This window comes from Haematobia irritans, chromosome 1 (assembly GCF_050003625.1).
Source record: "Haematobia irritans isolate KBUSLIRL chromosome 1, ASM5000362v1, whole genome shotgun sequence".
In the NCBI taxonomy this organism is placed as follows: domain Eukaryota; kingdom Metazoa; phylum Arthropoda; class Insecta; order Diptera; family Muscidae; genus Haematobia; species Haematobia irritans.
Genome location: NC_134397.1, coordinates 43,777,157 through 44,065,514, shown reverse-complemented (window position 1 = coordinate 44,065,514; position 288,358 = coordinate 43,777,157). Strand labels below are relative to the sequence as shown.

Sequence of the window (288,358 nt, the reverse complement as noted above, 5' to 3'; positions counted from 1 at the left end):
CCACCTTTTATCCTTAGTGTCATTTCACTAAGAAACTCTGTTAGGTGAGGGTTTTCAACAAAAGGCTACTATGTCTGTTTATAGATCCATGGTGGGTGTGTTGTTATTGTTGTTGTTGTTGTTTATTGTTTGTCCGCCCCCTTCCCCCAGCATTCTGATGTCCCGTTGACAAGTTACACTTTGGGGAATTTCTAAATAATTTGCTATTAATTAACATACTTTCTTTTACAAATAAAATTAAATGTATACAAAGGATGTAGAAAGGAATGCTTACTACACAGAGGGGATGAAAGAATGCAGGTATAGACTTATAGAGGGTAAAAGATGTTCCTACGGACAATCACATTGTTATTACGTCATTTATCAGCAGAGGGTGTGGAATCGTGTAACTTCATCAAAATCAGCAGCAGCAGCAACAGAACACCCCCCACCAGCCAGACACACAGCAACAGTTTCCAAGGATTTACTCTCTTACAAATGATGTGCAAATACCAAAATAGAACTATTCCTCAAAAAAAAAGCAAAAAGAACAGCTGTAGCAATGGTTTGCTGAAATAATGATGACGGCAGACAAAAAAACCAAAACGATTTTCATATTGGCCATCTGGCCATTAGTTAACATTTGGAAAATTATTCAAACTTTTCACCTTTCCAACACAGCATTTGCCTTTGTAATCGCATTGTAAATGTCACTTTATCGTGGCTTGAGGATCCTTGAGTAACTTACAAGTATTGTAAGTTATACTGGCTCTTATCATTACATGAAGGAAGCAGATAGAAAACCAAAGAATTAGTGAATGAATTAATGTGTAAAATAAATTTCAACGAATTTTTATTCATTAAGGTGTGCGCTTTGCATTTAAAATTCCTATTATACGCAATTCTAAAGCTCATTGATAAACTGTGTGGATACACCACCACCGCCAAATCATTCCTTTGAAGGGTGATGGGAATCGAGGATATATAGACAATGATAATGGTTAAAAAGGATTACAAAAGTTTTGTATGTAATTTAATTTAATTACAATTCGTCAGAAAATGACAAAGTTTTGTTTGTTGCTTTGAAATTTCTTAATAAAAATAATATCTATTGCATACTTTTAGAGAAGACTAGAAATATGACCATTGGCAAGAGTTTGAATTACTTATAAAAAAAAAAAAACAAGTAAGGAAAGTCTAAAGTCGGGCGGAGCCGACTATATTATACCCTGCACCACTTTGTAGATCTAAATTTTCGATACCATATCACATCCGTCAAATGTGTTGGGTGCTATATATAAAGGTTTGTCCCAAATACATACATTTAAATATCACTCGATTTGGACAGAATTTGATAGACTTACAAAATCTATAGACTCAAAATTTAAGGGTGGAACACAATGTTAGTAAAAAAAAAAATATGAGAAACATTTAAATCTGAAGCAATTTTAAGGAAACTTGGCAAAAGTTTATTTATGATTTATCGCTCGATATATATGTATTAGAAGTTTAGGAAAATTAGTCATTTTTACAACTTTTCGAATAAGCAGCGGCAATTTTAGAAAGAAAATGTTGATTTTGACCATTTTTGTCGAAATCAGAAAAACACATATATGGGAGCTACATCTAAATCTGAACCGATTTCAACCAAATTTGGCACGCATAGCTACAATGCTAATTCTATTCCCTGTGCAAAATTTCATCTAAATCGGAGTAAAATATTGGCCTCTTTGGTCATATGAGTGTAAATCGGGCGAAAGCTCTATATGGGAGCTATATATAAATCTGAACCGATTTCAACCAAATTTGGCACGAATAGCTACAATGTTAATTCTACTCCCTGTGCAAAATTTCAATTAAATCGGAGTAAAAGATTGGCCACTGTGGTCATATGAGTGTAAATCGGGCGAACGATATATATGTGAGCTATATCTAAATCTGAACCCATTTCAACCAAATTTGGCACGCATAGCTACAATGCTAGTTCTACTCCCTGTGCATAATATCAACTAAATCGAACCAAAAAATTGGCCTCTGTGGTCATATGAGTGTAAATCGGACGAAAGCTATATATGGGAGCTATATCTAAATCTGAACCGATTTCAACCAAATTTGGCACGAATAGCTACAATGCTAATTCTACTCCCTGTACAACGTTTCATTTAAATCGGAGCACAAAATTGGCCTCTGTGGTCATATGAGTGTAAATCGGGCGAACGATATATATGGGAGCTATATCTAAATCTGAACCGATTTCAACCAAATTTGGCACGCATAGCTACAATGCTAATTGTACTCCCTGTGCAAAATTTCAACCAAATTGGGGTAAAACTGTGGCTTCTGGGACCATACGAGTCCATATCGGGCGAAAGATATATATGGGAGCTATATCTAAATCTGAACGAGTCCATATCGGGCGAAAGATATATGGGTGCTATATCTAAATCTGAACCGATTTCTTCCAAAATTAATATGGTTCTATTCTGAGCCAAAACACATACTTGTGCCAAATTTGAAGTCGATTGGACTAAAACGGCGACCTAGACTTTGATTACAAAAATGTGTTCACGGACAGACGGACATGGCTATATCGACTCAGGAGCCCACCCCGAGCATTTTTGCCAAAGACACCATGTGTCTATCTCGTCTCCTTCTGGGTGTTGCAAACATATGCACTAACTTATAATACCCTGTTCCACAGTGTGGCGCACTTTAGTTTCGAAGACACTTTTTTCTGGGTGTATATCGACTCAGGATCCCACCATGAGCATTTTTTCTTTCATCCCCTCTGTTTGGTAAGCATTCCTTTCTACATCCACACTGTGGAACAGGGTATTATAAGTTAGTGTATATGTTTGCAACACCCAAAAGGAGACGAGATAGACACATGGTGTCTTTGGCAATAATGCTCAGGGTGGGCTCCTGAGTCGATATACACCCAGAAAAAGTGTCTTCGAAACTAAAGGAAAAAGTGTTCATCAATTTAGTTTAGCCATTTTATTTCCATTCAGTTAAATTTTTGTATCAAATAATAAAATTTAATTGTTTCAGTAAAAAAAATCCTAAACTGAAAGCAGTTAGGAATAGTTCATTAACTAGAATAAGGCATGGAATTTTACTAATACTGTTTTCTTCGCTGGGTATAAGAATTTACTACTGAACAAGAACATTTTATTCACTGATAACAAAGCATTCGTAAAAATAAACAAAAAACGAACTAAAACCAAGTTTCCTCAAATTTAGTAAAATTTCTTATAAAACGACAACACTGAATTCCTTTATTATAGAAAGCTTATCATACATACGTATAACACTTTGCATAAAAAAATATTTTAGTTCATTCGTACCAAGAAGTATTCAATCCTTTCAAAACTTAAGGAAACACACTTCTTACAACATAGGAAATTTTCCTATGGTTCTTGTATCTACCTGTAAGCGATACCTGTCATCGATGTAATCGATATGTTTGCGCGTGGGTTGCTATTTTAGTTGGAATCGCGTTGTTATGGTATACGGTTATTATGGTTAAAAAAATAATATAATAAATAACAAATAAAATATTTGTTATTTTAAGTTAGTGAGAAAATTTTCCGTTTTTTCAAAATTATTGAACATAAATAACAAACAATAAGTCTATAAAGAAAGAAAACAGCAACGGAATAACAACCCCTTCATTCGTCTTCTTTTTGGAATCTACGATTATCAGGTAACATTCATACAGTGACGCTAACCTTTTGTGAAAAAATTGGTTTATGATTTTCATATTTGTAGGTATTGAAATTGTAAAAGGAGGACAAAATCGTTACGCAGCATCTTATTAAAAGTGAAAGGAACAAGAAGAAGAAGAAGAACAAGTATATACGGCCGTAAGTTCGGCCAGGCAGAATCTTATGTACCCTCCACCATGGATTGCGTAGAAACTTCTACGAAAGACTGTCATCCACAAATTTCAACTCACTCGGATGAAATTTGCTCCTCCAAGAGGCTCCAAAACCAAATCTTGGGATCGGTCTATATGGGGGCTATCAATGATTATGGACTGATATGAACCACTTTTGGCATGGTTGTTAAATATCATATACTACCACCACGTACCAAATTTCAACCAGATCGGATGAATTTTGCTTCCCCAAAAGGCACCGAAGGTCAAATCTGGGGATCGGTTTATATGGGAGCTATATATAATTATGGACTGATAGGAACCAATTCCTGCATGGTTGTTGGATGCTATATACTAATATCACATACCAATTTCAACCGAATGGAAAGAATTTTGCTCTTCCAAGGTGCTCCGGAGGTCAAATCTGGGGATAAGTTTATATGGGGCCTATATATAATTATGGACCGATATCGACCAATTTTTGCATGGTCATTAGAGACCATATACTAACAGCATGTACCAAATTTCAGCCGGATCGGATGAAATTTGCTTCTCTTAGAGGCTCGGCAAGCCAAATCGGGGGATCGGTTTATATGGGGGATATATATAATTATGGACCAATGTGGACCAATTTTTGCAGGGTTGTTAGAGACCATATACTAACAGCATGTACCAAATTTCAGCCGGATCGGATGAAATTTGCTTCTCTTTGAGGCCTCGCAAGCCAAATTTGGGGGTCCGTTTATATGGGGGCTATACGTAAAAGTGGACCGATATGGCCCATTTGCAATACCATCCGACCTACATCAATAACAACTACTTGTGCCAAGTTTCAAGTCGATAGCTTGTTTCGTTCGGAAGTTATCGTGATTTCAACAGACGGACGGACGGACGGACGGACATGCTCAGATCGACTCAGAATTTCACCACGACCCAGAATATATATACTTTATGGGGTCTTAGATCAATATTTCGATGTGTTACAAACGGAATGACAAAGTTAATATACCCTCCATCCTATGGTGGAGGGTATAAAAAGAAGAAAAAGAAAAGAATTACGTTTTACAGTTGGTAGCTTTACATGGAAATTGGAAATAGTGGAATAATAAACAAATATTTCAAGACCAGTCGATGCTGTTAATTCTTAATAAATATATTTAATATATTAATAAAACATGCTTTTTATTGAAGAAAAAAATGCCTATATAAATAAATAAAACTGTATTTAAAAACGAAGGTAAGCAATTCTAATTTTGAAGTAAAAGGTTTACCACAAATATGTAAGATTTGTCCAAATGAATGAAAAAAGTTCAATAAAATCATTCCATATATGAATTCAATTCAGTTAGTTTTTTTCATTCTGTAGTGTAGTGGTGCATAAATATAGGAAAATGTTAACTAATATATGAAATGCATTCTACCTAATTTCTACGAAAATCACATCGTTCAGACAAATAAAAATGTCTTTGGCGCTATACGAAGTTCAACTTTCTTCACAATGAGTTCATTTTAACTTATAGAAGTGGTCACTTTTTTCTGGGTGTACTTAGAAAGTATAAAATTTTAACGATCTGTTGTCAAACCCCGCATTACTTATTTACGCACCTAATGCACTTGATTAGAGAAAAATAAATAGAATGTTGTGTATTGCATATTTTTAGGTGCATTTTCAAATCCAAATTTGTTGGAAGTAAATGTAAAATGACTCAATTAAGTTTAGTACAAAAGCAGAAATTCTGCTGGAAAAGGGAAAACAATGTTTCTATTGTTTTGTATTTTCTCAAAAATCTGAATATTTCTCAAATTAGGAAAAACCAGGGAGCAAAATGATTGCTAATCACTTTTTAGAATATTATATAGCATACAAAAGAATATTATATAGCAAAGAAAAGACCGCTATACAACAAAAATGTAACAGCAGTCACCAAATGCTTTATTTAGCAGACATTTTTCTATGAGTCTACAAAAAAAAAACAATACAATTATCCTTTTCTTAAAGCTGCAATATAAAAATGTTGCATACTTTTAGGAGGTTTCACAATTTAATTTCAAGAGCTATTTCGAGCCAATTCGATATAGCAACAAATCGCAATGTACGACGATACAGTCGATATTTACAATTTGAAAAAATTAGTGTAGTATATTTTTAAACAACCTTTGTGTTTAGAATAGTTTTAAATAAATTCATATTTGGACTATTTTTTAAATTATATATTCCAATATTACACAAATAATTTATTTTATTTCTCATAAATTCAATATGTTATAATTAATCTCTTGTAGACAAAACAAAAATAATTCTATCTGCATTATTATATGATGAACATTAAGCAACACACTTATGTGAAAAAAATACATTTAGTATTAATAATTAATCAATGTATTTATTATTTAATCTTGTGCTAATTACAGTCGATATATGTATTGATTTTTATAGCCTTTGTTTATTTAATATTATGTTTTTTTTTATTACTATTAACTACATCAACGATTTAAATAAAACTAATTTATTGAATGACATAATGCAAATATGCTACAACATTATAAAGCATATAATAACTATTTTATATAATATATTTATTGATAATAATTCGTATTTTAATTGCAACAAGACTCCCCCTATATTATCAATACTTTCAACGGAAATTGTTATTAACAGATATTTCAATATACATGAAATATTGACATAATTTATATTATATATCATGACATTAAAAACTAACTTTAGAACATATGGAAAAAATATATTAGGGCGGATCTTAAAAAATTACAGGAATTTTTGCCAAATATGTAAAACGAGAAACTTTTCGAAATTAGCAGACATTTAGATAATGTTCTTAATTCAAAGTAAGTTTAATTTTTTTAATTTATTTTTGATTAAATTAAATTAATTAAAAAGAAAATAAATTGCTTAAATTCAAAGTTAACAAGAAATATAACAGTTTGGCTGACAAGTCCCCGGTCTGACACATAGATGGCGTCGCTAGTATTAAATTCATATTATTTTTATATAGTACCAACCTTCAAATGATTCGTGTCAAAATTTGACGTTTGTAAGTCAATTAGTTTGTGAGATAGAGCGTCGTTGTGTTATTGTGAAAAAATGAAAACAAAAAAAAGGAATTTCGTGTTTTGATAAAATACTGTTTTCTGAAGGGGAAAAATTCGGTGGAAGCAAAAACACAGCTTGATAATGAGTTTCCGGACTCTGCCCCAGGGAAATCAACAATAATTGATTGGTATGCAAAATTTAAGCGTGGTGAAATGAGCACGGAGGACGGTGTACGCAGTGGACGCCCGAAAGAGGTGGTTACTGACGAAAACATCAAAAAAATACTACAAAATGATTTTGAATGACCGTAAAATGAAGTTGATCGAGATAGCAGAGGCCTTAAAGATATCAAAGAACGTATTGGTCATATCATTCATCAATATTTGGATATGCGGAAGCTCTGTGCAAAATAGGTACCGCGCGAGGTCACATTTGACCAAAAACAACAACGTGTTGATGATTCTGAGCGGTGTTTGCAGCTATTAACTCGTAATACACCCGAGTTTTTCCGTCGATATGTGACAATGGATTAAACATGGCTCCATCACTAAACTCCTGAGTCTAATCGACAGTCAGCTGAGTGGACAGCGACCCGTAAATCGCCTCCGAAGCGTGGAAAGTCTCAAAAGTCCGCTGACAAAGTTATGGCCTCTGTTTTTTAGGATGCGCATGGAATAATTTTTATCGATTGTCTTGAGAAGGGAAAAACCATCAACAGTAACTATTAAAGGGTGATACGGTCAAAATTTGGTCAAGGGAAAACGCGTGTAAATCGGTGAAATCGTTTATTTAAAAAATCAAATTAAATTTCTTTTTCAAGTTCAATTTGTATAAAATTCAGGAAAAATATTCAGTTAGGCTTTCGCTTTTCCAAATCCGAATTGCCGGGCCTCACGCTTGACACCTGCCATCAGATTTTGTACAGCCACCTTGTCCACCTTCTTCGCCGCAGAAAGCCAGTTTGCCTTGAACTGCTGCTCGTCCTTAGCAGTTTTTTTGGTCTTCTTTAGGTTCCGCTTGACAATAGCCCAGTATTTCTCAATTGGGCGGAGCTCTGGCGTGTTGGGAGGGTTCTTGTCCTTGGGAACCACCTGCACGTTGTTGGCGGCGTACCACTCCATGGCTTTTTTACCGTAATGGCAAGATGCCAAATCCGGCCAAAACAGTACGGAACAACCGTCTTTCTTCAGGAAAGGCAGCAGACGTTTATTCAAACACTCTTTCACGTAAATTTCTTGGTTGACAGTCCCGGAAGCTATGAAAATGCTGTTTTTCAAGCCACAGGTACAGATGGCTTGCCAAACCAGATATTTCTTTGCGAACTTTGACAGTTTTATGTGCTTGAAAATATCTGCTACCTTTCCCCTTCCTTTTGCCGTATAAAACTCCTGTCCCGGAAGCTGCTTGTAGTCGGCTTTGACGTAGGTTTCGTCGTCCATTACCACGCAGTCAAATTTCGTCAGCATCGTCGTGTACAGCCTCCGGGATCGCGCTTTGGCCGTCGTATTTTGTTTATCATCGCGATTTGGAGTCACTACCTTCTTGTAAGTCGATAGTCCGGCTCGTTTTTTGGCTCGATGCACGGTTGTAGACGATACACCCAGCTTATTTGAGGCATCTCGGAGAGAGAGGTTATGGTTTCGCTTGATACTACAGGCAACTCTCATTGTCGTCTCAGCGGCTTCCGGTTTTCGATTTCCCCCATCCAGACTTCCTGGCTGTCGATAAACGTTCCCCAAGGTTAGGTTAGGTTAAAGTGGCAGCCCGATTAAGATTCAGGCTCACTTAGACTATTCAGTCCATTGTGATACCACATTAACTAAAAGTACCTATTACATATGGGCACTTCTAGTTTTAACCGCTGAACCTTCTTGATTATTTTTCTTTGTTGAACCAACCAGATTGCTCCAAAAATATTAGCAGACTGCTTAAGTTAACATTTTCCAGATCCGCCAGTAATCTGAAGCTATATGATCCTAAAAGTTGTTTGCACTTTACACAAAATGCAGGACACTCACACAAGAGGTGTTTAATTGATTCTTTTTCCTCCGCATCATGACAGCTCATACAATAGTCATTATACTTCGCGCCAATAGTTTTTGCAAAATCTCCTATCAGGTAGCGACCCGTTATAGCAGATATCAGGAGTGATATCTGACGTCTCGAGAACATTAGCATATCTAGTGTGCGGTTTAAGTTGAAATGGGGCCATATTTGCTTGGTGTCGTTACAACCCTTGCAATTCTCCCATCGAACATTTGCCATCATAACAGCCTTCTCACGCAGCATGAGCTTGCAGGTAGCTAGGGGCATACCAACAAATTCTAGTTCCCCTGGAATATGTAAGGTAGTCCCTAGCCTTGCCAACTCATCCGCTTCGCAGTTCCCCGGTATGTTCCTATGGCCAGGCACCCATATTAGGTGAATATTGTACTGCTCAGCCATCTCATTGAGAGATTAGCGGCAATCGATGGCCGTTTTCGAGTTGAGGAACACAGAGTCCAAGGATTTTATTGCAGGTTGACTGTCTGAGTATATTTTAATGCCCACATTTTTTGGAACATTACTTCTCAGCCAATTCGCCACCTCTCTTATTGCTAATATTTCAGCCTGAAAAACACTACAGTGATCAGGTAATCTTTTCGCTATTCGAAGTTCCAGATCTTTAGAATATACTCCGAAACCCACTTGGCCATCCAATTTGGAGCCATCAGTGTAGAAATCTATATATCTTTTATTCCCCGGGGTCCGTGTACACCACGCCTCACTGTTGGGAATTAGAGTCTCAAACTTTTTGTCGAAAAGTGGACTCGCCAAAGTGTAATCCACTACGTTAGGCACATCTGGCATTATTTTGAGGACCGAACTGTGACCGTAACTTTTTTCCGACCACAGCGATAGCTCGCGCAACCGCACAGCCGTTGTTGCAGCTGACTGTTTGGCCAAAATGTCTAAAGGCAATAGATGCAGTATGACATTAAGGGAGTTTGTTCCTGTCTTGCTGAATGCACCTGAGATACACAAGCACGCCATACGCTGAACTTTGTCTAAACTTGTCGGCTGGTGAAGTGCCGGCCACCAGACTACAACACCATATAGCATTATAGGTCTAACCACTGCCGTGTATAGCCAATGTACAATTTTTGGTTTTAGTCCCCACTTTTTCCCTATTGCGTTTTTGCACGAGTATAAAGCTACCGTTGCTTTCCTCGCCCTTTCTTCAATATTAAGCTTAAAGTTCAGCTTCCTGTACAAAATAACGCCAAGGTATTTTGCACACTCCCTAAGGGAATTTCAATACCCCCTAAGGAAATGGGCCTAACCGTGGGAGTTTTGCGATCTTTGCAGTACATGACTATTTCTGTCTTTGCAGGATTTACCCCAAGACCATTATCTTTCGCCCATTTCTCATTCATCCGGAGGGCTCTCTGTATAATATCTCTAATTGTCGATGGAAATTTTCCCCTGACTGCTAGCGCCACATCATCTGCGTATGTCACCACTTGTATCCTTTCTTTTTCTAGGGAAACCAGAAGGTCGTTTATAGCAACATTCCAAAGAAGAGGTGATAGAACTCCTCCTTGAGGAGTGCCTCTGTTCACATACTTTTGTATGTTTGCTTGTCCTAGTGTGGCTGAAATACGTCTCTTCATTAGCAGTTCGTCTAACAGCCTGAGTATACATGGATCAACATTCAGAGTTGTCAGTCCATTTAATATCGAGCTCGGATGGACATTATTGAACGCCCCTTCGATGTCTAGAAACACCACGATTGTGTATTCTTTGACAGATAGTGAGCTTTCAATAAAGCTGACTAGTTCATGTAGTGCGGTCTCAGTAGACCTGCCCTTCGAGTATGCATGCTGTCGTTTCGAGAACAAACTTGAATCGAAACGTTCCCCAAACACTTTAATTACATTTGTAACGGTTGATTTGACAACTTTTAGCGATTTTGCCAGCTTTGCGTGCGAGTAGCTCGGATTTTCGCGATGCGCGAGCAAAATTCTGATACGCTGCTCTTCTTGCTTGGACGGCATTTTGACAACTGAAGAGTGACTTCCAAAATCAAAATAGGAGCAACATTCTACATACACACACCATCAAAATGAGGGCTGTTCAGGTTTTTTAAATGCAAAATACGTCAAGTTTATATTGACCAAATTTTGACCTTATCACCCTCTATATGGCGTTATTGGAGCGTTTGAAGGTCGAAATCGCGGCAAAACGGCCCCATATGAAGAAGAAAAAAAGTGTTGTTCCACCAAGACAACGCACCGTGCCACAAGTCATTGAGAACGATGGCAAAAATTCATGAATTGGGCTTCGAATTGCTTCCCCACCCACCGTATTCTCCAGATCTGGCCCCCAGCAACTTTTTCTTGTTCTCAGACCTCAAAAGGATGCTCGCAGGAAAAAATTTGGCTGCAATGAAGAGGTGATCGCCGAAACTTAGGCCCATTTTGAGGCAAAACCGAAGGAGTACTAGGTTAGGTTAAAGTGGCAGCCCGATTAAGATGCAGGCTCACTTAGACTATTCAGTCCATTGTGATAAAGGAGTTCTACCAAGGAGTACTATCAAAATGGTATCAAAAAATTGGAAGGTCGTTATAATCGTTGTATCGCTCTTGAAGGGAACTATGTTGAATAATAAAAACGAATTTTGACAAAAAAAAATGTGTTTTTCTTTGTTAGACCGGGGCCAACCTGTTAAAAGATTTAAGTACACCCAGAGAAGGAATATGATCAACTCAAACATGTTTTAAGAGCAAAATGTTATTTTTGGGTGGTGACCATGTAACATGGATTTCGCAACCATGTTAGTTTCTCGAAAATCATGTATCTGATTTCGGCAAGCAGGTTATATTTGATGAGAATATAATTTTAGTGACAAACATGTTACATGGTCACCATACAAAAAGAACATTTTGCTCTTCAAACATGTTTGAGGTGATAATATTCCTTCTCTGCGTGTAGATAAGATAATAAATAAAAAGTAGTATATATAAATAACTCGAATTATGTGATTATTTTTATATGTATAACTTACCTCAAATAAATTGATATAATTTAAACTTTTGGGCTTACCTAAAAGAAAAATAAAAGAAAATTATCGTATATCAATTCACAAAAACTATAAAGTATAATAAAGAAATATATCTGCTAGAAGACCTTAAATTATTTTAATATTACTTTAAATTAAATTAATTTCATTTAAATGACTTTAAAATAACATAAATTAAATTTAGTTTATTTTAATTTATTATTAAAACTCTGTGTTAACGTAAAAATATTTTGGTTGGCTTTATTGTGACACCCCGTATTTGTACTATATATTTTCAATTTTGATTTATATTTGTTGTGATTATATTTTACGCAGGAATAAGCTTTCACATTTAAAACCTATATATCATATGCAGTTTGTCCACATAGCTATACAAATACACGCATATTTATTCCCATAAGTTCACGCATTAATTTGCTGTTAATTAAATGCTAATTAGTGTCAGTAAAACACTGGCCCTCTTTTGTTTGTTTGATGTACTTTGTGCCCCGAGCCTCTTACAAAAGTATTGGGTGACTGTATATGCGGAGAGTAAAACCCCCCTGTCTCATTGTATACACACGCACACACAAATACATTTGACAACATAAAATCGTTTCACTGCGTTCAAAGCTATATGATCCTGTAGCATTTGCATCATACAATAAATATTAAACAGGGAACCGAAAACGATTTGTTCATGATAGTTGTATGGGGAAATGTTTCAAAATAAATACATACAACCAAAAAAAAAAAAAAAAAAAACAATATACATATATTTTATGCATACATATTTTACTCGTTAATTTATTTATGCACATTAATAACTGATAATAACTCATTGTTAAGCATAAATACCCTTGTTAATTTTGTAAATATACATATGGTATTGAGTAAAGGGATGAATTTAATTTTTTGTGATTTTTTCCATAAAAAGAAGTTTAAAAAAAAGTTAAAAGTATGATGTTCCTGGACATTGAAATTAGTTTACAAAAAAAAAATTATTTAAAAATATATTGTTAATTTTTTTATGCAATTTAGTTAAAATTAAATCAAAAAAGTATATATATTTTTTTATAAGAAAATAATACACTGAAAAAAACCACCAAACTACTTCCAATTAAAAAGTTAATTGAAGTTGAAAAATGTTTCAATTAATAAATTAATTGATACAATTAATTTTTTAATCAAACTCGGTAGATGGATTTTTTTTTTCAATTTTTAATTTAAAATTTCAATTAATAAATATTTTAATCAAAATAAAAATCCAACTCAGTTAAGATAGTAATTGAAAATAACTACGTAGTTAATTAAAGAATTTATTTACACAGAAAAAAATATCACAAAAATATTTCCAATTAAAAAATTTGATTGAAGTTGAAAATTTGTTTCAATTAATAAATTAATTGATACAATTAACTTTTTAATCAAACTTGGAAGTTTAAGGCAATTAAAAACAAGTGAAGAAATTTGTTTTCAATTTTTAACAAAAAATATATTTCCAACAATCATTTTTTAATCAAACTAAAAACACTAAGCCTGTTATGAGAGTAATTGCAAATAGTTACGTTTTTAATGAAAAAACAACTAAGGAAAGTCTAAAGTCGGGCGGTGCCGACTATATTATACCCTGCACCACTTTGTAGATCTAAATTTTCGATACCATATCACATCCGTCAAATGTGTTGGGGGCTATATATAAAGGTTTGTCCCAAATACATACATTTAAATATCACTCGATCTGGAAGAATTTGATAGACTTCTACAAAATCTATAGACTCAAAATTTAAGTCGGCTAATGCACTAGGGTGGAACACAATGTTAGTAAAAAAAAAATATGGGAAACATTTAAATCTGAAGCAATTTTAAAGAAACTTCACAAAAGTTTATTTATGATTTATCGCTCTATATATATATGTGTTAGAAGTTTAGGAAAATTAGAGTCATTTTTACAACTTTTCGACTAAGCAGTGGCGATTTTACAAGGAAAATGTTGGTATTTTGACCATTTTTGTCGAAATCAGAAAAACATATATATGGGAGCTATATCTAAATCTGAACCGATTTCAACCAAATTTGGCACGCATAGCAACAATGCTTATTCTACTCCCTGTGAAAAATTTCAACTAAAGCGGAGTTAAAAATTGGCCTCTGTGGTCATATGGGTGTAAATCGGGCGAAAGCTATATATGGGAGATATATCTAAATCTGAACCAATTTCAACTAAATTTGGCACGCATAGCAACAATGCTTATTCTACTCCCTGTGCAAAATTTCAACTAAATCGGAGCAAAAAAATTTGCCTCTGTGGTCATATGAGTTTAAATCGGGCGAAAGCTATATATGGGAGCTATATCTAAATCTGAACCGATTTCAACCAAATTTTGCACGCATAGCTACAATGCTAATTCTACTCCCTGTGCAAAATTTCAACTAAATCGGAGCAAAAAAATAGCCTCTGTGGTCATATGAGTGTAAATCGGGCGAAAGCTATATATGGGAGCTATATCTAAATCTGAAACGATTTCAACCAAATTTGGCACACAAAAATGTGTTCACGGACAGACGGACAGACGGAAAGACGGACATGGCTATATCGACTCAGGAGCCCACCCTGAGCATTTTTGCCAAAGACACCATGTGTCTATCTCGTCTCCTTCTGGGTGTTGCAAACATATGCACTAACTTATAATACCCTGTTCCACAGTGTGGAGCAGGGTATAATTAATTGAGTTTTGCAGTCATCAATCATCAATTAAATTTGTAATTGAATCAACAAAAAAAATCAATTGAAATTTGTTTATGATGTCAATTAATTTTTGAATCAAGTAGTAGCCCAACTAAAACTTTTCATTTATTCTGTGAACTATGATTATTTCTATAATTTCTGTGCAGAATTTCTTGCAGACATTTAAATTTAAAAATTTATTGGATCAATTAATTTTGTGATTGAATAAGTAAAATTTTTTTTGTATGTCTTAAGTTCGGCATTGGAACACAACATGTGCAGAAAATATATCGCACAGAAAGCATATCACAATTTTTTATCTAATAAAAAAATGTTTTTTTTTTTTTTTTGAATTAGAAAAAATATTTTGTTAATTTTTTTGTGTAATTTCATTACAATAAATTAAACTAATAATAGAAATTTGTTTATAATTAAATACAGCACCTGACATCCCCATTGGAATACAATATGTACTAACTTTCTCATTCTGTTTGTAACTCATCGAAATATTGGTCTCAGACCCCATAAAGTACATATATTCTGGGTCGTAGTGAAATTTTGAATCCGTCTATCCGTCCGTCCGTACGTAACTTCCGTCAATGTGATTAGACCTTGGTTTTCCTTATAGGTCTTGACTATAGCGGAGTTGCCGGCATCTAGAAAGAAATATATATTCGGGGTTGTGGTGAAATTTTGAGACGATCAGGCGATGTCTGTCCGTCCATCCATCCGTCCATCCGTCCGTCCGTCCGTCTTTGGAAATCACGTTTTTCAGGGCCAAATTTCATCCGATCAGGTTGATATTGTAATCGCGGTGTAAGTATATGCCGTCTAATATCCATGCACAAATTGGTTTGGATTACGGAGCATCTAGGAAGAGGAGCTTTCATCCCATCCGTCTCTACCAACCATACAAATTCGTCCATAGCAGTTCATAACTATATATAGCCCACATATAAACCAATCTCCAGATTTCGCTTGCTGAACGTCCGGGGGTGCCTATTTCATCCGATCCGGTTGAAGTCTGGAATGTGATGTTAGTTTGTGTTCTCTAACATCAATGCAAAAATTGGTCCATATCGGTTCATAATTATATATAGCCACCAAATAAATCAATACCCAGATTTGGCTTTCGGATCGTCCTGGAGGTGCATATTTCATCCAATCCGGTTGAAATTTGGTACGTCAGCTCTAACAATTCGATTGGGGATGAAAGTCCCAAGAGGAACATTCTACGCAACCTATGGTGGAGGAACCCTCTATCGGCCTGGCCGAAGTTACGGCCGTATATACTTTTTTATTTTTCTTTTGTAGTGAACACAGGGATAGTCTATCACTTGTGTGACCTTGGATCGTATCCTGAAGCATCCATAATAGAAAGTAGGCGAAGGTCGAAATTCCTTTGGCCGTTTTTTGAGAAAATTCCATTATTTCATTTAGTCTTCTGTCCTGACATTTTGCGTCATAGTAATTCGCATTATTTACATAATACTCCAGTTGTTTGATCCTTTCGTTAGTCCTCTGTCGGTCGCTCCACCTCTCCCCTTATCACAAACATAGAAACATTCGCTTGTTTTAATGGCGGATGTAATTAACTTCCTTCCCGTATGGCATAGTAATAATAACACAGTTGGTGGGCGGTTGTTTCCTGGTTGATTGGTTATTTTAGATGTTTTGCATGTAATACATGCGCGTCGCAGTGATGGTGGGGGGACGAGTAGGGAAGTCAATGCAAAATAATTTATTTTTATTACAAGCTGCGACGTATTTGAAAATTAACCAGGAAACAACCAATCACCAGATATTGTGGAATCTTTTTAAGTGTTCTGACAAAAATATCACAATGGACTGAATGGAACTAAATCGGCGTTCCACTTTAACTTAACCTAACCTTTACTGAAAAAAAACCTGTAACTTTTAACAAGAAATCTTTTGGTTTCATGGCAAGTTATAGATTGTGAAAATGCAAAACTTCAGTATACTTAACACTTTGGAGAAATATTTTTATTTTTCCACGACACCAAATAAACATAAGCTTTGGGAGATTAATAAACCGTCTCTATGCCAGAAATGGATTTTTAAAATCGAACAAAGCAAGACATCATCATATTTTGGTAGTTGGAACGGAAGTTGCTCACTTTAATCCTTTTTCACTTTTTAAATTTTTATATGCAAATTTTGTAAATTCGAAAAAAAAATCTTGTGGTTATCACAATCATATCTTAAATGGCATCTCTATGACGAGGCGGTCTCATTTCGTTTGCTACAAATAGCAAATGCTCTGTTCTTGGTCATGTATGGCTTTACTTTTAGGCCTTGACTATAGCGGAGCTGGCTGGCTGCGTCTAGAAAGGAATATTGAAAGCAGCAATTTAATTACATTTCTTTACCTATCTATTAAAAGTAAATTGATTATAGAAAATGAACTGTAGACTTTTAGCTTATATTAGCCTAATAAGAATGGCATTGTCACAAAAATAAGGGAAATACATTTATGTTCCATTTCATTGTTACTTACGGGACCATTAGATATCCATTTATTCTGTGAACTGCACTTAAACAATGAACGGAAATGGAATATAGAATATGAGTGGAAGTCTAGGTAACGATTGAAGCTATTAAATATACAATAGAAATATTTAAATTTCAAATTAAAATTAAAATTAATATTAAAAATAAAATTAATATTAAAATTAAAAATAAAAATAAAATTAAACTTTATTAACATTAAATTTAAATTTAAATTTAAATTTAAAATTAAAATTAAAATTAAAATTGAAATTAAAATTAAAATTAAAATTAAAATTAAAATTAAAATTTAAATTTAAATTTAAATTTAAATTTAAATTTAAATTTAAATTTAAATTTAAATTTAAATTTAAATTTAAATTTAAATTTAAATTTAAATTTAAATTTAAATTTAAATTTAAATTTAAATTTAAATTTAAATTTAAATTTAAATTTAAATTTAAATTTAAATTTAAATTTAAATTAAAATTAAAATTAAAATTAAAATTAAAATTAAAATTAAAATTAAAATTAAAATTAAAATTAAAATTAAAATTAAAATTAAAATTAAAATTAAAATTAAAATTAAAATTAAAATTAAAATTAAAATTAAAATTAAAATTAAAATTAAAATTAAAATTAAAATTAAAATTAAAATTAAAATTAAAATTAAAATTAAAATTAAAATTAAAATTAAAATTAAAATTAAAATTAAAATTAAAATTAAAATTAAAATTAAAATTAAAATTAAAATTAAAATTAAAATTAATATTAAAATTAAAAAATTTAAATTAACAATTAAAAATTAAAATTAACAATTAAAAATTAAAATTAAAAATTAAAAATTAAAATTAAAATTAAAAAAATTTAATTAACCCTTAAATGCTCAAGATCACCAATTCCTCCGAAAAAAATATATAATATCCCAGCAAAAAAAGAGCTTCCAAAAAAGTAGTTTGGATCCCCAATCTGTGATCCGGAAGTAGTGCAAACTTGTATCATCTCCAATGAATTTGGAACCTTTGCATTGCTTTAGAAGTTGTGCCCAGTAAGTTAATTTGAATGAATTGAAGTGGTTGATTTTTTTTCAATTTGTTTTCCAATTATCTAATTTTTACAATTTGAAAAACTTTTTCGCTCCGACCAGGGGTTGAATCTGGGTTTGCTGGCACCATAACAGAACGCCTTAGCACACTCAGCCACAAACGCCATTAAACATAAAGCGTCGAGAAGTCAATTCAAATGTTTGTGATATGATCGTAATACCACACCAAGGAATAACATTCTAATTGCTTCCCGAGATGTCCTTTATTAGTATGAACGAAAAAATAAGAAACGTAGGTTCAAATCTCACCAGCGGTAATTTGTTTAATCAAATATTTTTCTAAAAAAAATATTTTTTATGTCATGCATCGGCTTTATTTTTTATTTTCGGCATATATTTTCGTATAAACATATTTTTTCCATTAAAAATCAACAAAAAAATTAAAAATTCTCGTAATTTGCAAAACCTTCTCAGAAGAACTTCCATGGAAGCGAAAAATTCAAACGACACAGGTTCAAATCCCAGCGGGGATGAAATTTATTTTTTTTATTATTTTTTTACTTTTTTTATGAATTTCTTTTTTTTTTTGTTTTTTTTTTTTTTTTTTATTAGTTTTCTATTTTTTTGTAAAATTTAATTGTACTAAATTTACACTTAGAATAGCCTGATTGCGTTCTTTCTAATACTTGTCCACAAGGACTGCATCGCCCAGCAAAAAAAAGAGCTTCCAAAAAAGTAGTTTGGATCCCCAATCTGTGATCCGGAAGTAGTGCAAACTTGGATCATCTTCAATGAATTTTACACGGGCTTGTCATAGGACGGAAGTACTCCTTTTTGGATCCTTTGCACTGCTTTAGAAGTTGTGCCCTGGAAGTTAATTTGAATGAAGAAATTTAAAAAGCGAAAAAAAAATTTTTTGCAACCAATTTCACTTTTTTTCAACCATATGTTTGTTTTATTACACTATTATTTTCCTATTATCTAATTTTTACAATTTGAAAAACTTTTTCGCTCCGACCAGGGGTTGAACCTGGGTTTGCTGGCACTAAAACAGAACGTCTTAGCACACTCAGCCACAAACGCCATTAAACATAAAGCGTCGAAAGGTCAATTCAAATGTTTGTGATATGATCGTAATACCACACCAAGGAATAACATTCTAATTGCTTCTCGAGATGTTCTTTATTAGTATGAACGAAAAAATAAGAAACGTAGGTTCAAATCTCACCAGCGGCAATTTTTTATCAAATATTTTTCTAAAAAAATAATTTTTTTTATGTTATTCATCGTTTTTATTTTTTATTTTCGGCATATATTTTCGTATAAATATATTTTTTCCATTAAAAATCAACAAGAAAATTAAAAATTCTCGTAATTTGCAAAACCTTCTCAAAAGAACTTCCATGGAAGCGAAAAATTCAAACGACACAGGTTCAGATCCCAGCGGGGATGAAATTTATTTTTTTTTACTTTTTTTATGAATTTCTTTTTTTTGTTTTTTTTTTTATTAGTTTTCTATTTTTTTTTTTAAATTTAATTGTACTAAATTTACACTTAGAATAACCTGATTGCGTTCTTTCTAATACTTGTCCACAAGAACTGCATCGGAAGTAGAAAAAAAATCATTGGGGCATCCCAAGATGCGCTTTGTGCACTTTGTGCATGTTTATGGACTTGTCCAAAAGGACTGCATCGGAAGTTGAAAAAACTCGATGGGGGATTTTGGGATGGGCTTTAAAAGAAATGTTTGGGGAACAACTTCCACGTTTTTTTGCTAGGATGCAAAATGGTAATAAAAAAAACTGCATACCACGTTTTTTTTTTTTTTTTTTTTTTTTTTTTTTTTTTTTGTGAAAAAATAGTGGTTGTATCTCAAAAAATACAGTGCGCATTTAACTAAGTTTTTATTTTAAGTTTTTATTTACAAATAAACTATTTCGTTTAAGTAGAGAATAGAGATATTTTTACACTACACAGTTTTTTTCCCAACATTTTTTGTTTTTTTTTTTTTTTTTTTTTCAAATTGGCAAATTGACAGTTTTTTGAATTTTTGGTAAAAATTTGATTTTCATTTTTGAGTGTAGTTTACTCAGTATCAATTTTCTGAAAAAAAAAACATTTCAATTCATACAATTCGGTCAAATTTTTAAGACGTAAGAATTTTTTTTACTGGTTGTACCTTAAAAGATACAGTGCGCATTTAAGTGTTAATAAAACAAAACTTACATTAACATCCAAAAATGTGAATAGTAAAAAAATAAATTTTAAATTTTAATAAAAATTTTAAAATTTTAATAAAAATTTTAAAATTTTAATAAAAATTTTAAAATTTTAATAAAAATTCGAATTCAATTTTCGTGAGATATATCCAAGTATAAAAATACTTTTTCTTCAAAACAAATTTCCATCGCTTTAAGATCTTGTAATGCATATGCCAGGGTGTATATATAGAATCGCATCATCACTTCATAATATGCAATATAACAAAAGATTATGACAAATACAAATGATTTATAGTGCAACAAGTACAGCTCGTTTTGAGGACTTTACAATTGCCAAACAAATGTTGTCTATTTGTCTGTCTAATATTAATCCTCTTTTCAAATTGTTCAGCTAAAATTTATATCCATTCCACTACATGTATACATAATTAATAGAGCGGAAATAATAACAATTACAAAGTTGAGAGATAACATTAAAATCTCTATGCTATTGGATTTTTTTATTGTTTTATTCTTTTCCCATACCATTCTACAAAAATTCCCTTCAATTTATGAGTGGACAGGAAATGTAGTCCGCAGACATACAGATAGAGAGAGATAAATACCTTCTACTAAATTTGGTTTGCAAACAGACCATTTTATTATGGAATTCGATTTCCGGTTTATAACTTCGATAAAGGATATATTGCATTGAGATACGAACAAAAGTTTTGTGCACACAAATTTAATGCTTCATTTATGCTACTTGTGAAACTGAGCGTAAAAATGGTGGTCTACGAACAAAAAGTGTATGAAAGAGAAGAAAAAGACAATAATTGATAGTATGGCATGGTTGCATCCTGAAAATATGCAAATAATTTAAGAGTTTCAAAAGAGAAGCCTAAAAGACGATTTTGAGTTTTACTTATGCTCACCAAAAGTGAAAAGGATTTTCTTTGTTTTTTATATAAAAAAATATAGCAAATGTATGATGATTGCAAATATATTTTGTATGCTTTTGGAGAAGGAGCAGTAATTTCTATATTGGAGGAAGTCAATAATTCACATTGGATTTGGTTAGCATAAATTTAAAATAGGGTATAGGACACTAGAGACATGTATAAGGAAATTTGAAATAATAAAAAAAGGAACACCCAATGTATTAAGGTAAGGAAAACTTTAAAAACATACAGATAAAAATAGAAAATGTTAAATAAGTTAGTATATCTCCCGGCCCTAGTCACAGGGCTGAGTTAGGTTAGAGGCAGTCCATTATTTTAAGTTGAATTGGACTACTACGTAAGTAGTTGTGGTGAAAAGCTCATTACCGCCAGCAATACCTTCTATATGAAAATAATGACTTACTGTCGTTAAATGCTTTTAGTTGTCAAACACAATTTTTTATGAGTACACGGATGAAAAAGACTGTTTTTCATATGTTTGGCTATAAACATTATGTGTTTGGAACACAAATTTTTAAACACAATATTTTTGAGTGCAAGCATATAATGTTTATAAACTAGCATAACATGTTTGGGACATATATGTTAATATGTTAGAACATATTATGTTTGGGACATAAAATCTTTGTAAATATAATATGCTTGGATGCAAACATATATTAATTTAGAAATAGCCTATAAACATATATGTGTTTAGTAGCTTGGAGCGCTATTTAACAGGGAGCGATATTGAATTAAGTTGGTGGTGGCTGCTTGTTATTACAAAATAACATTTTATTTTCCCTTGGGCAATTGATCAGCTACTTCTTTGATCCTTACAAACTGTGTGGTCCGCTGTTCGAATCCCCGTCCGGCAAAAGGAAAAATTAAAATAAAAAAAATCATAAAATGAATAATTTCTTCTACAAGTTTGTATTACAGAAAAATGTGCTAAGAACTAAAAAATCTCGTGGAAGTGAGAAAGATGTGAGGGAATATACAATTAGGCAGAAACAAAATTTTGATATAATGTTCATAAACTAGCATAACATGTTTGGGACATATATGTTAATATGTTAGAACATATTATGTTTGGGACATAAAATGTTTGTAAATATAATATGCTTGGATGCAAACATATATTAATTTAGAAATAGCCTATAAACATATATGTGTTTAGTAGCTTGGAGCGCTATTTAACAGAGCATTGCATCGGTCATATATTTTTGTGTTCGAGAACATCTCGAAGCCCAACAAGTAAGGTAGAGATTTGTAGTCGTTCCCGTTTGGACCGATGTTTGTAAGTTCGAATACAACCATAACTCGTTCTCGTTTGTGTTGTATGAAACGGTCAATCAAACAACTTCAGTCTTCGGGATCAAACACAACGAGTCAAATTGTTTTCGAAAACAAAGTAAAGGAATCGAGGATTTCGAATCTTTTTTTGCCCTCACGTAGTAACAATAACAACAACTTTTATATGTATTGTACGTTTGTTTAGTTGTAAGTTGATGGAAAGGCGCTTGTGTATGAAGTAAAAAAAATAACATAAAGTGGACAAAACCTTCTGCATTTCTATGTAAAAAGGTATTAACAGCAAAACAAAATATTGCTCTAGTTTTTAGGAGAAACATTTGGGATGATCTTTTTGGGCATTATAGTAAGTAATCGTTAAAAATGCAATTCACTTTTTCGTATAAAAACTAAGGGGCATTCGTATTTAAAGGAAATAAAACATTTTGTCTTTTTCTACACAGAGAGTACAGATTGGTTGTGATAATCGAATTTATTGCTAACCTCCTTTTGGCAGTTACAACAACTATCTGCTGGCAATTGTGATACCCGACAAATTCGGTCGACTCAATCGAATTATGGGAAATCATACTAATACAGTATATGGAGTTGGTTGTATTAGACAATGAAATTGGTCGTTGCTCCCTTCTTCATTTGGCTGTATCGCCTAACTTTACCTTAACCGAATTGAAAATAATTTTTTCCTCATAATATTGTATTTTATTTATATTTCTAAATAATAGAAACGTACATAAAATCACTTTATACCTGAATACAATACATTGATAACAATTTTAAAAAATTTTCACCTTAAAAAGTATAGCCGCTAGCATGGATTGCAGAATTGACAGGCAATGGGAGTTAAATCTTTAGGACTCTTAGTACCTTAGTAAATGGGGTCCGACCTGAGCACATAGTGGTATACCATAAAATGGACCAACATATTCAGTCTAAAAACACTACAAACTAAGTCAAGAAATTAGTGTGGAGTTTTAAAAAATAAATAAAAAGCTACTCGCCATGGTCACTTCTTTGGCAGCCGCATTAAAGTCGTTACATGGTTTAAAATTTTGCCCTTTAAGGCAATAAAATTGTTCCACATCTAAAACTACATATATATGTAACTCGATTTTGCATTTGACTCGTGCCTTGGGTATCCTGAAGCCTGCGCGAGTTGTTCGTAAAACCATTTGACAGCCAGTCCACCGAGGAGTCAAATAAACTTGGAAACGGCTGAAATTTTTTCCGTTTTCAGTGGTTTTTATCTTAAATTAAAAAAAACACGTTTTCCTTCAACATTGATAATTGGTAATAACATTATTGACATTAAAAAAAACTCCAAAACAATTCGGCTGTGAGTATCAATTGAAAGTTCTGAATACTAAATGACAGTTATGAGGGGTTTATAAGGTTGGTTGTGCTTATCGAATTCGATCAAAATTTTTCAAAAGAGCAACAGTTAGTTCAGACAACTATTTGACTTGTATTATAAACAAAAATCTATAATAATAAGCGCCAAATGGTAGAAGGAACGAAATAATGGTTGTAAATAAAGTAAATAGATTGACACAACTGTGATTTCATTGTAAATGCAGAATTCTTATTACAGCTATTGATTTTCAACCAATAACTTCTCTGTGTGTATAGAAATAAAACTTTGACCAAATTTTCCATAGAAATAAAATGTCGACAAAATTTTCTATTGAAATAAAATTTTGACAAAATTTTCTATAGAAATAAAATGTTAACAATTTTCTATAGAAATAAAATTTTTACAAAATTTTTTATAGATTTACTCGTTTGCGAATAAGTTCATTGTTCTTTACTTCTAAAAAAATTTCCCTGAAAACGAACATCGGAGATGTTTCGAAATATTGGATAATATTAAATAAAAATACAACTCCAAAAAACAACAACATCTGTTTTTATTCATATGACCTCAAGCCGAATTAAACAAATATAATGTTGATAAAATTTTCTATAAAAATAAAATTTTGACAAAATTTTCTATAGAAATAAAATTTTGACAAAATTTTCTATAGAAATACAATTTTGATAGAATTGTCTATAGAAATAGAATTTTGATAAAAAATTTTTATAGATGTTAACAACATTTTCTATAGAAATAAGATGTTGACAAAATTTTCTATAGAAATACAATGTTGATACAATTTTCTATACAAATAAAATTTTGATAAAATATGGCCCACTTGCAATACCATCCAACCTACATTAATGACAACTACTTATGCCAAGTTTCAAATCGATAGCTTGTTTCGTTCGGAAGTTAGCGTGATTTCAACAGACGGACGGACGGACATGCTTAGATCGACTCAGAATTTCACCACGACCCAGAATATATATACTTTATGGGGTCTTAGAGCAATATTTCGATGTATTACAAATGGAATGACAAAGTTAATATACCCCCTTCCTATGGTGGATGGTATAAAAAACAGACAAAAAATACCAAAATAAATTTACTTTTGCTATTTACATATAAAAACATAACAAATTTAAACATTTACCTTGTTAGAATTACTCATTTTATCGTCAATAAGCTTAACTATTAATTACACACTGATATCTAAAGAAACACAAACTGTATGACTTCTTTTCTCATTAAGCATGATTCCATTTTTTGTCATAACATACTCGAGAACTTTGCAAATTCCCGAAACTCCCGCTAAATGTTCGAGTATTCTCGATTATTCCGTTTCACCAAATGCAATCGAATGTTTGCTTGCGACCGAGAATGGAAACAAATGCACAACTTCAATGATGTGACGTCACAACAACATTCACTCGATACTGAATTATTGGGTGTGATTCAAACCATGTCTCATTCATACATTTACATTCATTCGAACCGATTCGATCAAGCCAGTGTTCTCATTTTATTCATTCGATCAACGAAGATTATTCAGTCCTCTCGAACCGTTTCATGAGTGAAGTTGTGTGCGCTATGAATGAATGTTCTCATGCAATGCTCTACTTGTTATTACAAAATAACATTTTATTTTCCCTTGGGCAATTGATCAGCTACTTCTTTGATCCTTACAAACTGTGTGGTCCGCTGTTCGAATCCCCGTCGGGCAAAAGGTAAAATTAAAATAAAAAAATCATAAAATTGAATAATTTCTTTTACAATGTTTGTATTACAGAAAAATGTGCTAAGAACTAAAAAATCTCGTGGAAGTGAGAAAGATGTGAGGGAATATACAATTAGGCAGAAACAAAATTTTGAGCATTCAGGTCGAAAACCTAAGTTGTTAGCACCTATATTACCTGTTTATTTTCATAATTCATTATGATTGTAAATATATAAATAAAATTTTGAGCACAATATTGTTTGGGAGAATTTTTTTAAGCATATAATATTTTTGGGTGCAAAATGCTTCCAAACATATTATATGTTCACATAATAACATACTGTTTTTTGGAAGACAACATTATTGAATTTGGATGCAAAAATACAAAATGTTTGGAACTTAGACTACCCAAACATATATTGTTTAGACCAATATGCTTTCAAACATATTATATATTGGAAGAGATCAAACATATAAATGTTTGGGCAATACCCAAAAATGTATATGCTTGAAGCAAAATATGTTTGGGAGTATATGTTACAGAAGCGATTTTTTGTGAGGGTGTACGATCATCTACAAATATCCGACATGTTTACAAAAAATTGAATAATAAAATAGGGGCACCTAAATTGTTAAAGTCAAGGAAACTTTAAAAACATACCGAAAAAAAATTATAATAAACAACATATGTACACCCTCAAAAAAAATCGCTTCTTTAACATATGTTCCAAACATATTTTGCAGGAAGCACATATATTATTGGATACTGCCGAAACATTAATATGTTTGTTTTATGTGAACATATGATATGTTTGGAAGCATTTTGAGCCCAAAAATATTATATGCTTGGAAGAATTTTTCCCAAAGACGATTGCGCTCATTCCCTAACATTATCGTAATTTTCACTTCCACGAAATTTTTAGTTCTTGGCACCTTTTTCTGTAATACAAATAATGTTGAAGAAATTATTCACTTTTATACATTTTTTAAATTTTACCTTTCGCCTGCACGGAGAATCGAACCGAGTACCATACAGTTTGTAAGCCAACACACTATCCACTGGGCTACGTAGCTGCCATGGTCACCAGCAGATAATTATCGTTATAAGTTACATTTATATAGCATAGTTTGCAGCGCCCACGAGCCCATGCAAACATAACATTATTTAACAGAAACATACATTTGTTTGCCACGTGGAGCAGTGGTTAGCATGTCTGCCTTGCATGCAAAGGGTCGTGGGTTCAATCCCTGGTCCGACCGAACATTTTTTTTTGTTTTTTTTTTTTTAATTTACACATTTATATTTATACTATATTAAATTTTTATTATGAAACTTCGAAATGTGGGTTATTAAAGATTTATAGTCAGTAACAGTGCTTGATATAAACGAAATTGGCTGATTTTTGGATAAAATATTAGTTTTTTATTGCAAAAATAAAAATTTTGTAACAAAAAACTGTTTTTGGTACAAAACTTTAAAATTTGGAAGGAATTCAAAAACTCTAACAAAAGAAGAACGTGGAGTCGAGTATAAACATACATAAATAATTTTATAATATAAACATAAATTTATTTAGGCGTGAACAGTTTTTTACTAGCATTTAATACCATCGCTCTAAAATGCCTTTTATTTTTCTTTAATAATTCATTTTAAAGAAAATAAACTTTCTAAATTGTTTTAGCTGCAAAACTCGAACTTAATGCCCGCTTTTATATTTGAAGGTGTCCGTCAACTCCTCGTGGACTACTTATTAATAAAGAGGAACTAAACTTTGTTTTTATACATTTTACTGCGTAATTTTTCACTATTTCCTCCTTATTTCATTTTAGTGTCCCAACTCTAAAAAGAGTATAGTGCCCTTTTTGTTATTTTTATGAAGACCACTGATTTCTTTTAACGAACCAAGAAAAAAATTGTGCCCATAATGCCAAAATGATAAACAAAACACATGTCCACACATACATAAAATGCTGCTCTCAAGGCGAAAACGTATGCTGTTTGTTTTTCAAATGTCTATTCTCTTGGTTCGGAATGTCAATTCTCTTTATTCAAATTAAATAATATTTAGACTTAAGCATATCAAATTTTTGGCCTTATCATAAAACAGTTTTCCGAAACAACATGCAAGCGGTTTCACAGAAATTGTTCTCTTTTGATTCTTTCGGTGTGTTATGTTGATATCTTTCGTCAACTCTCCCGGTTTCCATCTCTATTTCTTTCTCTATACTCTCTCTCTGTCGCTTTGAATAAAATATCACAACATATGTATGTTTAGTCGAAATTTGTAAATTCATATATGTTGGCATTCACACATATGATTTTTATGAAACATTCATGCCCCAAACATAATATATTCTAACATATTAAGATAGATGTCCCAAACATTTAGTGTTAGTTTAGGAACATTACATGTTTGCACTTAAATAAATTGTGTTTAAAAATTGTGCCCGAAACACATTTTGTTTATATCGGAACATATGAAAAACATATTTTTCTAAGAGTGTATACTTTGAGAATTATACATTATCAAATAAGTCCGTATATCTCCAGGCCCTAGCTATAGGGTTAGGCTGGTTAATTATAGTGTCAGCCCGTTATTTTAAGCTGACTTGGACTATTCCGTAAGTAGTTTAAGTGAAAAACTCATTACCGAAGGCTCTCGTGCCATTACCTCCAGCAATACCTTCTGTTTGCAAATAATGACATAATGTCCTCGAACACTTTCCGGTACCAAACACCATTTTTTTGAGTACGGCCATGAAAATATCTGTACAGCAATCCAATTCGCATTTCGTAGTCTGGGTTTAAGCCATGGGAGGATAATTTTTTGTAAGTAATTATATTTAGTTTTCTTAGTTGACCTTTGGAATTTTATAATTATTGGGATTTTTCGTTTGGCTTGAGGTCATGATAAATGAAAAATGCTGTTGTAATTGTTTTTCATTGTTTTATTATTGAAATATTGCTATTTCGGATATTTCGGATATCAAGCCAAACGAAAAATCCCAATAATTGTAAGTAATTATAATTTATTATTATTTTTTTTTTAATTTAGCTTGGTTATTTTTTTGTGTTTTTTGTAATTTTTTTAAATTAATGTGCGTATTAATGTCACAAAAAAAATTAAATAATACTAAACTTAATTCTTCATATTCAAATTTTGTGGCTATCTATCGAAATTAACGTAAACGGTTACTTCGACTTTTTATATGAGGAATAAAAACCAAAAATGTTTAAATAATTTTAATAAATTGTCTTTGTTGGAGTCACTTTTGTTAGAGGTTGTGAAATAACGTTGTTCAAACTTTATGAAAAAACTATGTAAATATTTCGAATAAACAAATATTTAATAGTGCAGAATTTATGGAGACCATGAATTATTTGCCAAAGCATACTTTAGGGATGATATTTCGTTACCAAAAAAAATTAATTATATCTCCACACTGAAAAAAAGTATGCCCGGTTCCAAAGATTTTGTCTTTACTTTAAAAAATTTGGTATTGATTCCGAGCTAAAGAAGCGGAGAATACAACAAGTAAGGAAAGTCTAAAGTCGGGCGGGGCCGACTATATTATACCCTGCACCACTTTGTAGATCTACATTTTCGATACCATATCACATCCGTCAAATGTGTTGGGGGCTATATATAAAGGTTTGTCCCAAATACATACATTTAAATATCACTCGATCTGGACCGAATTAGATAGACTTCTACAAAATCTATAGACTCAAAATTTAAGTCGGCTAATGCACTAGGGTGGAACACAGTGTTAGTAAAAAAAATATGGGAAACATTTAAATCTGAAGCAATTTTAAGGAAACTTTGCAAAAGTTTATTTATGATTTATCACTCGATATATATGTATTAGAAGTTTAGGAAAATTAGAGTCATTTTACAACTTTTCGACTAAGCAGTGGCGATTTTACAAGGAAATTGTTGGTATTTTGACCATTTTTGTCGAAATCAGAAAAACATATATATGGGAGCTATATCTAAATCTGAACCGATTTCAACCAAATTTGGCACGCATAGCAACAATGCTAATTCTACTCTCTGTGCAAAATTTCAACTAAATCGGAGTTAAAAATTGGCCTCTGTGGTCATATGAGTGTAAATCGGGCGAAAGCTATATATGGGAGATATATCCAAATCTGAACTGATTTCAACCAAATTTGGCACGCATAGTTACAATGCTAATTCTACTCCCTGTGCAAAATTTCAACTAAATCGGAGTTAAAAATTTGCCTCTGTGGTCATATGAGTGTAAATCGGGCGAAAGCTATATATGGGAGATATATCCAAATCTGAACTGATTTCAACCAAATTTGGCACGCATAGTTACAATGCTAATTCTACTCCTTGTGCAAAATTTCAACTAAATCGGAGTTAAAAATTGGCCTCTGTGGGCAAATGAGTGTAAATCGGGCGAAAGCTATATATGGGAGCTATATCTAAATCTGAACCGATTTGGCTGATATTTTGCAAGTTTTTCGAGACCAATAAAATATTCGGATGTACGGAATTTGAGGAAGATCGGTTGATATACACGCCAATTATGACCAGATCGGTGAAAAATATATATGGCAGCTATATCTAAATCTGAACCGATTTTTTCCAAAATCAATAGGGATCGTCTTTGAGCCGAAACAAGACCCTATACCAAATTTTAGGACAATCGGACTAAATCTGCGAGCTGTACTTTGCACACAAAAATACATCAACAGACAGACAGACAGACAGACGGACAGACACACAGACAGACGAACATCGCTAAATCGACTCAGAATTTAATTCTAAGCCGATCCGTATACTAAAAGGTTGGTCTATGATTACTCCTTCTTGGCGTTACATACAAATGCACAAACTTATTATACCCTGTACCACAGTAGTGGTGAAGGGTATAAAAAAGGATACTTTTAAGACACAATTCACTTTTAAATTTGGGTTTTGTGTACTTGCTTCTGGGAAGCAAAGTTTAATTTTTCGCTTTTTCAGCTTTGTTTCTTCATATGCTATCAAAGTCCTTTAAAAACGAGTTAACGACAACTTTATTTTCCAAATTCAGACTCGACTTCTGGTAGAGATTATGCTATGTTTCAAGTATATAACGTCTTTAAAATAAAGTGTTGAAAAACTTGTCTTATATTTGAACGATTTTTTGCTTTGTAGTCAAGATGCAAAAAGACAATAAATTTAATGACAATTTCATTAAATTTAAAGAATTTTTCTGAATTATTAAAGTCAAGTTGACCTTAGCCCAAACATTTTTTCTTTCATTTTATGATACCCATTTTTAAGTGAAATCACTTAATTATAAGGACAATATAACTCCATTGAAAAGTTTATCGACTTTTGGACAAGGAAAAAAAATGTATTAGAGAAATGCGTCTTCTATGCTAAGCAAAATTTGCATTCGTCTTTCAAAGACATGAAATCTTTGACCTCACGACAATATTGTTGGTTATTGATAAGCTAATTGAATATGTCGATTTTTGAAAGGAATATTAGACGGTAGTTCGGAGGTTGAGTACAAGAAACTGTTGTGAATAAAACAGGAAAATGTTGCGAATAAAAAACGAAAATAGTAGGGGATTTGTGGAATTAATTGCCAAAGCAGAGCTAAAGGGTGATACGGTCAAAATTTGGTCAATATAAACTTGACGTATTTCTTTCAATTTTGCATTTAAAAAACCTGAACACCCCTCATTTTGAAGGTGCGTATGTGTAGAATGTTGCTCCTATTTTGATTTTGGAATTCACTCTTCAGTTATCAAAATGCCGTCCAAGCAAGAAGAGCAGCGTATCAAAATTTTGCTCGCGCATCGCGAAAATCCGAGCTACTCGCACGCAAAGCTGGCAAAATCGCTAAAAGTTGCCAAATCAACCGCTACAAATGTAATTAAAGTGTTTGGGGAACGTTTGTCGACAGCCAGGAAGTCTGGATCGGGGGGAAATCGAAAACCGGAAGCCGCTGAGACGACAAAGAGAGTTGCCGGTAGTTTCAGGCGAAACCCTAACCTCTCTCTCCGAGATGCCGCAAATAAGCTGGGTGTATCGTCTACAACCGTGCATCGAGCCAAAAAACGAGCCGGACTATCGACTTACAAGAAGGTAGTGACTCCAAATCGCGATGATAAACAAAATACGACGGCCAAAGCGCGATCCCGGAGGCTGTACACGACGATGCTGACGAAGTTTGACTGCGTGGTAATGGACGACGAAACCTACGTCAAAGCCGACTACAACCAGCTTCCGGGACAGGAGTTTTATACGGCAAAAGGAAGGGGAAAGGTAGCAGATATTTTCAAGCACATAAAACTATCAAAGTTCGCATAGAAATATCTGGTTTGGCAAGCCATCTGTACCTGTGGCTTGAAAAGCAACATTTTCATAGCTTCCGGGACTGTCAACCAAGAAATTTACGTGAAAGAGTGTTTGAATAAACTTTTGCTGCCTTTCCTGAAGAAACACGGTTGTTCCGTACTGTTTTGGCCGGATTTGGCATCTTGCCATTACGGTAAAAAGGCCAGGTACGCCGCCAACAACGTGCAGGTGGTTCCCAAGGACAAGAACCCTCCCAACACGCCAGAGCTCCGCCCAATTGAGAAATACTGGGCTATTGTCAAGCGGAACCTAAAGAAGACCAAAAAAAACTGCTAAGGACGAGCAGCAGTTCAAGGCAAACTGGCTTTCTGCGGCAAAGAAGGTGGACAAGGTGGCTGTACAAAATCTGATGGCAGGTGTCAAGCGTGAGGCCCGGCAATTCGGATTTGGAAAAGCGAAAGCCTAACTGAATATTTTTCCTGAATTTTATACTAATTGAACTTGGAAAAGAAATTTAATTTGATTTTTTAAATATACGATTTCACCGATTTACACGCGTTTTCCATTGACCAGATTTTGACCGTATCACCCTTTAAGGGATGATATTTTGTTACCAAAAACTGAAGTATATCTTCAGGCGCTAGTTAATAGTTGCACGTTGGTTGTTGATAAGCTAATTGAATATGCTGATATTTGAGAGCAGTGTTGCCAGTATTGGGGATTTTTCCCAAATTGGGGATATTTTTTTTGTGAATGGAGACGAAATTTCTGAGTTGGGGACTTGGGGATTTGGTCGGGAATTTCCATAAATTTGGGGATATTTGCGGGGATTTTTTCGAGAAATAGGTTTAATCTTTTTTAACAAAAATGTATTTCTATAGGAAAATTGGGAATATTTTTTCGTGAATGGGGACGAAATTTCTGAGTTGAAGACTTTGGGATTTGGTGAGGAATTTCCATAAATTTGGGGATATTTGTTGGGATTTTTTCGAGAAATAGGTTTAATCTTTTTCAACAAAATGTTATTTCTATAAATTTTGTCAAAATTCTATTTCTATAGACAATTTCGCCAAAATTTATTTCTATAGAAAATTTTGTCAAAATTTTATTTCCATAGAAAATTTGTCAAAATTTTATTTCATATTTGTTGTGAAATAATACAATATGACTGAAAAACAAACCAACAATAAAAAAATATCTCTAAAGAAACATTTGTCAAAATTTTATTTCCATAGAAAATTTTGTCAAAATTTTATTTCTATAAAAAATTTTGTGAAAATTTTATTTCTGTAGAAATTTTTTTCAAAAGTTTATTTCTATAGAAAAATTTTTCAAAAATGTATTTCTATAGATAACTTTTCTCAATTTTTTTCTATATAGAAAATTGTATCAAAATTTTATTTCTATATAGAAAATTTTGTCAAAATTTTATTTCTATATAGAAAATTTTGTCAGAAGACTAAATCTTCCAAAACATTCAAAATTCTACCAATCTACCAAACAATGAAAAATCTATCATTTCTGGTAGAAATCTACCAACTTTGGCAAGGTGTCTATCACCCAATTTTACTACTTGAATATTTAGAAGTAAATTATCTTTCATAAATACAAGGCGTCCGAACTCCTACTTTCATATCTCAAGAATTTGGATCGATCACTCGTCCCTTGGTGTTGTGGTTCGAAATCTTGATCTTATTGAAGCTGGCTGGATTTGACAAAATTTTAATTTTTACTAATTTTCTACAGAAGAGCCTTTTGCTTTTTTCAAAATAAACTAGTCAAAAATTAATTGGGGATTTTTGTGAGGAATTTAAGTTTAAATTGGGGATTTTTGGGGACGAAAACATCATAATTTGAGGAGGTCTTTTGTCATTGAGCTTAACATGGAATCGGGCAGCACTCAGGGATAAGAGAGAAGTTCACCAATGTAGTATCACAATGGACTGAATAGTCTAAATGAGCCTGATACATCGGGCTGTCACCTAACCTAACCTAACCTTCATATATTCCGAGTTGAGAGGAGTATCATTGCTATAAACACATTTGGGAATTATTTTTAAGGTAATTAAGAAGAAAGCAGTGATGTTCAGGTCATTAAAAGGTTCAATACAGAGAAGCGTTGTGAAGGAAATGAGGCCAACAAAAAAAATTGATATTGCGGGATTTGTTGCATACTTTAGGGATCGCATGTTTTTTCCTAAAAATGTTGTATACCTCCAGGAGCTTGTCATAGTTGCCGAGTAATCACATGTTGTTTATAGATGACCTAATTGAAGAATTATTAGTCTGGTAGTTGGCAGAAATATGAGGATTTTAAACACTTTTGAGAATTATGTTAATCTAGTAATATGTCCTTGGAAATTAGTAAGAGGAAACAGAATATTTTTTACTAATCTAACCTTACATTATCGACAAGTCAAATGCATACTTTAGTGACGGTATGTTGTTACCTTAAAATGAAGTATATTTACAGGCGCCATTTATCACATGATCTTCTTATTATTTTATGTGTATGTCAAAGCATACTTTGAGGAAGCTCAATTACTCTAAAAATGCAGTAAAACTCCAGGAACCAGCTATAAGTTCCTATCAGAACATTGAGAGTGTTTTCCAACTCCAATTACTACAAAGGTATGTACCGTATGTTAGTTCTGGTTCCTATTTATTCATTATTAATTTACTAGAAATTTCTGTTAGTATAATTACAATACTCAAGCTTATTTCAAATCCCTAATCGAAGCTAATGAGTAAATAGGAAAACATGACCCTTTTATGCCAACTTTTCCATTCAGAGTTGTGATTTATTTTTTTTTTTGCGTCTCAAAAGGAATAGATAAATTTGCAAAACTTTTGATGCAGAAACAAATTGTTGGCAATAAGTTAAATAAAAATCCCAGAACAACAATCAAATTAAAAGGGGAAAAGCAAAATCAAACTAAAAGTTCTCAATGTTCTGTAGAAGCTCCCGGATCATTTCTTGATTTTGAAAAATATAAAAAAAAAAAAAAAACAAAAAACAAAATCCAAGAAAATAAGTAAGAAAATGCCTCAACGAAGAAATACATTTTCCTATAAAGAAAGAAACTACAAAAGAAAATCTTTTAGAAGAAGAGATGTTACTATTCTTGTCTCTTCCAGCAGCAGTCTGTGTTTTATTTGCCATTAGCCCCAGAGGGCACTGACAATTGTTTGCATTGGCTTTTGAAACTTCACTCATAGTCACTGAGACCGGCGGCAGCAAACTCGAAAAAAATATATACGTTGATGGAAACGGAAAGAGAACTAGTTTCCGTTAACTGACTTCTGGTAGCATACATTAAGGAGGTAAGCGCTAGCAAAGGAAAACTCCGGCATAAGCAAAGGAACGTAAACCGAGAGAAAATGAGAAAAAGGCATAAACAAGTTTTTTGAGTAATTTTTACTTAATTATGACACTTGTTAAATATTAATGAGTACAACTTCAAGGTAAGTTGTTTCAGGCGATCCCATCTTTATCACAACCATGGCCGTTGTCTTGGCAGCATGGGGGGCAGGGGATGTGAAAGATATAAAAGCCACGCCAAACTTTCTTAGCACCATTTCTTAGTCTGTTGAACTGTGAGTGATTCATTAACATTTATATTTTTGGGCTACTATTTTATACTTTAGCATGAATTGCAAACGGAAGAAGATGCTTGTTAGGAATAATTAAGAGGAAACTTAAAAAAAAAATACGGACAATTATTATAGAAGTCGAGCCAATTTGTTAACAAGTAGTAACTAAATTCAAGTGCCAACTTTTGAAGAACTATGAAGAAAATGTAATGAAATGCATAGACTATAATTTTCAGGTATATATATCAAAATACATACACCTGTAAATATGACTTATTTTTCTGACATAATATCTTCTAAAAATGTTGCATACTTTTCGGATGGGGTTTTAAGGATTTACCCTTTTGAATTGAAAATAAAATGTAATGAAAAAAAGATTTGTATACCCTCCACCATAGAATGGGGGTATATACACTTTGTCATTCCGTTTGCAACACATCGAAATATTGCTCTAAGACCCCATAAAGTATATATATATTGGGTCGTGGTGAAATTCTGAGTCGATGTGAGCATGTCCGTCTTTCCGTCCGCTAACTTCCGAACGAAACAAGCTATCGACTTGAAACTTGGCACAAGTAGTTGTTATTGATGTAGGTCGGGTGGTATTGCAAATGGGCCATATCGGTCCACTTTTACGTATAGCCCCCATATAAACGGACCCCCAAATTTGGCTTGCGGGGACTCTAAGAGAAGCAAATTTCATCCGATCCGGCTGAAATTTGGTACATGGCGTTAGTATATGGTCTCTAATGGCCATGCAAAAAATGGTCCACATCGGTCCATAATTATATATAGCACCCATATAAACCGATCACCAGATTTGACCTCCGGGGCCTCTTGGAAGACCAAAACTCATCTGATCCCCAGAAATTTGGTACATGGTGTTAGTATGTGGTCTCTAATGGCCTTGCAAAAAATGGTCCACCTCGGTCCATAATTATATATAGCCCCCATATAAACCGATTACCAGATTTGACCTCCGGAGCCTCTTGGAAGACCAAAATTCATCAGATTCAGTTGTAATTTGGTACGTGGTGTTAATATATGGCCTCAAAAACCCATGCAAAATTTGGTCGAAATCGGTCCATAATTATATATAGCACCCATATAAACCGATCCCCAGATTTGACCTCCGGAGCCCCTTGGAAGAGCAAAATTCATCCGATTCGGTTGAAATTTGGTACATGATGTTAGTATATGTTATCCAACAACCATGCAGGAATTAGTTCATATCAGTGCCTTTTGGAAAAGCAAAATTCATCCGATCTGGTTGAAATTTGATATGATATTTAACAGCCATGCCAAAAGTGGTCCATATCAGTCCATAATCATATATAGCCCCCATAGAAACCGATCCCGAGATTTGGTTTTGGAGCCTCTTGGAGGAGAAAATTTCATCCGAGTCAGTTTAAATTTGGTACATTGTTTTTTTTTTTTTTTGTTGATGATATTTAAAGAATGTATAGCCTATTTATAGGAAATATTATAAGAACAAATGAAGGCCTTTTTTTCTTCTAAGAGTTGGGTTTTTGTGTACACACCGGTTTATTTAAAGAAAAATAATAACCGTAATAAATATATAGTTGTATATTTTTTGTTCAATATGTGTTGCATACTATCAGGATGATATTTAAAAAATATACTGCCTACACAGAAAAAAATATCACCAAAATATTTCCAATTAAAAAGTTAATTGGAGTTGAAAAAAATTTCAATTAATAAATTAATTGATACAATTAACTTTTTAATCAAGATAGAAATATTAAGTCAATTAAGTCGATGATTGAAAATTTAAAAAAATTTTAATTAAAACATTAATTGATACAATTAACTTTTTAATCAAATTCGGAAGACTAAGTCAGTTAAAGAAAGTGATGAATATTTTTTAATTTTTAATTAAAAATGTATTTCAAACAATCAATTGTTGTTAATCCAAATAAAAACCAATTCAGAAAATAATTGAAAATAGTTACATTTCTTAATTAAAAAATTAATTGAGTTTGGCTATCAACATCAATTAAATTTTTAATTGAATCAATTAAAAAATTAATTGAAATTTGCTAATGAAATCAATTAATATTTTAATCAAGAATTTTTTCTATGACCAATTAAAACTGTGATTGATACTATCATTTTCGTGATTGAAGACATTTCAATTAAAAAATTAATTGGATCAATTAATTTCGTGATTGAATCAGAAAAAAATTTTTTTGTGTGTATGTTTTGTTGAAAAATTAAGGTATTTTTCTCTTAAGAGTTAGGCATATATGTACAAAGAAAAATAATAATCCTAAATCGATTTACAAGTCGATAATTCTTGTATGATCTCTATATATATCATCCTGTGTTATGTTAACTATTCTTGGACTATTCAGCAAATAGTTGCCGTGAAAAACTCATTACCGAAAGCTTGAAAATAATGACACTGTCGTTGAATGCTTTCGATTGTTCAGTAAATAATTGAGATGAAAACCTCATACACGTAAGCTCCTTTGCCATTACCTACAGCAATACCTTCCGCTTGAAAGTTATGGCTTACTGCCGTCGAATGGTCTCTCCGTAAGAAGTTACCATACTAAACGCAAATTATGTCATCTTCCCCAGCCATATCTATACTTAAGACTATGGAAATAAACACTCGCCCGGACTGAAACAAATAATTGACGAATTTGATTTTCGCCGATGGGAAGCCATTTCAAATTGAGCTGTTTGTGAACAAACAAAATGATCGGATTTGCTTGGCAAAGAGATCAGCTGCAAATTTACTTCTTCAATGAGCTACCAGAAAACAACCGTTGCCGATGAAAATGGTATGGGTCGACTTAACCGCCGATCCATATTAATACGACCCGAAGCGGGGAGTATTCATCGATCTTGGGCCAAAATAATTACAGAATTGGCCCAAAGGAAGTATTGAAAAACCCTGGGCAGATTTCGACCGCAAACCATGGACACCTACAGGACTCAGGTCCATCGCTCCATAGCATGTGTCCACCAAGAATGCCTTAAAAAGGAGGTTTGGTTAGGTGGCAATCCGATGTATCAGACTCACTTAGACTATTCAGTTCATTGTGATACCACAGTGGTGAACTTCTCTCTTATCACTGAGTGCTGCCCGATTCCATGTTAAGCTCAATGACAAGGGACCTACTTTTTTATAGCCGAGTCCGAACGGCATTCCACATTGCAGTGAAACCACTTAGATAAGCTTTGAAACCCTCAGAATTGTCACCAGCATAACTGAGATGGGATAATCCACCGCTGAAAACTTTTCGGTGTTCGGTCGAAGCAGGAATCGTACCCACGACCTTGTGTATGCAAGGCGGGCATGCTAACCATTGCACCACGGTGGTTCCCTAAAAAAGGAGGTTCCTCGCTTCATTTCTACCGCACAATGGCCAACAAAGTCTCAGCACCTTCACACTCAGCATGCGTCAACCAAAAATATCTTAAACGGCAGTTTCCTCGCTTCTTTTCTCAATGCGTTGGACTGTAGTGCATGGGGCATTTTGGAGGGTAAGTTTGACACTAAAAAAACACCAAAGTGTTGATCATCTCATAAGGGAGCTTCGCCAGAAGTGGACCAAAATACCGCAGAGTCATTTTCGTGCACTCCGTGTACGTCAACCAAGAATGTCATATACCATAATATGCTGCTAATTTCTAAAACAGCCCTACGGGAAATGGAACAACCACAGGACCGGTACAGGACTAGTCCTTGGTGTGTATGGACCAGTCCCAGTTCTGGTCAAAATGTATGAAAGATACCCGTCACTGTAACACGGTTTTACCATTGACATTAGGACACGTCTTGGACTCATTCCAAAGGACAGGTCCTGGAACAATTTAGCAGGAGCACTCCATAGACAGGTCCTCAGGTCCCACACTCGGACAAACTCTTAGAAAACTGTTTCAGTTTGGGCATCCGAATCACATTCGAACATTTAAAATATGTCGAACAATAGGTTATTCTGATAATTTTATTTCACCAAATGTGTTGATCTAAAAAGATTTTAATATCAAGCGAGTACGGAGGAAATCAATATATTACGACTATTTAAAAATTGCAACTAACTGGAGCACTAACTGGACCAGTTCTGTGATGGGTCCGTCAGTGGAAATTTGCACCAATTTCCCGTAGAGAGTTTACAAAAATCTTTAACGGTTAAAAATTGGCTTTCCTTTCTCAGACCATTTGTTCAATTTATGCCAATTTCTATATTCATATACGAATTTATTTTCCCTCACACCTACATACTCTGCTCTTGAAAAGTTTGACCAAATTTTACATTTTCTCCATTGTAAAAGTCTCACCCAAAATTTTTTTTCTCCCATAAAATACTTTCAAAGAGCCACAAGTCAAGATATTTGTAAACTATTTTAGAAATTAGCAGCACATTATATAACATATACACATATAATTCTTCTATATTCTTCATAGAGATATGTGTGAAAACAATATCCTAGGAAAACCACAAAAATAAAAGAGATTTTCATTTAAAATTCTTCTCAAATAACTTTGTCATTTGCAGTAACATAAATGTCCAAGACAACCCTTTCTATGTATAACAACAAATGCCGATAAAAACTTTGATAAAGTTTTATACTCACAACACAACAAAGTATTTATTTCATAGAAGTTCTTCTTCAACTATAGTTAAAGAAGATTGTCAGAAGCTCTGGTGTTAGTGTGGTTGGCTGACCATAAAAGCATAGAGTTCAAATAGTCTGATAGCATTACTAAATGAATCATTTTAGATAGTAATTTTGTAGACTAAAACACAATTGTAGGTCTAATATTCGACTAAAGAATAAGAGACGGCAGATGGAGAACTTAGGATATGAATTTCAGCTGCATATGTTATATTGAATTTCAGCTGCATTTTATATAAAATAATTTATATCGATTTATTTTACATTTTTCGATTTTATTGTAATTTAAATTATTTTTTTATTTGAGTAGATTTCGTTCAATTTTATTTTATTTTATTTTATTTTATTTTATTTTATTTTATTTTATTTTATTTTATTTTATTTTATTTTATTTTAATTTACTTTAAAAACTAATCAATCTAGAAAATTTCAGTACATACAAAAAATACTCCTCGGTTACTAATCCCTACACCATTAATACCCCAGCAAAAAATGTGTCGCCAAAAAAGGATCCGGAAGTAGTGCAAAATTGGCGCAGAAGCGATGAATTTAACATGGGCTTGTCATAGGACGGATGTCCAACATTTTCACTAGCCGTTGCACTGAATATGCATTACGCTTTAAGGTGTCATCCGAATTCAGTGTTTTGGATGTGAATTAAAAATTTTTGTGATATTTTGATAAATAAATAATTTTTAATTTTTTTATGATTTTTAACTCATTTTAAAGCTTGTCTGAAACGCTTGACCTCAAATTATTTTCAAAAATGTGCAATTTTTCTAGAATGAATTTAGCATTTTTTTTGTTTTTCGACAAAAAATATAAATAATTTGTACCATGTTATTAATTCTAACTCTAGTTTTAATCTTTTTGAAACAAAAAAAAGTTAAAATAACCCATTAATAATAAGAAAACTGCGAGTTATAAAAAATTGAATTAAAAGAACTTCCTGTGTAGTGCATCTTCTGGTAATTTCTGAGCAATATTGTTATTGAAATGAGCATTTATATCAGCGCTATGTTGAAGCTGCTATAAATCGGGACATCGGCCACAAAAATCAGCGCTGATTCGGTTGTTTTGTAAGCAGTTGGTACTGCCTCTCTCCCTTACAATCCTGCTGAAATAGTGCTCCATTTTTTGCTGGGTTTAATGTAATTTAATTAAAATGTATTTTATTTTTTAATTTTATTATATTCTATTTTATTTAAAATATTTTTCGGTTTTACTTTTTTAATTTTATATATTGTAAAACTTAAGTAATCTAATAAATTTCGGTAATTCATCAAAGTAATCCTAAAAATAATTTTAATATAATTTTAATTATTTTATTATTATTAATATATTTTGCTCTATTTTATATTAATTTTATTTATTTATATTTTTTATTTTATTATATTTCGTTCTATTTTAATTTAATTGAAGTGAAGTATATTTTTTTTAATTCCAAATAATTCTGTGATATTACCACTTTCGTGATAGAAAAAATTTTAATTAATCAGAATTTTTTCTGTGTACTTTAAAATCTAATTACTCTAGAAAATGCACTCCCCTCGCCATACACAAAATAATCTGATTCAATCACGAAATTAATTGATCCAATTAATTTTTTAATTGAAATGTCTTCAATTACAGAAATGATAGTATCAATTAAAAATTAATTGAAAGTCAATTAAAAAATTAATTGATCCAATTAAAAAGTTAATTGATAGTATTAATTTTTGTGATTGATTTTTACTTCAATTAAAAAATTTGTTGAATCAATTAAATTTTTAATTGAATATTTTTTAAAACTCAATTAAGATTTTAATTGAAAAAACTTTCGTGAATATTTTTTTCTGTGCATCCATTACTTCATCAAATCCATCTTAAACTTAATTTTATTATAATTTTAATACAATTTTAATATAATTTTAATATAATTTTATTATAATTAAATTTAAGTTAATTTATTTTATATTATTATAGATTGTTCTATTTTATTTTAATTTAATTTACTTTAAAACCTAATAAGTCCAGAAAATGTTGGTATATATAAAATAATGTTTACTAATTCCTATCCCAATAATTATTCAAAGGAATTCTAAAATTAATTTTAATATAATTTAATTTGAATTAATTTATTCTATATTATTATATTTTGTTATTAATTCTATATTGTTATATATTATATTTTGTTAATTTTAATTTAATTTACTTAAAAACCTAATTAGTCCAGAAAATGTTGGTATATATAAAATAATATTTTCCCTTTACTAATTCCTACCCCAATAATTATTCAAAGCAATCGTAAAATTAATTTTAATATAATTTAATTTGAATTAATTTATTCTATATTATTATATTTTGTTCCATTTTATTTTAGTTTCATTAAGGATAATTTTTTTTATTTATTATATTTCGATACATTTTATTTTAATTTAATTTACTTTTAAATCTAATTAATGTTGACAATTTTGGTATATATTATTAATTATTTCATCAAAGTAATCTTAAAATTAATTTTAATATGATTTAATTTAAATTCATTTATTTATTTTATTATTATATTTCGCTCTCTTTTATTTCATTTTAATTTATTTTAAAATATTTGTTATTTCATTATATATTTTTTTTTGTTTTACGTGTTCAATTTAATTTATTTTAGAACCTAATTATTCTAATAAATTCCAGTAAATAAAAAATAATACTCCCCGTTAATACCGTATTCCATTAACTCATGAATTTTAATATAATTTAATTCAAATAAATTATTTTATTATTACTATATCTTGTTTTATTTTATTTTATTTTAATTTTGCTTATTTTTCATATATTCAGTTCTATTTTTTTTTTATAATTTAATGTACTTTAAAACCTAATTAATCTAGAAAATTTCGGTATATAAAAAATACAATCTAATTAATTTATGTTATTTTATTATAGATTTTATTTTATTTTAATTTAATTTACTTTAAAACCTAATAAGTCCAGAAAATTTTGGTATATACAAAATAATATTTCCCCTTTACTAATTCCTACCCCAATAATTATTCAAAGCAATCCTAAAATTAATGTTAATATAATATATAATTTAATTTGAATTAATTTATTCTATATTATTATATTTTGTTATTTATTCTATATTATTATATATTATATTTTGTTAATTTTAATTTAATTTAATTTAAAACCTAATTGGTTCAGAAAATGTTGGTATATATAAAATAATATTTCCCCTTTACTAATTCCTACCCCAATAATTATTCAAAGCAATCCTAAAATTAATTTTAATATAATTTAATTTGAATTAATTTATTCTATATTATTATATTTTGTTCCATTTTATTTTAATTTAATTTAATTTAAATAATGTTGACAATTTTGGTATATATTATTAATTATTTCACCAAAGTAATCTTAAAATTAATCTTAATATGATTTAATTTAAATTCATTTATTTTATTATTATATTTTGCTCTCTTTTATTTTATTTTAAAATATTTTTTATTTCATTGTATATTTTTTCTGTTTTACTTGTTCAATTTAATTTATTTTAAAACCTAATAGATTCCAGTACATAAAAAATAATACTCCCCCGTTAATACCGTATCCCATTAACTCATGAATTATAATTTAATTCAAATAAATTATTTTATTATTATTATATTATATTTTGTTTTATTTTATTTTAAATGAATTTTGCTTATTTTTCATATATTCCGTACTATTTTTTTTTTGTAATTTAATGTATTTTAAAACCTAATTAATCTAGAAAATTTCGGTATATAAAAAATACAATCTAATTAATTTTGAAAATTTTGGAATTTAAAAAATAACACCCCCTTTACTAATCACTACCCCTACCCCGTCATCAAAGCAATCGTAGAATTAATTTTATTATAATTTCATTTAATATATTTTTTATTTTTTATTATTATATTATTTATATTTGTTCAATTTTATTTTAATATTTATTCAAGATATTGTTTTTATTATATTTCCTCCTTTTGTATATAATTTACTTTAAAACCTAATTGATCTAGAAATTTTCGTTTATATCAAAATTAATCCCCCCTCCTTTTACTAATCTCTTCTATCCCAACCCCATTAATTCATCAAAGCAATCCTAAACTTTGCACAAACAAAATTTGGGTTTTATTTGCTCTTGGGGGTATTTCTCTCAAATTAGAACATTCTTCCACTAAATCCCCTTTTGGTATTTGTGTTAAAACTATCATAAAACGCATACACTTGAAAACAATACACTTTCTTATTAGTAAATCCTTTTCTCTTCTTGAGTCGGAAAAACTTTTGATCCTTTCGATGCTTTCGACGTCTGTACAAACCAACGTTTTACCACAAACCAAAAATCCCCAGAAAAAGTGACAAAGAATGTGTGCGTATTTCCCAAATGGCAAAAAGAGCTACACATATAAGAAAACGTAGGTGGTGGTTCATGTGGTTTAACACTTGTATTTTTAAATGTTTTTTTTTTCGACTTTATTATGTGGAAATTGTTTGAAGTTTACATTAATTGGAATGGCATGTGTAGACTTTTGCTTGCGGATATGGAATTTATACAAATGTAGCTATATACTATATGTGGCATTCATACAAGTAGAAACAATTTTGAGAATATTTTAAATAAGTTCTATGGTAAATTAACTATTATAATTTTATTTTTAACAATTTTGTGCAGAATATTTTTTAAACATTTTTTTTTATTTTTTTTTTTTTTTTTTTGCAAAAAAAAATTATATAGATATTTTTGTCAAAAATTTTCTATGGAAAATTCTATTAAAATTTTTGCATAGAAAATTCTGTGAAAATTTTTCTATAGATTTTTTTTGTTCAAAAATTTTAAATAGAAAATTCTGTCAACAATTTTCTTTAGGAAATTCTGTCAAAAATTTTTTATACAATTTTTTTTTTTTTTTAAATGTTTCTATAAAATATTATGTCAAAAATTTCAAAAAAAAATTAACATTTTGTGTATACCATTTTGTCAAAAATTGTTCTAAAAAAATATTTGTATAGAATATTTTATTAAAATTCTTCTATTAAAAATTTTATTGAAATTTTTCTATTAAAAATTTTATTAAAATTTTTCTATTAAAAATTTTATTAAAATTTTTCTACTAAAAATTTTGTTGAAAATTTTATTAAAATTTTTCTATTAAAAATTTTGTTGAAATTCTTCTATAGAAAATTTTGGTAAAATTCTTCTATGTAAAATGTTTGTAAAGTTCTTCTAAAAAAATCTTTATAAAATGTTCTATAATTTCTCTATAAAAATTACTTCAAAAAATTTATAAAAAAATTGTCTATACCAATTTCGTCAAAATTGTTGTCAAAATTTTATTAAAATTTTCTACAAAAATTTTGTTGAAATTCTTCTATAGAAAATGTTGGTAAAATTCTTCTATGTAAAATTTTTGTAAAATTCTTCAAAAGAAAAAATTTTAAAAATTTTTCTATAATTACTCTATAAAAATTAGGTCAAAAAATTTCTTAAAAAGAATATAAAAATCAAAATTATTCTAAAAAAATATTTCGATAGCAAATTTTCAAAAAAAAATTAGTCAAAATTTTTCTAAAAAAAATGCTAAAATTTATAGACACTTTCCAAAATACTTCAAAAGTGGTTCCAAAATACTTCAAAAGGAAATTTTTGTCAAAATGTTCTACATAAGCATTTTGACAAAATATTTCTACAGAAATTTTTTTAAGAAAATTTTTTTGAAATCTTTCCCAAGAAAATTTTATCAAAACTATTCTACAGAAAATTTTATCAATATTTTGTTAAAAATTTCCTGCAGTAAATGTTTTCCTTTCCTTTTCTATACAAAAGCTATCAATTTTTTTTTATTATTTTTATTGAAATCTTTCTCAAGAAAATTTAATCAAAACTATTCTACAGAAAATTTTATCAATATTTTTCTGTACAATTTTTTTTTTTAAATTTCCTACAGAAAATTTTATCAAACTTTTCGTATACAAAATTTTTTCAATGTTTTTTTTTTTTTTTAATTTTCACAAAATAAAAATTTTATCAATATGTTTTTAAACAAAATTTTTATCACAATAGAAAATTTCAATATTGAAAATTTTACATAGCAGGTTGGCTTGAAGGGAATTATGTTGAATAATAAAAACGAATTTTGAAAACAAATGTGTTTTTCTTTGTTAGACCGGGGACTTATCAGCCATATTAAGCATTTTGACAAAATATTTCTACAGAAAATTTTATCGAAAACTTTCTCAAGAACATTTTATCAAAACTATTGTACAGAAAATTTTATCAATATTTTTTTTTTATTTTATTTTTGTTAAAAATTTCCTACAGAAAATTTTATCAAACTTTTGCTATACAAAACTTTATCAATATTTTTTTAAACAAAATTTTGTCAAAATAGAAAATGTCAATATTGAAAAGTTTATCAAAATAGTCCTGTAGAAATTTTTTTCTATCGAAAATTTTGTCAACTTTTTTTCTTTAAATTTTTTTTTTTTTTTTCATCTAAATATCATTAAAATTTTTCTATTATAATAATCTATTCTTTAATTTTGTAGAAAACATTTTATATTTCCATAGAAAATTTTATAAAACATTCTCTAATTATACAAATATTTTTCGAGCTATATGGACAGATATAGATTAAGGAACATGATTGATAGAGCCATTGGAAAAAAAGAAACATTCTCTATAGAAAATTTTGCTAATTATGTTTTTGCAATATTTCTATAAAAAAAAATTGTAATAAAAAACCCTCAATAGATATAATATTTTTGGTTTTAGAAATGTTTAAAAATGTTAGGTAGAGTTTGTAGATCGAAAATTTCGTCAAAATTTTTCTATAGAAAATTTATTTTAAATTTTTTTTTTTTTTAATTTAATATTTTTTTTTTTTTTTTAATTTGTCACAAAAAATCTGTTCATATATTTTGCCAAATTTTTCCTATAAAAAATTTGTTGAAATTATTCAATAGAAAATTTTGGCAAGCAATGTATTTTGATTTTTTTTTTCAAAATTTTTCTTAAGACAATTTTTTCAAAAACTTTTGTCAAAATTTTTTTATATAAAATGTTGTCAACATTTGTGTAGAGACAATTTTGTCAAAATAGAAAATTTCCGTATTGAAAATTTTATCAAAATTTTTTCTGTTAAAAATTTTATCAAAATTTTTTTATAGAAAACATTGTCAATATTTATACCCTTCATTTTCTATAGTTTTTTTCTTAATTGTTAACACAATGCTTATGTTTAAGTTTTCTATAGAAATAAAAAAGAAATCTGTAAAAAAAAATATTTTTTTTAAATATTCTACATATATTATATTAGAAATCGTTTTAATTAAAAAATGTCATGAAATAATAGCATATCCGAGGTCATTGCAAATGTGACATAAATAGAAGCATACTTTTAGGCGTGTCCCATTATTAACGTCAACACAAAAATTCTAATTTTCTTTTCATCCCTTAATGAAACTGTCTTTCCAAGATATTTTCCACAAATATTTCCGTCTTGGTTTTTTTCTTACATTATTATACGCAAAAACTGACACAATACCTGTCATTTTGGCTTGGAAAATAATCATTCTAATCATTTCTATGGCTGGTTATCACCTTTTGCATAATGAATGCGTATTATTATGACTTCGTTGCGCTTTTTTATTGGGCATTTTGTGCAGCTTAAACATTATTTTTTGCTTTTCTTCTTAGGCGTCCATTTTTCTATGGCATATTTTTTTTCTCTACGGAAAGAAATGATGGAAAATTTTCCTATTTAGAAGAAAAAAATAGAAAATGCTTAGACCCCTTTTTGCCTAAACAAAAGGCTTTGACAACCACTAACAGAGAGAAAAAATTGAAATCAACGCACAATGATGAGTAGGAAAAGGATTGTATAACAAGACTTCATAATTTTGATTGACAAATGTCTATCAAGCTTAATGATGATATGGAGCTGCAAAAAAAAGAGTACATTGAAAAATAAAACCAAGCTACACTTATTTCTTTGTAATGCATCGAAAGGTTTAGTGTAAATCCAGAAATAATCAAAAAAAAAAAAATAGTGTCAGTATTTTTATAAATGTGTATTAACATTTTTTGGTGTACTGCTCGGGCGCCACTTGTTTAGTGGAAAAGCTATACTAGTTTGGCACCCTATCATTAAACGAACGTTGAAATATAATTGAAATGTCATATTAATTCATGAACAATCAGATATAAACACGATCGTGTTATTGTGATCGTGATTTTTTTTTCAATAAGGAGGCTTTTATAAGTACTTAGCCTGTAAAAAGCCAAACTTTGTAGAAATTGGCATTGGTGGAGGGCCCATAATTGGACTACATCAAAATCTGACATGCCACATCACATTAAACCTCAGTAAACTAATTTTTGGCGCTAAAGTCTGTAGGGAAAATTTTCTTCACAAAACATCCAAAAAGAACGCATAGATTTGGCTGCTCGATTTACATTCTAGGAACAAGGATGGAATTATAAATCGAAGTTTATTTCATTTTTTCATAATCCGCGGACACTTTGATAAAGCATTCAAATGTTCAATTTACTATAAATCTCTGAAAGTAAGTATTCTTTAGCCTTTTAAATATTTCAATACATGGTATGGCATCGTTTAATTGTAGGTGGAATCTATGCTCGGTCGCCACTTTTATTTTTTGTTTGTTTATTTTTTTTTTAATACCGTCGTAGGGGCACATAAACATGCCTATGGGAAATTCTGTCAAAAATTTTTCTATTCAAAATTTTGTCAAATTTTTCTATACAGTTTTTTTTTTAAATACCGTCGTCAGGGCACATAAACACACAAAATTTTTGTATAGAAAATTTTGTTGATATTTTGTCAATTTTTTTTTACAAAATTTGATATAGTAATAAAATTTTGTAACAAATTTTATACAAAAAAAAAAAAATTTCTTAAATTTTTGCTAAAATTTTTCTATACAAAATTTTGTTAAAATTATTCTACACACAATTTGATCAAAAATTGTCTATATAAAATTTTGTTAACAAATTTTCTATACAAAATGTTGTCAAAAATTTTCTTCACAAAATTTTGTCTACATTTTTTCTACACAAAATTTGGGAGCCATCGTGGTGCAATGGTTAGCATGCCCGCCTTGCATACACAAGGTCGTGGGTTCGAGTCCTGCTTCGACCGTTCACCAAAAAATTTTTCAGCGGTGGATTATCCCACCTCAGTAATGCTGGTGACATTTCTGAGGGTTTCAAAGCTTCTCTAAGTGGTTTCACTGGAATGTGGAACGCCGTTCGGACTCGGCTATAAAAAGGAGGTCCCTTGTCATTGAGCTTAACATGGAATCGGGCAGCACTCAGTGATAAGAGAGAAGTTCACCACTGTGGTATCACAATGGACTGAATAGTCTAAGCGAGCCTGATACATCGGGCTGCCACATAACCTACACAAAATTTTGTCTAAATTTGTTCTATACAAAATTTTGTTAAAATTTTTCTTTTTTCCTAAACGTTACTAATTTTGGTAAAATCGGCATTTTCGGGGCACGCAAACTCGTCAAATCAATATCCGACGTGCTAGCATATTGAAGCTCAGTAATTACCATTGGTCCTTTTGCTCGGGCGCCAAAAGATTAGGCTAGAAAAAAATTTTTTGAAAGTACTCTTTATTTTTTTAAATACTAAAAATGGGTTTAAACTGAAATCAAAACAATTTTAAACTATAGGAGTAGTAACCAGCAGAGGAAAAGTATGGCAAATCGATTTGGGCAAAGGCTGCAAAAGATCCCAGCAAAAAAATTTGGAAGTTCTTCCAAAGGCACAACTTTAGAAGCACTTCCAGAAGATGCACTCCCAATGATGTTCTTTATTTTAACAACCCAGGAAGTTCTTTTAATTCAGTTTTTTATAACTTGGGTTTTTCATATTTTTAATGGGTAATTTTAACTTTTTTTTGTTTCAAATAGGTTAAAAACAGAGTAAGAATTCATAAAATGCTACAAATCATTTAAATTTTGTCGAAAAAAATGCTAAATCCAATCTGAAAAAATTGTGAATTTTTGAAAATATTTGAGGTCAAACGTTTCCGACAAGCGTTAGAATCCATTAAAAATTATAAAAAATTATAAAAATTATTTATTTGACAAAATATCACAGAATATTTTTATTTACATCCAAAACATTGAATTCGGATCACACCAAAAGAAGTGATGCAAATTCAGTGAAACGGCTGTTGAAAGGGAGGACTTCCGTCCTATGACAAGCCCATGTTAAATTCATCGCTTCTGCGTCAATTTTGCACCACTTCCGGATCCTAAAAGAACATTTTCATTACTTTTTTGGCTACGCTTTTTTGCTGGGATGTTTAAATGGACGATCGTTTCAGAACTACCACTTGCAGCAAAACAATTAAAACCAATTATCACAATAAATTCGGATAATTCACTAAACCTATTGTGAATTATACTTGAACTTCCTGAAAAAATGTGTTTTTTTTAAGTTTTCCTTCATCAATTAACACAAATATTTCAGTTTTCTTTTGACTTAGTATGGGTTTATTTTGAGCGTGCTTCCTCTCTCTGCAAATGTTTTGTTTTCATATTCTTGGTTTCTACTTCAATCGTTATTGTTGTGATTTAAGCATCGTTAAGATTTAGTTGAAAGCAGCTATGCTCGGTCGCCACTTTTATTCGTTGCTAAGCGTCCCAGCAAAAAACAAAACTTGGAAATTCTTCAAAAGGCACAACTTTAAAAACACTTCCAGAAGATGCACTCCCAATGATGTTCTTTATTTTAACTACCCAGGAAGTTCTTTTAATTCAATTTTTTATAACATGTTTTTTTCCTACTTTTAATGGGTAAATTTAACTTTTTTGCTTCAAATAGGTTTAAAACAGAGTAAAAATTCATAAAATGGTACAAATCATTTAAATTTTGTCGAAAAAAATGATAAATCCAATCTGAAAAAATTGTGAATTTTTGAAAATATTTGAGGTGATATTTGACAAAATATCACAAAATTTTTTAATTTACATCCAAAACATTGAATTCGGATCACACCTAAAGAAGTGATGCAAATTCAGTGCAACGGCTATTGAAATGGAGGACTTCCGTCCTATGACAAGCCCATGTTAAATTCATCGCTTCTGCGTCAATTTTGCAGCACTTCCGGATCCAAAAAGAACATTTTCATTACTTATTTGTCGACGCTTTTATGTGGGTGACCACACATCATAAAATATTTTGGCAGCCGTGTTTTCCATCTGAATTTTAAAATAAACTGGAAATCTAAAATTTCTATCTTGCAAATTTCAATTGAACAGAATAAAGATTCATTTGAATAGAAAATCTGCATAGATATGAAAAATATTTCCATGATTAGAAATGCAAATTTTTTCCATACAAATTTATAACGTCTTACATATGAATGAAGAGTTATAGAAACATTTGTTAGAAGTTAGAAGAAGGCATACTTTTTTTTGAATGTGTATTAAGGAGGATTTAATTTTTTTTTTCAATCAAAGAAGAAAAAAGGGCCCTAAGAGCTTGCCTTAGAACAAACAAATAATCCCTCTTCGTCAGCTAGAGAAATTGTCATTCATTCTTTTGGGAAAATTGGACGTATTATTCAAAATAATCGTGGCATATAACAACAATAGGAGTCATCATAATGACGACAATCACCCACAAATGATGAAGGCGTTACGGAAACTAAAGAAAATGTCACTTCAATTGGAATACATTTCCACTTCTTTGGCTGGGGTTTGTGTTTGAGGTTGAGTTTTTGTTTGCCTTGTGTTATTTTGTTATTGTTGGCCCAACCTCTAGCCCCTGGCTCATTCTCTCGCTCTCCGTCTCTCTTGCTCTTGCTTTGGAAGTATTCTAAGGACTTTTGTAGTGGTCTCTTTTTCATATACAATAAGGACATTTTGTTGAATGCCTCTCAAATATGACGCAATGTTCTTGAGTAGTTGACGGTTTGTTTTTTTTTTTTTTTTTTTTTTCTTATTTTATTCATATTTATGTTCATATTAATATATGTTCATAATATAGGGCGTGTGTAGTTTTGTTTATGGGACATTTGTTGCTTAAGATAATTAGACATTTTAATGTCTTGAGAATATGACTATGACATTTTGATGGAATGGATAAAGAGGCTAAGGTCATAGCAAAACATAAAGGATATGAAATATTGCAAATAAATTACTAAAATTGATTCCATCGATGTAGTACAACGTAAGAACAGAAGAAAATTGGCGTCGTAATATTTTCTAAATTGAAAATAATTTTATGTTTTTTAGAACTCGTTCATATTTTACAGAGTCCTATTCTAAATCCAAGATCATATATATCTTACTTACCCTACTTATTACATAAAATATTTTTTTTTACAGTGGTATTTACCTGGAATTAAAAAAAAATACAAATTAATTTTAAATTAAGAGTATCAAAATGTCACAATGACAAATTTTAAAAATGGCGACCGTGCACGTATATCAATTGAAACTAATCAGAAAGGTCACAAATTCTAGGATAAATATGAAATGAAATATGTTGCCCTCAAAAATAATATGTTGTCTCTATACCGCATAGGCAAGAGAAAATCGGTGGCGCCCGAGCAATTATATTTACCTAGAACCACCATGGATTGCGTAGAAACTTCTACTGAAGACTGTCATCCACAATCGAATTACTTGGGTTGCGGTAGCACTTGCCGATGGCAAGGTATCTTAAAACTTCCTAACACCGTAATATATACCACATAGTCCATCTGTGGTATATATTAAACTAAAAAAGGCCGATTAAATACGTCTATAACTAAGTTTAAAGTTTCTATAGAAATAAAATTTTTACAAAATAAAATTTTGACATTTTCTATAGTAAAATTTGGGAAAAATTTTCTATAGAAATAAAATTTTGACAAAATTTTCTATAGAAATAAAATTTTGACAAAATTTTCTATAGAAATAAAATTTTGACAAAATTTTCTATAGAAATAAAATTTTGACAAAATTTTCTATAGAAATAAAATTTTGACAAAATTTTCTATAGAAATAAAATTTTGACAAAATTTTCTATAGAAATAAAATTTTGACAAAATTTTCTATAGAAATAAAATTTTGACAAAATTTTCTATAGAAATAAAATTTTGACAAAATTTTCTATAGAAATAAAATTTTGACAAAATTTTCTATAGAAATAAAATTTTGACAAAATTTTCTATAGAAATAACATTTTGACAATGTTTTCTATAAAAATAAAATTTTGGTAGATTATTTTTGCTCGAGTGGCAACCATGATCATGAACCGATATGGACCAATTTTTGTGTGATTGGGAATCGGCTATATATAACTATAGACCGATATGGGCCAATTTTGGCATGGTTATTAGCGGCCTTATACTAACACCACGTTCCAAATTTCAACCGGATCGGATGAATTTTGCTCCTCCAAGAGGCTCCGGAGGACAAATCTGGGGGTCGATTTATATGGGGGCTATATATAATTATGAACCGATATTGGCCTATTCTTGCATGGTTGTTAGAGACCATATACTAACACCACGTACTAAATTTCAACCGGATCGGATGAATTTTGCTCCTCCAAGAGGCTCCGGAGGACAAATCTGGGGATCGATTTATATAGGTGGGCTATATATAATTATGGACCGATATGGACCAATTCTTGCATGGTTGTTAGAGACCATATACTAACACCACGTACCAAATTTCAACCGGATCGGATGAATTTTTCTCCTCTAAGAGGCTTCGGAGGTCAAATCTGGGGATCGGCTTATATGGGGGCTACATATAATTATGGACCGATATGGACCAATTTTTGCATGGTTGTTAGAGACCATATACTAACACCATGTACCAAATTTCAACCGGATCAGATGAATATTTCTCCTCTAAGAGGCTTCGGAGGTCAAATCTGGGGATCGGCTTATATGGGGCTATATATAATTATGGACCGATATGGACCAATTTTTGCATGGTTGTTAGAGACCATATACTAACACCATGTACCAAATTTCAGCCGGATCGGATGAAATTTGCTTCTCTTAGAGGCTCCACAAGCCAAATCGGGGGATCGGTTTATATGGGAGCTATATGTAATTATGGACCGATATGGACCAATTTTTGCATGGTTGTTAGAGACCACATACTAACAGCATGTACCAAATTTCGGATGAAATTTGCTTCTCTTAGAGCAATCGCAAACCAAATTTGGGGGTCCGTTTATATGGGGGCTATACGTAAAAGTGGACCGATATGGCCCATTTGCAATACCATCCGACCTACATCAATAACAACTATTTGTGCCAAGTTTCAAGTCGATAGCTTGTTTCGTTCGGAAGTTAGCGTGATTTCAACAGACGGACGGACGGACATGCTCAGATCGACCCAGAATTTCACCACGACCCAGAATATATATACTTAATGGGGTCTTAGAGCAATATTTTGATGTGTTACAAACGGAATGACAAAGTTAATAAACCCCCATCCTATGGTGGAGGGTATAAAAACGATGGCGCCCGATCAAAAAACCTTAGAAAAAAGGTCACTTAAAAAACCACAAAAACCAACTTCAGGGTCTTACTTATACAACATGATAATATACAGTGTGGCTGGTACGTATTGCAACCAACTTTAGGTTGCTATCATTTCTAAACCGGCCCAAAAAGTTCAAAAAAAAAAAAGCCGCACAAGCTCACCGATGCACAAACCAAGGGCTGCCCAGGACCATGGACCCTCCAACAGGACTCAGCGCCCTGACTGTACAATGGCCACCAAAATCTCCGTTGGACTCTTGCGTCTGGGGCATTTTGGAGTGTATGATTGGCACTAAAAAATATCAAATTGTATATAATCTCAAAAATGATCGTAACCGTGATATTGCCATTGTTGCATTGTCGAGTCCAAAAAGTGGAGGAAAATAACGCTAGCCAAACTAGAAGTTATCCGAAAAGGGAAGGCCAGATTTGATAGAAGTTCATGCTGAAGTGGTAGACAATTTTTTTCGTGAGCTGAACATATCGCGAGAATGGACTATATTGCAAAATTAAGCTTAGACTAAAGTAATGGAAGTTCCAAAAAATGCAAAAGAGCTTTACCGAAGCACAAAAAGTGTTAAGACTGGAAAGAGGCAAGAAGTTGATTCGCTTGCACGAAAGTGGCCAGTTACCGAATTTGGGTTTTTCCGATGAGAAGCCATTTCAAATTGAGCAGTTTGATCGGATTTATCGTTTTGACCGTTTGACCACCAGAACTGAAGCACCGCCGATTGTAATGGTGTGGTTCACCACAATGGCCTGTAAACAGTAATCGAGCCCTAGGCAGAGAAATATTTCGGCCGCAGACCCTGATTGGTTTAAAAAGGAGGTTCCTCGCCAAAAAAAAACGCACACAAAAAAAATTTTCTTAATCACTCACGAAATTAATTGATCCAATTATTTTTTTAATTGAAATGTCTTCAATCACGCAAATGATAGTATCAATTGAAAAATTAATTGAAGGTCAATTAAAAAATTGATCCAATTAAAAAAATAATTGATACTATTAATTTTGTGATTGATTTTTGTTTCAATTAAAAAAATTGTTGAATCAATTAAATTTTTAATTGAATATTTTTTAAAACTCAATTAAAATTTTAATTGGAAAAATTTTCGAGAAATTTTTTTCTGTGCAGAGAGTGATTCTAAAAAACCCCATATTTTTTGCAATAGAATTTAAAAAACAAATGAAGAAAATATAGCGCTTTACTCTGTTGCATCACATATCAGCCACCCAATTTGGCGTCCACGCGAAAAGATCATTGTCAGATTGATCTCGTTGATAAATTATATGTGGCTCAGAAAAATATATTCAAAATATCAAACAAATTTACAAAACTTACCACGGGAGCCACCATGATGTAATGGTTAGCATGTCCGCCTTGCATACACAAGGTCGTGGGTTCGATTCCTGCTTCGACCGAACACCAAAAAGATTTTCAGCGGTGGATTATCCCATCTCAGTAATGCTGGTGACATTTCTGAGGGTTTCAAAGCTTCTCTAAGTGGTTTGACTGCAATGTGGGATGCCGTTCGGACTCGGCTATAGGAGGTCTCTTGTCATTGAGCTTAGCATGGATTGGGGGCAGCCTTCAGTGATAAGAGAGAAGTTCACCAATGTGGTATCACAATGGACTGAATAGTCTAAGTGAGCCTGATACATCGGGCTGTCACATAACCTACACTTATATAATATACCATTGGCGCCCGAGCTGATATGGTAGACTATACAATACGATAAAAGTCACTGAAGTAGAGATGCTAGTATCATTTATTTTTAGCACTGAAAATTTTTCAATAGGTTTGGAAAATATAGTAATCGTTATACCCTCAAGTAAACAAAATGGCGCCCGAGCAGAAAGACCCCCCAAGTAGCGGCAAATGCTCCTTAGAGGACCTGATTTAAGTGCTGATTGTGCAGTCGTGGGGTCTGATCATTCCATACCAACTTCATATATATTTTGAAACGGAGTGTCATTAAAAAAAGTTAGGATGACTAAATAACGTATTAAAAAAAATGTATCCCGATCCATTATATCCTACTTCACTTGTTTTTATTTTTTTTTTACATTTGTTCTGACGTGAGATGAAATATATAGATTGTCTTTACTTCAATCACCACTTTCATTCCGCTGAAAATATATAAACTATGAAAAAGTTGCAATTAAAAAAAAAATTTCCACATGTTCTGGTTTATGAATTCGCAAAACGCAAAATGTCAATAAATTCTGAACCATTTCATATTTTGATAAAAATGGTAACGATATTCAGTTTCAATAACATAGTATATTTCAAACATATAAATCATTAAACTATTACTCAGATTTCGATTGAAAATGCTCCAAATAAAAAAAAAAATATTTACCAAAATATTTATTCATTAATTTTATCAATCACATACAAGTGTCTCATATTACACCTGAACGAGGATACCCATCAAAAGGTGTCATCATCATCAAATTGTGCTTAAACGCGAACGAGTACTACTCGAAATGTAAACACGAATGTCATATGGAAAAACTGCATGTCAGACATGATATTTATACTAGCACAATATAGGCAACAAAAAGTTAAACAAATTGTATATCAATTGCAGGCATACCATATATAAATATTTTTTTCCCAGAGGCGTTGGGCAAAAGTAATAGGTCATGGAGGAATATTTTTAAAAATGATTTAAAATATTTGAAGTATTTTAGAGTTTCAGAGAAAGACTTAAAACAGAAAATGAACTGAACAAAAAAAAATTAAATATCAAAAAAAAAAAAAAAGTAAACATTAAAAAAATAAAATTTTTTACAAAAAAAACATGTGGCGCCCGATCGCCCTCTAAATTCTCTTTTGCGTGGAATCTCAAGATTCGTTTTATTGAAGAAACTGGCAGCCATTATAGCCTAACCGAATAAAGAATTTTTAATATTTCGAAAATATAACACTGAATTGCATATTTATCTTATATGGATTAAATTTATGGCAATCATGCAACAATTCCTCTCAATCAATGGGTGTCCCAATAAATGGTCTTGTAGTTTGCAACTATCAGATCTTTTTTGCCACAAAAAAAAAATAAAATGAAATGTAAACTAAAGATTGTCTTATTATTGGAGGAACTGGCTGCAATTGTAGCCTAACCTAAAGAATAATTTATAATTATAATGTACATTATAATTATAATGTAGAATTTATCAATCATTGGGTGTCTCAATCGCGGTTGCCACAATTGGTAGAATTCCACCAAAAATTGTAGAATTTTCACTGATTAGTAGAATGTCTAAATTTTTTGGTAGATTTTTCAAAATATTCCTCTCCAGCTAAGAGGTAATTCATAAATAGAAATAAAATGTTGACAAAATTTTCTATAGAAAAAAATTTCCATAGAAATAAAATGTTGACAAAATTTTTTATAGAAATAAAATTTTGACAAAATTTTCTATATAAATAAAATTTTGACAAAGTTTTCTATAGAAATAAAATTTTGACAAAATTTTCTATAGAAAAACAATTTTGACAAAATTTTCTATAGAAATACAATTTTGACAAAATTTTATTTCCATAGAAAATATAGAAATAAAATTTTGACAAAGTTTTCTATAGAAATAAAATGTTGACAAAATTTTCTATGGAAATAAAATTTTGACAAAATTTTCTACGGAAATATAAAATTTTGACAAAATTTTCTATGGAAATAAAATTTTCTATAGAGATATAATTTGTTGACAAATTTTCTATAGAAATAAAGTTTTAACAAAATTTACTATAGAAATAAAATTTGGACAAAATTTTCTATATAAATAAAATTTTGACAAAATTTTCTATAAAAATAAAATATTGATAAAATTTTCTATAGAAATAAAATTTTCACAAAATTGTCTATAGAAATAAAATTTTCACAAAAATTTTTTTATAAATAAAATTTTGACAAAATTTTCTATAGAAAAACAATTTTGACAAAATTTTCTATAGAAATACAATTTTGACAAAATTTTATTTCCATAGAAAATATAGAAATAAAATTTTGACAAAGTTTTCTATAGAAATAAAATGTTGACAAAATTTTCTATAGAAATAAAATTTTGACAAAATTTTCTATAGAAATAAAATTTTGACAAAATTTTCTATAGAAAACAATTTTGACAATATTTTCGATAGAAATAAAATGTTGACAAAATTTTCTATGGAAATAAAATTTTGTCTATGGAAATATAAAATTTTGACAAAATTTTCTATAGAAATGAAATTTTATTGTTGTTTTTTTGTTTTTTGATCTCAGCTTAAAGCCATGCATTGACTAAACTACAAGAGTAGCTTAACCAACAGAGGAAAAGTATGCTTGTCAAATTTATTTGGGCAAAGCCCTATAGACTGCAAGATGGTTGGATGTACAGCTGTTTCGGAATTACCACATTCCTCATCAGCATCCTCTACTTGCAGCAAAACTATCAACCAATTATCAGAATAAATTCGGGTAATTCACTCAACCCAACGTGAACTACACTTGAACCTCCCGAAAAAGGGTTTGATAGTCGGCTACTGCCTAAACAAATTTGCCAGCATATCTCTTTTCCTTTGCCAAACTCAAATCATCGATTTGTATGTATTTGGCTGGGTTTGTTTTTGAGCGTGCTTCCTCTATCTTCATTCGTTTTGTTTGTTATTGTTGGCTTCTCTTCAATCGTTATTGTTGTTTTTTTGTTTTTTGATCTCAGCTTAAAGCCATGCATTGACTAAACTACAAGAGTAGCTTAACCAACAGAGGAAAAGTATGCATGTCAAATTTATTTGGGCAAAGCCCTATAGACTGCAAGATGGTTGGATGTACAGCTGTTTCGGAATTACCATATTCCTCATCAGCATCCTCTACTTGCAGCAAAACTATCAACCAATTATCAGAATAAATTCGGGTAATTCACTCAACCCAACGTGAACTACACTTGAACCTCCCGAAAAAGGGTTTGATAGTCGGCTACTGCCTAAACAAATTTGCCAGCATATCTCTTTTCCTTTGCCAAACTCAAATCATCGATTTGTATGTATTTGGCTGGGTTTGTTTTGACAAAATTTTCTATAGAAATAAAATTTTCACAAAAATTTTTATATAAATAAAATTTTGTCAAAGTTTTATATAGAAATAAAATTTTGTCAAAATTTTCTATAGAAATAAAATTTTGACAAAATTTTCTATAGAAATAAAATTTTGACAAAATTTTCCATAGAAATAAAATTTTAACAAAATTTTCTGTAGAAATAAAATTTTGATAAAATTTTCTATAGAAATAAAATTTTGACAAAATTTTCTATAGAAATAAAATTTTCACAAAATTTTCTAAAGAAATAAAATTTTGCTAAAATTTTCTATAAAAATAAAATTTTGACAAAATTTTCTATAGAAATAAAATTTTGACTAAATTTTCTATGGAAATAAAATTTTCACAAACATTTTTATAGAAATGAAATTTTAACAAAATTTTCTATAGAAATAAAATTTTCTATAGAAACAAAATGTGGACAACATTTTCTATAGAAATAAAATTTTGACAAAATTTTCTATAGAAATAAAATTTTGACAAAATTTTCTATAGAAATAAAATGTTGACAAAATTTTCTATGGAAATAAAATTTTGACAAAATTTTCTATAGAAATAAAATTTTGACAAAATTTTCTATAGAAATAAAATTTTGACAAAATTTTCTATAGAAATAAAATGTTGACAAAATTTTCTATGGAAATAAAATTTTGACAAAATTTTCTATGGAAATATAAAATTTTGACAAAATTTTCTATGGAAATAAAATTTTCTATAGAGATATAATTTTTTGACAAATTTTCTATAGAAATAAAGTTTTAACAAAATTTACTATAGAAATAAAATTTGGACAAAATTTTCTATATAAATAAAATTTTGACAAAATTTTCTATAAAAATAAAAAATTGATAAAATTTTCTATAGAAATAAAATTTTGACAAAATTTTCTATAGAAATAAAATTTTGACAAAATTTTCTATAGAAATAAAATTTTGAAAAAATTTTCTATAGAAATAAAATTTTGACAAAATTTTCTATAGAAAAACAATTTTGACAAAATTTTCTATAGAAATAAAATTTTGACAAAATTTTCTATAGAAATAAAATTTTGACAAAATTTTCTATAGAAATAAAATTTTGACAAAATTTTCTATAGAAATAAAATTTTGACAAAATTTTCTATAAAAAACAATTTTGACAATATTTTCGATAGAAATAAAATTTTGACAAAATTTTCTATGGAAATAAAATTTTGTCTATGGAAATATAAAATTTTGACAAAATTTTCTATAGAAATAAATATGACAAAATTTTCTATAGAAAAACAATTTTGACAAAATTTTCTATAGAAATACAATTTGGACAAAATTTTATTTCCATAGAAAATATAGAAATAAAATTTTGACAAAGTTTTCTATAGAAATAAAATGTTGACAAAATTTTCTATGGAAATAAAATTTTGACAAAATTTTCTACGGAAATATAAAATTTTGACAAAATTTTCTATGGAAATAAAATTTTCTATAGAGATATAATTTGTTGACAAATTTTCTATAGAAATAAAGTTTTAACAAAATTTACTATAGAAATAAAATTTGGACAAAATTTTCTATATAAATAAAATTTTGACAAAATTTTCTATAAAAATAAAATATTGATAAAATTTTCTATAGAAATAAAATTTTCACAAAATTGTCTATAGAAATAAAATTTTCACAAAAATTTTTTTATAAATAAAATTTTGACAAAATTTTCTATAGAAAAACAATTTTGACAAAATTTTCTATAGAAATACAATTTTGACAAAATTTTATTTCCATAGAAAATATAGAAATAAAATTTTGACAAAGTTTTCTATAGAAATAAAATGTTGACAAAATTTTCTATAGAAATAAAATTTTGACAAAATTTTCTATAGAAATAAAATTTTGACAAAATTTTCTATAGAAAACAATTTTGACAATATTTTCGATAGAAATAAAATGTTGACAAAATTTTCTATGGAAATAAAATTTTGTCTATGGAAATATAAAATTTTGACAAAATTTTCTATAGAAATGAAATTTTATTGTTGTTTTTTTGTTTTTTGATCTCAGCTTAAAGCCATGCATTGACTAAACTACAAGAGTAGCTTAACCAACAGAGGAAAAGTATGCTTGTCAAATTTATTTGGGCAAAGCCCTATAGACTGCAAGATGGTTGGATGTACAGCTGTTTCGGAATTACCACATTCCTCATCAGCATCCTCTACTTGCAGCAAAACTATCAACCAATTATCAGAATAAATTCGGGTAATTCACTCAACCCAACGTGAACTACACTTGAACCTCCCGAAAAAGGGTTTGATAGTCGGCTACTGCCTAAACAAATTTGCCAGCATATCTCTTTTCCTTTGCCAAACTCAAATCATCGATTTGTATGTATTTGGCTGGGTTTGTTTTTGAGCGTGCTTCCTCTATCTTCATTCGTTTTGTTTGTTATTGTTGGCTTCTCTTCAATCGTTATTGTTGTTTTTTTGTTTTTTTGATCTCAGCTTAAAGCCATGCATTGACTAAACTACAAGAGTAGCTTAACCAACAGAGGAAAAGTATGCTTGTCAAATTTATTTGGGCAAAGCCCTATAGACTGCAAGATGGTTGGATGTACAGCTGTTTCGGAATTACCACATTCCTCATCAGCATCCTCTACTTGCAGCAAAACTATCAACCAATTATCAGAATAAATTCGGGTAATTCACTCAACCCAACGTGAACTACACTTGAACCTCCCGAAAAAGGGTTTGATAGTCGGCTACTGCCTAAACAAATTTGCCAGCATATCTCTTTTCCTTTGCCAAACTCAAATCATCGATTTGTATGTATTTGGCTGGGTTTGTTTTGACAAAATTTTCTATAGAAATAAAATTTTGACAAAATTTTCCATAGAAATAAAATTTTAACAAAATTTTCTGTAGAAATAAAATTTTGATAAAATTTTCTATAGAAATAAAATTTTGACAAAATTTTCTATAGAAATAAAATTTTCACAAAATTTTCTAAAGAAATAAAATTTTGCTAAAATTTTCTATAAAAATAAAATTTTGACAAAATTTTCTATAGAAATAAAATTTTGACTAAATTTTCTATGGAAATAAAATTTTCACAAACATTTTTATAGAAATGAAATTTTAACAAAATTTTCTATAGAAATAAAATTTTCTATAGAAACAAAATGTGGACAACATTTTCTATAGAAATAAAATTTTGACAAAATTTTCTATAGAAATAAAATTTTGACAAAATTTTCTATAGAAATAAAATTTTGGCAAAATTTTATATAGAAATAAAATTTTGACAAAATTTTCTATAGAAATAAAATTTTGACAAAATTTTCTATAGAAATAAAATTTTGACAAAATTTTCTATAGAAATAAAATGTTGACAAAATTTTCTATGGAAATAAAATTTTGACAAAATTTTCTATGGAAATATAAAATTTTGACAAAATTTTCTATGGAAATAAAATTTTCTATAGAGATATAATTTTTTGACAAATTTTCTATAGAAATAAAGTTTTAACAAAATTTACTATAGAAATAAAATTTGGACAAAATTTTCTATATAAATAAAATTTTGACAAAATTTTCTATAAAAATAAAAAATTGATAAAATTTTCTATAGAAATAAAATTTTGACAAAATTTTCTATAGAAATAAAATTTTGACAAAATTTTCTATAGAAATAAAATTTTGAAAAAATTTTCTATAGAAATAAAATTTTGACAAAATTTTCTATAGAAAAACAATTTTGACAAAATTTTCTATAGAAATAAAATTTTGACAAAATTTTCTATAGAAATAAAATTTTGACAAAATTTTCTATAGAAATAAAATTTTGACAAAATTTTCTATAGAAATAAAATTTTGACAACATTTTCTATAGAAATAAAATTTGGACAAAATTGTCTATAGAAATAAAATTTTGACAAAATTTTCTATACAAATAAAAATTTGACAAAATTTTCTATACAAATAAAATTTTGTCAAAATTTTCTATAGAAATAAAATTTTGAAAAAATTTTCTATAGAAGTAAAATTTTGACCAAATTTTCTATGGAAATAAACTTTTTTGTTTGGTAAAAATTTCTCCAAATTTTTGTAGATTATTTTTGGCTCCAGTGGCAACCGTTAGGTTAGGTTATGTGGCAGCCCGATGTATCAGGCTCGCTTAGACTATTCAGTCCATTGTGATACCACAGTGGTGAACTTCTCTCTTATCACTGAGTGCTGCCCGATTCCATGTTAAGTCCAATGACAAGGGACCTCCTTTTTATAGCCGAGTCCGAACGGCGTTCCACATTCCAGTGAAACCACTTAGAGAAGCTTTGAAACCCTCAGAAATGTCACCAGCATTACTGAGGTGGGATAATCCACCGTTGAAAAATTTCTTGGTGTTCGGTCGTAGCAGGAATCGAACCCACGACCTTGTGTATGCAGGCGGGCATGCTAACCATTGCACCACGGTGGCTCCCGTGGTTCCAATACATTTTTTCTGCAACCAAAAATCTTTTAGCTATCAAACACTTTCATTTTTAGCAGAAAGAATAATTTAACATAAAATACAAGAAAAATTAACTGCTTTTGAAGTATCTACATTGGCGCCCGATCAAAAACTCTCAATTACTTTTACTATAGTAATTTAATTATTTTGTGTTAATCTTAAGTTTAAAAGTTTTACCGTAGTATAAAACAGAGAAAAATCCAAAATTATAAGATCACAAAAACTAAGGACAATTTCCATGCATTGGCGCCCGATCAAAAACACCCAATACATTTTACCCTAGCCATTTTGCAAATTTGAATTTTTTTCCGTTTTATGAACCAGAGAAAAATCCAGAATGTTTAAAAAAAATATTAATTTTAAATTTGAATAATTTCCAGTACCTTGTACGAGAAAAACAAAAATTATTATAGATAAAAAACTTAAGATACGTGCAAAAATATATTTTTGATTCTTCCGAAATGTTTTTGGCGTCCAAATATATTTGTTGGGAAATTATGCTTAGATTTAAAAATTATGACATTTCCTAAATAAGGCCTTTGGATTGTATCGCATACAACTCAATTCGAGCCCCTTGCATCAAACTGAGCCTACTGTTGAATGGAAAAGGATCTATAATTTTAAAATCCATACTCGTATTCCCATTTCCTTTGGTAACAAAATAACACCTCTTTTGGATTTCGTGAATTTTTCTGGTTTGTTTTTTTCTGTTTTGCCATCAGCCCATACAACTATGACACATCATTGAATAGTGTAAAATTTCGAGTGAAAACGATTCCCATATTTGGGCGCAGACATAGTGAAGGACCAAAAAAAAAAACAGAAAGAATACCAATGCAATTTATGGAGAGTGCTACTGTGATGATACAGAAGAGGAAGTCCAAATGAAATGGAATAAATGTGTTGTGAACAAGAACAACAGACGCCACATCATACGATACACAAGAATAAAACAAAAAAAATACAACCGAATTACAAAAATATGGTTATAGATAGATATTGCATTATTGCATGTGGCATGAAAATAATTCTTGTATATTTTTAATTAAATGGAAAACTATTAGTACAAAAAAAATATTCAAAACTTTCAAACAATAGAAAAAGATAATAAATGTATAGATTGTATTAGCAAACCAGCAACAAAAAAATTATTCGAAAGTAAATCAAGGAAATTAAATTAAATGAAAATTAAAAAACAATTTTTGGTGAAAATTATAAGACTTCATTGTTTGAGGAAAATTTTTTACTAACTTCGGTAATCAAAGGCTCGGTAATGAAGACACTAAAAAATACTAGGATTTTTGTGAGCAATGAAAACAATTTTTAGTGAAAATATAAGATAAGGTTGTGATCGGGCGCCAATAATCGATAATGGAGCGTTTACTTTTGAATATACTACATTTTTTAACACTTATATGTATCATAAGACATGTTAAAGTCCAAAAAATGCAACTAAGGAATTTTCTTGATCAGGCGTCGCTAAGTACAGTTTTTGTAATTGTTTTTGCACGGGCGCCACCCAGTAAATATTTTATTTTATGTTCAAAGAAAACAAAAACTATTTCACACTCTTTAATATTATGAAAAATAGAATTTATTGTATACCTTTGTTTTTTTTTTTTTTTTTTTTGTATAATGAAATAACCATTTGATTTCAAACTACTTCTCCCCCAAATCCTACTTGAGAATTGCTAGAAAACGATATTTTCCGATAAGAATTATAATTTTTAATGTCATCCACAATTTGTGACATTGTAGGTTAAATAAATACAAATAAGAAATGTTTGTGCACGGGCGCCATTTAATTTTTTGTTTAAGGCCAACGAGAAAAAAACAAACCTACTGCCATACTCTTTTATGTCACCCAAAATAGAATTTATAATAAATATACAAAAAATGTATTTTTTGTATTGTATAATGAAATGTCCATATTGTTTCACTTGACACATTTAAATAACCATCTACTACTTTATTTCTATGATTTTGTGTTCATTCCATTCTTTCATTTGTATTTTACATACAAATGGATTTTCTTTTGCTCTCAACACACTTAACATTTTCCTTTTGACCATAACAACATTGGGGCCACCCTTCTATCTATTGCAAAATCTTTCATTCGCCCTAGTATTATCCTCTCTAGTATTATCCTCCTCTGTAGATTGCAAAATATCATTATCCTGTTGTTTTTTCTGTTTATTATTTGTCGTGAAAAAAAAACGAAACAAAACAAAACCCAGAAAGCTGTATTGTATAATTTTCCTTTTGTTTCCATTTTAGATTAACCTCCAGCTTTCATGTTTCCATTTACCCGAGTGCATTGGGTCAGTTGCGAGTTTATTATTGACAAAACAATAATGAACTACTCTATAAATAGGGTTTAGTACTGGACAAACGTTAGTAACCAGTGCCAAGTTTGTGTATTAATTTCTATTTAATTCTCTAATGAATGAATAGACAAATAAGGACAAAGGGATTAAAATAAATCAGTCTGGAATGATGACCATTAAATTTGTTTATTGTGTTTTGGGTTTAGGGGTAAATCGTAATAGCGTGATTTATCCACTAGTAAAAGCATAATTTAAGAAAAAAATATGTAACATAATTATTTGTCTGTAGTATAGTTTCAAAATGGGTCACGACCATTAAATTATTTAGAAAAATTTTCATATATATCCCATAAACACAGGGAGATACTAATCTGATTTCTATGAAATTGTAGAAATACAGCTCACTTATCAGTATGGAAGTTTATCTAAATCTTTCAAATTTATGCTTATCCTAAAACTATGCTATGTTTCTTTTGTGCCACTTTAATGGCAAATTTTACACTTTTGTCCCACCTTTTAACCATGTTGTGCCACTAAATGCCATTCTTTTTTGATTTTGTGCAACTTTTTAGTTAATTAATATTTAATGCAACATTTTTTGCAAATTTTTACTACGGAACCCATTAAAATTACGGATGGGTGGATTTCAACCAATACCATAGTTTTGAACACTTTTTCATTCGCATATCGTAAGGCCTGAAGATACATATGCAATATGAATTGTCTATAGTAGGTAAACCGGGTTCTCCCCTGTATACTACAGGGGATTTCAAGGATTGATTTTCGATTAAATGAAGATGATTTTTGGGTTAATTTAGATTTTTGATTTTGTGTCAATTTTTAGTTAATTCCTTTTTGGCGAAAAAGTTTTTGCAACAATTTTATTCCGGATCCCATTAAAATCCCGGATTCCATTAAAATGTGATATGTACCTTGAAATAAAATCAAACTTATACGTGCAATACCTTGTGCTTCACATATCATAAGGATATCAAGCGGCCAATTGTGACGCCCGAAGATATTCACTTTGAAAATTTTCTCTAGTAGGTAAACCAGGTACTGCCCTGAACTTCATTTAAGCGGGTACTCCGCTTAAATGAAGTTAAAATTAGATTTTTAATTAGATTTTAGAAAAGGATTTGTTTGTTAATTCCTTTTTAGTGCAACAGTTTTTGCAAAATTTTTATCCCGGATACAATTTAAATTACGGATGTTATATTTAATTTAAAATAATTTCGAACATCTACGTTCAATACCATAGTTTTGCATAGTTTTTCCTTCACATATCACAAGGTTCCCAAGCGATCAATTGGAAAGCCTGAAGATATGCAATAAAAAGCTTCTATGGTAGGTAAAACCGCGTTATCCCCTTAACTGTTAATTTTAAGGATTAATCGCATTAAAAATACGGATGTTATATGCACTTTAACATAACATCGAAATTATACGTGCAATACCATATTTTGCGCAGTTTTGTCTTCACATATCATAAGCTTATGAAACGGCCAGTTGTAACGCCTGAAGATATGCAATGAAAAAAATACTGCCCCCCCCCCCCTAATTTGGTAATTTCCAGTACTGATTTTCGATTAAATGAAGATAAAATGATTTTTGAGTCCATTTTGATCTATGTTGCAAAAACCAAAACTACAAAATTTCGTAGAAAACTTTATAAAATCCAATTAATTCGTATTGGTTTTTGTTTTTTTTACAAAATATTAGACACTTTTTATTGCACTATTCTGCAACCTTTTCAACGGCTGATTATAATTGTAAATTATTTGCAAATGTAGTACATGATACTCTTTAAAGTAAAAGTATAAGAGATGGATATGCAAAAAATTTCTCTCTTATATATATAATATATAATTATGGACTGATATGAACCAATTCCTGCATGGTTGTTGGATACCATATACTAACATCACGTACCAAATTTCAACCGAATCGGTTGAATTTTGTTCTTCCAAGGGGCTCCGGAGGTCAAATCTGGGGATCGGTTTATATTATCGGTTTATATTATAATTATGGACCGATTTCGACCAATTTTTGCATTGGTGTTTGAGGCCATATATTAACACCACGTACCAAATTCCAACTAAATCAAATGAATTTTGGTCTTCCAAGAGGCTCCGGAGGTCATATCTGGTGATCGGTTTATATGGGGGCTATATATAATTAATGACCAATGTGGACCAATTTTTGCATGGTCATTAGAGACCATATACTTACACTATGTACCAAATTTCAGCCCCATCGGATAAAACGTGCTTCTCTTAGAGGCTCTGGAAGCCAAATGGGGGGATCAGTTTATATGGGGGCTATATATAATTATGACCCAATGTGGACCACTTTTTGCATGGTTGTTAGAGACCATATACTTACACCATGTACCAAATTTCAGCCCGATCGGATAAAATTTGCTTCTCTTGGAGGCACCGCAAGCCAAGTCGGGGGATCGGTTTATATGGGGGCTATATATAATTATGGACCGATGTAGACCAATTTTTGCATGCTTATAAGAGACCATATACTAACACCATGTACCAAAATTTCAGCCGGATCGGATGAAATTTGCTTCTCTTAGAGGCTCCGCAAGCCAAATCTGGGGATCGGTTTATATGGGGGCTATATATAATTATGGACCGATGTGGACCAATTTTTGCATGGTTGTTAGAGACCATATACTAAAACCATGTAGGAAATTTCAGCCAGATCGGATGAAATTTGCTTCTCTTAGAGGATCCCCACTCTAAATTTGAGAGTCCGTTTATATGGGGGGCTATACGTAAAAGTGGACCGATATGGCCCATTTGCAATACAATCCGACCTACATCAATAACAACTACTTCTACCAAGTTTCAAGTCGATAGCTTGTTTCGTTCGGAAGTTAGCGTGATTTCAACAGACGGACGGTCGGACGGACATGCTCAGATCGACACAGAATTTCACCACGACCCAGAATATATATACTTTATGGGGTCTTAGAGCAATATTTCGATGTGTTACAAACGGAATGACAAAGTTAATATACCCCCCATCCTATGGTGGAGGGTATAAAAATGATTAACCGATTTCCGCAATATGCACAAAATAAATATGGCCAATATTAATAATATATTTTTAATCAAAATAATAACAAAAATTAATTGGACCAATCAATTTCTTGATTGAAGACCAAAATATTTTATTCCATATACGCTGATCTATTTACGTTTTGTATAGTCTCAGTAAACATTTAAACTCTTCAACCTACAAAGCATATTCTCCAAAGGAAGCAATACTCTTTATTTTATAATTAACTCCTAAAAATATGCTTTGACTTACAGTTTTATTTTATTTCTCCGATACACAATATAGGATGCGACAGTAGTCATAAACTTTAATTCTCCAAGTTTATATTAAACGTAGTATCCCTTAAGTAACAATATATTCCTAAAATCAGACAATCTGCTTTAAGGTTTTATTATAAGCCCTAAGGTATGCTATATACTAAACAAAATATACGTTATATCTAAAAGTAGTAGAGCTAGACCACCCGCCTCCTGAAAATTTATCACACCAGAGTTAAGGAGCAATCTTCGCCCCCACTCGCACCGCAACAAAATGCTATGTACGTTCCTGCTGCATTCCTTCACCTTACAACTAATTCAAAAAGGGCTTTATACTCTTAAATGTATATTTTATTCCTTTTTGTGTGAGCTCCTAAAAGTTTGCAATATTGTAAAAATTATTTTTAATTTGATACACTATGGTATAGAGAATATAAAGTATACTTCAAACCACTGTATAATATACACCGAAATTGATAATATTGATATAAGACTCTGTTAAAATTATGCAATATTCCTGTATCCTCCTAAATTCTTCTAAAATTGTACTCCCAAAAGAATGTTGTAAAGTAGTAAAAATAAAACTACCCTATATACTATATGTTGTTGACTCTTAAAATAGATGTACGTCTAAATACACTAAACGATGCCAAAAGCATAATATACTCCTAAAGATTTGCTATGTTTCTACGACATGATTATTATTATTAGTTATCATTCATTGATTTATTTGAATGAACAATAGGAAAGATTTATTTTTATTAACCCAACAACTATCACTCAAATTCTGTGACCCAAGCCCCCAGAAATTTAATGGCACCCATAGAAAAATTTTTTCACCTGCAAGAGTCAGGTGTAAATTTTCTCTGGGGCCGCAGAAACATACTTTTATGTACTATATTCCTTTGAAATATCCTTAAAAAATTTAATAATTTTCTCCTAAATGTATGCAATATTCCGGTATATTGTATTCCACCTCCTAAACCTACACTCCCAAAAGTATGCTGTACTCCTGAAAGTGGTAGTATTATGAAAATCAATTTTTTTGCTCCGGAAAGAATAATATAGTCGTAAAAAATCTACCCTGTTACTACAAAATGTTTATGGGTACTGATTATCCCTGATTGATTTCTTCTTCATTGATATATTTTGATAAACAATAGAATAGATTTTTTTAACAAACCAATAACTATCACTCAAATTCAGTGACTCCATTACCCAAATACATATAGTTATAGCAACTGAAAACACTGAAACCTATACCAACCAACAACCTTCGAAATAAAAGTTAATTTTACATAGTGAGTAATAGCTACTTAAACTTGCAATTTTGCCAAGGCAGCGCCACATGAAATTACCATGAAAACGGTACCCAATTCAATTTGGGCGGGGCAAAGAAGATGCAACAATGCGACAAATTTCCATCAAGAGCAAAAATCAAAAAAAAAAAAGACATAGAATGGCAAAAAGTTTGTATTCCACAACATTTTCAACATTTTTGTTTTATATTTTGTTTTTTTGTTCAACCATGGATACTCCACAACATGTATAGCATTGCATGGCGGCATAAAGTTTGATGGTTTCTGTTCGATAATCACTGAAACTCAAAACTTTCAGGGTGTCAAAGTGTGAAAAATAACACAATCGAATTTTCCTCCCTACCCGATGAGCGAGGCAAGAGACGGTTGACTACAAACATAAGAGTTATTGCCACACGCGAATTTGTGGCAACGAAAATTTAAGCGACTTTTAGTTTGTTTAAGTGTGCTTTTACGCTATGATAAGGAGGAAGCTATTAGCAGAAACACTCCATGGGTCTAGGCCCCAAAGGCAAAAGAGAAAAAGTCAAGCAGCAATGCTAATACCACCACCACGAACCATCAAAACCCATAGTACCCGATTACATTTTCACTGCTTGATGTAAATGAAATGTTATTAAATTAAATGTTAGTTGGCAAAACTAATGGGGATGTGGATGTTGTAGTGGTAGTGGTATCAAGTTTTATACTCTAGGGTATTTCATTTATATATGTCGCGCCTGTGGGTATGCAATGTTTATTAGCAACAAATAGTTATCCTCCTCAAGGTATGCTCTGGTTTTGTGGGTAAAAAAAAAGTTTGCGTTATTTTAAGTGAAATGTTAATTTTTGTAAATAATTAAAAAGAAAATGATTGTAGGCAATGATATTTAAAAATATAAGGAAATTAAATTATAACAAACATGGGATTTAAATCACAAATAAGAGGAAGGTAGAAATAGAAAAATGAAGTGATTTTATAAAGCGGGGACATCCTTCGATTCTGCTGCAAGGAATTTCCCTCCAATCCAAATTTTTTCTAGTCTTCAAGATAGTGTTGATTCAGGGTTACTATCAAATTGGAAGCATGCTCACTCAAGGAACACTTCGAAACAGGGTTGACAAAGATGACACTTTGGTGCACGGTGGCACGACCGCTAGCCATTTGGTACTTTTTTATCACAATTACTCTATATAGAGATATTGTGCCCTAAATGTGAACGTTTCTCAGATATCAAATAAAATTTTGACAAAATTTTCTATAGAAATAAAATTTTGACAAAATTTTCTATAGAATAAAAATTGGAAAAAATTTTCTATGGAAATAATATTTTGACATAATTTTCTATAGAAATAAAATTTTGACAAAATTTTCTATAACAAATAAAATTTTGTCAAAATTTTCTATAGAAATAATATGTTGACAAAATTTTCTATAGAAAAAAATTTTGACAAAATTTTCTATAGAAATAAAATTGACCAAATTTTCTATAGAAATAAAATTTTGACAAAATTTTCTATAGAAATACAATTTTGACAAATTTTTCGATAGAAATAAAATTTTGACAAATTTTTCCATAGAAACAAAATTTTGACAAAATTTTCTATAGAAAAATTTTGACAAAATTTTCTATAGAAATAATATTTTGACAAAATTTTCTATAACAAATAAAATTTTGACAAAATTTTCCATAGAAATAAAATTTTGACAAAATTTTCTATAGAAATAAAATTTTGACAAAATTTTCCATAGATATAAAATTTTGACAAAATTTTCTATAGAAATAAAATTTTGACAAAACTTTCTATAGAAATAAAAGTTTGACAAAATTTTCTATAGAAATAAAATTTTGACAAAACTTTCTATAGAAATAATATTTTGACAAAATTTGCTATAGAAATAAAATTTTGACAAAATTTCCTATAGAAATAAAATGTTGACAAAATTTTCTATAGAAATAAAATTTTGACAAAATTTTCTATAGAAATAAAATTTTGACAAAATTTTCTATAGAAATAAAATTTTGACAAAATTTTCCATAGAAATAAAATTTTGACAAAATCTTCTATGGAAATAAAATTTTGACAAAATCTTCTATGGAAAAAAAATTTTGACAAAATTTTCTATAGAAATAAAATGTTGCCCAAATTTTCTATGGAATAAAATTTTCAAAAAAATGTTATAGAAATAAAATTTTGACAAAATTTGCTATAGAATAAAAATTGGAAAAAAAATTTCTATAGAAATAAAATTTTGACAAAATTTTCCATAGAAATAAAATTTTGACAAAATCTTCTATGGAAATAAAATTTTGACAAAATCTTCTATGGAAATAAAATTTTGACAAAATTTTCTATAGAAATAAAATTTTGCCCAAATTTTCTATGGAATAAAATTTTCAAAAAAATGTTATAGAAATAAAATTTTGACAAAATTTGCTATAGAATAAAAATTGGAAAAAAATTTCTATAGAAATAAAATTTTGACAAAATTTTCGATAGAAATAAAAGTTTAAAAAAAAATCTTTAGAAAAACAATTTTTGACACAATTTTCTATAACAAATAAAATTTTGTCAAAATTTTCTATAGAAATAAAATTTTGACAACATTTTCTATAACAAATAAAATTTTGACAAAATTTTCTATAGAAATAAAATTTTGAAAAAATTTTCTATAGAAATAAAATTTTGACAAAATTTTCTATAGAAATAAAATTTTGACAAAATTTCCTATAGAAATAAAATTTTGACAAAATTTTCTATAGAAATAAAATTTTGACAAATTTTTCTATACAAATAAAATTTTTACAAATTTTTCTATAGAAATAAAATTTTGACAAAATTTTCTATAGAAATAAAATTTTGACAAAATTTTCTATAGAAATAAAATTTTGACAAAATCTTCTATAGAAATAAAATTTTGACAAAATTTTCCATAGAAATAAAATTGAAATAAAATTTTGTCAAAATTTTCTATAGAAATAAAATTTTGACAAAATATTCTATAGAAATAAAATTTTGACAAAATTTTCTATAGAAATAATATTTTGACAAAATTTTCTATAGAAATAATATTTTGACAAAATTTTCTATAGAAATAAAATTTTGACAAAATTTTCTATAGAAATAAAATTTTGACAAAATTTTCTATAGAAATAAAATTTTGACAAAATTTTCTATAGAAATAAATTTTTGACAAAATTTTCTATAGAAATAAAATTTTGACAAAATTTTCTATAGAAATAAAATTTTGACAAAATTTTCTATAGAAATAAAATTTTGACAAAATTTTCTATAGAAATAAAATTTTGAAAAAATATTCTATTAAAATAAAATTTGACAAAATTTTCTATAACAAATAAAATTTTGTCAAAATTTTCTATAGAAATAAAATTTTGACAAAATTTTCTATAGAAAAAAATTTGACAAAATTTTGACAAAATTTTCTATAGAAATAAAATTTTGACAAAATTTTCTATAGAAATACAATTTTGACTAATTTTTCTATAGAAATAAAATTTTGACAAAATCTTCTATAGAAATAAAATTTTGACAAAATTTTCTATGGAAATACAATTTTGACAAAATTTTCCATAGAAATAAAATTTTGACAAAATTTTCTATAGAAATAAAATGTTGGCAAAACTTTCTATAGAAATAAAATTTTGACAAAATTTTCTATAGAAATAAAATTTTGACAAAATTTTCTACAGAAATAAAATTTTGACAAAATTTTCTATAGAAATAAAATTTTGACAAAATTTTCTATAGAAATAAAATTTTGACAAAATTTTCTATAGAAATAAAATTTTAACAAAATTTTCTATAGAAATAAAATTTTAACAAAATTTTCTATAGAAATAAAATTTTTGCAGAAATAAAATTTTTACAAAATGTTCTGCAGAAATAACATTTTGAGAAAATTTTTTATAGAAATAACATTTTGCAAAATAAGATTTTTTTAGAAAATCTAAAAAACATTGTCCAAATCTGTCTAGATTTAAATATATGTATACTATTAAAATAGTCTTTAAATTTGATATTATGTAAATTTAGCACCTTTTGGCTTCTTAAAAGTACATTTTTAATATATTTTTAGTACTTTTTCGTCAACATCATTTATGGTCCCTGCTTCAAAAGCTCACAATATAGACATTTTCTATAAAAAATTTACAATAAATTGTGCTATTTATAATATTTGCATAATCTTTCACATTAGGTCAATATTTTTTTATTGTATGGCAGTGCAGTAGAAGAAAAGTTTCGTCAAGTGATTAAAGAGGAAAAAAATGACAGTAAATTGGCCTATTTAGAAAGAATCCTAGTCTTCTCCACAATAACTTTCTGGCGCCCGATCATAGACATTTTCTACAAATGAGGTATATGTAAATTGGCCTATTTATAGAGAAGCCTAGTCTTTTCCACAAAAACTTTCTGGCGCCCGATCATAGACGTTTTCTGTAAATAAAAAATAGTTTGGCGCCCGATCATAGACATTTGCTATAAATTAAATATAGCTTTTATGGGCATCTATACCAACATAGTAGCAGGAGAGGATCCTCCCACGACGAAAGAGAAAAAAAGAAGAAAAAATTACAATAAATTTGGCTATTTACAGAGAAGCCTAAACCAATCTGTATTAAATCTTCCCTAAGAGTACTTGCTGGCGTCCGATCATAGACATTTTCTATACATAGATATATATACCGTATTATCATTGAAGAAAAAATTACCAATGTTTTATACGGCATTCACGCCAAGCCTATTTTGATATTTATAAGTTTATAAAGATAGCACATTTCAAAATGTTTGATGTATAGTTATGTCGTTCAATTTTTTAACCACAATAGTTAATTGAAAAAGGAAAAGATGTATATTATACTAATAAGTCGATTTCCACTTATCTCAATCTAATACCTATTCTACTCTATACTCAAACTAATACGATTTCATACAGATTTTTAATTTTCTTTACAACATTTGTTATGGGTGGCATTGCAGCAACCACGACCACAATTTATGCAGACAGAGAGAAACCACAAAAACATCATATTTTAGCACACAAAATACAAAGAAGGAAAACAATATTAACACCTTTTCATATCTCACCCCTTCTTCCTACATACATCAGCCATTGGCAAAATTCCTCGAATATGCGAACACGTAAAAATTGTTTGAAATCATCATTTCATGTTTCGATTTGTCCGTCCGTCCGTGCACCCATCTAGCCATTGATTCATTTATGGCTTGTTTTTCTTTCATGGCTAACTACTAGTTTCCTATAATCTTCTGACCAAAATACATTCGATTTTTACCACACTATCAAAGTTTTGAAATGAAAACCAAAAAACAAAAACACTTAAATTGAAATAATAATTATAAGTTTTTCATCATCACCGTTTTTACGAAAACAAAACCAAAGTGTGCTCGTATAATGTAAGGTGTTGAAAATAATAAAGAAATCGAATTGAAGAAAAACGTAACAACGCTCTTGTACAAGAAAAAAAATCATTTTTGCACTTTGGTTTTCGTCCATTAAACAGAGCATAACAAAACCAAAAAATACAATTAAGAAGTGGCTAAATAATTTGTGAAAATGATATTTTATTGCTTTGGCGATTGGATTTATACTAGGAAATCACTATTACAAAAATTTCAATACTTAAGCTATAAGAGATATAGGGAAACATTCAAGATAGCCCATACTGCCTATCTTATAACAAAATCCCGTCAGTTACATTTCATAGCTGATATTCTCAAATTTATCCAAAAATCATAAATAAAAACTCAATTTGCAATATTTAATTAAAATCTATAACAACAATACCAAAATCAGAATTATTTATTTAACAAACAAAAACGTTAAACAAAACTCCCATATGGACTATATTTTTATTAACATACCACACATACGAGTCTATATCTGAGCCATTGCAAAGAAATATTTATAAATTGTATTTATTTAAATAAAAGCAAAAAATATATGTTGTAAATATGAGAAATTATTATAAATAAATAAAACGTGATATTTTGTACAAAAATCACAATTAAAATTGGCATCCCCTGGCTTCTAGGATTTCAAAGAGCAAACATTGATAAATGAAAATATTGTGGATTTGAATATGAATAATTTCCCATAGAGATTTGAATGGAATTCATTTTAACTATTAACTACATAACATAAAAAGAAAATTATACTATTATAAATATAAACGAATTACAAACAGTATCAAACGCATTTTCTGTGGATTACAAATTTTGACAAAATTAAAAAAAAAAAAAATAATATAATTTTGATAAATACAAAAAGTTGATAAAATTGTCTATAATAAAATTTTAACAAATTCACTATAAGAAATTAAATTTTGACAACATTTTCTATAAGAAATACAATTTTGACAAAAGTTTTTATAAGAAATACAATTTTGACAAAAGTTTTTATAAGAAATAAAATATTGACAAAATTTCCTATAAGAAATAAAATTTTGGCAAAATTTTCGATGAGAAATAAAATTTTGACAAAACTTTCTATACGAAATAAAATCTTCACAAAAATTTCTATAAGAAATAAAATTTTGAAAAAATTTTCTATAAAAACTAAAAATTTGACAAAATTTTCTAAAAAAAACTAAAATTTTCTATAAGTAAAATTTTGACAAAATTTTCTATAAAAAATAAAATTTTGACAAAATTTTCTATAAGAAATACAATTTTGACAAAATTTTCCATAAGAAATACAATTTTGACAAAATTTTCTATAAGAAATACAATTTTGACAAAATTTTCTATAAGAAATGCAATTTTGACAAATTTTTTTTATAAGAAATAACATTTGACAAAATTTTCTATAAGAAATAAAATTTTCTATATGAAATAAAATTTTGGCAAAATTGTCTATAAGAAACAAAATTTTGGTAAAATTTTTTATAAGAAATAAAATTTTGACAAAATTTTTTTAAAGAAATAAAATTTTGACAAACTTTTCTATAAGTAAAATTTTTACAAAATTTTCTATAATAAAATTTTGACAAAATTTTCTATAAGAAATAAAATTGACAAATTTTTTATAAGAAATAACATTTTGATAAAATTTGCTATAAGAAATAAAATTTTTACAAAATTTTCTATAAGTAGTAAAATTTTAACAAAATTTTGTATAAGAAATCAAATATTGACAAAATTTTCTATAAGAAATAAAATGTTGACAACATTTTCTATAAGAAATAAAATTTTGAAATTTTTTATAAAAAATAGAATTTTGCAAAATTTTCTATAAGAAAAAAAATTCTAAAAGAAATAAAATTTTAACTCATTTTTTTTTAAGAAATACGAATTTGACTATAGGAAATGTTGACAAAATTTTCTATAAGAAATGAAATTTTGACAAAAATTTTCTATAAGAAATAAAATGTTGACAAATATTTTCTATAAGAAATAAAATTTTGACAAAATTTTCTATGAGAAATAAAATTTTGACAAAATTTTTATAAAAAATAAAATTTTGACAAAATTTAATACGAAATTAAATTTTGACAAAATTTTTATAGGAAATAAAAATTTGACAAAATTTTCTATAAGGAATACAATTTTAAAAAATTTTCTATACGAAATAAAATTTTGGTAAAATTTTCTATAAGAAATAAAATTTTGGTAAAATTTTCTATTAGAAAGAAAATTTTGATAAAATTTTCTATAAGAAATAAAATTTTTACTAAATTTGCTATAATAAAATTTTGACAAAATATTCTATAAGAAAATCGGTTTTGACAAAATTTTCTATAAGAAATACAATTTTGGCCAAATTTTCGATGAGAAATAAAACTTTCTATAAGAAATAAAATTTTGACAAAAATTTCTATAAGAATTTTGACAAAATTTATATAAGGAATAAAATTTTAACAAAATTTTCTACAAGAAAAAAAATTTGGTAAAATTTTCGATAAGAAAGAAAATTTTGACAAAATTTTCTATAAGAAATAAAATTTTGACAGAATTTTCTATAAGAAATAAAATTTTTACAAAATTTTCTATAAGTAGTAAAATTTTAACAAAATTTTGCATAAGAAATCAAATATTGACAAAATTTCCTATAACAAATAAAATGTTGACAACATTTTCTATAAGAAATAAAATTTTGACAAAATTTTCTATACGAAATAAAATTTTGGTAAAATTTTCTATAAGAAATAAAATTTTAACAAAATTTTCTATAAGAAATAAAATTTGGACAAAATTTTCAATAAGAAATACAATTTTAACAAAATTTTCTATAAGAAATAAAATTTTGAAAAAATTTTCTGTAAGAAAAAAAATGTTGACAAACTTTTCTATAAGAAATAAAATTTTGACAAAATTTTCTATAAGAAATAAAATTTTAACAAAATTTTCTATAAGAAATAAAATTTTAACAAAATTTTCTATAAGAAATAAAATTTTGACAAAATTTTCTATAAGAAATAAAATTTTGACAAAATTGTTATAGGAAATAAAAATTTGACAAAATTTTCAAAACGAAATAAAATGTTTTAAATTTTTCTATAAGTAGTAAAATTTTTACAAAATTTTCAACAAGTAGTAAAATTTGAACAAAATTTTCTGTAAGAAATAAAATTTTGGCAAAATTTTCTATAAGAAAGAAAATTTTGACAACATTTTTAAAAATTTTTCTATAAGCAGTAAAATTTTTACAAAATTTTCTATAAGTAGTGAAATTTCAACAAAATTTTCTATGAGAAATAAAATTTTGATAAAATTTTCTATAATAAAACAAAATTTTGACAAAAGTTTCTATAAGGAATAAACTATTGACAAAATTTTCTATAAGAAATACAATTTTGGCAAAATTTTCTATAAGAAACAAAATTTTCGACAAAATTTTATATAAGAAATAAAATTTTTACAACATTTTCTATAAAAAAATAAAATTTTGACAAAATTTTCTATAAGAATAAAATTTTGGCAAAATATGTATTCAGCAAAAAATAAAATTTTGTCAAAATTCCACTGTTGTGTAATAAAATTTAAACAGATCAAAATTATAGGGAATCATTTTGCATGACTCTTGAAATGCAGTCAATAACGTGACTTTCTTCAAAAATCGAACAATTTTTTTCCATCCGCGTAGTCGAATAAAATTTAAACAGATCAAGATTCCAGGGAATCATTTTGCATGACTCATTAAATGCAGTCCTTCAAAAATCGAATTAAGTTTTCTTTTTATTGAAAACAGTGATTATACACTTGCATGCAAAACTATTGCCTACATTCAGGCGGATATCATTAAATAAAAATCCCCAGAGATTCAAAAACTTAATATTTACAGCGAAAATCCTAAGGGTCATAGAAAAACAAACTACAGTAGTAGCTACAGGCTGCTATCTGCTCCATTTTCAGTTGCCTACTTTTAGGCGCTGTTCAAACGTTTACGCTATGAAAAGCATGTATTGAAAAGCAATTTGAGGCTAATAAATCGAATTGGTTTACAGACCGCCCACCACCCTCGCTCCGATTTCAATAGACTTGCAAACCCTAATATCAGAATCCTGGTGTTTATCCCACTTTGGTGCAATCGGAAAAAGTCTGCTAGGCATTAACTCCTCATGGTAGGCAATAAATTGTGAATTTTTCCAACAGCAATTGGTTGGGGTATTTACAGCAATTGCAAATGAACAAATGGGCCACAGCAAATGAAACTTCACGATTTAAGCAATGCAGTTGCAGTAGTAAACCAATCGTTTACACACACACACCATCACACAAAAACTCACACATAAACCCACTTGCAATGACATTATTTCCATGGAGAACCATAAAAACTACCAGTAGTTGGCAAAAGGAGTAGTTTTTCGGGGAGGTTGGGAAGAAGACACAAATCACCAGATATTTGGGGAGTTAAACAAAATTTAAAAATTTAAATATTCAGGTCAATTGGTTTTGCAGCTTGAATTGGAAGAAAAAACTATGATTTATTCAATAGATTTTTTAAGGGGATATAGTACAAATCCATGAGAATTTTAAGAGTATACCAATTTTTTTAAAAGTTTGTTATCAGCTTTTATATCCATATTGAAAAATTTAGATTTCTTTAGTTCAATTTCATCACTTTCCATAATGCCATAGACATCTTCAATAGACATTGCAATTTCGGTTTCATTAGGTGTCAAAAGTTTTCGTGCTTCATTACGAAATTCTGCTATGACCTTTGAAATTTCCTCATAGGCCTTTATAATGGCTGTTAATTCGATTTTGTTGTCTGAATTATTTTGAAAATATTTTTCTTCAATTTCATCGATTTGAGATATCAAACGTAAAAGTAGAAAATCTCCATAGCGCTTTTTCACTTCCAAATGAGATAAATCACGAGACCAAGAATCCGAACCGCAGCTGGTTGTTAACCAATTTCCAGTTAAAGACAGGAAAATCGTAAATGCCACTAGACCTAAAATAGCCATTGGTATAAGGATGTTCCAATTTTTGTAGATCTTTTGTAAAAACTCTATCCAATAAATTAAATCATGATTATATTTTATCAATTGAATATGCAAGAATTCCGCAAACATCAAAGAGATTATAGATAAAACGAGGATAGGAAGATGGTAAAGGTGAAAGAATGTATGGATTTTTATAAAAATTAAACGGAAAATTTTCATTTTTGGGTGATTATAAAAAATTTTTGAAAGCCAGATTTGAAAAAAATAAAATGTTGACACTAAATTATTTATGTTTCAATTTGATAGAAAGGACCATGATTCCTGTTAAATTATTATAAAAACCTATTGAATTATTAAAATAGGCAATGATAAAATAAGAGATACACTGAAAACATACAATTTAAAGGAAATGGAGCTTGGCAACATTTTCTGTACGAAATAGAATTTTGATAACATTTTATATAAGAACTAAAATTTTGACAAATACAATTTTGAAAAAAATTTCTATAGAAATAAAATTTTAACAAAATTTTCTATAAGAACTAAAATTTTGAGAACATTTTCTATAGAAATAAAATGTTGACAATATTCTCTATAGGAAATGAACTTGTGACAAAATTTTCTATAGGAAATAAAATTTTGACAAAATTTTCCATAGGAAATAAAATTTTGACAAAATTTTCTATAGAAATAAAATTTTTACAAAATGTTCTATAGGAAATACAATTTTGTCTACATTTTGAGAAAATTTTCTATAGAAATAAAATTTTCTATAGAAATAGAATTTTGATAACATTTTCTGTAATAACTAAAATTTAGACAAAAATTTCTATAATAACTAAAATTTAGACAACAATTTCTATAAGAAATAAAATTTTTACAAAATTTTCTATGAGTAATAAAATTTTTACAAAATTTTCTATAAGAAATAAAATTTTGAAAAAATTTTCTATAGGAAATAAAACTTTGAGAACATTTCCCATAGAAATAAAATTTTGACAAAATTTTCTATAGAAAATAAAATTTTGACAAAATTTTCTATAGATTTAAAATTTTCTATAGATTTAAAATTTTTACAAAATTTTCGATAGGAAATGAAATTTTGACAGAATTTTCTATAGAAATAAAATTTTGACAACATTTTCTATAAGAAATAAAATTTTGACAAAAATTTCTATAAATAATATCTTGACAAATTTTCTATAAGAAATAAAATGTTGACAAAATTTTCTATACGAAATAAAATTTTGACAAAATGTTCTATAGGAAATAAAATTTTGACAAAATTTTCTATAGAAATAAAATTTTCTATAGAAATAGAATTTTGATAACATTTTCTACAATAACTAAAATTTCGACAAAAATTTCTATAAGAAATAAAATTTTGACAAAATTTTCTATACGAAATACAATTTTGACAAAATTTTCTGTACGAAATACAATTTTGACAAAATTTTCTATAGAAATAGAATTTTGATAACATTTTCAGTAATAACTAAAGTTTAGACAAAAATTTCTATAATAACTAAAATTTATACAAAAATTTCTATAAGAAATAAAATTTTTACAAAATTTTCTAAGAGTAATAAAATTTTGACAAAATTTTCTATATGAAATAAAATTTTGAGAACATTTTTTACAGAAATAAAATTTTAACAAAATTTTCTATAGATTTAAAATTTTCTATAGATTTAAAATTTTCTATAGATTTAAAATTTTTATAAAATTTTCTATAGGATATGAAATTTTGACAGAATTTTTTATAGAAATAAAATCTTGTCAAAATTTTCTATAAGAAATAAAATTTTGACAAAAAATTCTATAAATAATATATTGACAAATTTTCTATAGGAAATAAAATTTTCAAGACATAACATTTTGAAAAAATTTTCTATAGAAAATAAAATTTTGACAAAATTTTCTATAGGAAATAACATTTTGACAAAATTTTCTGTAAGACATAAAATTTTGACAAAATTTTCTAGAAAAAATAAAATTTTGACAAATTTTTCTATAAGAAATAAAATTTTGACAAAATTTTCTATAAAAAAATAAAATCTTGACAAAATTGTCTATAGAAAGAAAATTTTGACAAAATTTTCTATAAAAATAAATTATTGACAAAATATTCTATAGAAATAAAATTTTGACAATATTTTATATAGAAATAGAATTTTGACAGTATTTTCTATAAGAAGTAAAATGTTGAAAATTTTTTTATGAGAAATAAAATATTTACAAAATTTTCTATACGAAATACAATTATGACAACATTTTCTATAAGAACTAAAATTTGGATAAAATTTTGACAAAATTTTCTTTAGAAATAAAATGACAAAATTTTCTACGAGTAATAACATTTTGACAAAATTTTCTATAAGAAATAAAAATTTTGACAAAATGCTCTATAGGAAATAAAATTTTGACAAAATTTTCTATAGATTTAAAATTTTTACAAAATTTTCTATATATTTAAAATTTTTACAAAATTTTCTATAGGAAATGAAATTTTGACAGAATTTTCTATAGAAATAACATTTTGACAAAATTTTCTATAAGAAATAAAATTTTGACAAAAATTTCTATAAATAATATCTTGACAAATTTTCTATAGGAAATAAAATTTTGATAAAATTTTCAAGATATAAAATTTTGACAAAATTTTTTAGGAAAAATAAAATTTTGAAAAAAAATTCTATAGAAAATAAAAGTTTGGCAAAATTTTCTATAGGAAATAACATTTTGACAAATTTTTCTATGACATAAAATTTTGACAAAATTTTCTAGGAAAAATAAAAATTTGACAAAATTTTCTATAAGACATACAATTTTGACAAAATTTTCTATAAAAAAAATTAATTTTGACAAAATTTTCTATAGAAACAAAATTTTGACAAAATTTTCTATAGAAATAAAATGTTGGCAAAATTTACCGTAGAAATAAAATTTTGACAAAAATTTCTATAGAAGCAAAATTTTGACAAAATATTCTATAGAGATAAAATGTTGACAAAATTTTGAAATAAAATTTTGACAAAAATTTCTATAGATTTAAAATTTTTACAAAATTTTCTATAGGAAATAAAATTTTGACAAAATTTTCTATAGGAAATAAAATTTTGACAAAATTTTCTATAGAAAATAAGATTTTGACAAAACATTCTATAGATTTAAAATTTTTACAAAATTTTCTATAGATTTAAAATGTTGACAAAATTTTCTATAGGAAATGAAATTTGGACAAAATTTTCTATAAGACATACAATTTTGACAAAATTTTCTAGGAAAAATAAAATTGTTGTTGTTTTTTATTTCAGCTTAAAACCATACATTGACTAAACTACAAGTGTAGCTTAACCAACAGAGGAAAAGAATGTTTGTCAAATTTATTTGGGCAAAGCCCTTTAGACTGCAAGATGGTTGGATGGACGCACGTTTCGGAATTACCACCTCCTCATCAGCATTCCTCTACTTGCAGCAAAACTATCAACCAATTATCAGAATAAATTCAGGCAGTTCATTAAACCCAACAATGAACCACACTTGAACCCTCTGAAAAAAGGTTTTACATGATAGCCGGCTTATGCCGAAATAAATTCGTACAAACATATCTCTTTTCCTTTGCCAACGTCAAATCATCGATTTGAGTGCAGTTGGCTGGGTTTATTTTGAGCGTGCTTCTTTCATTCGTTTTGTTTTGAAAAAACTTTCTATAGAAAATACAATTTTGACTAAATTCTCTATAGGAAATAAAATTTTGACAAAATTTTCTATAAGACATAAAATTCTGACAAAATTTTCTATAGAAATAAAATATTGACAAAATATTCTATAGAAATAAAATTTTGACAAAATTTTCTATGGAAATAAAATTTTGACAAAATTTTCTATAAGAAATAATATTTTGACAAAATTTTCTATAAGAAATAAAATTTTGACAAAATTTTCTATAAAAAATAAAATTTTAACATAATTTTCTATAAGAAATAACATTTTGAGAAAAAAACTACAAGAAATAAAATTTTGACAAAATATTCTAATATTCCATAAGAAATAAAATTTTGACAAAATTTTCAATAAAAAATAAAGTTTTTTTATAAGACGTAAAATTTTACCAAAATTTACTATAAAAAATAAAATTTTGACAAAATGTTCTATAAGAAATAAAATTTTGACAAAATTTTCTATAACAAATAAAATGTTGACAACATTTTCTATACGAAATAAAATTTGATAAAATTTTTATAAGAAATAAAAATTTGACAAAAATTTTTATAAGAAATAAAATTTTGACAAAATTTTCTATAAGAAATAAAATTTTGACAAAATTTCTAATCAGATAGACATGGTAAATATGCGTTTTGAATTTATCATATTTCTTCCATCTTGCAAGGCTTTTATTCACTCTATTGCAGTATTTCCCGAAAATAAAAAAAATGAAATCCCTTTTTCTGCCTTCTAGATTCCAAGTCTCTGCAAATTTCTATTTGACATTCAACACATGATGTGGTGAGCTAGTTTTGGCATGACCAATGACAACAACAACGTATTCAAGTAAGTGGTTACGGACAATGCTGAAATCGATGTTCCGGAGAAGTTGGTTAGTTACTTCACAGTCCGAAGGCTATGGAAGTTTGGTTGCTTCTTTAGCTATTCTCCCTTTTCTAGTATCCTTTTAGGCCCCTTGGCAAGAAGGCAATTGTCCTGTAAACCCTTTCAAAATCAATATAGACAAAACTTTCCACACATATGGTTCAAAGTGAAAACATGAATGGAAAGATAAGAAAAAAAGGAAACCAAACAGGAAAGAGAACATAGACACGTGAATTTCGAGTAAAATTGACTGCATTTCATTACAAAAGCGCAATCAGAAAAAAATCCAAATTTATTCCAAGGGATTGCATTACACCACACCCTTAGCTGAGTGTGTATGAAACTAAATGCTTTAACCAATATGTAAGGAGAGCAAAATTTCTATTGTTCCCTTGAGCTAGAGTATCCCTCCTCGACCATACTGCTCAAAAGAAATGTGAATGCGAAAAAAGGAATTCAAAAAATGCTGATGGCTCTGATTTCCTACAAAACTTTCAATAACACCACTTTACACTTGGCCACCATAGAACTGGGGTGTGTTGGTCAAAACTGTACTTGTTCATCTCGAGTGAGTCACAGCTCATTCATGTGTGATACCACAACAAACTACCTTACATGTATGCTACATTTGATAATTCCACAAGGAAATCAAATGAACATTAATATATTCCTGAAGTGAAGAAAGGACATAAATAATTCAATCAAAGCTTGATCATGACCATCTAAAAAGACGAAAATAAATTAATTCAAATGAAGAGAATACAAAGGAAGTTTGCATGTTTCCAAAAGCCAAAGGGGGTCTCAGGTATGAAAAAAGTATACGAGTATCAATTGAAGTGATTAGAAGATAGGAGAAAATATTCAAGGACTGTCCGAGACTGGAAACTATGACCAGCTTTATGTAATGAATAGTATGCTAATCAATGCAATTTGGTATTGAAGTAAAAAAAAAATGATATTGAGACCCAGTCTGCAATATGACCAGATATTGTCGAAAACTCTTGAAACTCTAGGGCATATTTTTCTGTGTAGCGGAAACTTCATCCAATCTACAGTTTTGCAGTCTGTTGAGCAAATAGTTCCAGAGTACCAATAATGGTTCAAAATCATATTGCATACATATTTTAGCCCACTCAATGGTTTTGGAGAGTAAGGTAAGAATATACTGCCGTAATTTCGGCGGCAAAGACTCGAGCAATGGTGAATCGTACCGACCGATTTCGCTTCTCTCGCCAGTAGTCCGTCTTGAGGCACTACTCTTCCCCACATACAGATAATTTTTCCAATTAAAATCTTGAGTTTTAAAAACATATTAAATTAAAAATTTAATTGATTCAAAAAATTTTTTAATTGAAACAAAAATCAATCACAAAATTTAATAGTATCACTTAATTGCAATTGATAGTATCACTTAATTAATTAATAGTATCACTTAATTGCAATTTTAATTGATACTATCATTTCTATAAGTGAAGACATTTCAATTAAAAACTAATTGAATCAATTAATTATGTGACTGAAGACAAACAAAAATATTTGTTGTGTGCAGTCTTGTGGAGAATTTTCCCAGCTGCCAATTATCAACATGAATTCGGCAATGTGCATAGTAAAACCGAGGCTTTGCCATTTCAGTATGCATAATAAGGGACTCAGTCAGCCAAAGCCGTGCCACAGGACACGGTCCTCGTGGCGCTTGACCTATCGAAGGCATTCGATGCGGTCAACCATGCCAGCCTATTCGAGGCAAGGATTTAAAATACAGTACTATAGTACTTTTTTCAATACTTTTTGACCCTGGTCAGTAACGTAGTACCCCCGCAAATGATTTAGTACCTTTTGTGTAGACATTTTTGACCCGATATCGAATTTATGGTACAGTTTTGACCAAATATTTTAATATTTTGAGAAAGTCTTTAACAAACTTATTTGCTAATAGTCTTTTACAAATTTAACAAAACATACACGGTCAAGCGGAAAGAAAATCTCGATTTTGTAAAAGCCATAGTCAAAAACACGATTTTATTGAATTTCAGGAATGTTTTAGTCGAAAAAAACAAGCGATTCTATATTACGCTTCCACACAAACTTTCTAGAATTTATCGATCGTGTACTAAAATACGGTCACGGTCGAAACTTGAGACAAAAATAATCTACCAACATTTGGAGAAAATCTTACCAAAAAAATTATTATTTGGCAAAAATTTATTTCATCAGAAAGTTTTGTCAAAATTTTATTTCAGCAGAAAATTTTGTCAACATTTTTTCTTTTGGAAAATTTTGTCAAAATTTTATTTTATTTTTTGCCAACATTTTATTTCTATAGAAAATTTTGTCGAAATTTTATTTCTATAGAAAATGTTGTCAAAATTTTATTTCTATAGAAAATTTTGTTAGAATTTTATTTCTATAGAAAATTTTGTCGAAATTTTATTTCTATAGAAAATTTTGTCAAAATTTTATATCTATAGAAAATTTTGTCAAAATTTTATATCATTAGAAAATTTTGTCAAAATTTTATTTTTATAGAAAATTTTGTCAAAAGTTTATGTTTATAGAAAATTTTGTCAACATTTTATTTCTATAGAAAATTTTGTCAAAATTTTATTTCTATAGAATATTTTGTCAAAATTTTATTTCTATAGATTTTTTTTCAAATTTTTATTTCCATAGAAAATTTTGTCAAAATTTTATTTCTATAGAAAATTTTGCCAAAATTTTATTTCTATAGATATTTTGTCAAATTTTTATTTATGATGAAAATTTTGTCAAATTTTTATTTATGATGAAAATTTTGTCAAAATTTTATTTCTATTAGATAATTTTGTCTAAAAAATTAATTTTTATTTATCTAAAGAAAATTTATAAAGTACCATGAATTCTACCAATGTACCAAACATTAGAATTCTGCCAACTGTGGCAACCGTGATTACAATACTACGGTAGTCTTTGTAAGCGGATATACAACTAAAAAAATAATAAAAATTAGGAGTTGGCAAACAAAATTTTATTTTCATTAAAATTCACTTTATAGAAGCTCTTGACAATAATCTTCCAATGGATTTTTTGTTGAAATTTAGTGAAAAGTACTTTTTCGCTCAAACAAATACTTTCTTAAAACTTGTATTTTTCCATCTCTTGATTCGAGGACATCGAGAACACGTCCCTACAGGCAGGAACCAAGCATATTTGCTCTTTATAGGCGCTAATCAAAGTCACTATACGGACCAAAACAAACAAGTATATACGGCCGTAAGTTCGGTCAGGCCGAATCTTATGTACCCTCCACCATGGATTGCATAGAAACTTGTACTAAAGACTGTCATCCACAGTCGAATTACTTGGGTTGTGGTATCTTAAAACTTCTAACGTGAGTTAGTCCATACGTGGTAGAGAGCCAGAATTGAAATATGGGGGTCGCTTATATGGGGGCTATATACAATTATGAACCATGCCTAACTAGGTCCATATCGGTCTATAGTTATATATATATCCCTCATATAAATCGATTTCCAATCACACAATTTTTGTAATAAATATAAATACCATATACTACCACCACGTACCAAATTTCAACCAGATCGGATGAATTTTGCTTCTCCAAAAGGCACCGGAGGTCAAATCTGGGGATCGGTTTATATGGGGGCTATATATAATTATGGACTGATATGAACTAATTCTTGCATGGTTGTTGGATACCATATACTAACATCACGTACCAAATTTCAACCGAATCGGATGACGTTTGCTCTTCCAAAGGGCTCCGGAGGTCAACTCTGGGGATCGGTTTATATGGGAGCTATATATAATTATGGACCGATGTGTACCAAATTTCAGCCAGATCGGATGAAATTTGCTTCTCTTCGAGGCTACGCAAGCCAAATCGGGGGATCGGTGTATATTGGGGCTATATATAATTATGGACCGATGTGGACCAAGTTTTGCATGGTTGTTAGAGATCATATGTGACACCATGTACCAAATTTCAGCTGGATCGGATGAAATTTGCTTCTCTTGGAGTCCCCTTAAGCCAAATTTGGGGCTCCATTTATATGTTTCGTTCGGAAGTTAGTGTGATTTCAACAGACGGACGGACGGACATACTCAGATCGACTCAGAATTTCACCATGACCCAGAATATATGTACTTTATGGGGTCTTAGAGCAATATTTCGATGTGTTACAAACGGAATGGCAAAGTTAATATACCCCCATCCTATGGTGGAGGGTAAAAAAGTAAAATAGCTGCTAATCGCGTCAACAATTAATATAAACACTTTTAAAACCATTTCCAAAATTAAACCCAAAAAATAGTTTGTCCACTTACCTGTACATCAAAATTTGGAGGCTGTTGCTGCAATAGATTACCAGGAGATTCCATTTGATTTGGACCTTGACCTTGATGATTCATCATGGGACTCTAAAAGAAGAAATTTTCGTTAAATTTGTAAACGCACAACAAAACACTATGTTTTACATTCGTACCTGTGCCATTTGCATACCACCCACACCATTCATGACTGGAGGTTGTAATTGATTCATTTGTGGCATCTGATGATGAGGAAATGATGAATTCATTTGTTGTCCTTGTGAACCGGGACCACCGGCACCGCTATTGGCACCCGATGAATTACCCGGATGATCCATGCCAGCAGCTCCCAACATATGATTAAATGCATGTGGAGGGAATGCTGGATGTTGAGAGGGATCGAGTAGGGTTGGCGGACGTGGTAGGGTCTCTTCGGCTGGCGATGGTTGGCGGGAACCTGGTGTGCGGCTGTAAATAAAATAGAGAAGTAGACATTTCAATGTTAATTAAAATTTTCAAGTTCGAAAGGTAGAAAAACTAAAACCATTTTCGAGTAAATAACATTAGTTCGAATATAGTTTAAAAAGCACAACACCAGAGTCTCATGTTGATAGTTCCCTCTATATGTTTACAAGCATATTTGTAAAATGTTCGTGTCTCAGATAAGGGGAAATATTTCTTTGTAGTCTAGCCATAAACCATTGAGTTCACGACTGAAGTGTAATTCCCTAATATAGGGATATTTAAGGGGAAATTTCATAGCAAAGACAAACACACCTCAAAAGACACATATTTTCCCAGCAATGGTTTCTAAACTAGATAACATTATGATGCAAATGTCATAAAAGGGAATGAATAATGCTATTCAACAGCAATTTCAATTTGGGACAAATGTTAAGTAAGTTCACATTGGGGTGAGTTTATATCACATCATGTGATATAAACTCACTAAGAATGTTATAGAATAAAGCTTTCAGAAAATTTTCATAGATATGAAAGACATTTTCACAAAATGGAAAAATGGAAAAGAAATTATACAAACATTTTCAATAGAAATAAATTTTTCCAAAAATTCCATAGAGAAATGAAATTTTCCAAAAATTTCCTAAAGAAATTAAATTTTCAGAAAATTTCCTATAGAAATAAAATTTTCAAAAAACTTCCTATAAAAATGAAATTTTTAGAAAATTTCCTAAAGAAATTAAATTTTCAGATAATTTTCTATAGATATGAAAGACATTTTCACAAAATTTCAAACGGAAATGAAATTATACAAACATTTTCAATAGAAATAAAATTTTCCGAAAATTTCATAGAGAAATGAAATTTTCAAAAAAAAAAATCCTATAGAAACTGAATTTTAAGAAGATATCCTATAGAAATGAAATTTTCAGAAAATTTCCTATAGAAATGAAATTTTCAGAAAATTTCTTATAGAAATGAAATTTTCAGAAAATTTCCTATAGAAATTAAATTTTCAGAAAGTTTCCTATAGAAATGAAATTTTCAGAAAATTTCCTATAGAAATGAAATTTTCAGCAAATTTCCTATAGAAACGAAATTTTCAGAAAATTTCCTATAGAAATGAAAGTTTTAGAAAATTTCCTATAGAAATGAAATTTTCAGAAAATTTCCTGTAGAAAAGAAATTTTCAGAAAATTTCCTATAGAAAAGAAATTTTCAGAAGATTTCCTATAGAAATGAAATTTTTAGAAAATTTCCTATAGAAACGAAATTTTCAGAAAATTTCCTATAGGAATGAAATTTTCAGAAAATTTCCTATAGAAATGAAATTTTCAGAAAATTTCCTATAGAAATTAAATTTTAAGAAGATACCCTATAGTAATTTAAGTTTAAGAAGAAAAGAAAATTTCAGGAGATATCCTATAGAAATGAAATTTTCAGAAAATTTCTTATAAAAATTAAATTTTCAGAAAAAATAGATATGAAAGACATTTTCACAAAATTTCAAACGGAAAAGAAATTATACAAACATTTTCAATAGAAATAAAATTTTCCAAAAATTTCATAGAGAAATGAAATTTTCAAAAAAAACTCCTATAGAAACTAAATTTTAAGAAGATATCCTATAGAAATGGAATTTTCAGAAAATTTCCTATAGAAATGAAATTTTTAGGAAATTTCCTATAGAAATGAAATTTCCAGAAAATCTCCTATAAAAATGAAATTTTCAGAAAATTTCCTATAGAAATGAAATTTTCAGAAAATTTCCTATAGAAATGAAATTTCCAGAAAATCTCCTATAAAAATGAAATTTTCAAAAAATGTCCTATACAAATAAAATTTTCGGAAATTTTCCTATAGAAATGAAATTTTAAGAAAATTTCCTATAAAAAAGAAATTTTAAGAAAATTTCCTATAGAAATGAAATGTTAAGAAGATATTTGAAAATTTCTTATAGAAATAAAATTTTCAGAAAATTTATATAGAAATGAAATTTTCAGAAAATTTCCTATAGAAATGAAATTTGCTAAACAAAATTCCTAAAAAAATTTTCTGAAGATATCGTATAGAAATCAAACATTCCAAAAATTTTATAAAATTAAAATTTTAGAAAAAGAAAAATTCACAAAATATTATAGAAATTTCCATTATTTTCTTAAATAATAATAACATCTTCTTATAAAAAAAACATCTCCTATGAAAATTTCCAAAGGTTTTTACATAGGAAACAAAATTCATATATTTTTTTTAAGTTTCCTATAAAACCGATGATCCGAAAATTTTCTATAGAAACGAAGTTTTCAGAAAATTTCATAAAGAAAATACAATTTTTTAGAAAATTTCTTATAGAAAATAAATTTTCCAAAAATATCCTATCGAACTGAATATTAAAAGAATATTAAAAGTTTCTATAAAAAAAAAATTTTCAGAAAAGTTCCTATAAATTTTCAGAAAATTTCCCATAGAAATTAAATTTTCGAAAATGTCCTATAGAAATAAAATTTTCCGAAAATTTCCTATAGAAATAAAATTTTCCGAAATTTTACATTAAAAAAATTTCCTATAGAAATAAAATTTTCCGAAAATTTCCTATAGCAATAAAATTTTCCGAAAATTTCCTATAGAAATAAAATTTTCCAAAAATTTCCTATAGAAATAAAATTTTCCAAAAATTTCCTATAGAAATAAAATTTTTTGAAAATTTCTTATAGAAATAAAATTTTCCGAAAATTTCCTATAGAAATAAAATTTTAAAAAATTTCCTATAGCAACGAAATTTTCCGAAAATTTCCTATAGAAAAGAAAATTTCAGAAAATTTCCTATAGAAAAGAAATTTTCAGAAAATTTCCTATGGAAATGCAAAATACTAAAAATCCTATGAAATGAAACTTTCTACCAAAAAAAAAATTCTAATGAAATTTTCTGAAAATATTTTATAAAGTGCAACGTTCTAAATAAAATTCAATAAAATTAAATTTTCAGAAAATTTTGTAAAGAAAAAAAAATTAATTGAAATTAGCATTATTTGCTAAAACTTAAGCGTTGGTATAGTTTGCTACAAAATATATCAAAGACATTTTTGAAGAGACGCTAAATACATGTTCTGTGACGTATTTTAATTATTTTTTTCTATTATCAAATAAATTTCTAACATTTTGTCTGCGACACAAAATGTCTGTCTGATTCATAGTCTACCTACTCATTTGTCTGTCTGATGTTTTTTTTTTTTTTTTTTGTGGTAGCTTGCCATATCAAAGCAATAAAATCTCTCTCTATAGCCGGCAAATAAAGACCATGTGCTTGCTCTGCTGCCGCCGCCTCTGTTGAAATCAACATCAAGTTTGGCGCTTAAGTCTTTTGTTTTGAGTCACTAAAGCTGTGCTGCTGCTTGTGCTGACTTGTGATCGTGTGAGTTGTGTTTATTAGACACTTTTATAGCCCATATAGTTTCCATTCATGGATTGCGATTTTGACTTTGTTATTTACCTCTCTATTATCATGGGTGTTTGTATGATTGTGCATTCCATGAATATTGTGTGCAAATTGATAGATAGATGATCTTGCGGTTGTCTTATGCGGTTCAAACTGTGATTTATGAGATTTTAATTGATTGTTATTACAATCATTGTTAGTTTATTGTTAGATTTCTGTTTTGATAATGTAAATACTATTGTAAAACACCTAGTTTTTCTTTTTTCCTTTTGTTTTATTGACATTATTGCTACGATTGCATGCACAAGTTGGTCTTTATATGGGACAATAAGTATATTAATGCCACCGAAAATGAATTATCTTTCACATATCTTTATATTGCACTCCATAAATGTTTAAATGACATATCGTGTGGGATATTTAACATGCTTATTCACACTTTTTGTGAGACAAGTTGGCGGGATTTTACGTTATATTATAGCTTTGCAAATGTTAAGGTCTTATAGATTTAAAAATAAAATATATTTTTAGGGTCATATCTTTTAGAAATTACAATTAAATCCCAAAGCAACACTTGTAATAATTATATTAAAATAGCATTTCACATTCAAATAAATTTGGATGTAAGATTTATTAATTTTTTGTTAAAAAAAATCTTGTGACAATTAGACGGAAACCACCGTTTAGACAATTTTTTACTTAAATAACAAAACTCCCAAATTTCTATAAATACTAAATTTTACAAACATTTCTTAAAATTCAATTTAAGAACATTTTTACATGAAGAAAAATTCGTCCTAGTCGCACGACCTTGAAGTACGTAAAATATAATAAAGATGGTCGTTCAACATAGATATTTCGACAAAAAAAAATTTATAGAAAATTTTGTCAAAATTTTATTTCTATAGAAAATTTTGTCAAAATTTTATTTCTATAGAAAATTTTGTCAAATTTTTATTTATATAAAAAATTTTGTCAAATTTTTATTTCTATAGAAACTTTTGTGAAAATTTTATTTCTATAGAAAATTTTGTCAAAATTTTATTTCTATAGAAAATTTTGTCAAAATTTTATTTCTATAGAAAATTTTGTCAAAATTTTATTTCTATAGGAAATTTTGTCAAAATTTTATTTCTATAGAAAATTTTGTCAAAATTTTATTTCTATAGAAAATTTTATCACAGTTTTATTTCTGTAGAAAATTTTGTCACAGTTTTATTTCTATAAAAAATTTTGTCAAAATTTTATATCTATAGAAAATTTTGTCAAAATTTTATTTCTATAGAAAATTTTGTCAAAATTTTATTTCTATAGAAAATTTTGTCAAAATTTTATTTCTATAGAAAACATTTTGTCAAAATTTTATTTCTACAGAAAATTTTGTCAAAATTTTATTTCTGTAGGAAATTTTGTCAAAATTTTATTTCTACAGAAAATTTTGTCAAAATTTTATTTCTATAGAAAATTTTATCAAAAATTTATTTCTATAGAAAATTTTGTCAAAATTTTATATCTGAAGGAAATTTTGTCAAAATTTTATTTCTGTAGAAAATTTTGTCAAAATTTTATTTCTATAGAAAATTTTATCAAAATTTTATTTCTATAGAAAATTTTGTCAAAATTTTATTTCTATAGGAAATTTTGTCAAAATTTTTGTATCTATAGAAAATTTTGTCAAAATTTTATTTCGATGGCACATTTTGTCAAAATTTTATTTCTATAGAAATAATTTCTGTAAGATAATTTGTAAAGTTACTCACAATTTTACTCTGCATATCTGTAAAATAATTTTGTTTTTCATTCCACAAGCACATAATGATGATGGAAACTGGATTATTTTTTGTTTATAAAAAATGTTGAAAAGGATTTCAGATGGTGGTACTTGTTTTTCACTTTTGACACACACAAATTTGAGACAGGCCTTGTGTGCAAGCTTTTAAAACAATGGTCACTAGGTTGTCTGGCGATGAAGGTGGAAATCAATGAATGTCATCGTCGTCGCCATCGCCTGTTTTTATGCTTTTGGGGGTATGCCAAGGAGTAGATACAAACTTGTTTGGTGTTGCACATATATCCAACAGATAAAGTTTGCGGCGTCTACTATGGTTTTGTTGTAGCTTTGTTTCTTTTTGTATTTTAGTGTTAAATCATTGTTATTTTGTTTTATCACAGTAGTTGTTCTTTTATTATTTCATTGGTATCACGTTTCTTCGGCAGGGGTTATACGAAAATTTACGTAATGTTGTTGTTGATTTTGTTATTACTGCATAGTATTTGCTTTAATTTTTCCAATTATTATTTGATGTGGATTTGGTTTTTATCATCGGCTATTGGATATCGTTTGGTTAACCTATTAACCGCAATTGAAAGTTTGTTCGACAAGTGTAAGTAAGTAATTGAGAGCAATGTTATTTTAATTGGGGTCATATGCCATGAAGGGAATACTCAGTAGTCAGGGACAAGTTAAGGTAATTTTTGACATTTTTTTTAAAGTCCGAGGAGAATCAGAACTTTTCGAATATTGTTTGAAATGTTAAAATGTCAAAACAGAGTTATAAAGTTGGGTCGAGTGTATCGGAATAAGTTGGTTGAACGAAATATTGTATTAAAATTTCGAGCAATTCAAGCCATTGCTGGGTATTTGTCTATAATATAATGATATTTTTTCAAAGGGACAATGAAAATGTTGGCTAATAGTTCAAGAAGGTTTCGTTGCTTTATAAATAGAAAATCTGCTACAAAAAAAAAATATTGTATTTATGAATTTATTTCGTTAGCCTAATTCATTAATATTACGAAGCCAGTGTAGCTCTCATTTTCGTTCACAACCTGCCCCCAAGCAATAAAACAAATAAATCTCAAAATTCAAAACGATGCCTTTATTATTGAAGTCTTTACTGAGATTACAACATATACACCTAGAGCTAAAGATTTAGGATTTCACTTTACATAAAAACGCCAATACTTATTTTAAAAACCGCCCTTCGCCATCCTATGGTCAAATAATACATATATATAAAATAAAATGAAATTTATCCAACAATGCTCTTTCACCAAAATGATTTATTTAATGTGCTTAAGGTTGCAAAAAAAAAATGTTTAAAAACTTTTTCCTTAGTCATAAAATATAAATCAACAGCATCCGAAGAAGCACTACCTAACTGGTCATATATTTATTTCCCATCCATAGACAAGTAATCGCAAAAAAACGAAAACCGGTTACATTATTTGCCAAGCAAAGCAAAAAATATTTTAAAACAAAAAAAAACAGCAGGAACAAAAATGAAAAGAAAAGCGAAAAGTTAAGAGTAAGAGTTACATAAGTAAGAAATCTTTAACAAGAAAACGAAAAACAAAAACCTACAAGGTACACGCAGAGAAGAAACATGATTGTCACAATCATATTCGAAGAGCAAAATAATATGATAGCAGCTATTTTTGCGGCGACCATGTAACGTTTTAACCTGCAACCATGTTGGCTCAGTGAACATGGTTCTAAGAAAAATACAATTGTCCTCGTCTAAAATGTTATTATATTGATAAAAAGAAATTTGTTTCTATTAAAAGACAATGGTCACGATCCCAAATGTTATGTTATTCGTCAAAATGTTTTTCTTCTAGTTAAAAGAACATGGTCACAACCTAAAATGTTTTGATTTTTATGAAAAAACTTTTTTCGTCGTCGAAAAAAGGTCGCCACTTGAGAAAAGAAAACACTAAATCAACTTTATTTATTTGTTTTTATTTATTTATAAACTAATTCATTGTTTATTTGTATTTATAATGTCGTGCAAGCAAACATCACATATTTTTACACACTCTAGTTTGGTTCAATTTCAACAATAAGTAATCATTCCATATTTACTTCGTGCCCATCAAACGTACAAACGCAGACATCATGTGACTGCAAATAAAAATAAATTATATCATAATGCAGAACAAACACCAGGTACATTCTTTTCAATTACACTTTCCTTTTTTGTATTCACATAAAACCACGTGCCATTTCTGAATAAATAAATTAACACAAAACACAATAATTCCGTATTCTCCGTCCATTCCAAGAAACAATCAACACACGACTGACGCGCAAAATGAAAATCGTGTGTACCTGCTCAATGTTTTTATAAAATTCTTGTCGCTGCAAAAATATTAAAAAAATAAATGGTCACGAAAACAATGTACATGGTCTTTATGGCCATGTAATGGTTGTAGACATGTCTATACGTAAACTATAAAAATACTTTTTTCTCTGCAAAAAAGTAAAAAAAATTGAATGGTCAGGTACATGATTTTCCTGACCATATAATGGTGTCAAATTCTATCATTTAAATAATAGAACATGTTTGCGGCATTTGAGAACCATTTAAATGCTTATTGCCAACATATATTTTTCTCCGCTCGAAAATTATTTTTACAAAGACAAAATACATGGTTTTCGCGACAATTACATACTCTAAATAAGCATTAAATGGATGCGGCAACCATGTCCAAACATATTTTTTCTGTGCGTGTATGTAAAAGATGATGGCCAGAGGAATTCTAAAATTAAATGGAAACTCATTTTGAAATTATGACATCAGGTTAAGGCCGAATATTTGTAAATTACAATGTAATTACATATACGAAATGATTTAATTTTGCTTAAAAAAGTGGTAGGTTAAGTCTTGCACAAAAAATAAAAAAAATATTAAATCACTGAAGTCTGACACAAAAAATACAAATAAATATTAAATCACTGAATTAATTGATCCAATTATTTATACCCTAAACCACATAGTGGTCAGGGTATAATAAGTTTGATCGGCCAAAAAATGTGCCTACCAGAAATATTGATTTTAGACCCCATAAAATATATATCGGTCGACTCAGAATCACCTCCTGAGTCGATCTAGCGCTTGGTGTCCGTCCGTCCGTCCATCTGTCCATGTATTTGTTGTTCACACGATTCCGGTCGCAAGTATTAACCGATTTGGATGAAATTTGGTACAGGGTGTTTTTTTGGGCACAAGGACGAACGCTATTGAATTTGGAAGATTCGGATCTAATTTAGATATAGCTTCCATATATATGTATCGCTCGATTTCGACAAATGGAGTCACGCTGCGCTTTTTTACAAAACGATCGTCATCAAATTTTGCACGTAGTAAATTTTTTCATCACCCTTTAGGTCTGCAAAATTTCATCGAAATCGGTTCAGATTTAGATATAGCTCCCATATATATGTATCGCCCGATTTTACAAAATTTGGCCATAAAAACCTTATTTATTAAGCCATCTTACTCAAACTTGGCTTACTCTAATCTTTTATGGTACTGACAATATGTGTCAAAAATAATCGAAATCGGTTCAGATTTAGATATAGCTCCCATATATATGTATCGCCCGATTTTGCCAAATTTTGCCCTAAAACCCTTATTTATCAATCGATAGTACTCAAAGTTGGCTAAATATAATCTTCTATACCTCTAACTGTATGTGCGCAATATCATCGAAATCGGTTCAGATTTAGATATAGCTCCCATATATATGTATCGCCCGCTTTTGCCAAATTTGACCGTAAAACCCTTATTTATCAACCGGTCGTAACCAAGGTTGGCTAAATGTAATCTTCTATAGCACTAACTGTATGTGCAAAATTTCATCGAAATCGGTTCAAATTTAGATATAGCTCCCATATATATGTATCGCCCGATTTTGAAAAATTTGCCCCTAATAACCTTATTTTTGACCATAGGGGCCTCATTTATTAACTGATCGTAATCAAATTTTACACAAAGTGACCTTCTGTGGTATCAATCATACCTGCAAAATATTATACAAATTGGTTCAGATTTAGATATAGGTCCCATATATATATGCATCGCTCGATTTTGTCATATTTGGCCATAATACTCTTATTTATTAAACTATGTTATTCAAATTTCAAATTTTGATGTACTAGCTGATCGTATTTAGACTTACATGTAGCTCTTACATAAATCTATTGCCCTATTTGCAGAAATTTTGATTTATTACCCACAACTAATTGACCGATTTCCTCTTTTTTTTAATAGTGGACCCAATATTAGTGGCATACTAACTCATTTGGTGCAAAATAAACTATAGCTCCTAATATTAGATATATTCTCCAAAACCTACACCAAAGATACTCCAAAACCTAAAGGGTGATACGGTCAAAATTTGGTCAAGGGAAAACGCGTGTAAATCGGTGAAATCGTTTATTTAAAAAATCAAATTAAATTTCTTTTTCAAGTTCAATTAGTATAAAATTCAGGAAAAATATTCAGTTAGGCTTTCGCTTTTCCAAATCCGAATTGCCAGGCCTCACGCTTGACACCTGCCATCAGATTTTGTACAGCCACCTTGTCCACCTTCTTCGCGGCAGAAAGCCAGTTTGCCTTGAACTGCTGCTCGTCCTTAGCAGATTTTTTGGTCTTCTTTAGGTTCCGCTTGACAATAGTCCAGTATTCCTCAATTGGGCGGAGCTCTGGCGTGTTGGGAGGGTTCTTGTCCTTGGGAACCACCTGCACGTTGTTGGCGGCGTACCACTCCATGGCCTTTTTACCGTAATGGCAAGATGCCAAATCCGGCCAAAACAGTACGGAACAACCGTGTTTCGTCAGGAACGGCAGCAGACGTTTATTCAAACACTCTTTCACGTAAATTTCTTGGTTGACAGTCCCGGAAGCTATGAAAATGCTGCTTTTCAAGCGACAGGTACAGATGGCTTGCCAAACCAGATATTTCTTTGCGAACTTTGACAGTTTTATGTGCTTGAAAATATCTGCTACCTTTCCCCTTCCTTTTGCCGTATAAAACTCCTGTTCCGGGAAGCTGCTTGTAGTCGGCTTTGACGTAGGTTTCGTCGTCCATTACCACGCAGTCAAACTTCGTCAGCATCATCGTGTACAGCCTCCGGGATCGCGCTTCGGCCGTCGTATTTTGTTTATCATCGCGATTTGGAGTCACTACCTTCTTGTAAGTCGATAGTCCGGCTCGTTTCTTGGCTCGTTGCACGGTTGTAGACGATACACCCAGCTTATTTGCGGCATCTCGGAGAGAGAGGTTAGGGTTTCGCTTGAAACTACCGGCAACTCTCTTTGTCGTCTCAGCGGCTTCCGGTTTTCGATTTCCCTCCGATCCAGACTTCCTGGCTGTCGACAAACGTTCCCCAAACACTTTAATTACATTTGTAACGGTTGATTTGGCAACTTTTAGCGATTTTAACTTTGCGTGCGAGTAGCTCGGATTTTCGCGATGCGCGAGCAAAATTTTGATACGCTGCTCTTCTTGCTTGGACGGCATTTTGACAACTGAAGAGTGAATTCCAAAAAATAGAAGCAACATTCTACACACACACACACACCTTCAAAATGAGGGGTGTTCAGGTTTTTTAAATGGAAAATTGAAAGAAATACGTCAAGTTTATATTGACCAAATTTTGACCGTATCACCGTTTATCAGTGATTGATAGCAGCGTAGCTGACGTGTGTCCCATCTGTAACCAAGGGCCAGATGACACTCGTTACCTTTTTGCTTGCCCAGCTAAGCCTACCCGTCTCACTACCAGATCACTCGGGACACACCCCATCCTTGTCGCAGAGTTCCTTGATCTGGCTACCATCTAAACTACACAAGCATTGAACAAAATGGTTGAAACTACATTAAAAATTGTTACAGCAACTACAATGTACACAGTTGAATGGATGTTTAATATAAACAATTTCGCCATTAAATTCATTTAAATTAAAAATTACTTAATTTAAGAATTCCATACAATTACCAAGTTCAAATTTGTTGCTCTATCACGAGTAACGTACAGATGATAAGTAATACTAATTTTCTTCTGACCAAAACCGAATCTATGGTAAGTATTCTTTAGGGCTCCATTTCAACAACAGTGAAATACATCTAATACTATGTAGAGAAAGAGAATGAAGAAAAGCTAACAACAACACAAAAACGGAAAGAATGAAAATGAAGCAAAGCCAATCTATTCGGTAATATCCAGACAGATGGGAAACAAATATGCGGTGGCTAAAAAAAAGAAGAAAAAAAAACAGCAAAAACCAACCAGTTCAAACCATAACAACACCCAGATAATGATGATAGAATGGCAGGAGCAAGTGTAGCCTTTCCACATCGTCCATACCAGGCGCAAAAAAAAATAAATGGAAAAAGAGACTGCAAGTCCATCATCTAAAATACCAGTCTGCTATCCAACCAGGCGTAGTTAACCAACATCTACCACTTACAAGGGCGGAAGATGATCACGATGATGCAGTCAAAACTTTCAACACAATGAAATGCAATTTCTATGGTCCACTATTGCAAGAAAGAAGCGAAAGGAAACTACGACACGTTTGCAAAGTCGGCTGACTGGGAAATGTAATCCAAGTAACCATGTAAACCATGGCTATAATATCCTGCTGCGGTTCTAGTGGTTTATTTAGTCAAATGGGAAACAGTCCATTGTCTGACACAGTGGGGAACTACGTTTGAGAGAAGGTTAAGTAAATCTGACAATGACATGATAACAGTAAAAAAAAAAAACAATTTATCAAAGACTGCAAATCCTATCCTCAAAATCTCTTATGAGCTTTACAGACTATCAGACGACAGTGCTCGTGTCGAACATAAAGGGTGATACGGTCAAAATTTGGTCAAGGGAAAATGCGTGTAAATCGGTGAAATCGTTTATTTAAAAAATCAAATTAAATTTCTTTTTCAAGTTCAATTAGTATAAAATTCAGGAAAAATATTCAGTTAGGCTTTGGCTTTTCCAAATCCGAATTGCCGGGCCTCACGCTTGACACCTGCCATCAGATTTTGTACAGCCACCTTGTCCACCTTCTTCGCCGCAGAAAGCCAGTTTGCCTTGAACTGCTGCTCGTCCTTAGCAGTTTTTTTGGTCTTCTTTAGGTTCCGCTTGACAATAGCCCAGTATTTCTCAATTGGGCGGAGCTCTGGCGTGTTGGGAGGGTTCTTGTCCTTGGGAACCACCTGCACGTTGTTGGCGGCGTACCACTCCATGGCCTTTTTACCGTAATGGCAAGATGCCAAATTCGGCCAAAACAGTGCGGAACAACCCTGTTGCTTCAGGAAAGGCAGCAGACGTTTATTCAAACACTCTTTCACGTAAATTTCTTGGTTGACAGTCCCGGAAGCTATGAAAATGCTGCTTTTCAAGCCACAGGTACAGATGACTTGCCAAACCAGATATTTCTTTGCGAACTTTGACAGTTTTATGTGCTTGAAAATATCTGCTACCTTTCCCCTTCCTTTTGCCGTATAAGCTGCTTGTAGTCGGCTTTGACGTAGGTTTCGTCGTCCATTACCACACAGTCAAACTTCGTCAGCATCGTCGTGTACACACAAAAAAATTTTTTTCTGATTTAATCACGAAATTCATTGATCCAATTAATTTTTTAATTGAAATGTCTTCAATCACAGAAATGATAATATCAATTAAAAAATTAATTGACAGTCAATTAAAAAAATTAATTGATCCAATTAAATATTTAATTGATACTATTAATTTGTGTGATTGATTTTTATTTCAATTAAAAAATTTGTTGGATCAATTAAATTTTTAATTGGATTTTTTTTTAACTCAATTAAGATTTTAATTGGAAAAGTTTTCGTGAAATTTTTTTCTGTGTACAGCCTCCGGGATCGCGCTTTGGCCGTCGTATTTTGTTTATCATCGCGATTTGGAGTCACTACCTTCTTGTAAGTCGATAGTCCGGCTCGTTTTTTGGCTCGATGCACGGTTGTAGAGATGCCGCAAATAAGCTGGGTGTATCAGCTTATTTGCGGCATCTCGGAGAGAGAGGTTAGGGTTTCGCATGAAACTACCGGCAACTCTCTTTGTCGTCTCAGCGGCTTCCGGTTTCCGATTTCCCCCCGATCCAGACTTCCTGGCTGTCGACAAACGTTCCCCAAACACTTTAATTACATTTGTAACGATTGATTTGGCAACTTTTAGCGATTTTGCCAGCTTTGCGTGCGAGTGGCTCGGATTTTCGCGATGCGCGAGCAAAATTTTGATACGCTGCTCTTCTTTCTTGGACGGCATTTTGACAACTGAAGAGTGAATTCCAAAATCAAAATAGGAGCAACATTCTACACACACACACCTTCAAAATGAGGGGTGTTCAAGTTTTTTAAATGCAAAATTGAAAGAAATACGTCAAGTTTACATTGACCAAATTTTGACCGTATCACCCTTTATATGTTAAGTCCGAAGGCATAATTGATACTGCTGTATGTTTATGGGATCGATAACACATTTACCGATTATTTAGTCACCGCCGACAAGTCGTGTCGATCCGACACACTGTAAGATTCTTTACAAACACCGACATTCCGTCCGGAATAACTGATACGTCTGTAAAGCGCATTACATATAGGCAATTCTAAAAAAAAAAACATCTGTAAAATCTACCCCCAATCACAAAAACATCTCCCACTGTTCCCCAAATCTAGAGGATTATGTTAAGTCGACCCATAATCAAGTAAACTTGGTTAGCAGCTAAGCATGTGACGATGTTGTCTCATAGTTTTTCAAAATCCTTCCCATCACCCCACACAACCACCACCATCAGCCATATGGAATAGTTGTTTTCGCTTGTTGTCGCCGGCTTGTTGGTGCACATTGTTTTGACTCAGACGCCTTACGTTACGTTTATGATGGTAATGGCTAATATTGCAACATGTTTTTGTTGTTGAAAGTTTACGTAAACCCCGCTAGCATTGCAAATTCAAGCCTTTTGGAAAACCTACCACCACTAAGAGTTGAGTTGTTAATCGGCACAACAGACATATGGAGCCGCCAGCCAGCTTATTATACTTCCAGATACACAAACTCCCAACAAACCCCAAATGGAGCAACAAGACCAAAGCACCAAGTCAAGAAAACCTTGAGGAAACCAGTTCCACAGTTCTAATGTCAATGCCATTACAAACAAGTCGGCGATTGTTGTTGTTTGGAGGTGCCAACAACTATTGGTTGCATGCTTGGTTTAGCTATTTGACTGGCTCTGATTGTTGATATTATGGCCTATTATTGTTGCGGCTGGATTTGTTGCATGTCACATTGTGGTAATAGCAGCAAATGCATTACATAAAAAATTTGAAACCAACGACATAAGGATAAACCAATAAAAATACAACAAAACAATACAGTGGGGCTATCGTTGATGTGGAAAATGTGTCTCTGAGATATTTTTATGAAAAAAAGAGTCTATGAGATACTTTTTATGAAAAAAGTATCTCTGAGATCTATTTTATGAGAAAAGTGTCTCTGAGATCTATTTTATGAGAAAAGTGTCTCTGAGATAATTTTTATGAAAAGTGTCTCTGAGATAATTTTTATGAAAAGTGTCTCTGAGATAATGTTTATGAAAAGTGTCTCTGAGGCATTTTGTATGAAAAAAGTGTCTCTCAAGATATTTTTTATGAAAAAATGTGTCTGGCCTATTTTTTATGAAAAAATTGTCTCCGAAATATTTTTTTTTATGAAAAATGTGTCTGATACATTTTTCATGAAAAAAGTCTGTGGGATATTTTTTATGAAAAAAGTAATTGAGATATTTTCATAAAAAGTATCGTCTCAGAAGAAAATGTGTCTGAAATTTTTTTTATGAGACATTTTTTTATAGAAGTGTCTGCGACATGTTTTTTTTTTTTTTTTTTTTTTTTTTTTTTTTTTTTTTTTTTTTTTTTTTTTTGAAAAGTGTCTCATAAACATATTTTATGAAAAAAGAATTTTTTTGAGACGTTTTTATAATAAAAGTGTCTCTGAGGTATTTGTTATAAAAAAAAGTGTGTGTAGAGATATTTTTATGAAAAAAGTGTATCTGAGGTATTTGTTATAAAAAACGTGTCTGTAGAGATATTTTTATGAAAAATGTGTATGAGATATTTTTATGGAAAGTGTCTCTGAGGTATTTGTTATAAAAAACGTGTCCGTAGAGATATTTTTTATGAAAAATGTGTTTGAGATATTTTTATGAAAAAAGTGTCTCCGAGATATTTTCTATGCCTTTGAGATATTTTTTATGAAAAAGTGTCCCTGATATATTTTTTATAAAAAGCTATTTAAAAAAAAAAAGTGTCTTTGAAATATGAAAAGTGCCTGAAATATTTTTACGAAAATAGTCTGAGATATTTTTTTATGAAAAACGGGTCTCTGAGACATTTTTATAGGAAAAAAGTGTATCTGAGATATTTTTATGAAAAAAATTATCTCAGAGATATTTTTATGAAAAAAAATTCCCTCAGAGATATTTTTATGAAAAAAAAATTATCTCAAAGATATTTTTATGAAAAAAATTATCTCAGAGATATTTTTATGAAAAAATTTTCTGAGATATTTTTTATGAATATAGTGGAGAAATTTTCATAAAAAGTGTTTCAGAGATATTTTTTATGAAAAAAAAGTTCCTTTGAGATATTTTTTATGAAAAAAGTGTCTCATAGACATTTTTACGAAAAAAGTGTCTGAGATATTTTTATGAAAAAAAAAAAAAATGAAAAAATGCCTTTGAGATATTTTTTATGAAAAAGTGTCGCTGAAATATTTTTTATAAAAAAAAGTGTCTTTGAAATATTTATTATGAAAAGTGTCTTAAATATTTTTAAGAAAATAGTCTGAGATATTTTTTTATGAAAACGGGTCTCTGAGACATTTTAGGAAAAAAGTGTTTCAGAGATATTTTTTATGAAAAAAATTATCTCAGAGATATTTTTATGAAAAAATTATGTGAGATATTTTTTATGAATATAGTGTCTCTGATACATTGGAGAAATTTTCATAAAAAGGGTTTCAGAGATATTTTTTATGAAAAAACGTTCCTTTGAGATATTTTTTATGAAAAGTGTCTCGTAGACATTTTTACGAAAAAAGTGTCTGAGATATTTTTATGAAAAAAAATGCCATTGAAATATTTTTTATTAGAAAATGTTCCTGAAACATATTTCACAAAAAATTTATTTTTTTGTAAAAAAAAATGTCTCAGAGCGATTTTTTACAAAAAAAAAGTATTTCAGACATTTTTTACGAAAAGTGTCTGAGATATTATTTACGGAGTCTGAGACATTTTTTATGAAAAAGTGAGAGATTTTTTATGAAAAGTGTCTCACAGACATTTTTTATGAAAAAAGTGTCTCTGAGATATATGTTATGAAACTAGTGTGCCTGAAATATTTTTATGACAAAATGTGTCTCTGAGATACTTTTATGAAAAAAATATCTCTGAGATATATTTTATGAAAAAAGTGTCTCTGAGATAACTTTTATAAAAGTGTCTCTGAGATAACTTTTATGAAGAGTGTCTCTGAGATATTTTTTTATGAAAAACGCGTCTCAGAGATATTTTTTATTAAAAAAGTGTCTCAGTGATATTTTTTATTGAAAAAGTGTCTCAGACATTTTTTATGACAAAAAGTTTCTCCGAGATTTTTTTATGAAAAAATATTTCTGAGACATCTTTTATGGAAAAAGTGTCGGAGATATATTTTATGAAAAAAGTGTCTCTGAAGTTTTTTTTATGAAAAAAGTGTCTCTGGGTTTTTTTTTTAAAGTTCGCTGAGGAATTTTTAATGAAAAAGTGACTCTGAAATATTTTTTTATAACTGGCTGTGAGACATTTTTTGTTAAAAGGTGTCTGAGAATCTCTTATGAAAAATAGATTTTAATGAATATAGATAGATTTTAATGAAGCAAGTGGCTCTGAAACATTTTGTGTGAAAATGGATCTGAGCGACTTTTTTATAAAAAAATTGTCTGAGAGACATTTTTCTATGAAAAAAGTGTATCTGAAGAAAGTGTTTCTGAGAAATTTTTTATGAAACAAACGTGTCTGAGAGACATTTTTATGAAAAGGGTGTCTGAGAGAAACATTCTTTTTTTGCAAAAGGTGTGTATGAGAAATTTGTTATGAAAAGTGTCTCAGAGATATTTTTATGACAAAATCTGTCTCTGAGATACTTTTATGAAAAAAAATCTCTGAGATATTTTTTATGAAAAAAGTTTCTCTGAGATAACTTTTATGAAAAGTGTCTCTCATATATTTTTTATGAAAAGTGTCTCTGAGATATTTTTTATGAAAAACGTGTCTCTGAGACATTTTCTATGAAAAGCGTTTCTGAGATATTTTTATGAAAAGTGTCTGATACACTTTTTGTGAAAAAAGTTTCTCTGAGACATTTTTTATTAAAAGTATTTCTGAGAATTTTTTTATGAAACAAACGTGTCTGAGAGCGACATTTTTTATGTAAAAGTATCTGTGAGAAATTTGTTATGCAAAAGGTGTCCTTGAGAATTTTTTTTTATGCAAAAGGTGTCTGTGAGAAATTTGTTATGAAAAAAGTGTCTCGGAGATATTTTTATCAAAAAAGTGTCTCAGAGATATTTTTTATCAAAAAAGTGTCTCAGAAATATTTTTTATTGAAAAAGTGTCTCAGATATGAAAAAAGTTTCTCCGAATTTTTTTATGAAAAAAATATTTTTGAAACATCTTTTATGAAAAATGTGTCGGAGATGTATTTTATGAAAAAAGTGCCTCTGTATTTTTTTAAGTTCTCTGAGAATTTTTTTATGATAAAAAGTGACTGATTTTTTTTTTGAACTGGCTGTGAGACATTTTTTGTTAAAAGGTGTCTGAGATTTTTTTATGATAGTTTTTAATGAAGCAATTGGCTCTGAAACATTTTTTATGAAAATGGGTCTGAGAGACATTTTTATAAAAAAGTTGTCCGAGACATTTTTCTATGAAAAGTGTCTGTGAGAGAAGTATTTATGAGAAATTTTTTATGAAACAAACGTGTCTGAGACATTTTTTTTTTTTTTTTGCAAAAGGTGTGTGTGAGAAATTTGTTATGAAAAAAGTGTCTCAGAGATGTTTTTTTATTGCAAAAGTATCTCAGACATTTTAAATGAAAAGTGTCTTCGAGATTTTTTTTATGAAAAAAAGTGTTAATGAGACTTCTTTTATGAAAAAAGTGTCGGATATATATTTTATGAAAAGTGTCTCTGAAGTTTTTTTATGAAAAAAAGTTTCTCTGGGAAAAAGTTCTCTGAGACATTTTTTGTTAAAAGGTGTCCGGGAGACATTTTTCTATGAAAAACGTGTCTCAGAGAAAAGTATTTCTGAGAAATTTTTTATGAAACAAACGTGTCTGAAAAGTTTCTCCGAGATTTTTTTTATGAAAAAAGTGTTTATGAGACTTCTGTTATGAAAAAAAGTATCGGAGATATATTTTATGAAAAGTGTCTCTGAAGTTTTTTATGAAAAAATTGACTCTGAGATATTTTTTTTTTTAACTGGCTATGAGACATTTTTTTAAAAGGTGTTTCTGCGATTTTTTATTAAAAAAAATCTGTGGGATAGTTTTTAATGAAACAATTGGCTCTGAAAGATTTTTTTATGAAACAATTAAAAAAAAACAGTTTTATTTTTCTATGGAAAAAGTGTCTCTAAGCTATTTTGTATTTAAGATATTTTTTATGAAAAAAATGTGTATCTGAGTTATTTTTTAAAGTGTCTCTGGGCCATTCTTTCTGAAAAAAAGTTTCTCTGAGACATTTTTCTGGAAAAGTTCTTCTGGAATATTGTTTGTAAAAAAAAAGTCGTTGATAGAAAAATTTCTCAAGATTTTTTTTTATAAAAAGTGTCTGGAATATTTTTTATGAAAAGGGCTAGATAGGGTTTAAGAATTACCTCAGAAAAATATGTGAAAATCAATTTTTTATCACATTTCTTTGTTGATAAAAATTAGTTTAAACTATGATCATCTTCTTAAGCCCCTTTATTTCCATTTTTTTAATTGAAAATGAAAAATTTAACTTACTTGAATCCTTTGTCATCATCAATGCCATTGACAACGCCATTTGTTGTTGTCACTTGGTCGTCTTTTTTCAATCCGTTTGTGTCAAATGGTGAATTTGCTTTTTCTTTATCGTCGTGTGGCTGTAAAAAACACAACAAAAACACACAAAATATATACATTAATATAAATTTTAATAATTAATAAAATTACATATGAACAATTCTTGATATGCGTATGTGTGTGTATAAGCTTACCTTATCATTATCGTCGAATTTCAATCCCCTCAAACGTGGTTCGAGGCCGGACAAAGGACTCTCTTTATTCGTTGGTGATCCACCCAAAACATATTCGACCATTTTAACACCCAAACCACTTGTAGAATCACGAGGACTGTAAATGAAAAATATATATAAATTAGCTTCGTTTTAAAAGAAAACTGTTAAATTAAGGAAATAATTTTATATTCCTACAAAAAGCTAATATTTTCAATATTTATAGTCCCATAGTCTAAGAAAAAACTGCGTTTGCAAATAGAAAAACAAGTAAATAAAGTCTAAAGTCGGGCGGGGCCAACTATATTATACCCTTCACCATTATGTAGACCAAAATTTGTGTTACCATCTCAACTCCTTCAAATTTGTTGGGAGTTATTATCAACGTTTATATTCCCGTATACAAATATTTATAACTGAAACGATTTGGAGACAATTTTTTGTACTTCTACAAAATCGCTAGAATTAAAAATTAAATCGGCTAATAATCCCAGGTTATTAAGCACAATGTTAGTAAAAAAAATATGGGAAATATAAAGCTAGAGCAATTTTGATGCAATTGTACAAAAGAGCATTTATGATTTATCAGGCTATACATGTGTATTCGAGATATAGGACAATTTGAGTAATATTTACAATTTTTGCTTCTCAGCAGTTGCGATTTTACAAGAATATTGGTTAAATCTCGCCAAGATATGTGGTCAATTCTGTTTGTGATATATTATTTGGCCAATTCGGGCGATATTTCCGCAAGTCGAAGCTTTATTTAAAATTCGACTATTCTGTGGAAAGTGTGGCATTACAGTGTGTAGGATATGACTACGATATGGGGAAATCATCACAGAATTTTTGTGTAAAATGTGGGTATTTTATTATATCAAGATGACACACTAAAAAAGCATATTAAATGTATTGTCTGTGGGTCTAAAATATTAAATATTCTACCCTATTTCCCCTTCTCTGGCGTACATATATGGGAGCTATATCTAAATATGAACCGATTTTGACCAAATTTGGCATGCATTACAGGTTGGCTGATAAGTCCCGGTCTAACAAAGAAAAACACATTTTTTTGTCAAAATTCGTTCTTATTATTCAACATAGTTCCCTTCACGAGCGATACAACGATTATAACGACCTTCTAATTTTTTGATACCATTTTGGTAGTACTCCTTCGGTTTTGCCTCAAAATAGGCCTCAGTTTCGGCGATCACCTATTCATTGCAGCCAAATTTTTTCCCTGCGAGCATCCTATTGAGGTCTGAGATCTGGAGAATACGGTGGATGGGGAAGCAATTCGAAGCCCAATTCATGAATTTTTGCCATCGTTCTCAATGACTTGTGGCACGGTGCGTTGTCTTGGTGGAACAACACTTTTTTCTTCTTCATGTGGGACCGTTTTGCCGCGATTTCGACCTCCAAACGCTCCAATAACGCCATATAATAGTCACTGTTGATGGTTTTTCCCTTCTCAAGATAATCGACAAAAATTATTCCATGCGCATCCCAAAAAACAGAGGCCATTACTTTGCCAGCGGACTTTTGAGTCTTTCCATGCTTCGGACCTGGTTCACCGGTCGCTGTCCACTCAGCCGATTGTCGATTGGACTCAGGAGTGTAGCCATGATTCATCCATTGTCACATATTGACGGAAAAACTCGGGTGTATTACGAGTTAACAGCTGCAAACACCGCTCAGAATCATCAACACGTTGTTGTTTTTGGTCAAATGTGAGCTCGCGCGGCACCCATTTTGCACAGAGCTTCCGCATATCCAAATATTGATGAATGATATGACCAACACGTTCCTTTGATATCTTTAAGGCCTCTGCTATCTCGATGAACTTCATTTTACGGTCATTCAAAATCATTTTTTGGATTTTTTTGATGTTTTATTCGGTAACCACCTCTTTCGGGAGTCCGCTGCGTTCACCGTCCCCCGCGCTTGAATTTTACATACCAATCAATTATTGTTGATTTCCGTGGGGCAGGGTCCGGAAACTCATTATCAAGCCAAGTTTTTGTTTCCACCGTATTTTTCCCTTCAGAAAACAGTATTTTATCAAAACACGAAATTCCTTTTTTTTTCATTTTTTTCACAATAACAAAAGTTGCTTCACAGAAGACGCTCTATCTCACAAACTAATTGACTTACAGACGTCAAATTTTGACACGAATCATTTGAAGTTTGGTACTATATAAAAATAATATGCATTTAATACTAGCGACGCCATCTATGTGTCAGACCGGGGATTTATCAGTCAACCTGTTATGCCGATGGGAGCAGCATAGTAATGGTGCATATAGGACGTTTTAGGAAGATGTTACTATGAACACTACCTATGGTGGCCCATCTTGAAACCGGGGACTGGAAACAAATTGGTCACTTCGTCAAAGAAGTTAGAGCACACAAATATTGACATGGGTGTATAAAGGCCTCCATAAGACAGTAAATATTGGATCCTTTTTTCAATCTAACCTAACCTAGATATATCAAGTTCATCACTTTTTAAGGATTATTTAAAGTAATATTTTTTAAGCGCCTCGTCTAGTAAAAAAAAAACTACGATTTTCAATAAAATTTAACATATAATATTCCCTTTCGATTTAACGAATTTTTCTAAATAACAAAATGGCCTGACAATATATCGTTCTCTAAACCGAGCTTCGACTGTACTTCTAAATTCTCGAAAAAAAAATTGGGAGATCGATCAATCTGAAGGTGTTGTTGGGCCGATATGATTCCCATTCTATGTGTGGAATATATTGTCCAAAGCAATGATGCGCACAGATTAGGGGGAAACATTCGTACCCGAATCTTCACGAAATAATTTCTCAATAGCACAACATGTTTTTAGCCAAGCAGAGTAAATTGTAATTAATGAAATAAATGACGTAGACTATCCCTGGAAAACGTTAACTTAAGCAGTCTGCTAATGTTTTTGGAACAATCTGGTTGGTTCAACAAAGAAAAATAATCAAGAAGGTTCAGCGGTTAAAACTAGAAGTGCCCATATGTATTAGGTACTTTTAGTTAATGTGGTATCACAATGGACTGAATAGTCTAAGTGAGCCTGAATCTTAATCGGGCTGCCACTTTAACCTAACCATCCCTGATTTGCGAAAACATCTCCTATAGTGGCAAGCGTGAAGCATATAACTTGATCCTGACTTACATCCAAATAATTCAATCACTCATTGTTTTTTTTTTTTTTTGAATCCTCGATAGTATAGTGATTAGTATTCCTGCCCATTTTGCTTTCGGTGAACTTCTTCGAATACTCACCTCAATATACCAGCATTTCCACTCGCTGTCGTATCAGGAGCTTGTGGAAATGTACGTGGCCTCGGCAATATGGTTTCAGTCTGTGTTGACCATGGCGAATCTTTCCAAACATGTGGATCACCAATGTGTAGGGGATTTAAAGGGCCACCGGTAACACCAGCCGATGAGGCTCCCTTGCCATCCGATTTTTCCCATAGTTTTTTGGCAGTGGATGTAGTGATCTGAAAGATAAGAGAATTTAAACAAAATCGATTAGTTCAATAAATAAGCAAAATATTATCTAAATATTATCTAAAGAATATTAATTTCCCCAAGTTTATAATGCTCCAAGCTTAGATATACAGTAATGTTTATTTGTTGTGGTGACAGTAGAAAAATGAATTACATGACATTTTTCTCTTGTGTTCCGGTTTGATTTTAACCACTTTTTGCCATTTCCGTTGTTGGATGAGCTGTTAATTTTTATCAACAACAGGACATGTTAATACCTTCACACTTGCAAATACTCTAAGAAAAATGAAATATGGGAAACAGAGGGTAAGTAGGCCTTCTAGAAGGCCTTCCTTTGGACTTTTTGTAGGACCTGGTAGTTATTTATACATTTGCAGAGTAATACTATAAATTTTGTTTAAAAGTGTTTATTGCAAGAAATAAAAAAAATCACAAAAATATTTCCAATTAAAAAGTTAATTGTAGCTTTTTCAATTAAAAATATAATTAAATATTAAGTCAACGATTGAAAAATTTTAAATGTTTTATTAAAAACTAATTGATTACAACAATTAACTTTTTAACAAACTCGATAAAGGCAGATAAAAAAATGATTGAAAATGTTCTAATTATTAATTAAAACATTAATGGGTACAATCAATTTTTAAATTAAACTAAGTCTGTTACAAAAATTATTGAATATAGTTACTTTTTTAATTTAAGAAATTTATTGAGTTTTGCAATTGATATCAATTATATTTTTGGTTGAATCGACTAAAAAATTAATGAAGTTTTACAATCAATGTCAATTAAATATTTAATTGAATCAATTAAAATATTAGTTGAAATTAGCTAATGAAATATATTAATTTTTTAATCAAGTTTTTTCTTATTCCTAATTAATACTGAGATTGAATTGATGATGAGGTAACGCTGCTGGAAGGCCTTCCGTGAGGAGGGAATCTGGAATGACTTATGTGAAAATTAAAGATTCCCAATTGTATAAAACCATGGTTCTGAATTTTTTTCGCTACAAATCCAATTCTACAATTTTAGAATTCAGCCACAGAAGCCCTGTTAGAAGGCCTTCCATCCAAAGTTACCAGAAATTATCCATATTAGTTTGGTTATAAGACTACCCGTTTTCCATTTTCACTTCATATTTTCAGGCCTTATGTTAATAAAAATCCTTGGCAATCCCCCCTCCATTTTAGCAATTTCCTTGTGATAGACCTACGATTCGTTGGCCACCTCCCATTATATGACAGTTGCAAATTACAGGTTCCAGGTTTTTGTCCAATCATTGCAGCAATTTATTTCCAACTCCCACGCCTTCAACGAGTTTTTACACTGCAATGATGATGTTTTGCTCTAGAGGGTAATGACATTTCTCTTCTTCGGGATTTGAATGGCGTTGTTTGGTTTTGTGATTTGATTTCGCTTTACCTCCTGGGTGGGTGAATTCTAGTGTATAGTATGACCTAATTGTCCATAAAGTAATAGAGGGATGAGTTTGGAATGATGGTGAGATGATGAGAGAAAACGGATACGTGTTCAAGTATTTTGAACTATATGGAGGAGGGAAAAACAAAAACCATAAGGGCGATACACGCGGACGTACTCTCCTAACCAGCAACAATCAAAAAGGAAATTAGAAATTATAGCTGAAAGTTGACAGAACATAATTAGAGTAGGGGAAAAATAACAGACAATGGCGAGGAGATCTCCACAACCTTTTCAAATTTCACCTGAGGCACTGTCAAAAGCTTGGAACTCTATTAAAGAATTAAATTAAGAGCTGAGTAAATGGTTTAGAATAAAAGGAAACGGATGTGTCAATTTTATATTTTTTCATTTTGTTTTTTGTTTAAAAGCAAAAAAAGAAAATGTGGGAAAGGACATCAAAATATTGAATCAGTTTAGATTTGTTCGAATTGGTTATCTTTGGCACGCATTGGGGCCATCAAACGGCCAACAAACAGGTTGCCCCTCGAGTCAAAAATAATCTACCAAATTTTGAAGAAAACTGTACCAAACAAACAAATGTTGTTTTGCAAAATTTTATGTCTTAAAGAAATTTGTGAAAATTTTATTTCTAAAGAATTTTTTGTCAAAAATTTATTTCTATAGGAAATTTTGCCGAAATTTTATTTCTATAGAAAATTTTGTTAAAATTTTATTTCTATAGAAAATTTTGTTAAAATTTTATTTCTATAGAAAATTTTGTTAAAATTTTATTTCTATAGAAATTTTTGTCAAAAATTTATTTCTATAGGAAATTTTGCCGAAATTTTATTTCTGTAGAAAATTTTGCCAAAATTTTATTTCAAGAGGAAATTTTGCCAAAATTTTATTTCAAGAGGAAACTTTGCCAAAATGTTATTTCTATAGAAATTTTTTTTCAATTTTTATTTCTATAGAAAATATTGCTACAATTTTATTTCTATAGGAAATTTTGAAACATTTTATTTTTATAGGAAACTTTGCCAAAATTTATTTCTTATAGAAAATTTTTTCAAAATTTTATTTCTATAGGAAATTTTGCCGAAATTTTATTTCTATAGAAAATTTTGTCAAAATTTTATTTCTGTAGAAAATGTTGTCAAAATTTTATTTCTATGGAAAATTTTGTCAACATTTTATTTCTATAGAAAATTTTGACAAAATTTGATTTCTATAGAAAATTTTGACAAAATTTTATTTCTATAGAAAATTTTGTCAACATTTTATTTCTATACAAAATTTTTTCAAAATTTTATTTCCATAGAAGATTTTGTCAAAATTTTATTTCTATAGAAAATTTTGGCAAAAGTTTATTTCTATAGAAAATTTGACAAAATTTTATTTCTATAGAAAATGTTGACATGATAAAATGTTATTTCTATAGAAAATTTTGTTCAAATTTTATTTCTATAGAAAATATTGCTACAATTTTATTTCTATAGGAAATTTTGAGACATTTTATTTTTATAGGAAACTTTGCCAAAATTTATTTCTTATAGAAAATTTTTTCAAAATTTTATTTCTATAGGAAATTTTGCCGAAATTTTATTTCTATAGAAAATTTTGTCAAAATTTTATTTCTGTAGAAAATTTTGTCAAAATTTTATTTATATGGAAAATTTTGTCAACATTTTATTTCTATAGAAAATTTTGACAAAATTTGATTTCTATAGAAAATTTTGACAAAATTTTATTTCTATAGAAAATTTTGTCAACATTTTATTTCTATACAAAATTTTTTCAAAATTTTATTTCCATAGAAAATTTTGTCAAAATTTTATTTCTATAGAAAATTTTGGCAAAAGTTTATTTCTATAGAAAAGTTGACAAAATTTTATTTCTATAGAAAATGTTGACATGATTTTATTTGTATAGAAGATTTCGACAAAATTGTACTTCTATAGAAGGTTTCGATAAAATTTTATTTCTATAGAAAATTTTGTTAAAATTTTATTTCTATAGAAAATTTTGTCAAAATTTTATTTCCATAAAAAATATTTTCAAAATTTTATTTCTTTAGAAAATTTTGTTAAAAATGTTATTTCTATAAAAAAAAATTTCAAAAATTTTATTTCTATAGAAAATTTTTTCAAAATTTTATTTCTGTAGAAAATTTTGCCAAAATTTTATTTCTGTAGAAAATTTTGTTAAAATGTTATTTCTATAGAAAATTTTGTTAAAATTTTATTTCTATAGAAAATTTTGTCAAAATTTTATTTCTTTAGAAAATTTTGTTAAAAATTTTATTTCTATAAAAAAATTATTTCAAAAATTTTATTTCTATAGAAATTTTTTTTTTCAAAATTTTATTTCTATAGAAAATTGTTTCAAAATTTTATTTCTATAGAAAATTGTTTCAAAATTTTATTTCTGTAGAAAATTTTGCCAACATTTTATTTCTATAGAAAATTTTGTTAAAATTTTATTTCTATAGAAAATTCTGTCAAAATTTTATTTCCATAAAAAATATTTTCAAAATGTTATTTCTTTAGAAAATTTTGTTAAAATTTTATTCCTATAGAAAATTTTGTCATAAGTTTTATTTCTATGGAAAATTTTGTCAAAATTTTATTTCTATAGAAATTTTTGCTAAAATTTTATTTCTATAGAAAATTTTGTCAAAATTTTATTTCCATAAAAAATATTTTCAAAAGTTCATTTCTTTAGAAAATTTTGTCAAAATTTTATTTCTATGGAAAATTTTGTCAAAATTTATTTCTTATAGAAAATTTTTTCGAAATTTTATTTCCATAAAAAATATTTTCAAAATTTTATTTCTTTAGAAAATTTTGTTAAAATTTTATTTCTGTAGAAAATTTTTTCAAAAATGTTATTTCTATAGAAAATTTTTTCAAAACTTTATTTTTGTAGGAAATTTTGCCAAAATTTTATTTCTTTAGAAAATTTTGTTACAATTTTATTCCTATAGAAAATTTGGTCATAAGTTTTATTTCTATGGAAAATTTTGTCAAAATTTTATTTCTATAGAAATTTTTGTTAAAATTTTATTTCTATAGAAAATTTTGTCAAAATTTTATTTCCAAAAAAAATATTTTCAAAAGTTTATTTCTTTAGAAAATTTTTTCAAAATTGTATTTCTATGGAAAATTTTGTAAAAATTGTATTTTAGCTTAAAACCTTGCATTGACTAAACTACAAGTGTAGCTTAACCAACAGAGGAACAGAATGTTTGTCAAATTTATTTGGGCAAAGCCATATAGACTGCAAGATGGTTGGATGGACGCACGTTTCGGAATTACCACATTCCTCATCAGCATCCTCTTCTTGCTGCAAAACTATCAACCATTTATCAGAATAAATTCAGGCAATTCAATAAACCCAACTGCCTGAATCTTCCGAAAAAAGATTTATGAAAGCCGGCTTATGCCGAAATAAATTCATACAAACATTTCTCATTTCCTTTGCCACCATCAAATCATCGATTTGAGTGCTTCTATAGAAAATTTGGTCAAAATTTTATTTCCATAAAAAATATTTTCAAAATTTTATTTCTATAGAAAATTTTGTCAAAATATTATTTCTATGGAAAATTTTGTCAAAACTTTATTTATATAGAAAATTTTGTCAAAATTTATTTCTTATACAAAATTTTTTTCCAAATTTTTTTTTTTTTGTAGAAAATTTTGCCAAAATTTTATATCTGTAGAAAATTGTTTCAAAATTTTATTTCTATAGGAAATTTTGCCAAAATGTTATTTCTATAGAAAATTTTATTTCTATAGAAAATTTTGTTAAAATTTATTTCATATAGAACATTTTTTCAAAATTTTACTTCTATTGAAAATTTTGTCAAAATTTTATTTCTATAGAAATTTCCTTTTTTATAAAAATTTTTGTTCAAAGTTTGTTAAAAATGTATTTATATTTAAAGTGTTTTATTTAAATTTTATTTATATAGAAAATTGAGAGAAATATCAGGAATTCTACCAATCTACCAAACACTAAAAAATCTAAAATTTTTGGTAGAATTCTACCAACTGTGGCAACCGTGCCATAATTTTTAAGCCAAGCTTGGTTGACGTTTGCTGAGTGCAAAGAGTTGCGTGCTGTTTGACTCAGGACATCAATACTGCCTTTAGGACATTTTCCCTATTCCCTTTTTATTTCTGCGGAATAAAAAAACGACCATTTTCTTTGTTTGTTCACAAACACCTGAGTTTGAAATGCCTAGAATACTCTTTAATTATATTTCCTAAAATTAAAATGAAGTAGGAAACATGAAATGTAAAAAGGCAGTAATAATATTAAAAAATATATACTTGGGTTTAGCCAAGGTCACACTGCTTTAAAAAAAAATATTTTATTCGTTAATTAAATTAACAAAACTTTAAATTAAAATATAAAAAACACGCAAGCCACGCTAATTGAAGACAAGCATTTTTATTTTCTTTGCCCATGAAATCACTTTAGAAATGTTTGCGTGAAAATAAATTATAATGGATTTAGTTCTTAAATTACAAGCGCCACCTATATGTCTAATTTGAAACTAAAGTTACATTACAATGGATATGTGGCGAATTGTATAGAAAGCAAATAATAATTTATTAATATGATATGTTTAATAAGTTATTTTTGTTTTATTTGGACAAATTTATTAAATTAATTATACATCATAAATCTATTGTAATGTAACATTAATTTCAATTTTGACATATAGGCGGAGCTCGTTTTATGATTTTTTGATTAGAAGATCCATTATAATTTATTTTCACATACATCTTGAAAATTGAAGTTGTTACGAAAATATTTCTTGATACTCAAGGAATTGGAAATTCTATAAAAAATATTTTTTCATTCCGATTAATTTAAATATTTATAACTAAAAAAAATTATTCCTAGAATTATTTTTCTCGAAGTTTTTCAATATTTCCCCAAGCATGGAAATTCAAGAATCTACAAAATTTAATCTTAGGTTTGGCAGCTTATTTACCACTATAATAATAAACAAGTTAAGGACCTTTAGCCATACATCTTTATTCATTTTAAGGATGTTGTTTGCGTGGGAAAGCAGGTAAATAAAATGGGAGAAATAAAGAAATCATGAAAATCTTCTAGGTCTGTCGGTACCCAGCAAAAACTAGGTAACCACATCTCATTACAATTGACATTACCAGGAGTAAAGCTGTCATTACACGTTGCATTACATTGCGGCGAGTTATAATGTCTAACTTGTAATGACAAAAATAAATACTTCTCGGTAATTTTCGAATTGTTATTCTCAAATTTTTAGTCAGTTGTAGTCAAAAACAATGGAAGATGAAGATGGGAAAATGGCAGCAGAGGGTATCAAACCATTGACGGCGTTCGATGCAAACGTGTCGTTTATGATTTTTTGTTCCACAAATTAAACTAAGAATAAAAAGAAATTTATATCAGGGAATGACGTAGAACAATCGGTCAAAAGTTTCTCATTATTATTTACACAAAATTTAACATCATTTGTGAGTTTTTAACAAAAAATATTGCAAATTAAAAATGAACGAACGTGTATGTATCGAACACCGTAAATGCAACTTTTGGTATGACGTCGCCCATTTTCCAATCTTCCTTTTCTATTGTTTTTGGTTGTAGTTAACGAATTAATAAAATAGAATAAATGATGGTACCATTAGGTATAATTATTCACATAATCGAGCACTTACATAAAAAATCAAAAAGAATATGTAATGTAACGGTCATTCTGAAAAATTTTCCGTTAAGAAATTTTTATCACAAATATTTCATAATAATTGTGTTTAATGACATTGTCATATTATGTTTTAAATAAATGCTTTCTTATACCTCATTCACATTACACTTCCAAAATGCGCTTAAACTAAATTTCAAATGCCATTTGCCTTATAAAAAAGAGACTTAAAATCCACTTTTAGTAGATTTTGAACCTTATTCACGAATCCAACTCCCTTAAACAACCTACATTTATTTCAATTTTAAGTGTGAAATTAATTTGCATCTTATTTAGATTATTTATTAGATTTTTTGTTTATTTATACAATATTCTATTTCTATTCAAGTAGTTCTCCTATTACAGCATCACTCGCCATATTTTGATCCATTGTAATCGGCGATAGAAATCAATATTTTTGAGATTTGGTTGCCTGAGACAATAAGTAGCTATTTTGCAAGCTTTGGTGTATCTACGAATAAGTCATTACATATTAGGTGATTATATGCTTTAAATGCACTACTTATTTTATGGCCGAATGTATGCCTGGGGAGAAGTACTTTCCTTCTAGGACATGCGTATGTAAAAGTAATCCGAAGCGATGCCAATTAATAAGTGGTTATTCATTTTTAAATAGGCTTACCTACAAGATTACCGGGTAATGAGAGTTTTTGCTGGGTATACACAGTAACGATGGCCGTACACTCATGTTGACTTTGTCAAGAGAAAATTCGCAGGGCAAAAATGAGGGATTTTGCAGTAAAATAAAAGCAAACAATCATATAAAACAACACCTTACTCAAGAACAGGTCATACGTATTAAAGAAAATGCCAAGTGGTCATGAGAAAAAGTGGCACATATGTGTATATATATGTACATATTTATGGGAAATATCATGACATCCAACAACCATTGAAAAAATATTATTCTACACTCAAAAAGAAAAAAGTTTACCACAAACTTTCCTTTTTTTTTATCCATCAAAATTTATTTAAATTTAAAATATATGAAAATTTCCTTCTTCATGTTTTAAACAAATTTCACATCCATATTTACTCTAAGTGTACAAAGATGTTAAAACATTTCTCTTTCGTGTAATTTTTGGCCAATAACAAATAAAATTTCCCCATAATAATCCACCCCAAAAGGTTTGGCAAATTTTGACAAATGTTTAAATTACATGCACATACCAAACACATACATACACAAACAAACTTATATGGTCATTGTAGCTCGAAGGACCAAAAATGGAAAGACGATAGGCATATGGCTATATATATTACACATTGACATTGAATATCTTATTTATATGAAACAAAAAATGAGAGAAAGAGAGGGAGAAAGAAAAAATTAATGAAACCTGCACGCACTGAAATAAAAATGTTAGAATGTGTAATAAATATTTCCACACATATACTACTACACTTCACTGTGCATGTGATATAGCCATTGGTTTAGCTAAGCCAGTATTATATGGGGATATGACCATTAACGTGTTAAATACCCATATTAAAGGAATCCCAAAGAAAATAACATAAATTCCACTTCAACTTAAACTTCCATGTTACCGGCTACCATTTTAGTAAGGTGTTCACTTGTTTAATGGCATGTTCATGGTAAAAATGTATGGCTCTATGGGCACATCATTACACATGTGTTGGGGGCACAATAAAACTGTCTAATTAACATAAAATTACATAGGTTTTCATTCGTTATTTTCTAATTAAAACTTCTTTGGAAAATGCAAGATATTTTCTAAAGAAATAACATTTTGCAAAAAAAAAAACAAAAAAAGAAAATATTTTGCAAAAAAAATGTATATATTTTAGTAAAACTTTTCTATGGAAAGAAATGCTCGAGGAGATTTTTAGTAGATAAACAAAAATGTTGAGAAAATTTTCTATAGAGAAATTTTTTTTTTGAAAAAATTTTCTATAGAAAGAAAATTTGAAATAAAAACTTATAAAAAGAGAATTGTTTGAGACAATTTTCTACAGAAAGAACATTTTGAAAAAATTTTCTATAGAAAGAACATTAGAAAGAAAATTTTTTATAGAAAATTTTCTATAGCAGATAAACAATTTCGGATTTTTTTTTTACACAGACACTTTTTAAAAAGTTTTCTTTTGAAAGAAAGAAAGAAATTTTATAGAAGGAAATTTTTCAAAAAAAAAATTATAGAAAGAAATTTTTGAAAAAAAAAATCTATAGAAAGAACATTTTGAGAAAATTTTCTATAGAGAAATTAAGAAAGAAAAAAAAACTTATAGAAACAAATGTTTGAGATAATTTTCTACAGAAAGAATATTGAAAGATGATTTTGAAAAAGTTTTCTATAGAAAGCAAATTTCGGCAAAATTGTTTATAGAAAAAAAATTTCGAGAAAATTTTCTATAGAAAGTCAATTTAGAGAAAATTTTCTATAGAAAGAACATTTGTGGAAAATTTTGTCAAAATTTTCTTTCTACAGAAAATTTTGTCATAATTTTCTATAGAAAGAAAAATTTGATAAAATTTTCTATGGAAAGAAAATTCTGAGAAAGTTTTATATAAAAAGAAAATTTTGAGAATATATTCTATGGAAAGAAAATTTTGACAAAATTTTCAATAGAAAGAAAATTTTGAAAAAAATTTGCTATAGAAAGAAAATTTTGACAAAATTTTCTATAGAAAGACAATCTTGACAAAATTTTCTATAGAAAGAAAATTTTGAGAAAATATTCTATAGAAAGAAAATTTTGACAAAATTTTCTATAGAAAGAAAATTTTGAGAAAATATTCTATAGAAAGAAAATTTTGACAAAATGTTCTAAAGAAAGAAAATTTTGACAAAATATTCTAAAGAAAGAAATTTTTGACAAAATGTTCTAAAGAAAGAATATTTTGACAAAATATTCTAAAGAAAATTTTCTATAGAAAGAAAATTTTGAGAAAATTTTATATAGAAAGAAAATTTTGAGAAAATTTTATATAGAAAATTTTGAGAAAATATTCTATAGAAAGAAAATTTTGACAAAATGTTCTAAAGAAAGAAAATTTTGACAAAATATTCTAAAGAAATAAATTTTTGAGAAAATTTTATATAGAAAGAAAATTTTGAGAATATATTCTATAGAAAGAAAATTTTGAGAAAATTTTCTATAGAAAGAAAATTTTGAGAAAATGTTCTGTTGAAAGAAAATTTGACAAAATCTTCTAAAGAAAGAAAATTTTGACAAAATGTTCTGTAGAAAGAAAATTTTGACAAAATGTTCTGTAGAAAGAAAATTTTGACAAAATTTTCTATAGAAAGAAAATTTTGACAAAATGTTCTAAAGAAAGAAAATTTTATACAGAAAGAAAATTTTGACAAAATTTTCTATAGAAAGAAAATTTTGACAAAATTTTCTATAGAAAAAAAATTTTGAGAAAATTTTCTATAGAAAGAAAATTTTAATAAAATGTTCTAAAGAAAGAAAATTTTGACACAATATTCTAAAGAAAGAAATTTTTGAGAAAATTTTATACAGAAAGAAAATTTTGAGAATATATTCTATAGATAGAACATTTTCTATAGAAAGAAAATTTTGAGAAAATTTTCTATGAAAAGAAAATTTTGACAAAATCTTCTAAAGAAAGAAAATTTTGACAAAATGTTCTATAGAACGAAATTTTTGAGAAAATTTTATATAGAACGAAATTTTTGAGAAAATTTTATATAGAAAGAAATTTTTGAAATAATTTTCTATAGAAAGAATATTTTGAGAAAAATTTCTATTGAAAGAAAATTTTGAGAAAATTTTCTATAGAAAGATAATGTTGAGAAAATTTTTTATAGAAAGAAAATTTTGTACAGAAAAGCATTTTGAGAAAATGTTCTATAGAAAGAACCTTTGTAGAAGATTTTCTGTAGAAAGAATATTTTTGGAAGATATTCTGTAGAAAGAATAATTTCTATTGAAAGAAAATTTTGAGAAAATTTTCTATAGAAAGATAATGTTGAGAAAATTTTTTATAGAAAGAAAATTTTGTACAGAAAAGCATTTTGAGAAAATGTTCTATAGAAAGAACCTTTGTAGAAGATTTTCTGTAGAAAGAATATTTTTGGAAGATTTTCTGTAGAAAGAATATTTTTGGAAAATTTTCTATGGAAACAACAAATATGAAAAATCTTCTATAAGACAAAAATTATTTTACAAAATTTTTTATAAACAGAATTTTTTTTTTAAATTTTCGTTAGAAAGAAAATTTTTATAACAATCTTCTACAAGACAGAAATTTTTGGCAATATTTTCTAAAGACAGAAAACTTTTTTATAAATTGGAAGTAAACAATAAAATGAAAAAATCAAAATATATATGGATAGAAAATATTTTGACTAAAATTTGAGAAAATTTTCTACAAAAAAAAAATGCTGAACACATTTTCTCTAAGCAGAAAATTGTCGTTGGAAACAAAATTTTATATAAAAAGATAATATTAGGGGAAAACAATTAGAAAATTTTCTATAGAGCAAAAAATTAAGAAAATTTTCTATAGAAACAAAACATAGTGACGAAATATTCTATTGGAAGAAACAATTGAGAAAATTTTCTATAAAAAGCAAATATTGAGGAAATATTCTATAAAAAGAAAATGTTCTATAAAAAAATTAAGAAAATTTTCCATAGAAAAAAATATTGACAAAATATTCGATTGGAAGAAAAAATTTAGAAAATTTTATATAAAACACAAATGTTGAGGAAATATTCTATAAAGAGAAAATTTTCTATAGAACAAAACTTAAAAAAAAAATTAGAAAACTTTCTTTGGAAAAACAATAAATTGACAAATTTTTCTATAGGCAAAAAAATGTTGATGAAATTTTCTATAGACGAAAAAATGTTAACCATTTTTTAGGCACAGGGAATTTTCGACAAAATAGATAGAAAGATGTTAACGAAACTTTGTATAGACAGAAAAACTTTGGCAAAATTTGTTATTGTTAAAAAAATTTTTAATAGAAAAATTTGATAAACTTTTCTATAGACAGTAAACTTTTGACAAACTACACGCAAAGAAAAAAAAACGTTTGGAAAACGTGTACCGAAAACTTTTTTCTTTTGTTACAATTTTTTTTTTGAAATTCTTCGAAAATTTTAAACACCAAAAAGAATTCGTTTGTTACAATAAAAAAAAATATTTTTGAACCAACAACACATTCATTTTAAAATAACTTTTTGGTGTTAGGTCGGAGCAGTGGTCGAACCCAGGACCCTTGGTATGCAAGGCGGACGTAGCAACCAACGGTGCCCAACTAAATGCATTTTCTGTTAAATAAAGTTTGTTTAATCGGCACGTGGGCGCCGCAAGCTATGCTATATAAATATAACTTATATGGATACTTGTCTATTGATGACAATAACAGCTACGTAGCCCATTGGATAGTGTGTTTGGTTTGCCTAAAATTTCGTTTGGGAGGAAAGAATTATTTTTTTGCGTGTATGTACAAACAAAAAAAATCATGAACATTTTTCCAGTTAAAATGTTAATTGAGTTTTAAAAAATATTCAATTAAAAATTTAATTGATTCAATGAATTTTTTAATTGAAACATAAATCAATCACAAAAATTAATAGTATCAATTAATTTTTTAATTGACCTTCAATCAAATTTTTAATTGTTACAATAATTTCGGTGATTGAAGATATTACAATTAAAAAATTAATTGGATATATTAATTTCGTGATTGAATCAGAAATAACATTTTTTTGTGTAGAGAGAAAAAGTTGGGAAAAGTCTATAGACAGAAAAATTTTTAAAATTTTTTGACATATTAACAAATTTTGTTAAATATAGAAAAATCTTGATGAAATTTTCATTAGAAATGTTATTTTTTCTATAGACGTTTGACTTCGTTGATAGATTTTTTTTTTTTTTTTTTTTGAAAATCTCTTCTATGGACAGTAAACTTTTGACAAAATGTTATGTCGATAGAAAACTTTAATAAAAAGTATTGACAAAATTTTGTGTATACAGAAAATTTTTATGAGCAAAAAATTCCAGTAAATTTTCTATATGTTAGAAAGAAATTTTTGAAAAAATTGAAACAAAATTTTATATGGATAAAAAAATTTTAAAAAATCTCATGACAGAAAATGTTGACAAACTTTTTAAATTTAGTTAATATTCCTTAACATATGCCAGCCTTGCTATCTCAGTGTTAACAAGGATAATTTAAACTTTATCGTTTATCACTATAAACCTCACTCGTCCCAACAGCAAGGCCAGTAATCATTACATTTGCGATTTTCCACAATTTAATCTCAACTTTTCCAACGCCACGCCACATTCACATGAAACCTATGTCACATTTTGTAATCATCACCGTCGCAAACATTGTTGCCATGAACTGCTATGACAATAAGCCTTTGCCAGGAATATTTTAGCACAGTGCTGTTTGTCTTATGCCATGAGAAGCAATCACAACTTTAGTGACACTCCCTGTGGTCGGTCGCGTTTGTTATATCAGTGCAGAAGCAACAACCTTACTACAATACCTCATCTCATTCTCATTCCTTGGGTAGTCGTGTATATTTCATATTTGTGTCAAACTTTCAACAATGTGTCCTGGAACTGTGGAAACTGAAAGTATCTACAATAGGGCATATTAGTTACTAGCTTATGCGAGCGTCAAAGTATTATCCACAGACTTGCTTGTTATACCATATGCGATGCGATGATGATAAGTGGAGATGACGATACTGAAAATGTTCCCACCAGTGTTATAAGATAGCAATGATATGACATTATGACACTTGTATTTACTTATTGTGCTGTAAACCATTTGTGGATATACTGAGAATTCGATCTCTTAAGAGTATTGCAGTTTTGAAGAAATTAGAAATGTGAAGATAAATATTTGGTTAATGGGAATTTTAAGGCCAGTAAGTGAGGTAAAAGGTCAGTAAGGGTGGGTGATATGTATTGCAACCAACACCTTCATGACAGATTTATTCCAGTAAAAGATCATTTTATTGTTAACAAGCTTGCAAAAGCATATTGATCTATTTCATTTACAAATAAAGTTCCTCGTGATGGAATTCAAAACGCGATAGTGTCATTGCTTTATATTTGTATTGATTTTGGTTGATTCAAGAGAAGAAAATAGTCGAGTAGGTTAGCTGGTTAAAACAAGAAGTGCCCATATGTAATAGGTACTTTTAGTTAAATGTCGTATCACAATGGACTGAATAGTCTAAGTGAGTCTGAAAATAAAACGGGCTACCACTTTAACCTAACCTTCACATTAGGCTGGCCACAAGTGGCCATCATTAGAACCACGGTTGCCACACTTGGTAGAATTCTATCAAAAATTGTTGATTTTTCCTGTTTCGTAGATTGGTAGAATTATGGATGCTATAATCGATTTTGCACACTTTCCTCTCCAGCTAAAATGTAGTTTACAAAATTTCTACAAACATAAAATTTTTGACAAAATTTTCTATAGAAATGGAATTTTTCAAAGTTTTCTATAAAATTAAAATTGTTCAAAAATTTTCTATATAAATAAAATTGTTACAAAATTTTCTGGCTACAAGTGTCCATCATTAGGACCACGGTTGTCACAGTAAAATTCTTATTGTATAATATTTTGTATAAATAAAATTTTGACAAAATTTTCTATAGAAATAAAATTTTTGGACAAAATTTTCTATAGAAATGACCATTTTCAAAATTTTCTTAAAAAAAAAAAACAAGTAAGGAAAGTCTAAAGTCGGGCGGGGCCGACTATATTATACCCTGCACCACTTTGTAGAACTAAATTTTCGATACCATATCACATCCGTCAAATGTGTTGGGGGCTATATATAAAGGGTTGTTCCAAATACATACATTTAAATATCACTCGATCTGAACAGAATTTGATAGACTTCTACAAAATCTATAGACTCAAAATTTAAGTCGGCTAATGCACTAGGCTGGAACACAATGTTAGTAAAAAACAAGTAAGGAAAGTCTAAAGTCGGGCGGGGCCGACTATATTATATATATAAATTTTCGATACCATATCACATTCGTCAAACGTGTTGGGGGCTATATATAAAGGTTTGTCCCAAATACATACATTTAAATATCACTCGATCTGGACAGAATTTGATAGACTTCTACAAAATCTATAGACTCAAAATTTATTTCGGCTAATGCACTAGGGTGGAACACAACGTTAGTAAAAAAATATGGGAAACATTTAAATCTGAAGCAATTTTAAGGAAACTTCGCAAAAGTTTATTTATGATTTATCGCTCGATATATATGTATTAGAAGTTTAGGAAAATTAGAGCCATTTTTACAACTAAGCAGTGGCGATTCAACAAGGGAAATGTTGGTATTTTGAGCATTTTTGTCGAAATCAGAAAAACATATATATGGGAGCTATATCTAAATCTGAGCCGATGTCAACCAAATTTGGCACGCATAGCTACAATGCTAATTCTACTCCCTGTGCAAAATTTCATCTAAATCGGAGTTAAAAATTGGCGTCTGTGGTCATATGAGTGTAAATCGGGCGAAAGCTATATATGGGAGATATATCCAAATCTGAACCGATTTCAACCAAATTTGGCACGCATAGTTACAATGCTAATTCTACTCCCTATGCAAAATGTCAAATAAATCGGAGCAAAAAATTGGCCTCTGTGGGCTATTGAGTGTAAATCGGGCGAAAGCTATATATGGGAGCTATATCTAAATCGGAACCGATTTGGCTGATATTTCGCAAGCTCTTCGAGACTCATAAAATATTCGGATGTACGGAATTTGAGGAAGATCGGTTGATATACACGCCAATTATGACCAGATCGGTGAAAAATATATATGGCAGCTATATCTAAATCTGAACCAATTTTTTCCAAAATCAATAGGGATCGTCTTTGAGCCGAAACAGGACCCTATACCAAATTTTAGGACAATCGGACTAAAACTGCGAGCTGTACTTTGCACACAAAAATACATCAACAGACAGACGGACAGACAGACAGACAGACGGACATTGTTAAATCGACTCAGAATTTAATTCTAAGCCGATCCGTATACTAAAAGGTTGGTCTATGATTACTCCTTCTTGGCGTTACATACAAATGCACAAACTTATTATACCCTGTACCACAATAGTGGTGAAGGATATAAATATGGTAAACATTTAAATCTGAAGCAATTTTAAGGAAACTTCGCAAAAGTTTATTTATGATTTATCGCTCGATATAAAGGGTGATTTGTTAAGAGCTTGATAACTTTTTTTTAAAAAAAACGCATAAAATTTGCAAAATCTCATCGGTTCTTTATTTGAAACGTTAGATTGGTCCATGACATTTACTTTTTGAAGATAATTTCATTTAAATGTTGACCGCGGCTGCGTCTTAGGTGGTCCATTCGGAAAGTCCAATTTTGGGCAACTTTTTCGAGCATTTCGGCCGGAATAGCGCGAATTTCTTCGGAAATGTTGTCTTCCAAAGCTGGAATAGTTGCTGGCTTATTTCTGTAGACTTTAGACTTGACGTAGCCCCACAAAAATAGTCTAAAGGCGTCAAATCGCATGATCTTGGTGGCCAACTTACCGGTCCATTTCTTGAGATGAATTGTTCTCCGAAGTTTTCCCTCAAAATGGCCATAGAATCGCGAGCTGTGTGGCATGTAGCGCCATCTTGTTGAAACCACATGTCAACCAAGTTCAGTTCTTCCATTTTTGGCAACAAAAAGTTTGTTAGCATCGAACGATAGCGATCGCCATTCACCGTAACGTTGCGTCCAACAGCATCTTTGAAAAAATACGGTCCAATGATTCCACCAGCGTACAAACCACACCAAACAGTGCATTTTTCGGGATGCATGGGCAGTTCTTGAACGGCTTCTGGTTGCTCTTCACTCCAAATGCGGCAATTTTGCTTATTTACGTAGCCATTCAACCAGAAATGAGCCTCATCGCAGAACAAAATTTGTCGATAAAAAAGCGGATTTTCTGCCAACTTTTCTAGGGCCCATTCACTAAAAATTCGACGTTGTGGCTCGTTAGTAAGTCTATTCATGATGAAATGTCAAAGCATACTGAGCATCTTTCTCTTTGACACCATGTCTGAAATCCCACGTGATCTGTCAAATACTAATGCATGAAAATCCTAACCTCAAAAGAATCACCCTTTATATGTATTAGAAGTTTAGGAAAATTAGAGTCATTTTTACAACTTTTCGACTAAGCAGTGGCGATTTTACAAGGAAAATTTTGGTATTTTGACCACTTTTCTCGAAATCAGAAAAACAATATCTAAATCTGAACCGATTTCAACCAAATTTGGCACGCATAACTACAATGCTAATTCTACTCCCTGTACAAAATTTCAACTAAATCGGAGCAAAAAATTGGCCTCTGTGGTCATATGAGTGTAAATCGGGCGAAAGCTATATATGGGAGATATATCTAAATCTGAACCGATTTCAACCAAATTTGGCACGCACAGCAACAATGCTAATTCTACTCCCTGTGCAAAATTTCAATTAAATCGGAGTAAAAGATTGACCACTGTGGTCATATGAGTGTAAATCGGGCGAACGATATATATGGGAGCTATATGTAAATCTCAACCGATTACAATAAAATTCGGCACACTTGACTACACTACTAATTGTACTCCTAGTGCAAAATTTCAACCAAATTGGGGTAAAACTCGGGCTTCTGGGACCTTATTAGTCCATATCGGGCGAAAGATATATATGGGAGCTATATCTAAATCTGCACCGATTTCAATCAAATTTGGCACACTTGACTATAGTACTAATTGTTCTTCTTGGGCAAAATTTTAAGCAAATTAGGGTAAAACTCTGGCTTCTGGGGCCATATAAGCCCATATCGGGCGAAATATATATATGGGAGCTATATCTAAATCTGAACCGATTTCTTCCAAAATCAATAGGGTTCTATTCTGAGCCAAAGCCCATACTTGTGCCAAATTTGTACATTACAGGTACATTTTCAATGAAAAAACGCTTTGCTATAAAACATTGACAAATTGCCTTCACTTTAAGATGAGATTTTTTTGGAGTAGTCCGCTTCAATGTTATTAATTGCAGGAGTTCTATTTTTGTTTTATCCCATTTTGAAATGACAATACCTCTTTTTAGGCATTTTTCGTTAATTAACCCCATTTAGATACCTTTGGACCGGTTCCTGTACTAGTTCAAGGTAAACTAAGGCTAACAAAAATTCATTTATATTATATTAAATTATGAAATAGAAAATAGTTTTGCAAACAAACATGATCTACTACAAGATTTTAATAACTTCCATAACAAATTTTAGCATTCTTTAAAAACATGAAACATATTGTCCACAAATTTAAATGAGCGTTTAAACTAAAAACAATAAAAAAATATTATAAAAACAAATACCCAAACCACAAAATAAAAACCAAAAAGTTGCTAAAACAAAATTACGCATGCATACACTTTTCGTAAAATATCTTAGGCAATGTGCGAAAAAAAAAGAAATAATAAACCAAGCATGTAACAATCGGACGGACATAGAGAAAACGTGCGTAGCAAAAATAGAATAAATCGTCATAAAAAAACTCAACGAATAATCGTCATAAAAACAGCCAAGGGTCTCTGAGTATGAATCAACTGCGAATGCGATAGAAGGGGCCGGTATTTCAACAAACCATAGGCACTTTGGCAAATAGGCTGAATATGTTAACAACACTCTATGACTTGTTTATTTTTTTTTTGTGTTTTCGTATTAAATGACTCCTATCTACGGGCGAGTAGCCAACCAATAATCGCTCTCGAAATGTTGGCCAAACAACCATATGGCCAAAACATACCGGCCGGCAAATAAATCGCTTTTCAAACAGCCTTTACGTTTATGTCTCAATATGAACAATGTCGATAAAAAAGAATATATATATAACGCTCACTATTATTGCCCGCCGAAACCGACGATATTGAAAGCTGAACGTTTTTGTGGTCAATTACATGCCACTCACTACAACCGAGAGTTATTTTGAGTGTGAGTGTGTTGTTTGACGAACACAGTCAGGGACAAGTGACTACAGTATAAAAAAAAATATTTACAAAAACTTGAATTTTGTACAAGTTTAGTAAGAAATTAAATTTGGGAATAAATCTATGCCACGATAAACATGGCGAAAGATTTTATTACAAAAATGTTGGGATAAAATTTACTTACGTTTTAAATTCTAAATGTCGCATATTAAATTATAATTTTAAATTCAAAATACCATATTTTAAATGTAAATAAAAAACGCAATTTTGGTTTAATTTTTTTTTTTTTAATTTTAATTTTGCTTTTTAATTTTATTTTAATTTCAATTTTTTATGTTTATTTTTTAATTTTAATTGCAATTGTAATGTTAACTTTAATTCGAATTGAAATTATATTTACATTTTTGTTTTAATTGAAACATATTTAAATTTTAATTTAAAATTAAATTATATTTAAATTGAAAATTATTTTAATTTTAATTATATTTATATTTAAATTTAAAATGTCATACGTTAAGTTTAATTTTTATTTATAATTGTATTTTTAATTTTAAATTAAAGTTATATTATAATTAAATATAAATTTAAAATATATGTATATTTATATTTAAGTTAAAATTAATGTTAAAATTAATTTTATTTCTAATTTTAAATTTTATTTTAATTTTAATTATATTTATATTTAAATTTAAAATGTCATACGTTAAGTTTTATTTATAATACAATATATAATTTTTATTTATAATTGTATTTTTTAATTTTAAATTAAAGTTATATTATATTTAAATTTAAATTTAAATTGTATATATAAATACAATTTTAAGTATAAAATGATGTTAAATGCAATTTTATTTCTAATTTTAAATTTTATTTTATTTTTAATTTAATATTAATTGTAATTGTAATGTTAACTTTAATTTAAATTGAAATTGAAATTATATTTACATTTTTGTTTTAATTGAATCATATTTAAATTTTAATTTAAAATTAAATTATATTTTAATTGAAAATTATTTTAATTTTAATTATATCTAAATTTAAAATGTAATACGTTAAGTTTAATTTTTATTTATATTTGTATTTTTTAATTTTAAATCCTAATTTTAAATTAAACTTTAATTTTAAATTAAAGTTATATTATATTTAAATATAAATTTAAATTATATTTAAATTTAAGTATAAAATGATGTTAAATGTAAATTTATTTCTAATTTTAAATTTTATTTTATTTTTAATTTTATTTTAATTGTAATTGTAATGTTAACTTTAATTTAAATTGAAATTATATTTACATTTTTGTTTTAATTGAGTCATATTTAAATTTTAAATTAAAATGAAATTATATTATATTTAAATTGAAAATCATTTTTATTTTTATTTATTTAAAATGTTCTTTATTTTTATTATTATTTAAAATGTTCTTTATTTTAACTACTCTCTCTCTTTTAATTCAATTTTTTGTAACTCGCTTTTTTCTTATTTTTGAAAGGAAATTTTACCTTTTGCTGTTTCAAATAGGTTTCAAACAGAATAAGGATTAATAAAATGGTAGAAATTATTAAAAATTTTTCGGAAAAAATGCAAATCCCATTCTTAAAAAATTGCCAATTTTTGAAAATATTTAAAAATCATAAAAATTTATAAAAAAAAAATTATTTATTTGGGAAATTATTGCAAAATTTTTAGTTTACATCCATAGCACTACATTCGGATCACACTTTAAGAAGTGATGCAAATTCAGTGCAACGGCATTTCAAATGGCGGACATCCGTCCTATGAAAAGCCCGTGTTAAATTCATCACTTCTGCGCAAATTTTGCACCACTTCCGTATCCAAAAAGAACATTTTCACTACTTTTTCGGCGATGCTTTTTTTGCTGGGTATATTTACATTTAAATTTAAAATGTCATATTTTAAGTTCAATTTAGTCAATGCATGGTTTTAAGCTGAAATCAAAAAAACAACAACAATGCTTAAAGAACAAAACCAACAATAACAAAACAAAACGAGTTTAATTTTTATTTATAAGTGTATTTTTAATTTTAAATCTTAATTTTAATTTGAATTAAATTTTAATTTTAAATTAAAGTTATATTATATTTAAATACGATATTAAATATATTATTTTAAATTATATTTTTAAGTACAAAATTATGTTAAATTTAATTTTATTTATAATTTTAAATTTTATTTCTAATTTTAAATTTAATATTAATAATTTTAAATCAATTGTAATTTTAACTTTAGTTTTAATCTACATTTAAATTCAATTTAAATTTTAATTTAAATTAAATTTAAATTTTAATTTAAATTATATTTAAATTTATAATTAAATTTTTAGTTAAATTTATAAATTCTGTTTAAATTATATTTGAATTTTAAATCGTTTTAAATTTATTTAAATTTAAAATGTAAATTAAATTTTAGTTTAATTTTAAATTTTAATTGTGACTTTAATTTAAATTAATTTTAGTTTATATTTATATATAAATTTAAATATAAAATGATGGTAATTGTAATTTAAATTAATTATATTTAAAATTAATTGTACAATGTCACATTTTAAATTGAATATTAAATTTATTGGGGACCAAATAAAAAATATAGAACAAATAAATAAAGAAAGAAAAGAAAAAAAAAAGAAAAGAAAAAAAAAATTTAAAATGTCACATTTAAAATTTAAATAATAATTTTATTTTTAATTTTACATTTTATTTTTGTAATTATAATTTTAAATTTAAATTTAAAATGTCAAATGTTAAATTTACATTTTAATTATAATTGTATGTTTAATTTTAATTGTAATTGTAATTGTAATTTTAATTATATTTATAAATTTAAAATGATTTTAATTATATTTAAATTATGTTAAATTTAATTTTATTTATAATTTTAAATTTTATTTTTAATTTTAAATTTAATATTAGTAATTTTAAATCAATTGTAATTTTAACTTTAGTTTTAATCTAAATTTAAATTATATATTTAAATTTTAATTTAAATTATATTTAAATTTATAATTAAATTTTTAGTTAAATTTATAAATTTTGTTTAAATTATATTTGAATTTTAAATCGTTTTAAATTAATTTATATTTAAATTTAAAATGTAATATGTTAAATTTTAATTTTAAATTTGAATTGTGACTTTAATTTAAATTAATTTTAATTTATATTTATATATAAATTTAAATATAAAATGATGGTAATTGTAATTTAAATTAATTATATTTAAAATTAATTGTAGAATGTCACATTTTAAATTTAATTTTAAATTTATAAATTTTGATTAAATTATATTTCAATTTAAAATGGTTTTGATTTTAATTTAAATTTGAATTATAGTTGAATTTAAAATGTAATATGTTAAATTTAAATTTCAATTTTATTTTTAATATTAAATTTTATTTTTAATTCTAAATTTCATTTTAATTTTAAATTTTAATGTAATTAAATTAAACATTATTATTCTATATTTGTAAAATTTATTTGGCCCCAAAGAAAAAATATAGAACATTATATATTTAAAATTAAATTTAAAATGTCACATTTAAAAATTTATAAAAAAAATTGTGACGCCTGAAAATATGCAAGGAATTTTTCTATAGTAGTTAATCAGAGTTCGCCCATGAAATATTAATTTCAAGCATTGATTTGTATGTTAAATTTAAATTTCAATTTTATTTTTAATATTAAATTTTACTTTTAATTCTAAATTTCATCTTAATTTTAAATTTTAATTTAATTAAATTAAACATTATTATTCTGTATTTGTCAAATTTATTTGCGCCCAAATAAAAAATATAGAACATTATATATTTAAAATTAAATTTAAAATGACACATTTAAAATTTAAATTATAATTTTATTTGTAATTTTAAATTTAATTTTTGTAATTTTTTTTTTTTTGTAATTTGTAAAAAAATTTATTTTTGTGATATGTAAATTTAAAATTTAAATTTAAAATGTCATATTTTAAATTTATATTTTAATTATAATTGTATTTTTAATTTTTAATTTTAATTGCAATTGTAATTGTAATTTTAATTATATTTATAAATTATATTTATAAATTTAAAATGATTTTAATTATATTTAAATTTATAATATCACATTTTAAATTTAAATTTCATTTTTATAAATTTAAATTTTATTTTTAATTTATTTTTATTCTTAATTTGAATCTAAAGTTTTTAATTTAAATTTAATTTTAATGTAATTTTACTTGTTTTTAATATTAACCAATTATACAATGTTAAAAAAATTAAGCAAAATGAAATGTTTTATTCTTGTACATCTAATTTTGGTCATCGGAGACATTCGATCTCGTTTTTTTTTTGTGAAATCATAATGCCCTGACGAAAATTCGACATACTTTCTCTTCATTCAGTATCAATAAAATGAAATTAAAAAGTAAACAATTTAAATTTGATGTGTTTGTATGTATGTATTCAAAATTGGTTTATTAGGAAGTCTACTTTGGTCATCATTTATGCTATAGGCTTGATAGCCCCAAACCAACAACAACAAAAAGCTTGTTTGAAAAATAAAGTACAAATGCAAAAAAAAAAAGAAAACTAAAAAATATATATTGCCTTTAAGCCTAGATAACGATAAACAAAAGCGGAATTGCCAGATAAAAATAAACTGTAAGTGATGAATGAGACGGCATTGTTGAATTCATTAGGTCTTTTTGCGAACATGAAACTTGATCATTAAACAAGTATAAATGCCAGTTGGAATTATTAAGAAACGTTTTATTATTTTCTTTATAACAATTTAAGAAAAAGATTTTTTTTTATATTTTTTCTGTGTATTTTTATTTTTTTTTTTTTTTTTCTTTATAATAATTTAATAATTATTTATAATAATTTAAGAAAAAGAATGTTTTTTATATTTTTTCTGTGTATATGGAGAGATTTTTAAAGGTAAATATTAGACAAATATTTTTCAGAAAGTCAAGTTAGTCTTTGTACAATGAAACTAATGGTTCACTTGGTAACAATTTTTTTTTGTATATAGAGCCAATTTTTAAACATCGTTTTTTGTGTGCATTTTTTTAAGAATAACGAACTTTTGATTTTTTTTTTAAATTTTTTAAAACCAGTTTAAATATCAAGTCAATATTTTGTTACCATATATTGTTAACACAAATGCATTGAGTCCATTTGGAGAGGGGTGGAAGATATATCAACTCAACAGATTGATCATTGGTTGCATTGTCTGGTTTAGAAGTTACATTGAACGATGATGTGCATCGCGATCGTCGAAAACGGGCGAAGTAAGGGTCAAGCAAAACAAAACTGAACATATGTAACTCACAACTCAATCATGTTTTCAAGTTGCCTTTAAATGGTACTCTAATCTTGACACAGTTTTGCCATTGCATTTTCATAGTATTTGTTGCCGTCTTGCCTAATTGTTAGCATACAATTTTCGACACTACAATACAAAACTAATATTTAACAATTTATTTTATTAAAATTGTGGTTAAGTATATATTTATTTAAGAAAACAGAAAAGTGGTGATATCATGGAGCATTGCTTAAATTTATGAGGTCCAATAAAAAAAAACTAAACGTTATTTTAATATTTTCGAAAAGTATTTATTTATTCATCAGCAACTGTCTCGTCCCCTTTAGATACAAGACCCTTATATCAGCAATTTTTGACAATCCTCAAAACACTTCTGAAATGCAATTTTTGCTCCATGCTTCCTGTAAAAAAAAACCATTATGCTATTGAAACATGCTTGGAAGGATCATATTCTTTCTCTGCGAGTGATAGCAATTCCATACTTTTTACATGTTTGTGCCAGATTTTTGTCAAGTTGTGCCACTTTATAAATATTTCCTGTTTTTTGTCGACGTAAATTTTGATCTTGAATCTCTTCAATATTTCAGAAAATCGAACTAATGCGAGCTGTTCTATAAAATGGGACACGTTTTCCTTATCTAACCATAGTTTTATAAAACGAAAAATTGTGACGCCTGAAAATAGGCAAAGAATTTTTCTATAGTAGGTAATCAGGGTTCTTCGATGAAATATTAATTTCAAACATTGATAATAAGATTATTAAGGAGATAATAAGATTATATTCTTTTTATATTTTAATACAAACAACTTATAAAAATAATTAATTTAAAAAATTGTGACGCCTGAAAATATGCAAGGAATTTTTCTATAGTAGGTAATAAGGGGTCTCCCATGAAATATTAATTTTAAACATTGATTTTCGATGAATGGAGATAATAATATTCTTTTTATATTTTAATACAAAAAAAACTTATAAAAATTATTAATTAAAAAAAGCCAGATTTTTGTCAAGTTGTGCCGCTTTATAAATAATTCCTGTTTTTAGTTGACGTAAATTTTGATCTTGAAACCCTTGAAAATTTCATAAAAATCGAACTAATGCGTGTTATTCTACACTGCACGTTTTCCTTTTAAAACCATAGCTTTATCAAACGAAAAATTGTGACGCCTGAAAATAGGCAAAGAATTTTTCTATAGTAGGTAATCAGGGTTCTTCGATGAAATATTAATTTCAAACATTGATTTTCGATGAATGGAGATAATAAGATTATATTCTTTTTATATTTTAATACAAAAAAACTTATCAAAATAATTAATTTAAAAAATTGTGACGCCTGAAAATATGCAAGGAATTTTTCTATAGTAGGTAATCAGAGTTCTCCCATGAAATATTAATTTCAAGCATTGATTTTCGATTAATGGAGATAATAAGATTATATTCTTTTTATATTTTAATACAAAAAAAAACTTATAAAAATAATTAATTAAAAAAATTTATAAAAAATTGTGACGCCTGAAAATATTATTTTTATGTTATACCTTGCACCATAGGATGGGGGTATATTAACTTTGTCATTCCGTTTGGAACACATCGAAATATTTGTCTAAAACCCCATAAAGTATATATATTCTGGTTCGTGGTGAAATTCTCAGTCGATCTAGCGATGTCCGTCCGTCTGTCTGTGGAAATCACGCTAACTTCCAAAAGAAATAAGCTATCGACTTGAAACTGGGCACAAGTAGTTGTTAACGATGTAGGTCCATAATTATATATAGCCCCCATATGAACCGATCCCCGGATTTTGCTTATGGACTGCCGCAAATCTCTCAACGAGATGGCTGAGCAGTACAATATTCACCTAATATGGGTGCCTGGCCATAGGAACATACCGGGGAACTGAGAATCAGATGTGCTATCAAGGCTAAGAATTACCTTACATATTCCAGGGGAACTAGAATCTGTTGGTATGCCTCTGGCCACCTGCAAGCTCTTACGGCTGTTATGATGGCCAATATTCGATGGTTATGATGGCCATTTAAACTTAAACCGCACACTAGATATGCCAGTGTTCTCAAGGCGTTAGATAGCACTACTGATATCTGCTATAACGGGTCGCTGCCTGATAGGCGAATTTGCAAAAACTATAGGTGCGAAGTATAATGACTATTGTATAAGCTGTCATGATGTGGAGGAAAATCAGTGAAACACCTCTTGTGTGAGTGTCCTGCTTTTTGTGTGGACTGAATAGTCTGAGCCTGAAATTTAATCGGGCTGCCACTTTAACCTAACCTAACCTAACATTCAAGCTAAATTTGGCCGACATAGGTCCATAATTATATATAGCCCCCATGAACCGATCCCCGGATTTTGCTTATGGATCCTCTTGGAGGAACAAATTTCATCCGATCCAGTTGAAATTTTGGTACGAGGTGTTGGTATATGGTCTTTAACATTCACGCAAAAATTGATCCATATAGGTCCATAATTATATATAGCACCCATATAAACCGATTGCCAGATTTGACCTCCGAAGCCTCTCGCAGGAAAAAAAAAATTGCATTCGATCCCGTTGAAATTCGGTAGGTGGTGTTTATATATGGCATCTAACACCCATGCAAAAATTGGTCCACATCGCTCCATAATTATACATGTTCCATATCGATCTATAGTTATATATAGTCCCCAGATAAACCGACCCCCAACCAAAAAAAAGTTGTTCCATATCAGTCCATAATTGTATATAACTTCCATATAAACCAATACCCAGATTTTTCTTGCGACCACCATACTTCACTTCTGATTCTCTAATTACAACGAATTGTATACGTATTTAGGTTTGGTTAGGTTACACTGAAAAAAATATTGACGTGATATTAAAGATTACGCAACCTTAATTTTAGGATGCGAAATTTACAAAATATTAAGGACAAATTTCTTTAAAATAATGAAATTTTTATTAAAATAAAGTATGTGATCTTTGCTTTGAGCTAAGGCTAATTTTCCTTAAAGTAAAGAAACACATTTTTTATTAAAAGAAATTGTCCTTAAATTAACTAAAATATATTGAAACTTTTGAAACTAAGATAAAAACGCTTCAAATATAGGCTAAGACTTATTTTGAGAATTTAGCGTCTTTGGTTTAACGTTTTTTTTTTTTTTTTTTTTGGAATTAAGAAAACATTTTTTACTTTGAAGTATCCGTATTAAGTTGGATTTTTGAACTGGCATTTATGTGTACGTGACTACTTTTACTAATAAACCTCGAAAATAGAATGAAAATTTGATAAATGAGATCTGTACTGTAATTTTAATTTTATTGGTCCTAGATGTAAAGCCAGATAGGTCGCTAAAAAATTTCTTTATTTTAAAGAAGCCGCATCTTTGGCTCGGTATTAATACCAAAATCCTTAAGGGAAAGTCAAAATCTTTGGATCCAAGTAAACTTTTTTTGAGTGTAGGTTAGGTCTTTAGTATAACTTTCTATGCAATCAATGGTGGAGGGTACATAAGATTCGGCCTGGCCGAACTTACGGCCGTATATACTTATTGATTTATAAAAAAAAAGTGCGCCATATTTTGCGCCACGTTTTTCTTCTTGATATTACTCTTTTTGGGAATCGTACGAAAATAGTCTTCTGCTTTAGTTCATATTGAACGTATTTGTACGGTAATTCAACTGTATACCCACGTTTAATTCATAAAATGTTTCGAGACATAGTTACGAAAAAGGAAAAGTTCATTGGGCTGTGGAAAATTTGGGAAAAAATAATAAACCAATAAATTTTAAATTAACTACAAACCAATAAATTTTTTGCAATAAAAATACCAAAAACATCGCTCTTTTGGGGAAAAAACCAGTTTGATATTTTTACAAACTTCACACTAAAATGTCATTGTATCCTTGTAAAATAAAAAAATTCTTAATTTATATTTTTTTTTAATTGCAAGTAAAGTGAAAAATAAAAACTAGTTGTTGACATACTTCCTCCAGGGCCTTAATCAAACAACAACATTTCATCGAAAAAAAATGAATAAAAGCAATCTTAAAACGAGGTGCGTCAATATCATCCAGACTATGATGGTTCATAAATGCTGTGACACAAAAGAGCATAACAGAAGAACCCAATTAAAGCATTACATCTATAATGCCACAAATAAAAATCACTCTACAAAAACATGGCAATAGAAATGAATAGGAGGAAAAGTTCCAGAAAAAACAGCATTTAGGTAAAAAGAAAAAAATGATATTAACGTAATGAATCAAAATGGTTGACTTCTAAAGACTGAGACTCCTACGTTTATTCTGTTTTTCTTCCTTTTACTTTTATCTAAAGCAAAAGCCAAAGGCTTTAAATAGGAGAAGAAAGAATAAAAAAACAACGCACCAAAAAAAATAAGGATGAAAGGAAAAAAATATAAATAAAACCAGTAAGGAAAGTCTAAAGTCGGGCGGGGCCGACTATATTATACCCTGCACCACTTTGTAGATCTAATTTTTCGATACCATATCACATCCGTCAAATGTGTTTGGGGCTATATATAAAGGTTTGTCCCAAATACATACATTTAAATATCACTCGATCTGGAAGAATTTGATAGACTTCTACAAAACCTATAGACTCAAAATTTAAGTCGACTAATGCACTAGGGTGGAACACAATGTTAGTAAAAAATAAATATGGGAAACATTTAAATCTGAAGCAATTTTAAGGAAACTTTCAAAAGTTTATTTATGATTTATCGCTCGATATATATGTATTAGAAGTTTAGGCAAATTAGAGTCATTTTTACAACTTTGCGACTAAGCAGTGGCGATTTTACAAGGAAATTGTTGGTATTTTGACCATTTTTGTCGAAATCAGAAAAACATATATATGGGAGCTATATCTAAATCTGAACCGATTTCAACCAAATTTGGCACGCATAGCAACAATGCTAATTATACTCTCTGTGCAAAATTTTAACTAAATCGGAGTTAAAAATTGGCCTCTGTGGTCATATGAGTGTAAATCGGGCGAAAGCTATATATGGGAGATATATCTAAATCTGAACCGATTTCAACCAAATTTGGCACGCATAGCTACAATGCTAATTCTACTCCCTGTGCAAAATTTCAACTAAATCGGAGCAAAAAATTGGCCTCTGTGGTCATATGAGTGTAAATCGGGCGAAAGCTATATATGGAAGCTATATCTAAATCTGAACCGATTTCAACCAAATTTGACACGCATAGCAACAATGCTAATTCTACTCCCTGTGCAAAATTGCAACTAAATAGGAGCAAAAAATGGGCCTCTGTGGGCAAATGAGTGTAAATCGGGCGAAAGCTATATATGGGAGCTATATCTTAATCTGAACCGATTTGGCTGATATTTTGCAAGTTTTTCGAGACTTATCAAATATTCGGATGTACGGAATTTGAGGAAGATCGGTTGATATACACGCCAATTATGACCAGATCGGCGAAAAATATATATGGCAGCTATATCTAAATCTGAACCGATTTTTTCCAAAATCAATAGGGATCGTCTTTGAGCCGAAACAGGACCCTATACCAAATTTTAGGACAATCGGACTAAAACTGCGAGCTGTACTTTGCACACAAAAATACATCAACAGACAGACAGACAGACAGACAGACGGACAGACAGACGGACAGACAGACGGACAGACAGACAGACGGACATCGCTAAATCGACTCAGAATTTAATTCTAAGCCGATCCGTATACTAAAAGGTTGGTCTATGATTACTCCTTCTTGGCGTTACATACAAATGCACAAACTTATTATACCCTGTACCACAGTAGTGGTGAAGGGTATAAAAATAAAACATAACAAAAAAAAAAGAAAAATGAGATAAACCTACAAACGTTTTATCGATTTCGATTTTAGTGTCTATGTAGTGGAAGGAATTAAAACAACAGAAAATCCTCAATACTGTGGGACGGTATCTGTCTATCGAAATTTTGCAAATTCTATAGAGTCCTTCGTCGTTCTACCAAAAAATACCAAATTTCGTCAAAAACTGTTTTCAAATCGAACTTGTTTTTTTTTTCGAATAACAAATATAAGGATGGACCGACAGACAAACTTAAAAAAAACGACTAAATTATGTAGAATATTACAATAACTTGTAACTTATAATTAAGTATAAATTAAATAATATTGAATTTTATAGATACAGAAAACAAAATTTGTTCGATTTAATCACGAAATTATTTGATCCAATTAATGTTTAATTCAAAATTGCCTAAGAGCAGAGAAGGAATATGATCATCTCAAACATGTTTCAAGAGCAAAATGTTATTTTTGTATTAGTTATATATAACTATAGACCGATATGAACCTAGTTAGGCGTGGTTGTTAACGGCCATATACTACTACAATGTACCAAATTTCAACTGACTCGGCTGAAATTTGCTCCTCCAAGAGGCTCCAAAACCAAATCTCGGGATCTGTTTATATGGGGGCTATATATGATTATGGACTGATATGGACCACTTTTGGCAAGGCTGTTAAATATCATATACTACAACCTCGTACCAAATTTCAACCAGATCGGATGAATTTTGCTTCTCCAAAAGGCACCGGAGGTCAAATCTGGGGATCGGTTTATATGGGGGCTATATATAATTATGGACTGAATTGAACCAATTCCTGCATTGTTGTTGGATACCATATACTGACATCACGTATATGGTATCCGAATCTGATATTTTGCTCTTCCAAGGGGCTCCGGAGGTCAAATCTGGGGTCGGTTTATATGGGGGCTATATATAATTATGGACCGATGTGGACCAATTTTTGCATTGTTGTTAGAGATCAAATGGTGACACCATGTACCAAATTTCAGCCGGATCGGATGAAATTTGCTTCTCTTAGAGGCTCCGCAAGCCAAATCGGGGGATCGGTTTATATGGGGGCTATATATAATTATTGACCGATGTGGACCAATTTTTGCATTGTTGTTAGAGATCAAATGGTGACACCATGTACCAAATGTCAACCGGATCGGATGAAATTTGCTTCTCTTAGAGGCTCCGCAAGCCAAATCGGGGGATCGGTTTATATGGGGGCTATATATAATTATTGACCGATGTGGACCAATTTTTGCATAGATGTTAGAAACCATATACTTACACTATGTACCAAATTTCAGCCGTATCGGGTGAAATTTGCTTCTCTTAGGGGATCCGAAAGCCAAATCGGGGGGTCGGTTTATATGGGGGCTATATATAATTATGGACCGATGTGGGCCAATTTTTGCATTGTTGTTAGAGATCAAATGGTGACACCATGTACCAATTTTCAGCCGGATCGGATGCTTCTCTTAGAGTCCCCGCAAGCCAAATTAGGGGGTCCGTTTATATGGGGGCTATACGTAAAAGTGGACCGATATGGCCCATTTGCAATACCATCCGACCTACATCAATAACAACTGCTTGTGCCAAGGTTCAATTCGATAGCTTGTTTCGTTCGGAAGTTAGCGTGATTTCAACAGACGGACGGTCGGACGGACATGCTCAGATCGACTCAGAATTTCACCACGACCCACAATATATATATTTTATGGGGTCTTAGGGCAATATTTCGATGTGTTACAAACGGAATGACAAAGTTAATATACCCCCATCCTATGGTGGAGGGTATAAAAATACACGATTAAAAATGATTTTATTTTGTCAGCTCTTTCAAATGACTTTTTAATCAATTCAATTAAATTTAATTGATTTTGACTCATTTATTTCTTTATTTTTTATATTTTTATTTATAATTAGTTTTGTAATTTTATAAGAGTTCATATGACAAACTAATTATTTCTAACCAAATTTGACAATATTATTCTTAATTTGAAATATTAAAATAATTAATGTTATAATTAAAATTGTAAAAACTTTCAATTAAAAAATAAAAAAATGATTAAAAATTTTTGTTCATTCAATTTATTTTTATTCAATTCAGTAATTAAAAAATTAATAATATATATTTTTTTAAATTTAATTTTAATAATAGATAAAAAATAAATTAAATTCTAAAATTAAATTAAAGCACGAATTAAAAAAAAATATATATTTTCAATAATTTTTTTAACTAAAATAATAACTTAATCGGAACTAAATTATTTTCATTCAACTTATAATTGAATTTAGGTATAAATAAAATTCCAAATTATTTTAGTTAATTTATACCTGTGATTAGGTTTAATTTCAATTATATATATTATATAGTTAAATGAAAATAAATTAGTTCCGAGCAGCGTTGCCAATTTAGCTTTTTTCCCGCTAGATTTGGCTTTTTTTGAAGACGTTTAGCGGGAAAAAATGCATTTAGCTTTTAGCTTTTTTTCTGGCTTTTTTTCATGACCCTTTTAGCTATTTTTGGCTTTTTTTATTTTCGACATGTTTCTATTGAAATATGGATAAATCGGCGTTTTTATCTAAAGGGCACCTTATACGGTCGGATAAACCCTGCGACACAACACGTTGCGGCGACAAATCCGGTAGTATAAGGCCATGTTCGCGTGTTGCGGGGACGTGTTGGTATAAAATCAAAACAACTTTGATTTTTTCCGGATGGGAGGCACAAATCTTCACGTGTAAGGGGATGTTCGCCAAACATTAGCAAAAACAAATTTATTTTCATAATTAAAACAAGCATTTCTGGGATGAAATTAATGAGGGATCGCTAATTAGGCTTGGAATTTTTATTGTTTCTTCCATTTTTACTAAAAAATGGCTTTACACCTAACTTTTCGTCCATCTTCATTGTTTGTGTTTATGCTTCTTCTTATTTCTTCATGTTGTTATAATTGTTCGTACAGTGTGAGGGTAAAACTTGAACGAACACACAACAAATAGGCGAACCTCTGTCGTAGTGTTTATCCGACCGTCTAAGGTCCGCATAAGCCTTGCTGCAAGTATAAGGGTTTCCACATATTTCAAAGCTCAGTTGAAACATTAATAATGAGTCCAGCCATTATGCGGGCATTTTTGTAGCAAATACACCTTGTTGTAAAGTTTTTTCATTATATACATAAAAGTTATCGTAAACTTTAAATCTACTATTACCATACAAATTTGTTAGATACTCTGTCAGTAAATTATTGGGAATATTATCATTTGAGTCGTTTATCCTTTTTATGTTATTATAATATTCTAAAGTTATTACGATATTACTAAATTAAAATAGTAGATGTGAATAGCTTTGTGCACTGAAAAAATATTGTCGTCTCCTTAAAATACGAACGCGAATTTTGGTTATAATAGCATTTGTGAATTTCTTTTATATAAACTGTTTTCCTTGTCCAAAAGACGATAAAGTCGTTTTGTCCTTATAATTAAGTGATTCAACTTAAAAATGGGTATGTTTACATGAAAGAAGGAAGAATTAATGAAATAGTCTTTAAATGTGAGGAGTTTTTGCATCTTAACCACAAACCAAAATAGCGTTCAAAAATAGAAGATGTTTTTCAACACTTTATTTTAAAAACGTATATATAGAATAATTTCTACTTGAAGTCGAGTCTGAATTTGGAAATTTAAGTTGGCGTTAGCACGTTTTTAAAGCACTTTGATAGCTCATGAAGAAAAGGAAAATGTTTTTACTGGGAAATGTAAACTATAGGTATTTTCTACAATTTAAATAAAAGTAATGTATTTCGAATTTTTCACAATTTCAAATCCAAACTAAAATTTTATTTAAAAAAATGACAAATCATTTTTTTACCAAATCCAAAGCATGCTTAGATCATTTAATATTTTAAAATAACATGTAAATAAAATAGAGGTATTGGGAAGGTAGCTCCCACAAAACGAAGGACTTCCAGTAAAAAATTTGTGATAGTAATCAAAATGTATCGAATACTCAAACAGAGCTAATATGCCTTAGATATTGTTACAGTCTCACAGAAGTGGAATTAAAATGAAAATAATATGCATTGTAAGTGAAATAAAGCCTTTAAGTTTGTTAAATTTCAATCAAAAATGTGACTTTTGATACAAAAAAAAATTTAGCTTTTTTTTTAGCTATTTTTTAACATTTTTTAGCTTTTTTTAGCTATTTTTTTGGGCAAATCTAGCAGTTTTTGGTGAAACAATTCTGGCAACGCTGGTTCCGAGTAAGTTATATTTATTAAATTTTAGTTTAAAAAAATATTGAAACTATATATTCTTTTTTAATTTTTGCTTTAGTTAGAATTTAGAATTTAGTTTATTTTTTATATCATTTATTTATAAATATTTCATTGCAGTGATTTGGTTTAAATTCAATTATAGCTTAATAGAAAATAATTATATTTCGCTTAATTTTTTTTAAATTTTAGTAATTAAAATATATTTAGTTTAATATATTTTATAATTTTTGCTTTAGTTTAAACTAAAATAGTTTAAAATTTAATTTATTTTATTATTTTATACCTAATTCATTCAAATGATTTAGTTTAAATTCAATTAAAGTTAAATGAAAATAATTCTATTTCATGATTTTAATTAGGTTTGGCTTTATATATTTTTTAAGTTTTAGTAATTAAAAATTATTATCGTTAACTTAATATTTTTTATAATTTCTGTTAACTAAAAAATATTGGAATTTAATTTATTTATACCTAATTGAATGGCATGATTAGGTTTAAATTAAATTATAAGTTAATTGAAAATAATTCTATGTCATTATATTTTTTAATTCCGCTTAATTTATTTTTATTACATTTTACTATATTACTTATTCAATTTACATTTTTTTTTATAATTTTAGCTTCTATTTAAACTATAATAATAATATAAAAAATAATTTATTTCATTATCTTATTTTTTATGCCTAATTCATTGATATTTTTTTATAATTTTTACTTTAATTCAAACTAAAATTATTGAGAATTTAATTTATTTTATTATCTTATTATAATTTAACTGAAAATATATATTTATTTATAATATTTATAACTTAAATAAATTATGAATATAAATAATAACAGAAAGTTGGATACTAACCACAAAGGTTTTCGACCCGTAACTGAAAATAATTCTATTTAATTATTTTAATTTAATATCGTTTTATTTATTTTTATACCCTCCACCATAGGATGGGGGTATATTAACTTTGTCATTCCGTTTGTAACACATCGAAATATTGCTCTAAGACCCCATAAAGTATATATATTCTGGGTCGTGGTGAAATTCTGAGTCGATCTGAGCATGTCCGTCCGTCCGTCCGTCCGTCCGTCCGTCTGTTGAAATCATGCTAACTTGCGAACGAAACAAGCTATCGACTTGAAACTTGGCACAAGCAGTTGTTATTGATGTATGTCGGATGGTATTGCAAATGGGCCATATCGGTCCACTTTTACGTATAGCCCCCATATAAACCGATACCCCAATTTGGCTTGCGGAGCCTCTAAGAGAAGCAAATTTCATCCGATCCGGCTGAAATTTGGTACATGGTGTCACCATTTGATCTCTAACAACAATGCAAAAATTGGTCCACATCGGTCCATAATTATATATAGCCCCCATATAAACCGATCCCCAGATTTGACCTCTGGAGCCCCTTAGAAGAGCAAAATATCCGATTCGGATACCATATACGTGATGTCAGTATATGGTATCCAACAACAATGCAGGAATTGGTTCATATCAGTCCATAATTATATATAGCCCCCATATAAACCGATCCCCAGATTTGACCTCCGGTGCCTTTTGGAGAAGCAAAATTCATCCAATCTGGTTGAAATTTGGTACGAGGTGGTAGTATATGATATTTAACAGCCTTGCCAAAAGTGGTCCATATCAGTCCATAATCATATATAGCCCCCATATAAACCGATCCCGAGATTTGGTTTTGGAGCCTCTCGGAGGAGCAAATTTCAGCCGAGTCAGTTGAAATTTGGTACATTGTGGTAGTATATGGCCGTTAACAACCACGCCTAACTAGGTCCATATCGGTCTATAGTTATATATAGCCCTCAGATAAATCGATCCCCAATCGCACAAAAATTGGTCCATATCACGTTCATAATTGTATATAGCCCCAATATAAGCGACCCCCATATTTCAATTCTGGCTCTCTACCACGTAGGGACTAATTCACAATTTAGAAAACGATGTTAAGAAGTTTTAAGATACCACAACCCAAGTAATTCGATTGTGGATGAAGTCTTTCGTAGAAGTTTCTACGCAATCCATGGTGGAGGGTACATAAGATTCGGCCTGGCCGAACTTACGGCCGTATATACTTGTTTTTAATTTACCTAATTTATCGACATGATTTGGACCAAATTGAGTTGAATTGAAATTCGTTAGTATGTCATATTTTAATTTAATTAATATTGAACTTGTATTATATGTCTATATAAAAAATTACTTTAGTGCCTAAACTAAAAGTTTATTTTAAATATTATGTTAGTATTTTTTACAATTTTTGCTTTCATTTAAACTAAACTCATTTAAAATAAGTTGAATTTATATTTTTATTTTTATATTTTATTTATGAATTGATTTTTTTTTTATGATTGATTTTTATCTTTATATTTTATTTATGAATTGAATTTGAATTGAATCTGAATTTGAATAGAATTGAAATTGAATTAAATTTGAATTTAACATATGTGAATTTCAGTTTAAGTGAATGCAATCGATTCAAAATCATCATCTCTATTTTTCAATAATAACTTACCCACTGTGCCGAAAGCATAGGGAAAAATAAAATGTTGAATTAAAAAAGAAGAGTACAAAGACCTCTTAAATAGGCAGAAAGAACCCGGCATCATACCATCGACAGTGGTAGTAGTAGCACAACCTCAATTCAATGACCAAAGAGGACAAATGCTTAGAAAAAATCCAGTCATCTATATGTTTTGGTTCGTCTAACTGTAGGTCTTTTTGTCGTTTTTTTACGCCTTTTTTTTTTGTTAAACGTCAGTTGGCATTTATTTGGCTGGCATATGCCCACAATTCATCCAACAACCAGCATTCATACGAATAGGCACAAACCAACCAAAGGTTGATTATTTCAAAACGTTTCATAGGTGGTTCTCGTACTCTGCTACTACTACACAACTTTCATGTCGAAGGTACTTAACAGCAAAATAGAACAGGAAAACAAGAAAAGTACTTTACAAGTGGGGGTAATTCACTCATCTTTGACAGTCAAGTATGAAGACAAGCATTTGTTTCAATTCATCGTCAAGAAGAACAATAAAGAAGAAAACCAGAGTGTATCCACAAATGGCATAAAAAAATAAATACCTCAAGTAAAAGGGAAGCTTAACATCGAAGAAAGCTTTCGAAAACGAAAGACATATGCAAGTCAACATTAATCTGATATTCCCGCAGATGGATAGACTTGTTACAAAGAATTAAGGAAAACAGATCAATACTGGGACAGAGACGGGTATGGAAACAATTCGTAGAATAATAATCGGTTTTGTATTTTTTTGTTTTTGCTTTACGCATTAGGTATGCATGTATTTGCATGACTCTTGCCTTTTCATAAAACATGCTTAATTAAATATGACGCGTGAGTTTTGGTTGTTTGGTGTTATCAATGAATATTTTTAGGATAACATTGAAAGCACGAAAATACTGCATACTTTTAGGGATATGCACCTCTGATTCATTATGCCTATTTTGTTTAGGGTTACCTAAAAAATATATACCTCAAGTAAAATGGAATATTAATGTCAAGAAATCAATTCAACATTACTCTGATATTCCCATAGTTGGAATATTCTTAAAAAGAATTAAGGAGAACAGATCAATAATAATCGCTTAGGTATTTTTTTTTTCGTTGACGTATTAGGTAAGCATGTACTTCCATGACTCGTTTTGGTTGTACAAAATTTTTAATAACATTGAAAGCACGAACGTACTGCATACTTTTAGGGAGCTGCATTTTAAATGTATTATGTCTATTTTTATGGTTACCTAAAATTTATTACCTCAAGTAAAACGTAGGCTTAACATCAATGAAAGCATACGAAAACGAAAGATATATGCAACTGAATATTAATCTGATATTCCCGCAGGGAATATTAACGTCGAAGTTGGAGACTTGTTAAAAAGGATTAAGGAGAACAGATCAATACTGGGGGAGAAAGGTTGTGAAAACATTCATAGAATAAAAATAACTTTGGTGATTTTTTTCCTTTACGAATTAGGTAAATATGTACTTGCATGACTCTTGCCTATAATTAGATATGAGGCGTGATTTTTGGAGCTACAAAATTACCATCGTATATTTTTAGGATAACATTGAAAACACGACAATAATGCATACTTTTAGGGATCAGCACATCTCAGTCCTTATGTCTATTTTTTAGGGTTACCAAAAAATAAATACTTCAAGTAAAAGGGAATATTAGTGTCATTCGAAATAATCATTATTTTAATATTGTCGCAATTCTATACATCTTAAAAAGGATTAAGGAGAACAGTCATGTTGCTAAGCATCCGCTTCATTTATTTCTCTTCAGTTCCTTCAGATGTGATAAAATTTTCTCAACTTTTTGGATTTTTATTTCTATGCAAAGACGTTTTAAATAATACGCTAACGCAAATTTCGCACCTGCCGAGAAATTAATGGGTACACTTTTCGAATATTTTTCGGAAATTATATTATTTTATATATCCCAGTTTCACAGTAAAATTCAGAAATTTTAAAGTTATTGCAAAGACTGCGTAAAACAAAGGTTTTTTTATAGATCAATTCAAAAGAAGTTCTTGTATTCAATAGTTAGCATGCCCGCCTTGCATACAAAGGGTCATGGGTACAATTCCAGTTTCGACCAAACACAAAAAAAATTTTAACGCTCTCAGTAATGATGGTGACATTTCTCGTGAAAAAATTCACGAATTTTTTTTAAATTAAAATTTTAATTGAGTTTTCAATTAAAAATTTAATTCATTTAACAATTTTTTTTAATTAAAACAAAAATCAATCACAAAAATGTATAGTATCAATGAATTTTTTAATTGGATAAATTAATGTTTTTAATTGACCTTCAATTAATTTTTTAATTGACCTTCAATTAATTTTTTAATTAATCTGTGATTGAAGACATTTCAATTAAAAAATTAATTGGATCTATTAATTTCGTGATTGAATCAGAAAAAAATTGTGTGTGTTTCAAGGCTTTCACCGTAATGTAGAACCCCGTTCGGATTCCTCAGTGAGAAGAGAGAAGTTCACCACTGCACAGAAAAAAATATCACCAAAATATTTCCAATTAAAAAGTTAATTGAAGTTGAAATTTTTTTCAATTAATAAATTAATTGGTACAATTAACTTTTTAATCAAGATAGAAACATTAAGTTAATTAAGTCAATGATTGAACATTTTAAAATTTTTAATTAAAAAGTTAATCAAATTCGGAAGACTAAGTCAGTTTATGATGATGATGAACATTTTTTTTAAATTTTTAGTTAAAATTTTTTTTTCAAACAATCAATTGTTAATCCAAATAAAAATTCTAAGCCAATTCAGAATGTAATTGAAAATAGTTACCTTTTTTAATTAATAAATTAATTGAGTTTTGCAATCAACATCAATTAAATTTTTAATTGAATCAATTAAAAAATTAATTGAAATTTGGCAATGAAATCAATTAATTTTTTAATCAAGAATTTTTTCTATGCCCAATTAAAACTGTGATTGATACTATCATTTTCGTGATTGAAGACATTTCAATTAAAAAATTAATTGGATCAATTAATTTCGTGATTGAATCAGAAAAAAAATTTTTTGTGTGTGTGGTATCACAAATGACTGTTACTGATAAGAGTGCCTGAAATATCGGGCTGCCACTATACCTAACCTAACCTAACCATCTTTAGAAAAGCACATCCAAAATTTTTTGGACAGAAAAAAATTTCACGAAAATTTTTCCAATTAAAATTTTAATTGAGTTTTATAAAATATTGAATATTAAAAATTTAATTGAATATTTTATTGAATATTTGTGGGATACACAGAAAAAAAAATTCACGAAATTTTTTTCAATTAAAATTTTAAATGAGTTTTTTAAAATATTCAATTAAAAATTTAATTGATTCACACTAGGATACACAGAAAAAAAATTCACGATTTTTTTTTCAATTAAAATTTTAATTGACTTTTAAAAGTATTCTATTAAAAATTTAATTGAACAATAAATTTTTTAATTGAAACAAAAATCAATCACACGATTAATAATATTCAATTAATTTTTTAATTGGATCAATTAATTTTTTAATAGACCTTCAATTAATTTTTTAATCGATACTATCATTTCTGTGATTGAAGACATTTCAATTAAAAAATTAATTAGATCAATTAATTTCGTGATTTTATCAGAAAAAATCACGAAATTAATTCAAGGCTTCTCTAAGAGGTTTCACCGTAATGTGGAAAGCCGTTCGGATTCGTCAATGAGAAGAGAGAAGTTCACCACTGCGGTATCACAAAGGACTGATACTGATAAGAGAGCCTAAAATATCGGGCAGCCACTATACCTACCCTAACCTAACCATCTCTAGAAAAGCACATCCAAAATTTTTTGCTGGAATACACAGAAAAATATTTCACGAAAATTTTCCAATTAAAATTTTAATTAAGTTTTATAAAATATTCAATTAAAAATTTAATTGATTCACACTATGATACACAGAAAAAAATTTCACAAAAATTTTTCCAATTAAATATTTAATTGAGTTTAAAAAAAATATTCAATTAAAAATTTAATTGAACAACAAATTTTTTAATTGCACCAAAATCAATCACACGATTAATAGTATTAAATTATTTTTTAATTGGATCAATTAATTTTTTAATTGATAATATCATTTCTGTGATCGGGGAAAAGTTATACACAAATGAAGCAGAAAGATTTACTAAATTCGGGTCTCCCACAAATCAGTTCAAAATTACATAAAATTTATAAATAAATAAATTTTATCAATAATGCGCCCATTTTTAACTTAAGTAATTTTTTCAATTTTGAACTCCAATTTTTTTCTTCAAACTATGAAATTTTCTTTAGAAAGTGAAAAAATACTTTTGTTGGATTTATCGACAAATATTTACTTATTTTTGTGAAATCGGCTTGACATCTGCGTCTGCACTGAAAAAAATATTTACCTGATATTAAAGATTACGCAATCTAAATCTTGGCATGCGAAATTTACAAACTATTAAGGACAAATTTTTTTAAAACAATGAAATTTTAATTAACATAAAGTTTATAATCTTTGCTTCAAAATTCAAAAAACACAAATTTTGTAAATTTGCGTCCCCCCGTTAAAGTCACATGTCTTGGAACTAAGGCTAATTTTCCTTAAAGTAAAGAAAAACATTTTTCATTTAAAGAAATTGTCCTTAATTAACTGAAATATTGATACTTTAGATTAAAGATAAAAAACACTGCAAATATAGACTAAGACTTATTTTGAGGATTTAGCGTCTTTGGTTTAAAGTTTTGTTTGGAATTAAGAAAACATTTTTTACTTTGAAGTATCCGTTATAATTTGGATTTTTAAACTGGCATTTATTTGTACGTGAGTACCTTTATTTCTAAACCGCGAAAAGAGAATGGAAATTTGATAAATGATCAGTATCTGTATCCTAATTTCAATTTTATTGGTCCTAGATTTAAAGCCAGATAGTTCCCTAAAAAATTTCTTTATTTTAAAGAGGGAAGGTCAAAATCTTTGGAACCAAGTAAACTTTTTTTCTGATTATGTAATACAGTTTAAATTTTCTAAAATTATGGTATTTTTTTAAATAAACCAAAACTTTCGTTCCTGGTGGGGGGAAAAAATAAATAAACCAAAGATGCAAAATCCTCAGAATAATTATTTGTTTGAAGCATTTTATTTCTAATCCAAAAGATTCAATATCTGTTGATTTAAAGATGATTTCTTGAAATCAAACATGTTTTTCTTTTAAAGAAATTTGAAATTTGAGTGTTTATCGGCGTTTTCAAGGCCATAAATCGGCCAAAAGGTAGCAAATTCGAAATTTTAATGTTAAAATGTAATATTATTTCCGACATTTTTACTTTTGAATAACATAAAAAAATGGTAAATTATAGCGCTTTACTATTATGTATTACACGTTAGCCACCCTGTAAATAGAGTTTTAGTTATTACTATTCTTGGGTTTATTTAAGTATTTTTTCCTTTTTTTGGTGTAAAAAAATTTCTAATTTTACTTCCCATAGTATCTCCATAAAATCATTGGCAATTTATCATATCCACACCTGGCTTAATATATTCATATGCAATGAATTTTAAATTTAATTGGTCTCAGCAATTTATTACCAATTGGATTATTGTGATCCATTCTCTTTGGTTCGTTTCCCCAGCCCACCATACAGAAATGAATAGTTCCGGACACAATTTTCACATTTTTTGAGTACACGCACAGAAAAAACATGTTTGGACATGGTTGCCGCATCCATTTAATGCTTATTTAGAGTATGTAATTGTCGCGAAAACCATGTATTTTGTCTTTGTAAAAATAATTTTCGAGCGGAGAAAAATATATGTTGGTAATAAGCATTTAAATGGTTCTCAAATGCCGCAAACATGTTCTATTATTTAAATGATAGAATGTGAGACCATTATATGGTCAGGGAAATCATGTATCTGACCATTCAATTTTTTGACTTTTTTGCAGAGAAAAAAATATTTTTATAGTTTACGTATAGACATGTCTACAACCATTACATGGCCATAAAGACCATGTACATTGTTTTCGTGACCATTTAATTTTTTAATTTTTTTGCAGCGACAAGAATTTTATAAAATCTTGAGCAGGTACACACGATTTTCATTTTGCGCGTCAGTCGTGTGTTGATTGTTTCTTGGAATGGACGGAGAATACGGAATTATTGTGTTTTGTGTTAATTTATTTATTCAGAAATGGCACGTGGTTTTATGTGAATACAAAAAAGGAAAGTGTAATTGAAAAAAATATACCTGGTTTTTGTTCTGCATTTTGATATATGGTATAATTTATTTTTATTTGCAGTTACATGATGTCTGCGTTTGTACATTTGATGGGCACGAAGTAAATATGGAATGATTACTTATTGTTGAAATTGAACCAAACTAGAGTGTGTAAAAATATGTGAAGTTTGCTTGCTTGCACGACATTATAAATACAAATAAACAATGAATTAGTTTATAAATAAATAAAAACAAATAAATAAAGTTGATTTTGTGTTTTCTTTTCTCAAGTGGCGTCCTTTTTTCGACGACGAAAAAAGTTTTTTCATAAAAATCAAAACATTTTAGGTTGTGACCATGTTCTTTTAACTAGAAGAAAAACATTTTTGACGAATAACATAACATTTTAGATCGTGACCATTGTCTTTTAATGGAAACAAAATTCTTTTTATCAATATAATAACATTTTAGATGAGGACAATTGTATTTTTCTTAGAACCATGTTCACTGAGCCAACATGGTTGCAGGTTAAAATGTTACATGGTCGCCGCAAAAATAGCTGCTATCATATTATTTTGCTCTTCGAATATGATTGTGGCAATCATGTTTCTTCTCTGCGTGTAGCAATCAATAGCAGACATTATGCAGCATACACAACTAACCCCCGTATAATTTTTTATACATATTTGCCTCCTAGTTTATTTCCATAATTTAACCAATGGGAATGAAAGCTAATCAAGCGGAAAATTGTTGCTCTCGGGTTTTTGTTCTTCTTTTTTTGGTTTACACATTCATGAGATGGGTTTTTGAAAATGCAACAAAATAAAAAATTTTACGAAAAAAAGAAATACACATAAAATTTGCCACCATATAAGTAGTTGATGAGGAATATAGTCAATTGTCTGTCCATCCTTCAAAAAAAAAAAATAGCCAGAGATTATACTGCCCCACATTGTCTTTTTATTAGGGATAAAAAAAATATTTGGTGATGGATCGTTTGAAATTGTAGTGAAGCTGTTTGGGGTGAAAAGAGGGTTATATGTAGAAAAATGTATTTTAATAATTGAAACCGGAAAAATATATATTTTAATTTAAACCTTTTTTTTTTTTTTTTTTGCTTTTATATTCTCGATTATTACATCGAATGGCAAATATATGATAAATAAGGGTAAAATAATTCATAAAAACTTTGTTTTTTCTTTTTTTTTTGTATAACAGTTCGTTAGCCTGCAGCCATTCATACATTTGTTATTGCATAAATTGTGGTTGAGGATGGTCATGATGTTTTGTAATTATTTTTAATGGCAGGCCGCTTTTGTTAATGGACCAGACCGTGAGGAAAATATGGAGGTGCTTTAAATTCATCGTAAATGGAAGAAAATATTGTACATTTTTCCCACAAACTACTGTGGCATTTTTCAATGTTTAGCACTGGCCACATATATTTCAATTTAGTAACTCTTTGCCTACCACTCAATGATAGTGTTTTTCTTTTATATAATCATTGTTAAATATTACACATTATTTATTGTATTTTGTCATAGTATAGTATAAATTAAAAAGAAAAAAAATTGGGAGGGAAAAACCTCACAGAAAAAATACGAACAAAATATTTCTAATAAAACACAAGTAAGGAAAGTCTAAAGTCGGGCGGGGCCGACTATATTATACCCTGCACCACTTTGTGATCTACATTTTCGATACCATCTGAAATCCTTCAAATTTGTTGGGTGCTATATATAAAGGTTTATATTCCCATATACATACACTCATAGAAAAAATCATGCACGGCGTGCTCATTTCAAAACGATTCGTTCATGAAAATGAATCAACACACACATGTGGTGTCAAACTGTGAACAGGCGGTGTCAATCTGACAACGATAAAATGACACCATGCGTTGTCAAAACAACAACCAGCGTTCATGATCTGAAAACGTTATAGTTACGACTTTATAAACAAAATTAAAAAAAAAATCTTCTAGCGTGACTCGAACCTGTGTTTTCTGTACCATACGCGTTAACAGTCGCATTAGCACATTGCACCACCGAGGGAGTTGCCATTATAACGTCTAACGATTATTTTAAGACTTTTCATTGCCAAAGAAAAACGAATGCCGTTCTTGAAATCGTGTACGCCCGTGGACGAAATTGTGAACATTCCGTTTTGATGTTTTGTGAACGTTTCCGTTTCATTTTGTCACCGTCCGTTCACGACTATGGAACGTAATTTTTTCTATTAGTGTACATTTAAATCTGAACCGACAATATATTTAAGACTTCTTAGAAATTCTATTGACTTAAAATTTAAGTCGGTTAATGCTCTGGGGTGGAACACAATGTTAGTAAAAAATATGGGAAACATTAAAATATGAACCAATTTTGAGGCAACTTCGCAAAAAGTGTATTTATGATTTATCGGTCGATAGATAACATAAGATATATATGGGAGCTATATCTAAATCTGAACCGATTTCTTCCAAAATCAATAGGGTTCTATTCTGACCCAAAACAGGAAATTGTGGCAAATTTGAAGTCGATTGAACTAAAACTGCGACCTAGACTTTGATCACAAAAATGTCTTTGTCTTTGGTTTAAAGTGTTTTTGAAATTAAGAAAACATTTTTTACTTTGAAGTATCCGTTATAATTTGGATTTTTAAACTGGCATTTGTTTGTACGTGAGTACCTTTGTTAATAAACCGCGAAAAGAAAATGAAAATTTGATAAGTATACTAATTTTAATTTTATTGGTCCTAGATTTAAAGCCAGATAGGTCGCTAAAAATTTCTTTATTTTAAAGAAGCCGCATTTTTGGCTCGGAATCAATACCAAAATCCTTAAGGGAAGGTAAAAATCTTTGGATCCAAGTAAACTTTTTTTTGAGTGTACTTTTATTAATAAACGTCGAAAAGAGAATGACGCTAAAAAAATTCTTTATTTTAAAGAAGCCGCATCTTTAGCTCTGAATCAATACCAAAATCCTTAAGGGAAGGTCGAAATCTTTGGATCCAAGTAAACTTTTTTTTTAGTGTTAATTTAAAGCTTGATAGCTCCGTACATTGTGAAGCACCATTTTTGGCTGGGAATCAATATGAAAATCCTTAAGGGAACACAGAAAAAAATTTCACGAAAATTTTCCAAATAAAATCTTAATTGAGTTTTAAAAAATATTCAATTAAAAGATTAGTTGATTCAGCAAATTTTTTAATTGATACTACCATTTCTGTGATTGAAGACATTTCAATGAAAAAATGAATTGGATGAATTAATTTCGTGATTGAATCTGATTTTTTTTTTGTGAAGGTAAAAATCTTTGGATACAAGTAAAGTACTTTTTTGAGTGTTTGATTTAAATAAATTTTTAATTAAATTTAAAGAAAAACAAGTATATACGGCCGTAAGTTCGGCCAGGCCGAAGCTTATGTACCCTCCACCATGGATTGCGTAGAAACTTCTACTGAAGACTGACATCTACAATCGAATTACTTGGGTTGCGGTAACACTTGCCGATGGGATGGGGTATCATAAAACTTCCTAATACCGTAATATATACCACGTAGTCCATATATTAAACTTAAACAGGCCGATTAAATACGTATATAATTAAGTTTGACAAAATTTTCTATAGAAATAAAATTTTGACAACATTTTCTATAGAAGTAAAATTTGGACAAAATTTTTTATAGAAATACGATTTTAACAAAATTTTCTATAGAAATAAAATTTTGACAAAATTTTCTACAGAAATAAAATTTTGACAAAATTTTCAAAAGATTTAAAATTTTGACAACATTCTCTATAGAATTAAAATTTTGACATTTTCTATAGAAATAAAATTTTGCCAAAATTTTCTATAGAAATAAAATTTGACAAAATTTTCTATAGAAATAAAATTTTGCTTGATTATTTTTGGCTCGAGTGCCAACCATGATTATGAACCGATATGGACCAATTTTTGTGTGATTGGGGATCAGCTATATATAACTATAGACCGATATGGATCAATTTTGGCATGGTTATTAGCGGCCATATACTAACACCACGTCGCAAATTTGAACCGGATCGGATGAATTTTGCTCCTCCAAGAGGCTCCGGAGTTCAAATCTGGGGATGGGTTTATATGGGGGCTATATATAATTATGAACTGATATGGACAAATTTTTGAATGGTTCTTAGAGACTACACAGAAAAAAAATCACCAAAATATTTCCAATTAAAAAGTTAATTGAAGTTGAAATTTTTTTCAATTAATAAATTAATTGGTACAATTAACTTTTTAATCAAGATAGAAACATTAAGTTAATTAAGTCAATGATTGAACATTTTAAAATTTTTAATTAAAAAGTTAATTGATACAATTAACTTTTAATCAAATTCGGAAGACTAAGTCAGTGATGATGATGAACTTTTTTTTTTAATTAAAATTTTTTTCAAAGAATCAATTGCTAATCCAAATAAAAATTCTAAGCCAATTCAGAATGTAATTGAAAATAGTTACCTTTTTTTAATTAATAAATTAATTGATTGCAATCAACATCAATTAAATTTTTAATTGAATCAATTAAAAAATTAATTGAAATTTGGCAATGAAATCAATTAATTTTTTAATCAAGAATTTTTTCTATGCCCAATTAAAACTGTGATTGATACTATCATTTTCGTGATTGAAGACATTTCAATTAAAAAATTAATTGGATCAATTAATTTCGTGATTGAATCAGAAAAAAATTTTTTTGTGTGTATATACTAATACCATGTACCAAATTTAAGCCAGATCGGATGAAATTTGCTTCTCTTAGTGGATCCCCAAACCGAATCTGGGAGTCGGTTTATATGGGGGCTACATATAATTATGGACCGATATGAACCAAATTTTGCATGGTTGTTAGAGTCCATATACTAATACCATGTACCAAATTTCAGCCGTATCGGATGAAATTTGCTTCTCTTTGAGGCTCCGTAAACCAAATCTGGGGATCGGTTTATATATACAATTATGGATCGATGTGGACCAATTTTTGCAAGGTTGTTAAGGACCATATACCAACACCATGTTCCAAATTTCAGCCGGATCGGATGAAATTTGCTTCTCTTTGAGGCTCTGCAAGCCAAATCGGGGGATCGGTTAATATGGGGGCTATATATAATTATTGACCGATATGGACCAATTTTTGCATGGTTGTTAGAGACCATATACCAACACCATGTACCAAATTTTAACCAGATCGGATGGAATATGCTTCTCTGAGAGGCTCCTCAAGCCAAATCGGGGGATCGGTTTATATGGGTGCTATACGTAAAAGTGGACCGATATGGCCCATTTGCAATACCATCCAACCTACATCAATAACAACTACTTGTGCCAAGTTTCAAGTCGATAGCTTGTTTCGTTCGGAAGTTAGCGTGATTTCAACAGACGGACGGACATGATCAGATCGACTCAGAATTTCACCACGACCCAGAATATATATATTATGGGGTCTTAGAGCAATATTTCGATGTGTTACAAACGGAATGACAAAGTTAATATACCCCCCATCCTATGGTGGAGGGTACAAAAACTATTTCACCCCAAAGGAAGGTTCTACAATAAATGCTTATACTAAAAAAAAAATACTTGAATCCAAAATGTTTAGCTTGCTCTAGAAGTGTTTGGTATAGATCCCTAACCAAAGAGGTTGCTTTTTTAAAATAAGGAGGGGACCATATAGCTTTAAATGTAAGCTTTAAACAATTAATATAATATAAGTCTTTTGTTTAAGTTAGATTGAAATTTTTAAAACATTTAAATAACATTCATTCATTTACCATTTCCTGGGCAGTCAATACCATCTCTTCGCCATTTTCTATAGAAAATTTTCTCAAAATTTTAGTTCTATAGAAATTTTCTCAAAATTTTATTTCTGCGGAAAATTTTCTCAAAATTTTATTTCTGCAGAAAATGTTCTCAAAATTGTATTTCTATTAAAAATTTTGTCAATATTTTGATTTCTATAGAAATTTTTGTCAAAATTTTGATTTCTATAGAAAGTTTTGTCAAAATTTTATTTCTATAGAAGATTTTGTCAAAATTTTATTTTTATAGAAAATTTTTGCAACATCGTATTTCTATAGAAAATAAAATAAGGAAATGTAAGCTTTAAACAATTAATATAAAAAAGTCTTTTGTTTAAGGTATATTGAAATTTGTAAAACATTTAAATAACATTCATTCATTCATTTACCATTTCCTGGGCAGTCAATACCATCCCTTCGCCATTGCGCGAATCGAACATAAATTCATGGAGAAATTTCATCATCAGGAATTACAATTATAAATTACTGTAGATCGTAGACTAATTGTTATTATTCGATTATTTGTTATATTTATTTACATATAATTTATACAAAACACAAGCACATCGATTAAAATATGGCTGAAGCATTAAACCTGTAATTTAAGAATGTATAGGGGATTCACTTTGGCTTCACAATATATAAATATATATTTTTTTTAAATTATTTGATGGTAACATAAAAAAACGAAAACTATTTTTTAATCATGTTTTGGATCAGCTACTCAGGATGTTGGCATGTTTGCTTCTCTGCAATATTCCATAAATATTATTTGCGTAATATATATTTTTTTTTTAGCTTAAATATAGTGGCAGCCCGATATTTCAGGCTCACTGAGACTATTCAGTCCATTGTGATACCACAGTGGTGAACTTTTTTTTATATTTTAATTATATTCTATATTAAATTTTATTCACAAAATTTTTTATTACACGGTAAACATTCTGATTTTAATATGCGTTATTTAATAAAAAAAAATAATTACACAAAAATAAATTTATTATAAACATTTTATGAAAGAATTTTCTATTTTTCATAATATCAATAGAGATTATTTTTTATATTAGATTATGTTAGCCATTTCTAGATCGTTTAATTATATTTTAGGATCAATTTTATTTTTTTTTCTTTAATTATTTAAAATATTTGCAGAAAACCGAAGCTTTTTTCACCATAGATTACTTTTTAAATAATTTGCATGTTTGTATTATTCCACTCACTAGTTTTAATTATTATTTAATTTATTAATTAATTTATTATTTAATTTAATTTATTTAATTTATTTTTTTGTTGTGATTATTTATTTAATTATTTATTTCATTTATTATTTTTTAATTATTTTTTTACTACTTCCCTTGATAATTTTTAAATATTGTGTCGTTGGTTTTAAATTAGATTTTTCGAATCGATTTTATATGCACCCGTTTAAATTTTATTTAATTTTTGTAATTTTCCATAAATATTTTTTTATAATTTTTAAATATTTTGTCGCCATAGATTACTTTTTAAATAATTTGCATATTTGTATTATTCCACTCACTAGTTTTAATTATTATTTAATTTATTAATTAATTTATTATTTAATTTAATTATTTAATTAATTTTTTTTTTAAATTATTTATTTAACTTATTATTATTTTTTAATTATTTATTTAATTTATTATTTTTTAATTATTTTTTTTACTACTTCCCTTGATAATTTTTCATAATTTTTAAATATTTTGTCGTTGATTTTAAATTAGATTTTTTTGAATCGATTTTTTTTTTGGCTCATGTTAATTTTATTTAATTTTTGTAATTCTCCAAGAATTTTTTATAATTTTTAAATATTTTGTCGCCGATTTTATATTGAAATTTGAAGTAATAAATAATATATAAATTTTAAAAATATTTTGGTATTGTTAATTTTATTATACTTAATATTTATTAAATTTTAGTAAATATAGTTAATAGTGAGAAATAAATTTAGCTGTTTTTTTAGTTTAAATTATAAGCTTAATTTAAATTAAGCTTTATTTTAAAGACGCCATATTTTTGGCTCGGAATCAATACCAAAATCTTTGGGGGCCTAGTGAACTTTTTTTTAGTGTACACTTGCTTATGTTAGGGCTATGTTTTTACAAAAGAGCTTGAGATTCGCTTTGTATATCAGAAACGATTTGATCAGAAAAAAAATTCTTCAGAAAAGATTTTCTTTATTATTATTGTAATTATTGTTTGCATAATTTTATTTCCTAATTTTAAATCTTGATCCTATTATTCAAACTCTAATATTTATAAACATAAAAATTTCATAATCACACGCTAGAAACTATATTTTTTTAGGTTTCCAATAAAACCACAAAAAGCGTTGAGTTAAAAAGTGACCTAAAGAAACTATTATAGTTATCCCAAATTAAAACATACACAAAAAGGTATACTACACTATTTAAATGAAATTTCACTAAATAAATAAAATATTTAATTACATTTCTTTTTTTGTTTTTTTTTTCAGACCAGAAAACGCATTTGTTTTCAGAACTGAAAACGCATATCTGATTCGAATACTAACACACACTACGATATTAATCTCAAAATCATAAAAAAATCAAAACAAAACCACTTCGTACTCTATTTAAACAATTTTTATTAACCCACCATCATCACGGGCAATTTTCAGACAAGTATAATTGACTAATTGTTTAATAATGATAATAATCCTCTAAGTATTATAACCTAATAAAAATGACTACCAAAAATTATAGAAGCGATTTGAACGTCATAGGAACAATTAGAAAGCTTAAATTCTCAATTAGTAATTCCTAAATAGCGTAGCAAACAAGCATTAATAATTTTAACAATTATTAAAGTTAGACTATAATCAAATATTAAACAAACAAGAAATGAAAATAATGGTCACGTTTTCAATTCAGTAAAAAGTTAAACATATTTAATGAGAATTTATTTCTTAGAAGAGAAAAAAACCTATATAATTAGTGATATCGATTGCTGTGGGATATTATACGCAATGTTTAGATACATGGGTATTTTACATTTTACATACAGAATAATTTTATGGCACGTGCAAGTAAATTACAATCGTGGGATAAAATAAATCGAACAATTTAAAATATCAATAATAATATTTCTACAGAGAAATTACATAAAAAAATAAAATCTTTTATGGAGAAAATGAAATACGTCTTATGAAAATGGAACTAAATTGTAATCCACTCTTGTGAATTTTTTTTTTTCATAGCAAATTTTCTCACAATTTTATTTCTATAGAAAAAGTTGTCTAACATTTATTTCTATAGAATATTTTGTCAAACTTATAATATTTCTATAGAAAATTTTGTCAAAGTTTTATTTCTATAGAAAATGTTGTCAAAGTTTTATTTCTAGAGAAAATGTTGTCAAAATTTTATTTCTATAGAAAATTTTTTCAAAATTTTATTTCATTAGAAAATTTCGTCAAACTTTTATTTCTTTAGAAAATTTCGTCAAAATTTTATTTCTTTAGAAAATTTCGTCAAAATTTTATTGCTATAGAAAATTTTGTCAAAATTTTATTTCTATAGAAGATGTTGTCAAAATCTTATTTCTATAGAAAATTTTGTAAAAATTTTATTTCTATAGAAGATGTTGTCAAGATTTTATTTCTATGGAAAATTTAGTCAAAATTTTAGCTCTATAAAAATTTTTGTCAAACTTTTGATTTCTATAGAAAATTTTGTGAAAATTTTATTTTTATAGAAAATTTTGTGAAAATTTTGATTTCTATAGAAAGTTGTGTCCAAATTTTACTTCTATAGAAAACTTTGTCAAAATTTTATTTCTATAGGAAACTTTGTCAAAATTTTATTTCTATAGAAAATTTTGTCAATATTTTAGTTCTATAGAAAATTTTGTCAAAATGTTGATTTCTATAGAATTTTTTGTCAAAATTTTAGTTCTATAAAATTTTTTGTCAAAATGTTGATTTCTATAGAATTTTTTGTCAAAATTTTATTTCTATAGAAAATTTTGTCAACATTTTATTTCAATAGAAAATTTTGTCAAAATTTTATTTCTATAGAAAATTTTGTCAAAATTTTATTTCTATAGAAAATTGTCAAAATTTTATTTCTATAGAAAATTTTGTCAAAATTTTATTTTGTATAGGAAATTTGGCAAAAATTTTATTTTGTATTGGAAATTTCGTCAAAATATTATTTCTATAGAAAACTTTGTCAAAATTTTATTTCTGTAGAAAATTTTATCTCTATACAGATTTTTGTCAAAATTTGTATTTCTATAGAAAATTTTTTCTAAATTTTATTTCTATAGAAATTTTTGTCACAATTTTATTTCTATAGAAAATTTTGTTAAAATTTTATTTCTATAGATTTTGATTTCTATACAAAATTTTATCTCTATAGATAATTTTGTCAAAATTTGTATTTCTATAGAAATTTTTGTCAAAATTTTTATTTCTATAGAAAATTCTGTGAAAATTTTATTTCTATCGGAAACTTTTTAAAAATTTTATTTCTATAGAAACTTTTGTCTAAATTTTATTTCTATAGAAAAATTTTGTCAAACCTTTATTTCCATATAAAATATTCTCCAAATTTTGATTTCTATAGAAAAATTTGTCAATATTTGATTTCTATAAAAAATTTTATAAAAATTTTATTTCTATAGAAAATTTTGTCAAAATTTTATTGCTATAGAAAATTTTGTCAAAATTTAATTTCTTTAGAAAATTTCGTCAAAATTTTATTTCTATAAAAAATTTTGTCAAAATTTTATTTCGTATAGGAAATTTGGTCAAAATTTTATTTTGTATTGGAAATTTCGTCAAAATTTTATTTTGTATTGGAAATTTCGTCAAAATATTATTTCTATAGAAAACTTTGTCAAAATGTTATTTCTGTAGAAAATTTTATCTCTATAGAAATTTTTGTCAAAATTTGTATTTCTATAGAAAATTTTTTCTAAATTTTTTTTTGTCACAATTTTATTTCTATAGAAAATTTTGTTAAAATTTTATTTCTATAGATTTTGATTTCTATACAAAATTTTATCTCTATAGATAATTTTGTCAAAATTTGTATTTCTATAGAAATTTTTGTCAAAATTTTTATTTCTATAGAAAATTCTGTCAAAATTTTATTTCTATCGAAAACTTTTTAAGAATTTTATTTCTATCGGAAACTTTTTAAAAATTTTATTTCTATAGAAATATTTTGTCAAACTTTTATTTCTATAGAAAATTTTGTCAAAATTGTATTTCTTTAGAAAATTTCGTCTAAATTTTATTTCTATAGAAAATTTTGTCAAAATTTTATTTTGTATAGAAAATTTTGTCAAAATTTTATTTTGTATAGAAAATTTGGTAAAAATTTTATTTTGTATTGGAAATTTCGTCAAAATATTATTTCTATAGAAAATTTTGTAAAAATTTTATTTCTGTAGAAAATTTTATCTCTATAGAAATTTTTGTCAAAATTTTGATTTCTATAGAAAATTTTGTCAAAATTTTATTTCTAAAGAAAATTTTGTCAAAATTTTATTTCTATAGAAAATTTCGTCTAAATTTTATTTCTATAGAAAATTTTGTCAAAATTTTATTTTGTATAGAAAATTTTGTCAAAATTTTATTTTGTATAGAAAATTTTGTCAAAATTGTATTTCTTTAGAAAATTTCGTCAAAATTTTATTTCTTTAGAAAATTTTGTCAATATTTTATTTTGTATAGAAAATTTTGTCAAAATTTTATTTTGTATAGAAAATTTTGTCAAAATTTTATTTTGTATAGAAAATTTTGTCAAAATTTTATTTTGTATCGAAAATTTTGTCAAAATTTTATTTTGTATAGAAAATTTGGTCATAATTTTATTTTGTACTGGAAATTTCGTCAAAATATTATTTCTATAGAAAATTTTGTCAAAATTTTATTTCTGTAGAAAATTTTATCTCTATAGAAATTGTTGTCAAAATTTGTATTTCTATAGAAATGTTTGTCAAAATTTAGATTTCTATAAAAAATTTTGTCTAAATTTTATTTCTATAGAAAAAATTTTGTCAAACTTTTATTTCCATATAAAATATTCTCCAAATTTTGATTTCTATAGAAAAATTTGTCAATATTTTATATCTATGGAAAATTTTATGAAAATTTTATTTCTATGGAAAATTTTATGAAAATTTTATTTCTATAGAAAATTTTGTCAAAATTTTATTTCTATAGAAAATTTTGTCAAAATTTAATTTCTTTAGAAACTTCCGTCAAAATTTTATTTTGTATAGGAAATTTGGTCAAAATTTTATTTTGTATTGGAAATTTTGTCAAAATATTATTTCTATAGAAAATTTTGTCAAAATTTTATTTCTGTAGAAAATTTTATCTCTATAGAAATTTTTGTCAAAATTTGTATTTCAATAGAAATTTTTGTCAAAATTTAGATTTCTATAGAAAATTCTGTCAAAATTTTATGTCTATAGAAAATTTTGTCTAAATTTTATTTCTATAGGAAAATTTTGTCAAACTTTTATTTCCATATAAAATATTCTCCAAATTTTGATTTCTATAGAAAAATTTGTCAATATTTTATTTCTATAGAAAATTTTATGAAAATTTTATTTCTATAGAAAATTTTGTCAAAATTTTATTTCTATAGACAATTTTGTCAAAATTTAATTTCTTTAGAAAATTTCGTCAATATTTTATTTTGTGTAGGAAATTTGGCCAAAATTTTATTTTGTATTGGAAATTTTGTCAAAATTTTATTTTGTATTGGAAATTTCGTCAAAATATTATTTCTATAGAAAATTTTGTCAAAATTTTATTTCTGTAGAAAATTTTATTTCTAGAGAAAATTTTGTCGAAATTTTATTTTTATAGAAAATTTTCTCAATATTTTATTTCTGCAGAAAATTTTCTCAAATTTGCATTTCTATAGAAAATTTTGTCAAAATGTTACTTCTTTAGAAAATTTTGTCAAATTTTTATTTTGTACAGAAAAATTTGTCAAAAATTTTATTTTGTATTGGAAATTTCGTCAAAATTTTATTTTGTCTTGTAAATTGCGTCAAAATTGTATTTCTATAGAAAATTTTATTTCTGTAGAAAATTTTATCTCTATAGAAATTTTTGTCAAAATTTGTATTTCTATTGAAATTTATGTCAAAATTTTGATTTCTATAGAAAATTCTGTCAAAATTTTATTTCTATAGAAAAATTTTTCCAAATTTTATTTCTATAGAAAATTTTGTCCAAATTTTATTTCTATAGAAAATTTTCTCAAAATTTTATTTCTATAGAAAATTTTGTCAATATTTTGATTTCTATAGGAAATTTTGTCAATATTTTAATTGCTATAGAAATTTTTGTCAAAAATTTATTTCTATAGGAAACTTTGTCAAAATTTTATTTCTATATAAAATTTTTTCCAAATTTTTTTTTCTATAGAAAATTTTGTCCAAATTTTATTTCTATAGAAATTTTGTCAATATTTTATTTCTGCAGAAAAATTTCTCAAAATTGTATTTCTATAGAAAATTTTGCAAAATCTTATTTCTATAGAAGAATTTGTCAAAATTTTATTTCTATAGAAACTTTGGTAAAAAGTTCAAGTAATAATTATTTAAATTAATGGAAAAATATTTATATAATAATTTGTCAAATCGTTGTTTATTTATTTAGAACTTTGTGTTTAAATTCGTTAATTATGTTGTGATTTAAATTATTTTTTAATTTAATTATTATTTTTTTTTTATACATATTTGAATTAAATTTAATTTTTTTATTGTGTTTTTTCCGTTAGCTGCTTGGTTTAGTTTTCTCAAACAACTATTATTTTTTTTTATTTTCATATTTTAATAACACTTTTTTAATTTGAATAAATTAGCATTTTTTTAATTAATTTTTTTTTTTTGCACTGTAATATTATATATTTACATTTGGAGAATATGTAAATTTTTATTAGACATTAAAAATAAGCCCATACATTTTTTTCTTTATTGTTTTGTGATTAAATAAACTTTTCACTTTCAATAGACTGAATTATATTCTGCGGCCTATATCCACTTTCATTTTTTTTACGATGATGATTATAATTTGTGATTATACCACATAATATTCATTTCATTACTCCAAATTGATTTCATTTACTACAAATTATGCAAATAGCTATTGCAAAGTAAAAAAAAAAACAAAAACAAAGAACACGCAGAAAAAAACACGGCCTCCTCATCATAAACTACAGAAGACAAAAACAATTCGCATAAATTTAAAAACGATACAAAATTATACCGACATACAGCAGAAACAGTGGCCGAAAACGAAACGACGACAAAAACAAACCTCAATAACAACAGCACGCACCGGTGTTCTCGTCGCGAGTATTTAACACTCAATCGATGGTTGACAACTGAACGAATAAAAAAAATCTGTCAAAACAATACTCTCAGTTCAACCGAACAACTAACAAACTAACGAACGAGTGAGAGCCGAATAAACGAATGGAAAATAAAAGCCCCGCCACAAAAACTAACGAGCCATAAACTATGTAGGGGGTGAGGGTTAAATTAATCGTCTAGTCTCGTATAAATAGCTCCAAAATAAAGAGCCGCGAGAAGAAAGCAATGAATAAAGAGAAGAAACTAAAACAAAAGTCTTACCACAACGACTACACCACCTTCAAAAGCCTAACAAATTTAACAATAATATGAGAATAATCATTAGGCCAGATTTAGAGTTACCAACACTCACCGAATATCTGAATGAAAATCTATTCTCAAGTGCCATAGTAACAGCCCCATTTTTCAGATGGTTAAAATTATTAATGTAGCTGAACATTTTCTTTAGAAAATAATTAAAAACAATTTTTCGTATTCTTTAGAAAAAAAAAATAGGTGTTAGAATTTTTTGAAATATTTATTGCCATACGAAGCTTAAGATGGACACAATTTATATAAAATGTACTCATTTTTGCGAAATTCGAATTTATGAAAATTATGTATGTATGTATCTACGTACTTCATTTGAGTATACAAGTTTTTTACATTGGAGAAAAATTTACTAAAATCAACTAAATCAAGTTAAAATGACTTTGAAAACTTTTGTTGACATTTTTAAGGGCAAAAATATTTTGAAAATCGTCAATGTTGTTCATGCACAGAAAAAAATATCAACAAAGTATTTCCAATTAAAAAGTTAATTGAAATTGAAAAATTTTTCAATTAATAAATTGATTAATACAATAATCTTTTTAATCATTTTTATACCCTTCACCACTACTGTGGTACAGGGTATAATAAGTTTGTGCATTTGTATGTAACGCCAAGAAGGAAAAGTCTGAGACCCATCGTTTAGTATACCGATCGTCTTAGAATTAAATTCTGAGTCGATTTAGCGATGTCCGTCTGTCTGTCTGTCTGTCTGTCCGTCTGTCTGTTGATGTATTTTTGTGTGCAAAGTACAGCTCGCAGTTTTAGTCCGATTGTCCTAAAATTTGGTATAGGGTCCTGTTTCGGCTCAAAGACGATCCCTATTGATTTTGGAAAAAATCGGTTCAGATTTAGATATAGCTGCCATATATATTTTTCACCGATCTGGTCATAATTGGCGTGTATATCAAACGATCTTCCTCAAATTCCGTATTTTCAAAAAAATTCATTTGCCCACAGAGGCCAATTTTTTGCTCCGATTTAGTTGAAATTTTGCATAGGGAGTAGAATTAGCATTGTAGCTATGCGTGCCAAATTTGGTTGAAATCGGTTCAGATTTAGATATAGCTCTCATATATAGCTTTCGCCCGATTTACACTCAAATGATCACAGAGGCCAATTTTTTGCTCCGATTTAGTTGAAATTTTGCACTGGGAGTATAATTAGCATTGTAGCTATGCGTGCCAAATTTGGTTGAAATCGGTTCAGATTTAGATATAGCTCCCATATATAGCTTTCGCCCGATTTACACTCATATGACCACAGAGGCCAATTTTTAACCCCGATTTAGTTGAAATTTTGCATAGGGAGTAGAATTAGCATTGTAGCTATGCGTGCCAAATTTGGTTGACATCGGTTCAGATCTAGATTTAGCTCCCATATATATGTTTTTTTGATTTCGACCAACATTTTCCTTGTAAAATCGCCACTACTTAGTCGAAAATTTGAAAATATGACTATAATTTTCCTAAACTTTAAATGTTTCCCATATTTTTTTACTAAAATTGTGTTCCACCCTAGTGCATTAACCAACTTAAATTTTGAGTCTATAGATTTTGTAGAAGTCTATCAAATTCTGTCCAGATCGAGTGCTATTTAAATGTATATATTTGGGACAAACCTTTATATATAGCCCCCAACACATTTGACGGATGTGATATGGTATCGAAAATTTCGATCTACAAAGTGGTGCAGGGTATAATATAGTCGGCCCCGCCCGACTTTAGACTTTCCTTACTTGTTAATTAATACAATAATCTTTTTAATTAAGTCAGTGATTGAAAATTTTTGATTAAAAAATTAATTGATACAATTAAAGTTTGTAAATAATCAAACTCGGTAGACTAAGTCAGTTAAAAAAGTGATGGAATTTTATTTTCAAATTTTTAAATAAAAATTTATTTCAAACAATCAATTTTTTTAATCAAACTAAAAATACAAGGTCAGATAAGAAAGTAATTGAAAATAGTAACGTTCTTAATTCAAAATATTTTGCAATCAACATCAATTAAATTTTTAATTGAATCAATTAAAAGATTAATTGTAATTTTCAAATCAAATCAATTAATTTTTAATCATTTTTTTGTATGTCCAATTAAAACTGTATTTGATACTATCATTCTCGTGATTAAAAACATTCCAGTAAAAAAGTTAATTGGATCAATTAATTTCGTGATTGAATCAGAAAAATTTGCTTGTGTGTAGCTCATTTATACACCTGTAAGGTCGCCTAAATTCTATCCATGTATGGGAGGAAAATGGAAAATATACACAAACAAAGCATAAAGTTTTACTAAATTCGCATTTCCTACAAAATAGTACAGAATTTCTTAAAATTTGGTAATTTTACCAGAAATGCGCCCATATTGAACATCCTTATAATGAAGTATTCTCCAGTTAGCTTCTAATTTTAGTTTATCTTATTAAAAGAAGAGATATGATTATTTGTACGAAAATCCAAAGTACTTCACGTTTTATATCCGAAAGTTTTTTCGCAAAACATTTCAACTTTATTTCAAGATTTTCAAAAATTTCTTCAAAATTTAAAAAGTTCAACTCCGTAAACTATGTATCTAGAGTACGGAGCTAATATCGTCATTTTCGAGGCAAAAATCGGAATCATCTATTTTTTGAGTAAAAAATCTTCAAAATGCCAATAAATCAGCAAAATTGGCAGCCCTGATGGCAACACTTATGGGTTAATACCGTCATTTCTACCGATAGCTTTGTGATAAACATAAAGAGAGCGAGAGAGAGAGAGTGCTTGAAACAGAAACCAATGGAGAAAGAACTGAGGTAGAATCTCTGATACAAATTTGGTTAATTTGATGCATGTAATTAACAAAGAAAATAATTAACAAAATTATATAGATAATGCACCTACGAAATTAATTCTCTCTTGACTTATTTGTATAACAAATATAATGAATTAATATAAAAATCTCTTATTAAAGTAAACAAACCCACAAAATTACGGTGTATTAAAAAACAGAAAAAAGCATACAAGCCGTAAATTAAATGAAAGTTTGTTTTTAACGTTTAATGATCGTATGGATGTGTGTATTTGAAGGTTTTGCGATTAATACTCAGAGCCAAAAATTTACGACGACGACGAATGAGTAATAATTCCATTGTTCAATACATTTATTGTAGTCCTATAGATAACAAGGGATGGCAAGAGTGCGTGACAGAGATTGAAGCCATCGATCTTAATCGTCGCCGACAATATACTTTAGGTTAACGCCGCCGACGACTAGGCCGGCCTATACCGACTAAAAAGTGGCCGTTTATCTAATTGTTTAATAAAAAGTCGTATATTTTTTTCATTTTTTCCAGACGAAAATAAAACAAAACTTGCAACATGAAATAGATTAATTCAGTCATTCTATATACCGCTATAGTTGGGGAACACTCTGACTGAATACTTTTATAATCGGGTATAAAGCACCCTCTACAGGTATACGAAGATCACTCCAAGAGAAATAAGGTTGGCATCCAAATTTGTAGATGAAAGTCCTCTATCCGATGGTAACAACGAATATTGCAAAACAGGTTTGGGATATTGGTATGGCCTGAAAAAAAGTGATGGCAATGCTCTTCAAGAGAAATATGTCCACTAAATTCAAATGCACATTGATGCAAAAAAAAGTTAAATGTAGTCAAGGATTTTCGCCAAGGGTGTCCAAATAACCGTTTTTTTAAGTCGGTTTTCGTTATATCCGAAAATCTCAAAAACCGGTTTTCGGCTTTTTATTTTCCGATAATATAAAAATTAGTAAAAATGGTTTTTAAACACATATTTTATTTAAAAAAAAAAGAAATAAGTAATAACTCCTTGAGTAAAATGATAGAAAAATTGAGTGACGTTAACCCTGCACCCATTTTTTTTTTAATTTGACCGCACTTCTGAGAATCCCCACTACGTTGAAAACAGTCGTAAACGATATCCAAAACTCGTCGCAAAAGTGCCGTCACTATTGAGAAGTTATACCAATTACATGATTGCAATTATTAGGTGCCTTTTTAGATAAATTTAGAACGACGCCAATGAGCCCCTTCAAACTATCAGAAAAGTGTATTTTAAGATAGTTGTCAAAGAATCATTGTGGTCAAGTAAAATATGATTTTTTTAGGTGTTTATTAAATTGAATAAAAAGTTATAAATTATTCCAGATATAATATTTATACGAATAAAATACATTGAACATAATGCATTAAAAAAGGAAATATGGTGATTTATTAGTTGCAATTCTGCTGTAGATGTCTTTAGTTTAAATTGTCTGGCAAATAAAAACATATTTGAGACAATCATCACAATGCTTCTTCTAAATTCGGGTTTATTTGATCTCAAAGAAAAGACTTCAAAACAAAATGGAATTTGACTAAAATTCAAAAAAAATCCGCCCCTTTGAAGAAATATAGGACCAAAGTAGATAAAAATTTCATTGAAATACAGAAAACCGGATAACCGTTAGTCAAAAGCCAGTTTTCGCGGCTAACCGAAAATGCATTTATTTTCACTATCCGGTTCTGGTGAAAATAATTGCATTCTGGTGTAACTGTACCAATATTTGCTCCGCATGCATGATTTATTTCGATTGTCTTTCAACATGAATAGTTTGTGAACAAACAAAATTATCGGATTTATTTGCCAAAGAGGTTAGCTAAAAATCTACATCTTCCATTGGCTCTGCAGAACTCAAGCGCCGCAGATGGTAATGGTGTTGGCCGCCACGACGACCAGTGATTGGTCTCCGCTCGTATTCATCGACCGCGTGGTCAAAATAAATGCCGAATATTTTCGGGAAAATGTCTAAAAGAAATGACCATGCAGACTCGGCACCATCACATTCAGAACGCGTCAATCAAGAAAGGCATAAAAAGAATGTTCACCGCTTTATCTCTACCGTACAATGGCCACCAAAATCTCCGAATCTCAATCCGTAGGACTTTTGCGCCGGGGGCATTTAGGAGAGAAACATACAAAAGTATTGATCATCTCAAGACAGCGCTTCGCCGGGAATGGGCCAAAGTACCATAGTGCCGCTTGTGATGGCATTGTCGACAGTTTTTGATTTTTGATTTGACCATAAGGAAGCTCTATAAAAACAAACAAAAAAAATCAGAAATACGGGGTTTTAATACAATTTTTTATAAATTGCTTTCCAGGCCTTAAGTAGGCTCTGCAAAAAAAGTTTCTTAAAAACCCTTAGAATTAGGGTGTATGACATTAAATGTCGGTACTGCATAACAACTAAATTTTCGTACTGTAACTACACGCAGAGAAGGAATATGATCACATCAACCATGTTCCAAGAGCAAAATATTACTTTTTCACGGAAAACATGTAGCATGTTTGTCGAAACCATGTTCTTTTCTCGGAAATTATGTATCTGATTTGACGAGAAAAGAATATTTTTGCGACAAAAATGCTACATGGTCGCTGTGAAAAAGTAACATGGTGCTCTTGAAACATGTTTGAGGTGATCATATTCGTTCTCTGGGTGTACTTAGTATTTAGTTTCCAAAATGAAACAAGTAAATATTTAGTATTTAGTTTCCAACATGAAAATAAGGGGATGTAGCTCAGATGGTAGAGCGCTCGCTTAGCATGTGAGAGGTACGGGGATCGATGCCCCGCATCTCCAATATAATATTTTCCCCCTCACTGATAGAATTTTTGTTGTATTTTAAAGATAATTTATTAATTAATAAGAGGTTTTATTTGAAACGCCTCTATATTAAATGGAATTTACTTAGTCAAATCTTTTCCCAGACCTTATCAAAACTATTAAATAATTTCCAATGACCCTATACACGCGGCGTTCGCCGTCAACTATTTATAGGTATATAAACAATTGATTTTTTGTTTTTTGTCTATACAAAAAAAATTGTCTTTTCCAAAAACACGTTCGTCGTTCAAAATGCAGGCGTAAAAAGAAACACCATGAGAGACCGGTGCACAAGTAGCCAATGTGCTGGACAGATATAGATTACCAGACACAATTCAACATGAATGAAACTGGCCCACCGCCACCAACCGCCCATGTCAGCAAAAAGCAAATATTGATTTTATTTTGCTAACAATTCCTACTGGTCAAAACACATGGGGATGTAGCTCAGATGGTAGAGCGCTCGCTTAGCATGTGAGAGGTACGGGGATCGATGCCCCGCATCTCCAAATAAATTTTAGTCTATTGTTTTTTTGTTTTTTTTTTATTGATTTAGAATAGGTGGGATTAATTAATTTACTAAATAAAATGAGTCAACAAGTGGCAGTATTGTATTGATAAAATAAATTATATATAGACATTATAGAAGAACTTGCTATAGAAAATCTTTATTCATTCTAAGATCGATTTAAAAAATTCAAACAATCGAAGATATCCATTGGCGATAGTAAAAAAAAGACAATTTCAGTTTAAAATTCAAGTCTGGTTCTACCTACCTATCGACTCGTCGCCCTAATTGCATATCTAGATTTTTGTATCAATTTTTTTTATTGGTTTTCATAAAAAAAAGTTTAAATTGAGACTTAAGTACCATAGTCTTTTTCCACAAACAAAATCTCAAATTTTTGCCCAAATTTCATTGAGGTTGCCAAAATTTTGTTCGAGTTCATAATTGAAATTTACTAAAAATGATTTTTTTTAACGAATTGGTTTCAATTTCTAACTCTTCACTTCTCTATACATCATTTTTCCTAAGGTGATTGACTGAATAACTTTAAAGAGGTGGTTACTTTGAAAACATTAAACAAAAAAAAAAAAAAGAAATTCCTCAAAAGAATATAAAAAGTACATGCTATCAAATGGCAGCATGGTATTGTTTTATTTGTTGAATATGTAAGCTATTATGTTAATAACATGTAATTTCCATATAATTAACCTTAAATGGTACCATGTTGTAAGTAAAAGAAAACAATACAACTACACTTGCACGTTAGATATGAAATTCCATTGGTATTTCCCGTATACCAAGTGGTAAATTCTAATACACCGCACAGGGGTTTTATTGTTTATTTTGAATTTTTGAAAAGAACAACTCCCTTATAGAGTTGACAGAATTTTTTTGAAAGAGATCTTAGAGCGCACGAGAAATGCACTATGGGGATAGAGAAACGGTTGGCACTCGTGCCACAATTTGAAGAAAATTAAAAAAAAAAATCTATTACATTTAAAAAAATCTTATTTTGAAATTTCTATTAGTATGACGAAAAAATATTTTTCTTGGAAAGAAATGTTTTATATTAGCACTTTATTCGATTATTTGCAATATTATATATTATGCTCCTATTAACGACAATTTTTGGATGTATATACAATGTGCGTGAAGATAAATTCCGAATTTAATTAGTACAGACACAAACCATTTTTTTTGCAGAGCTCTGTTAATTAGTTAACAGAGCTTCATAAAGGAGCTAACAGAGCACTGTAAAGAGTTAACAGAGGTATTTTCTGTCCTAACCAATGACAGATTTATTTTTTGATCACCAGGAAAAATATTAAATGGTCTTCCTGACCAATTTACTTTATCTAAAACTAAACCACCCACTTGTGGCATTGTCACTCACAGCTACATCCACACATATGTCTAAAAATTTTGCAGAAAATTGAGTTTTTAGGCAAAATTTTTTGGGAGGATGGGACTCCAGTGGCCATTGTGGCCAAATGGACAATTGTCCCACTATGACCCATACACCATATGAAAGAGCATGAAGAGCTCTATCGATATTTGATAGAATTTTGTAGATCCGCCGGTCAGCTTTGGAGAAAAATCAATTTCCTTGTAAAATTCTGGACAGGATGCCTCCAGTGGCCATTGTGGCCGAATGGACAATTGTCCCACTATGACCCATACACCATATGAAAGAGCATAAAGAGCTCTATCGATATTTGATAGAATTTTTTAGATCCGCCGGTCAGTTTTGGAGAAAAATCAATTTCCTTGTAAAATTCTGGACAGGATGCCTCCAGTGGCCATTGTGGCCAAACGGACAATTGTCCCACTATGACCCATACACCATATGAAAGAGCATGAAGAGCTCTATCGATATTTGATAGATTTTTTTAGATCCGCCGGTCAGTTTTGGAGAAAAATAAAATTCTTTATAAAATTCTGGACAGGATGCCTCCAGTGGCCATTGTGGCCAAATGGACAATTGTCCCACTATGACCCATACACCATATGAAAGAGCATGAAGAGCTCTATCGATATTTGATAGAATTTTTTAGATCCGCCGGTCAGTTTTGGAGAAAAATAAAATTCTTTATAAAATTCTGGACAGGATGCCTCCAGTGGCCATTGTGGCCGAATGGACAATTGTCCCACTATGACCCATACACCATATGAAAGAGCATAAAGAGCTCTATCGATATTTGATAGAATTTTTTAGATCCGCCGGTCAGTTTTGGAGAAAAATCAATTTCCTTGTAAAATTCTGGACAGGATGCCTCCAGTGGCCATTGTGGCCAAACGGACAATTGTCCCACTATGACCCATACACCATATGAAAGAGCATGAAGAGCTCTATCGATATTTGATAGAATTTTTTAGATCCGCCGGTCAGTTTTGGAGAAAAATCAATTTCCTTGTAAAATTCTGGACAGGATGCCTCCAGTGGCCATTGTGGCCAAACGGACAATTGTCCCACTATGGTGTATGGGTCATAGTGGGACAATTGTCCGTTTGGCCACAATGGCCATTGGAGGCATCCTGTCCAGAATTTTACAAGGAAATTGATTTTTCTCCAAAACTGACCGGCGGATCTAAAAAATTCTATCAAATATCGATAGAGCTCTTCATGCTCTTTCATATGGTGTATGGGTCATAGTGGGACAATTGTCCGTTTGGCCACAATGGCCACTGGAGGCATCCTGTCCAGAATTTTACAAGGAAATTGATTTTTCTCCAAAACTGACCGGCGGATCTAAAAAATTCTATCAAATATCGATAGAGCTCTTCATGCTCTTTCATATGGTGTATGGGTCATAGTGGGACAATTGTCCATTTGGCCACAATGGCCACTGGAGGCATCCTGTCCAGAATTTTATAAAGAATTTTATTTTTCTCCAAAACTGACCGGCGGATCTAAAAAAATCTATCAAATATCGATAGAGCTCTTCATGCTCTTTCATATGGTGTATGGGTCATAGTGGGACAATTGTCCATTTGGCCACAATGGCCACTGGAGGCATCCTGTCCAGAATTTTATAAAGAATTTTATTTTTCTCCAAAACTGACCGGCGAATCTAAAAAATTCTATCAAATATCGATAGAGCTCTTCATGCTCTTTCATATGGTGTATGGGTCATAGTGGGACAATTGTCCATTTGGCCACAATGGCCACTGGAGGCATCCTGTCCAGAATTTTATAAAGAATTTTATTTTTCTCCAAAACTGACCGGCGGATCTACAAAATTCTATCAAATATCGATAGAGCTCTTCATGCTCTTTCATATGGTGTATGGGTCATAGTGGGACAATTGTCCATTTGGCCACAATGGCCACTGGAGGCATCCTGTCAAGCATTTTATAAAGAATTTTATTTTTCTCCAAAACTGACCGGCGGATCTAAAAAATTCTATCAAATATCGATAGAGCTCTTCATGCTCTTTCATATGGTGTATGGGTCATAGTGGGACAATTGTCCGTTTGGCCACAATGGCCACTGGAGGCATCCTGTCCAGAATTTTACAAGGAAATTGATTTTTCTCCAAAACTGACCGGCGGATCTAAAAAATTCTATCAAATATCGATAGAGCTCTTCATGCTCTTTCATATGGTGTATGGGTCATAGTGGGACAATTGTCCGTTTGGCCACAATGGCCACTGGAGGCATCCTGTCCAGAATTTTACAAGGAAATTGATTTTTCTCCAAAACTGACCGGCGGATCTAAAAAATTCTATCAAATATCGATAGAGCTCTTTATGCTCTTTCATATGGGTTATGGGTCATATTGGGACAATTGTCCATTCGGCCACAATGGCCACTGGAGGCATCCTGTCCAGAATTTTACAAGGAAATTGATTTTTCTCCAAAACTGACCGGCGGATCTACAAAATTCTATCAAATATCGATAGAGCTCTTCATGCTCTTTCATATGGTGTATGGGTCATAGTGGGACAATTGTCCATTTGGCCACAATGGCCACTGGAGTCCCATCCTCCCAAAAAATTTTGCCTAAAAACTCAATTTTCTGCAAAATTTTTAGACATATGTGTGGATGTAGCTGTGAGTGACAATGCCACAAGTGGGTGGTTTAGTTTTAGATAAAGTAAATTGGTCAGGAAGACCATTTAATATTTTTCCTGGTGATCAAAAAATAAATCTGTCATTGGTTAGGACAGAAAATACCTCTGTTAACTCTTTACAGTGCTCTGTTAGCTCCTTTATGAAGCTCTGTTAACTAATTAACAGAGCTCTGCAAAAAAAAATGGTTTGTGTCTGTACTAATTAAATTCGGAATTTATCTTCACGCACATGTATATACATATACCTTGAATTGTGTCGAATTTTAAATGTTTTAACGATTTCTATAGAAAATTTTGTCAAAATTTTATTTCTATAGAAAAGTTTCTAAAAATTTTCTATATATTGAAAAGTTTCTAAAAATGTTCTATATATAAACAATTTTTTTAAAATTTTATTTCTATAGAAAATTTTTTTCAAAATTTTATTTTTATAGAAAATTTTGACAAAATTTTATTTCTATAGAAAATTTTGTCACAATTTTATTTCTATAGAAAATTTTGTCAAAATTTTATTTCTATAGAAAATTTTGTAAAAATTTTATTTCTATAGAAAATGTTGTCAAATTTTTATTTCTATAGTAAATTTTTTCAAAACTTTATTTCTATAGAAAAATTTGTTAACACTTTATTTCTATAGAATTTTTTTTTCAAATTTTTATTCCTATAGATTTTTTTTTTTTAATTTTATTTCTATAGAAAATTTTGTCAAAATGTTATTTCTATTGACAAAATTTTATTTTTATAGAGAATTTTATCAAAATTATATTTTTATAGAAAATTTTGTCAAAATTTTATTTCTATAGAAATTTTTTTCAAAATTTTATTTTTATAGAAAATTTTTTCAAGATTTTAGTTCTATAGAAAATTTTGTCAAAATTTTATTTCTATAAAATTATGACAAAATTTGCCAAAATTTAATTTCTATAGAGAATTTAGTCAAAATTTTATTCCAATAGAAAACTTTGTCAAAACTTTATTTCGATAGAAAATTTTGTCAAAATTTTATTTCTATAGAAAATTTTGTCAAAATTTTATTTCTATAGAAAATTTTGTCAAAATTTTATTTATATAGAAAATTTTGTCAAAATTTTATTTCTATAGAAAATTTTGTCAAAATTTTATTTCTATAGAAAATTTTGTCAAAATTTTATTTCTATAGAAAATTTTGTCAAAATTTTATTTTTATAGAAAATTGATTTACCTCTTAGTTGAAGAGGTATATCTAAAGGTAAAATCTACCAAAACATCAAGAATTGCACCATTCTATCAAACAGTACAAAATCTACAATTTTTGGTTGAATTCTACTAACAATGGTAACCGTGGATAAAGATCGTAATCTCACACATAAAATAAATTTTTGAAAAACTTGAAAATCTTTCCATACAAATTTCCATTATTTCTATAGATTTTTTTTCAAAATTTTATTTCTATAGAATATTTTGTCAAAATTTTATTTCCATAAAAATGTCAAAATTGTATTTCCATAAAAAGTGTCAAAATTTTATTTTTATAGAAAATTTTCTCAAAATTTTATTTCTATAGAAAATTTTGTCAAAATTTTATTTTTATAGAAAATTGTGGCAAAATTTTATTTCTTTAGAAAATTTTGGCAATATTTTATTTCTATAGAAAATGTTGGCAAAAAAATTTTGTCAAAATTTTATTTCTATAGAAATTTTTGTCAAAATTTTATTTCTATAGAAAATTTTCTCAAAATTTTATTTTTATAGAAAATTTTTTAAAAATTTTATTTCTATAGAAATTTTTATTAAAATTTTATTTCTATAGAAAATTTTGTCAAAGTTTTATTTCTCTAGAAAATTTTGCTAAAGTTTTGTTTCTATAGAAGATTTTGTCAAAATTTTATTTCTATAGAACATTTTCTCAAAATTTTATTTCTATAGAAAATATTGTCAAAATTTTATTTTTATAGAAAATTGATTTACCTCTTAGTTGAAGAGGTATATCTAAAGGTAAAATCTACCAAAACATCAAGATTTTGTCAAAATTGTATTTCGATAGAAAATGTTGTCAAAAAAATTTTTTTTCTATAGAAAATTTTTTCAAAACTTTATTTCTATAGAAAATTGTGGCAAAATTTTATTTCTATAGAAAATGTTTTCAAAATTTTATTTCTATAGAAAATTTTGTCAAAATTTTATTTCTATAGAAAATTTTGTCAAAATTGTATTTCTATCGAAAATTTTGTCAAAATTTTATTTCTATAGAAATTTTTATCAAAATTTTATTTCTATAGAAAATTTTGTCAAAATTTTATTTCTATAGAAAATTTTGTCAAAATTTTTATTTATTTTGTCAAAATTTTATTTCTATAGAAAATGTTATCAAAATTTTATTTCTATAGATTTTATTTCCTTAGAAAGAAAAAAAATACTCCATGACATACAGGAATTTCATTTGTCTAAAATTTCGTTCCGGAGGAAAGTATATTTTCTTTGAGTATGTTTATACGTAAGATCTGGCAACATTGGTAATTTCAGTAAATGAAGCGAATTAGTCGTATGAAGGAAATTAAACCGAGGTTTAATAGCCCTAAACGCACCTAATAAGAATAGAAACGAAAGAAAACAGGTTACGCATAAATCCTGTAAAATATCTATAAAGATAAAGCAAAAAAATTAAAGATAAAAAAATTTCCAGCCCATCCAACCCAACTACCATTCTTTGTTATTATAAGAGGCAAAGAAAAAAAAAAATAAATGCTATAAAAAAAAAACTTAATGAAAACTATGAAACACCGCATGTATAAGAAACAAACGTAAAATATAATACAACTATCTAACTGAGAGGATTTCAAAGTGATATGAAATGGAAGAAAACAAAAACAACCATTCTTATATTTATTTCATTTAAACGTACACAATACAAACGACAACGACAAAGAAGAAGAACAGAAACGAAGACAGCAGCAAACACATGTGTGAAAACAACGCGGAAAGATAAACTGGGGACTAGGGCACTAAAAAAAGCTTCATAATCAAAATCAAACAAAAAAAAGAGCGATGAAGGCGACAACAGGAATCGAAGCCAGTCAAGCGCACATTGACTCATTTCAAATAAAAAGTGAGCGCGCGCATACAAACAAAGAGCAAAACAAGTAAAACCACGATGAAGAAGAACAAAAAACCCCCAGACGCCTTTGATGTAATCAACAACAAGAAAACGTGCAAGAATAGCAACAACAACAACATTAAGTGGAAGGCTTTTCGGATGATACGAACAAGACAAGTTAAATTCTCAGCTTTCATTGCCCGTAGTGTTCTTTGTACACAGCCCCCTTTGTGAAAACCTAACTCACTCTCTCTTCCGTTCTTCCTCTCTCCAACTCTCATACACACACAAGCTCTACGCAGGCATAGTTTTTGCATTTGTCATTTTGTAACAGGAAACAAATGCAGAGAAAGAAGAAGATGAACGCGGTAAATAGACGTGTATTTAATATCATGTGAATTCTCACAAAGGGGTGCGGTGCTTGCTGCTAGGTTTGTGGATAGAAAATTCAAATTTATTACTGTAATATAAACGCATGGTATGTTTTCATATGATCTCGTGGAAAAACACAACTGTATAGGGTAGGTTTGAGTAGAAACACAACAAACGTTTTTGCAAGCATCAGTAGCCTTAATACTACTGCCATCCATCTTTTCGAATTAAGTTTTTCCTCGTGAATTCATATAACAGATTAAAATAAAGAGAGTACATGTTGGAAATAGAGAGATTATAATTTAGCAAATTATCGCTCAAATGTCAACAAATGTTCTGAACTTATGTCCTGATGTTAATGCTCTCATTAAACTTTATAATGTACAGTGGATGTATCAGAGATGATAATTAGCAAGTGTATATTGGTACTAAATACACTTCGAATAGGTACTGTTTGAGGAGAAAAGGTATGGTTTCATTATATCACCAGATTGAATGGACCGTATTTCTCTGTTCCAAAGGAGTAAGTTATGTCATTTTTTTAAGGCAAAAGTATGCAGGAAATAACGATTTTCTAACGGCGAGTTCGGCAAAGAATTTGCCGCCTATATCGTGCGACTTAATGCTTTAGTTAAATCCCGTGTCTATACAGACATGGCCGCTTCAATTGATTAAGATTCCGGCCGAAATATTAGAAAAAGTATGCCATAATTGTATTAAAAAGATGGATCATTTGAAGAGCAATAGCGGTTAACATTTGTATGCAAGTCAAATAAAGATTTCATGCATTTTTCCGAATTTTCCTTTTTTCAACTTCCTATATCTCTTAAAAATTCACCCTTTATTACGTTTTGGATATAGATTGGTGAGGACAATTGAATAAATTTTTAACCCTGGAAAGTCATCCTTATTTTTTGTACATTAACGTCATCCTTCGTCATTTTGACTACGGCTTATTTCACGGCGCTATAATTTGCATCGTGAGCAAACATGAGAACCAAAATTGAGTTTATTTCCTTATTCAATTTGTTTTTAATTAGTATAAGACAAAAATTCATAAAATGGTTGAATTAGTATAATTTAAATTTATCATTTCCTAATCCACCAAAATGCATTTTAAATCGAAAATGAAATTATGCGTCGTCATTTTGACGAAGGATGACTGTCCAGGGTTAAATATCAGTACATATTGGTTTATCCCCCACCCCTTGACTGGGGATTGGCTAACTCGAATGCATATGTTTGAGACATTAGAAAATGAGATGTGTTTTTTTTTGGTGGGGTTTCCTGGATTTCGCTTTGTTCAATTTCTCTTATTCTCCCATTTGTTGGGACATTAAACATAAACAATAAATAACTAAGAAAATGCCGGTTGAATATGCTATGGGTTGAAGTCCCCATTCCTGCAAACCTTTTGCTTTCACTCTCTCTTTCTCTTTTGCGCTAACGTTTTCATCCTTCTAAAATAAAATAAATCCTTCTCTGTACTCAATAGAGAGAAAGGATGAATAAGCTTAACATAAATGGTTTCACTCTGGACGAGACTGAAAATCACTACGGCATGTATGTTGATTAGGCATATTTTTATGGCTATGATACAACCAAATGTAAAGTCGTGATAAGTCGAAATATAGCAAGCCACAGCAATGGTTGTCGAAACCAGATCCGTTTTCATGCCAAGTTGCCAAATTTCATAAAACACGCGACCTACCATGTGTGTGTTAAATCTTGATTTTCCTTTTTCCCTCTTAATTCTTTGCTATAAATTATTATATTCCTGTTCTGTTGTCTTAATTATTGAGATTGTGATAGAAGAAAAAGGCTAATTTATAATAGATTCGGTCTACTTTTCGATTCGTTAATATAATAAATAATATAATAAATAAATAAAAGCGGCTAAGGACTCTGAAACATTGTATGCAACAGTTGTGACATCTGACTAAATAAATAATGACCCCAATTAAAAATAATTCCATAGGTAGGACATTTAAATTATTTTTATGACAAGCACTCCAAGGGAGGATAACATGCGGCCTGCAAGGATTCCTGCAAGATCTAGATTAAGCTGAAAAGATCTGTCTGCTAGCACACAACTACAATTATATCGTGTGTAATCTTGATTCCATGCCCAAAATTGCGACCAAAGCTGGACTTCTTATGAATATAGGAAAAAATTAAAACAATGAGGATAAGAACATCAAATGACCGCCCATTCCGTCTATAATACAAACCGCTTGAAGATGTGAAATCTTTTCTGTATCTGGGTAGTTATATTGGAGTTATATTGGACAGGAAGATAAACTTTGAGCTTAATATTGAAGAAAGTGCGAGAAAAGCCATGCTACCTTTCTACTCTAGCAAAAAGGCAATAGGAAAAATGTTGGGACTAAAACCGTTTTTTTTTTCAAACTGAAATATTAGCAATGAAAGAGGTGGCAAATTGGCTGATAATTAATGTTCCAATGATATATGTTCCATTAATATATGCTCAGACAATCAACCTGTGGTGCAATGGTTAGCATGCCCGCCTTGCATACACAAGGTCGTGGGTTCGATTCCTGCTACGACCGAACGCCAAAAAGTTTTTCAGCGGTGGATTATCCCACCTCAGTAATGCTGGTGACATTTCTGAGGGTTTTAAAGCTTCTCTAAGTGGTTTCACTGGAATGTGGAACGCCGTTCGAACTCGGCTATAAAAAGGAGGTCCCTTGTCATTGAGCTTAGCATGGAATCGGGCAGCACTCAGTGATAAGAGAGAAGTTCACCACTGTGGTATCACAATGGACTGAATAGTCTAAGTGAGCCTGATACATCGGGCTGCCACATAACCTAACCTAACCTAACCTAACCTAACCTAACCTGCAATAAAATCTTTGGACTCTGTTTTCGACAGCGGCCATCAACTGCCGCAAATCCCTCAATGAGATGGCTGAGCAGTACAATATTCACCCAATATGGGCGCCTGGCCACATGAACATACCAGGAAACAGCGAAGCAAATGAGTTAGCAAGGCCAGAAACCATATTCCAGGGGAACTAGAATCTGTTGGTATGCCTCTGGCTACCTGCAAGCTTATACTGCGTGAGAAAGCTATTATGATGGCAAATGACCGATGGGAGAATTGCAAGGGTTGCAACGACACAACGATATGGTCCCATCTAAACTTAAGCCGCACACTAGATATGTTTGCTTTTTCAAGACGTCAGAAATTACTCCTGATATCTGCTATAACGGGTCGCTGCCTGATAGTACGACTACGAATTTTAGTAGCATACAGCTTTAAATTACTGGCTTATCTGGAATATGGTAACTTAAGTAGTCTACTAATGTTTTTGGAACAATCTGGTTTGTTCAGCAGATGAAGTAATCGAGTACGTTCAGGGGTTAAAACTAGAAGTGCCCATATGTAATAGGTACTTTTAGTTAAAAAGTAATCGGCGGGTTCATTCCCTGACTCGAACTGCTTTGAGATTAGTTATAGAATAAAACAATCTTACATGTACATGTACATATAGCGGTCCTGTGATGGCTATGGAGCAGTCCCTTTAGATTGCAAAATTTTTTGAAAATCCTTGACAAAATGTTCATGGTTACATTCATATCCTCAATCTTAAGTTTTGCATTAAATTCTTCTTACCTAGCGTATAGATCTGCACGTCATTGCCATTGGTCGTCATTCCACCATCAAGTATCTCTTAGAGAAAAAATATTCCATAACTTATAGGCGAAATCCAACAACGATGACTACTCACCCATGTACAGGTAGAAAAAAATATGAGGTTTCTTCAAAACATATAGAATATTCCGCTCCATACTCTATGTGTTCATTGTCCCAACCTATGAGAGATATACCACGTACCACTCAAAGCCATTTCGCATGCATTCTGAGAAAGTTTCATTCTCGTTTTGTGTGTTTTCATTTTCATTCTTTATCCATTCGTAGACATGGAGGAACAAGTACAACCAGAAATGTGATGATGATATGATGGTGGCTATGCCATTACATTCCTATACAATACATGACACCATGCATAACAAGATCCCAACTATCCTGATGTTTGAAAAAGAAATCTAAATATGCATCCACGAAACGTATGAAGGGGCCAAAACTTCATTCACTTCGATGCATGTGTATAACCCCTAGTCGTTCTTTGACAAGACTTTAACAATTCCTGTTGGGGTTATTGTAATGGTGGCAGTGGTTGTTGCTGTTGTTTGTGGAAATGTGTGTTTGGGTTTCGTGATACAATTACGGACACGTGAAACTGTTGGTAAAATAATGAGGAGTTCAACGAAAGATAGAACAAGCATTGCAAATCGTTATTGGGACAATGCCTCTTCTCTTGCTCTCTTGATTTTTGCAATGTTGCAACAAGTCCACCAACTAGAATATCTGTGGTAAATGCTTTGGAGGAAATGACTCTTCTAATTATAAAAAACAAAAAATTTTCTGCTGAAAGAAATGTCTTCTCATCAACTCTTGCGATGTTTATGTGGTTTGAAGGCATCTATCTATTTTGGGTTATAAATTGTGGATATACATTTATAGACCTTAGACTAATTGAAAGAATTTTTCTGGTTTTTAGGATAGTCATAGATGAGTCATTTGCTTTATGGCGATTAGAAGATATGTGCAAAGTAACAATATAAGAATTTTTCGGAATTTTACGGCCAATTGTGGTTAGGGAAAGTACACATATTTTCATACCTCATAAGGAAAAACTAAAACTTAGCAAACAGACAAGAGAGGGATCCAAAATTTGACTTTGGACATCAGACTTATGGTCAAAAATTGGACATTCTTTGTATTCATGTGTGGTATTTCAAAATTGGCTGGACTATCTAAAATGATTCGTTTAAAACAAGCCACATTTCAGAAAAAAATCGAAGGAAAAATCCCACATGCCTTGGGGAATCCTGATCATAGAAAAGGCAAATAACATCCTTAAAAATGCAAAGTTCATGGTGGTTTCCAGGGACTGGCTTATAGAAATACACGCAAGAATTGTACGTGAGTGTATTGTAAGTGAAAAACTAATGACATTTCAAAGCCTTTTGCGAGGTCGTGCCACCTTCGTACTTGACATTAAGCCCAAACAAATTGGAAATGCGAAAATTATTTTAAACCATAGGTGTGAGCCGGTCCATTTTTATTTGCTTTAGAGAGGGCCAGAGTTGATGATGGCGCTGACAAGGATTTTCCAAGGATTTTCACCCGTCAACAAATGAATGATTTCAAAAAGAGTGCTTAACAATACGGCAGACCCTGAGTTTCTTGCCATTGTTGCGTCATTTCATCATTAAGGAGCAGGTCAAGACTTCTACGATGGGGCATAACGACCAGCAGAGATGTGTGTGAAGATAAATTTTAAAATTTAACTTTAACAGAGCAATTTTAACAGGTTAACAGAGCTATGTTAACGGTTAACAGAGCTCTTTTATGTAAAAAAATTGGAAATTTGAATTTAATTTTAGATTAAAACTTAAAAAATGGCGTTGTATGTGCATTAAAATTAAAAACACAACTCAATAATAATAGAAAACACAATGAGTAATAACTAACTTAAAGGAATATTAGGAGTATATATCTCAGAACTGTTAAAGAATGGCTGGTTGCAAAAATAAGTGGTAATAAATTGATTTGTTTAAAGTATGAAATTGGAGATAGATAGGTTGATAAAACTGGTACCACATATAGCTCTCGTCGAGTGCTATCAGAAAGTACAAGAGTTATATTCCAAATTCATTTCAGATGCGAGAAATTTTGAAATTTTAGAAATCTGGAATGGCCCACTGTGCTGGAATGGAAAAAGATAGGTTAATGAAACTGGTACCACATATAGCCCTCGTCGAGAGCTATCAGAATATATACGTGTTGTATTCCGAATCCATTTCAGATTCGAGCAATTTTGAATGTAAAGTTAAATGATAAAAATCTAAAGTGGCCCACTGTGCTGGATTACAAATAGATAGGTAAATGAAACTGGTACCACATATAGGCCTTTTTGGGCGCTATTAGAATCTACAAGAGTTATATTCTGAATCCATTTCAGATTCGAGAAATTTTGACTCTAAAATTAAATTTTAAAAATCTAAAATGGCCCACTGTACTGGAATGGAAAAAGATAGGTCAATGAAACTGGTACCACATATAGCCCTCGTCGAGAGCTATCAGAATATATAAGCATTATAATTCAAGTCCATTTCAGATTCGAGAAATTTTGATTCAAAAGAAAAATTTTATAAATATGAAATGGCCCACTGTGCTGGAATGGAGAATGATAGGCCACTGAAACTGGTTTCACATATAGCCCTCGTCGAGAGCTATTAGAATGTATAATCACTACATTCCAAATTCATTTCAAATTCAAGAAATTTTGAAATTAAAGTTAAATTTAAATTTGAAAAATATAAACTGGCCCACTGTGCTGGACACGAAAAAGATAGGTCAACCAAACTTCTACCACAAATAGCCCTTGTCGAGTGCTATAAGAATCTATAGGCATTATATTCCGAATCCATTTCAGATTCGAGAAATTTTGAAATTAAAGTTAAATTTTAAAAGTCTGAAATGGCCCACTGTGCTGTGGAATGGGGGAAAGATAGGTCAATGAAACTGGTACCACATATAGCCTTCGACGAGAGGCATCAGAATATATAATTGCTATATTCTAAATTTATTTCGAAATATTGTCAAAATTAGAAATAAATTACGACATATTTTCCTTTTGAAATTTACCTCTGTACCTGTGTAGCAAAATGTGTTAAACCTCGCTGTTATTAATATGACATAACATACTTTACTCTGAGAGTCGCTCTCTTGATTCGACTCTCAACAGATGTTGTGAAAATAACATAGCAGTGTCTCACCATTACCTCATGTATTTTTGAAGTTAAATTTTAAAATAGAAAAATTCAATTTTTTTCAAAATCGTTAAAAGATAGGCGAATGAAATTAACGTCAATAATAGCTCTTATCTGAATCTATGAGAATATGTAAACATTATATTCGGAATCCATTTCAGATTTGAGAAATTTTGACTCTAAAATTAAATTTTAAAAATCTAAAGTGGCCCACTGTGCTGGAATGGGAAAAGATAGATTACTGAAACTGGTAGTACATATAGCCCTCGTCGAGAGCTATCAGAATTTATAAGAATTATATTCCAAATCCATTTGAGATTCGAAAAATTTTGAAATTAAAGTTAAATTTTAAAAATATGGTATGTCCCATTGTGCTGAAATGGAGAAAGATAGGACAATAAAACTGCTTCCACATATAGCCCTCGTCGAGAGCTATCAGAATATATAAGCGTTATATTCCGAATCCATTTCAGATTCGAGAAATTGTGACTCTAAAATTAAATTTTAAAAATCTCAAATGGCCCACTGTGCTGGAATGGGAAAAGGTAGGTTAATGAAACTGGTAGTACATATAGCCCTCGCCAAGAGCTATCAGAATTTATAAGCACTATATTCCAAATCAATTTCAGATTCGAGAAATTTTGAAATTAAAGTTAAATTTTAAAAATCAAAAATGGCCCACTGTGCTGGAATGGGGAAAGATAGGTCAATGAAACTGGTACCACATATAGTCCTCATCGAGAGCTATTAGAGTATATAAGCGTTATATTCCAAATCCATTTCAGATTCGAGAAAATTTGAAATTAAAGTTAAATTTTAAAAGTCTCAAAGGGCCCACTGTGCTGGAATGGGGAAAGATAGGTTAATGAAACTGGTACCACATATAGCCCTCGTCGAGAGCTATTAGAGTATATAGGCGTTATATTCCAAATCCATTTCAGATTCGAGAAAATTTGAAATTAAAGTTAAATTTTAAAAATATGAAATGGCCCACTGTGCTGGAATGGAGAAAGATAGGTCAATGAAACTGGTACCACATATAGCCCTCGTTGAGAGCTATCAGAATTTATAAGCACTATATTCCAAATCCATTTCAAATTCGAGAAATTTTGACTCTAAAATTAAATTTTAAAAATCTAAAATGGCCCACTGTGCTGGAATGGGAAAAGATAGGTTAATGAAACTGGTAGTACAAACAGCCCTCGTCGAGAGCTATCAGAATTTATAAGCATTATATTCCAAATCCATTTCAGATTCGAAAAATTTTGAAATTAAAGTTAAATTTTAAAAATCCAAAATGGCCCACTGTGCTGGAATGGGGAAAGATAGGTTAATGAAACTGGGAGCACATATAGCCCTCGTCGAGAGCTATCAGAATTTATAAGCATTATATTCCAAATCAATTTCAGATTCGAGAAATTTTGAAATTAAAGTTAAATTTTAAAAATAGGATATGGCCCATTGTGCTGAAATGGAGAAAGATAGGTCAATAAGACTGGTCCCACATATAGCCCTCGTCGAGAGCTATCAGAATATATAAGCATTATATTCCGAATAAATTTCAGATTGGAGAAAGCGTGAAATTAAAGTTAACTTTTAAAAATTTAAATGGCCCACTGTGCTGGACACGAAAAAGATAGGTTCATAAAACTGGTACCACTTATAGCCCTCGTCGGGAGCTATCATAATATGTAAGCATTATATTCCGAATCCATTTCAGATTTGAGAAATTTTGAATGTAAAATTATATGATAAAAATTTAAAGTGGCCCACTGGCCGGACTGCAAATAGATAGGTAACTGAAACTGGTAGCACATATAATCCTCGTTGAGTACTATCAAAATATATAATTGTAATATTCTAAATTTATTTCGAAATATTGCGAAAATTAATAAAAAAAATAGACATATTTTCCTTTTAAAATATACCTCTGTGACTGTTTAGCAAAATATGTTATCCGTCGCTATTATTAAAATAACATAACATAACATACTTTACTATGAGACTCGCTCTCTTGTTTTGTTTACAGATTCGACTCTTAACAGATGTTGTGAAAATAACATAGCAGTGTCTCCCCATTACCTCATGTATTTTTGAAGTTAAATTTTAAAATAGAAAAATTCAATTTTTCAAAATCGTAAAAAGATAGGCGAATGAAATTAACGTCAATAATAGTTCTTATCTAGATCTATCAGAATATGTAAACATTATATTCCGAATCCATTTCAGATTGGAGAAATTTTGAATATAAAGTTAAATTTTAAAAATCTCAAATGACCCACTGTGGTGGACACGAAAAAGATAGGTTAATGAAACTAGTACCATATATAACCCTCGTCGAGAGCTATTAGAATATATAAGCATTATATTGCAAATCCATTTCAGATTCGAGAAATTTTGAAATTAAAGTTAAAATTTTAAAAATCTCAAATGGCCCACTGTGCTGGAATGGGGAAAGATAGGTTAATGAAACTAGTACCACATATAACCCTCGTCGAGAACTATCTGAATATGTAAGCATTATATTCCGAATCCATTTCAGATTCGAAAAAATATGAAATTAAAGTTAAATTTTAAAAATCTAAAATAGTCCACTGTGCTGGAATGGAGAAAGATAGGTCAATTAAACTGGTAGTACATATAGCCCTCGCCGAGAGCTATCTTAATTTATAAGCATTATATTCCAAATCAATTTCAGATTCGAGAAATTTTGAATTTAAAGTTAAATTTTAAAAATCTCAAATGGCCAACTGTGCTGGAATGGGGAAAGATAGGTTAATGAAACTGGTACCACATATAGCCCTCGTCGAGAGCTATTAGAGCGTTATATTCCATATCCATTTCAGATTCGAGAAATTTTGAAATTAAAGTTAAATTTTCAAAGTCTCAAAGGGCCCACTGTGTTGTTAATGAAACTGGTAGTACAAATAGCCCTCGTCGAGAGCTATCAGAATTTATAAGCATTATATTCCGAATCCATTTCAGATTGGAGAAATTGTGAATGTAAAGTTAAATTTTAAAAATCTCAAATGACCCACTGTGGTGGACACGAAAAAGATAGGTTAATGAAACTAGTACCATATATAACCCTTGTCGAGAGCTGTCTGACTATGTAAGCATTACATTCCAAATCCATTTCAGATTCGAGAAATTTTGAAATTAAAGTTAAATTTTAAAAATATGAAATGGCCCCCTGTGCTGGAATGGAGAAAGAGAGGTTAATGAAACTGGTACCACATATAGCCCTCGTTGAGAGCTATCAGAATATATATTTGCTATATTCTAAATTTATTTCGAAATACTGTCAAAATTAGAAATAAATTACGACGTATTTTCCTTTTAAAATTTACCTCTGTGACTGCGCAGCAAAATGTGTTAAACCTCGCTGTTATTAATAACACATCATAACATACTTTACTCTGAGAGTCGCTCTCTTGATTCGACTCTCAAGAGATGTTGTGAAAATAACATAGCAGTGTCTCACCATTACCTCATGTATTTTTGAAGTTAAATTTTAAAATAGAAAAATTCAATTTTTTCAAAATCGTTAAAAGATAGGCGAATGAAATTAACGTCAATAATAGCTCTTATCAAGATCTATCAGAAAATGTAAACATTATATTCCGAATCCATTTCAGATTTGAGAAATTTTGCCTCTAAAATTAAATTTTAAAAATCTAAAGTGGCCCACTGTGCTGGAATGGGAAAAGATAGGTTAATGACACTGCTGTGTTATTTTCACAACATCTGTTGAGAGTCGAATCAAGAGAGCGACTCTCAGAGTAAAGTATGTTATGTCATATTAATAACAGCGAGGTTTAACACATTTTGCTACACAGGTACAGAGGTAAATTTCAAAAGGAAAATATGTCGTAACTTATTTCTAAGTTTGACAATATTTCGAAATAAATTTAGAATATAGCAAATATATATTCTGATAGCTCTCAACGAGGGCTATATGTGGTAGCAGTTTCATTGACCTATCTTTCCCCCATTCCACAGCACAGTGGGCCATTTCAGACTTTTAAAATTTAACTTTAATTTCAAAATTTCTCGAATCTGAAATGGATTCGGAATATAATGCCTATAGATTCTTATAGCACTCGACAAGGGCTATTTGTGGTAGAAGTTTGGTTGACCTATCTTTTTCGTGTCCAGCACAGTGGGCCAGTTTATATTTTTCAAATTTAAATTTAACTTTAATTTCAAAATTTCTTGAATTTGAAATGAATTTGGAATGTAGTGATTATACATTCTAATAGCTCTCGACGAGGGCTATATGTGAAACCAGTTTCAGTGGCCTATCATTCTCCATTCCAGCACAGTGGGCCATTTCATATTTATAAAATTTTTCTTTTGAATCAAAATTTCTCGAATCTGAAATGGACTTGAATTATAATGCTTATATATTCTGATAGCTCTCGACGAGGGCTATATGTGGTACCAGTTTCATTGACCTATCTTTTTCCATTCCAGTACAGTGGGCCATTTTAGATTTTTAAAATTTAATTTTAGAGTCAAAATTTCTCGAATCTGAAATGGATTCAGAATATAACTCTTGTAGATTCTAATAGCGCCCAAAAAGGCCTATATGTGGTACCAGTTTCATTTACCTATCTATTTGTAATCCAGCACAGTGGGCCACTTTAGATTTTTATCATTTAACTTTACATTCAAAATTGCTCGAATCTGAAATGGATTCGGAATACAACACGTATATATTCTGATAGCTCTCGACGAGGGCTATATGTGGTACCAGTTTCATTAACCTATCTTTTTCCATTCCAGCACAGTGGGCCATTCCAGATTTCTAAAATTTCAAAATTTCTCGCATCTGAAATGAATTTGGAATATAACTCTTGTACTTTCTGATAGCACTCGACGAGAGCTATATGTGGTACCAGTTTTATCAACCTATCTATCTCCAATTTCATACTTTAAACAAATCAATTTATTACCACTTATTTTTGCAACCAGCCATTCTTTAACAGTTCTGAGATATATACTCCTAATATTCCTTTAAGTTAGTTATTACTCATTGTGTTTTCTATTATTATTGAGTTGTGTTTTTAATTTTAATGCACATACAACGCCATTTTTTAAGTTTTAATCTAAAATTAAATTCAAATTTCCAATTTTTTTACATAAAAGAGCTCTGTTAACCGTTAACATAGCTCTGTTAACCTGTTAAAATTGCTCTGTTAAAGTTAAATTTTAAAATTTATCTTCACACACATCCAGCAGAGTGGGTCAAATAGCGAACAAATTTCTCTTTAACGAAGATGTAATCTTGCAATGAGATATCGTTGACAGTCACGTGATTACAGGACCAGCGACCGAACAATTTGATTTCAGGCAATACTGTGTTGGAAACAACATTGGATTCCAAAAGGGTCTCAACGATGTCGGTTTCAATTGGAGGTTGCTCCTCGAAAGTCTCGGTCACGTATTCAGGAACTTCAACATTATTTTCACTAAGAAAAATTATCCCCGATGCTAACAGCCGTGGCGTGGCGTTCGCCGCAAAAAAGGAAAGATCACATTTTTCCTCAAAAAATACGACAATGTAAAGTCATATCGTGTCAATGATTCCGTAATAGTTTTATTCGTCTCAAGAAATTCAAGGAGGAATAAAAATCTTGAACCATAGAAAACGGCAGTCATTCCGATCGATGGAAGAGAAGTTTTTCATTACTTCGTTGGCAATTTATCCGTACAGGTCACTGATTAATGGTCCAAGCTATGTACCAGTGGATATCTTCCAATGCCAGATCGCGAATTTTCAAGTGATTGTAAAAATTACCCTCTGGATGTATGCTATATGCTCTAGCTAGATCTGGTTTTCGTATAAAAAAACTCAACCATCATGGTGGCCTGGGAAATTAAGAAATGTGAGGAAATCTTAGAGAATGCCCTCAAAGTGAAAATTATATCTGAATTCAAAATTAACTTAAGTCCCAAGGAAACGATAAAATTCACTAGTTATATCAACGCAGTGAATTAGCACGGCGCCTTGCATGCATATGATCGTGGGTTCAATCCCAGTTTCGACCGATCACCAAAAAGCATATCAACGGTGCCTTAATGCTGGTGACATTTCTGAGCGTATCAAAGCTCCTCTAAGTCTTTTCACCGTAATGTGAAACGCCGTTCGAACTCGGCTATAAGAGAGAGAGAGTTCGCCACCTGTGACATACATGAAAGAAGGCAAATGTTTTTTTTTCTAATTCAGGAAAATATATTCAATCAGGTCCTAAGGATTTTGTTCAATAAATTTACGCTTCTTCCGCCCCAAAGCTCCGAAGAGGCTGGTGCATATTTACAGACAAAATACTTACTCCAATGGGAGGTCTACTGATATCACATTGAATCACCTAAAAGATGCATGTGACCCTCTTCAGGCAAGACAAACAAATTTATTTGAATTTGGAATAGATTTTACTGTTATTAAATCAGAAGGGATAAATATGTGCTAACATAGGCAGATAATCCAGTAACTATGATGAAATACCAGGATGCTAATATGTACGTTAAAGAAAGATAAGGAGAACAATTTATGTCACTAAGATAGGAGAGATTGTACAGTTCCTTCAAAAACTATTTTGGTCATCCAAAAGTGAAACTAAAAGCTTCCTTTATTGAATGCAATCAGTATTTTGTTTTTTTCAGTAATAATTTCCCATCCCCTAATGATGCACGTCAAACATTCTTCTTCATCGAAAATTCCTTGGATTATGTGTTCTTATGTGATATAGATTTACTTAAATCTAACACTTACCGCTGCTGCATTTCTTGAAGCGGCAGCTGCTGCGGCAGCTTGATTATTCATATATTGATTCTGTGGCATCATGCCCATTGCGGCAGCGGCAGCAGCCGCATGAGGTTGTCCTCCCAAATAAACCAATTCTCCGGGACCCGGTTGTCCTGGTGGCGGTGGTTTGGGTACACCCACACCATTCATACCCACTCCAGGATGTACACCGGGATGATGATCGTACATATTACCAGTAGCGGCCGCTTGCATATTTGGTGGCAATTGCATGTGAGGCATACCAGCTGCTATGGCTGCTGCAGCGGCAGCAGCTACCGCAGGATTATTCATGGCATGATTTAGTAGATTTGAATTGAATTGATGTGATTGCATTTGTGAGGGATGTGGTGGTCCATGCTGTTGGGGACCGCCATTTGAATTAAATTGATGTGATTGCATTTGTGCTGGATGTGGCGGGCCGTGCTGTTGGGGACCACCCTTCGAATTGAATTGATGTGATTGCATTTGTGATGGATGTGGTGGACCATGCTGTTGGGGGCCACCCATTGAGGGACCACCCATAGAGGGATGGAGACCTCCATTAGTGCCCATGCTACCTATACCAGCTCCCATGCCTATGGGGCCAATAGTTCCGGGACCACCACCTGGTGGAGCACCGGGAGCGGCATTGGCTGGATTCATTGGAGGATTGTATTTCCATTTGTCGGGGTTCTGAAAAGGAGAAGAAGAAACATAAATTTTAATATGAGTGGGGTTGTTATAAAAATCCGAATACTAAAATTATCCATTGAGTTGCACAACTTTAAAAGCCCTTCCAAAAATGTCCTCCCAAAGATATTCTTAACTATACAGGAAGTTCTTTTGATAATATTTTTATACCCTTCACCACTACTGTGGTACAGGGTATAATAAGTTTGTGCATTTGTATGTAACGCCAAGAAGGAAAAGTCGGAGACCCATCGTTTAGTATACCGATCGTCTTAGAATTAAATTCTGAGTCGATTTAGCGATGTCCGTCTGTCTGTCTGTCCGTCTGTCTGTCTGTTGATGTATTTTTGTGTGCAAAGTACAGCTCGCAGTTTTAGTCCGATCGTCCTAAAATTTGGTATAGGGTCCTGTTTCAGCTCAAAGGCGATCCCTATTGATTTTGGAAAAAATCGGTTCAGATTTAGATATAGCTGCCATATATATTTTTCACCGATCTGGTCATAATTGGCGTGTATATCAACCGATCTTCCTCAAATTCCGTACATCCGAATATTTTATGAGTCTCGAAAAACTTGCAAAATATCAGCCAAATCGGTTCAGATTTAGATATAGCTCCCATATATAGCTTTCGCCCGATTTACACTCATTTGCCCACAGAGGCCAATTTTTTGCTCCGATTTAATTGAAATTTTGCACAGGGAGTAGAATTAGCATTGTAGCTATGCGTGTCAAATTTGGTTGAAATCGGTTCAGATTTAGATATAGCTCCCATATATAGCTTTCGCCTGATTTACACTCATATGACCACAGAGGCCAATTTTTTGCTCCGATTTAGTTGAAATTTTGCACAGGGAGTAGAATTAGCATTGTAGCTATGCGTGCCAAATTTGGTTGAAATCGGTTCAGATTTAGATATAGCTCCCATATATAGCTTTCGCCCGATTTACACTCATATGACCATAGAGGCCAATTTTTAACTCCGATTTAGTTGAAATTTTGCACAAGGGGTTGAATTAGCATTGTTGCTATGCGTGCCAAATTTGGTTGAAATCGGTTCAGATTTAGATATAGCTCCCATATATATGTTTTTCTGATTTCGACAAAAATGGTCAAAATACCAACATTTTCCATGTAAAATCGCCACTGTTTAGTCGAAAAGTTGTAAAAATGACTCTATTTTTCCTTAACTTCTAATGCATATATATCGAGCGATAAATCATAAATAAACTTTTGCGAAGTTTTCTTAAAATTTCTCCAGATTTAAATGTTTCCCATATTTTTTTACTAACATTGTGTTCCACCCTAGTGCATTAGCCGACTTAAATTTTTAGTCTATAGATTTTGTAGAAGTCTATCAAATTCTGTCCAGATCGAGTGATATTTAAATGTATGTATTTGGGACAAACCTTTATATATAGCCCCAACACATTTGACGGATGTGATATGGTATCCAAAATTTAGATCTACAAAGTGGTGCAGGGTATAATATAGTCGGCCCCGCCCGACTTTAGACTTTCCTTACTGGTTTAAAACACACTTTGTTCATATTTTTAATAAGAAATTTTAAATTATTTTGTTTCAAATAGATTAAAAAGAGAGGAAGAATTACTAAAATGGTACAAATTATTTAACTTTTGTCGAAAAAAATTCTAAATCTATTCCAAAAAGATTGCAAGTTTTTGAAAATACTTGAGGTCAAACTTTTTAGACAAGCGTTAGAATGAATTAAAAATCATAAAAAATTATAAAAATAATTTATTTGGCAAAATATGACACAATTTTATAATTCACATCCAAAACATTGAATTCGGACCACACCTTAAGAAGTGATGACGGTTATTAAATTCATCGCTTCTGCGTCAATTTTGCACCACTTCTGGACACAAAAAACATTTTCACTACTTTTTTGCGACGCTATTTTTGCTGGGTATAGATATTTCTGGCATTCTTTTTTTTATTGTTCAGATTTAGATATAGCTCCCATATATAGCTTTCGCCTGATTTACACTCATATGACCACAGAGGCCAATTTTTTGCTCCGATTTAGTTGAAATTTTGCACAGGGAGTAGAATTAGCATTGTAGCTATGCGTGCCAAATTTGGTTGAAATCGGTTCAGATTTAGATATAGCTCCCATATATAGCTTTCGCCTGATTTACACTCATATGACCATAGAGGCCAATTTTTAACTCCGATTTAGTTGAAATTTTGCACAAGGGGTTGAATTAGCATTGTTGCTATGCGTGCCAAATTTGGTTGAAATCGGTTCAGATTTAGATATAGCTCCCATATATATGTTTTTCTGATTTCGACAAAAATGGTCAAAATACCAACATTTTCCATGTAAAATCGCCACTGTTTAGTCGAAAAGTTGTAAAAATGACTCTATTTTTCCTTAACTTCTAATGCATATATATCGAGCGATAAATCATAAATAAACTTTTGCGAAGTTTTCTTAAAATTGCTCCAGATTTAAATGTTTCCCATATTTTTTTACTAACATTGTGTTCCACCCTAGTGCATTAGCCGACTTAAATTTTGAGTCTATAGATTTTGTAGAAGTCTATCAAATTCTGTCCAGATCGAGTGATATTTAAATGTATGTATTTGGGACAAACCTTTATATATAGCCCCAACACATTTGACGGATGTGATATGGTATCCAAAATTTAGATCTACAAAGTGGTGCAGGGTATAATATAGTCGGCCCCGCCCGACTTTAGACTTTCCTTACTGGTTTAAAACACACTTTGTTCATATTTTTAATAAGAAATTTTAAATTATTTTGTTTCAAATAGATTAAAAAGAGAGGAAGAATTACTAAAATGGTACAAATTATTTAACTTTTGTCGAAAAAAATTCTAAATCTATTCCAAAAAGATTGCAAGTTTTTGAAAATACTTGAGGTCAAACTTTTTAGACAAGCGTTAGAATGAATTAAAAATCATAAAAAATTATAAAAATAATTTATTTGGCAAAATATGACACAATTTTATAATTCACATCCAAAACATTGAATTCGGACCACACCTTAAGAAGTGATGACGGTTATTAAATTCATCGCTTCTGCGTCAATTTTGCACCACTTCTGGACACAAAAAACATTTTCACTACTTTTTTGCGACGCTATTTTTGCTGGGTATAGATATTTCTGGCATTCTTTTTTTTATTGCAGTCTTAGGGCCGTATTCATGTTCCTTCAATATGCCTAGTACTAAGATATACATAAATGGGGCATACGGTTTTAAAATATGGCATCTAGGCTCTATAAAACTCTATTTTTAGTACATTTTACATTTATAAAACAGAATCGGTTTTAAAAAAAAAATCAACCAGAAATTCCGCTTAGCGGTTGGTTAACTATAGAAATTTCTATCATTCTACTTTTGCAGTCTTAGCGTCGTATTCATGTATCTCCATTAAGCCTATTACTAAGATTACGATTTGGCACGAAAAACGCTTATACTCCATATAAAAAGCGTTTGTGTCAAATAACTGCAAAATCTTTGTTTTGAGTTTTTTCGAACATATACCGATTAAGCTCTTAAAATTTTGCACGGGAAATAGGCAGGCAAAAAAGTTTAGAACCCTGAAATTGGGACCCCATTATCTGTGATAAATACTGATATTCGTTTTTCGCAGAAGCGAACTAAGAAGTACTAGTCATTAGGCGTAAACATCTCTTGGACAATTTGGCCAATTCCTCTAATTCAATAGGTTGGTAGTGGTGGTATCATGAATTCTTATACCCTCCCGATACTCCCCAACTTAGAGGAAACGGAAGGGAAAAACTTTACCATTCCCATTGCAACGCATCGAAATAGTGGTCTCAGAACCCATAAAATAATTCTATATCGATTTAGCGATGTCCGTCCGTCTGGTGAAATCACACTAGCTTCCAACGAAACAAGTTATCGACGCGAGTAGTTTGTATTAATGTAGGTCGGATGGTAATGAAAATGGACAATATCGGAACACTTTAAGGTATAGACCCCACACACAAAAAAATTTCACGAACATTTTTCCAATTAAAATTTTAATTGAGTTTTAAAAAATATTCAATTAAAAATTTAATTGATTCAACAAATTTTTTAATTGGATCAATTAACTTTTTAATTGACCTTCAATTAATTTTTTAATTGATACTATCATTTCTGTGATTGAAGACATTTTAATTAAAAATTAATTGGATCAATTAATTTCGTGAATTGAATTAAGAAAATTTTTTTTGTGTGCATATAAACTGATACCCAGATTCGACTCCTGGAGGATCAAATTTCATACCATCCTGTTGAAAGTTGATAGGTGATGTCACACTGGTGAAATCACACTAGCTTCCCAACGAAACAAGTTATCAACTTGAAACTTGGCACGAGTAGCTTGTATTAATGTAGGTCGGATGGTAATGAAAATGGACAATATCGGAAGGTGTAGACCCCATATAAACTGATACCCAGATTCGACTCCTGGATACTCCTGGAGGATCAAATTTCATACCATCCTGTTGAAAGTTGATAAGTGATGTCAGTATAAGCCTCCAATAATCATGCAAAAGTTGGGCCATATCGGTCCATATTTATATATAGCCGCACTATAAAAACCAATACCCAGATGTTGCTTCTGAAGCCTGCTGGAGGCACAAAGTTCATGGAACCGGTTGAAATGTGGTATGTTTTTTTCTAATAACTATGAAAAAATTCGCCAATATCGCTCTATATAAATAGCCCCCATATAAACCCACCCCGATTTGACTTCTGGAGCCTCCTGGAGGAGCAAATTTCATATCCATGCATTCCCAGTTTGGACTGACCAACAAAAAATATTTCAGCATTGGTTTATCCCGTCTCAGTAACGCTGATGACATTTCTAAGTGTTTCAAAGTTTATCTGAGTGCTTTGATCGTAATGTGAAATGCCGTTCGGATTCGAAGGTCCCTTGTCATTTAGCTAAACATGGAATTTGGCAGGACTCAGTGATAAAAGAGAAGTTCACCACTGTGGTATCACAATGGACTGAAAAGTCTACATGATCCTGGAATATCTGACTGCCACTATACTTAAACTAACCTAACCAAGCAAATATTGGTCGATATCGGTCCTTCATTTAATATAGCCGCTCCCCATGTTTAATTTCCAGAGCCAAATTTCATTCGATTCGGATATATTAAAAAAATTTGATTCGTTTATTTAAATGACGAGAACTCGATTTTACCCTTTATTAAAAATCGATTATGAGTAACACTAAAGTTCTTTTAGTCGTTTCAAAAAATAAAAATGATTAGTCAATCGTGAACGTCATGATTACTGGATTGATCGAACTTAAAGTCAATTAAAAGACATTTCGAAAATGTCAAAAAATCCACTTGGGAGTCTCTAATTTGAATGAAATACAGCGAAACCTCTCAGGAACGGAATCCTACCGTGCTCAAACTTTTATCCACATTTAGAAGTTGTCTATTTATGACAGGTTAATTTTAGTGTGATAATATAACAAACGTCTCACAAAATGTATTCGCTTTTCAGAGTGTCCAGGTTTGAGGGGCTCCACTATATACCAAATTTCTATCCTATATTTTAGATTGATGGTGAGCACAAATGTACTCGACTTCGATATCTATACTTACATCAATGGTATGCTCGTCGCCACAAGCCCAACGTGCTTGTTTCTGGGCAAATTGAGCTGCATATTCGGCAGCAGCGGCATCATGAATATTCCCAGTAGCAGAGCCCATACCGGGTGCCATACCACCTGGTGAAGGACGTGGAAATACATAGCCTACAGCGGCGGCAGCAGCGACATCGTCATTATTACGCGGTAAGGATTGATCAATGCCGCGTCTATCATCATTACTGCCCAATAACTTCATGTGTGTTAGCTGTTGTTGTTGTTGTTGCTGCTGTTGTTGTTGTTGATGGTGTTGTTGCTGTTGTTGTTGCTGATGTTGTTGCTGCTGCTGCTGATGATATTGCTGTGATTGCTGTTGATAATGCAATTGCTGTTGTTGCTGCTGCTGCTGCTCTTGTTGTTGCTGTATAAAATTTGCTGCTTGCTGCTGTTGCTGTTGAGATTGATTCAAATTCGATGACAACGGCGACGATGAAGATGTTAAAGGTGATGAAGAAGTCAATAGGAAATTTTGAAATGAATGTCGCTGTTGATGCTGCAGATTGCCGTTGTTATTGGCTGCTGCTGCTGCTGCCGCCGCTGCCGTTGTAACAGCTGTTGCTGTTGAATATGACGTTGCCGCCGCCACCGCTGCAACTGATGATCCCGTCGAAGATGCACTAGCCGATGTCGGCTGATGATAATAGGATGGCGGTGTATTATAATGACCGGATGATGACACCGTGGGCTCAATGGGGGCAAAGGAAATAGACGGAGTCGATAGCAGCTCTATTTTGAGGCCGTTCTTTTTAACCGTTGGGGAAATGAAATTCAATTGTAAATGGTATCCTTTTACCACAAACGGCAAGGATACAGCTCTCGCTTAAGCACAAATCACAACTGTGCAATAATAATCGGCAATGAGAGATTTTTGTTAGGAGGTATCTTACAAAATTCAGATATTCTTTAGCCAGTTCCTTTATGTTTGCTCTTGAGGGTTTTATTTAGTCAGCCTTTATTGTTGTTGTTGTTATTATTTAATATTTATAGATGCTTCTGGGATGCTATAATACAATAGTTGGTTTCTGACCGATACGATCTGGATATTCTTTATACACACCACACACTCAGGTTTTTTGCTATTTGGAGAAGCCCGAGCATGGAAAGTTTACAAAATTTTACTCTTAAGATTCGACTTTACACAAATGTACACAAGACAAAGGATATGAGAGGATTTATGGGGTTCTTCCTCTAAGCTTTCGATTATTTTCAGATTTTCTAAGCTTTACTGTTCACTTCACTTTCAAGACCGAAATAAAGACGACGCGAAAAACTGTAAGGACGATTTTACGATGCGTACACGACTACGAAACAATTAAATTTAAAAAATTTTTACACGACGACGACGACGAGGACGACGAGGACGACGTTTTGAGTTTTTCAAAGATTCACAAAAATTTTCCAGTGAGAATTTTGATGGTCTAAATCGTTGTGGTTAAGCTTTTTTGGTTTTGAATTTTATCTGGCTGAATAGCTGTTGTTGTTGTACACTGTACACTTAAAAAATATTTCAATTAAAACTGCGTTTGTTTTCTATACACAAATAAATTACAGGGCGACAAGTTGTGAACACAATAATGGCTACGACGATGATATTAAAATCAATAATCTCCAAATTATGGTCAAAGATGAATTGTGGCTGGCTTGGTATATAGGACAAATATGTCGGATATCTCCAAGGAGTAACGATGCAACAGCAAGATGACTTCAATGTCGCAATGTTTGTCAAACTTCTTCTGTCTTCTCCGGTGATAGTTTGCTTTCCTTGGGCAATGTTTTGCTTAGTCGAGCCTTGTCGCAAATGAAATTTGGGTTTTTAATATGATGTACAATTTACAATATATGCTCTTTCTTTTTTTGTTATTATAAAACCAACTTCTGTTTTCTTAATGGTCTATTTAGTTTGCTGGATTTTCCTTTTCTACTGGGTATTCTTCTATGGAGTTGTATGGATGATTCTTCCTCTTCTTCTTCAACTCTTACAAGTATGATGATAAACCCAAGAGCATTTGATTCAATTGATTATAGGATATATTTCATTCGCATTTCCAATTTACATAAAAAATGGCATGTGTGAAAGTGCATTTATGTGTGTTTGTGAATATGGTGATCACTTCCAATGTTTATTGTTGCTGTTGTTTATAATAATTAATAATACCAAATAACTAAGAAATATTTTATACACAAATTTTTACACTGTAAAGAGAGAGAGAGAAAAAGAAAAAATTATTAAAGTTAGTTATAAATATTTAAGAATTATATAAATAATTTTATTAATACATCAAATATTAATTTTGTTTATAAAAGCCAAGTATTTATTTTCGATATTCCCATATCATTAAGAGATTTATAGAAAAAAACAATTTGCCACATTTTACCATAGATTACAACGCGTTATTAATTGAAGCGATTGTGTTCTTTTTTTAATCTTGATATCTTTGTGCATGGTTGTTAAATAATATAAATATTTTGTCCCTTTTTGGTACCTTTAGAAATTATTAACATTTTAGAAGAGAGACAGACAACCACTAAGTGAAGGAAAAAATGTTTTTGTGATTTTTTTGTTTGCCACAGGAATGTGTTATCCAAAAACAAATATCCATCACAACGGTTGTTTTCTCAGTCTACTTGGCCACCTATATTATTAACAACAATATAAAATATCATAATTCTCTTACAGAAATCTCTTAATTTCTCCCCAAATATTCTGTCATAGCGATGCCTTAATTGCATAGTGTACTAAATCGAAAATAACAAATTTATTAATTTGATTTATGTACCTAAATGCCAATGTTTTTATTTGTTTTATTTATTTATTTTACTTTTATTTATTAATTTTATTTGATTTATTTTGAAAGTCTCAGGTGGTTAATTTAAAATAAATTACAATAAAACTACAAAAATATTTTGAAACCAAGATAAAAAGTAAAACTTAATAACTAATTATAATATTAATTTAAACAGAATAATATTCTAAATTAATCGGGATTTATTATGACAATCTTTTCGCTTATTTTTGTTTTATTTTTATACCCTGCGCCACACTGTGAAACAGGGTATTACAAGTTAGTGCATATGTTTGCAACATCCAGAAGGAGACAGGATAGACATATGGTGTCTTTGGCAATATTGCTCAGGGCCGGCCCCCGAGTCGATATAACCATGTCCGTCTGTCTGTGAACACATTTTTGTAATCAAAGTCTAGGTCGCAATTTAAGTCCAATCGACTTCAAATTTGGCACAAGTATGTATTTTTGTTTAGAATAGAACCCTATTTTGGAAGAAATCGGTTCAGTTTTAGATATAGCTCCCATATATATCTTTCGCCTGATATCTACTAATATAGCCCCAGAAGCCAGAATTTCAACCTGATTTTCTTTAAATTTTGCACAAGGAGTGCAATTGACAGCGTCGTAAAGTGTGCTGAGTTTGGTTCAAATCGGTTCAGATTTAAATATAGCTCCCATATATACCTTTCCCCCGATGTGGACTTATATGTTATGGCTCCAGAAGCCATAGTTTCGCCCTAATTTGCTTTAAATTTTGCACAGGGTGTAGAATTAATATTGAAGCTATGCATGCCAAATTTGGTTGAAATCGGTTCCGATTTATATATAGCTCCCATATATATCTTTCGCCCGATATGCACTTATATGCCCCCCGAAAGCCATAGTTTCGCCCTAATTTGCTTTAAATTTTGCACAGGGTGTAGAATTAATATTGTAGCTTTGCATGCCAAATTTGGTTGAAATCGCTTCAGATTTAGATATAGCTCCCATATATATCTTTCACCCGATATACACTTATATGGCCCCAGAAGTCAGAGTTTTGACCTAATTTGCTTCAAATTTTGCACAGGCAATAGAATTGCTATTGTAGATATGCAGAGATCGGTTCAGATTTATATATAGCTCCCATATATATCTTTCCCCCGATTTTCACTCATATGGCCATAGAGATCAAAATTGTAATCCGACTTACGTGAAATTTTGCACAGGGAGTAGAAATAACATTGTAACTATGCACACCAAATTTGGTTGAAATCGGTTCAGATTGATATAGCTGCCATATATATGTTTTTCTTATTTTTTGTTTTTTTTTTTTTTTTAATATTCATATAATTTATTGATTTCTATACTCTCTTGTGCCCTGTTCCTGTATATCGAACGAAAACCAGTTCGAGTGAAAGGCAGTCACTCGAATTCGAATGAATTTGGGTTTTTTCTATTTTTGAAAGTTCGATTCGATTGTATGAGAATACATTGATTATTAATGGCCTGTTCCTGTATATCGAACGAAAGCTTTCTTTCGTATTCCAAACGAAAGAAATTTGATTTATGTTCTTTTATTTCGTAAGGCAAGTCACTTCATATTTTGTTGTCGAGTAATGGCCTGTTCCTGTATATCGAACGAAAGGTTTCTTTCGTATCACAAACGAAAGAAAATTGATTTTTATTCTTCTATTTCGAAAGGCAAGTCACTTCATATTTTGTTGTCGAGTAATAAACGAACATATACAATAAGTGCCAGGAAAAAGTAAAAACAGTGTTAACATTTGACTGAATTCTCAGGCCAAAAATTTGAAAATACTCATTTTGGATAATCAATGTATTCTCCTACAAACGAAACGAACTTTTAAAAATAGAAAAACCCAAATCCCTTCGAATTCGAGTGACTGCCTTTCTTTCGAATGAGTTTTCGTTCGATATACAGGAACAGGCCATAATAAACGAACATATACAATAAGTGTCAAGAAAAAAGTAAAAGTATTGTTAACATTTGAATGAATTCTCAGGCCTAACATTTAAAAATACTCATTTTTAATAATCAATGTATTCTCATACAAACGAATCGAATTTTAAAAAGTAGAAAAACCCAAATTTATTCGAATTCGAGTGACTGCCGTTCTTTCGAGCTGGTTTTCGTTCGATATAGAGGAACAGGGCATAAAAATGAGTATTTTTAAATTTTTGGCCTGAGAATTCATTGAAATGTTAACAATGCTTTCACTTTTTTCTTGACGCTTATTGTATATGTTCGTTTAGTACTCGACAACAAAATATGAAGTGACTTGCCTTTCGAAATAAAAGAACAAAAATCAATTTTCTTTCGTTTGGAATACGAAAGAAAGCTTTCGTTCGATATACATGAACAGGCCATTGATATTAAAATCTAATTGGATCTACACTTTTACTAAAATACAACAATCAGAATTATCTCATGTTCAACATGGACCTATCACAGGACTACCAGTGCTCCAGTTTATCACAATTTTTTTTATATTCATAAAATTTATTAATTACCCTCATGATATTAAAATCTAGTTGTATCTACACCAGAGAATTATACCGACGAATATGTCGACAAATCTCGAATCCAATTTTGTCGCCGATTAATCAAAAATATTTATAGAAAATTGAATTAATAATTTTTATATTTTTTGCCTAAATTTATACTTTCCACCCACAATCAATCATGTTGTTACAACAATTTTAGCAAGAATTTAACCGCCCGAGGCAAAAATGTAGTGTCAGCCGCCGCCGACAAAAACGTGTTGGCTTCATTCTCTGACCTACATGTTTTACTAAAATACAACAATCAGAATTATCTATTGCTCAACATATTCAAAAAAACTTGTCCTTTCTGGTGCGATGCTTGAAATGAGACAGAGTTCTAAGAGTTTGTCCCAGACTGGCTCACGAGGACATGCATATGGGGTAGTCCTACTAAGTTGTTCCAGTCCTAATGTGTAATGACAAACCCCTGTTAAAGTGACCGGTCCTTCCATACGTGTGGACCAGAACTGGGACAGGTCCACACACCAGGGACTAGTCCTGTACATGTTACCGTTGTGCGACTTTAGTCCCATTTTGCAACCTTTCTGACGTAATGCGACTTTTTGTGTGACTTTTTTTTAAATATGCGACTAAAGTCGCTCTAAAGGGAAGTGCTTCAATTTGAAGCAATTTTTATAAATAGGAATTCATCGCCGTGCGCCTTATGTGGGAGCCATCGTTAAGCAATGGCCCTCCGTGGTCATGGACCCCAGTTTCGACCAATCAGCAAAATGTTTGTAATAAGCAGTTATTTATTACAATTGATGTTAGTGTGGCAACCATATTTATAATGAGATGTAATGAAATGTCAGTATGATGAAACTTGTATGTATGTAAAAACTTCACTTGAGAATTGTTAAACGCTCTGTGTAGATCACTAATAAAATTATAATTATATATTCTGTCACAATCAACAAGTGTGCATTTACTGGAGTGGATAACCACAAAACAATGTTTCAGTTCTGGATGCTGAGTTTTTCAAAACTTCTCTAAGTACTTCACCGCAATGTGAAACATCGTTTGAACTCGGCTATAAAAAGGAATTCACTCCAATTACTCCAAAAAGCCAGCAAAAGAGAGCGAGAGATAGATCAAATGTGGCATTTGAGAAATAGAGAAGTTGCTAGTTTTTGCCAGTAAAAACTTGCAAGATTTTGTCATAAACAAATCATACTTGCAAAATATATTTCACAGAGTAAGTTAGAAGCGTAATATTAAAAAAAATATTTTAATTGATTTAAAAGCTTTAAATTGGTGCTGGATGGGGTGGATGAAGAGAAAAAAGAAGACATAAGGGTTATAAGAAAAATAGATAGACGTGAAATAATTTCGAAAAATAAATCTATGGTTTAGGTTAGGTATAGTGGCAGCCCTTTATTTCAAACTCGCTTAACCTATTCAGTCCATTGTGATAGCACAGTGGTGAACTTCGCTCTTGTCCGATTCCATGTTTATTTTTCCAACAATAGAAATAAAACATTCTAGGCCCTCCGTGGTCATGGACCCCAGTTCCGACCAATCAGCAAAATGTTTGTAATAAGAGTAGCAGTTATTTATTACAATTGATGTTAGTGTGGCAACCATATTTATAATGAGATGTAATGAAATGTCAGAATGATGAAACTTGTATGTATGTAAAAACTTCACTTGAGAATTGTTAAACGCGCTGTGTAGATCCCTAATAAAATTATAATTATATATTCTGTCACAATCAACAAGTGTGCATTTACTGGAGTGGATAACCACAAAACAATGTTTCAGTTCTGGATGCTGAGTTTTTCAAAGCTTCTCTAAGTACTTGTGACTATGTGAAACACCGTTTGAACTCAGCTATAAAAAGGAATTCACTCCAATTACTCCAAAAAGCCAGCAAAAGAGAGCGAGAGATAGATCAAATGTGGCATTTGAGAAATAGAGAAGTTGCTAGTTTTTGCCAGTAAAAACTTGCAAGAGTTTGTCATAAACAAATCATACGTGCAAAATATATTTCACAGAGTAAGTTAGAAGCGTAATATTAAAAAAAATATTTTAATTGATTTAAAAGCTTTAAATTGGTGCTGGATGGGGTGGATGAAGAGAAAAAAGAAGACATAAGGGTTATAAGAAAAATAGATAGACGTGAAATAATTTCGAAAAATAAATCTATGGTTTAGGTTAGGTATAGTGGCAGCCCTTTATTTCAAACTCGCTTAACCTATTCAGTCCATTGTGATAGCACAGTGGTGAACTTCGCTCTTGTCCGATTCCATGTTTATTTTTCCAACAATAGAAATAAAACATTCTAGGCCCAAAACATGAAACATGATGAAAATAAATAAACTGTTCTGATTCAAAAAGTAAAACTTTTATATTAACATGAGGTGTTCAACTACAGATGTCAACGATTGTCAACCCGCATTTATTCTGGATATGTGCTAAACTGAATTTATTGCTGTAGCCCTAGTAAGCTACACATAATTAATTCAATCATGCGTATGAAGGCCCCAACTACGTATATAATTTTCGTTTTTTTTTTTTTTAATTTTAATTAAATTAGTTATGGGCGGTGAATGAAACAATAGAACATTACATAAACTAAAACACCCTTCCATAAAGGGAATTGAATAAAACATCAAACATTATACGATAATTGAAACATTAACAAAAACAAAGCTATCGAACTGTATGCATTCGTCTCATTCATATAACAACAAAATAAACGAAGGATAGCAATAAAAGACTGCAAAATTAATGCAAATACCAGAGAATCGCAAGCTAAAAACATCCAAAATAATCCAATGGGAAAAAAGAGAGAATTAAATTGGAAATAAAAAACAAAACGAAATAAGAAATGAAGACAACGCCAATAAGAGAAACTGACGGTTAATAATAAATACACAAGGAAAACAGAATCATATGTGACAGAACGCGAAAAAGAAAAGTCAGCGCAGCAGTAGCCGTACTCTGTCAAGAACAACAACAACCATAATACATACAAGACAACGAAGGCAGCCTGGCTGGCTAGAATAGAACGGCGGCGGCAACATGCAATGTCAATGGAAAAGAAAAATTTTTAGTCTCATAAATATGGTGTGGACAGGTAATCATATCGGGGAACAAAACTATCAAATAGGGAGAGAGAGAGAAAAAGACCAAATATATAGAGGAGGTTGATGAGCAGAGTTCCAAGAAATCTGAAATACACTTGTGATCAAATAAGCAGCAACCATTTCATGTATTCCTAATCAGGATCTTAATGAAACATGTTCACGGTTACTTTGCTTTTGTTTTAAGGAAGCAATTTTTTTATTATTTGAAAAAGAAAAGCCGAATCTTTTATCATAACTTAACACTTGCAATTTGGTCTTTATATAAAACTGCGCCTTCCGAAGCGTATTTATAGGAACATTTTGCGTTAACTTTGTTAACCATATCTATCGTGCTGAAAACAAATTCGAAGAGATTTGAATTCTTTCAAACAAATCGGACAGTTTTTTCGTTTATAGATAGAAATACGGCGGATATGCAGATGTAATACGGCCCGCCCTGACAAATGTCGTGGAGAACGAGTTCGCTTTCCACCAAATTATATTCTGTATTCAAGTAGTTGGACAATCTTCTACATTTCCTGTGAATGAACATGCCTTTCGCGATCAATTCATGTAGATTTATGTTTTTTACTTATAAAAGTCTCGCAATTTTATGTAGATTTAAGTTTTTTACTTAAAAAGGTCTGGCAGAAGCTTGTGCGAAAATCATAAAATTATGTGCCGAGTTCCCATTTATGGACAACCCTCTACTTTCAATTTTCAAAAAAATTGGACAAAAGGCAACCCTCTTCCCACCTTCGCTCCACTCCGACCAGATATCGGAAAATCACGTACCCTATATTAAAATCACGAACTACCCAACGGTCCCTATAAATTCCAAGTAAATCGACAAAGTTTATTTTACTATTCCCCTTCCCTAACCAGATATCGAAAAATCATGTACTAATTAAAAATAATGTATTAATTTAATCACCTCCTTCCACGTTCCCTGTAAATTTCAAGTAGAATGAAGAAGGTTAAATTTTGCTCTATTTTTTAAAGGGAAGTCACTTTTCCCACAAACACCGAAGTGAATAGCACCCTGTAACTTCCCTGAAAAATCTACAAACTTTCCTTCAAGTGTGGGGCAAGGAGAAGGTTCCCTCCCCGTCCAATTACCCAAACAACAGGTACACCACATTGATTTCATAACCTTCCCCCACGGCCTTTGTAAATTTGAAGAAAACTTGAAAAATTTTGTTTTTTGCAGTTTTAGAGGAGCCCCCCCCCCCCCCTCCCTGACCAAATATCGAAGAGTGCTGTAGCGTATCTTGAAATGACGAGCAAATTATCAATTTAAAAAAAACAGGGCAAGGGGCGGACCCTCTTCCCGTCCAAATATCACAAAATCAGGTATCCAATATTAAATCTTTAACCTCTCCCCACGTCCTCTGTAAATTTCAAGTAAATTGGAAAACTTTAATTGTTTCTCTGTATTTACTTAAGGAGAAGCGTTATCGTTCCCCGACCAAATATTTAAAAATCCGGAACCAGATATAAATTTCATAACCTCACCAATTTGTCCGTACAATTTCAGTCGGAGGACTTTAGTTTTGTTTTCTCTCTGTACTTTAAAAAAATCGGGCAAAGGAGAGGTCCCCCTTCCCGACCAAATATCGACCAAAATAAAGTAGCCGTTCTTTGTCTAGACGCCCCCTTCAACCTTCCCTGAAAATTTGAAGCAAATCGGATAATTTGTTTCCAAGTTTCAAAAAGTCGGGCCAGGGGGAGGCCCCCCTCCTCGACCAAATATCGAAAAATAAAGGAGCGGATCTTTGTATAGATGCCTGCCCCAACCTTCAATGAAAATTTCAAGCAAATCCGTCAACTTTGGTCCAATTTTCAAAAAGTCGGTCATAGGGGAGGTCCCCCTTCGCGACCATGTGCCCAAAAAATGAGCTATCCTATTTTCACCACATGAGCGCCCCCTACGATCTCTCAAAGTTTCAAGTGAATCGCTTCAGCCGTTTCCGATCTTACCCGGAACATACAAATAAACAAACATACTTTTGGCCAGTTTCTCATCCTCCGATTAATTTTAACCGGAGGATAGACCTCCGGTTAGTAAAATTTTTGTATGGAATCAGCTGTTTTATCGACACGATAAATAATAAAACAACATTGAGAAACTGGCCCTTTGAATTTTATATAAAGGGTGATTCTTTTGAGGTTAGGATTTTCATGCATTAGTATTTGACAGATCACGTGAGATTTCAGACATGGTGTCAAAGAGAAAGATGCTCAGTATGCTTTGACATTTCATCATGAATAGACTTACTAACGAGCCACAACGTCGAATTTTCAGTGAATGGGCCCTAGAAAAGTTGGCAGAAAATCCGCTTTTTTATCGACAAATTTTGTTCAGCGATGAGGCTCATTTCTGGTTGAATGGCTACGTAAATAAGCAAAATTGCCGCATTTGGAGTGAAGAGCAACCAGAAGCCGTTCAAGAACTGCCCATGCATCCCGAAAAATGCACTGTTTGGTGTGGTTTGTACGCTGGTGGAATCATTGGACCGTATTTTTTCAAAGATGCTGTTGGACGCAACGTTACGGTGAATGGCGATCGCTATCGTTCGATGCTAACAAACTTTTTGTTGCCAAAAATGGAAGAACTGAACTTGGTTGACATGTGGTTTCAACAAGATGGCGCTACATGCCACACAGCTCGCGATTCTATGGCCATTTTGAGGGAAAACTTCGGAGAACAATTCATCTCAAGAAATGGACCGGTAAGTTGGCCACCAAGATCATGCGATTTGACGCCTTTAGACTATTTTTTGTGGGGCTACGTCAAGTCTAAAGTCTACAGAAATAAGCCAGCAACTATTCCAGCTTTGGAAGACAACATTTCCGAAGAAATTCGGGCTATTCCGGCCGAAATGCTCGAAAAAGTTGCCCAAAATTGGACTTTCCGAATGGACCACCTAAGACGCAGCCGCGGTCAACATTTAAATGAAATTATCTTCAAAAAGTAAATGTCATGGACCAATCTAACGTTTCAAATAAAGAACCGATGAGATTTTGCAAATTTTATGCGTTTTTTTTTAAAAAAAAGTTATCAAGCTCTTAACAAATCACCCTTTATATATTGATAACTTCACTTTCACACCAGATCTGTGATATACTCATTAGAGCAAAAGTGCCCTAGGTTTCAGTAGTTTGTGTATATTATACTGCTATGATTTTTTTAAATGAAATCACATATAATTTTCTCATTTTGCAAACCGGTCGATGATACATTGGGAAGCTTCCCAACCCTAAATTGCACTACCAAATAATATTGGAAGTTCTTAGGGCAAAATTGGTATTTAATTCGAGTTGAAAACCACTTCGTTATCGCGCTTAGTTTTTCTAAAACAAAGCATAATGCAAAAAATAATAGCATATTCCTATTAAATCTCGAAAATTTTTTGATGAGAATGATCGTAAGCTTCAATTGAGTAAAATTATTAAAATAGATTATTTTATCAGAGTATCTGGTAAAATTACAAAATCGAACGTAGTACCGGGTTTTACGCAGACCATGTTGGTTTTGGCACTTATGCGCTTTACAGACTATCAGTTATTCCGGACGGAATGTCGGTGTTTGTAAAGAATCTTACAGTGTGTCGGATCGATACGACTTGTCGGCGATGACTAAATAATCGGTAAATGTGCTATCGATCCCATAAACATGCAGCAGTATCGTTTATGCCTTCGGACTTAACTTATAATATGCACAATATATGGGATATGTTCAACATGAGCACTGTCGTCCGGAATAACTGATAGTCTGTATTGCGCATTAAACAACTAGCATTTGCCGGCGACAATAATTCGATTTACACGTCTCTGCAATGCTACCAGTTTGAACATAGCTGACGAGGACAACAATATAAACATGGCGTCAAAAGAGAGCCATTGAGTACCAGAGAGAAAAAAACTCAAAGTGGGAAACAACATGATATGAAAGAGGAAATAAAGGACAAGAATGACAAGAATGACAAGAACAAAGAAATGACTGGAAAACACATAATTCTAATCAGAAAAAAGATGAGACAAAACCCCCAAATTGTGATATATATTAGAGAATTTATGAAAACTTTTTTAAGTTTATTTATGTTTATTTATGTTTATTTATGTTAACATGCAAAAAAAAAACAAATTTTATGGACTAATATTTACATTAATAAACAAATGATTTTTACCGTTTTCCAAAGATTTTTTTTGTTATTCGGCGACTTTGAAATGATGAGTAAAAATCCGTAATTCATCAAAGAAATCGTAGGTTATTTCTTTAAAGTTTTACAATTCCACCAAAGAAATAAGCAATTACACTTTTGTTATATATGTCGCTTCTACTTACGATGGGATGCCTAAACAAAAATAATTGCTTTATTTTTAAAACCACGCTTTTAATCTTATTAGGAAATTAAGCAGAAGTACTGGCGAGAATAGCACTTTAGTAAAAAACTTGGAATATCCAAGAATTTTTTCTCTTGTGACAATAATGAACAGCACACAAGACAAATATGCACACAATTTTACAGAACGTCTTCACACGCTTTTTTATACAAATTAAAATATACACAAAAATGTTTATTTTCTTATTTATTTTTACACACTTTACTAAACAGTGAGAGTGAGCTGGGAGAAGCAGCAGCACAACGGACACACAATAACCAAAAGAAAAATAATTAAATTATATGACAAAAAATAACGAATTTCAGTTGTTGTTGTGGATTGTATTTGTTGTTTTTGTTGCTTTTTCGCGATTATGGTACTTTTTCACGGCGTGGTATTGGCTACTAGCTATGTATGTATGGTTGTTATAGTTGTTGTTCTCACTGATGATGATGATGGTGGTGGCTGACTGGCTCAATATTATAGAAAAGTACCCATGAAATGAAAAAAAAAATATATTTTTTCGTTCTTTACGCAAACAATTTAAACGCGATTTTGCTTTTTGTAATCGTTGCAGGTCGCCCGATTATTTGCATAGAATTTTCATGGAAATTAAAGAACCTCCGGTTAAGTATTTTGCTCTTTACTACTTTGCCACAATATTTTCTTTGTTTTTTTTTTTGTTGATGAACGGTTGTTGACGGTTGGTTGTTGTTGCGGTATTCTTAATTATTTAGATTTTATTTGTACAATTATTTACACAAAGAGATTGAAATTGGTTTATCGGTTTGAAGAAAATTCTTCGTCGCGAGGAGAACACACACAAAATGCTTCTGTTTTTAGTTGCGCCGTCGTTGCCTGCCAGACATCGGGATTTTGCGGTTTTTTATGCTCTCTTGAATTTGAGATTCTCCTTTTGTTTTGCTCTCGGTGGTCTCTCTCTCTCTCATCTTCAATAGTCTCTCTCAATTTGCAAACAATTACCCTCCTCTCCATGAGGGTTTCGCATGCTTTTTGCGCAGGGATGGACAATTGGATTGGGAAACAGAGATGATAAATACCATTGTTGAAATGATACTAAATCTGCTTTGAAAAAGTACTCTTCTAAGTCAAAATGTAAAATAGCAAAAATGCACAGAAATATATCACCATATATTTAATATTGTAATAATAAAATATATATTTAATTTTATAATAATATATTTATTTTATAATAAAAATATATTTAATATTATAATAATAAAATAAAACAAAATAAGAAAAAATAATTGTTGGAAAATAAGTATTTGTAAATAAATGTTGACTCAACTTGAAATAAAAATCCAACTAAAATTACTATCAGAAAACACGTTAATAATATACACCCTCATAAAAACTATTCATAAAAAAATTATTTCATATAAAGGTGAGTACTATGTTCGGGTTTCGAAGTGAAAATTACATTATTTTCGCGATTACTTTTCCTGAAATAATAAAATTAAAATTGAAAACAAACATATTCTCATTAGGGCTGTCCCCCGGAATAAAAAATCCCGGGATTTCGGGACGGTATTAATTCTGAATACCGGTATTTGTTTTTTTGAATCCCGGGATTTTTCGGGATCCCGAAAAACTAATTCAAATTTGTTTGTGTGGCCTTTTAGCATTATTTATTAATAAATTGGCGTCTTCATGCAGTGCAAACAACCCTAAGATTTCATACAAGACAAATTGAGTTAAAAAACATTTATGGTACACCTCGGTATTTATTATACATGAGGTATACAATAAAATGCACAATTTCACCAATAATCGAAGATAATGATAATAGGTCCGTCGACAATATGCCGAGATCGGGTTTATCTGACAGAAATTTGGATGCCTTGATATTTTTAAGAAGTTACATAAAACATTGAAGTGCAAAAGGATTAACACAAATGTACGAAAATATACCTAATCTAATCAAAATTCTTAAAATGTTTTGCTGAATAAGCGATATGAAATTGCCTTTTTGTCAAAATTTTTTGTTTTTCTTTTCTTGTTGAGTTGGACTAGATGTTCTTTGAGTATTAAAGCAATTTGAAATTGCTTTTTAATTTTCTCTTATGTTCTTTTGTTAATAAAATTAAATTAAATTAAATTAAATTGGTTTAATGTACAGCAATTTTTGGCGCTGTAGATTTTTATTACTTAAAATATTTAAAACATCCCGAAAATTTCTGGATCCTGAAAAAAATCCCGGAAAATCTTGATATTGTAAGATCCCGAATCCCGGGATTTATAAAAATCGATTCCGAATGACAGTCCTAATTCTCATGATGTCTTGCCGAAATCTAGAGGAACAAAAAAAAACTGCGCATCAAGTGAGTTAATTTATCTGCTTTATATTGAACTGTTTTAATAAAGTGACCGTGAAAATTTCAACTCGAAAAGCGAACGTAGTACTTACCTTAAAGTGGAAAGTGCAAACGAAATTTATTATTTGATATAATATTGTAATTCACTATCACGATGGTGTCATTGTAATTTGCTTATATTTGTTTTGAAATTCGATATGGCATTATTGAAAGGTAATACAGCATGTATTCAGAGATCGAATATAAAAATTCTCGAAAATGTTAAATGCGTCGTTTGGTGTTTTTAGAATAATTTCATTTCCCACTAAAAATGCCTATATCGTCAAGAAATCTTATGGCATGTATTTGTCATACATTACAACTATCCATCTTACGATTCTGATTTTTAACTCGTAATTTGATTTGGATTTTTTGCTGTGTGTATTAATAAATTTCTTAAAGTATTGCTTTGCATGTGTTGAAACGTTCTTTTATGTACCTAATTTGGTTCGTTTTATCAAGATCCGTTTTATCATCCCTTGTGCACACATACTATGTGTTAAGCTCTATCCTCTCTTTTTCTGTACTGCCTACTATATTTCCCATAGTAACTGAATAAAATCTCCCCTTAGTTTTGCATGAATTGTTTAATGGAGCTTCATTCTAAAAATCCCTTAAATAAGAGTTACCATATTGAATTGAATTCGAATGTATCCCTCTTCATTTAAAATATTGGCAATACTGGCAATCCTCGTCCTGCCCCACTACCAGGGAACGCAAAACATTTATATCTGTATGTACTCTGCTCCCTTACTTATGCCGATTGAGTTTTGTAGTGAGGCCGCTCAGAATTCTTGGAGCTTGCACTTGCACTCCATTCCCAAATGAATGTTCGCACTTTATTGAAGCATACATACTCATACTCATCATATGCATATATATTGCTTGTTTATTCTTTCTCTCTCAACTGGCGTAGACAGCTGCGGCCTCACCATTTCTCAAACATTGACCGGAAAAAAATGTAAGAAAAGAATAAAAACAAAAAAGGGGGAATATACAAACAAATGCGAGCGGCAAGTGAGTATGCAGGAAAGAAGAAAACAAGTAGAAGAACAAAGCCCAAACATCAAATCAAGGAAATAGGAGAATAAACATTTCCAGGGACTTTTCTTTTTTTGACCAATTTGATTTTATGTCCTTCTATCGGAGACTTGCGTGTAAGAATATATGAAAAATGTACAATTTTATTGTAATAAAAAAAAACAAAACGAAATATGTAACACACTTTGTGTGACATTTGGTATATTTCTGCGCAGAGATATATCCATGAGAAACGATGAGACGACCCTTTCTTAATTATTGGAGACAAGCCCGAAATTGTAATAATATATGCACACCTTAGCTTAGGGAACACCACAGGAGCCATCAGAAAGTTATCTAACATGGTGTAAGAAGGGGTTTCTGTACATTTGTGTTTTTTGTTTTGTAAATAATAAACTGTGGAATATCTATTTCACTAAGCCAATCACTTTGGCAACCCTACTGTGGGTATTTTAAGTGTGCGACGTACAAAAGCGACTGGCGCCCTATGCTGGGAGTACACTACAGTCAGTGTTGCCAGTAGTTTCCTGGCTCTTGTTCCCAAAAAACCGCAATTTTTGACAAGTTTTATACAAAAAATATAAAGAAATAGGTTTGGGTGTAGAAAATTAATAACAATTTAGAATTTCTTTAGAAAAAAATTTAATTTTGTGTCATACCGCTAGCGAGCTGCAATAATATCAGATTTGGAAACATCACACCAGGCGACCGGAGATTGTTTTCCGAACGTTCGAGAAATAAATGTGGGAGTTCAGTCACCATGTATTAATTAACGAATATTTACTTCTAAATACTCAAGTAATAAGATGGGGTGGTAGATCAATAGGACGATGAACCACCATTTCTATATTTATGGAATATATTGTTCAAATCAATGATGAACACTTGTGATGGGACAATATTTAGACCAGAGTCCTCACGAAATGATTTCACAATTGTAGAAAAATATCTCAGCCAAGCTGACTAAAATTATTAATTAGTGCTTTAGCACGCAAAAGAAAATCCTATGTCCGTTTCTATTCCAAATGCACCAGTTGCACGCCTTTGTATGCAGTGGAATAAAGGGAAGCACTTTTCTTTTTTTAATTTTGGCAATAACAAAATTATTTAAATTAAACCATTATAAAACGTTGGCACTAGACACGAAATCTCGCTATTTAGAACCAAAACTCTTTACAAATCTCAAGTGTTCGGACTGGCAAAATAACGAGATTTCGTAGATTTGAGGATTTAACAGCTGTTTGTAAATATATCAATATAAACACAAACCCGTATGTGTACATGCAAACACACATTCATCTACAGGGTAAATTGGGACAAGGTTGCAAAAAGCGCATTTTTAGTACCAAAACCACAGTTGTACAAGGCAGTATAGGGGATTTTGAAAGAGATTTTGTTGAAATCCTCTACGAGCCAGCTGATATTTGCCTATTGCAAATCTACTGAGATCTAGGAGGATTTCGGCCAAAATCCTTTTACGAGGATTTCGTGTCTAGTGCGAACGTAGTATAAGTCTTATTTATTACACTGAACCGATTTAAAAATCGTCAAATTTATGTAAATCCCAAGTGCCCAACTCGAAAATTTCGTCTCCATGCATTAAAAAAATATTCTCAATACTGGCAACACTGACTACAGGTTTGTTTCGGGGTGATCGCAATTTTAAGAATTCACAGTTTGAGATTCACCGATGTATGGAAGATAAAAGAACTTCGAAAAGGCTCCACTAATTGTGAATGATAGTCCAAGTTGCCACTAATTTACGGAATTGCCACTAATAATAAGTTAACCCATTACCGCCCTCTGTCCCCATATGAGGACACCTGTTTAAAGTCAAAGAACTATGAGCTACTCCTTATTTTTGTAATTTTAAATATACGTACTACAGCTTTATACTGTATCTGATCTATAAACAAAGACACTTGGTCGCATTTGATAAACAAGTGTCATATTCAGTGTGTTATACTCTTGTTATTATTCGGATACTTTTGTAAAATACTTTCAATAGTTTTATGTGTTCCAAGTGATCTGAAATCTATATTTCTTCGCGTATAATATCTCGATTTGTAATAAAAAGTTTAAAATTGTACTACCAGGTAATGGTGGTTTTTGGAGAATTTCATACTGGCATATGCCCAATGTCAGTTTTTTACTTAGTCGTTACTGAGTTAATAAAAACCCATAAAATCAATTTTTATCCGGCAGTTTCATTTTGAGCGTTAATGGGTTAAAATAGAACGCCAACATTTAAACATGTCTCAATTCACAGCGCTGTTGTTTGTCTGCACACCATTTGTTACGCATTTTTTTATTTTTAATATTCTATTTAAATTATGGAACCATTTAAAACAAAATGATTAGATTTATTTGTAATGCATCTCCATTTAAAACTTTAAGACAACAGGATTTTTCCCTTTTACATTAAAACAAAATAAAACATATTTCAACATGGATCAAAGACCATAATAAATTAATGGTCTTTGACATAGATATATGAAATCTTTGTTTACATTAGCATTAATCGAATAATCCAATGTTTATACATTGGTATGTGATAGACTTATTAGAACATAATTATTTTGTCACATCATTTTGAAGTTACCATTCTTGAAATTTCCACATTCCTAGAAATACTTCAACACTTAAAATGTTTTGACTAGAATACAAAAAAAGCTCTAAGTTGACAACACTTCACAGTGCATTGCAAAACTCACCGAAGTGTTCTCACAAAAGAATTTAATCAAAGGATACCTCCACCACTACCGTCATTATTACCACTACTAAATGAAGTTCACAATTTCATCTATATATTTGCAGACTTTATTAATATTTTTATTTATAATCTCTGCGGAAAAAGTCCATCGAATACAATGTCTCTCTATGTTTTTGTTACAACTTACAAAGAATCTCTCATTCGTTGTTTTTGCACGTTTATAAAAAAATAGTTTGTCTTGTTATTGCCGTTTCTCATTTATACAGAGGAATAATGGAGGTCTTCGCACAGAACTTTGGCAATATATACCAATTCTCACATGCATTCACAAATGCTTGAAACTTTTCTATATAGAATTCTTTATAAACAATGCAGTGGTTTGTTAGAGATTCTTTACACAATTTTAGTTAATTTTTTACGTTTTCATCATTTTTTATTCTTTACACAGTACTAACAACAACTAACCTTCGCCGACTGATATCAAAGCCGAGAAACCGTGAAACAGCTGCGCGTTTATATGCCGAGCTTTTCGATCATTTAGAACGCCGCCAAAGTTAATAAATCGAAGCTTTGCCATTGTCTTTTGTAAATCATATTGATTTAAGGGAAATCCTGGTTTTTAACGGTAACAGAATTTTTGAAGTTTAACATACTAAAACGATAGTTAACATTTAATAAATACAAATAAATTATTATTATTTCTTTATATCTCAATGCTATAGGGAATGAGCTGTGAGAACCTATGCATAATTTAAGTCACAGGGAGCAGAAGGCATATTTTCGGCACTACTATAAAGGGTGACAGAATGATTTCATTTGGAACATCTTTAGACAGGGCTTCGCCGGGAATGGAGCAAAATACCACATACAGTACGTCAAGACAGCCTTTTGACATTGCCAAATATTTCAAATTCCAGTAATAATTGAAATATCAAATATTTTATTTTTTTGCAGCAATGCTGTGTACGTATGTGTACTTTACAAAATTCATAATAAAATATATATTTTTTTTTTTTAAATTTCATTATATTTAATTTTGGAACAAAACTAATTTTCATCCTATTGTCAAAAAACTTTGTTGACATCTGTGCCGAAGACAATAAACTGTAGGAAGATAAGAAATTGGCTTGCGTCATACCTAATGTTGCATTTACCATGTTAGTTCCATACATGTTTGTAATTGTTTATTTGTTTTTCGTTTTTATTTTTTAAATGAAAAACTTTATTTTCTTAATGAAACAATGTTAAATTTTAGGCAACAACGAAAAATTTACATTTTCCCCATCATGGAAATTTATTTCGGCACTTAATTTCTTTTTATTTGTATTTTAATGCTATGTCAATACTTGTAGTATACGCGTTTGGTGCGATAAACGAAATGTATGAAACTAACACGGTAAATGGTTCGATCTCATCAGTAGCCAAATTCCTATCTTCCTTTTACCACATTAGTTTAATACTCGAACCAAACGCCTATATAGCATTAAAATGCAAATAAAAAGAAATTAGGAGCACGAAATAAATTTCCATAAAGGGGAAAATGTAATTTTTTTTGTTGTTGCCTAAAATTTAACATTGTTTCATTATGAAAATTACATTTTTCATTTAAAAAATAAAAACGAAAAACAACTAAAAGATTACAAACTTATATTGAACTAATCTGGTAAATGCAACATTTGGTATGGCGCAAGCCAATTTCCTATCTTCCTCAAATCTATAATCTATGCAAAAATCCACGTGTGGCATCTTCTGAAGATATTTCTTTAAATCTATAGGAAACCGAACTCAAAGTAAGGCCTTACAATTTCCAAATTTCATACGATCTTAAATCAAGACTTGCAAGTGGTGAAATTGCGATCAATGTGTTTTCTTAACATAAAATGTAGGCACTTCGCAATTCGGCACGTACGAAAATGTGAGCCTACGAGAGGCCAGCCGAAGAAATGTTCCATGAGCAGCGGTAACCATCGATGACCGTTCCCTAATTCTTTACATCGAGCCTGGCGTCAAATTAGATGCGCGTTATTATCGAAACTGTGGATTCCGCACTTCATATCGTCCAAATAGTGGCTTTCCGATTCGATATATCACAATCTGATACAATTTTTATTGCAAGTCATTTAAGAAAGCAAAGTTTGGACAGAAAAGGCCCAAATACCGACAGATAACACTCGTGCATTGTGCTACACGATGTCACAAAATCGAATGCTCTATAAGACTGTTTAATATTGCGTTAGTTATCGAAACTGCAGTGTACAAATATTAAAATAAAAAAGAAATGTTGGAACATATATTTTTTTTCTTAATTTTATTCTCTAAAATAATTGTCATATGTTCAAGATCCCATATTTACTAGAAATCCATTGAAAATTAAAAAAAGATAAACAGTAACATAAAAGAAGAAATGTACATTAAAAAAAGAGACTTATGGGACATAAAGAACATTAATACATAGCTATAGAGTATGATTTGTCAGAATCATTTACATTAAGTAAAAAGTAACGCAAATATTTTATGTAAAATTAGGCTTCTAAATGGCAACAGATGTCTTTGTAATTATAAAAAAATGCGACATCTGGGCCTTGTATGTGAATGTTTTAAATTCCATTTTTTTATGCAGGAGAAGAATGTAGTTTGTTTGAATCATGTCTTAATTTAAACTCCTTTGTGACAGAATTTAGTCAGTGTCTTCTTTGTCACTGTCCTTGTCATCATCCTTATCCGAAGCCTTATCGCTTTCATCATCGATAGTCTCAATACCATCCTTAGCATTCTCGATCTCGTCCTTCTCTTCTTCGTCTTCGTCATCGGATTTCACTTTTTTAGGTCTTCCACGTGATTTGCCTGTAGCTACATAAGGTGCAGCTTTGGGACCTTTACTTGGAGGCCTACCCCTCTTTTTTGGTTCACCATCAACACCATTAGACTTTGCCATTACTTTTTTAGGTGAAACGGCTTTTCTTGCTCGTCCCTGCCCTCTGCCAGTACGAGCAATGTTAAGATTGACACCACCAGTTGCAGGACGTCCGACAGGATTTTTGTCTTCGTCATTTTTGTCATCTGAACCTGAAAGTTGAACAAAAATACATTTATTTTTGCTTTCGACACTGATTTTAATTTGAGACAAAAAAGCTGTGCAAAAAAATAAATTTAACTACAAAAGAAGCCAAAATCCTTTGGTGCCGACTATGTGATACCCAACCAGACCTTTTGAACTATTGGATGGTAACCAAAGACCATAGATTTAGGGAGATGTGAAATGATCTTGTTGTTATTCTTTTTCTCGAGAAAACAGAGTTTAGTACCATACACGTTACACGAGAAGTTGAAACTTTTTTTCAGTTTCTCTTTTCATTTTGCATTCGTTACAAAACTTCACTTATTTTTAGCAATTTTTTCTTAACTTTTAAATGTACAAAAACACTTCGTGAAATATTTTATTAATAATTTAGTGCAACCGAAAGAGAAATTCGCGTGTAGATTTAAGAAAATACCAAAATAAAAATTGTCTTCATCAAATCAATAAGTTCGGTGCGCCTTTCTTACATATATGATACTAATCTTTGGTTTCTGATACTAACACAATCACACCTTAGTTCACATCTTCCTAAATCTATGGTCTTTGGTGGTAACATAGAATTAGTTTTTTTTCCAACGATAGGTAATTTAAACCAATATTGTCACATTTACCTTGGACTTTGAGTCATTATTGATGCACTGGTTGGCGATGGAAAGCAATGGCCACGAAATCGGCCTATATATTTTTGTATTCTCCTCATCAATCTCGTACGCATTAAAGAATAAATGTCCTAAATATCGTGATATATACTAAGTAGAGTTGGGTAGTTCCGAATGGACGCGTCACTTTAAGTAACTACGGGAACTTGTTCGAGCTCTTTCGATTGTTTAGTTTGGCTGTTTATTTCCTTTATAAAAGTAAACATAGCTCGAAAAAAGGTTTGCTAGATTTTCGAATAAACTCCCTTCTGTGAAGACGTTTTGTTTGGCACCATTGTACCAAGCTTGCCGAAGAAAATGACCATGATTGACGTGGCAAACAAAAATTAAAATTAGGAACCAGGAAAAATAACTAGTTCTTATTGAGGAACGAAAGTAAAAGGCACGATCACTTAAGGGAACTATAACTCGCAAATCTAGCCCTTGTTATTGAGCTAAACATAGATTTGGTTATAACTCAATCCTAAATCCAAATCTCCCAGCAAGATAACTAATTAACTCTGTTTATAACGGGACATTGAAAGTAACAGCTTTATATATTCTAGGAGAAGCCAATGGTAAAGAAAATCCACATTTTTTTTAAATTAGCTATATCGCATCACCATCCAAGCTGCCCCCTTTTCCTAGACATTTTCTGCTGTCAACCTTTAGAGATTAAATAAGAAACAATTTACCGGTAGGTATATTTAGTCCTGCACAACTGAATTTAAGTTGTGGCATTTTAGTCGTAAAACCCAAATGGTATCTTTATGATCGAGTAAAGGGGTTAGATCAACTGTACACTATTTATATTCATTCCACGAACCATTTTCTAACAATATAGAAAAGATATCATTATTTGCCTAATGTACTTACTCTCATCATCGCTATTTTTCACTTTTTTCGGACGACCTCTTCCTCCTTTTTTGGGCGATTTCTTTGATATTTTATCATCATCGTCGTCTTCAACAACTTTTCTTGGTCGCCCACGACTTTTTCCAGAGGGTATAAAAACCTTTTTGTCAGCACCCTTTGGCGGACGTCCACGGCGTTTGGGTTTACTTTCACCTTCTGATGTATCTGCGTTGTCATCTGTTTTTGGACCGATGGATGGGCGACCGCGCTTTTTGGGTACGGCTACTGGAGATGCTGAACCTGATTCTGCATCGGTGATATCGTCATCAATGTGAGCTTTAACATCAGTCATATTCTTCTATTTGTATGCTTTCTTTGCCTCCAATAACTAAAGCTGCGTCTTTCTCTTGTTTGCTTTTATTGGCGGTCTATTTTTGCCGATATTTCTGTACACTCACACTCTGTAATTTTTATAGCGTTGTTTTTGTGACCTAAAAATCGGTAAAAACGAAACAAAATTCAATTGGTAGTTTTGAATATCAATTCTGGCTTTTTATTATACGCAAATAATTTTATACCTTAAAATCGGCCCACCAAGCTTTGTCCAAATATCTCCCTTTTGTTCTAGAAATTCAAATTAATGTCTACACCAAGCCCTTACTTATCAACTTCTCACCACAATATCTGACGCGACGCTGAAATGATGCCGGTCTAGGAGGCTTCGTGAAATGCGAAATACATCAGAGTTGCCAACCTAATTTTTTTTTTATAGCTCTATCTAAATAGAAACATATCAGCTTAGCGTACAAGTTTCCAATAATGCGTTTACGTTTAGGACAGCCCCAATAAACACAGGATGAGCGTTTTTCAAATGCAACAACTTTTCAGTTTGAGGGTAAATATAATTTTTAACATAAATTCAACTTGACTTGAAATAGCTCATCTTCAATACATCTTCAAATTGTTTGCGTATTACTTCCAATTTGCCAAAATGTTGACAAAATCTTTGAAAAGGTGTTGAAGATAATATGAGAAAACTTTGACAAAACACTACCCTAAAATGCAACGAAAAAAACATGTGGTTTTCAATACTTATTTGTGCAACGAAGTTCGTGGTCAATTGCAAGAAATTAAAAAAAAAATGGAAAATTTTAGACAAATAACCAAATAGTTTATAAAAATAGGTAAGTGAAAATAAGAAATGAAATAAAACTTTAAGGAAGTCACTAAATGTATATCTCTTTGCAGAAAACTAAAATTATGGATTCTACGTTCTTGAAAACATTAAAAAGCTGGCCGATGAAAAATGGTGGACAATTAACTGGAACTGCTTCAAATAGTTTATAATAATTGGTACGTCAATATGAAAAATTAAATCAACACTTTAGAGAAGTCACTAAATTTAAATCGCTTTGCAGAAAACTAAAATCTTTGGATGCTACATTCTTGCAAACATTAAGAAGCTGACCAATGAAAAATGAGTGGCTTATCGACAAGAAAAAGTTTCCAGAAACATTACAAGTGCAACCAATTAAAATTGTTAAAAACAAAAACTTGTTGAAATCAATAACTTCTGGATGAAAATGTGCATCACATCGTCAGTTTAATTCATATGTTATTATCAGTTTAAAATGGATATTTTGTGAATTCCTTCTGCTGGAAATCAATTCTAACACGCGGTCCAGTACGTTCCTAATTTCAAATTGCCCCCATGTTAATAAATTTTAATGCTGTTTTATGACACCAAAAAGAAGGAAATCGAATTATCAATGAAAAAGTGTTACTAATAATGTTTAAGATATTTAAAGTTTTGTTGTTTGTTTTTTTTTTTTTCTTATTTGTTGATATGTTTAATAAGATTATTATTTATCAATTGGTATTGTAGTGTATTATGCAGTGTAGTGTATTATTATATATTTTATTTTGATGAAAATGAATAAATTATACAAAATTCATAGAATTTTGGCTTTGACTTTCAATTTGAAGTGGGGATATCATTCATACAAATTTAGGTTGAAAAGTATTTGCAACGATGTTAATTTTGAATTTGACTCGCATCGAAAATTGTTTGACAAATTATTGAGTAGCGATGCATTTCAATTTGAGGATAACACTTGAGATATTATTGCTAATGTGTTGAATTTCACTGTTGAGGGTAATGTCTGTTTTTTGTTGAGAACGCGATTTTCTCAACAATTTCTCAACTTGAATATTACCCTAATCCTTTGAAAAAATGTTTGAAAAATTGTTGAAATTTAGCATTTTTCAAACGTTTGTGTTTATTGGGAGGGATGCAAAATCAAAATTTTAAATTGTATACTTCGTTGGTTCAAATTGCACAAAATTACAGAACTAATGGATTGGAATATAATAACCAAAAAATAAATATATTTACAGATTGGTATAATAACGAATGTGTCATTGGTAAGGGTTATGTGCCCAAAGCAAACTGGCAGAAACCAAAACCCAATCTTAGAATTACCCTAGTATTAAAGTTGGAGAACTTCACAATCAGGATATATCGCAATGCTGACATCTCGCTTACATTTGGCTATAACCCCAGCCAGCATTTCAAAGTTCCATTTCATCCTCATCGCTACCACAGACTCGTAAGTGACTCTACAACAATTGCCAACTGTGATGGGGAAGCGCATCAAAAAGTTCGAAATTTACATGAAAGTATTTGGCCATCACTACTGTTACAAGAGCAATTTTATATTTCGTGGAACACCAAGCGCCCTAGCTTATATAAAAATAAAATAAAATGCTGAAAACATAGCTATTTCGCTTAAAATTTTGAAAGGTATATTGGTGAACAATTTTCGGCTTTCCAAATGGAATAATGTTATAGTTTTTCAGATATTTTTCCAGACACGCTGCCTCCACCGGCTGATAGACGCTGCAACATGTAACTTGCTACTTGTAGCTCAACATCATTCTTTTATTAATGCTAAAAGATGTTAAATGTGATAGTCATATAAATGTTATATTTATAAGAATTTATAAATGTTTAATCAAATTAATAAACTTCTAAACAATCGTGTTTTACTTGACCGCAACGATTCTTTTACAACTATCTTAAAATTCACTTTTTCTGATAGTTTGAAGGCACCAAATAATTGCACTCATGCGATACTTTTTTGTAGTAACATGGCGTGGTACAACTTTTCAGTAGTAACGGCGCTTTCCGACGTATTTTGGATATCGTATACGACTGTTTTCGACGTGGTGGGGATTCTCAGAAGCGCCGTCAAATTCAAAAAATGTTGGCAGGGAACATGGCTTGTCAGGAGAGAAGTGCCAACCCTCCCAACATTTTTTGAATTTGACGGTACTTCTGAGAATCTCACCACGTCGCAAACAGACGTATACGATATCCATAACTCGTCGCAAAAGTGCCGTCAATATTGAGAAGTTGTACCACGCCAAGTTACTACAAAAAAAGGAATAGCAAGAGTGCAATTTGTAGATGCCTTCAAACTATTACACAAAGTCAATTTTAAGATAGTTTTAAAAGAATCACTGTCGTCAAGAAAAACACGACTGTTTAAATGTTTATTAATTTCAATAAAAATGTATAAATTATTTGTAGGTAACATCCCTGCCAACATTTTTTGAATTTGGGGGCGCTTCCGAGAATCCCCACTACGTCGAAAACAGTCGTATACGATATCTAAAACTCCTCGGAAAAGCGCCGTCACTATTGAGAAGTTGTACCACGCCAAGTTACTACAAAAAAGTATCACATGAGTACAATTATTAGGTGTCCTTCTGGATACATTTAGAAGGACGCCAATAAGGGTCCCTTCAAACAATCAGAGAAAGTGCATTTTAAGATAGTTGTAAAAGAATCGTTTGTGGTCAAGTTAAAAACGATTGTTTAGATGTTTATTAATCTTATTAAACATTTATAAATTCTCATAAATATAACATTTATACGACTATCACATCACATTTAACATATTTGTATGCATTAATAAAAGATTGATGTTGAGTTACAAGTTGCAAGTTACATGTTGTAGCGTCTATCAGCCAGTGCTTTTATTCCCAATGGAGGCAGCGTGTCTGGAAAAATATTTTAAACACTATCATTTTATTCCATTCGGAAAGTCAAAAATTGTTCACCAATATACCTTTTACAATTTTAAGCGAAATAACTATGTTTTCAGCACTCCATTATCGTTTTTATTTAAATAAATTATAAGAAGCTAGTTGTGCTTGGTGTTTCACAAAATATAAAATGGCTCTTGTAACAATAGTGATGGCAAAATACTTTCATGCGAATAGTGATGGCAAAATACTATCGCAGTTGGAGTGTCACTTACGAGTCTGTTGTAGAGATGAGGATGAAACGGAACTTTGAAATGCTGGCAGGGATTTATATGTCAATAAAAACACATTGAAAATGGTCTTAACAAAGGAATTATGTTGATTTATAACTTGCAATGGATGAAAAACTATCACTTTATTCCATTTGGAAGGTCGAAAATTGTTCACCAATATTTGAGGCGTAAAAACTATGTTTTCAGCACTTCATTTTCGTTTTTATTTAAATAATTTATAATTAACTATTAAAGGCCGGTACTATGTTCATTCTTGCGAAAAATTTTTATGGAAACCATTATTTCGCACATAGAAAGCGGCGTTTTTTTAGGTAGCTTGGAGCGCTATTTTACAGGGAGCGATATTGGATTAAGTTGGTGGTTGTTGCGTGTTTTTAGAAAATAACATTTTATTTTTCCTTGGGCAATTGATCTGCTATTCCTTTGATCCTTTGTATAGTTTCGGAACAAAAATATGGTCCGTGTTTGATTTATAAACCCGCACAAATAGTTTTTAATAAATAAATTATTTCTTAATTCACATTGCAAATGGCGCCGTGCTATAAACGTCAGTTTTTCAACACGAAAAAACAAAGTATCACAAATGGAAAAAATTTCGCAAATTTTTCGCATTTTTTGGTTTTGTATGGAGTTTCAACGCGAAAACCGAACAGAGTACCGGCCTTAACGCTTGACTCTTGTAACAATAGTGATGGCAATAGTACATTTCGTATATTTCAATACTTTTCCCCACCACTGTTGGAGATTGTTATAATGTCTGTGGTAGCGATGAGGATGAAATACAACTTTGAAATGCTGGCAGGGTAAAAGTAGCAGTCGACATCTAGTTTAGGGGTACTTTACACTGAACAAATATTGCAATTTACTAGAAAAAATCCTAAAAAGCAACAATTTTAACAAATTGAGATTATTTTTTCAGGATCACGAAAAATTGCGGCATTCAAAATAAAAAGTCACGAATGTCATCCCTACTTCATAGTACGCAAGCGTTTAAACGATCGGAATTAGAGTGAATAAAACATGCCGATTGGCAACGCCTTTTGATTTGGCAATTTGCAAAAAGGCACCAAAAGGCATCATTGTTTCATTTTTGCGTCATTGAATTTAAATTGTTTGCTGGTAGCATTCATACAGTCAGACGCAGTGCTTAAATTCTTATCGATTTTAGTAAGTTACAACATCAATAATTAATTTTAAATACATTCAAGTATTAATTTACTAGAAAAAGCAATTTACTAGAAAAAATCCTAAAAAGCAACTATTTTAACAAATTGAGATTTTTTTCAGGATCACGAAAAATTTCGGCATTCAAAATAAAAAGTCACGAATGTCATCCCTACTTCATAGTACGCAAGCGTTTAAACGATCGGAATTAGAGTGAATAAAACATGCCGATTGGCAACGCCTTTTGATTTGGCAATTTGCAAAAAGGCACCAAAAGGCATCATTGTTTCATTTTGGCGTCATTGAATTTAAATTGTTTGCTGGTAGCATTCATACAGTCAGACGCAGTGCTTAAATTCTTATCGATTTTAGTAAGTTACAACATCAATAATTAATTTTAAATACATTCAAGTATTAATTTACTAGAAAAAGCAATTTACTAGAAAAAATCCTAAAAAGCAACTATTTTAACAAATTGAGATTTTTTTCAGGATCACGAAAAATTTCGGCATTCAAAATAAAAAGTCACGAATGTCATCCCTACTTCATAGTACGCAAGCGTTTAAACGATCGGAATTAGAGTGAATAAAACATGCCGATTGGCAACGCCTTTTGATTTGGCAATTTGCAAAAAGGCACCAAAAGGCATCATTGTTTCATTTTGGCGTCATTGAATTTAAATTGTTTGCTGGTAGCATTAATACAGTCAGACGCGATGCTTAAATTTTTATCGATTTTAGTAAGTTACAACATCAATAATTAATTTTAAATACATTCAAGTATTAATTTACTAGAAAAAGCAATTTACTAGAAAAAATCCTAAAAAGCAACAATTTTAACAAATTGAGATTATTTTTTCAGGATCACGAAAAATTGCGGCATTCAAAATAAAAAGTCACGAATGTCATCCCTACTTCATAGTACGCAAGCGTTTAAACGATCGGAATTAGAGTGAATAAAACATGCCGATTGGCAACGCCTTTTGATTTGGCAATTTGCAAAAAGGCACATAGCCGGCATCATTGTTTCATTTTGGCGTCATTGAATTTAAATTGTTTGCTGGTAGCATTCATACAGTCAGACGCGGTGCTTAAATTCTTATCGATTTTAGTAAGTTACAACATCAATCATTAATTTTAGATATATTCAAGTATTAATCTTGTTAATACAATTCACTAGATAAAACAATTTGCTAAAAAAGACGCTGCATATACTTGGGATATAGTAGCAAAGAAACATTAACTATGTCTAACGATAAAAACTCTGACGACGAAGGTGGTTCATCTCCGGTTGCATCCAGGAAGCGTGCACATTCCCCGAGTGAGGCCAAATCTGAGGTCCGTGGTCGAAAATCGAAGGTCGCCGAAACTGAAAATAAAGAGAAAAAGGATGAAAATGTTTCGGAGAAGAAAACAACGGCAGCAGAAAAACCCAAAAGAGGTCCAGGTCGTCCACCAAAGAGAAGAAAGAAGAAGAACGCTTTGACATTTGTTGCCACAGGAAAGGGTCGTGGGCGCCCAAAAAAAGTACAAGAAGTCTAAATTATTTAAAATAAAATGTAAGCATTTTAGATGAAAATAAGTAATTTACAAGCCGAATTTGACAAATGTAAAATGCATAAGTGACTGTTAAGGCGGGCATTATTTGTTTGACAAATTTGGCGGGCATTATTTGTTTGGTAAATTTGGCGGTATGCGCTATAAACGATGTCGATTCTAATTTGTCTGTATATGATTGCATATGAATTAAGGATGACATTATTTTACATTGTATTCACGTCAAGTATTTACTCAAGATTACATTTTTAATATTAATCAGATCACAAATATCATACTAAAATCTAAGATACTACAACATAAATTCTATTTGCAAAACATGTTATTTATAATTGTTTAAATAAAACTAGTGTAATATGAAAATAATCTTGTATGTTTTGGAATAATGTACAGTCGATACAAATATTTGACATCTTTGTCAGCTATTACCACAGCAGAGTGTGGATAGTTTTAAATAGAAAATGTACAGTATACAATTTGTCGAAAAAGCCTTGTCTACGAGATATCAACCCAGGAAAATTTACATTTCCTATTTTTGGTACATGTGGATATATTTTCTTTATCTCAAGAATATTTAGTATAGACAGTGTATTATAAAAATACTAATAGAGTTCAACCCCTGGGCTAACGAGATCCTCAAGTGAAGAGCTTGGGTGGCCTTTCTTCTGGGAGATAGATTGATTAAATTTCTACACTGAGATATTGACTCCTTTCCATATAAGCAATATGATTCTCATATTAAAGCTAATTTCAAGTATATTGCTAATTCCGTAAAAAAGGTATTTTAGAAATACCCTTTAAACATTAAATTATGGACGGTTAAAGAAAGCAAACCTAAAAAAAAACGTTGCTTGATTTCCGTTAGCCCACTTTAGACCCTGTGCATAGGAGAAAGTCAAACCACGGACGCACATCGCTTTGGCTTCGCTTTATCTGAAATAATTTGGTTTAACACTATATATCCTGATAAGGCATGCATTGGTCGCCACGAATCTCTATTACACGGCATTGCAGTTTCTGTTCTGGATTTCCCTTCAAATATATTTCACCTTCCACATCGATTTCCCCAAGAAATTTTTGGTTGTTCTTGGTTTCCCGTGATGCGAATGAGATCCTCATTTTCTACAACCTAAAGAAAAACTACTGAATTGTAAAATACTTATAAGAACCATGAAATCGTTATTACATTTTTGGCCAATTATTTTTTCTTTACTATTGTAAGAGTTCAGAGCCAAGCTCCAAATTTGAGAAACTAGGACTGCACGCAAAACATTCAACGCCTTTAGCTGAGTACTATGTTCAGTTTTCAAGCTGAAAACCATCTTGTTTTCACGCTTACTTTTTTAAATTATTTTAGAAATACCAAATTATTTGCAATAAATTCCATGGATCTTCCAAACATTATTTGGGAAAACTTGATCAAAATATAATCGTCTTCATAAATATATTTGTACTTTTAATTTAGTTTTGTTTTTGGTGAAAAAAATCTGAATAATTTATTGGAAAACAAATGACGATTGCCCCATATAGTAATGATAGTGCCAAATTTAGATAAAATTCCAATACACATCCGTTGCTCCATATGCACTTATGATCACATATCTGCCGACTCGTTTGGAAGTCAATTCAAATTAAGCAGTAGGTTCCCTATACATATTCCCCCGGTCAGTACTTATTTGCCGGGTATAATATTGTCGACTTTTCTTACTTTTTACTTATCTATTTTATTAATTTTTATTTAAACAAGAGTATTTGTTTGAGAGGGTAACAGCATTAAAGAATGGATTTCATATATGACAGAATTTAAGAGTATGGCTTTTTTGTGGAAATCCTATTCATCTTTAACTTTCTTCGGACGACCAAGAGGCTTTCCTGTCGCAGAAATTTGGTTTTTTCTCTTTAGTGGCCTTCCAGGACCCCTTTTGGGTTTAATTCTTTTTACAGTTGGAGTACCGCCAATTTTTTTCTCTTTTTTGCTGGGGTTTCCACTAGCACGTACCTCACTGGGTGAATGTGCACGAGTTCTGCGTGTTTGCGGAGAGACAGCTTCTTGATTTTCAGGCATTTTGTTTTTTTTTTTTTTTGCTTCTTGTACAGCAGCAAAGTCCTCGTTTTCTTTAGTAATTGGTATTATATTGTAAACTGTATTATAGTAAAAAATAAAGCGTCTATTTAGAAAATGTTTGCAATTATTTATCGATTAATTTACTTACCACACAAATATACAAAGGCTAATTCTGTATTAAGACAAACAAAATGGCAAATTTATACAAGAAAAATGGTACACGAATAAAACAACGAAGACCTACAGTACCAGTAGTTACTTCAATAAATCAATTTGTATTATGTAGAAAATGCGCAAACAATGCGAGATGTGTGCGTGACTGAAAATTGAAAGTAACGCCGTGAGCGTCACCAAATACACAAATTTCGGGGCTGAGCAGTGTTGCCAGGTTATTTTGAAATCTTGCCCCCAAATCTTAAGGTGGGTACTATGTTCGGTTTTCGAGTTGAAAACCACTTTGTTTTCGTGATTACTTTTCCTTATATAATCAAAATTATAAATGAAAACAAACTTATTCCTGTAAAGTCTTGTCGAAGGAACAAGAAACTGCGCATCAATTGAGTTAATTTATCTGCTTTAAGGTGCGTATTAAGTTCGAGTTTAAGGTGGGTATTAAGTTCGAGTTTAGCCGCTAAAAACGTCATTTTTTCACGATTACTTTTCTTTAATAATACATTTTAAGGAATACAAACTTTGTGAAAATTTGCTTTGGGCTTTTCCCCATCAAGTTATAATAAAATTTGCAACAAATATGTCTAATTTCATGCATTTTTCTTACTTCCCTGCCAACATTTTTTGAATTTGGGGACTCTTTTGAGAATCCCCACTACGTCGAAAACAATCATATACGACATCAAAAACTCGTCGGAAAAGCGCCGTCACTATTGAGAAGTTGTACCACGCCAAGTTACTACAAAAATGTTTCGCATGAGTGCAATTATTAGGTGCCTTTATAGATCAATTTAGAACGACGCCAATAAGGGACCCTCCAAACAATCAGAAAAAGTGCATTTTAAGATAGTTGTAAAAGAATCATTGTGGTCGAGTAAAACACGTTTGTTTAGATATTTATTAATTTGATTAAACATTTACAAATTCTTAAAAATATAACATTTATACCACTATCACATTACATTTAACATAATTTTTGGCATTAATGATGATGTTGAGTTACAAGTAGCGAGTTAAGCTGAGTACTATGTTCAGTTTTCAAGCTGAAAACCAGCTTATTTTCACGGTTACTTTTTTTAATCAATTAATTTCGAAATATTAAATGGTTGGCAATCAATACAATGGATCTTTTCCATCCATAATTTGAAGAGACTTGATAAAAATGTTATCGTCTTCATATACATTTTTGCACTTTTAATTTAGTGTTTTGGTGAAAAACTCGAACATAGTACTCACCTTTACATGTTGCTGCGTCTATCAACCAGTGTTTTTATTCCATGGAGGCAGCGTGTCTGTAAAATATCTGAAAAACAATCACTTTATTCCATTTGGAAAATCACCAAATTGTTCACCAATATACCTTTCACAATTTTAAGCGTATAATCTATGTTTTCAGAACTTTATTTTCGTTTTTATTTAATTAAAATATAACAAGCTGGTTGCGCTTGGCGTTTCACAAAAAAATGGCTTTTTTAACAGTAGGGATGGCAAATTACTTGCATGTACTTTTTGATGTACCTTTTCATGATGGTTGAAGTGACATTTACGAGTCTGTGGTAACGATGAGGTTGAAATGGAACTTTGAAATGCTGGCAGGGTTATTTAGTTTTCACTTTCGCGATTTTAGGGGCTAAACTCGAACTTAATACTCACCTTTAGCGGCTAAATTCGAACTTAATACCCACCTAAACACTAAATTAAAAGTACAAAAATCTGTGTGAAGACGATTATATTTTTATAAAAATAAAACAGAGTACTCGTTTATCCAGGACATCTTCAAAAATATGCAACACTGTCATCAGCTGTTTAAAAACAATCACAGAAAAGAAGTGAAATCTTGCATTTTTAAGGTGGGTATTAAGTTCGACTTTTTTCACTAAAGTGAAAACTAAAACAGTAAAAAAAGGCCTAAAATTATACATATTTGTTGCAGATTTTATTATAACTTGATGGGGAATAGCCCAAAGCAAGTTTTCAAAAAGTTTGTATTCCTTAAAAAGTATTATTAGAGAAAAGTAATCGTGAAAAAATGGCGATTTTAGCGGCTAAACTCGAACTTAATACTCACCTTTAATGTATGAAATGCTTCAATTAGTAATATATATATTCACTGCTGCGATTATTTATGACACTGTATCACTTTGAATTTCATGTTTTTCGATAAAATACCCAATAAACACAGGATGAGCGTTTTTCAAATGCAACAACTTTTCAGTTTGAGGGTAAATATAATTTTCAACATAAATTCAACTTGACTTGAAATAGCTCATCTTCAATACATCTTCAAATTGTTTGCGAATTACTTCCAATTTGCCAAAATGTTGACGAAATCTTTGAAAAGGTGTTGAAGATAATATGAGAAAACTTTGACAAAACACTACCCTAAAATGCAACGAAAAAACCATGTGGTTTTCAATACTTATTTGTGCAACGAAGTTCGTGGTCAATTGCAAGAAATAAAAAAAATGGAAAATTTTAGCCAAATAACCAAATAGTTTATAAAAATAGGTAAAGGCCGGTATGCACCTCTAGCGAAATTTTCGGTAGCAAAAATTTATTTAAGTCTACAACAAAAAAACAGGGCTGTGTACACAAATTGTAAAGCAGCTAATCGCTTTTAAAAATTGTTAATATATGTTCCAAATATTCCTCAAATAAATTGTTTATTATTTACAGACCTTTTAAAACTCTTACGCACACAATGATTGTAATAAATTAAATGTTTGCTTCCAAAATATGCTTTTGACAACCCTGTTATTTTCATTAGAGGTGCGTACCAGCTTACGAAATTGAACGCTACCGAAAATTTCGTTAGCATAAATAGCAATGCATTTCTTATGGGAATGAAATTTTTCGCTAGAGGTGCATACCGGCCTTTAAGTGAAAATAATAAATGAAATAAAACTTTAAGGAATTCACTAAATGTATATCTCTTTGCAGAAAACTAAAATTATGGATTCTACGTTTTTGAAAACATTAAAAAGCTGGCAGATGAAAAAATGGACAATTAACTGGAACTGCTTCAAAAAGTTTATAATAATTGGTACGTCAATATGAAAAATTAAATCAACACTTTAGAGAAGTCACTAAATTTAAATCTCTTTGCAGAAAACTAAAATCTTTGGATGCTACATTCTTGCAAACATTAAGAAGCTGACCAATGAAAAATGCGTGGCTTATCGACAAGAAAAAGTTTCCAGAAACATTACAAGTGCAACCAATTAAAATTGTTTAAAACAACAAATTGTTGAAATCAACAACTTCTGGATGAAAATGTGGATCACATCGTCAGTTTAATTCATATGCTATTAACAGTTTAAAATGGATATTTTGTGAATTCCTTCGGCTGGAAATCATTCTAACACGCGGTCCAGTACGTTCCTAATTTCAAATTGCCCGCATGTTAATAAATTTTAATGCTGTTTTACCCCTGCCAACATTTTTTGAATTTGGGGACTCTTTTGAGAATCCCCACTACGTCGAAAACAATCATATACGACATCAAAAACTCGTCGGAAAAGCGCCGTCACTATTGAGAAGTTGTACCACGCCAAGTTACTACAAAAATGTTTCGCATGAGTGCAATTATTAGGTGCCTTTATAGATCAATTTAGAACGACGCCAATAAGGGACCCTCCAAACAATCAGAAAAAGTGCATTTTTAGATAGTTGTAAAAGAATCATTGTGGTCGAGTAAAACACGTTTGTTTAGATATTTATTAATTTGATTAAACATTTACAAATTCTTAAAAATATAACATTTATACCACTATCACATTACATTTAACATCATTTTTGGCATTAATGATGATGTTGAGTTACAAGTAGCGAGTTACATGTTGCTGCGTCTATCAACCAGTGTTTTTATTCCATGGAGGCAGCGTGTCTGTAAAATTTCTGAAAAACAATCACTTTATTCCATTTGGAAAATCACCAAATTGTTCACCAATATACCTTTCACAATTTTAAGCGTATAATCTATGTTTTCAGAACTTTATTTTCGTTTTTATTTAATTAAAATATAACAAGCTGGTTGCGCTTGGCGTTTCACAAAAAAAATGACTTTTTTAACAGTAGGGATGGCAAATTACTTGCATGTACTTTTTGATGTACCTTTTCATGATGGTTGAAGTGACATTTACGAGTCTGTGGTAACGATGAGGTTGAAATGGAACTTTGAAATGCTGGCAGGGACGACACCAAAAGGAAGGAAATCGAATTATCAATGCAAAAGTGTTTACTAATAATGTTTAAGATATTTAAAGTTTTGTTGTTTGTTTTTTTTTTTTTTTGTTCTTATTTGTTGATATGTTTAATAAGATTATTATTTATCAATTGGTATTGTAGTGTATTATGTAGTGTAGTGTATTATTATATATTTTATTTTGATGAAAATGAAAAAATTATACAAAATTCATAGAATTTTGGCTTTGACTTTCAATTTGAAGTGGGTATATCATTCATACAAATTTAGGTTAAAAGGTATTTGCAACGATGTTAATTTTGAATTTGACTGGCATCGAAAATTGTTTGACAAATTATTGAGTAGCGATGCATTTCAATTTGAGCATAACACTTGAGATATTATTGCTTATGTGTTGAATTTCACTGTTGAGGGTAATGTCTGTTTTTTGTTGAGAACGCGATTTTCTCAACAATTTTTCAACTTGAATATTACACTAATCCTTCGAAAAAATGTTTGAAAAATTGTTGAAATTTAGCATTTTTCCAACGTTTGTGTTTATTGGGTAGTCACAATAAATTGCTATTGTGAATCGAAGAAGCGTCACTTTATCCAAATACAATCTGGCAACATCGGCGCGACTTGCACTGATGAGATGTTCTGGATAGAACACCAGTGCAACGATGTTCTGGATAGCCCATACAAATGTTGTATCCATGCAAACTTTATTATAACTTGATGGGGAAAAGCCCAAAGCAAATTTTCACAAAGTTTGTATTCCTTAAAATGTATTATTAAAGAAAAGTAATCGTGAAAAAATGACGTTTTTAGCGGCTAAAGGTGGGTATTAAGTTCGAGTTTAGCCGCTAAAATCGTCATTTTTTCACGATTACTTTTCTTTATTAATACATTTTAAGGAATACAAACTTTGTGAAAATTTGCTTTGGGATATACCCCATCAAGTTATAATGAAATCTGCAACAAATATGTATAATTTTATGACTTTTTTTTGCTGATTTAGTTTTCACTTTAGTGAAAATTAGCGGCTAAAGGTAAGTACTACGTTCGCTTTTCGAGTTGAAATTTTCGCGGTTACTTTATTAAAACAGTTCAATATAAAGCAGATAAATTAACTCAATTGATGCACATTTTCGTGTTCCTCTAAATTTCGGCAGACATTACGGGAATATGTTTGTTTTCATTTATAATTTTGACTATTTCAGGAAAAGTAATCGCGAAAATAAAGTGTTTTTCAACTCGAAAACCGAACATAGTACTCACCTTAAACCCGAACTTAATACTCACCTTAAAGGTGAGTACTATGTTCGAGTTTTTCACCAAAACAATAAATTAAATTCTCTGCAAATTATGGATGGAAAAGATCCTAGGAATTGATTGCAAATAATTTTATATTTCTATATTAGATAATTAAAAAAAGTAACCGTGAAAACAAGCTGGTTTTCGGCTTGAAAACGGAACATAGTACTCACCTTAAAGGTGAGTACTATGTTCGAGTTTTTCACCAAAACACTAAATTAAAAGTGCAAAAATATATATGAAGACGGTAACATTTTTATCAAGTCTCTTCAAATTATGGATGGAAAAGATCCAATGTATTGATTGCGAACCATTTAATATTTCGAAATTAATTGATTAAAAAAAATAACCGTGAAAATAAGCTGGTTTTCAGCTTGAAAACTGAACATAGTTGAAAGTACTCAGCTTTAGCGACTAAAATTTTTCACTAAATGTAAGTACTATGTTCGCTTTTCGAGTTGAAATTTTCGGGGTTACTTTATTAAAACAGTTCAATATAAAGCAGATAAATTAACTAAATTGATGAGCAGTATCTTGTTCCTCTATATTTCGGCAAGACATTATGGAAATATGTTTGTATTCATTTATAATTTTGATTATTTAAGGAAAAGTAATCGCGAAAACAAAGTGTTTTTCAACTCGAAACCCGAACATAGTACCCACCTTAAGATTTGGGGCGAAGATTTCAAAATAACCTGGCAACACTACTCAGTCCCGACATTTGTGTATTCGGTGACGCTCCCAGCGTTACTTTCAATTTTCACTCACGCACACATCTCGCATTGTTTGTGCGTTGTCTAGATAATATAGATTGGTTTATTGAAGTTACTGCTGTTAGTGTAGGTCTTCGTTGTTTTATTCGTGTACCGTTTTTCTTGTATAAATTTGCCATTTTGTTTGTCTTAATACAGAATTAACTTTTGTATATTTGTGTGGTAAGTAAATAAATCGATAAATAATTGCAAACATTTTCTAAATAGACGCTTTATTTTTTTACTATAATACAGTTTACAATATAATACCAATTACTAAAGAAAACGCGGACTTTGCTGCTGTACAAGAAGCAAAAAAAAAAAAAAAAAACAAAATGCCTGAAAATCAAGAAGCTGTCTCTCCGCAAACACGCAGAACTCGTGCACATTCACCCAGTGAGGTACGTGCTAGTAACCCCAGCAAAACTACTAGCGGAAAAGAGAAAAAAATTGGCGGTACTCCAACTGTAAAAAGAATTAAACCCAAAAGGGGTCGTGGAAGACCACTAAAGAGAAAAAACCAAATTTCTGCGACAGGAAAGCCTCTTGGTCGTCCGAAGAAAGTTAAAGATGTATAGGATTTCCACAAAAAAGCAAAACTCTTAAATTCCGTCATATATGAAATCCATTATATTTTTTAATGCTGTTTTTTTATCCCTCTCAAAATAAACACTAGGTTTAAATAAAAATGAAGTTAATAAAATAGATAAGTAAAAAGTAAGAAAAGTCGACAATATTATACCCGGCAAATAAGTGCAGACCGGGGGAATATGTATAGGGAAACTACAGCTTAATCTGAATTGACTTCCAAACAAGTCGGCAGATATGTGATCATAAGTGCATATGGAGCAACGGATGTGTATTGGAGTTGTATCTAAATTTGAGTTAATACTGCACTATGATTACAATATGGGGCAATAGTCCTCTGTTTTCCTATTAATTATTCCGTTGTTTCGTGGGATAGTAGGAATCTCGATAATCCAATGATATGCTTGACAAATTCGACGACGAGATTTAATGAATAAATGGCTGTTTAATAATTTTTGGGCATGTTCAACCATGTATTCCTGAAGTAAATTTCGTCTCAAACAACTTGAGAGAGCTACAGAAAGTCAAACATTTTGTAGTGTATCACCGTTGTAGAATAAAATTTTAGCCTTTTTGCAAATAGATCTTGTAAATGTGCTCTTCGGTAATTGTAGTATTAGATTACATTTTTCTGCATTTCTTGCTACATTTTACCGAATGGAATACTTCAAAATACATTTTCTTCAACAAGGCTTGAAACTTTAATGAATTCAAACATATCTCAAACATGTGTTTGTGCATGGAGTAAAAACATATGTGAATATATTGCTTTGCCAATCATTTAGTATTTGCTGCTAACGACATTCCGACTTTCCAAATAGTCCCATTTCGCTGGTTCAACAGAACGAAATATGTCTGAACGTCTGAAGGAGAAAGATTTGCCACGCTTTAGTGGTTCTCTTAGAGCTAATACAGACTTAGAGGCTAAGCTCCAACCTAATACTCACAATGGGAACGGGGAGGCAGAAACTGTAGGTCAAGATAGAAATTCCTTCCTGAAAAGGTAAGTGTCTGTGTGCCCATTAAGGAAATTTTTGTTATTGTTTTACGTATCATTCTTTTACCATGTCGGTTACCCCTACTCCTATTGTGGTGACTTTAGTCAAGGCGAGAAAAAACAAACAATTGTTGAAGTATTGCAACAGATGCCGGCCGATAGAAGAGACCAAGTGAAAATCTATTTCCAAAAATTGCGAAATTTAGTCCAAGAATGCATGGGCTATGATGAACAACCGCAGTTTATTGAACATGCAGCCTTGTTTCTTTTCTGGCTATTGTTGGATCAGAAGGTCATTACTGTCGCAGCAACTATGCGAATTCGTAGCATATTTGGTACGATATTCGGCAATAGATTAGCCATCATCCACCAAACGGTTTGGTCCGTAAGAGAATTATTGGAAGATTTTGAAGTGGAGGATTTGAAAAACTGGAATAAGGGAATTGGAAAAAAATCAAAAGACCAAAAACTTTGGGGCGATCATATAAAACTCAAGTTCCAGAAAGCCCCATTGGAAGAATTGACCAACCTTATGGACTTGGCCCCCACTGCAATAAGTAAAAACTCCGCTTCTCTAGGGTTTTCTATGCAATGGAACCAGTCCGGGCCTACATCATCAAAATATCACAAAGTGGTAGAAACTTTCTTGGAAATGTCACAAAAAGAGGAGCAATCTCATTATATTATAAGTCTTAGTGAACTATTGAACTCCAAGAAGACTAACAATGAACTGCAAAACGATTTGATCGAACTTTTGGGCTTTGACCATTTCGATCTAGTGCAGCAAGTGCTCAAAGATCGTGATACAATAGCCCACCAATTGCAAGAATTGGATCAAAAAGAGAAACGTACAAAACGCTCCAAGCAGCTACAACAAAAACAGTCCAATAAAAATATTAATGGAGGAGGTGGTGGAGAGTTTCGGCCCACAGTGGCCTCACAAGTTGTTGTACAATCGGCCTTGGAAAAAGAGCTGACCAAACAAAGTCGCCGTGAAGAGAAAAAAATGCAGAGGCTAATTCAAAGTCTAGGACGTTCAGAGAAAGACGAAGATGAGCAAGCACAAGCTTTAAATCCTATGCAATTGAGAATGCAACAACAGCGCAGATTACTTGAGGTGGCCCAACACCAACCTCTATTGAAACATACCCAAGAATTTAAAGAATTCCGAAAGGACTTCCGAAATCAAGTACGATATCCTTATGTTTTCGATAGTCAATTAGATGCCAAAAATGCGGCTGGCTTTATAGGAGGCAATCGAATATCATTACCGGAAAATGCTGAACGCATAGACAATCGCCAATATGAAGAAGTAAAAATACCAGCAACGGAACCACCTCCTCTCAGTGTCGGTAATAATCGTATTAATATCTCCGATTTAGATGAAATAGGTCAAATGGCATTTGCAAATTGCAAACAACTAAATCGTATACAATCGGTGGTTTATCCTGTGGCCTATCACAGCAATGAAAATATGTTGGTATGTGCTCCCACAGGTGCTGGTAAAACTAACGTTGCCATGCTTACCATTGTCCATACGATTCGTTCACATTTGGAAAATGGAGTGATCAATCGTGATCAATTCAAAATAGTCTATATAGCACCCATGAAGGCCTTAGCTTCAGAAATGGTAGCAAATTTCTCAAAGCGTTTGAAGGAATTGAATATTGTGGTAAAAGAGTTAACCGGAGACATGCAATTGACCAAAACAGAAATGCAGCAGACACAAATATTGGTCACAACCCCTGAAAAATGGGATGTGGTTACGAGAAAGGGTAAGTGAAATGATATTTATGAAATTCCAAGAGATTTTTATAGGAATACAGAAATGTATGAAGATTTAAAGGGTGAATGATCTATTCCTTAGGTCCTTACAGGTGAAAATTTTTCCAATAAATTTATTTAATTATTTTGTTACAATAATTGACACTTAAAACCTTATAGATGTATAGATGAAATGTCCTGTGGAAGATACTATTATGTATCAATACAATATAGAACAATATATTAACGAAACTCTTTTTGGTAATATGTTTTTTAGGTGCCGGCGATGTTGCTCTCATCAGTCTTGTCAAATTGCTAATCATCGATGAAGTTCATTTGCTGCATGGTGAACGAGGCCCCGTCGTTGAAGCTTTGGTTGCGAGAACATTGCGTCTGGTTGAATCCTCACAAAGTATGATACGTATTGTTGGTCTTTCGGCTACATTACCCAATTACATCGATGTCTCGAATTTCCTCCGAGTTAACCCGATGAAGGGTCTATTCTATTTCGATTCACGTTTCAGACCTGTTCCCTTAGACACATGCTTTATTGGGGTGAAATCCATAAAACCTCTTCAACAATTAGCCGATATGGATCAGATATGTTATCAAAAATGCTTGGAACAGGTTCAGCAAGGACATCAGGTTATGGTATTTGTTCATGCACGCAATGCCACTGTGCGCACAGCGACCACTTTACGTGAATTGGCGCAACAAAATAATACGAGTGCATTCTTTTTGCCTGACACGAATAGCAGTAATTATGGCTTGGCATTAAGAGCTATACAAAAATCTAGGAATAAACAATTGGTTGAATTATTTTCTGCGGGATTTGCTATGCATCATGCAGGAATGTTGAGAACCGATCGCCAATTGGTGGAGAAGTATTTTGGAGAAGGCTATATAAAAGTGTTAGTATGTACGGCTACATTGGCATGGGGTGTTAATTTGCCTGCACATGCAGTGGTAATTAAAGGTGAGCAAATGATTTACCATATTTTTTATACAAAATAAAATAACGATAATTAAATTAATAAATAAAAATGAATTTCGAAGAAATTTTCTATAAAAATTAAATTTAGAAGCAATTTTCTATAAAAATTAAATTTAGAAGAAATTTTCAACAACAATTAAATTTCGAAGAAATTTTCTATAAAAATAACATTTTGAAGAGATTTTCTATAAAAATAAAATTTCGAAGAAATTTTCTATAAAAATAAAATTTTCAAGAGATTTTCTGTAAAAATAAAATGCCGTAGAAATTTTCTATAAAGATCAAATTTCAACGAAATTTTTTTCTAAAAATAAAATTCGAAATTTTCTATAAAAACAAAATTTCGACGAAATTTTCTATAAAAGTTAAAATTTCGACGACATTTTCTATAAAAGTTAAAATTTCGACGACATTCTCTATAAAAGTTAAAAAAGTTTCAAGAAATACTCTATAAAAATGAAATTTTGAAGAAATTTTCTATAGAATTAAATTTTTGAAGAAATTATCTATAAAATAATATGTAGACATTTTCTATAAAGATCAAAAAATAATTTTTTTTACGAAATTTTTTATAAAAATAACATTTCAACGAAATATTCTCTAAAAAATTTGGAAATTTTCTATAAAAATAAAATTTTGATGATATTTTCTATAAAAATAACATATCGACGAAATTTGTTATAAAAATAAATCTTCAACAAAATCTGTTATAAAAATAAAACATCAATGAATTATTCTATAAAAATAAAATTTCGAAGAAATTTTCTATAAAATTAAATTTTTGATGAATTTTTCTATAAAACTAATATGTAGACAGTTTCTATAAATATCAAATTTCTACGAATTTTTCTATAAAAATATTTTTTTTTACCAAATTTTTATAAAAATAACATTTCAACGAAATATTCTCTAAAAAATTTGGAAATTTTCTATTTCGAAATTTTCTATTTCGAAATTTTCTATAAAAATAAAATTTCGATGATATTTTCTATAAATAAAATATCGACGAAATTTGTTATAAAAATAAAACTTCAACGAAATATTCTCTAACAATAAAATTTCGACAAAATTTTTTATAAAAGTTAAAATGTTGACATTTTCTATAAAAGTTAAAATTTCGTCGAAATTTTCTATAAAAATACAATTGGGACGAAGTTTTCTTAAAAAAAATAGTACTTGGACGAAATTTTCTATAAAACTAAAATTTTTACGAAATTTTCTTTAAAACTTCTACGAAACTTTCTATAAACTAAAATTTCTACGAAATTTTCTATAAAAATTAAATTTCGACAAAATTTTCTATAAAAAGTAAATTTCGACAAAATTTTCTATAAAAATAAAATTTCCAAGAAATTTTTTATAAAAATAATTTTGAAGAAATTTTTCATAAAAATAAAATTTCAACAAAATTGTCTATAGAAATTTTTTAATTTCATAATTTTTATATATATATTTCTTTTTATTATAGTATTTTTCACTTAATGTTTTTAAAATATGTATTAGTTAGTTTTATCATTTCAAGCAAATACCTGTAATCATTTGTATTATCTATCAACATATAGTCCGCATGGGCTCGGTTTGATTAACTAAAGATGAATATGAATATGAAATATAGATAAAATATATAGATAAAAAATAATTTTTTTATAGATAAAAATAAAATTTATAAACCCTTGACATATGTCCCCCAATTCTCGGAAAGATTCAAATCATCTAACATGCTAAATAAGGACAAATTTCAAATTGCACAAAGGACTCATAATACAGTAAATCAATTCTTCAGCAAGACAAAATCCAAAATTAAGAAAGAAGACAAGTCAAACGTAGTATATAAGATCAAATGCAAAGGAAATGACTCTGATACTTGCCAAAAAGTATATATTGGTACAACGAAAACCAAATTAAAAACTAGACTCTCAGGGCATAAATCTGATCAGAAAGCCACTGATAAGCCCTTGGAGCAAAAGACGGCACTTGCAGCACATTGCACTTTAACAGGACACAAACCAAACTTTAAGGACGTAGATATTTTGACGCAAGAAACCAATTATAAAAGGAGATTTACTCTGGAGATGCTACATATTATAAATGTACCTGCAGAAAGACGAATGAATTTTAAGACTGATACGGACCATTGTGCACATATTTATAGAAATATTGTACAAAAATATAGAAAGACAGATTAGCCTTTAGTTGTAAATATACTCCCTTGTAAAGAAGTTCACTGTTCTTTAAATTTAAATGTAATTATCAGTGTTTTTCATGTAATGATATATTTTTTTTGTTAATGTGTTAAATGTTTTTTCTTTTTGTTTAAAGTAATTTCCCTGAAGACGAGCATCGGAGATGTCTCGAAATATTGGAAAATTTTAAATATAAAAATACAACTCAAAAAACAACAACATCTGTTATTATTCACATGACCTCAAGCCGAACTAAGCAAATATAATTAAAAATAAAATTTCTACGAAATTTTCTGTAAAAATAAAATTGTTATATAAATAGACTTTTGACTAAAATTTCGACGAAATTTACTCTAAAAATAAAATTTCGACGAAATCTTCTATAAATAAAATTTCTACCAAATTTTCTATAAAGCTAAAATTTCTACGAAATATTCTATAAATATAAAATTTCTACGCAATTTTTCTACAAAAATAAAATTTTAATAAACTTTGGCCAAATTTTCTAAAAAACTAAAATTTCTACGAAAATTTTTCTTTAAAACTAAAATTTCTACAAAATATTCTATAAATATAAAATTTCTACCCAATTTTTTTACAAAAATAAAATTTTAATGAATTTTGACCAAATTTTCTAAAAAAAAAATTCTACGAAATTTTCTATAAAACCAAAATTTGTACAAAATATTGTATAAATATAAAATTTCGCAATTTTTCTACAAAAATAAAATTTTAAAGAATTTTGACCAGATTTTCTAAAAAAAAAAATTTCCAAAAAATGTTCTATAAAAATAAAATGTAAAAAAAAATATAATGAATTTTTTATAAAAATTTAATTTTGAAGAAATAGTCTATAAATATAAAATTTCATAGATTTATTCTTTAAAAATAAAATTTCGTAGACTTAAAAAAAAAAAACATTTCTACGAAATTTTCTATAAAAATAAAATTTCAACGAAATTTTCTAAAAAATTAAATTTCAACAAAATTTTCTATAAAAATAAAATTTAAACAAAATATTTATTTTTTTTTGTTTTCTTTCCAGGAACCGATATTTATGATTCCAAGCATGGTTCATTTGTCGATCTTGGTATATTGGATGTTCTCCAGATTTTCGGTCGTGCCGGTCGTCCACAATTCGATAAGAGCGGTGTGGGAACAATTATCACCACCTACGATAAGCTCAATCACTATCTGTCATTGTTAACCAACCAATTTCCTATTGAATCGAATTTCGTACAATTCTTGGCCGATAATCTTAATGCCGAAATAGCTTTGGGAACTATTTCAAATGTTGAAGAAGCTGTTGAATGGCTAAGCTATACCTATCTGTTTGTACGAATGCGTATCAATCCCCATGTTTATGGCATAGAATATGCTGAGGTTATGCATGATCCTCAGTTGGAGGCTAAACGTCAAGCACTCATTGTGGGTGCCGCTATGAGTTTGGATAAGGCTCGAATGATACGTTTCAATCAGAGAACATTAGATTTCAATGTTACCGATTTGGGTAGAACCGCATCACATTTCTACATTAAATATGATACAGTGGAGATATTTAATGACCTTTTGAAACCATTTATGAATGAGGCGGAAATTTTCGCTATGATATCTCAAGCCCAGGAATTCCAACAACTTAAAGTACGTGATGATGAACTCGAGGAATTGGATGATCTGCGACAAAACTATTGCAAAGTCAAAGCATTTGGTGGTAGTGAAAATGTCTGTGGCAAAGTCAATATTCTTATGCAGACCTACCTCTCGCATGGCTATGTTAAATCCTTTTCCCTTGTCTCGGATATGTCGTATATTGTACAAAATATTGTTCGAATATCACGTGCCTTATTCTCGATAGTACTACGGAATAACAATGCCATTTTGTCGGGACGAATGTTGCAGATATGCAAAATGTTCGAAAAACAACAATGGGATTTTGAGACACCAATGCGACAGTTTAATAATCTGAATGCAGAAACTATTGATAAATTGGAGAGTAGAGGTATTAGCCTATATACACTTAGAGAAATGGAACAAAATGAGCTGAAGGAGATGTTAAGGAATGCGAAGTATGCAGAACAAGTCCTAAGGGCTGCCCGTGAATTACCTATGCTTGACATAGAGGCTACATTGCAACCCATAACTCGAACAGTGCTGCGTATAAAGATAGATATATGGGCAAATTTTAATTGGAACGATCGAGTCCATGGTAAAGTCAGTGAAAGTTTTTGGTTATGGATTGAGGATCCTGAAACGAATTTTATATATCATTCCGAATTGTTTCAGGTAAAGTTTGATTCACGTGTGTGTGTGTTTAAAGAAATGTGTTTTAAGCTCCTTCCCCTTTTTCTATTTTTTTTTTTTTCAGGCAAGTCGAAAATTTGTCTTCAATGGCAAACCCCAACAGCTTGTAATGACCATACCATTGAAAGAACCACTGCCTCCTCAGTATTATATACGTGTTGCCAGCGATGTCTGGCTGGGTAGTAATACCTGGACACCGCTTACATTTAAACATCTTGTGTTACCTGAACATCATCCTCCATTAACGGAATTGCTGCCATTAAATCCACTTCCAGTTAGTTGTCTACAAAATCCCTTGTATGAGTCTCTGTATAATTTCTCGCATTTTAATCCCATACAAACACAAATATTCCATTGCCTGTATCATACGAATAACAATGTATTGGTTGGTGCTCCCACTGGATCGGGAAAAACCATCGTTGCAGAGATATCAATGTTTAGAGCTTTCAATACATCACCCAAAGCCAAAGTTGTTTATATAGCCCCTATGAAAGCTTTAGTTAAGGAACGTATTAGTGATTGGAAAAAGCGTTTCGAGGCTGGTCCTCTACGCAAGAAAGTTGTTGAATTAACTGGTGATACAACACCCGATATACAAGCCATACGTGAATCACAGATTATTGTTACAACCCCTGAGAAATGGGATGGTATTAGTCGTTCGTGGCAAACAAGGGAATATGTCCAAGATGTTGTCCTGATTGTTATCGATGAAATTCATTTGTTGGGTGAAGATCGTGGTCCCGTTATTGAGGTTATAGTATCTCGTACAAATTTCATAACATCACATACGGGTCGTAATATACGTATTGTGGGTTTATCAACGGCTCTAGCAAATGCCCAAGATTTGGCCAATTGGCTTGGTATTAAACAGATGGGGTTGTATAATTTTAAGCCATCAGTAAGACCGGTGCCTTTGCAAGTTCACATTAATGGATTTTCGGGTAAGTTGAAACGTTTTTAAAAAACAAAATTTTATAGATGGCAAGAGAAGCGTATTAGCTATAATCAAAGTTTTAAAATTGATTGGAAAATGAAAAATATGAAAAACTACGGCGTTTGAGTTTGACATTTGTTGATTAGTTTTGTAATGTCCACATCAAACCTCTAAGCAAATTATAAAGAATGGTTTGGGATTATACTTACCTGTTGGCAAAATATGAATGACTGGGCAAATAAATGGGAAACACCGTATTGCAAGCACTGTTGCCACTCGAGCCAAATAAAATCTACCAAAATTTAGAGAAAATTTTACAAAAAAAAAAAAAAAAAAAAACTACCAAACAAGAATATCTTATTTTGCAAAATTTTATTCTCAAAAATTTTTTTATTCTCGAAAATTTTGTCAGCATTTTATTTCTATAGAAGATTTTGTCAAAATTTTATTTCTACAGAACATTTCTTCAAAATTTTATTTTATAGAAAATTTTGTCAAGATTTAATTTCTATATAAAATTTTGTCGAAATTTAATTTCTATAGAACATTTGTCAAAATTTTATTTCTTTAGAAAATTTTGTCAAAATTTGGAAAATTGTGTCAAAATTTTATTTATTTGGAAATTTTTGTCAGAATTTTATTTCTTTAGAAAATTTTGTCAAAATTTTATTTCTTTGAAAAATTTTGTCAAAATTTTATTTATATGGAAAATTTTGTCAGAATTTTATTTCCTAGAAAATTTTATCAGAATTTTATTTGTATGGAAAATATTGTCAAAATTTTATTTCTATAGGTAATTTTGTCAACATTTTATTTCTATAGAAAATTTTGTCAAAATTTATTTCTATAGAAAATTTTGTCAAAATTTAATTTCTATAGAAAATTTTGTCAAAATTTAATTAGAAAATTTTGTCAAAATTTGTCTCTTTAGAAAAATTTTGTCAAAATTTTATTTATATGGAAATTTTTGTCAGAATTTTATTTCTTTAGAAAATTTTGTCAAAATTTTATTTCTTTGGAAAATTTTGTCAAAATTTTATTTATATGGAAAATTTTGTCAGAATTTTATTTCTTAGAAAAATTTATCAGAATTTTATTTGTATGGAAAATATTGTCAAAATTTTATTTCTTTTGAACATTTTATTTCTATAGAAAATTTTGTCAAAATTTCATTTCTATAGAAAATTTTGTCAAAATTTTTTTTCTATAGAAAATTTTGTCAAAATTTTATTTCTATCGAAAATTTTGTCAAAATTTTATTTCTATAGAAAATTTTGTCAACATTTTATTTCTATAGAATATTTTGTCAACATTTTATTTCTATAGAAAATTTTGTCAAAATTTTATTTTTATAGAAAATTTTGTCAAAATTTTATGTCTATAGAAAATTTTGTCCAAATTTAATTTCTATAGAAAATTTTGTCAAAATTTAATTTCTATAGAAAATTTTTTCAAAATTTAATTTCTATAGAAATTTTTTTCAAAATTTTATTTCTTTAGAAAATTTTGTCAAAATTTGGAAAATTTTGTCAAAATTTTATTTATATGGAAATTTTTGTCAGAATTTTATTTCTTTAGAAAATTTTGTCAAAATTTTATTTCTTTGGAAAATTTTGTCAAAATTTTATTTATATGGAAAATTTTGTCAAAATTTTATTTCTTAGAAAATTTTATCAGAATTTTATTTGTATGGAAAATATTGTCAAAATTTTATTTCTATAGGTAATTTTGTAAACATTTTATTTCTATAGAAAATTTTGTCAAAATTTATTTCTATAGAAAATTTTGTCAAAATTTAATTTCTATAGAAAATTTTGTCAAAATTTAATTACTATAGAAAATTTTGTCAAAATTTGTTTCTTTAGAAAATTTTGTCAAAATTTTATTTATATGGAAATTTTTGTCAGAATTTTATTTCTTTAGAAAATTTTGTCAAAATTTTATTTCTTTGGAAAATTTTGTCAAAATTTTATTTATATGGAAAATTTTGTCAGAATTTTATTTCTTAGAAAATTTTATCAGAATTTTATTTGTATGGAAAATATTGTCAAAATTTTATTTCTTTTGAACATTTTATTTCTATAGAAAATTTTGTCAAAATTTCATTTCTATAGAAAATTTTGTCAAAATTTCATTTCTATAGAAAATTTTGTCAAAATTTTTTTTCTATAGAAAATTTTGTCAAAATTTTATTTCTATAGAAAATTTTGTCAAAATTTTTTTTCTTTAGAAAATTTTGTCAAAATTTTATTTCTATAGAAAATTTTGTCAAAATTTTATTTCTATAGAAAATCTTGTCAATATTTTATTTTTATAGAAAATTTTGTCAAAATTTTATTTCTATAGAAAATTTTGCCAGAATTTTATTTCTATAGAAAATTTTGTCCAAATTTAATTTCTATAGAAAATTTTGTCAAAATTTAATTTCTATAGAAAATTTTTTCAAAATTTAATTTCTATAGAAATTTTTTTCAAAATTTTATTTCTTTAGAAAATTTTGTCAAAATTTGGAAAATTTTGTCAAAATTTTATTTATATGGAAATTTTTGTCAGAATTTTATTTCTTTAGAAAATTTTGTCAAAATTTTATTTCTTTGGAAAATTTTGTCAAAATTTTATTTATATGGAAAATTTTGTCAAAATTTTATTTCTTAGAAAATTTTATCAGAATTTTATTTGTATGGAAAATATTGTCAAAATTTTATTTCTATAGGTAATTTTGTAAACATTTTATTTCTATAGAAAATTTTGTCAAAATTTATTTCTATAGAAAATTTTGTCAAAATTTAATTTCTATAGAAAATTTTGTCAAAATTTAATTACTATAGAAAATTTTGTCAAAATTTGTTTCTTTAGAAAATTTTGTCAAAATTTTATTTATATGGAAATTTTTGTCAGAATTTTATTTCTTTAGAAAATTTTGTCAAAATTTTATTTCTTTGGAAAATTTTGTCAAAATTTTATTTATATGGAAAATTTTGTCAGAATTTTATTTCTTAGAAAATTTTATCAGAATTTTATTTGTATGGAAAATATTGTCAAAATTTTATTTCTTTTGAACATTTTATTTCTATAGAAAATTTTGTCAAAATTTCATTTCTATAGAAAATTTTGTCAAAATTTCATTTCTATAGAAAATTTTGTCAAAATTTTTTTTCTATAGAAAATTTTGTCAAAATTTTATTTCTATAGAAAATTTTGTCAAAATTTTTTTTCTTTAGAAAATTTTGTCAAAATTTTATTTCTATAGAAAATTTTGTCAAAATTTTATTTCTATAGAAAATCTTGTCAATATTTTATTTTTATAGAAAATTTTGTCAAAATTTTATTTCTATAGAAAATTTTGCCAGAATTTTATTTCTTTTGAAAATTTTGTCAAAATTTTATTTATATGGAAAATTTTGTCAGAATTTTATTTCTACAGAAATTCTTGTCAAAATTTTATTTCTATAGAAAATTTTGTCAAAATTTTATTTCTATAGAAAATGTTGTCAAAATTTTATTTCTATAGAAAATTTTGTCAGAATTTTATTTCTATAGAAAATTTTGTCAAAATTTTATTTTATAGAAAATTTTGTCAAAATATGGAATATTTTGTCAGAATTTTATTTCTACAGAAATTCTTGTCAGAATTTTATTTCTATAGCAAATTTTGTCAAAATGTTATTTCTACAGAAAATTTTGCCAGAATTTTATTTCTTAGAAAATGTTATCAGAATTTTATTTCTTAGAAAATTTTATCAGAATTTTATTTCTTAGAAAATTTTATCAGGATTTTATTTGTATGGAAAATATTGTCAAAATTTTATTTCTATAGAAAATTTTGTCAAAATTTTATTTTATAGAAAATTTTGTCAAAATTTAATTTCGTTAGAAAATTTTGTCAAAATTGTATTTCTATAGAAAATTTTATCAAAACTTTATTTCTGTGGAAAATTTTGTCAAAATTTTATTTCTATATAAACTTTTCTCAAAATTATATTTCTATAGAAAATTTTGTCAAAATTTTATTTCTATAGAAAATTTTGTCAAAATTTTATTTATATGGAATATTTTGTCAGAATGTTATTTCTACAGAAATTCTTGTCAGAATTTTATTTCTATAGCAAATTTTGTCAAAATGTTATTTCTACAGAAAATTTTGCCAGAATTTTATTTCTTAGAAAATTTTATCAGAATTTTATTTCTACAGAAAATTTTGTCAAAGTTTTATTTCTATAAAAAAATTTTCGCAAAATTTTATTTCTTAGAAAATTTTGTCAGAATTTTATTTTTATAGAAAGTTTTGTCAGTATTTTATTTCTATAGAAAATTTTGTCAAAATTTTAGTTTTATAGAAAATTTGTGAGGAGTAATTTTTTACAAGATCTACCAAAACGTTAAAAATACTACCAATCTACCAAACAGTAAAAAATCTACCATTTTTGGTAGAATTCTACCAACTGTGGTAACCGTGATTACAAGTTATGGTCCTTCTGCCATGCTGAGGATCCAGGTCCAGATTTTAACTAAAACTTTTTTTGTATAGTTCTTCTCATTGAGATGAAACTTAAATATATATGACGAGATCTGTCATATAGAATCATATAAAGTATATCTGAAGACATTGAATTAGATACAGATTGGTCTGGGTAATTTTTACAAGGCAAAAAATTAATTTAATTTTCTTTTTTAATTAATATTTATTACTTTATAAAATATTTTAATACCAAAAAAATATTTTATAAACCACTTTTGTTGTTTACACCAAAGAACTTCTACGTCTCCTTACCATCATTTTGACATATTTCAAAGAACTATTATGTCCTGTAAGACTTTTCCAGTTAAGTCCTTTACCATAGGCATTATCACCAAAATGACCATTTAAATTACTGAAAATAAAAACGATAATTAAAATGGTAAAAAAATAATCGTAAATATATTTACCTTGTATGACAATTGGTATACCACCATGCCCCCAAATACGCCACAGCACAACTACTATTTGAGTTCAAATCATTATCTTGATCTTTTGTAGAAAATGATTTACCCAAATGTCCCTTCAGAGAATCACCTGCTGTTCCTGTATAATGTCCCAAACGTTTAAGTTTATATTTTTCCTGTTCATTGCCAATTGCAAAATCATCGTATTTTGCATATTTCATCTCATCACTATTGGTAGCGTTTATCATAAGTATTAATAACTCCTGGGGACCATTATAGTTGGTTAGGGCATGTAATTTATTCAAACCTATGAAGAATTCTCCATCGATATAACCGAATCCGGTTTTATATTCTGACCATATACGATAAAAATCAACAGAACCATCGTGACGTCGTTGTATAGCAGTCCAATCTCCTCCATCTGTATGGGCATCACATTCCACCAGAAAGCTTTCGTTTGTATATTGAGATAATTTTATGTAATAATAACCACTTCGCTTGGTGCATGCTGTAGCCTCACCACAATTTTTTGGTATTGTCGAAGATTGGCTTAAAAATTCATATGTACTGTATATTAGGCTTAATGACTAGAGTTATGGTCTTGGTGGAGTCTTACCATTTTTCTGGAAAGTCATCATAGCGTATATCAAACATAGGTAAATCTATAGATAATTTTCGAAATTAGTACTTTGAATTTGTCTAAATCTATCCAAATATCGAACTTACCTTTAGCCTTTATTTCTAATAGTTGTTGCCTAAAAAAAAAGAATAAAATTTTTTACAAGAAGCAAAAATCGTTGTTATGCTTGATGGCCATAGACTGGCGCAAATATCTCAACGTTATGGCTGAAAAGTTCAATATTAACCCAAATCATTTAGCCAAATGAACATTCCAGAGAAAATTACAGCGGATGACTTGGCAAGATGAGAAACTGCACATTTCAATCGCGACTTTTTATTTTTTTTATTATTATAAAATATATTTATATTTATTTATTTTTCAATGGGAATTTCTTAAACCACGAAAATTAATTAAAAATAATCACAGAATTAGAAACAAAAAGTATACTAAATAAAAATCGATTTCTTCGGCAATTTCAATTAATTTTTATAATTTGTAAAAAATTATTGGGTTGTCTTTTTATACCATAAACCACATAGTCGCCAGGATATAATAACTTTGATCTGCCAAAAAATGTGCCTACCAGAAATATTGACTTTAGATCCCATACAAAATATATATCGATCGACTCAGAATCATCTCCTGAATTGATCTAGCCCTTGGTGTCCGTCCGTCCGTCTGTCCGTCTGTCCATATATTTATTGTTCGCAGGATTCCGGTCGCAATTATTGACCGAACGCTATTGAATTTGGTAAAAATCGGAACCGAGCAGTATCAAATTTGCAATAAAGGAATCTACTTTGTCACGCCTTATGTGTGCAAAATTTCATCGAAATCGGTTCGGATTTAGATATAGCTCCCATATATATGTATCGCCCGATTTTCCCAAATTTGACAATAAGTCCCTTATTTATCAACCGATCTTACTCAAAGTTGGCCAAATCTAATTTTCTATAGTACTTACTATATGTGCAAAAATTATCGAAATCGCTTCAGATTTAGCTATAGCTCCCATATATATGTATCGCCCGATTTTCGAAAATTTGGTTGTAATAGCCTTATTTATAAACCGATCTTACTCAAATTTAGCACACAGTAACGTTCTGTGGTATAAACTAAACCTGCAAAATATCATTCAAATCGGTTCAGATTTAGATATAGCTCCCATGGAGCGCCCGATTTTGAAAAATTTGTCCTTAATAACATTATTTTTGACCATAGTGGCCTCATTTATTAACCGATCTTACTCAAATTCAGCACAAAGTAATCTCCTGCAATATCAACCAAACCTGCAAAATATCATTCAAATCAGTTCAGATTGCGATATAGCTTTCATATATATGAAGCGCCCGATTTCAAAAAATTTTCTATAATACTTCTTAAATATGGAAATGCGGTTTATCTCTCAAACCTATATCAATGTTACCCAACAAATGCTTTTGTTTAATAATTCAGTAGGGGTGGTTTAGGGTATGATATAGTCGGCCCCGCCCGACTTTCTACTTTACTTACTTGTTTTTTAATTGAGACAGTCTATTATTTATTTTTAATTATTCTACTTTAGATAAAATAATTTTATACTTTCTTATGAATTTTCCGATTATAATTTCATTTTTCTGGTTGGTCTGGAATTTTCTTTGGTTTTGTGTAAAAATTTAATAAACCAATAAATAGAATATATGCAGAAACTAATTATTTTTCACCGGACCCGACTAAATAATTGTCCCTCGTGAATTAAATAATTATACCACATTTTACTAGGCTGAACTTAAGGCCTTTCTTATTTGCGTTTTCACTCACTTTACATTTTCAATATCCTGTTTCATTTCCAACACATGCTTCCAATTCAAATTTTCACCTTGACGGTCTTCCGAATGATAATAGTTCTACAAGAAAATCGTTTTTGTAATTAGAAGCACTCCATTATATGGCCTAGATATTACTTTACCTTGTCATAAGTATCCTCGCATCGCATTGCCAATAATTCCACTGTCAAATGTACCATAATTATGAAATAAAAGAGCTTTTTGAACATGACTCGATTCTAGATTTTTTTTTACAAGTTTTTGAATTGAAAACCTTTAAGTCCGGCAAATAACTGAGAATAAATGTAAAAATGGTTCTGTATAAAACTTTGGGAACAAAATCCCGCTTATTTGATATCATTTTTGTGGGCATCAACCACAGGAAATGGTTTTTTCAAATTTGTTATTAGATAAGAATAAAAAATGAAATGTACCAGGCTTAATATCATAATGGGACACTGAAGAGAACTCATTTTATAGAGCACTTGAAGAAATATGTTGCTCGTTTTCGGAAATGTTGATTGTGGATAAATATAACTAAGAATAAGACTGCAAAACTTTGATTCTAATTAAAATTGCATCTTAAAATTTGTATAAAAGCAGATATTGGGTGAGATTGACATCAGATGACGTAGTTCGAGATATACGAGATCAGGCAATACGGAAACTATATTCGTGTCATAACCTCATTGCATAGCTTTCATTTTCATAGTTTTTATTTATTTATTTTTTTTTTTAATTTTATTAATTAAGACAATTATTAATTAAGACAATAAATTTACCATCAATATGAATGGAAAGGCACGTACGATCCTATTAACAATTTGCTTAATTCTGTCCCTATTATAATGTTGGGTGCATAATACCAACTCGAGGCAGTAGTTCCCCAGAGTCATTAGAAACGCAATCAATCAAAAGTCAATATCAGTACCACTCATATTAAAAAGCCATTATCAATTAGCCACACCGAAGGAAAACCCAAATTATTTTAAATTCCTGGTTTAAAATAAGTGAAGTTTCCCTAAAATTCGTAAATATAAGCTTTCGTCGTCTACCTATAAGTAATGTCTGACCACGTTCAAATCTGGCCAATCCTACTACACAGTCATCAAGAAACATTATGAAAAACTGTGGCCCTACAAATTGAGACCTATTCACCAAATATGAGAAAACAATTTTAATGATAATGATGAAACACTATACTTTGTATACACCTTCCTTATTAACATTGAATGATTCAGACAATCAAAAGCCTTTCAGCGCCAGCATATTCAATGCCCATAAAATTTAATTTGCGGGAAGCATGCGAACAACTGCTCCAAATGCAAACCCCGTAAAACATTTTTTGGAAACACCCACGTTATTTTATCAAAATTTTATTTCTATAGAAAATTTTGACAAAATTTTATTTCTATAGAAAATTTTGTAAAAATTTTATTTCTATAGAAAATTTTGTCAAAATTTTATTTCTAGAGAAAAATTTTTCAAAATTTTATTTCTATAGAAAATTTTGTCAAAATTTTATTTCTATAGAAAATTTTGTCAAAATTTTATTTCTATTTCTGTCAAAATTTTATTTCTATTAAAAATTTTGCTAAAATTTTACTTCTATAGAAAATTTTATCAAAAATTTATTTCTATAGAAAATTTTGTCATAATTTTATTTCTATAGAAAATTTTGTAACAATTTTATTTCTATAGAAAATTTTGTAAAAATTTTATTTCTAGAGAAAATTTTGTCAAAATTTTATTTCTATAGAAAATTTTGTCAAAATTTTATTTCTAGAGAAAATTTTGTCAAAATTTTATTTCTAGAGAAAATTTTGTCAAAATTTTATTTCTAGAGAAAATTTTGTCAAAATTTTATTTCTATAGAAAATTTTGCTAAAATTTTACTTCTATAGAAAATTTTGCTAAAATTTTACTTCTATAGAAAATTTTGTCAAAATTTTATTTCTATAGAAAATTTTGTCAAAATTTTATTTCTAGAGAAAATTTTGTTAAAATTTTATTTCTATTTCTGTCAAAATTTTATTTCTATAAAAAATTTTGCTAAAATTTTACTTCTATCGAAAATTTTGTCAAAATTTTATTTCTATAGAAAATTTTGTCAAAATTTTATTTCTATAGAAAATTTTGTCAACATTTTATTTCTATAGAAAATTTTGTCAAAATGTTATTTCTATAGAAAATTTTGTCACAATTTTATTTATATAGAAAATTTTGTCAAAATTTTATTTCTATAGAAAATTTTGTCACAATTTTATTTCTATAGAAAATTTTGTCAAAATTTTATTTCTATAGAAAATTTTGTCAACATTTTATTTCTATAGAAAATTTTGTCAAAATTTAATTCTAAAGAAAATTTTGTCAAAATTTTATTTCTATAGAAAATTTTGGCAAAATGTTATTTCTATAAAAAATTTTATCACAATTTTATTTATATAGAAAATTTTCAAAATTTAATTCTAAAGAAAATTTTGTCAACATTTTATTTCTATAGAAAATTTTGTCAAAATTTTATTTCTATAGAAAATTTTATCAAAATTTTATTTTTATCGAAAATTTTGTCAAAAATTTATTTCTATAGAAAATTTGTCAAAATTTTATTTCTATAGAAAATTTGTCAAAATTTTATTTCTATAGAAAATTTTGTCAAAATTTTATTTCTATAGAAAATTTTATCAAAATTTTATTTCTATAGAAAATTTTATCAAAATTTTATTTCTATAGAAAATTTTGACAACATTTTCTATAAAGATAAATTTTTGACAAATTTTAATCTTATTTCTATAGAAAATTTTGTCAAAATTTTATTTCTGTAGGAAACTAAAAATATAAAAAAATTGTGAAGTATCTTTTATTTAGAGAGGAATATTTTGAAAAAAATTCAAAATCATCTGGAATTCTACCTATCTACCAAACAGTAAAAAATCTAAAATTTTTGGTAGAATTCTTCCAACTGTGGCAACCGTGGTTAACAGGTTGGCTGATAAGTCCCCGGTCTGACACATAGATGGCGTCGCTAGTATTAAATGCATATTGTTGTTATATAGTACCAACCTTCAAATGATTCGTTTCAAAATTTGACGTCTGTAAGTCAATTAGTTTGTGAGATAGAGCGTCTTTTGTGAAGCAACGAAGGAGGTGGTTACCGACGAAAACATCAAAAAAATCCACAAAATGATTTTGTTGAATGACCGTAAAATGAAGTTGATGGAGATAGCAGAGGCCTTAAAGATATCAAAGGAACGTGTTGGTCATATCATTCATCAATATTTGGATATGCGGAAGCTCTGTGCAAAATTGGTGCCGCGCGAGCTCATATTTGACCAAAAACAACAACGTGTTGATGATTCTGAGCGGTGTTTGCAGCTGTTAACTCGTAATACACCCGAATTTTTCCGTCGATATGTGACAATGGATTAAACATGGCTCAACTCAACTGTGACTATTATATGTCGTTATTGGAGCGTTTGAAGGTCGAAATCGCGGCAAAACGGCCCCATATGAAGAAGAAAAAAGTGTTGTTCCACCAAGACAACGCACCGTGCCACAAGTCATTGAGAACGATAGCAAAAATTCATGAATTGGGCTTCGATTTGCTTGCCCACCCACCTCCAGGGAGAGATACTATACTAAATGGCCTTTTTGGAGTTAAGGAGCACAGAGACCCGGAATTGTGTTGTAACAGTTTGGCTGATAAGTCCCCGGTCTAACAAAGAAAAACACATTTTTTTGTCAAAATTCGTTTTTATTATTCAACATAGTTCCCTTCAAGAGCTATACAACGATTGGTAGTACTCCTTCGGCTTTGCCTCAAAATAGGCCTCAGTTTCGGCGATCACCTCTTCATTGCAGCCAAATTTTTTCCCTGCGAGCATCCTTTTGAGATCTGAGAACAAGAAAAAGTCGCTGGAGGCCAGATCTGAAGAATACGGTGGGTGGGGAAGCAATTCGAAGCCCAATTCATGAATTTTGCCATCGTTCTCAATGACTTGTGGCACGGTGCGTTGTTTTGGTGGAACAACACTTTTTTCTTCTTCATATGGGGCCGTTTTGCTGCGATTTCGACCTTCAAACGCTCCAATAACGCCATATAATAGTCCTTGTTGATGGTTTTTCCCTTCTCAAGATCATCGATAAAAATTATTCCCAAGAAACAGAGGCTATTACTTTGCCAGCGGACTTTTGAGTCTTTCCACGCTTCGGAGACGGTTCACCGGTCGCTGTCCACTCAGCCGACTGTCGATTGGACTCAGGAGTGTAGTGATGGAGCCATGTTTCATCCATTGTCACATATCGACGGAAAAACTCGGGTTTATTACGATTTAACAGCTGCAAACACCGCTCAGAATCATCAACACGTTGTTGTTTTAGGTCAAATGTGAGCTCGCGCGGCACCCATTTTGCACAGAGCTTCCGCATATCCAAATATTGATGAATGATATGACCAACACGTTCCTTTGATATCTTTAAGGCCTCTGCTATCTCGATCAACTTCATTTTACCGTCATTCAAAATCATTTTGTGGATTTTTTGCTGTTTTCGTCGGTAACCACCTCTTTCGGACGTCCACTGCGTTCACCGTCCTCCGTGCTCATTTCACCAAGCTTGAATTTTGCATACCAATCAATTATTGTTGATTTCCCCGGAAACTCATTATCAAGCCAAGTTTTTGCTTCCACCGTATTTTTTCGCTTCAGAAAATAGTATTTGATCAAAACACGAAATTCCTTATTTTCCATTTTTTTCACAATAACAAAAGTCGCTTCACAGAAGACGCTCTATCTCACAAACTAATTGATTTACAGATGTCAAATTTTGACACGAATCATTTGAAGGTTGTGGTACTACATAAAAATAATATGCATTTAATACTAGCGACGCCATCTATGTGTCATACCGGGGACTTATCAGCCAACCTGTTATATTCCCTATGATATGTTTTGAAATAAAACGCTTTTAGGGTGGTTATTTTAAAATGTGGTTTAATTCTCTTTGGCAAATGTTTATTTTTTTGGTTTGGTCTTTTAATTCCTACGTCTGCGAATCATCATTTTCGAGAAGGTTAGAGAATTATAATGACCTGAAAAGCTATACCAATTTACACCTCTACCATGTTTTGCATCTCCATAATGACCGTTCAAATTGCTAAAATAAATCGAAAGAACAAAAAAGGGACATTAAAGATATTTAAAAGACATACTCTGAATGAAAAAAAAAAAATAAATAAATATTTAGTTCGGCATATGTGCTCTTACCTTGAATGACAAGCTCCATACCACCAAGCGCCCATAAACGATTGAGCACAATTACTTTCATAATTATCATTATCCTGATCCTTTGTGGTAAATTTTAAACCTATATGACCTTTCAATGAATCGCCTGCTGTTCCCACATAACGACCAGTTCTCTTCAATACATATTCCTCAGATTCATCACCAATTTTAAATGCATCATACTTGGCATATCCTTCTTTTGCATTTGTACCATTTTCCATAAGCACCATTAGTTCTTGGGATCTATCGTAATTGGTCATGGCATGGAGTTTATCCAAGCCAATGAAAAATTCACCATCGATATCACCGAAACCAATTTTATATTCAGACCATGTTCGATAGAAATCAATTGAACCATCTTGACGTCTTTGTATGATGGTCCAGTCACCACCGTCAGTGTAGGCATCACATTCGACAAGAAAACTGTCATTGCTAAATTCTTTAATTTTGATATAGTAAAAACCACTGCGTTTGGTACATGCCGTAGCCTCTCCGCAATTTGAGGGTATTGCATGATTTTGACTGTAAATAATATGCAATAGTTGAAATTAAATTAAATAAAGTTAATTTAAATAAAATAAATAAAATTCCAAGAATTACATTAAAAACAATATTTTACTAACCATATTTCTGGTAAATTATCATAGCGTATATCAAACATTGGAAGATCTGCGTAATAAAAATAAGTAAGAATAAAAAATAACGAAATTTGATGATATCTCTGAAATAGAAAAATTGACCAATAATGTAAAATTTATACCTTTGGGTTTAGTCTTTGGTCTGAAAGTTAAAAAAAAAAAATTAGTAATTTATTTCAAAATATTTTCGTGTGATCTAAACTTACCTTAGATCGTCCATGTCTTTCTTAATTTCCTTTAAATCTTTCAATATCTCATTCAAAGAGATCGAATTCTAAAAAATAAATTTCAACTTTATTTATTTCGCCAAATAATGGAGTTTTTATATAAAAAGAACTATGTAAAATTTATACCCAAAAGGTAAGTCTTCTATAAACAGCAGCCGTTATAGAATTCACTTTAGCCTTTGATGAAACATGTATAGCTAGGCTTGTGTAGATTCTTTTAAATGAGTTAATAATACTAATTCCCTTCATCTTCATGCCAAATAAGCTCGTATAGAATTATAATAAATGTCGAATAATTAATTTTGACATATTAAGACCGTAATTGTCAGTCGAGCCAAAAATAATCTACCTAAATTTTGGAGAAAATTTTACCAAAAACCTACCAAATCTAAAAAAAAAACTTTTTTGCAAAACTTTATTTCTATAGAAAATTTTGTCAAAATTTTATTTCTATAGAAACTTTTGTCAAAATTTTATTTCTATAGAAAATTTTATCCAAATTTTATTTCTATAGAAAATCGTGTCCAAATTTTATTTCTATAGAAAATTGTATCCAAATTTTACTTGCATAGAAAATGTTGTTCAGATATTATTTCTATAGACAATTTTATCCCAATTTTATTTCTATAAAAAATGTTGATTTCTATAGAAAATTTTGTCGAAATTTTATTTCTATAGATAATTTTGTCAAAATTTTATTTCCATAGACAATTTTGTCAAAATTTTATTTCTATAAAAAATTTTATAAAAATTTTATTTTTATAGAAAATTTTATAAAAATTTTATTTCTATAGAAAATTTTATAAACATTTTATTTTTATAGAAAATTTTATTTCTATAGAAAATGTAGTCAATATTTTATTTCTATAGAAAATTTTGCTAAAATTTTATTTCTATAGAATTTTTTTTTTTTCAAATTTTATTTCTATAGAAAATTTTGTCAAAATTTTGATTTCTATAGAAAATTTTGTCCAAATTTTATTTCTATAGATAATTTTGTCCAAATTTTATTTCTATAGAAAAATTTGTCAAAATTTTATTTCTATAGGAAATTTGTTCAAAATTTTATTTCTAAAGAAAATCCTGTCCAAATTTTATTTCTTTAGAAAATTTTGTCCAAATTTTATTTGTATAGAAAAATTTTTCAACATATTATTTGTATAGAAAATTTCGTCCAAATTTTATTTCTTTTGAAAAATTTTGTCCAAATTTTATTTCTTTTGAAAATTTTGTCCAAATTTTATTTCTTTGGAATATTTTGTCCAAATTTTATTTCTATAGAAAATGTTTTCCAAATTTTATTTCTATAGAAAATGTTGTCCAAATTTTATTTCTGTAGAAAATTTTGTCTAAATTTTATTTCTATAGAAAATGTTGTTCAAATTTTATTTCTATAGAAGAAGTCAAAATTTTATCCAAATTTTATTTATAGAATATTTTCTCAAAAATTTATTTCTATAGAAAAATTTGTCAACATTTTATTTCTAAAGAAAATCCTGCCAAATTGTATTTCAAAATGTTATTTCTATAGAAATTTTTTTTCAAATTTTATATCTATAGAAAATTTTGTCAAAATTTTGATTTCTATAGAAAATTTTGTCCAAATTTTATTTTTATAGATCATTTTGGCCAAATTTTATTTCTATAGAAAATTTTGTCAAAACTTTATTTCTATAGAAAATTTTGTCCAAATTTTATTTTTATAGAAATTTTATTTCTATAAAAAATTTTATCCAAATTTTATTTCTATAGAAAATTTTGTCAAAACTTTATTTCTATAGAAAATTTTGTCCAAATTTTATTTCTTTTGAAAATTATGTCAAAATTTTATTCCTTTAGAATATTTTGTCCAAATTTTATTTCTATAGAAAATTTTGTCCAAATTTTATTTTTATAGAAAATTTTGTCCAAATTTTATTTCTATAGAAAATTTTGTCCAAATTTTATTTTTATAGAAAATTTTTCAACATTTTATTTCTATAGAAAATTTTATAAAAATTTTATTTTTATAGAAAATTTTATAAAAATTTTATTTCTATAGAAAATGTAGTCAATATTTTATTTCTATAGAAAATTTTGCTAAAATTTTATTTCTATAGAAAATTTTGTCAAAATTTTATTTCTATAGAATTTTTTTTTCAAATTTTATTTCTATAGAAAATTTTGTCAAAATTTTGATTTCTATAGAAAATTTTGTCCAAATTTTATTTCTATATATAATTTTGTCCAAATTTTATTTCTATAGAAACATTTGTCAAAATTTTATTTCTATAGGAAATTTGTTCAAAATTTTATTTCTAAAGAAAATCCTGTCCAAATTTTATTTCTTTAGAACATTTTGTCCAAATTTTATTTCTATAGAAAATTTTGTCCAAATTTTATTTGTATAGAAAAATTTTTCAACATATTATTTCTATAGAAAATTTCGTCCAAATTTTATTTCTTTTGAAAATTATGTCCAAATTTTATTTCTTTGGAATATTTTGTCCAAATTTTATTTCTATAGAAAATTTTGTCCAAATTTTATTTCTATAGACAATTTTGCCCAAATTTTATTTCTGTAGAAAATTTTGTCCAAATTTTATTTCTATAGATAATTTTGTCCAAATTTTATTTCTTTTCGAAAATTTTTTCCAAATTTTATTTCTATAGAAAATGTAGTCAATATTTTATTTCTATAGAAAATTTTGCTAAAATTTTATTTCTATAGAAAATTTTGTCCAAATTTTATTTCTATAGATAATTTTGTCCAAATTTTATTTCTTTAGAAAATTTTGTCCAAATTTTATTTCTATAGAAAATCTTGTCCAAATTTTATTTCTTAAGAACATTTTGTCCAAATTTTATTTCTATAGAAAATTTTGTCCAAATTTTATTTCTATAGATAATTTTGTCCAGATTTTATTTCTATATAAAATTTTGCCAAAATTTTATTTCTATTGAAAATCTTGTCCAAATTTGATTTCTATAGAAAATTTTGCCCAAATTTTATTTCTGTAGAAAATTTTGTCAAAGTTTTAATTCTATACAAAATTTTGTCCAAATTTTATTTCTATAGACAATTTTGCCCAAATTTTATTTCTGTAGAAAATTTTGTCCAAATTTTATTTCTATAGATAATTTTGTCCAAATTTTATTTCTTTTCGAAAATTTTTTCCAAATTTTATTTCTATAGAAAATGTAGTCAATATTTTATTTCTATAGAAAATTTTGCTAAAATTTTATTTCTATAGAAAATTTTGTCCAAATTTTATTTCTATAGATAATTTTGTCCAAATTTTATTTCTTTAGAAAATTTTGTCCAAATTTTATTTCTATAGAAAATCTTGTCCAAATTTTATTTCTTAAGAACATTTTGTCCAAATTTTATTTCTATAGAAAATTTTGTCCAAATTTTATTTCTATAGATAATTTTGTCCAGATTTTATTTCTATATAAAATTTTGCCAAAATTTTATTTCTATTGAAAATCTTGTCCAAATTTGATTTCTATAGAAAATTTTGCCCAAATTTTATTTCTGTAGAAAATTTTGTCAAAGTTTTAATTCTATACAAAATTTTGTCCAAATTTTATTTCTATAGACAATTTTGCCCAAATTTTATTTCTGTAGAAAATTTTGTCCAAATTTTATTTCTATAGATAATTTTGTCCAAATTTTATTTCTTTTCGAAAATTTTTTCCAAATTTTATTTCTATAGAAAATGTAGTCAATATTTTATTTCTATAGAAAATTTTGCTAAAATTTTATTTCTATAGAAAATTTTGTCCAAATTTTATTTCTATAGATAATTTTGTCCAAATTTTATTTCTTTAGAAAATTTTGTCCAAATTTTATTTCTATAGAAAATCTTGTCCAAATTTTATTTCTTAAGAACATTTTGTCCAAATTTTATTTCTATAGAAAATTTTGTCCAAATTTTATTTCTATAGATAATTTTGTCCAGATTTTATTTCTATATAAAATTTTGCCAAAATTTTATTTCTATTGAAAATCTTGTCCAAATTTGATTTCTATAGAAAATTTTGCCCAAATTTTATTTCTGTAGAAAATTTTGTCAAAGTTTTAATTCTATACAAAATTTTGTCCAAATTTTATTTCTATAGACAATTTTGCCCAAATTTTATTTCTGTAGAAAATTTTGTCCAAATTTTATTTCTATAGATAATTTTGTCCAAATTTTATTTCTTTTCGAAAATTTTTTCCAAATTTTATTTCTATAGAAAATGTAGTCAATATTTTATTTCTATAGAAAATTTTGCTAAAATTTTATTTCTATAGAAAATTTTGTCCAAATTTTATTTCTATAGATAATTTTGTCCAAATTTTATTTCTTTAGAAAATTTTGTCCAAATTTTATTTCTATAGAAAATCTTGTCCAAATTTTATTTCTTAAGAACATTTTGTCCAAATTTTATTTCTATAGAAAATTTTGTCCAAATTTTATTTCTATAGATAATTTTGTCCAGATTTTATTTCTATATAAAATTTTGCCAAAATTTTATTTCTATTGAAAATCTTGTCCAAATTTGATTTCTATAGAAAATTTTGCCCAAATTTTATTTCTGTAGAAAATTTTGTCAAAGTTTTAATTCTATACAAAATTTTGTCCAAATTTTATTTCTATAGACAATTTTGCCCAAATTTTATTTCTGTAGAAAATTTTGTCCAAATTTTATTTCTATAGATAATTTTGTCCAAATTTTATTTCTTTTCGAAATTTTTTTCCAAATTTTATTTCTATAGAAAATGTAGTCAATATTTTATTTCTATAGAAAATTTTGCTAAAATTTTATTTCTATAGAAAATTTTGTCCAAATTTTATTTCTATAGATAATTTTGTCCAAATTTTATTTCTTTAGAAAATTTTGTCCAAATTTTATTTCTATAGAAAATCTTGTCCAAATTTTAGTTCTTAAGAACATTTTGTCCAAATTTTATTTCTATAGATAATTTTGTCCAAATTTTATTTCTTTAGAAAATTTTGTCCAAATTTTATTTCTATAGAAAATTTTGTCCAAATTTTATTTCTATAGATAATTTTGTCCAAATTTTATTTCTATATAAAATTTTGTCAAAATTTTATTTCTATTGAAAATCTTGTCCAAATTTGATTTCTATAGAAAATTTTGCCCAAATTTTATTTCTGTAGAAAATTTTGTCAAAGTTTTAATTCTATACAAAATTTTGTCCAAATTTTATTTCTATAGGAAATGTTGTCCAAATTTTATTTTTAATTCTATAGAAAATGTCAAAATTTTATTCAAATTTTATTTCTATAAAATATTTTCTCAAAAATTTATTTCTATAGAATATTTTGTCCAAATTTTATTTCTATAGAAAATTTTGCACAAATTTTATTTCTATAGAAAATCTTGTCCAAATTTTATTTCTTTAGAAAATTAAGTCCAAATTTTATTTCTAAGAAAATTTTATCCAACTTTTATTTCTATAGAAAATTTTATCCAACTTTTATTTCAAACTTTTGTCAACATTTTTTTCTATAGAAATTTTTGTCCAAATTTTATTTGTATATAATATTTTGTCCAAATTTTATTTCTACAGAATTTTTTGTCAAAATTTCATTTCTATAAGAATTTTTTTATAAGTTTTATATAAACCTATCGAGAACCAAAGTTGCTGTTGTAAGTATTTAATCTGCCGGTTTCTAATCTAACATATAGACCAACTTAAAAATTAAAAGATAATGTTAAGAAGTTTTTAAGACACCTTTGCCATCCATCGGCAATTGTTACCACAACCCAAATATTTCGATTGTGGGTGACATTCTCTAGCAGAACTTTGCACACGTATTTACTTGCCCAGCAAAAAAAATTGGAAGTTCTTCCAAAGGCACAACTTTAGAAGCACTTCCAGAAGATGCACTCCCATTTTTTTAACTTGGTTTTTTCATACTTTTAATGGATAATTTTAACTTTTTTTTTGTTTCAAATAGGTTAAAAACAGAGTAAGAATTCATAAAATGGTACAAATCATTTAAATTTTGCTGACAAAAATGCTAAATCCAATCTGAAAAAATTGTGAATTTTTGAAAATATTTGAGGTCCGACAAGCGTTAGAATCCATTAAAAATTATAAAAAATTATAAAATTTTTTTATATGACAAAATATTACAAATTTTTTAAATTTACATCCAAAACATTGAATTCGGATCACACCTAAAGAAGTGATGCAAATTCATTGCAGCGGCTGTTAAAATGGGGAACTTCCGTCCTATGACAAGCCCATGTTAAATTCATCGCTTCTGCGTCAATTTTGCACCACTTCCGCATCCAAAAAGAACATTTTCATTACTTTTTTCGGCGACGCTTTTTTTGCTGGGTGTTTATATATATTTTTTTAGTTAAACTTTTAATTGCGATATACAACTCAACAATAACAATACCTTTTCATTATCATCTTCACATCTCATTCCTGATATTCCAATGGCACCATTTGCAGCTATTGATAGAAGAATTAGAAATTTCACTGTAAACATTTTTCACTTTATCTTCTAATTGAAAGTGTGTTGTTCTAACGATTTGAATTAACACTGAGTTTGTATTAAATTTTTGTGAGCAATTTATAATGGATAAAGTGATAAAGTTATTCCAGCTTAAACTGTTCTGTTGAATGTTTTACAGTAGATGTAAAAAAAACTGGAACAATATGTCAAGAAATTATAAGAATTTGTAAGATCACACAAAAGAATATTTTCTAATTTAATCACGAAATTAATTGATCCAATTGATTTTTTTTTAATTGAAATGTCTTTAATTCCGAAAATGATAGTATCAATCACAGTTTTAATTAGGCGTTAAAAAATATTTGATTTAAAAAATAATTGGCTTGATTTTAGAATTTCAATTAATTTTTTTTATTGAGTCAATTAAAAATTTAATTGATGTCGATTGGAAAACTCAATCAGTTCTTTAATTGATTCAATTAATTATTAAGATAAACTTTTTAATTAAATCCGTTAAATAATTAATTGAGTTTTGCAATCGACATGGATTAAATTTTTTAATTATATATTATTTTAGTTTTATTTTAGTTTTATTTTATTTTATTTTATTTTATTTTATTTTATTTTATTTTATTTTATTTTTATTACTGCACGAATGTAACATAGTCAATCAGACCCTACGACAGTTACAGTTACAATACAATAACATTACTACTAGAAACACTTAAATATAAAAATATATAAATAACAATTAAAAAATATAGATCTATGTTTTTTAATAAATAACACAGAATGAGAATAAGAACAATATAAAACTAACTGCAATAAAAAATTACCAAAAATGGCACTTAGACACATTATATTGCTAATTTAAATAATTAATTGTTTAATAAATACCCCGAAAGTTTTCACTCATTTTCTTAATTAACTTTGTGTTGCTAGTTTGATTTAAAAAAATATTGTTTATTTTTTTTAATTAAAGACGTAACTATTTTCAATCACCTTCTTAAATGACTTTGAGTTTTTCTTTTGATTAAAGAGTTAATTGTATCAGTTAATTTTTTTATTAATAATTTAAAAATGTTCAATCATTGACCTAATTGACTTAATGTTTCCAGTTTGATTAAAAAGTTAATTGTGATTTGGTGATATTTTTTTCTGTGTATGTCAATCCTTGCAAATCCTTTATTTAACCAAATTCATTCCCTATCATAATATATATTTTTTTATTTAATTCGTTGTAATATTTTTTTATTTAATTTTTTGAACAATGGTGCCCTTGTGTCATTTTAGTGGCAAATTTGCCACCTTTTTCATCAATTAATATAATATGCCACAAAATGCCATACGTCTTCATCAGTACAACTTTCTAAATATTCCCATTAAATAAAATATTATATAAATTATAACCCCGACACAAATTACGATTTCGGATATGACTTGTGTGCCAAACAATAGTCGTGTTTTGGTTAGGTTAGGTTAAAGTGGCAGCCCGATTAAATTTCAGGCTCACTTAGACTATTCAGTCCATTATGATACCACATTTAATTAAAAGTACCTATTACATATGGGCACTTCTAGTCTTAACCACTAAACCTTCTCTATTATTTACTTTTGTTGAACCAACCAGATTGCTCCAAAAACATTAACAAACTGCTTAAGTTAACGTTTTCCAGGTCTGCCAGTAATCTAAAGCTATAGCTCCTAAAATTCGCTTACGCCTTACACAAAAAGCAGGACACTCACACAAGAGGTGTTTAATTGATTCCTTTTCCTTCACATCATGACAGCTTATACAATAGTCATTATACTTCGCACCTATAGTTTTTGCAAATTCGCCTATCAGGCAGCGACCCGTTATAACAGATATCAGGAGTGTTATCTGACGCCTTGAGAATACTAGCATATCTAGTGTGAGGTTTAAGTTTAAATGGGGCCATATTTGCTTGGTGTCGTTACAACCCTTGTAATTCTCCCATCGAATATTGGCCATCATAACAGCCTTCTCACGCAGTAAGAGCTTGCAGGTGGCCAGAGGCATACCAACAGATTCTAGTTCCCCTGTAATATGTAAGGTAGTTCCTAGCCTTGCTAACACATCTGATTCGCAGTTCCCCGTTATGTTCCTATGGCCAGGCACCCATATTAAGTGAATATTGTACTGCTCAGCCAACTCGTTGAGAGATTTGCGGCAGTCTATGGCCGTTTTCGAGTTAAGGAACACAGAGTCCAAGGATTTAATTGCAGGTTGACTGTCCGAGTATATATTAATGTCAATATTTGTTGGAACATTACTTCTCAGCCAATTCACCATCTCTCTTATTGCCAATATTTCAGCAGTGATTAGGTAATCTTTTCGCTTTTCGAATTTCCAGATCTTTAGAATATACTCCGAACCCCACTTGTCCATTCAATTTGGAGCCATCAGTATAGAAATCTATATATTTTTTATTCCCCGGGGTCTGTGTACACCACGCCTCACTGTTGGGAAGTAGAGTTTCAAACTTTTTGTCGAAAAGGGATTTTGCCAGGGTGTAATCCACTACATTAGGCACATCTGGCATTACTTTGAGGACCGAACTGTGACCGTACATTTTTTCCGACCACAGCGATAGCTCGCGCAACCGCACAGCCGTTGTTGCAACTGACTGTTTGGCCAAAATGTCTAAAGGCAATAGATGCAGCATGACATTAAGGGAGTCTGTTCCTGTCTTACTAAATGCGCCTGAGATACATAAGCTCGCCATACGCTGAACTTTATCTAAACAAGTCGGTTTCTGAAGTGCCGGCCACCAGACTACAACACCATATTGGATTATAGGTCTAACTACTGCCGTGTATAGCCAATGCACAATTTTTGGTTTTAGTCCCCACTTTTTCCCTATTGCCTTTTTGCACGAGTACAAAGCTACCGTGGCTTTTCTCGCCCTCTCTTCAATATTAAGCCTAAAATTCAGCTTCCTGTCCAAAATAACGCCAAGGTATTTTGCACACTCACCAAAGAGAATTTCAATTACCCCGTAAGGGAATGGGTCTAACCGTGGCAGTTTTGCGATCTTTGCAGTACATGACTAGTTCTGCCTTTGCTGGATTTACCGCAAGACCATTATCTTTCGCCCATTTCTCAGTCATCCGGAGAGCTCTCTGTATAATATCTCTGATTGTGGATTTTCCCCTGACTGCTAGCGCCACATCATCTGCGTATGCCACCACTTTTATCCTTTCTTTTTCTAGGGAAACCAGAAGGTTGTTTATAGCAACATTCCAAAGAAGAGGTGATAGAACTCCTCCTTGGGGAGTGCCTCTGTTCACATACCTTTGTATGTTTGGTTGCCCTAGTGTGGCTGAAATACGTCTCTTTATTAGAAGTTCGTCTAACAGCCTAAGTATACCTGGATCAACATTCAGAGTTGTCAGTCCATTTAATATCGAGCTCGGATGGACATTGTTGAACGCCCCTTCGATGTCTAGAAACGCCACGATTGTGTATTCTTTGACAGATAGTGAGCTTTCAATAAAGCTGACTAGTTCATGCAATGCGGTCTCAGTAGACCTGCCCTTCGAGTATGTATGCTGTCGTTTCGAGAGCAAACTTGAATCCACGCTAGTTCTAAGATACATGTCTATCATCCTCTCCAGGGTCTTAAGTAGGAATGAGGATAAGCTGATTGGTCGGAAATTACTCGCACTCGCGTGAGAGGCTTTTCCCGCTTTAGCTATGAAGACGACTTTTGTTTCTCTCCACTTTTCTGGAATATATGCTAAGTTTACACATCGTTTATATATCACCGTCAACCAGGGGATAATTCTTTCAGCCAGTGCTTGTAATTCCGCCGGAGTAATTCCATCAGGTCCGGGGGGATTTGAATGGTCCAAAGCTATTTAAAGCCCATTTTATTCTAGATTCCGACACAATTTCCTCCATAGGAAATGACCGCTGAGCCACTGTTACACCGCCAGAACATGGTTCATGGGAAAGTAGGTCCCTTGTCATTGAGCTTAACATGGAATCGGGCAGCACTGAATAGTCTAAGTGAGCCTGATACATCGGGCTTCCACATAACCTAACCTAACCGAACATGGTTCAACCGTCGGATTTCCAGGGAAGTGTGTGTCCAAAAGTACCTCCAACGTCTCCTCACTGGACGTTGTCCAATTTCCTTCTGATGTTTTAATGAAACCTGGAGCGGTGTTAGTGGATGCTAGTACCTTCCGTAGTCTGGAAGCCTCTAACGTATTCTCAATACTGCTACAGTAATCATCCCAAGAGTTTTGTTGAGACCTTCTCAGTTCTCGTTTATATGCTCTCAGATTCATCTTGTAAATGTCCCAATCCTCCGGAGCTCTTGTGGACTTTGCTTTGTTAAAGAGCTTCCTGCAGGATTTCCTCATATTACTTAACTCCGTAGTCTACCATGGCGGCCGAATTTTTCCCCTTGGCTTTCCTCTAGGGCAAGCAGCTTTCAGTGACATGTTGAAGGCCGCTCCACTGTGTGTTCGATATCTTGCACATATTTGTCTCTAGCATTTCCGGTATTATCAAATTGAACGATTCCCTATACCTATTCCAATCAGCTTTCCTAACATTTGGCGGAAATATGGTCTTTGAAGTACGAACAGCCAATCTGAAACTGATGTAGCGATGTTTTGGTTCGTAGTAAATAAATGAAAACTGAAAATATTTTACAAATATATTCTGTGTTATCCAGTGGTCTCCCAGTATATTAGAGACGGGGCAGGACATTCCCCCTTATCGCTATTTTATGGAAAAGCTAATATTTTGTCCAAATGTTATTTCTTTAGAATATTTTGTTTCTATAGAAAATTTTGTCAAAATTTTATTTCTATAGAAAATTTTGTTTAAATTGTATTTCTATAGAAAATTTTATTTCTATAGAAAATTTTTTCCAAATTTTATTCGGAAAAATGTTGTCCAAATTGTTCCCAGTTTATATTTCACTTGCTGTGTATAGTATTTTGCTGCTGGTACTCAACGGGGATTTTTGTTGGTGGGTTTTATGTAAAAAAAAATACCCAAATTGATAATAAATTTTAAGCTGTTGAATGCACCTCATTATTAATCAGAATACAAAAGCTCGTGAACATGTTGTTCAAAAATTAAAAAAAATAAAATAAAATAATATAAAAAAACAACAAGTCTTTAATCATATTGTGTTTAAAAAGAGTTGCATTTGGGAAGCTCTTTAACACAATAAAAAAGAACAATCTGAGAGAATGTAAACGAGAATTAAATCTTGTTTTTCACCAATTAGTGTAGTCCTCTTTAGGTTGAAATGTTATAGTTTCCTTCGAAAAACTCCTCGTTGTGTATTTTGGGCCGATATCTGCAAAATTCGCCATAGGTCTTTGTGGACCTAAAATTCCTATAGATGTCAAATTCGATTATCTAGAAGTGCAAGAAATTAAAACAGGAGATCAATCTATATGGGAGCTTGATTGAGATTGAGTCTTTCAAAATCGGCAATCTTTGAACTTGACCTGCTGCAGGCCAAAATTGAAGGCCGTGGCGTTATTAAAACAAATAATTCTGTGGGGGGTGTAAAAAAATTTTGAAACTTTTTTATATCCTGCTCCACACTGTGGAACAGGATATAAAAAATATATATATTTCGCATATATATATTTCGCCCGATATGGACTTATATGGCCCCAGAAGCCAGAGTTTTACCCTAATTTGCTTAAAATTTTGCACAGAAGAACAATTAGTGCTATAGTCAAGTGTGCCAAATTTTATTGAAATCGGTTCAGATTTAGATATAGCTCCCATATATATCTTTCGCCCGATATGGACTAATACGGTCACAGAAGCCAGAGTTTTACCCCAATTTGGTTGAAATTTTGCACAGAGAGTAGAATTAGTATTGTAGATATGCGTGCTGGTTGAAATCGGTTCAGATTTAGATATAGCTCCCATATATAGCTTTCGCCCGATTTACACTCATATGACCACAGAAGCCAATTTTTTGCTCCGATTTAGTTGACATTTTGCACAGGGAGTAGAATTAGCATTGTAGCTATGCGTGCCAAATTTGGTTGAAATCGGTTCAGATTTAGATATAGCTCCAATATATAGCTTTCGGCCGATTTACACTCATATGACCACAGATGCCAATTTTTTGCTCCGATTTAGTTGACATTTTGCACAGGGAGTAGAATTAGCATTGTAGCTATGCGTGCCAAATTTGGTTGAAATCGGTTCAGATTTAGATATAGCTCCAATATATAGCTTTCGGCCGATTTACACTCATATGACCACAGAGGCCAATTTTTAACTCCGATTTAGTTGAAATTTTGCACAGGGAGTAGAATTAGCATTGTAGCTATGCGTGCCAAATTTGGTTGAAATCGGTTCAGATTTAGATATATCTCCCATATATAGCTTTCGCCCGATTTACACTCATATGACCACAGAGGCCAATTTTTAACTCCGATTTTGTTGAAATTTTGCACAGGGAGTAGAATTACCATTGTTGCTATGCGTGCCAAATTTGGTTGAAATCGGTTCCGATTTAGATATATCTCCCATATATAGCTTTCGCCCGATTTACACTCATATGACCACAGAGGCCAGTTTTTAAATCCGATTTAGTTGAAATTTTGCACAGGGAGTAGAATTAGCATTGTAGCTATACGTGCCAAATTTGGTTGAAATCGGTTCAGATTTAGATATAGCTCCCATATATATGTTTTTCTGATTTCGACAAAAATGGTCAAAATACCAACACTTTCCTTGTAAAATCGCCACTGCTTAGACGAAAAGTTGTAAAAATGACTCTAATTGTCTTAAATTTCTAATACATATATGTCGAGCGATAAATCATAAACAAACTTTTGCGAAGTTTCCTTAAAATTGCTTCAGATTTAAATGTTTCCCATATTTTTTTACTAACATTGTGTTCCACCCGACTTAAATTTTGAGTCTATAGATTTTGTATAAGTCTATCAAATTCTGTCCAGATCGAGTGATATTTAAATGTATGTATTTGGGACTAACCTTTATATATAGCCCCCAACACATTTGACGGATGTGATATGGTATCGAAAATTTAGATCTACAAAGTGGTGCAGGGTATAATATAGTCGGCCCCGCCCGACTTTAGACTTTCCTTACTTGTTTTTTTTTTTTTAATTAGTGTGCACACTTGGACACTTTTTAGAAATTCTAAATTATGTTGGATTACCATCTCAATTTAAATTTATCTCTACTTATTAATTTTTTGGTAATGTACATCAATTTTTTTTTTAAATTTTTTTACAATCTTAATTTATCTATTACCATATATTCGAATGATGCTCGGTTTCCATACGATTTTCCTATACTAAATCTTTTTTTTTAATTTTTGCTCTCTTTTTCTTGCGCAGGAAAACATTATTGTCCCCGTATGGCCACAATGAATCGTCCAACATTCCAGGCTATACGATCATATTCTCCATCAGAACCGGCCATTGTATTTGTATCCTCTAGACGACAGACACGTTTAACTGCCTTAGATTTGATCACTTTTGTGGCAGGCGATGAAAATCCCAAACAGTTCCTAAATATGGAAGAATATGAAATGCAACAAATACTACAGGATATAAAAGATTCCAATTTGAAATTTTGCCTCGCTTTTGGCATTGGGTTGCATCATGCTGGCTTACAAGAACAAGATCGTAAAACTGTAGAAGAACTATTTTTAAATCGTAAAATACAAGTGCTTATAGCCACAGCCACATTGGCGTGGGGTGTTAATTTACCAGCTCATTTAGTAGTCATCAAAGGCACAGAGTATTTCGATGGCAAACTGAAGAAATATGTTGACATGCCCATAACCGATGTCTTACAAATGATGGGTCGTGCCGGCCGCCCACAATTCGATAATGAAGGTGTTGCCGTGGTCCTGGTGCATGATGTTAAAAAGAATTTTTATAAGAAATTCCTCTATGATCCATTCCCTGTGGAATCAAGTCTATTGGAAGTGTTACCGGAACACATTAATGCTGAAATTGTGGCGGGAACAGTACAAACAAAGCAGGCCGCTTTGGATTATTTAACATGGACATTCTTCTTTAGACGCCTTCTAAGAAATCCCACCTATTATAATTTGGATGGTCTCGAACCTAGTCAAGTGAATAGTTTCTTGTCTTCGTTGGTGGAGAAGGTGGTGTACGAATTGGAAGCAGCTGCTTGTCTGGTTCAAAACGAACATTTACTTATTCCCACTTTCCTAGGACGTATTGCTTCATTCTATTATTTATCGTATCGTACAATGAAACACTTCTTAGATGATTTGGAACCACAAATGTCTACAGGAGATATCCTTTTAGCTATAGCCGATTCGTATGAATTCGATCAACAACCTGTGCGTCACAATGAAGATAAATATAATGAGTGAGTTGGGTTTTGGGGGGAAATTCTGTCAAATTTTAAATTTTCATCATCAAAATTTTCTTTGCTACAGAGAAATGGCTGAAGTTGTTCGCTATCGTCCTCGTTCTGCTACTTGGGATTCACCGTATACGAAAACATTCCTTTTGCTACAGGCTCATTTCTCTCGTTTGGCTTTGCCAAATTCAGATTATTTGACTGACACAAAATCCACTTTGGATAATGCCACGCGTGTTATGCAGGTAAATTACGGGGATAAGTTCTGATTCTTTCAAAATATCAGCAAGGTTTGCGCCAGTCATGCTTCTACAATAGTCCGCATGGGATATAATCTGAATGTAGCCAAGATGGGGAGGGGGTATGGATCACGGTTGCCACTCGAGCAAAAAATTATCTACCAAAAATTACCGAACAAAAAATTTTTATTTTGTAAAATTTTATTACTAAAGAAAATTTTGTCAAAATTTTATTTCTATAGAAAATTTTCTAAAAATTTTATTTCTATAGAAAATTGTCTAAAAATTTTATTTCTAAAGAAAATCTCATAATTTTATTATATAGAAAATTTTCTCAAAATTTTATTTCTAAAGAAAATCTCAAAATTTTATTATATAGAAAATTTTCTCAAAATTTTATTTCTAAAGAAAATCTCATAATTTTATTATATAGAAAATTTTGTCAACATTTATTTTTATAGAAAATTTTCTCAAATTTTTCTATTACAGAAATTTTTTGTCAAAATTTTATTTCTATAGAAAATGTTGTCAAAATTTTATTTCTATAGAAAATTTTATCATAATTTTATTTCTATAGTAAATAGAAAATTTTCTCAAAATTTTATTTCTATAGAAAATTGTGTCATAGTTTTAATTCTAAAGAAAATCTCATAATTTTATTATATAGAAAGTTTTCTCAAAATTCATTTAGAAAATTTTGTCAAATTTTGTTTCCTATAGAAAATTTTCTCAAAATTTTATTTTTATAGAAAATTTTGTTAAATTTTTTATTTCTATAGAAAATTTTGTCAAAATTTTATTTTTAATAGAAATGTTCTCGAAAATTTTATTGCTATAGAAAATTTTGTCAAAATTTTAATTCTATAGAAAATTTTGTCAAAATTTTAATTCTATAGAAATTTTTGCCAAAATTTTATTTCTATAGCAAATTGTGTCAAAATTTTATTTCTATAGAAATTTTCTCAAAATTTTATTGCCATAGAAAATTTTATCAAAATTGTATGGATCACGGTTGCCACTCGAGCCAAAAATTACCAAACAAAAAATTCTTATTTTGTAAAATTTTATTACTAAAGACAATTTTGTCAAAATTTTATTTCTATAGAAATTTTTTTTAATAATTTTATTTCTATAGAAAATTTTGTCAAAATTTTATTTCTATAGAAAATTTTGTCAAAATTTTATTCCTATAGAAAATTTTGTCAAAATTTTATTTCTATAGAAAATTTTGTCAAAGTTTTATTTCTAAAGAAAATCTCATAATTTTATTATATAGAAAATTTCCTCTAAATTCATTTAGAAAGTTTTCTCAAAATTTTATTTTTATAGAAAATTTTGTCAACATTTATTTCTATAGAAAATTTTGTAAAAATTTTATTGCTATAGAAAATTTTCTCAAAATTTTATTCCTATAGAAAATTTTCTCAAAATTTTATTTTTATAGAAAATTTTGTTAAAATTTTTATTTCTATAGAAAATTTTGTCAAAATTGTATTTTTATATAGAAACTTTTGTCAAAAATTTAATTCTATAGAAAATTTTGCCAAAATTTTATTTCTATAGAAAATTTTGTCAAAATGTTATTTCAATAGAAAATTTTCTCAATATTTTTTTAATATTGAAAATTTTCTCAATATTTTTTTAATATTGAAAATTTTGTCAAAATTTTATTTCTATAGAAATTTTCTCAAAATTTTATTGCCATAGAATTTTTTTTCAAAATTATATGGATCACGGTTGTCACTGAGCCAAAAACTACCAAACAAAAAATTCTTATTTTGTAAAATTTTATTTCTATAGAAAATTTTGTCAAAATTTTATTTCTATAGTAAATAGAAATTTTTATTTCTATAGTAAATAGAAAATTTTCTCAAAATTTTATTTCTATAGAAAATTTTCTCAAAATTTTATTTCTATAGAAAATTTTGTCAAAGTTTTATTTCTATAGAAAATTTTGTCAAAATTTTATTCCTATAGAAAATTTTGTCAAAATTTTATTTCTATAGAAAATTTTGTCAAAATTTTATTTCTAAAGAAAATCTCATAATTTTATTATATAGAAAATTTCCTCTAAATTCATTTAGAAAATTTTGTAAAATTTTGTTTCCTATAGAAAGTTTTCTCAAATTTTTATTTTTATAGAAAATTTTGTCAACATTTATTTCTATAGAAAATTTTCTCAAACTTTTATTACTATAGAAAATTTTGTAAAAATTTTATTGCTATAGAAAATTTTCTCAAAATTTTATTTCTATAGAAAATTTTCTCAAAATTTTATTTTTATAGAAAATTTTGTTAAAATTTTTATTTCTATAGAAAATTTTGTCAAAATTTTATTTTTAATAGAAATTTTCTCAAAAATTTTGTCAAAATTTTAATTCTATAGAAATTTTCGCAAAATTTTGTTTCTATAGAAAATTTTGTCAAAATTTTATTTCTATAGTAAATAGAAAATTTTCTCAAAATCTTATTTCTATAGAAAATTTTGTCAAAATTTTATTTCTAAAGAAAATCTCATAATTTTATTATATAGAAAATTTTCTCAAAATTCATTTAGAAAATTTTGTCAAATTTTGTTTCCTATAGAAAGTTTTCTCAAAATTTTATTTTTATAGAATTTTTTGTCAACATTTATTTTTATAGAAAATTTTCTCAAACTTTTATTACTATAGAAAATTTTGTCAACATTTTATTGCTACAGAAAATTTTCTCAAAATTTTATTTCTATAGAAAATTTTCTCAAAATTTTCTTTTTATAGAAAATTTTGTTAAAATTTTTATTTCTATAGAAAATTTTGTTAAAATTTTTATTTCTATAGAAAATTTTGTCAAAATTTTATTTTTAATAGAAATTTTCTCGAAAATTTTGTCAAAATTTTATTTTTAATAGAAATTTTCTCGAAAATTTTATTGCTATAGAAAATTTTGTCAAAAATTTAATTCTATAGAAAATTTTGCCAAAATTTTATTTCTATAAAAATTTTTGTCAAAATTTTATTCCTATAGAAAATTTTCTCAATATTTTTTTAATATTGAAAATTGTCTCATCATTTTATTTCTATAGAAAATTTGGTCAAAATTTTATTTCTATAGAAATTTTTCTCAATATTTTATTAATATTGAAAATTTTCTCAAAATTTTATTTTTATAGAAAATTTTTATTTCTATAGAAAATTTTGTCAAAATTTTAATTATGTAGAAAATTGGAGAAGTACCCCTCAGTTGGAGAGAAATTTTTTGCAAAATCTACCAAAACATTGGGAATTCTACCAATATACCGAACAGTAAAATTCCTACAATTTTTTTTAGGATTCTGCCAACTATAGCAACCGTGGCATGGATGCTAGGCTCTGAACTTAGTAATCATTAATATTGTAATCATTCAAAAAAAAAAAAAATGTAGAAAGTATTAAAAAATCTTCTTGATTTGATTGCTAATAATTGATCTTCTCTTTACAGGCTATGGTCGATTATACTGCTGAAAGAGGATGGCTTTCAACAACTCTCAAAGTACAACAGCTAATGCAAAGTGCAATACAGGCCCGTTGGTTTGATGAAAGTGAATATCTAACATTACCCCATGTTAATGCCGGCAATGTCCATTTGTTTTACAATATTGCACACAATTATGAATATTTAACACTGCCCGCATTAAAAGACATTTGTCGCAATGATTATGAGAAATTGGCTGGACCATTAAGAGATATGTTTGAGGAGCCAGAAATTGAACAAATGTATAAGGTAATACAGGATCTGCCAGAGATAGCATTGAATATTTTGGTACAGGGTCGTCATTATGATGAAGAAGAATCACTAAGACCAGTTAGCACTGATGTCAAGTCAAACATATGGACTGAGATTCACCGAAATGAGGTATAAACAAATAATGCAATGGAAAATAAATTTGCATTCAATTATTTTTCTATATTTCATTGTAGGACTATGTTCTTTGCATTGAAATGGAGCGATTAAATGTAAAGCGTAATTTCAACACGGCCATACATTGTCCCAAATACCCCAAGGGTAAGAAGGAAGCATGGTTCCTAACTCTAGGCTCTCAAGGCAGTGATGAATTGTTGGCCATGAAACGTATTAATATGAGAGGTCTAAAATCGTCCAATCGCATAACTTTCCAATGTCCACCCCGCAAAGGTCGCTTACTGCTAACCCTCTATCTAATGTCCGATTGTCTAATGGGTTTCGATCAACAATTCGATTTGCAATTTGAGATTGTTGACTCGAAACAAAAATAATTCCCAAAGGGAGTTGAATATTTTTTTTTTTAATTAATGTAAAAATAGTGAATTTTTTGAGTTTGATTTTACTGTTTTTTTTATTAAATAAATCTTGTCACAAAAGATCTTTAGCTATCTAATAATAAACTATAAATTAGACTTGACAGCTTTAAAAGTTCTAAAAGTCCATAAAATTTCCTTTCATACTATACTATGTATTTTAAAAGAGACATTATCCCAGATCAGTTATAGTTAATAACCTCCATTCAATTGTTATTGCTTTGTTGTATGAAATTAAATTTATAAATATTAGCATACATATATAGTATTAAATTCTATATATATACATATACATATAAATCTACCTAAACATTATATAAAATAAATTATATATTTTATACGTAGCGTTATATTTATATTGCTTTTCTTGTGTTAATAAATGAAATAAACAAGAACTGGAAAAGAGAAAGAACACAATTGAGCTAAAAAGGGCGCAACCGTGGTGCAATGGTTAGCATGCCCGCCTTGCATACACAAGGTCGTGGGTTCGATTCCTGCTACGACCGAAAACCAAAAAGTTTTTCAGCGGTGGATTATCCCATCTCCGTAATGCTGGTGACATTTCTGAGGGTTTCAAAGCTTCTCTAAGTGGTTTCACTGGAATGTGGAACGCCGTTCGGACTCGGCTATAAAAAGGAGGTCCCTTGTCATTGAGCTTAACATGGAATCGGGCAGCACTCAGTGATAAGGGAGAAGTTCACCACAGTGGTATCACAATGGACTGAATAGTCTAAGTGAGCCTGATACATCGGGCTGCAACATAACCTAACCTAACCTAA

General features: G+C 29.8%; 6 protein-coding genes, 3 long non-coding RNA genes and 2 other non-coding genes across 11 annotated transcripts; 4 read left to right on the top strand and 7 right to left on the bottom strand.

Moving 5' to 3' along the window:
* Nucleotides 1–81,316: 81,316 nt before the first annotated feature.
* On the bottom strand, nucleotides 81,317–82,076 carry LOC142220807 (uncharacterized). The gene has a single exon (XM_075290159.1). It carries the CDS (start codon nucleotides 82,036–82,038, stop codon nucleotides 81,403–81,405), a length of 636 nt encoding a protein of 211 aa, XP_075146274.1. The 5' UTR covers nucleotides 82,039–82,076; the 3' UTR covers nucleotides 81,317–81,402.
* Nucleotides 82,077–87,034: 4,958 nt separating this feature from the next.
* LOC142224640 (maternal protein pumilio-like) lies at nucleotides 87,035–225,280 on the bottom strand. Its single transcript, XM_075294424.1, has 10 exons — nucleotides 225,002–225,280; nucleotides 205,855–208,091; nucleotides 199,530–200,234; nucleotides 114,010–114,230; nucleotides 110,707–110,842; nucleotides 110,474–110,592; nucleotides 90,894–91,185; nucleotides 90,712–90,828; nucleotides 87,132–87,134; nucleotides 87,035–87,082 (listed from the first exon to the last, which is right to left on the bottom strand). The coding sequence occupies exons 2-10, from the start codon at nucleotides 206,095–206,097 to the stop codon at nucleotides 87,035–87,037; spliced, it is 1,884 nt and encodes a 627-aa protein (XP_075150539.1). The 5' UTR covers nucleotides 206,098–208,091; nucleotides 225,002–225,280.
* TRNAA-AGC (transfer RNA alanine (anticodon AGC)) lies at nucleotides 177,764–177,836 on the top strand. Its single transcript has one exon. It is a non-coding gene; the product is annotated as a tRNA-Ala (tRNA).
* Nucleotides 178,297–178,369, top strand: TRNAA-AGC (transfer RNA alanine (anticodon AGC)). Its single transcript has one exon. It is a non-coding gene; the product is annotated as a tRNA-Ala (tRNA).
* Nucleotides 225,281–227,105: 1,825 nt separating the features above from the next.
* On the bottom strand, nucleotides 227,106–230,102 carry LOC142220806 (uncharacterized). Its single transcript, XM_075290158.1, has 3 exons — nucleotides 229,965–230,102; nucleotides 229,408–229,877; nucleotides 227,106–227,880 (listed from the first exon to the last, which is right to left on the bottom strand). The coding sequence occupies exons 2-3, from the start codon at nucleotides 229,736–229,738 to the stop codon at nucleotides 227,492–227,494; spliced, it is 720 nt and encodes a 239-aa protein (XP_075146273.1). The 5' UTR covers nucleotides 229,739–229,877; nucleotides 229,965–230,102; the 3' UTR covers nucleotides 227,106–227,491.
* A 163-nt stretch (nucleotides 230,103–230,265) lies between these two features.
* Nucleotides 230,266–231,346, top strand: LOC142238495 (uncharacterized). The gene is made up of 3 exons (XR_012722740.1): nucleotides 230,266–230,570; nucleotides 230,635–230,739; nucleotides 230,805–231,346. It is a non-coding gene; the product is annotated as an uncharacterized LOC142238495 (long non-coding RNA).
* Nucleotides 231,347–233,262: 1,916 nt separating this feature from the next.
* LOC142238490 (uncharacterized) lies at nucleotides 233,263–233,631 on the bottom strand. The gene is made up of 2 exons (XR_012722737.1): nucleotides 233,520–233,631; nucleotides 233,263–233,451 (listed from the first exon to the last, which is right to left on the bottom strand). It is a non-coding gene; the product is annotated as an uncharacterized LOC142238490 (long non-coding RNA).
* An 8,737-nt stretch (nucleotides 233,632–242,368) lies between these two features.
* On the bottom strand, nucleotides 242,369–242,816 carry LOC142220805 (uncharacterized). Its single transcript, XR_012717916.1, has 2 exons — nucleotides 242,640–242,816; nucleotides 242,369–242,582 (listed from the first exon to the last, which is right to left on the bottom strand). It is a non-coding gene; the product is annotated as an uncharacterized LOC142220805 (long non-coding RNA).
* Nucleotides 242,817–246,325: 3,509 nt separating this feature from the next.
* obe (activating signal cointegrator 1 complex subunit obelus) lies at nucleotides 246,326–287,974 on the top strand. Its single transcript, XM_075290156.1, has 9 exons — nucleotides 246,326–246,528; nucleotides 246,628–248,297; nucleotides 248,564–249,262; nucleotides 252,509–253,746; nucleotides 253,829–254,705; nucleotides 282,043–283,051; nucleotides 283,122–283,290; nucleotides 286,744–287,157; nucleotides 287,223–287,974. Exons 1-9 carry the CDS (start codon nucleotides 246,377–246,379, stop codon nucleotides 287,535–287,537), a joined length of 6,543 nt encoding a protein of 2,180 aa, XP_075146271.1. The 5' UTR covers nucleotides 246,326–246,376; the 3' UTR covers nucleotides 287,538–287,974.
* Nucleotides 259,356–262,346, bottom strand: LOC142238486 (ficolin-2-like). Its single transcript, XM_075310145.1, has 6 exons — nucleotides 262,192–262,346; nucleotides 262,044–262,129; nucleotides 260,348–260,376; nucleotides 260,238–260,283; nucleotides 259,625–260,170; nucleotides 259,356–259,569 (listed from the first exon to the last, which is right to left on the bottom strand). The coding sequence occupies exons 1-6, from the start codon at nucleotides 262,276–262,278 to the stop codon at nucleotides 259,440–259,442; spliced, it is 924 nt and encodes a 307-aa protein (XP_075166260.1). The 5' UTR covers nucleotides 262,279–262,346; the 3' UTR covers nucleotides 259,356–259,439.
* Nucleotides 267,023–274,739, bottom strand: LOC142238475 (ficolin-2-like). Its single transcript, XM_075310136.1, has 6 exons — nucleotides 274,600–274,739; nucleotides 268,175–268,242; nucleotides 268,091–268,110; nucleotides 267,954–267,999; nucleotides 267,313–267,852; nucleotides 267,023–267,202 (listed from the first exon to the last, which is right to left on the bottom strand). Exons 1-6 carry the CDS (start codon nucleotides 274,690–274,692, stop codon nucleotides 267,082–267,084), a joined length of 888 nt encoding a protein of 295 aa, XP_075166251.1. The 5' UTR covers nucleotides 274,693–274,739; the 3' UTR covers nucleotides 267,023–267,081.
* Nucleotides 287,975–288,358: the final 384 nt, after the last annotated feature.

What these genes read in the sequence shown, in the direction of transcription:
- LOC142224640 (XM_075294424.1), bottom strand. Translation starts at nt 206,097, where the DNA reads ATGAAGTTATTGGGCAGTAATGATGATAGACGCGGCATTGATCAATCC. An exon ending in GCGACGAGCATACCATTGAT is followed by an intron (nt 200,235 to 205,854) that starts GTAAGTATAGAT and finishes TCTCCTTTTCAG; the next exon opens with AACCCCGACAAATGGAAATA. An exon ending in GGAAATGCTGGTATATTGAG is followed by an intron (nt 110,843 to 114,009) that starts GTGAGTATTCGA and finishes TTTCATTTACAG; the next exon opens with TCCTCGTGATTCTACAAGTG.
- LOC142238486 (XM_075310145.1), bottom strand. Translation starts at nt 262,278, where the DNA reads ATGTTCAAAAAGCTCTTTTATTTCATAATTATGGTACATTTGACAGTG. An exon ending in CAGGATATTGAAAATGTAAA is followed by an intron (nt 260,377 to 262,043) that starts GTGAGTGAAAAC and finishes CTTTTTTTTTAG; the next exon opens with GCAACAACTATTAGAAATAA. An exon ending in GATGACTTTCCAGAAAAATG is followed by an intron (nt 260,171 to 260,237) that starts GTAAGACTCCAC and finishes TGAATTTTTAAG; the next exon opens with CCAATCTTCGACAATACCAA.
- LOC142238475 (XM_075310136.1), bottom strand. Translation starts at nt 274,692, where the DNA reads ATGTTTACAGTGAAATTTCTAATTCTTCTATCAATAGCTGCAAATGGT. An exon ending in GTGAAGATGATAATGAAAAG is followed by an intron (nt 268,243 to 274,599) that starts GTATTGTTATTG and finishes TTTATTTTTTAG; the next exon opens with AATTCGATCTCTTTGAATGA. An exon ending in AAAGACATGGACGATCTAAG is followed by an intron (nt 268,111 to 268,174) that starts GTAAGTTTAGAT and finishes TTTAACTTTCAG; the next exon opens with ACCAAAGACTAAACCCAAAG.
- LOC142220806 (XM_075290158.1), bottom strand. Translation starts at nt 229,738, where the DNA reads ATGACTGATGTTAAAGCTCACATTGATGACGATATCACCGATGCAGAA. An exon ending in GAAAAATAGCGATGATGAGA is followed by an intron (nt 227,881 to 229,407) that starts GTAAGTACATTA and finishes TTCAACTTTCAG; the next exon opens with GTTCAGATGACAAAAATGAC.
- LOC142220807 (XM_075290159.1), bottom strand. Translation starts at nt 82,038, where the DNA reads ATGAAAATTTTCCGTTTAATTTTTATAAAAATCCATACATTCTTTCAC.
- obe (XM_075290156.1), top strand. Translation starts at nt 246,377, where the DNA reads ATGTCTGAACGTCTGAAGGAGAAAGATTTGCCACGCTTTAGTGGTTCT. An exon ending in ACATGCAGTGGTAATTAAAG is followed by an intron (nt 249,263 to 252,508) that starts GTGAGCAAATGA and finishes TTTTCTTTCCAG; the next exon opens with GAACCGATATTTATGATTCC. An exon ending in AATGAAGATAAATATAATGA is followed by an intron (nt 283,052 to 283,121) that starts GTGAGTTGGGTT and finishes TCTTTGCTACAG; the next exon opens with AGAAATGGCTGAAGTTGTTC.